The following is a 246027-nucleotide window of genomic DNA, read 5'->3' on the forward strand; positions in this document are numbered from 1 at the left end:
AAAAAGTCGTGTGAGTAGATGGTTTTGGGAACGGAGTTCGTTTAGTGCCCCAAACGGCTATCGGGCCCGGCGGTGGTGCCCCGGTGCCCAATTTTTGTGCATAAACATTCTAGCAGGCGAAAATTTGAAAACGGACCTAGAGGTTCAGAACGATGAGAAAAATTCGTGCTCGCAAACGGTTTTGGGGACGGAGCTCGTTTGGTGCCTAAAACAGCTATCCGACCCGGCGAAGGTGCCCGGGGCCCAATTTTTATGCGCGAACTTTCCGACGGGCAAAAATTTGAAAACAGACCCAGGGGCTTAGAATGATGAGAGAAATCCGTGTGCGCAGACAGTTTTGGGAACGGAGCTCATTTGGTGCTCAAAACCGCTATCAGGCCCAGCGATGGCGCCCCAGGGCCCAATTTTTGTGCGTGAAATTTTCTGTGGGCAAAAATTTGAAAACGAACCCAGGTGTTCAGAATGATGAGAAAAAGCCTTGCACGCAGACGGTTTTGGGGACGGAGCTCGTTTGGTGCTGCAAACGGCTATCGGGCCCAGCGGGGGTTCCCCGGGGCCCAATTTTTGTGCACGAACTTTTTGGAAGGCGAAAATGTGAAAATGACCCAGGGGTTCAGAATAATAAGAAAAAGTCGTGCGCACAAACGATTTTGGAACGGAGCTCGCTTAGTGCCCAAACGGCTATCAGGCTCGGCGTGGGTGCCCTGGGGACCAAGTGTTGTGCTCGAACATTCCGACGAGCGAAAATTTGAAAACGGACCCATGGGTTCAGAACGATGAGAAAAAGTCGTGCGCGCAGACGGTATTGGGAACATGGCTCATTTGGTGCCCCAAACGGCTATCGGGCCCGGCAAGGGTGCCCCGGGGCCAAAGTTTTTTAGCAAACTTTTCGGTGACCAAAAATTTGAAAACAGACCCAGGGGTTTAGAACGATGAGAAAAAGCCATGCGCATAGACGATTTTGGGAACGGAGCTCATTTAGTGCCCAAACGGCTATCGGGCCCCGTGGGGGTGCCCTAGGGCCCAATTTTTGTATGAGAACTTTCTAGCAGGCAAAAATTTGAAAACGGACTCAGGGGTTCAGAAAGTCGAGCACGTAGACGGTTTTGGGAACGGAGCTCATATGGTGCCCTAAACGACTATCGGTCGCGGCGGGGGTGCCCCGGGTTCCAAGTTTTGTGCGCGAACATTCGGACAGGCGAAAATTTGGAAACGAACCCAGGGGTTCGGAACGATAAGAATCTGTCGTTCACGCAGACGATTTTTTGAATGGAGCTCATTTGGTGCCCAAACGGCTATTAGGCATAGCGGGGGTGTCCTGGGGCCCAAGTTTTGTGCGCGAACTTTCCGGCGGGAGAAAATTTGAAAACAGACCTAGGGGTTTGGACTGTTAAGAAAAAGTCGTGCGCGAAGACGGTTTTTGGAATGGAGCTCGTTTGGTGCCTCAAACGGCTATCAGGCCCGGCAGGGGTGCCCGGGGAACAATTTTTGTGCTGAACTTTCCGGCAACAGAAAATTTGAAAACGAACCCAAGGGTTTAGAACGATGAGAAAAAGCCGTGCGAGCATACGATTTTGGGAACGGAGCTCGTTTGGTGCCCCAAATGGCTATCGGGCCTGACGGGGGTGCCGGGGCCCAATTTTTGTGCGCTAACTTTCCGGAGGGCGAAAATTTGAAAATGGACCCAGGGGTTCAAAACGATGAGAAAAAGCCAAGCATGCAGATGGTTTTGGGAACGAAACTAGTTTGATGCACCCAAACGGCTATCGGGCCCGATGGTGGTGCCCCGGGGCCCAATTTTTGTGCGCAAACTTTCTGGCAGGCGAAAATTTGAAAACGAACCCAGGGGTTTAGAAAGCCGTGTGCACAGACAATTTTGGGGACGGAGCTCGTTTGGTGCCCTAAACGGCTATCGGGCTTTGCGGGGGTGCCCCGGGGCCCCAGTTTTGTGCGCGAACTTTTCGACGGGCGAAAATTTGAAAACGAACCCAGGGGTTGAGAACGATAAGAAAAAGTCATGCGCGAAGGCGGTTTTTGGAACGGAGCTCGTTTGGTACCCCAAACGTCTACCGGGCCCAGCGGGAGAGCCTAGGGCCCAATTTTTGTGGGCGAACTTTCCGGCGAGTAAAAATTTGAAAACGGACCCAAAGGTTCAGAACGATGAGAAATGTTTCGAGAAGAACTTTGAAAAGGATTAATAAGTCATAAGCACTTTGGTAATACTAGGAACTTGATGGACTAGGTAAAGTATGTGTAGTGATATGAAGAATTCTTTTAGAATATCTAGCGAAGTTAATGTCATTAAAGGAAGCCAAAAAAAAGTTGGACATGAGTTTAGACTTAAAGGGGATAAAGCAGAGTGTTATTTTTTTGGGTTGAAGGATTATTTTAGAATACCTAGATTAATTAAATCCATAGCCTTATTGTGATGAAGAGATCAAAGTTGGACAAATTTGAACAAACGAAAGTCTTTTGGAGTTTAAAAGTATGAAAATTGGCAAAGGAGAATTCCACGAGATGAAAATTCTTAGTAAGAGAGATAAGACTTATGGAGGAGTTAAGTAAAATATACTTTAGTAAAGAGATTATGTTCCACTTGGAAAGTGGAAAAAAAAAGTATCCAAGAAAGTTTACTCTTTTGGAAAGAGAAGGGAATTTAATTTATTTAAAACTCCTAGTTAAGTATGATTTGGAGGCATGATATGAAGGGTTACAAGGAATTTGTTTTGGTGTAAAAGAAAAATATCTCATTATCATGTGGAACTTTAGGAGAGTATGAGTTGGATGGAAAGATAGCTTACATAGGTGATTGGTATGGAACTTTGTTTTAGCACAAGAATCTGCTACCGAAATAAAAGGTTGAGAAGAGATAAGCTAAAATGGAGTTACTAATAACAGTAGATGTTCAAGAACTATTGACATGGTATGTTGAGGCTTCATTAGTTAAGAGGTAAACCATTGAGAGCATTAGTAAGATTTAAGGGATTTTGACGTAGTGTGCAAGTTCGAAACATGAACTAGTAAGACCATCAATTTGATTGAAAAAGAAAATTAATCCAACTCGAGGTAGACAAAAGTGGTATATGCACAAAAGTAGTAAGTTGGATCTTCCAATATCACCATTGGCATAAGGGATAGACTGGTAATAAAGTTGAGTTGATAACAAGAAGTTGCTATAGGTGGGTTTGAAGCAATATAGTATAGTATGTTTTCCCTTGCATGGGCAATGAGTTAACTAGCTCTAGGGAGTATGAGTAATTCAAGCTCTGACTTATGAATCAGGAAGATTTTATCGTAAAAATTAACTTCGGGGATCAATTACGATTATTATGAGGTTATGAAAATGTGTTATCAATTGACTAATGCTTTAGCATCCAGGGACTTCAAAACCTCATTTTCAGAGGGAATTTTAGACTCATCCGCAACAGGGTATAAGTAATGATATGTTATTGTTTTAAGGCTAAAGGATAATATGAGGTTTGGCTCAAGCAAGTTTTATGGCCTATGACAGTATAGAGCCTCATGATGAGTTTCTCATGAATGTGAGACCTAATTAGACAGATTTATTCTTAGACATGTAGACCCTAACAGAGACACCACAGTCGGCGCTTCTAGAGTAGAAGCAGTTTTCAGTGATTTGTTTTGGTACGTATCTTCAAATGACGCATTATATAGCATGACAAAATGGTAAGCTCAGATATATGTTTTTAGTGAATAAGACTTTCTTAAGCTCACAACAGTTTTCATAGTTCTCAGCTTGAGCGTGCTAAAGTATTGTTAGTTTTCAGCATCTTAAATTTCATAGTTATATATGGAAGAGGTTGTCACACCTTTTTTGATACTAGTTTCAACTATGTCATAAGTGACTCTCGTTTTACATCTAGTTTTTGGAAGATTCTCCAGTTAGCATTGGGTACTCGATTGGATTTTAATACAACTTTTCACTCACAAAATGATGGTCAGAAAGAACGTTTGAACTAGACATTGGAGAATATGTTGCGCACTTGGCGTTATAGTTTTCAGGGAGTTGAGACTCTCACTTGCATTTGATGGAATGAGCATCATAACAGATATCTGGCTAACATTGGCATGTCGCCATTTGAAGCCTTCTATGGGAAGAGCTACAGGTCTCCTGTGTGTTGGGATGAAGTAGGTGAGAGGAAATTGCTAGGACTTGAGCTAGTGTAAGCCATGAATGGGGCAATATAGAAGATCAAGGCTTGTATGCAAACAGCTCAGAGCAGACGAAAAAGTTACGTTGACGTGAGACGTAAGGAACTAAAATTTAAGACTAGGTGATAAAGTGTTCTTAAAGGTGGCGCCTATAAAGGGTGTTTTGAGGTTTGGAAGGAAAGGGAAGCTGAGCCCGAGGTTCATTGGACCTTTCGAGGTCTTGAAGCGAATTGGTCTCGTAGCTTATCGATTGGCATTGCCTCCATCACTTTCTTCAGTTCATAATGTCTTCCATTTCCATGTTTCGATGCTGAAAAAGTATGTAACAGGTCCATCCCATGTAGTTGACTTTGAGCCATTATGGTTGAATGGCAACTTGGGTTATGAAGAGAGGCCTGTGTAGATTCTCACTAGAGAGGTGAAGATGTTACGCAATAGGGAAATAGCAGTTGTAAATTAATGAATTGATGTTGAAATTATTTAATTTGGAAATTAATGAATTGATGTTGAAATTATTTAATTTGAAAATTAATGAATTGACGTTGAAATTATTTAATTTAGAAATTAATGGATTACGTTGAAATTATTCAATTTAAAAATTAATGGCAGGAATTAATTTCATTATGGAAGGAAGGGGTGTTTCAATTTAATGGTTTAATTGGAGGGAAGTTATGGAAATTAGACTTTTGGAAATTAATGGATTACGTTGAAATTATTCAATTTAAAAATTAATGGCAGGAATTAATTTCATTATGGAAGGAAGGGGTATTTCAATTTAATGGTTTAATTGGAGGGAAGTTATGGAAATTAGACTTTTAATGTCACACAAATTTAATTTGAAATTAATGTCAAGAATTAATTTCATTGTGGAAGGGAGTGAGTTAAATTCTTTGTGAATTGAAAGTTGGAAGCAGGTCTGATTGAAGGAAGAATTTGGAGATTGGAATATTGAGAGTGGTTGTTACTCAGGCTTCGTTGGAGAATTGAATTTAAAGATTTATTATTAAAGACTGTCACTTGGATCGATATCTGAATCTAGTATCGAGGTAAGTAATCTTACTACTGGAACTGCCCACGGGCCAGGCATTAGATGTATGCTAGCATGATAAATGCACATTATGGCAAAATGTTAGCATGATAGACTGATAGTATAATATGATCAAAGTATGTTTTGGTATGAGATCTGAATTATTTATTTATGCACATAGACATTTGAATGATAGTATGAGATGGTATGTGCTTTCATATGGTTGTATTTGATCTGATGATGTTGAGGTACACATGTATGTTGTAGAACCATGATGTTGAGGTATATGTGTATGTTGTAGATCCATGATGTTGAGGTTTATATGTATGTCATAGATTCGTATAGTGATGATTATGATGTTGAGACTGTGCAAATATCCTTACTGATTAGTTAGATGCCCATTAGATTTTTTATTTCCTTTGGGATTCACCAGTTTGTGTTTCCTTCGAGATTCATCAGTTTGTGTTTCCTTCGAGATTCACCAGTTTGTGTTTCCTTCAGGATTCACCAGTTTGTCTCCTTCGGGATTCACTAGTTTGTGTTTCCTTCGAGATTCATCAGTTTATGTCTCCTTCGGGATTCACCAGAGGTAGTGGGCATACTTAACTACAGTAGGATAAGACTCAGTCTTCTTCTTGTTTCATGTGCATATGTGTCCCATGAGGACTAGAGCAGTTTATATGTTTCACCAGAGGTGGGTATCTAAAGGACATAGATGCCCAGCCAGACCCTAGTAGTGGGGTTACTTACTGAGTATTTTATACTCATTCTTTCTCATGTTGTTGTTTCAGGTAAGGGTAGAGATGCACTGGCGATGGACAAGCGGAATTCGTGATCAAGCCACTAGACTAGTTTTTACGCTTCTGCATCATGAAATTTAGAGTTCTTTTCATGTTTCTCTTAACTTTTAGTTTTGATGTTTAAAACTTACTTTAAGAATCGTTTTTCAGACTCATTTACTATCCTTTATGATTTATGGGTACCCTACTATTGTTTTAGTATTTCAATTTAATGAAAGTCTTTTGAACTTACCTTATTTAATTAGCATTTATTTCGCCATAACCGAGTGTCGTTTTGAGTTTCATGCATGCATGTATTTAGTAACGGCCTAACTTAAGTCCTAGGGGGTCGGGTCGTTACAACTGGTTTTCGTTACATCGCCTACATGTCAATATTGTTTGAAGCTTGGTCTCAAAAGCTACAATAATCCCAAGGTAAAAAGGTTTCCTGTGAAAATACAAAACTCAACAAACTATTAGCTGCCAAGTCCCCAGCAACGGCGCCAAAAACTTGATGACGTAAATTAGTGAACGCAATATTTGCGATGCATGTCTTAAGTTATGCATTTGTTCTCATGCGTTGGTGGTCATGCGTTAGAATGAAATGAAGGCGTTGATCTCATATGTCATGACCATGTGTTCCTGTCACAAGTTTTCTTGTGCTCTCACCAAGAGAACGCAAGTTTCTCGGGTGATCCGAGGTCGACTCAGGGACTTGTAGCTAAATGGTATGCGATGATGTGTGTGCGGCGAAGAAATAAAATAATGATGAGGGTTATGAGCTAAGCACTACTCCTACTCCTAACTAACAGATTAAGCGGTAGAAGTATGACTGAGAGGTAGAGACATGGCAACGGTTGATGCGTAGTAAAATGCATGGAAAAATAGATAAAAATGTGAGGATGTCTTCACTGCAACACTAATCTTACCCGCAAGGGTAACCCAGCCAACGCAAGCTATGCGATCATACTATACACACTTGATGTAGACACGTGCGATGTATATGCGATAGTGTTAAGAAGCCTATTTCTAAGCCTCTATATGACCACATACCACCATATCCTACTTAAAGGGTGCATACGTTGTGTAGTAGCAAACAGAGCTTATCTCTAAGTTCCCCATTCTTTCTTATGCGATCCAATCCGCTCTCTCGAGTCTTAGATTTGGTTTTTAGACTACTCTCCCAAGTATGCCTAAATGATGAATGATGCACTCATAAGACAAGGTAATCACATAAACCTGTCTGACGTAAGATTATTCTTATCTCTAGTGAACACTTGCTTACATTGCTTAATGAGACCAACCACTTACCCTCCCAGGCAGTTAGTTGCTGCTGATTCTACTCATAGACAAGCATTGCGTCCGCTTATAGACAAGCATTGCTACAGCTCACACTAAGCAAATAAGGTTTTCTCACAACACTCGTGCAACACACACCTCCTGGTGGTTTGCTACATGCTTCATATCCCTAATACGCATGATTAAGTATACGATACTCTAGCAATCTTACTCAGTGATGCAATGAAAGTAAAGGATGCTAAGTAAATGAAGATGGAGATGGAATCAAAGGAAAATACAGAAATACATTGATCACAAAATGTATTAATTCCTTAAGCAAAAATGTAATACAATACAAAGAAAGAAGAGAAATGGAGGGGGCCAGCTGGAAGCAATGTGTTGCTTCTAGCAGATGTGTGTCAAGGCTGCCGGTGGTGCCATGGATGGGCGGTGGAGCAGACTCTCTCGAGCTCTAACTCTGGCGAAGGCTCCGGTCGTCACTTGGAATGATTGAGGGGATGAAGAACTCTCAAGCTATCTTCTCACCCTTTGGTCTGGATCACAAGGATCCACCCGAAGGTAGAAACTTGGATGATTTGAAATTCTACTCATCGGTTTCTATTTATAGAGCTTGATCGCCGACAGCATTTATAGACCTGCTCTGAATCTTACACTCGCGGTGCGATGATCCTTTTCTGAATCTCTATTGCTAACGGCGTGGTAGGTGAAATGTTAACATCATCTTTTGATACTCCCGAGATATGTGTTCATGTTTGCATTCCACCAACCTTGCGGTCATCCATTCTATTATGGTTATCATTTTGTAGCTGCAATCTCTCTGCGATGACCGTATTTGCTTGACGACCACAACTTCTATGCGATGGCCGTATGCGGTTGATGGCTACAACATGAGGAAACTTTCTCACCTATTGTCATGCTCAAGTCTATCAAGATACTTCTGTCCATAACCACATTTAATGATTATGAGATATGGCAAAAGGACGTCAATACTGCCTTTCTTAATGGTAATCTTGAGGAGACCATCTCATGACTCAACTAGAGGGGTTCGTAGTTCTAGATCAAGAGCAAAGAGTTTGCAAGCTTAATAGGTCCATTTATGGGCTGAAACAAACATCTAGATCATGGAACATTAGATTTAACACTGCGGTCAAGTCCTTTGGCTTTGATCAAAACGTTGATCACTAGACGGCGGTCAAGACGATCCTCAAGTATCTTCGGAGAATGAAAGACTACATGCTCGTGTATGGAGATAAGGATCTGATCCTTACAGGATGCACAGACTCTAACTTTCAGACCAATAGAGATTCTCGTAAATCGACATCGGGGTTAGTGTTCACTCTGGACGAAGGGGATGTAGTGTGGCGAAGCATCAAGCAAGGATGCATCCCAGACTCCACTATGGAAGCCGAATACGTAGCCGCTTGTGAAGCAGCTAAGAAGGCTGTTTGGCTGAGAAAATTCCTTACAGATTTGGAAGTTGTTCCAAATATGGATTTTCCAATCACTCTCTATTGTGATAATAGCAGGGCTATGGCAAATTCGAAGGAGCCTTAGAGTCATCATCGAGGCAATCATATAGAGCAAAAATACCACTTGATCAGGGAGATTGTGCATCGCGGTGATGTGATAGTCACTAAGATCGCGTCGGAGCACAACATTGTTGATCCCTTTACAAAGGCTTTCACGGCTAAAGTGTTCGAGGGTCACCTGGAGAGTTTGGGTCTGCAGGACATGCGACATCTTGTCTAGGGCAACTGGAAGATGATACTGGGGTATGCCCTAGTTTATTGTATATTGTACATGTATTTTTCTTTTATTGTACATTAGTCTCCCAAGGCATTAGGACAAGTGGGAGATTGTTAGGATTGGTGTCCTAATTCTCTCGGAGTCTCGTTGTTTGTAATATATACATATTGTTATGAATAAAATAAGAGTTATTTCATTCTAGCATTGGCATTTACTCATATCCAATAAACAAAGCTCCATGGTTATAGTATGTAAACTTAAGCATGTATATGAGATATACAAGTGGATCATGCCTTAAGCGATAACCTAAATAGGTCTATAGTATAAGGATTAAGGTAGGATACCTGATCCTGGTGACACTACGGATATGGCCCGCTTTGTAGAGGTTTGCAAGTGTTGTGAACTACTACATATGGTAGATCCTAACCATTCATGTGGAGAAATACGAGCGGGGGTGTACATACAAAGAGTTTGTATAAGACCGGACCACGAGATGATTTGTCTCTGTATATAACGTTGTTGATACTAGAGACTTACATCTCACCTAAACGACCATAGGTGACATGACCTCAATCCTAAGTGTTTTGGGAACTCCTGCCTTTGAGGGTGGTCCATTGATTAGTATGGGTGAGAGTGGCCAGATTGCCAACTCAACATACCTACCTTTTTGGGGACCTATCTGATATGGGAGCTGAGAACTTAGTTACACAAGATGGAATTCACTCATTCCCCAAAGCAGGGGTAAGTAGATAGATTACTCCCTTAAGGGCTGATTTCGAGGCTTGAACATAGTGGCCACAGCTTCTCTTTGGAAGAGAGGACTCAGTCATAGTAAGACTATGACTTATGTTCATTAGAGGAATTAGTGGTACTTAAGGAGTTAGATGTAACTACAGGGCAATGATAACTGGTAGAAATACAAGTTATTACAACTCAATTTAGTAAAACAATGAGAGAAAGCGATGATAAAATAGGCAATATCATGTCTGAAAGCGCCAAACTAAAAGGAATTGCGACCGCTAATGCTCATCACATAAAAGTAGTTAATTTACATATTTTCTGCAGGTACAATGCGATGGCGCATATGAAATTTCTATCCAAAGGCACAATGTGACTGCGCGCTTGAAGTTGCAATTGTAAGTCATGTGATCATCAGAAGTTTCTTAAAATCATAAAAGACCTCGCATCAAGGTGACAACATAATAAATCATGATGGGACGTAAAGCTGATAACGGTCGATTCCGAATTCAGTTGACAAGCCATTAAAAACCATACTGTAGCAAGTACATTGAACTTTCAGTGACTTTTAAACGGCGCAACAGAGTAGGGAAATTAATGTCGCCCATCATTGCAATCATTTGTAAGAAAAGCTGCTACACCTTGAAATCTATAAATACTGAATGCCACCAGTGAGAGAGGGATCCACACACATACACATACATATACATAAAGAACGGAGAGAGCAAGGAGACGAGGCGGAACTGAGAGGAATCGCTCCCGGACAGATCGAGAGACTGCTGGAAAGCAATACAAAGGAGAGAAGGCCAACCCTTGCGAGAGCAAGAATCCACAACTAGAACAGAGTTGGAGTGATAAAGAGCAGTGTAAAAGGCCACGGGAAGCAAGACATTGCTTACCAGGTCAAGACATTGCTTACCGGGTTTGTTATCTCTCAAATCGATTTGTTATTTTGTATTCAGCACTTCATTTGCAGAAAATGGAAACTTTATTTCGATTTATGTTCAATCTCTCCACACTATGCATGAGTAACTAAATTTCTAAATGGGTTGAGAAGTACTTAGCTAGCATGACTTAATATATGCCTTTTATGCAATCATCTTGTCTTATGTGTGCATCATGCACCCTTTAGATGTACTTGAGAGAGTAGTCTAAAGATAGAATCTAGGCTTGAGAGAGTCAAATTAGATCGCATAAGTAAGAGTAGAAACTTAGAAATAAGTTTTATCGACTGTTTTGCATATACATCGCATGCGTCCTAGAAATAGGAATTGTGGCATTCTGCATTGAGAAATATAGTATTGATATTTGTGTATAGCTTGATCGCATAACTTGTGCACAATCTTAGGAAATGTTAGCTAAATCCCGTCTCAACCCTTTCATCGCATACTTATTGTAACTCTACGCTTTCATCACTCCGCGTTCAACTCCGTCACATAGGAAAATCTAAATCAAAACATCATCCACTTCTTTTTCACCACTGCAATAGAATCAAAGAGTCTGTCGCATATCTATTTAGTAGTCCATGTGTTCGACCCTGGACTTACCAGGAACCTAAGAAGGATTTTACTTGGGCTTTGTTAAGAAAATTTGCATGACCATCGCATAACTCACATCATCGCATACTCACACCATCGCATCATAATTCTATGCATCAAGTTTTTGGCATCGTTGTCAGGGACTACGGTATAGATTGCGCTAACATCAAACCTCTTTGATCTTTGCAGCTTTCGACCTCTGTTGCATTGCCATTCCTTCAGTAAAGGAAGAAGCAAGCATCGCAGGACACCCTCCTGAGCCCAACTACGACCCAGAGATCGAAAGAACATTTCGCATAAGACAGAAAAACACACGTAGACAACAAGGAAGAACTCACAGAATGGCTGAACAACCTGAAGAATGAGCCATAAATGAAAACAACATAATGGCAAATCCTATCCTACTAGCAAATGATCGCAATAGACCCATCCGGGACTATGCATCACCAAACTTGTATGATTTCTCTCCAAGAATCATGAGACCAGCATTGGATGGATCAGGTTCGAGATGAAGCCAGTAATGTTACAAATGATACAAACAGCAGGACAGTTCGGAGGACGGCGTGGTGAAGATCTGCATGCCCATCTACGAAGCTTCATTGAAATTTGTAACACTTTTGTGTTCCCTAATATCTCCGTAGAGGTGAAGATCTACACGCCTATCTACGAAGCTTCATTGAAATTTGTAACACTTTTGTGTTCCCTAATATCTCCGCAGAAGAGGTTCGACTCATGCTATTTCCATTTTCACTATGTGATAAAGCAGGAAAATGAGCATACTCCCTCGAACCAGGAGAGATAACTTCATGGGAGCAAGTTGTGAAGAAGTTTATGAAGAAGTATTTCCCTCTTATAGAGAATGTTAGAAGGAGGAAATTGATCACCAATTTTAAACAAGAAGAAGATGAATCGCTCAATGACACGTGGGCGAGATTCAAGAGACTAGTGTGCGATTGCCCACACAATGGATTGTCGGATTGCCTCCAAATGGAGATTTTCTATCATGGATTAAATTTTGCATCGCAAACAGCTACCAATGCGATAGCAGCAAAAGGTCTACTGGACAAAACATATGATGAGGCAAAGAACATTCTTGATCGCATCTCGAAAAACCACGAAGATTGGTAAGAAAGCGATCAAAGAGAAAAACCCAGAGAAGGTAATGCAAGTAATGGTGCCATCACATCATTGCAAAATCAGATCAATGTGATGATAAATTTATTACAGGGCATCACAATAAAGAATCCCGGAATGCAAAGAGGGCAAGTCAATGCAATAGAACAGACAAGCACCAATTGTGCTACATGTGAAGAATCGCATTCGGTTGAAGTGTCCACGAAATCCGCAGTCAATCTATGTCAAGAACAACCCTTTTTCAAACACGTGTAAACCCGGGTGGCAAAACCACCCAAATTTTGCTTGGAAAAATAACCAACAACAAGGTTGTCAACCCATGGCGCAAAGAGAAGGACCACCAGGATTTTTCCAAAGAATTAACGGTCAATAGCAACAACAAGCCAGCAGCTATCAAACACCACCATCATCCTCTCTGGAGAATTTGTTAAAACAATACATCAAAAAAAATGAAACAGACCTCCAGAGCCAAGCGACATCCATCCGCAATTTAGAAATCCAAATAGGACAAATTGTGGAAGAGCTGAAAAACATACCACAGGGGACACTGCCTAGCTCAACTGAGCTCCCACGTAACTCGAGGAATATAGGGGAAGAACAATGCCTAGCAGTCACCCTGAGAAGTGGAAAGGCGACGGTGGAATTTAGGAAGGAGCCTAGCAGGACCAATTCAAATGCGATGGAATCAAAGAAACCGTTGACACAAACTGAGTCAGAGGAGCCCGAGATTATGGAACCTGAAGATGCGATCACCTTTAAGCCTCCAGACCATGGAACAGTGAAAGTATAGCTACCTCCATTCCCTCAAAGATTGAAAAATAAGCAAAACAATGAAGGTCAGTATCGTCGCTTCCTGGAAATATTGAAATAACTACACATCAATATTCCATTTACAGAGGCGATAGAGCAGATGTCGGTATATGCCAAGCTTTTGAAGGATATGGTTTCGAAGAAGAGAAGCACAGGAAAAATCACCATGGTGGCATTAACGCAAGAATCAAACACTATAATCCTACCGAAGATGCGCGACCCAAGCAACTTTACAATACCCTGCTCAATAGGAGGGATCTACATTGCTCAAGTATTATGCGATCTTGGGGCAAGCATAAACTTAATGCCCCTTTCAATCTTCAAACAATTGAATGTAGGTCAGCTGACACCCACAACGATGACTCTTCAGCTTGCAGATAGGTCCCTGGTACACCTTGAAGGAAAATTGAAGGATGTCTTGGTCACAATCAACAAATTCATTCTACCTGCAGACTTCATCACTCTAGATTATGAAGTGGATACAGATGTGCCAATCATATTGAGACAACCATTCTTTTCTACTGGTCGTCCTCAAATAGATATGCACAAGGGAGAAATCACAATGAGCATCAATGCAAAGAAGCTTAGGTTTAATATTATCAAGGCAATGAAGTCCCTAGAAGATGAAGGCTTATCAGATTCCGACGATGACCACACTTGCGTTGAAGATGGGGAGTCCGAGGAAGAAAATGAAGAAAGAGAGGACGGGACAACATCCTTAGAAACCTGCCATGCAATAACAAAGACGGTGAACAATGAGGAAAAGTTGAAATTGAATGAAGAAAGAAAAACACAGAAACCCTCCTTAGAGCAACCACTTATACTGGAGCTGAAAAACTTCACCAAATCACTTGAAGTACGTTTTCCTTGGCCATAACGAAACCTTGCCAATTATCATATCCTCTACGTTACTAGAAGAAAAAGAAACTGTGCTGCTCAGTATTCTGAAGAAATATATTAGAGCAATCTGATGGACGCTTGCAAATATTAGAGGCTATAACCAGATTATGATCGCACCAGAGGATCAAGAAAAGGAGAGAAAAGCTTCGTGGACCTGAGAAAGCTAGAATGAAGAAGAAACGTGTAGTCCCTGCATTGATAAGCGACACACATTCATCAGGGACGAAGTATATCCTTTTTTTAAGTATCCTTTTGTTATTTTTCTTTCATGAATCTATCTTAATTTTTGCATGATTACTACTCTTTATAATTGCCAACTCTTTCTTTCATACCTTTTATCCTATGGGCATTTATCACACTGATCATAGTAAATGATTGCGATGGAGCAATGCAATAACCTTACATACGCGATCGGTTCGATCAGCCCATCGCAATCAAAGAATCAGCCCACCACAGGAAAGGATGCAACAAAAAATGATGCGGGCGACAAAGCAAATTTGGGGGTTGTGTCTTTCCTTGCCTCATCTTATTTCAATTTTGCACTTCTCGCATCTCAATTTAATATTGTTGAATTCTACTATCGCATCCTCTTTAGTTTGACTCAATCTTGAATTTTTTATTACTTTATTTGGTCGTCGCATTCACCTCGTGCCAATTATGACTTCAATGATGAAATTCATGCCTTTGTTTCTTACCGCATGTACTAGAGTCAGATTAATTTTAGGACAATCGATTCATGAAACATTTCTAAAATTTAGCGGTCTACCAGCTTTCCTTCAAAACTATTTTTACGAAATTTCCTAAGTCCATCGCATGATTTATTCTGTCTCTCAGCAATGAGGACATTGTTGTGTGTTAAATTTGGGGGTCTAGTAATGTTATTTTCAACCTTGTTACTTTTAGAAATTCGATTTAAAAAAAATTATATAACGTTGAGATCAGATCCTACTTGTAGTTGGATATTCGCATGACACCCGTGGGGGCAAGCCAAAATGAAGGTGGGAATCGTAATCAACGCAGAAACCAAGTGATCACAATTCCGCTGCCGAATAAAGAGATGGGCATGAGTTTTGACTAAGAAAGAGCGCCTTGATCATGGTTGGATGTCTGCATGACACTCGTGGGGGCAAGAAAAAATGAAGGCTAGGCACTCGGATCAGCGCAAGATCATAAAACGAATATCTGAATCGTGCAAGGGTCAAAATCACTTGAACATCCCGATTTACGAAAGTTTGAAATAAATCATGCGTTGTCTTGGAAACGAGTAAAGTTTTTTTGAAGGTTAAGCTTGAGGTCCCTAAAGATTAGAAATATTTTAGGAAGAGATCAGGATAGAAATTAAAAAGGCATTGGTTCATGAAATTTGAATAAGGCACCTTGAGAAGTCTAGGAAGGGTAAAGGCGGTTGAATTTTTAAAGAAAATATTTAGTTTATGCTTGAGGAAAAGCATTGTTTTAAATTTGGGGGTGTGATAACTGGTAGAAATACAAGTTATTACAGCTTAATTTAGTAAAATAATGAGAGAAAGCGATGATAAAATAGGCAATATCATGTCTGAAAGCACCAAACTGAAAAGAATTGCGATCGCTAATGCTCATCACATAAAGGCAATTAATTACCTATTTTTTGTAGGTACAATGCGATGGCGCATATGAAATTGTGATCCAAGGGCACAATGCGACTGCGCGCTTGAAGTTGCGATCTCAAGTCATGCGATCGTGAGAAGTTTCTTAAAAAGTGATCGCATAAAAGACCTCGCATCAAGGTGACAGCATAATAAATCATGATAGGATGTAAAGCTGATAACGATCGATTCCAAATTCAGTTGACAAGCCGTTAAAAGCCATACTGTAGCAAGTACATTGAACTTTTGGTGACTTTTAAACGACACAATAGAGTAGGGAAATTAATGCCGCCCATCATTGCAATCATTTATAAGAAAAGCTACTGCACCTTGAAATCTATAAATACCAAATGCCACCAGTGAGAAAGGGATCCACGCACATACATATACATATACATAGAGAATGGAGAGAGCAAGAAGACGAGTGATAACGGGCAGAAATGCACGTTATTACAGCGCAAAGTTATAAAACAATGCAGGATTGCGTTGATAAAAATATACAATATTGCGTCCAAAAGTATTAAGTTCACAACATTGCGATCGCATGCATCCATCACATTAAAATAGCTAACTTATGTATTTTTGTGCAGAAAATGCATTGACACAAGGCAGAGATGCGATCCAAAGAAATTAACGTCTGAGCGCATTAAGAGATTGTGTTAACGCAAGGCTATGCGATTATTTGCGCTCGTGAATATTTTCTCGAGAAGGTTGTCGCATAGAGCCGGCGCATCATGGTGGGCGCATCTAGGTGAAAAGCGTAATAAATCACGATGGGACAGAAAGCTGGTGACGGTCGATTCCGAATTAAGTTGACAAGCCGTTAACGACCTACTGTAGCAATGATAACTTCTAGAAATACAAGCTATTGTGGCTCAAAAGTTGGAACAATTAGGGTCTTTAATGATAAAATCTCAACATTTTTAGAGAAAACACATGGAATTACTCGAACACTATCAAACTCATGCAAAAGAATGTTTATTGCTAAAATACTGCGGCACTAACGCATGATATTGCAGGATCTCAACAAAAGGCTAACACATGATTAAGAAAAGTGTCGCAGGCAAAGTCTAACGTATGGGGCATGCGTTGGAGGGATTCAATGCAAGGAAGATTCATTGATTTAGGCTGTTTGTGTCAAATCACCACTTGCAAGTATGGGCACCTACAGTGAGCGGTGTCTGAAAAGCATCTGAGTGTCAAGTGGCTGACCAGGGTATGGAATTTAATGTTGCCCATCATCAAGTTGGAGAAGACCGATGCCTATAAATAGAAGAAATCCCACCAGATGGAATAAGTTTTTCTTGAGAGTTATTCAGTCAGAGCTTAGTTTAGAATCTTAGATCCTTAGAGCTGTGCTGTGGTGCCGAGAAGAACAAGAGGGAAGAGAACCACCACCATTGCCGATCAAGGAGCGGAGGAAGCTGAGCTCGAGAGAGACATTTCTTCCAATTCTTCCACAAGTGGTTGTACACGACTAGAATTGAGCCAAAAAGGACAAGAGATTGTACTCTATGGCTTGACTCCTTTCATTTCATTTTACTTATCGCTTTCATCTTCTTATTTGATTAAGTATTGGTTTTTTAAAGACAGTCAGTTTCTTTATAAATTCTCATGTTTGATCTATCATACATTGCCATTGTTTATTTCTTGCTTATGTTGGATGCGTCTATAACTTCATGCAAAATTCCATTTCAAACGCTTAAGCCAACTAAATCAATTGGTAAAAGCATCTTTAGCTTAAACTATTCGAGAGAATAAGTAAGCCAACATCAAGTTAGAAACACTTAGTACATCTAAAGATAGACGCACTGGTGTTTTATTGCATCCTGTGTTTGACGCATACATTCTAGAAACAGGTATTATATGATATTTGCATTAAGAAGTGTCGAATAGAGTCTAACGCATAAACGGAGATAAACAAGTCATCTCATTCGCTTTATATTCTTGTTTGTGTACATCCAACTTAGATGGACGCATATCATTTGCTTCAAACTCCATTTTCAAATGACCTATCATTCTCTACTCGACCTTTTTGTATCTTCTTGCCCACACACACAACAGCTTAGTGTAAATAACTCATTTCTACATACACTTAGGATATCTCTACAACAGTTACAACGCAAGGTCTGCGTTGGCTAATCTGAATCCCTGAGTTCGACCCTGGACTTACCAGGAACCTAAGTTGGATTTATACTTGGATCTGATTTAGGAAAACTTGAACGTCAATAGAGGAATGTCATGCGTCCTGTTGTACATCACTAACACATCAACGCGTTACTAACGCATCATAAACGCATCAATGCATCATTCATAATTACACTTATTTTGCCAATTATTTTATACAATGCACTCCTAAGCTTGAATCACGAAATCAACGAACAAGCAAGTACACTCAACTTTTCGGTGACAAATATTCTGCGCATCTAATAGAGAATTAATGCCATCCCATCAGTGCAATCATAAGAGAGAAGAAGCTTTTCACCCCGAAGCTCTATAAATACCGAAGACCAAGAAGCTTTTCACCCCGAAGCTCTATAAATACCGAAGACCACCTTCAGTGAAGGAGTTCATCCAGTTTGATAATTTTCCCCATAGATAAAAGTAGCCCTGTTCATAGTTTTCTTATACTTAGAAAGCGGAGTGAGAGAAGGGAAGAGATGCCGGAAGATCGCCCTGGTCAACTCGAGAGAGAACCCAGGAGGCGTGGCAAAACAGAGAGAGGGTCGATTCTTGCGAGAGCAAGATTATCTTTTGAAGCAGAGTAGAGAAGAACAGTGTAAAAGCCTTGGGAAGCAAGAGATTGCTACCAGGATCTTTATTCTTATTTCGTATTGTCATTCTGTATTTCGATTATATATCTATAAAATGGAACTTGCTTATCTACATATGTTCGCTCTCTTTAAAACATGCATGAGTAGCTAAATCTATCGAATGGGTTAAGAAGAACTTAGCTAACATGACCTAGGATTTTCATTGCATGCGATCATTTTGTCTTATGTTGCGCCCATCACCCTTTTAGAGCTACTCGAGAGAGAGTCTAAAGAAAGAACCTAAGACTTAAGAAAGCTAGGTTAGAATCTAGACTCAAGAGAGCAAGATTAGATCTGCATAAGCAAGAGATAGAGACTTAGAGATAAGCTCTGTTTGTTAACATGCATCGTATGCACCCTAGAGATAGGTTATGGTATTATGCGGTCGCCTTGTATGTGTGTGTGTCAATCATCATCGCATAAACAAGATAGAGGCTTATGTGTAAGTCCTATAGACATCAACGCATATATCGCATGCATTCTAAATCTAGAAGTCGTAGTATTTGCATTGAGAGGTGATTTGCTATTGTATGTGTGTAGCATGATCGCATAACATGAGCGCAATCCTAGGAAGTGTTAGTTGAACCCCTTCTCAACCTGTTCCCTCGCATATTCATCACATCTTCCATGTTATTAACTCTTTTCTTAACTCTATCGCATACTTTTTATACTATAAACAACAAACCAACAAACTCTTTGATTGATTTGTTACTGCAAAGTGATCTCGAAATTATCACCGCATATTGTTGTCTTTAGTCCCTGAGTTCGACCTTGGGCTTACCAGGAGACTCAGTGGGCTTTATACTTGGGTTCTGCTGAGAAAACTTGTTGCACAACACATTTTCCATCACTGCAATTCCTTTAATTAATTCACCGCATAAAATAATGCATCAACAAGGCAGAGCCGAGAGGAATCGCTCCCAGATAGATCAAGAGACTACTGGAAAGCAATACAAAGGAGAGAAGGCCAACCCTTGAGAGAGCAAGAATCCACAACTAGAACAGAGTTAGAATGATAAAGAGTAGTGTAAAGGGCCATAGGAAGCAAGACATTGCTTACCGAGCTTGTTATCTCTCAAATCCATTTGTTATTTTGTATTCAGCACTTTATTTGTAGAAAATGGAAACTTCATTTCGATTTATGTTCAATCTCTCCACACGATGCATAAGTAGCTAAATTTCTAAATGGGTTGAGAAGTACTTAGCTAGCATGACTTAAGATATGCATTTTATGCGATCATCTTGTCTTATGTATGCATCATTCACCCTTTGGATGTACTTGAGAGAGTAGTCTAAAGATAGAATCTAGGCTTGAGAGAGTTCGATTAGAATCTAGGCTTGAAAGAGTCGAATTAGATCGCATAAGCAAGAGTAGAAATTTAGAAATAAGTTCTATCAGCTATTTATACATTGCATGCGTCCTAGAAATTGGAATGGTGGTATGCGGCAATCTTGTCTTATGTGTGCGTCATTCATCATTTGGTCATACTTGAGAGAGTAGTCTAAAGATAGAATATAGGCTTGAGAGAGTCGGATTAGATCGCATAAGCAAGAGTAGAAACTTAGAAATAAGTTCTATTGACTTTTTCGCATATACATCGCATGTGTCCTAGAAATAGAAATTGTGGCATTCTGCATTGAGAAATGTAGTACTGATATTTGTGTATAGCTTGATCGCATAACTTGTGCACAATCTTGGGAAATGTTAGCTAAACCCCTTCTCAACCCCTTCATCGCATACTTATTGTAACTCTACGCTTTCATCATTCCATGTTCAACTCCGTCGCATAGAAAAATCTAAATCAAAACACCATCCACTTCTTTTTCACCACCGCAATAGAATCAAAGAGTCTGTCGCATATCTATTTAGTAGTCCCTGTGTCCGACCCTGGACTTACCAGGAATCTAAGAAGGCTTATACTTGGGCTTTGTTAGGAAAACTTGCATGACCATCGTATAACTCACATCATCGCATACTCACACCATCGCATCATAATTCTACGCATCAGGGCATAACGATTATTGGCCAAGCTATACTTACGAGCGATTTATGAAGTGGTTATCGCACCATCGATTGGTTAAGATGGACACATAATATATCTGTAGTAAGGAAAGTTCAGTTGTCAGTCTTTAATGGAGTGTCTGGTAGTTAACGAATGGTGGATTCCGTGACTAAAGAGTTTAGCCATTTATTCACGTACCTTTGGAGCTTCAAGCTACAAGTCCACAAGGTCCCCTTGTAGCTCAATGGATTCAAGTTGAGGATCATTTCTTGGTGTTGATTTGAAATGTTCAAATTGACAAGAGGTAATTCGATTATATTGATATGATCAGCATGATATATGAGATACATCAAATGGAGGATTAATGTAAATGAGATTTACATTAAGTGTCATGGAATAGAAAAAGAGCTATGGTTTATATGTTTCATGAGATGAAATATTAAAACTATAGGTAATAAGTATATTATGGTAAGTTGGTTATCATGTATATTTATAATAATATTAATTATTGGATAATTATCTCTTTTCTCTAATAATCAATTGAGTGGGAGGTTATTGGTGGTTTCATGGTAATCGTGAGATAAAAGGAAGAATATTTTCCTAAATTTAGTAGTTGTTGAATTGAGAATTCACTTCTCGGAAAGTTCTCACGAAAAGGTTGTCAAGTAAATATGATTTACTAAATGACAGATTGAAGAGAGACTAGATGATCGTTGAGTGTTTCTATACGATAGACACTCAGCTGGCCGATGAGCTAAACGTTTGAGCGACTTTTGCTAAACGATCGTATAGCTTTTGTTAAACGATTGGGCATTGTTTATACGATAGACACTATCATCTCCCACTTGCTCAATCATTTACACAATTGTTTTCCTCTGGTCTCATTCTCTAACCAAGTCCACACAGAGCTCACACTTCTAGATTCTCACACCGAGAATACCAAGGTAGCCATTGTGGTATGCCATACTCAACTCGACACTAGTCAAGATTATTTGGAGGCCGTTCGTGGTGTTGGTATGGAGCCCACTGTGTTCGTGATCTTGGAGATCGCAATGTTCAAGTTCTTTGTTGATCGTGCTGTATTGCGGTTATGGTGGACGAGCATTCATGTGTTGCAGTCTTGCTGATTGTTCGAGCGTTCGTGATCGAGGGATCTTGAAGATGAATCTTCAAATGTATGTTAATTTCTATCCCTTGATCTATAGAAAAGCATGTTGTAATTTCACTTTATGCATGACCATATGTTTCCGTTTCTTGATTGTAATTGTTAATGTTAATATATGAATGAAATTTGGAACTATCCTTCCACTGCTCATGGAAATCCTCATATCCGATTTCCTTCAATTGATATCAAAGCCAAGTTGTTCTGATATTCCAATTTATTACATATTCATTATTCAATCTAATCTTGACCCGAGTTCAAAAGTTGAAGAAGCAGTTTGCTAATTCTATGTTGTTGTTGCCCTTCTAACGAAGGAGCAGAATGATTCTTTCTTTACTTTTACTTCAGGTAATCGGAGACTGGTTTGAAAATTTCTTTAGATCAAGCAAATTACCACTACTCTCCAAACTTTTTCATTTAGTATTTCTTGTTTAAAAGTTTTTAGATCCCCTTCTCTTCAGACTTCCCAAACATTGTCATTTAGGATTTCTTATTTGAATGTTTCAAACCACTTATTATGCTTTATGTTCACTTTGTTCTTGTTCCTTTTATCTATTATGCAATGCTTTTATGATTAGTGATGGTAAACTCTTGACAAATGCACATTTTGTAGAACATGATATATAAGTAATGTAATGAGGCATTTAAGCCTCCTTTTCAATTCTATGATGCATAGTTGGAGCCCATTTCTCTTGTTGAGCTTCCTTTTGTGAGCTTGGTTTTTTATATACCCTTGTATTCTCCCTCCCCCCCAATCAAGAACATGAATCAAAATATTATTATTTCTTTTTTAAAAGGAAAAAGAAGACCAAAATGTAACTGATGTCATTACGTTCTTATCTCCAGTGCTCATATATTAGTATCCTTTTTAACCTAATCTTCCCAAGATCCTATATCTCCTCTGTCGCTAAATAATTATATTGACTACAATTTATTGATGTTAGCACATTCTTATCTACTATTTTGCATGTTTTGTTGATGTTGGTCCCTATGTTCGGTCGCAAGCCAAAGTAAAGAAAAGGGGAGATGAGACCAAGTTCATAGTTAAGGTATTGTTGGTGGAGAAATTGGTTTTCCTCTTCTGAGCTTATCTTAATAGATATTCTATATGTTCAAACTATTTTGACATTTCAAATAGCGTAAGGAAAAGTAGAATCATTATAAAATTTGGCTTTTATGTTTATGGATTGATACAAGGAACTCATTACTCAAAAATCAAGTTAGATGAGGTGCAAGTTGTGTTGGCTAAATTTCTGGGATGCTACATGTGATAGTGGATGCTTGCACAATTTGGTCATTTTGAAGAATATGTGGCAGAGATGGTAGGTGCTCGCAATTTTGAAGATAAATTATGGGTCAAACATTACTTTGTCCTTTTGAAGATATAGCTAGGATTACTTCATACCGATATAAGTTTACTTTGGAATTGCTCATATGGAAGGGGGGTTGGAAAGGTTAACTGTAGTTTTAGAAATGTGTTCATATGGAAATGATGACTGCAAAGGTGGTTTTGATAGTTGTTATGTGGATGATAGCTTTGTTTGTATGGGATGGATTTGTTGAAAGTTAAACATGTTTTATTTAACTAGACAAGTTATAGATGAATTTAAGGATGTGGGTTAATTAAACATATTAATTTATGACAAGTTATAGATGAATTAACGTAAGAGGTAATTTATTAGAGTTTCACATAAATTAAGTGTAGGATTTTAATTGTTCCATGTAAACTTAATTAGGGTGTAAGTTATGTATTTAAATTTACCCATGACAATCCTATAAATAGGATTGACATTGACATGGTTGATGTATCCAAGTGTATAGAGAAGAACACATAAAGAGAGTTTAATCAAAAGTGTGAACCAAGTTTGAAGAGTTTTTCAATTAAAAGCGTTTTTGTTTTCTCTCAAATAATCGTGTGTTAGTTATTTATTTGTGAGTGTCCATCACACACTTCCAACAAAGTGGTATCAAAGCTTGAGTTTGAAAAACAATAATTGTTTTGCAAATGACAAATAAAAATTTGGTTCCTTTCCAAGTGTCTCGACTTATGAAAGAAAATTATAGCAATTGGTGTATTCGTATGAAAGCTCTACTTGGTTGGCAAGATGTATGAAACATTGTCAATAGTGGTTATGAAGAACCAGAAAGTGATGCGACTTTAAATTAAGCTCAACAAGAAGCTTTGCAAAATACAAGAAAGAAAGACCAAAAGGCTCTCACCATCATTCATCAAGACATTGATGATCCAAATTTTGAGAAGATTTCGGGAGCAACTATTGCACATCATGCATGAAAATTTTTTAAGAATACATACAAAGGAGTAGATCGAGTCAAGAAGGTTCGCCTCCAAAAATTGAAAGGTGATTATGAATCACTATATATGAAGGAATCTGAATCAATTTCATATTATACTTCAAGATTGCTAGCAGTAGTAAATGAAATGAAAAGATATGGTGAGACGATAGATGATGAGCAAGTGGAAGAAAAGATACTTCGCTCATTGGATGAAAAATTCAATTTCATCATTGTAGCTATTGAAGAATCAAAGGATTTGAGTACAATGTCCATTGATCAACTTATGGGTTCCTTACAAGCCCATGAAGAGAAGCTTCTCAAGAAGAACAAACAAACAACTGAGCAACTTTTTCAGTCAAAGTTGCAGTTGAGAGATAAAGAAGATAGTCAAGAAAAAGGCAATCGAGGTCGAGGACGTAGTAACAACCGTGGACGTGGTGATTTCAGAGGTCGAGGTCAAGGAAATTATGGTTAAAGAAAATTTGATGAGAGTAATTCAAACTCTAATTCATCTAGAGGTCGTGGAAGACAAGAAAACGGTGAGTCATCTTTGCTTCTAGTATGCAAAGGTGAATAAACGTGAAAATAATGTATGGTATCTTGATAATGGTGTAAGCAATCACATGTGTGGATGTAAGTCAATGTTTGTGGAACTTGATGAATATGTTGGTGGTAATATCATATTTGGTGATGTCACAAAAATTCTTGTCAAAGGAAAATGTAAGATTTTATCAATTTGAAAAATGAGAAGCATGAGTTTATCACTAATGTTTGTTATGTGCCTGATATGAAGAATAATATTTTGAGTTTGGGACAACTCTTAGAGAAAGGCTATAATGTTTTGATGAAGAATTATAGTCTTTCAATAAGGGATAATCGTAATAATATGATTGCTAAATCATAAATGACAAAGAATAGAATGTTTTTATTAAACATTCAAACTGATGTTGCTAAATGTTTGAAGTCATGAATATGGTGAAAGGATTGTCATATCTCAAACATCCAGATCAATTTTGTGAAGGTTGACTTATGGCAAGCAAGCAAGGAAGAGTTTTCCATGAGAATCTTCTTCAAGAGCAAGGAGACCGCTAGAGTTAGTTCACAGATCTTTGTGGACCAATTAAACCAAATTATTTTGGTAAGAATAATTATTTCTTATTATTTATTCATGATTTCAGTTGAAAAACTGGGTTTATTTTGTCTAAGGAGAAATCAGAAGTATTTGGCATGTTCATGAGATTTAAAGCTCTTGTCAAAAAAAAAAAAAAAAAAAAAAGTGGTTATTACCTAAAAGCCTTGAGATCAAACAGGGGAGGAGAATTCACTTCAAATGAATTCAAAGATTTGCGCAAAAAATGGAATTCGTTGGCCTATGAGGAGTCCATGGAACTATCATAGGAACTGTCATAGGCCAAATACATAAGAAATATTTGTTGAGGAGTCCATGGAACTGTCATAGGCTGATGAATTCCATTTTCTGGGCAAATATTTGAATTTATTTGAAGTGAATTCTCTTCCCCTGTCTGATCTCAAGGCTTTTAGGTAATAACCACTTTCTTTTTCGACAAGAGCTTTAAATCTCTTGAACATGCCAAATGCTTCTGATTTCTCATTGACAAAATAAACCCAAGTTTTTCGACTGAAATCATCAATAAATAATAAGAAATAATTATTCTTACCAAAAGAACGTGGTTTAATTGGTCCACAAAGATCAGTGTGAACTAACTCTAGCAGTCTCCTTGCTCTTGAAGAAGATTCTCATGGAAAACTCGTCCTTGCTTGCTTGCCATAAAGACAATCTTCACAAAATTGATCTGGATGTTTGACATATGGCAGTCATTTCACCATATTTATGACTTCAAACATTTAGCAACATCAGTTTGAGTATTTAATAAAAACATTATATTCTTCGTCATTTGCGCTTTAGCAATCATATTATCACGATTACCCCTTATCGAAAGACTATAATTCTTCATCAAAATATTATAGCCTTTCTCTAAGAGTTGTCTCAAACTCAAAATATTGTTCTTCATATCAGCCTAAACATTAGAGATAAACTCATGCTTCTCATTCTTCAAGTTATCAAAATCTTACCTTTTCCTTTGATAGGAATATTTGTGGCAACACCAAATATTATATTATCACCAACAGATTCATCAAGTTCCACAAACATTGACTTATATCCACACATTTCATTGCTTGCAATGCTATCAAGATACCATGCATTATTTTCACATGTTTCTTCACCTTTGCATGCTAGAAGCAAAGATGACTCACCGCTTTCTTCATCTTTCTTAGCATAATTCACATTTTCTTCTACTTTATTCCTACATTACTAGGAATAATGGCCAAATTTATGACAGTTATAAAATTCAATCTGTCTTTGTCATATATTTTTTTCATTATTTGATCTTTCTCCATTTGATCTCGAATAATTTTGTCTTCCACGACCTCTTGATGAATTAGAGTTTGAATTACTCTCATCAAATTTTCTTTAACCATAATTTCCTCGACCTCGACCTCTGAAATCACCACGTCCTCAACCTCAATTGCCTTTTTCTTGACTATCTTCTTTATCTCTCAACTACAACTTTGACTAAAAAAGTTGCTCAGTTGTTTGTTTGTTCTTCTTGAGAAGCTTCTCTTCATGGGCTTGTAAGGAATCCATAAGTTGATCAATGGACATTGTACTCAAATCCTTTGATTCTTCAATAGCTACAACGATAAAATTGAATTTTTCATCCAATGAGCGAAGTATCTTTTCTACCACTTGCTCATCATCTATTGTTTCACCATATCTTTTCATTTCATTTACTACTGCTAGCAATCTTAAGGTATAATCTGGAATCAATTCAGATTCCTTCACCTCTCAATTTTTGGAGGCAAACCTTCTTGACTTAATCTACTCCTTTGTATGTATTCTCCAAAATTTGTCATGTATGATGTGCAATAGTTGCTCCAGAAATCTTTTCAAAATTTGGACCATCGATGGCTTGATGCATGATGGTGAGAGCCTTTTTATCTTTTTTTCTTGTAATTTGCAAAGCTTCTCATTGAGCTTGATTTAAAATCGTCACTTTCTGGTTCTTCATAACCATTATTGACAATGTCTCATACATCTTATGAACCAAGTAGAGCTTTCATACAAATACACCAACTGCTATAATTTTCTTTCAAAAGTCGAGGCACTTGGAAGGGAACCAAATTGTTATTTGCCATTTATAAAACAATTATTGTTTTTCAAATTCAAACTCTGATACCACTTCGTTGGAAGCGTGTGATGGACACTCACAAATAAATAACCAACAAATGATTATTTGAGAGGAAACAAAAACACTTTTAATTAAAAGACTCTTCAAACTTGGTTCACCGTTTTGATTGAACTCTCTTTGTGTGTGCTTCTCTACACACTTGGACATATCAATAATGTCAATGTCAATCCTATTTATAGGATTGTCAAGGGTAAATTTAAATACATAACTCACACCCTAATTAAATGTACATGGAACAATTAAAATCAGACACTTAATTTATGTGAAACTCTACTAATTAACTTTTACATTAATTTAATTAACTCTCATCTTTTAATTTTTTTTCAACTCTCATAAATTAATTCATCTATAACCTCTCATAAATTAATATGCTTAATTAACCCACATCCTTAAATTCATCTGTAACTTATCTAGTTAAATAAAACATGTTTAACTTTCAACAATAGTTTTTATGGTAGTTTATGATATGTAATTTTTTAAATTATTCATATGGGGTTGACTATTGGAATTATGTTCATTATATTCTTTTTGGAAATGTAAATATGGGGTTGTCCAAATTCTTCTAACTTAGAAAATCTTTCATGGAGTTGTAAGTTATATATTGATAACATTGATGAAGTAATCTTTGTTAAAAGTATTGAGGAAATTTTGATTGATAAGATTGAAAATGTGTGGTTGTTCATTTGGTTTGATGAATGTTTGTTGTATATATATGTACATATTTTCTTGTTAGACCAAAATACATGAGCAACTTATAGGTAAATATCTATAATACAAATTTTTTTAAAAAAAAACACACAAACAAATTTGACAAGTTAAATATGTCAAGATATAGATATATTTTACAAATAGACACTATCAAGAAGTTTTGCACTTAATATTTTATTCTTGTCAAGAAGATCCATATTCTTGACATTTTTAGCATATCGAGTAAAGTGTATCTTGACATTTTTAACATATCAAGTAAAGTGTATCTTGACATTATTAACATATCAAGTAAAAAATATCTCGACTTTTTTTCCTTGTCAAGAACGTTTATATTCTTGACATTTCAAACATGTCAAGTGTCACAGTTCTTGATATTTTTACCTTGTCATGAAACCCCATATTCTTGACATTGGATGTCTTGACGTTTTTAAAAACATCAAGAACAGTAACACTTGACATTACAAAATTGTCAAGAAACATTGTCTTTCTTGTGGGGGCCATTTTAAGAGACAAGTTGAGGATCCCACATTGAAAAGATGGGATAATCTCGCTATCTTTAAAAGATACATGGTATTTCATTTATTATCAATTAATTTTGATAAGTATGATTTATTGTATGATCGCAAGAAAAAAAAAAAAAAAAAAAAGGCTAGTGTTGTTGGTAAATGTTATTGGGATGTATTAGGATCGGTACACCTTGATGAAATGCTTAAAAATACAATGATTGTTTGAGAAGTGCTCAACCTTTTAGTTTTTTTTAAATTGAACAAAAATATTATTTCTACCAATACCCATGTATTTCTTTGTTTTGTTTCTACTTTTTAGAATTGTTTTAAAATTCCAATCTAAATTTTGAACATTAGAAAAGGTAGTTTTGTTTTTATTTTTGAAATTTAGCTATGAATACAAATGTTTCTTTGGTGAATATGAAAACTATTGTAAAGAAATTGTGAGAAAACATGCACAAATAATAATAACTCATTTTATGCTAGTAAAGATATTAAAAGTTGAATAGATAAATTGTTTTTTAATAGCAATAAAATTGAGATTTTTTTCCTGAGGAATTAGGAATGAAATTAAAGAATGACAAGTGACTCAAATAAATTTAAAGTATACGTTGGTCCACTAATTAAGATTTTTCTATTATCATTTATACGTCAAATCGATATTTCCAATAAAGTGAAAATAGACTCGGTCTTTTTAGTTCCACTTGTCGTTTGTGGCCAAGCATGGTAGGTTGTTCCACCTTCCAACTTTAGTATTAGATCTTGAAAATTTTCTGTCTAAGGGATTGCTCAACACGATTCTAATGAGTTGGTGTCATCGACCTGTTAGTCGTCAATGCTATATTTTGAGTCTCCGAGCCTACACACTTTTCAATGCAAATATTAACATTTTTCAATATGTAGTTACATTCGTCAATATGGAAAATTTTTTGTATTAAAGAAAAATCGACTCAAAGATCATCTCCATACACACAAATTCATCTCTTAAGCTTGAAAAGTTATTCAATGAAACTACCATACTATGACTATCTTTTAATAATAGCTAGATGTAGATTGAAAAATCTATATGCTCTGCAAGTTAGTCTCATCGAATAATTCCACTTAGCACAATTGTGATGAGTTGTGTCATTGACCTACAAGTCGATGCCATTTTGACTCTTCAAGTTTACACTTTTTCAACAAAAAGATTAACATTTGTCAATTTGTAGATATATTTGTTGATATGATATAAATACTAACAACAAGATTTTAAAACTTAATTTGAGAGTAAAATCTATCAATATATCTACAAAATTGAAATAACTTTTTAATAAATACTAACAATATAAATACAAACAACAAAAAATTTAAATAATTTTTATAACGTTCTTTATTTACAAGAACATCCATCAATATAAGATATATCTATAAAATTGAAATTTTGAAATCGATATTAATATTCTAATCCTTGCTTCAATCGGACACAAAAAAAAAAAAAAAAAAAAAAAAAAAAAAAAAAAACTTCAAATATCTAAAAGAAATATAAAAAAAAAATTGTTAGTATTAAAGAAAAATGATTAAATTATACGAATTGTCTCTAAACTTTGTACTTTGTGTCAAAAATACCATTGAACTTTCAAATGTATTAAAATTACCCTTAAACTTTCAAAAAGAAATTTTAAAATACCATTGTCGTGGATTTTGGATGTGTTAGTGTTTGGTTTCAAAAATGCAACTTTCAAAAAGTTTTAAAAATATCCATATTATCAATATATGAACACAAACCATAATACTTATTTCAAATATTCTTGAACTTTTAAAAGTTACATTAATATTCCTAAGACATATATGGACATATATAAGAGTGGTTTAAAAATAGTTAAAAGCTTTTAAATGCTTCCACTCTTGAATCGACTTTATTGAAGATGGATCCGAACTCTTTATCTGAAGACTTAAGAAGAATACACCCGAAAGATGATGAAAAAGGAACTAAATCCTCGAAAGACCAAATCCTTACCTCCCCCTTTAGAGTTGAATAAAATGGCTGAAGAAAATAATTCCACCTGAAAGAGCATTTGATGATCCCTCTAAAAAGGATAAAGAAACAAAGCAACCAAATGTTTTCCCATCAGAAGATTACCTTAATTTAGCAGGGATTGCTCCTTCTAAAGAACTTAAAACCGGAAAAGAAAGGGATAGTCAAACATCTCATCAGTCTCAAACATTAAATTCTCCACATTTAATCAAAACAAAAGAGACACCTATGTTTTTTGAAAACCAGAAAACTGTGCTTCTAGAAGAAACTACTGACTCAATTACTAATTCACATTGAAAATACTTTGCTGGAATGTTCGAGGTCTAGGGAATCCTCGAACATTTTGGTCATATTCCCTAATAAAACAAGAAGATCCAACTGTCCTTTTTCTTTCTGAAACAAAATGTAATGAAGCTGTAACTACACGTTTAAAAACTAATTGCAATTTTTCAGGATGCTTAACTGTTCGTTGGTCTTTATTTATTGTGGAAAAAAGAAGGGTAATTGTAATTGGTAGAATTTTTAAGAATAATAAAAGTGTATAACATCATTTTAAAAAAATTGTAAATATAGACAAGTCTATCAGCAATAGACTTCTATCGTTGATAGACTCTTACCAGTGATATGGTCTATCACTGATAATTTAGTCATATTTGCAATTTTTTTACATTATGTTATATCTGCTAATACTTTGAATCTAATATCTATATTTACAACTGTCCAAAAAAGAAACTACTGTCAACATGCTCTCTTACTCTCAAAACTATGTTGACTCTACTCTTGATTGGAATGACTATTTTTTCACATTCACTGGCTTTTATGGTTATCCTGAAACACATAAATAAACATCTAACTTGGAATCTTTTAGAAAATCTCTATAATTCTAGCAATACTCCATGGCTCTGAGGGGTGATTTCAATGAAATTCTATGGGACTACAAAAAATTTGGGGGTCTACTAAGAGAAAAATCTTTAATGGGAAACTTTCGTGCTGCTTTAGATAAATGTAAACTTTAAGACCTTGGTTATAGAGGAGGAAATTTCACTTGGCATGGAACATGTTCGACTAAGATCTTCTTGTTCACAATCACAAATTACTCAGAATTAACGGTCAAGTACAATTCAAGAGTCAAGGAATATTGTATGCTGAGGCTTGAAACTCTTTTTTTGTTTATCTGATGGCAGCTCAATCGTGTAGACGAAGCTCCAAGAACTAAATGATAGTTTAATTATGTAAATGATAGGACGAAGTGTTAGACGATCGTGTAGACGACAATTGATTAGAGCTAAACAATCATATAGACAACAACTGAAGAGCTAGACAATCACTGTAATGACCCGACCCCCTAGGACTTAAGTTAGGTCGTTACTAAAATACATGCATGCATAGAACTTAAAACAACACTCTTTTATGATGAAATAAATGCTAAATAGATAAGGGGAATGCAAAAGTCCTTTATTAAATGCAAATATTAAAAACAATAATAGGGTACCCATAAATCATAAAGGTTAATAAATAAGTATGAAAAACAATTCTTAATAATAAGTTTCAAACATCAAAACTGAAAATTTAGCAAAAACATGAAGGAAATCTAAGTCTTGTGAGCAGAAGCATAAAAACTGGTCCCAGAGGCTCGATCACAGATTCCGCTTGTCATTCGTCGGTGCGTCCCTACTCTTACCTGAAACAACAACATGAGAAAGAATGAGTATAAAATACTCAGTAAGTAACCCCACTACTAGGGTTAGGCTAGGCATCTATGTCCTCTAGATACCTACCTCTGGTGAAACCTATAGACTACTCTAGTCCTCATGGGACACATATACACATGAAACAAAAAGGAGACTGAGTTCTATCCTACTGTAGTTAAGTATGCCCACTACCTCTGGTGAATCCCGAAGGAAACACAATCTGGTGAATCTTGAAGGAGACACAAACTGGTGAATCCAAAAAAACACAAACTGGTGAATCCCAGAGGAAACACAAGCTGGTGAATCCCGAAGGAAATACAAACTGGTGAATCCCGAAGGAAACACAAACTGGTGAATCCCGAAGGAAACACAAAATCTAATAGGCATCTAACTAATCAGTAAGGACACTTGCACAGTCTCAACATTATAATTATCACTATATGAATCTACGGCATACATATATACCTCAATATCATGGCTCTACAACATACACATATACCTCAACATTATCAGATCAAATACAACCATATGGAATCACATATCATCTCATGCTAGCATTCAAGTGTCTATGTGCATAAATAAATCTTTCAGACCTCAAGCAAGAACATACATTAGTTATACTAAACTATCAGTTCATCATGCTGTCATTCTACCATAATATTCATCCATCATGCTAGCATACATCCAATACCTGGCCCGTGGCAGTTCCAGTAGTAAGATTACTTACCTCAAATTTGGTCCCAAATCAATTCAAGTAATTAACCTTCTTACAACTCTTGGAAGACTTTGAATCCACCCTATAACATACATTACAAATATTAATTTAGCACCCCTAGTCCAAAAATAATAAATCCAAAGTTTTAAACTCATCTTTGGGGTCTAAATCCAATTAACCAAATTAAATCAAATGTCCCCAAATTTAACTTACCGAAGTCGCGGCTTGGTTCGAGGTCAGTTCCAAAGTTTTATTTATTTGTCCAAACTGAATCTAAATCAAAACCAAAGTATAATAACTAAATTTTCAACGATTGCCCTTAATCAAAAAGGGAATCAAACCAACTACTCACCCAAAATACCATAATTGACGGAACTCATAATCTTGTCGGTAGCACCCAAAAGAATTTAAAATCCCTTCAAACTTTGTATCTAAAATCCAAAATCACAATTAATCTAGTAATTAGGCCCATAATCGGTTGGTTATTCAAAACTTGAACAACAAATCCTCAAATTTCCAAGAAAACTCACCCAAACTAGTAGATCCAACGAGTGGCAACGACATCCTGCTTGACGATGGTGTCGGAGTGGAGTCACACAACCTAGGCAGTAGCGACTCGCAACCAGAGGCAGCAAGCTACAGATTCGTGAGTCAGAGAGAGAGAGGCGGGCGTTTGAAGCTCGTCGTCGAGCAGCGCGCCACTGGTGGGAGTCGGATCCAGCCAACTGAGGGAGAGGTGGTGTTGGGTCGCAAACGGTGAGGCGGCGCTTCAGATCTGGATTTTTCGGTGGAGTCGACACGGAGGACAAGGGCAAGCGACTGGATCTGTGACTGAGACAGCTAGAATGTGTGTCTCAGATCTGTGACTCGACGTCGACTTCAGCGGCTGGGAGGAAGCGCCAGCGCGACGAGTAGTGCGAAGGAGGGCGAGCGGCGTGAGAGGCAGGCGGCGCAGAGGCTGGGTCGGCGGTGGACAACGCGGAGAAGAAAAGTTGGTGGGTCATCTTTGCGTGAGAAGAATAAGGGGAAGGGAAAAAGAAAAAAATAATAATAAATAAAGAAATAAAATAAAATATTTTATTTTATTTTATTTTATTTCATTATATCTTATTTTACCTTATTTTATTCTCTTCCTTCCACTTTTAATCCCTTGTTCCTTTAAAATTTTCAACTAAAAAAAAAATATTTTAACCAACCCCCTCTCAAAATAAAATTAATTCCTGACATCAGTTTCAAATTAAATTTGTGTGACATAAAAAGTTCAATTTCAACAATTTCCCTCTGATTAAACAATTAAGACGAATCACCTCTTTCTTTGCGATCAAATCACAATAATTACACCTAAATTTCCAAAATTCCAAAAATTCCCTTTAATACTAGAAAATACTAAAATGACATTAATAACAAAATTCGAGGTGTTACAGTATAGACGATTGGACATGGAGCTAAACGATCAAGTACACAATGCTATAGGAACTACATGATTGTATAAACGATACTTTAGTAAATGCTAAACGATCATGGAGTTAGAAAGAAAGAACACAAGAGTTTAAGTGGTTCGGCCAAAGGCCTACGTCCACTATGCAAATGGGGAGGGTCTCTTTTATTAATTCTTCTTCAAAATTATTACAGAACGAATGCCTTACTCTCTCTAGTTTTCCTTACTACTTTATCTCACATTCATTTTTATTTATATACATAGGCGCAATGGTCAACGATGAAACTCTAGTGGTTACAACACATAACAAAAAGAAGACAACAGTCCAACTGCCTGCAATCTTGTTTTCTTGTCTTCAGTTATTTTAGTAACAATCTCCACCTTTGTAAGCATCTAGAGTACCCTTCCCTCTTTACTTGTTGAGCTGACTTGAGCTAACCCTTTTCAGGTAACTTGGACCTGAGAAGGTCCAAGCATCAGCCAAGCTTGCTTAATGAAACTATTTTGGTTAGCATATTAGCTGCATTGTCTGAGGTATGAATCTTGACTACCTCAACTTCCCCTTTTTTAATCTCCTGTCTGATGAAATGATATTTAATGTCAATGTGCTTGGTTCTGCTGTGAAACTGCTGGTTTTTAGATAGGTAGATTGTGCTCTAGTTATCACAATATATTCTAACCTTTGTTTGTGTAATGCCGAAATCATTTAGTAAACATTTCAACCACAAACCTTCCGTCACAGCCTTAGACAGTGCAATAAACTCAACCTCTGTTGTGGAAAGGGCCACAACAAGCTACAAACTTTCCTTCTAGCTTATCAAATTGTTTCCCCATAAGAAAACATGGCCTGATAGAGAATTTCTTCTGTCCAAATCTCCTGCATAATCAGCATCTGCATAACCATACACTTCATCATTGGATGGCTCATTCTGTCTATATAAGACCCTTGCATCCTTTGATGAATAGAGATACCTCAATATCCATTTGACTGCTTCTCAATGTCGTTTACCAAGGTTTGCCATGTACCTACTGTTGGAGTTGATGCCCTGAAGTCTCGTGTCCTATAGTTTGTAAACAGTTTATACGAACACTTATGTTGTATAGTATATGATATTTGACTTCACATCCTGTATTTTGCCCAGTTGCATGTTTTATTTGCTTTACCACAAACCAATAAACTTAAAATCCCTGGTTATCTATATGTAACTCAAGCATGTATGTGGTGACATACAAGTGGATCATGTCTAGAGTGATAACCAAAATGGTCTGTAGTATATGGATATATGAGGGAAACCTTATCCTGGTAACGCTACGGATGTGGCCCACTTTGTGAAATGGTCAGAAGTGTTGTGACTTGTCACATATGGTCTGATCCTGATTATTTGTGTAGGGACATGCGGGGGGGGGCGTCCTATACAAAGAGTTTGTATAAAACCTGACCACGAAGTGTTAACGTCTCGTTATATAACACCGTTCATGACAGAGACTTCACTTCACTAGGATGACCATAGGTAACATGACCTCAATCATTAGTGAGTTGGAAACTCCTATCATTGAGGGCGGTCCTTTGATTTTTATGGGTGCGAGTGGCCAGGTCGCCGATTCAAACCTACCATTTTGGGGATTCGTCTGATTTGGGAGCTAGGAACTCAGCTACACAAGATGGAATTCACTCCTCCCCCGAGGCAGGGGTAAGTAGATAGATAGCTTCCTTAAGGGCTGATTCCAGGGCTTGAACGATGTGGCACCACATACCTTCTCTTGGCCCGAGAGATGTTCACACATAGTTGGACTATGTTGTATTGTTCATTAGAGGAATCAGTGGTATTTAAGGAGTGAGATGTAACTACAGGGGCAAAGCGGTAATTTGGCTCAGCTGTACTTACAAGCATCTATGAAGGGTCATCGTACTCATGATTGGTTATATCTGATGGACACAGAAATATATATGTGGTAAGAAGAGTTCAGCTGTTGATCTTTAGTGGAATTCCTGACAGTTAACGAATGGTGGATCTTGTGGCTAAAGAGTTTAGTCAGCTATTCACGGACCGTTGGAGTTTCGAGCCACAGGTCCATTAGGTCCCCTGGGTAGCTTGGATAAAGTCAAGAATCAATGTCTGGGTTAATTTGAAATGTTCAAATTGACAAGAGAAAGTTCGATTATATATAATATAATTGGCTAAATGTATGAGATACATTATTTTGGAGGAAATCAGATATAAATATTATTTATATCAAGTAGAGGAGAAATTACTATAATAGACATGTGATATCAAACTATGGGGTAAAAATATAATATGATTATATTTAATAATTTAATTGGTTAATTATATGATAATTAACCTAAAAACTCTCTCGGATGTGCATTAGTGGGAAAACCGCGTCGGATATTGTAACCGAAGAATAAAAATGAAATTTTGTTTCATTTTGAAGTGTTTGAAAAGTTTGGATGGTTTTGCGTTCGCGTGGAAACGTAAACGATCTCATAAGTCGAGAGCCTATACGATAGTCCCTCAGTGCCTAAACGATCGCATACCTCGCGCCTAAACGATCGCACGCTAATTCCTAAACGATCAGATAACTTTCCTAAACAATCGTATAGTGTGTCATATTTGCTAAACGATTGTCTACTTTTTCCTAAACGATCGTTCGGTAAAACCTACACAATCGTGTAGTGTCTTCTAAATGATAAGCACTAAGCTCTACGATAGCTTCCTCTTCTCTCCACTTGCTTATCGTCTACACGATCAGTTCTTCCTCCTACCTCTACCAAACTCACCAAAGACCACACTTTGGGTTCTCACTCCGAGAATACCAAGGGCTTCTTTTTGGTGATGTCGTCCCTACTGCGTTCATTGTTTACGGTTGTTCGTGCTGCTGTAGCCGACGCATTTATTGGGCGTTTGTTGATTGGGTAGAGGTCTTCTGTTGCGTTGAGTTCCAAAGCTTGAAGAGCGTCTTCAACTAGTATGAGAACTCTTTCCCTTACATTTTAGTCTAAGCATGTCGTTAATTACTGTTTGTTTACATAACTGTGTGTTCGAATGTATATGGTGTATTTCGGTCATGGTAAAATTGGAAAGAGCCAAACGCGCTCATGGAACTCTTCGTTGAGAGATCCTTCACCTACTAACCATACTTGTACCGTAGGACATATCTAGTCTGGTAGAAGTCATTAGGTATATCAGAGATCCCACTGCTTGGGAATAGGGAACATCCTTCATATGGTTTATATGCTCTTCATCTATACTTTTTGGACTATTTGCAGCTGAAAGCTTGTAGTGAGGTGCAAGAGGAGTGCCAACTGATTTAGCACCCTCCATTTTGAACCTCTGCAATATTTTTGCACAATATTCTAACTGACTCACTTGCAATTTGTCCTGTTTTCTGTCTCTTTTAATCTCAATACCTAAGATCCTTCTTGATTCCCTTAGGTCTTTCATATCAAACTCTTTCTTAAGAAGCATTTTAACTTGCCTCAACTCTTCTTTGGAACTCCCGACCAGCAGCATGTCATCTACATAAAGAAGTAGATAAAGCGCTTCCTTGAACCTACTAGAGTTTGTATAAACACACCAATCATATGAGCTTCTCTTGAACCCCATTTTGGAGATCACTTCATCAAACCTCTCATACCAACACCTTGGTGACTGCTTAAGGCCATAGATAGACTTATTTAGCAAACACACCAAGTCTTCTTCTCCCTTTTTCACATACCCTTGAGGTTGCTTCATGTAAATGGTCTCATTCAACAACCTATGTAGAAAGGCTGTCTTCACATCCAATTGGTCTAACTCCAAGTTCTTTTGCACAACTAAGGAAAGGAGTAGCCTAATTGATGTATGCTTCACCACTAGAGAAAATATCTCAGTGTAATCAATACCTTCTTTTTGTGTGAACTCTTTTGCAACTAACCTTGCCCTGAACCTAGACTTTTGCACCCTTGGAATTTCTTCTTTGAATCTGTAAATCCATTTACATGAAATAGGTTTGTACCCTTTAGGCAAAGGTACTAGTCTCCAGGTGTCATTTTGGTTGAGGGACTTCATTTCATCATTCATTGCCTCAATCCACTGTCTAGCATCAGGGTTGTTTGTTGCTTCTTCAAAGTTGGTGGGTTCATTGTTGCTCACTGAAATTGCAGCACTTAAAGCTATACTAGCAAAGTCATATTCTTGGTATCTAGCCGGTGGCACAATAGTTCTTCTAGGTCTGTCTCTTGCTAATGAATAATTCTATAAGTCTCCATGTGTCTCTACTTGTTCTCTTGACACATATTCACTGGTTTCAACAGTCTCATCACCTTTAACATCTAGATTTTGAGAGGAAGTAGAAGCTCCATGATTATTTTGAGGCTCCACCTCAAACCTTGTGCTACTTGTCTTTGTCATAGATGTAGTTGGTTGTTCATACATCATAAACATCTCATTCTCTCTGAATACCACATCTCTACTATTCACACATCACTTCTCAATAGGATGTCACAACCTATAACCCTTCACTCCCGGTGTAAAGCCTAAAAACATGCATTTTACAGCCCTAAGTTTCAACTTACCTTGACTTTGATGCACATAGCCTACACATCCAAACACCTCCAAGTGTTCCAGCTTAGGTGGCTGCCCTGTCCACCTCTCTTCAAGAGTTTTCAGCTTTATGGACTAATATTAGCACCTATTAAGAGTGTATATTATGTAGGAAACAGCTTCAACCTAATACTTTTCAGGCTAGAGCATTTGACAGCTGACATCTAATTCTTTCCAGCACTGTTCTATTCAATCTTTCAGCTACTCCATTTTGTTGAGGTATGTACCTCACTATTTTGTGCCTTACTATGCCATGCTCCCTACAAAACAAGTTGAACTCCTCTCCACAAAACTCTAAACTATTATCAGTTCTCAAATGTTTAATATGTTTAGAGGTGTGCTTTTCAATCAAGGTCTTCCATTCTTTGAATCTACTAAACACTTCATCTTTAGATTTTAGAAAGTAAACCCAACTCTTCCTTGAGTAATCATCTACAAAGGTAAGAAAGTATCTTGCTCCATTTAGAGATGGATAGTGAGTTAGCCCCCACAAGATTGAATGCACATATTCAATGATCTTTTTAGAAGTGTGATGTTCTTTGGGGAAACCTTGCCTTGTTGCTTTGCCTATTATGCAATGTTCACAAAATTTTAAGTTGTCTATAACTCCCCTTGGAAGAATCCCCTATTTTGAGAGTACTTGCAGCCCCCTCACACTAATATGAGAAAGCCTTTTGTGCCATAACTCATCTTCTGTGGGTTCTTCATCAGTTGCCATCAAGGCCGAATGTGCCATTTGCACATCTTTGATGACATACAAGCCGTTCACTTTGGTTTCCACCAATACTACTTTAGAGTCTTTAATTATTTCAAAGGTGCCTTCCATACCTCTATACTCATAGCCAATTGCATCAAACATCCCCAAAGATAGGAAATTTCTCTTCAATGTAGGAACATGCCTCACGTTCCTAATCAACTTCACTGAACCATCTAAAATTTTCAAGGATACAGACCCTATTTCAGCAACTCTGCAAGTGTTGTTGTTTCCCATGTAGATCGGTCCTCCATCCCACTTCTTGTAGGTGCAAAACCATCCTTTAGATGGTGTCATATGGACTAAATAGCCAGAATCTATCACCCAGTTCTGAGTCTCTATAGTATTTTGCTCTCCACCTTCTTCAATTGTAGCCAATGCATCTGAATACACAAGGGAATTCTCCCCTACAGCAGCCTCGGTCTGTTTTCCACCCTTGTTTTGTTGGTTCAGCTTCCTCTTCAAGGTATAGCAGTCCTTTTTCATGTGTCCCATTTTGTGGCAAAAATGGCACTTAATCTTGCACTTATCACCACCATTTTATTTCCCCTTCACATTATTCTTGTTTTTCCCCTTTGAATATAAGCTTTCACCACCTTGCTGATCTTTCTTGCTCATTTGTAACTCTAATTCTTTGACACTTACTGCTGATATGATTGCTTCTATTGTTATTCTTTCTCTATAGTACATCATGACTGTCTTGACATCTTTGAATGATTCTGGTAAAGAGTTTAGTAATATGAAAGCCTCGTTCTCTTCCCCAATATTGTCTCCTATTGATCTTAACTCTGAAGACAGTCGCTTGAACTCATTCAAATTATTCATGAGGGACTTTGCAGCATCCATCTTGTAGGTGAAAAATCTTTCCCTCAAGAAAGATTTGTTAGGCAGGTCTTTGTTGAGATATATCTCATTTAGTTTGTTCCAGGGGGCATACGCAGTAGGCTGGTCTACAATCTACCTCAAAACACTATCTGTGACATTCAAGACAATGGTTCCATAAGCGTTTTGAAAGAGTATATCAGCATGCAGCGGAAGTAACAAGGATCAATAAGCACACTAATTCATTAATTTTGACAGTAACTAAAGCATGCTCATCAATTATAAGAGGGTTGGAAGTCATACCTTTGTAGTACTCCTTAAGATCTTGATTCTCAGCTGTAATCTTCTCCGAAATTTGTTGTGAACCACCTAAAGATCTTCCTCACTATACTCTTGGAGCTTTAGAATGAGTTATGGGACTCAAGAACAGCTTGAACGAAAGGAAACTTGGAGAGAAGCTCACTGCTACAAACCACTTGAAGAACAATTTATTTAGCCCGAATTTTTTTGCAAAAACTCTTTGAATGCATGCCTCAATTCCACTCCAATCTTCCTTATTTATTATAGGTCTCTCATGCAAAGAAGATGGCTGCATGAGATGTAGCTCATGCTTGGAGTTATTGAAGCAAATGAAAATGAGTTTTGAGTGACCTAGTTGAAGATTTAATGGGAAAATCCAAATTTCCATTTTGTGTTGATTTTCTTAATTTTTTTCAATTTTTCATCAAATGATTTCAAAAACCAATTCGATTTTAAAATTGAAAATATTATTAATTTTGTAAAATTAATAAATAATTATTTAATTATTTTTAATTAATTTAATATCAAATATTAAATTAATTTTACACAAATCCACCTTCATATAATTAAATCATATTTAAATATAAATTCTCCTATTTCGTTTATTTCTAATTTGAACGTTTCAAATTAACTTATCATACTACTTTAAAGCTAATCCATTTACGAGCTAGTAGGGGGACCTCGCGGATCTACAGATCATTGGCTCAACGATCTGAGATTAATTGGCTAAATTCATTACATCGAATTAATCCCCATTCGTTAACTAATGGGTCACTCCACTAAAGCCCATAGTTGAACTCCCCTCATTGTAGATATATTATGTCCACTTGATATAACCATGATCAGTAAAACGATCCTTCACAGGTCGTTCATAATCACTGTTGGGTCAAGATCACCGTTTTACCCCTGTGAATACATCTCGTTCTTTAAGTTCCTACTGACCCTCTAGTGAATGATTTTGATTCATAATACTTATGAATCAAGTCCTTTCTCTATCATGAGAAGGTAGGACCCCGATTGTTCAAGACCTGGAATCAGTACTTAAGAGAACAACCTATCTGCTAACCCTAAATCGAGTAAGAGCGAATTTCATCTTGCAGAGCTACACCCCCAGCTATTCATCCGGTCTTATTCCCAAAATGGAAGGCTTATTGAGCAGTGCTGTTGGACTACTCTTACCCATGCAGATCAAAGGATAATCCCGAACAAACAAAAGTTCATAGTTAGTTCAGGATTAAGATCGAGTTAACCTAGGTCACTTTAGAATGAAATAGTCAGTTTTAACAGTAAACGGTCGTTATAAAGAAAAGTGACTATTTTGTGGTCCAGTCTATATGTAAACTCGTTTCATAGGATGTCCCCACTCATATGTCTCTAAATGAATGATCTGTGGATCACATCATTTCTATTACGTACAAAATGGGTCGCATCCATAGTGTTACCAGGATGAGATACCCAATTTCATCCATATACTTATTAGACCATTTAGGCTATATACTATTAACTTGATCCTGTTTATGTCACCAAATAAAGTTAAAATATTCACACTATAGCCATGGATATGTTAATTGAATTTTCATAATAGAATGCAAAATCAACAACTTTATTGAATAAGTTATTCAAGAATGTTTAACACGAACTGCAAGTTCTAGGACATTCCCAACACGTTTACCTCGATTGTCTCTTTCTCTGCCTTGGTGAGTGTTTAAGGGTACTTTGCAAGGTCCGTGATGGCCAGTAGTGATTTCTACTGTCCAAGACTGCCTTAATCTTCGCTTTCCATAGTTCAAAGTCTATCTTACCATCGAACTTCTCAATTTCATATCTGGTAGTGGCCATTCTTGATCTTCAAGATTGACTTTTCTGATTCGAAGTATGCAAGAATTCAAATTTTGGACCTGTCTTGAACTGTTCACTGAGCTCTGATACCACTTGTTGTCCCAAATGTCTAAAATCTTCTCATTCCCAATCACAAATTACTCAGAATTAACGGTCAAGTACAATTCAAGAGTCAGGAAATATTGTATGCTGAAGCTTGAAACTCTTCTGTCATTTACCTGATGGCAGCTCAATCGTGTAGATGAAGCTCCAAGAACTAAACAATAGTTCAATTATGTAAATGATAGGATGAAGCGCTAGACAATCGTGTAAACGACAGTTGATTAGAGCTAAATGATCATATAGACGACAACTGAAGAGCTAGACGATCATATAGACAATTGGACGCGGAGCTAAACAATCGAGTACACGATGTGATAGGAACTTCACGATCATGTAAACGATACTTTAGTAAATGCTAAATGATCATAGAGTTAGAAAGAAAGAACACAGGAATTTAAGTGGTTCGGCTAAAGGCCTATGTCCACTGTGCAAATCGGGAGGGTCTCTTTTATTACTTCTTCTTCAAAGTTATTACAGAACAAATGCCTTGTTCCCTCTAGTTTTTCTTACTACGTTATCTCACATTCGCTTTTCTTTATATACACAGGCGCAATGGTCATCGATGAAGCTCTGGTGGTTACAACACATAACAGAAAGAAGTCGACAACGGTTCAACTGCCTGCAATCTTGTTTTCTTGTCTTCGGTTCTTTCTGTAACAATCAAGACGTGGAATAAAAATCTCGAAAAGATTAGATAGATTTCTTTGCAACACCTCTTCCGAGGATACCTTTATTCAAAAAAATATAAATCACTTGAATTGGCTCTTTTCAGATCACCGTCCTATCATTATCTCAGTTACTAACAAAAGTTTCAAGAAAAGACAAGCTACAAATAGACCTCTTAGATTTGAAGAATCATGGACACTCCATGAAGACCGTAGGAAATTAATCTCCTCTACTGCTAACTGGTCTATTTCAAAAATAAAACATCTTTCTCTAAAAAACAATCTTAATCTTTGCCAAAAGTCCCTTAAACCCTGGGGAAGGAAACTATATAATGATAGGAAAGGGAAAATATTAGCCTACAAAACTTCTCTTAAGGAAGCTTGTGATTGTTTTCTTAGTGTGGACTTTAATAAAATCCATCTTTTTGAATTTGATCTTGATAAACTATTAGAAGGAGATGAAATATATTGGAAACAACGTTCAAGAGAAGAATGGCTAAAATGGGGAGATGCAAATACCAAGTGGTTCTATAAAAAGGCATCCATTAGAAAAGGGAAAAAAATGAAACAGTTGGAATCCAACATAATGATGGTTCTTGGACCGAGGACCTTATTAAAATTGAAAACACTTTTATCTCCTACTTTCAAAATATTTTTACCTCCACTAATCCTAGTAGAGTGGACTTGGAAAAAGTTCTATGTAATTTACATTCTTTAATCTCCCATGACATTAACCTAAAACTCCTCGAGCCTTTTACTTTTTCAGAAGTTGAGATAGCCATCTCACAAATGTTTCCAACCAAAGCTCCTAGCCTGGATGTCTTCCAAGCTATTTTCTTCCAAAAATATTGGGATAGGTCTTTCAACTACAAAAACCTGTTTAGACATCCTAAATAGAAAACAAAACATTAAAACTTGGAACTCTACCAACATTGTTCTCATTCCAAAGATTCCAAATCCTCTTTTAGTCGGTGATTATAGGCCAATTAGTCCTTGAAATGTCCTTTACAAAACTATCACAAAAACTTTAGCAAATCGTCTAAAACCCTTTTTAAACTGTCTTATTTCTTCTACTTAATCTGTTTTTATTCCAGACAGAGCTATTTTTGTAACATCATAAATGGCCACGAATCTTTGTCAAACAAAAGAGGAACAATAGGAGAAATATGTTGCCCTAAAACTATATCTTAGTAAAGCTTACGATAGAGTTGAGTGATATTGTTTAATAGGTTTCTAAAAAAACTTGGTTTGAATGATGAATGGTGCTCACTTATACATAATTATTTATCTTCTGTAACTTTCTCTATTCTGATAAATGGTGAATCTAAAGGTTCTTTTTATCCTAGCAGAGGCCTTCGTCAAAGAGATCCATTATCACCGTAACTTTTCTTGTTTGTTATGGAAGGCCTTTCTGCTTTACTTAAAAATGCCACTACTGCAGGATTCCTATCAACCTTATCTCCTTGTCAAGGTAGCTCTATAATAATTAATCATTGCTGATGATCATCTTATTTTTTGTAGGGCTAATGAATAAGAGCTAAATTCACTCAAAATAATCCTTAACACTTTTGAAAAAGCTTCTGAGGAAAACATCAACTACAACAAATCAGCAATTGTTTTCCCCTGACAAATTCATCAAGAACAAAGTGATCTTCTCAGTAGCATTCTCGGAGTTAAAAGAAAGGAAAGCCTGGGTCATTATCTTGGCTTCCCTTCTTTTTTTTCAAGAAACAAATCACAGGACTTTAGACATGTTGAAGACAAGATTTGGAAAGCAATTCAAGGTTGGAAAAGAGCTTTCTTCTCAGTTGTAGGCAAAGAAATTTTAATTAAAAGCGTTGGACAATCTATTCCCACTTACATAATGAACCTATTCAAACTACCTAAGAATTTTTGCCATGAAATCACAAAATCCTTTTCAAGAGTTTGGTGGGGTTCATCCACAAATCATAAAAAAAAATCATTGGATTTCTTGGAATACAACAAATATACTATTCAATAACTTTTTAATAGCATTTTAATATAGCATATGTAACAAAATGTTATATATATATATATATATAAAGAGGGAATCTAAAAATTTTAGGCGCATGCGTGAAAATTTTCCTTTCCCAAATAAACATATTACACTTTTTTTTCACTTTAGTTCTCTGCTTCTCTTTCGTTAAGACGCCACACGATTTTCATTTCATCTCTCGATTTTCTCCTTCCGCTTGGCATTCAACTGCATTTTCATTCTTCTTTTATGAGCTTGGAATGCGCACCTTCTCTTTCACTCATCTCTATCATTCTCCTCTTTCGTTCTCTCTGTTGAAACGTTTGTCATTATTAAACTTTATTTGTGGCATTTAGTGTGACTTTTGGATTTTGTAACTTTTAGTTTTTTGTAACCAATAGTGATTTTTAAGTTATAGGAGTTATGTGAGTTATGAGCATTTGATGACATTTTTAAGTTATAGGAGTTATGTGAGTTATGAGATTTTTATAACCATTGGCATTCCTATGGTTATATTTGTAAGCCTATATAAAAGCATGCTTAGTTGAATGGAATATATATCTCTCATTTTTCATATTTTTCCTCCACGTTTTTTTTTCCTAACATAGTGGTATCAGAGCTAGTAGAAAATATTGAGAAAAATGGCCAATGGTGGGACAGGTTCACTTTAACTACCAATGCTTACCAAGCTCAACTATGACAATTGGAGCATCAAGATAAAAGCATTACTAGGAGCACAAGACGTGTGGGAGATCATGGAGAACGGTTTCCAAGAGGCAGAAGCTGGAGCCAATCAAGCGCAAAGAGATGCGTTAAAAGAGACAAGAAAGAAGGACAAGAAGGCCTTTTATATCTTGTATCAATCGGTGAACGAAGATACGTTTGAGACCATCGCCAATGCAGAGACGTCAAAGATGGCATGGGACAAGCTCCAATCGACTCATAGAGGAGCCGATCGTGTGAAAAAGGTATGGTTGCAAACCTTACATGGTGAGTTTGAATCTTTACAAATGAAGGAAATGGAGGTGATAGCAGAATATCACACAAAAGTAATGGTTGTCATCAACCAATTGAGACAGAATGGTGAAGAAATCACAATGTTCGTGTCATGGAGAAGGTTCGAAGCCTAAATACAAAGTTCGAGATTATCGCCATGATGATCGAGGAGACACAAGATCTCGAGAACATGACAATTGAACAATTTATAGGCTCGTTACAAGCCTATGAGGAGAAAAAGAAAAGGAGGATGGAGCAAACAGAGACCGTTGAACAACTTCTCCAACTCAAAATCAAGGAGGAGAATAGTCGTGGACGTGGAAGAGGTCGTGGTGGTCGAGGCCATGGTGGAAAAGGTGAAGCCAACACCGATGTTTCTCAAAACTCGTCTGAATCCTCAAGAGGAAGAAGAGGTTGAGGTCATGGAAGACATGGTGGAAGGTCCGGGAGAGATAAATCTCAGGTAAAATGTTATAATTGTAACAAATATGGACATTATGCGAATGAGTGTTACTCATCTCAAAAAGAGTCGATTGATCGAAAGCATCAGGACCGATCAACTGCTAGCACATCAAAAGCCCATCAAGGGCAATCCAATTATGCAGAGGAGAATGGAACCTTATTTATGGTTTCAAAGGGAGAAGAAGAAAGTCAAGATAGTATGTGGTATCTTGACACAGGAGCCTCGAATCACATGTGTGGAAAACGCGAGATGTTTGTGGAGTTGAACGAGATGAAGAAAGGTAATATTGCCTTTGGAGACAATTCTTTGGCCGCCATCAAAGGAATAGGTAAAATTCTCATTTGGTTAAAAAATGGAGAAAATCAATATATGACAAATGTTTATTACATTCCCAATGTAAAAAATAATATATTGAGTGTAGGACAATTGTTAGAGAAAGGTTTTGAAGTTCAAATGAAAAAAAATTGTTTGTATTTGAGGGATAATTATGAGAGACTTATTGCTAAAGTCTCCATGACCAAAAACCAAATGTTTCCTTTGAATATATGTAATGATGTTCCAAAATGCTTGAAGACGTGTTAAGAAGATCTCTCTTGGCTATGGCATCTACGGTTGGGGCACCTCAATTTTGGAAGTCTAGAAGATTTGTCGAAGAAGAAGATGGTGCGAGGTTTACCACACATTCATAAGCCAAACCAAGTGTGTGAAGGGTGTTTGCTTGGCAAACATCATCGAAATAGTTTTCCGAAGGAGTCTATGACATGAGCAAAGAAGCCTCTAGAACTCATCCATGCCGATGTGTGTGGAATGATCAAACCAGAGTCTCATGGTAAAAGTAAATATTTCCTTCTCTTTATTGATGATTTTTCTAGAAAAATATGGGTGTAATTTTTTAAGGAAAAATCAGAAGTATTTTAAATCTTCAAGAGATTTAAGGCACGTGTTGAAGAATGAAAGCAACCTTACAATCAAGGCCATGAGAACCGAACGAGGTGGTGAATTCACATCAAATGAGTTCAAACGATTTTTTGATGAAAAAGGCATCTGACGTCCGTTAACAGTCCCAAGGACACCACAACAAAATGGTGTGGTGGAGAGAAAGAATCAAACATTCTTGAACATGGCAAGAAGCATGCTAAAGACAAAGAAGATGCCGAGGGAATTTTGGGCGGAGGCCGTAGCTTATGCGATTTATTTGACAAATCGAGCACCAACCAAAAGTGTGCTTGACAAGACGCCTCAAGAAGCATGGAACGGAAGAAAGCCCGGGATTGGTCACTTCAAGGTGTTTGGGAATATTGCAATGCTCATGTGTCGGAAGAAAAAATGACCAAGCTCGATGATCGAAATGAGAAACTCATCTTCATCGGCTATGATCAAGTTCAAAGGGTTATTGTCTTTACAATCCTTTGAATGGGAAGGTAATTATTAATCGTGATGTTGTTTTTGATGAGGAAGCCTTTTGGGATTGGAATTGTTGAAATGTCTTGAATCTGTTTGCTGGCGCTTCGAACAACCTAGTACGGGGGTCTCGCTGGTGGGGGTTCGGGGGCGCCCCTAAAACCTATTCAGATTTTGTATTCAACATATTTATTTATTTTTAGTTATTTACGTTTTTTACCCTAGGGTTTAGAGCAGTGCGATATATAAACTCTCTAACCTAGAGGCACTGTTCTTGATGTGATTCTGAAAACATTCTCTCGAAATAATATTGTTCTCTCTCTACCTGTGGACGTAGCTAACACACTGTTAGTGAACCACGTATATCTATGTGTCGATTTTTTCCCACTCTACGTTCCTTTTTATATTATTTAATTGTCGATTTCGCAACAAACTGGTATCAGAGCCTTGTTAGGGTTTTTTCGAAATTCCACAATTGTTCGACAATTGAAGATGTCTAGCATGAACGCAAAGATCGATAAATTTACCGGGAGGAACAGTTTTGGTTTATGGCAGATCAAGATACGATCCCTGCTAAAGCAGCAGGGGTTGTGGACACCACTGACGCGTAAGTCAAAGAAGGTTGCCGTAGATGACGAAGAGTGGCAGACTCTTGAGGAGAAGGCTCATTCGACGATCATGCTATGTTTAGCTGATGATGTCATCATCGAGGTTGCAGATGAAGAAACTGTCGCTGGTCTTTGGTTGAAGTTGGAGAGTCTTTACATGACGAAATCTTTAACCAAGAAGTTGTTTCTGAAGAAACGTTTATATCATCTACGTATGCAGGAAGGTACGTCTCTACGAGACCATCTTGATCAATTAAATAAAATTTTATTAGATCTGCGTAATGTAGAGGTTAAGGTTGATGATGAGGATGTTGCCCTAATTCTATTAACATCTTTGTCGTCGTCTTATGAGACTTTCGTTGACTCGTATATTGGAGGGAAAGAAACTTTGACCTTAGAAGATACAAAGTCCACATTGCTTATAAGAGAGGACCGTCAGAATGCAGGAAGTTCAGTTTCAGAAAGTCAGGCATCTGGGTTAGCTACTACAGGAAGCAAGGGACATAGGAATTTTGGTAAGCAGAAGTCGAATCAGAATAAAAGGTCTTCGAAGTCAAAAGGTTCTAGATCAGATGATATTTGTAACTACTGTAAAGAAAAGTGGCATTGGAAAAACGAATGTCCTAAGATAAAAAGGAATCAAGAAAAAAAGGAAAAGGGTGACAAAAGGGAAGCATCCTCTTCTGTTGTACAAGTTGAGATTGATTCTGAAGAAGTCGAGATCGATTCTGAAGGAGATCTAGCTTAAGTTGTGAATGAACAGTCACATTCTGATGATGTGTAGGTTCTTGATTCTGGGGCATCTTATCATATGTGTCCAAATAGAGAGTGGTTCTCAACCTATCAGCAAATAGATGGAGAGAATGTTAACATGGCTAACGGTGCTGTGTGCAAGATAGTTGGAATAGGCTCAGTCAAGATACGAACATATAATGGTTCCTTTTACACTTTAAAAGAGGTTAAGCATGTTCCACTAATGAAGAAGAGTTTGATATCCTTTAGTGTAATCGATAGCAAAGGCTACAGTTGAAGGTAAAGTTAGAGCAATGTATGTCTATAAGGGTTCTGAGGTAGTTCTGAAAGGCATAAAGCGTGGAACACTGTATTTTCTATTAGGTTCCACAATAACAGGTTATGCTGTTGTTGCATCATTAGTCGTTCACAAGGATGATATGACTAAGTTATGGCATATGAGACTTGGTCATATGAATGAAAAAGGTATGCAAATTATGTCAAAAAGAGATCTTATTTGTGGGCATAAGGTGCAGGATTTTGAATTTTGTGGGAAGCTTCATCGCAGCAAGTTTCCAAGAGGTGTTCATCGTACAAAAGGGACACTTGATTATATTCATTCAGATTGTTGGGGACCTTCCAAAGTTGAATCTATTGGAGGTAGTAGGTATTTTTTGTCTATAATTGATGATTACTCAAGAATGACTTGGGTTTTTATGATGAAACATAAAAGTAAAGCCTTCAAGAATTTCAAGCAGTGGAAGATATTGATTGAAAATCAAACTGGGAAGAAGATCAAAAGGCTGGGAACTGATAATGGTCTGGAATTCTGTGGATCTAAATTTAATGATTCTGTAAAGATGAGGGGATTGTTCGCCATCATACTGTTAGGAATACTCCACAGCAAAATGGGGTTGCGGAACGTATGAATCAGACGTTGTTGGAGAGAGCAAGATGCATGCTCTCTAATGCAGGGTGGCTAGAAAGTTTTGGGCAGAAGCAGTGAATACATCATGTTATCTAATCAATAGTGGACCTCACACAGCTATTGATTGTAAAACACCTTACGAGGTGTGGTCTGATAAGCCTGTAGATTATTCTTTATTAAAAGTTTTTGGTTGTATTGTCTACTATCATGTTAATGAGGGTAAATTAGAACCAAGAGCTAAAAAGGGTATATTTGTGGGTTTTGGGGATGGAGTTAAGGGATATAGAATCTGGTCACCTTCTGAGAATAGAGTCATACTTAGTAAGACTATGATATTTGATTAAAATTCCATGCTTAACTCAACTGTAAAGCCTTTTGTGACGTCTACTGATGTGGGAGAAAGTAGTAGTGTTGATAAATAAGTGGAGATGCAATTCACTTCAGCTGTGAATGAATTACAACATCAAGGTGGAGAAGATCAACACGTTACTACATAAACTGATGTGCAACCAGAAATTAATGTGCCTAGAACGTCAGAAGTTGATTTGCCTAAGAATTCTAGATCACGAGTAGATCAACCGAGTATAGCTCGTGATAGAACTAGAAGAGTTGTTATTGGACCTCCTGTGAGGTATGATTTTGAAGATATGGTTACTTTTGCATTAAAGGTTGCTGAAGAGGTGGATCCTCATGAGCCATCCACCTATAGAGAAGTTGTGTCATGTGGTGAGTCTACTAAATGGCTTGTTGCTATGGGGGATGAGATGGAATCTCTTGACAAAAATCAGACTTGGGAATTAGTTAAACAACCAAAGGAGAGAAAAATTGTCACTTGTAAATGGGTCTTCAAGAAAAAGGAGGGAATATCACCTTCAGAGGGCATTAAATATAAAGCTCGAGTTGTTGCTAGAGGGTTCACACAAAGGGAAGGAGTTGATTATAATGAGATCTTCTCACCAGTCGTTAGACATACTTCTATCAGGGTGTTACTAGCTATAGTAGCACATCAGAATTTGGAACTTGAACAACTAGATGTGAAAATAGCTTTCTTACATGGAGAGTTGGAGGAAAAGATTTATATGACCCAACCAGATGGGTTCCAGTGTCCAGGTAAAGAAGATTATGTTTGCAAGTTGAAGAAATCTTTGTATGGGTTAAAGCAGTCTTCAAGGTAGTGGTACAAACGTTTTGACAGCTATATGATTAGACTTGGCTATAACAGGAGTCCGTATGATTGTTGTGTATATCACAACAAAGATGATGATGGTTCGATGATTTATCTACTTTTATATGTAGATGATATGCTCATAGCTGCAAAGTCCAAGTCTGATATTCTGAAATTGAAGAATCTTCTCAGTGTTGAGTTTGATATGAAGGATTTGGGTGCTGCTCAGAAAATTCTGGGTATGGAGATTTATAGGGACAAAGGTAAGAGTAAACTCTTCTTGTCACAGAAAGGATATATTCCGAAAATATTGTCCAGGTTTGGTATGTCATCAGCTAAGCCTATAGATACTCCTAGTGCTGTAAATGCTCGTTTGTCATCTGAGTTTTCACCTTAGTCTGAAGTTGAGAAGGAGTACATGTCTCGAGTTCCTTATGCTAGTGCAGTGGGAAGTTTGATGTATGCTATGGTTTGTACTAGGCCTGATCTTGCCCATGCTATTAGTGTTGTCAGCAGGTACATGGGTCAACCTGGGAAGGAGCATAAGAGGATTTTTCGTTACCTTAGAGGTATATCTGATGTTGGTCTTGTTTATGGGAATTGCACAGAGTGTTTGGTGACTGGTTATTCTGATTCTGACTATGCTGGAGATGTTGACAGTAGGAAGTCTATGACTGGCTATGTGTTCACTCTGGGTGGTTCTGTTGTTAGTTGGGAGGCAACCTTACAGCCTACAGCTACTTTGTCTACTACTGAAGCAGAGTACATGGCCTTGACAGAAGCTGCTAAAGAGGGAATATGGCTGAGGGGGTTAGTTGGTGATCTTGGTTTGCATCATGACCAAGCTATTGTATATTGTGACAGTTTGAGTGCAATATGCCTAGCCAAGGATCAAGTTCATCATAAGAGAACTAAGCACATAGATGTAAGATATCACTTCTTAAGAGGTGAGCAAAGAGTTAAAGTGATGAAAATTGGTATTGCTGATAACCCTGCTGATATGTTCACCAAACCAATTCCACAAGGAAAGTTCCAACATTGTTTGGACTTGCTGAATGTTTTGAATTATTAGTGGTCCCCTTTGTGGGACACTTTGAGGCATGAGGGAGAAGTCTTAGTACATCTGGCGATATTGATTTATGTTGCATTTAGTACATCTGTTATCTGGGAGAGAATTCAAGTCAAGGTGGAGATTTGTTGAAATGCCTTAAATCTATTTGCTGGCGCTTCGAACAACCTAGTACGGAGGTCTCGCTGGTGGGGGTTCGGGGGCAACGCCCATGAAACCTATTCAGATTTTGTATTCAGCATATTTATTTATTTGCAGTTATTTACGTTTTTTACCCTAGGGTTTAGAGCAGTGCGATATATAAACTCTCTAACCTAGAGACGTCGTTCTTGATGTGATTCTAAAAACATTCTCTCGAAATAATATTGTTCTCCCTCTGCCCGTGGACGTAGCTAACACACTGTTAGTGAACCACGTATATCTATGTGTCAATTTTTCCTTACTGTACGTTCCTTTTTATGTTCTTTAATTGTCGATTTCGCAACAGGAATATACAAGAGGAGGAGTATGATTTCCTTCCATATTTTGAAGAAGACGATGAAAATGAGCCGACCAGGGATGAAATGGGTGAAGGTTTTCCCATTCCAGTGCCACCTCATTCGACTGATCGATCATCATCTGAAGGTTCATCCAGCGATTTGGAGAACGAAATTGGCCCAAGAGGAACTCGAAGTCTACGGGAACTTAATGAGGTAAATGAAAATCAAAATGACATAATTCTAAGAAGGATGCAAGCAATGGATGGGAGTTGACCAAGCTTCCAAAAGGGCACAAACCGATCGGAGTGAAGTGGGTATACAAGACAAAGAGAAAAGTAAATGACGATGTTGAGAGGCACAAGGCGAGACTAGTGGTGAAAGGGTATAGCCAACAACATGGCATCAACTATGATGAGGTATTTGCTCCTATTGTTCACCTTGAAACTATTCGTTTGATTATTGCTTTGGCAGCCCATAATCATTGGAAGATACATCAAATAGATGTCAAATTGGCATTCTTGAACGGAATTCTTGAGGAAGAGGTCTATGTAGAACAACCATTGGGTTATGAAGTCAAGGGTGAAGAAGATAAAGTGCTTCAATTGAAGAAGGCACTTTATGATTTAAAGCAAGCACCAAGAGCATGGAATTCGAAGATTGACAAGTACTTTCAAGAGAAGAAGTATATGAAGTGTCTTTATGAGCATGCCCTCTACATCAAAATGCAAGGTGAAAGCATACTAATCATTTGTTTATATGTTGATGATTTAGTATTTACCAGAAACAATCCTAGCATGTTTGATGAGTTTAAAAGAGAGATGGCAAAGGAGTTTGAAATGCGGACATTGGTCTCATGAGTTACTATCTTGGGATCGAGGTCAAACAAGGTGAAGACAGGATTTTTATATCCCAAGAGGGCTATGATAAAGAAGTGCTCAAGAAGTGCAATATGAATGATGCTAATCCAGTTGGAACACCGATGGAATGTGGAGTCAAAATCACCAAGCAAGATGGAGGAGAGAAGGTAAATTCTACATATTTCAAAAACTTGGTTGGAAGTTTGAGATACTTGACATGTAAAAGACCGGATATTCTTTATTTGGTTGGAATTATTAGTCGATTTATGGAGGAATCGACAGCAACACATTGCAAAATGGCAAAAAGGATACTTCGCTACATCAAAGGGACGATTGGGTATGGTCGTTCCTATGTCTCTTCTAGCAATTTTGATATTATTGATTATTATGAGAGTGATTGGAGTAGTGATTTGAATGATCAAAAGAGCACTACGAGGTTTGTGTTTTTTATTGGTGAAACGGCATTCACATGGATGTCAAAAAAGTAACCCATAGTCACATTATCAACATGCGAGGCAGAGTACGTCGCAGCAACTTCATGTGTATGTCATGCAATTTGGCTAATAAACTTAGTGAAGTAGTTGAAGTTTCAAATGGAAGGTCCAATGGAGATTTTTGTGGACAACAAATCGGCCATTGCCTTAGCCAAAAATCCGGTATTTCATGGGAGGAGCAAGCACATTGATACCCAATTTCACTACATTCCGGATTACATTACGAAGAAAGAAGTGGAACTCAAATATATCAAGTCACAAAACCAAGCGGCGGACATTTTCACAAAGCCCCTCAAGTTGGAGACTTTTATCAAAATGAGGAGTTTACTTAGTGTAACAAATCAAGTTTAGGGGGATGTTGAAACGTTTGTCATTATTAAACTTTATTTGTGGCATTTAGTGTGACTTTTGGGTTTTGTAACTTTTAGTTTTTTGTAACCAATAGTGATTTTTAAGTTATAGGAGTTATGTGAGTTATGAGATTTTGTAACCATTGGCATTCCTATGATTATGTTTGTAAGCCTATATAAACGCATGCTTAGTTGAATAGAATATATATCTCTCATTTTTCATATTTGTCCTCCACGTTTTTTTTTTCTAACACTCTCTTTTCCTTCTTCTTCGAGTTCAACTAGGTTTTGTGCATACTCTTCTCCTTCGGCTATGATTGGGTTTTGTCCAGGCACTCTTCTCCTTCTTTCGAGCTTGCTTGTGAACTGATCCATCGACTGGTTTCAGCTTCAAAATTTCAACTTTTTTTTATTCCACTGTGATGTGCATCGATTTGACATTTGTGAGCATTGTCACCGGTTCAAACAATTCATGAGGTAAATACTGGTTTTTCTTTTTTATCACTTTTGCAAATTTACAACTGGATTTTTTAGATTTTTGGTTCAATTTCAAATTTCTTCTAAGTAACGCTATTTATGATAAAAACCCCCCAAATTTTCATGTATCTGAGATTGTTTCGATAAATTTGTACTGAAGTTTGGAAATTTTATGTTGTTTGTTGTGATGTGCTAAGCATAAATCTGAAATTCTAAATAATAGTTTGGTGTGTTCGGCTAGGCATAAATCGAAAGTTCTAAATAATCGAATTTATTGATATTTGGAAATTGAATATTGTTCTGCAAGTTTCAACTTTAAATAACAATAACGATATGAGAGCTTCTATTTTACTTAATATAAACCTGTTTTTTTTTTAGGGGTAATGGCTTGGCTTTTTCAAGAGGGTTCTTGTATCCTAGTATAAATGTATTTTAGCTGCTATATGTTGAAATGATGTGGTTTTCATGTACTTTTATCGTTACTTGTGTTGTCCTACTTTTTGTAGTACGCACTTGTATGTTGGTTTTTTCCAGAGGGTTCTTGAATTGTTACTAATGTAGTTTTATTGTACTGTTGTATTGTTTTTTATGTGGTTCTTCTTGTTTTTTGTCATTAGTTTTTACTCCTATGTGGTTTTGTTTTTTTAGTTTGGGCCTTATTTTTGCCAATGTCGTCTATGATCTCTTACTTCTTTTTCTCCTTGTTCCATATCAAATTAATGGTGGGGTATAGTTGAATGAATGCCTAAATACCCAATGTCATAATTGAACTAATTACTCGTGAATATGAAGTTTAACTAGTGTCTCAAAACATATTATGTGTATTTGTTATATTTACAAAGTGGTAAAATCCATTTTAACTAGATTGTTGAGTATTGGTTGAATTATGTTGAGCTCTGTTTCATTTTCTTTCCATATTTATATTTGGAAAGTACTTTGAGAATGGTATGAACTTATGTATAATACTCAACATTACTTCTCAATCAAGTAATTTCAAGTAAAATTGTTGGTTTTAACGGTGAGTGCAGTTTTTTGTCGTTGCCATAACAATTAATTGAATGAAAAATTGTGGTTGAATTTGTTTATGTATTTGCTGATTAACTTTTTTCCTCTTTTGGTTGTTCTGGTCCTTGGCTAATGATAACTTGTAGAAATACAAGTTATTTATGCCGTTTTATTTAGATTATGCGACAAAAAGGAAAAGTTGCGTTGACGGTATAGAAATTGGCTTAGAAATACGAAAATTGTTAAGTGTCGTGAACACACCCGTTAACCCCATTGCGATGGCGAAATGGAATGTCCAAGTCTTTGTTTTGCAGGAAATGGGTCACCGTATGCGATAACCGCTTGAGGACAAAAATGAACAACGCATCCACACAGCATGCGGCAATCATTCAAGAACAAAGAAAGAACAACGCAATTGCACCGCATGAAACGATCGATCGCAGACTCAAACGATCAATGCAATTACACCGCATGCGGCGATCGATCGAAGATGAGAAGAGCAACGCATTCGCAGGGACTTCTGACAAGTCTACAGCTTTTCTGTTGTACGATTCTGACAAATTGATCGTGGAGCAGAGCGGACATTTCCACTATGCCATAGCAGGAATTATCAGATTTTCAAAGTGGGACCACCAATACAGAAGGAGCCAAGATCTATAAATAGCTTCATCAAATTCAATGAAAAGTAAGTTGGTCTGAAGAGACAATCCAGAGAAAATCCGGGAGAACGACGAGACAAGACTGAAAGGTAAGTCTCTGAGCAAGAAATTATTTCCATCCTCGAAGAAGAAGCTCTGTGCAAGAGGTCACTTCTACCTGGAAAGCAAGCCTGAGAGGGAAGCTTTCCACTCCATTTCTTCCACACGCCGGCAAGCACAACGTCTCCGATCGGGACCTGTGTCAAGACATTGACACTCTTTTCGTATTTCTTCTTATTTTCCAATTCATCTACTGTGTTCATCTATCTTTAATCTTTCATTCACCATCTGTAACAAACGATAATCTTTAGATTTAAATATCATTATTGTAATCATTGTCATTTCTCTGTTCTTTTCCATATATTCATCATCCATTTTCTCCATCATATGTAACTAATCCTCTGGGTAGAAGGGGAAGATTAAGCGAGTGAGTTAATCCTTGTTAAGAAAATCAGCTAAGTTTAGCTAAGGCATGCTCGATGGCATCTTCACCTGTGAGAGCAAAAGTGAAGATGTTATTCCGCCTATCGAAAGAAGGTTGGAAGAATGCGTTAACTAAAGCGAGAAGTATTTCCAGAGATGGAAACAACCTTACGTTCATTACGTTCATCCCTGTTTCACCATAAACATATGGGAACGCGGCCAATCACTGAAAGGTGTAAGCCAAGGGAAAGCAGAACCTTAGTTGCGTCCTCAACAAGATTGACGAACTTGCGATGTCCTTTCCCTCAACCCATTCTCTTTCTGATTCATTTCACAAGACTTGCCACCACATTCATTAGATTCTTTTGCACAACTTCACGGTCAGTCCTCACCCTGTATTATTAATAATTTATTCATTTATTTTATCATCGAAATTTATTTTGCAGCACTTTATTTTATCACTGCAATTTACTTTATCGCATTTTACTTACCATCGTATTTTATTCTTTACCGCAATTTACTTTTCATCGCAATTTACTTTTACCGCATTTTACTTTTCGCAAAACCAATTCATTATTCTTTATGTTAAACCAATCGCATATATCACATTAGTATTGCATTAATCACAACTATTCCCATGTTCGACTTCAGATCACTCTGAAAAACTTGCGTTAGAATTATACTTGATTCCAGTGCAAAAAAATTTGTGACATGCACTAAACAAACGCATACTACGAAGTATATCAGCATCATCGCTATACATTAGAATGTAATATCACATATTATCATAAGTCATGGCGCATAAGCAATCATTCAATTTTTAAATCTTTACAGATAATAATCTTTTGGATGTGTGTACAAAAGATTTGATAATGACTTGAGGTGCTTTCTTTTTCTTATAGTATAGTGATGCATTTTTGTGTTAGTTGATATATATTTATTTAATAACTCATTATTGAAGAAAGCAAGCTGGTTCTAGTAAAATTAAATAAACAAATAAAGATTTGGTAGAGTTTCTTTAAAAAATTTCCTCATTTTGTGCCATCCATTTTTATTATTGCAATTTGCTAATTGTTAATGAAAGTAATTCTTAGCCCGTCCTTTTCTTTATTTGTCAGTTCTTGGTTTTCTAATGCAATCACAAGACATGATTCCCTCGGATTATTTTTATGCAATTAGTTACATACTGGATTGTTCAAGTTACAAATATTTTGTGATCTTGCTTGTTTTCTTGCAAATAAATTATATTTTTCCACAACATATTAAGAAGTAAAAGTGTACCAAAAATTTCAGTGCATAGAACATATAATTTAGGGGTGTTCAAAATACACGATGATCCGAAAAAACCGATCAATTCAATCCAACCCATGCGATTTTGGTTGGGTTATCAACTCATTTGAATTGGGTTGGGTTCAAATAAATGAAAACTTTATAGGTTAGGTTGGTTCATGGTTCACCTAATATAACCCAAACCAACCCGAATTTATTATTAACTTTAAAATATATTTTTTATTACTTATAACATAATTATTTATACATATATTTATTTTAATTTTATTTAATTCCAATATTTTTTTAATAATTTATTCTTCAACAACTCTTAAAAGTAGTTTCTTTGTACTCTAGAAAAAAAAATCACTATATAAATTATTGAGTTGTTAATCTTAATTCAATATATGAAAATAATTAAATTAGATTTTTACATATTTACATTTTGCTACTTTTTAGAACAAAATTTTAAATAAATGGCCCAATTAACCCGAACCAACTCAACCTAAATATTTCATGGTTGGGTTCATTTTTTAATAAGAATTATTTGGGTTGAAAAAATTTACAACTCGAACAATTGAATTGGATCTAAAAAATCTTTCGACCCAACCCATGAATACCCCTAATATAATTAATAAGTAAAAGCTTAATGTCCTACAATTTGCCTCATTTGTGATTTTGTTAGACAACCTTACTAATCTCAATAATGTGAATGTTTGAACTGTTGGTCGATTTCTTGTATGAAAACTTCCTTCATAAGCTCCCCAACTTATCATTTCCTTGCTATATTGTATTTTATATTTATTCTGCTCACTGATACTTCTCCATAAGGATTATATGAACTGAATCATGTCTTGCATTTTCTTCTTATTCAAGTTTTAAATGTTATTTTGATGATAGATTTATGTTTTCATAAAAAAAAAAATAGTATTGTCTACGTGTTTCCTTTCTTTGTTTTCTCTAGTTTTGAATGTGCTTCTATTACTTGACTTTGTCACTTAAAATGCCTTTGAACTTTAGTGTTATGTCTAATAAGTGAATTCATTTCAAGCCAGGTAACTTTATTTTTTTATATTTTTTTATTTTTTTTATTTTTTTTATTTTATTTATTTTATTTTATTTTATTTTATTTTATTTTATTTTATTTTATTTTATTTTATTTTATTTTTACTTTTTTGCAATATGTATGTCTATAGTCCTCTAAATCTTGAAGAACAACCTAGGTATGTTGACATGCATGGATCAAAAAATTATTAGTTGTTTAGGTTGTATTTGTACTATACTTCCGTTGATTTTTCTTACATGTAGTTTTCTTATTAAATTGTTTCATGTATTTTGCTTATTAAATTGTTTTGCGATTGTTGGGCCTACTTCTAGGAATTAATAAGAATTTTAGCCCAAATGATGAAATAAATGTAAAGCCTTTTGCTGATCCAAATCGAGAGCCCAATTCTTTTGTCCCAAAAATTTTTGGTTGGTAGAAAACTTGGTTATTATGTGCCCACGATTTTTCAGCTGATACCTTACACGTGGTCTTTCCCACTGCCCTTTGTTTGATGAAAAATGAAAGAATGACTTTCTTTCTGATGGGTGATTAATGCAAAATTAACTTTTCTTTCTCTCTCTTGCTCTCTGATTCCCTCGTTCTTCGTCTTCTGTGTTCTTTTACTTTCTTCTAACCCTAATGCTTCCTTGTTTGATCTGTGCGACTACTATGAGTATACGATGGAGGAGTCTTGCAATCGTGTAGACGATGGCAAAAGAAAAAGGTAAATGAACATGTAATCGTGTAGACAATGGAAGAAGGAGAAGGTAAACAATCAGTCGTTCTTCTAGACGATATGAAGAAAAATTATAAACGATTGTGCAATCTTGTAGACAATGAGAAGAAAGGGAAGGAATGCTCAGTGATATATGTGGTTCGGCTATTAAAGCCTACGTCTACGGGAAGGAGAGAGTTTTATTGAAGCTAAGTCATAGATTCTTTTTATTTTACAGATCTTTCAAGTTCTTCTTGAAGCTATGTATGTTGTTGTATCTAAAATTTGTAAATGATGAGTATTTATACTAATTTCTGATACAAGTAGCGACAAAACTAACTGTAAAGATTAAAGAAATGTGAAATAGCTTCTTGAATATTGAATGTATGAGCTTATAATCTTCAAATCTCCACCTTAAGCTCAACATGCAACCTCTTCTCCTTCTGGATTTAACATGTCTTCACCCTTTTTCAGGAAGCAGAAACCCTATTTGACCAAGACAGTTAGCAAGCTTGAGTTTACTCACAGGTTTGGTAAGCATGTCGGCTGCGTTCTCAGTGGTATGAACTTTTAGCACCTTGACTTCTCTTTTCTCTATTCTGTCTCTGACAAAGTGATACTTGATATCTATATGTTTGGTCCTTGAATGATATTGGGGGTTTTTGGAAAGGTAAATGGCATTTTGGTTATCACAATAGATTTTAACTACTGTTTGATTAATACCAAAGTCCTTCATCAATCTTTTTAACCACAGTGATTTCTTTATTGCTTCTGATAAATCCATGTACTCTGCTTCTGTGGTTGACAATGTTGTGATTGACTGTAAATTTGCTTTCCAACACAACAAGTTAGGACCAAATAAGAATAGATAACCTGTTAGAGATCTCCTTTTGTCTTGGTCACCTGCAAAATTTGAATCAACATATCCATATAGCTCTAAATTTGATTCATTAGTACCTTGATATGTTAATTTCGACTGTTTAGACCAAATTAGATATCTTAAAATCTATTTTGTTGCTTCCCAATGTCTTTTTACAGGGTTAGACATGTATCTACTGACTAAACTAGTGTTGTATGATAAGTCTGGTCTAGTAGATATCATTAAGTACATTAGACTCCGTACTGCTTGATTATATGGAATTGACTGCATTTGAGTCAAATATTCTATGTTTGTTTCTTTTGGTGAGTTTTCAGAGGAAAGTTTAAAGTGTATAGCAATAGGTATGGTGACTGGTTTTGCATTTGTCATATTGAATCTGTTGATTACTTTTTCACAGTAGCTTAGTTGACTTATGGTTAGGGTTGAGGAAGTTTTGTCCCTTTGTATTTCTATCCCAAGGATCTTTCTAGACTGACCCAAGTCCTTCGTGTCAAATTCTCTCTTTAGGAGATTTTTGACCTGAATTAAATCCTCCTTAGATTTTCCTGCTAGTAACATATCATCTACATAGAGTAATAAGTAGACTTTATCCTTATAGGTAGTAGAATTAATATAAGAACAAATATCATATGAACTTCTTTGAAATCCAATACTCTCTATGTAGTCAATAAACTTTTTGTTCCAGCATCTAGGAGATTGTTTTAGACCATATATTGATTTATTTAGGAGACAATACAGGTCTTCCTTATCTTTTTCCTCAAACCCTTTAGATTGAACCATATAGATAACCTCATCTAAGTTTCCATGTAGAAAGGCAGTTTTAACATCTAGTTGATCTAGTTCTAGATTATACTGAGCAACTAGAGATAAAAGTAGCCTAATAGAGGTTTGATTCATTACTGGTGAAAAAATTTCAGTATAGTCTATTCCTTCTCTCTGAGTAAACCTTTTAGCCACTAACCTTGCCTTGTACCTAGGCTTTTCTTCTTTGGTAGAACCTTCCTTTAGTTTATATATCCATTTAAAGGCTATAGGTTTACAACCTTTAGGAAGAGAAGCTAGGGTCCAGGTATTATTGACAGTGAGTGACTCCATCTCTTCACACATGGCTTGAATCCAAGACCTAGCATTGGGGCAGTTCATTGCCTCTTCAAAAGTGGCTAGTTCTTGATCATTAGGAGCTATTGTGGCATTTAGAACTAGGTTCATATAGTTAGTTTCAGTATACCTACCTAGAGGAACTATCATTCTTATTTGTCTATCCCTAGCCAAGGAGTACTGACTTAAATCAGGTACAACTTCAGTAATCCCAGTGTTCTCATTTGAGGCATCCTCTTCTTCTTCTTCTAATTCTATAGGAAAGTTTTGGTTAGTGAAAGAAACTTTAGGTGACTCCACCTCAATCCTAGTAGTATTAGGGCAGTTAGGAACTTCATAGGATGTCTTTTCTTTTTGCATAAACATTTCTTTTTCTTTGAAAGTGACATCTCTACTTATAATAAACCTCTTTTCAATAGGATTCCACATTTTAAATCATTTTACTCCCTCAGAAAACCCTACAAACATACACTTTACTACCCTAGATTTTAATTTTCCCTGATTTTGATGAATATAACCAACAAATCCAAATACCCTTAGGTTTTCTAGGTTAGGTGGATGTATGGCCATTTTTCTTCAGGAGTCAAAAAATTTAGGGAGGAATGTGGACACTTATTTAAGGTGTACACAGTGTAGCTTGCAGCCTCAGCCCAGTATTTTTCACTTAGTATTGCATCTGATAGGAGACATCTAACTCTTTCCATGACTGCTCTATTTAGTCTTTCAGCTACTCCATTTTGTTAAGGAGTGAATCTAACTGTCCTATGCCTAGTAATTTCTGTTTCTTTACATAATTTATTAAACTCTTCACTACAAAATTCCAGTCCATTATTAGTTCTTAGGTATTTAATTTTTTTAGAAGTTTGTTTCTCTATCATGAGTTTCCATTCCTTAAACTTATCAAACACTTGGTCTTTAGTTTTAAGGAAGTAAACCCAACTTTTCCTAAAGACGTCATTAATAAAAGAAAGTAAATACTTTGAGCCACTTAGGCTAGGTGTAGGAGCTGGACCCTATAGGTCAGAGTGTACATAGTCTAGGATAGACTTTGTGGTATGTTGTGCTTTAGTGAAACTTTGCCTTATGGCTTTCCCTACAACACAATGTTCACAAAAGGTTAGATCATTTAAGAGACCTTTAGGGAGAATTCCTTGATTAGATAGGACTTCTAGGCCTTTAGCACTTATGTGAGATAACCTTTTATACCATACATTAGCCTCTGTGATCTCATTTGTGGTGGCAACATAAGCCCCTGTCATCATTTCAACTCCTTTGACCACAAATAAGTCATTTATCTTTTCCCCAATTAATATTACTTTAGAGTCCTTTAGCACCTCTAGTGTTCCTCCTTTACCCCTGTATTCACACCCTATAGCATCTAACATACCTAAGGAGATTATATTTCTCTTAAGTAGTGGAACATATCTCACATTCTTAAGAAGTTTGATGGTTCCATCCTTAAGTTTCATGGAAACAGAGCCACTGCCTTCTATTTTACAACCTTGGTTGTTTCCCATATAAACCATTTCTCCTTTTATTTCCTTAAAGGTGTTAAATCAAGGTTTTATTGAGGTTATATGGTAGGTGCATCCGGAATCTAGAACCCAATCATGTTTTCCTAGAGGGTTTACATGATTAGATTTGTCTAAAGTTGAGGCTAAAGCATCTGAGTAGATGAAGGAACCTTCTACAACAAATGCTTCGGGTTGTTTGCCTTTTGAATCCCTCTCTTTCTTTTGATTCTTTCTCTTTAAGATAAAATAGTCTTTTATTAGATGTCCCTTTTTCTTACAGTATTTGCATTTTATTTTCTGTTTTGATTTATTTTCTTCTGGGTTATGAGGTTTTCTGTCTTTAGAATGGTTTTGCTTGACATTTCCTTTTACAAATAGACCTTCACCACTAGGTTTATCCTTTTTATCAATCTGTAGCTCAAGCTCTCTAGTTCTTAGGGCTGAGATTATATTATCTGTGCTTATACTATCCCTTCTATATTTTAGAGCATTCTTAGTTTCTTAATACGGTTCAGGCAAAGAGTTTAAAAGCACATAGGCTTCATTTTCATCACCAAGTTTTTCTCTTAGAGTTTTAAATTCAGTAACTATCTTCTTGAACTCATCTAAGTTATCATTTAGAGTTTTAGATGAATCCATTTTAAATGTGAAGAATTTCTCCCTAAGATACATTTTGTTATGAAGGTCTTTAGTAGCATACAACTCTTCTAGCTTAGTCCATATTCTATATGAAGTTTCTTGATCTAAAACTTGTTTAAGAACACTGTCACTAAGATTAAGAACCAACGTACCGTAGGTTGCCAGCTCCCAGTCTTCCTTTTCTTGGCCTGTCAGAGTGGCAGGGAGTGTTGATGGATCAAGAAGGGCTCTGTGGGCTTTCTGCTGGCCAAGTATCATCTTGATCTTGGCCTTCCACAGTCCAAAGTCTCCTTTGCCATCGAATTTCTCTGCCTCGAACCTTGTTACTGACATTTTGGATGAAAAACTTGTGTCTTGATTCTCCAAGAATTGAGATCTTGAATGTCTATTGCTCTGATACCACTTTGTTGGGCCTACTTCTATGAATTATTGAGAATTTTAGCCCAAATGATGAAATAAATGTGAGGCCTGATCCAAACCAAGAGCCCAGTTCTTTTGCCCTAAAAATTTTTGGTTGGTAGAAAACTTGGCTATTATGTGCCCACGATTTTCCAGCTGATGCCTTACACGTGGTCTTTCCCACTGCTCTTTGTTTGATGAAAAATGAAAGAATGACTTTCTTTCTGATGGGTGATTAATGCAAAATTAATTTTTCTTTCTCTCTCTTGCTCTCTGATTCTCTCGTTCTCCGCCTTCTGTGTTTTTTTTACTTTCTTCTAACCCTAGTGCTTCCTTGTTTGATCTGTGTGACTGCTATGAGTATACGATGGAGGAGTCTCGTAATCGTGTAAACGATGGCAGAAGGAAAAGGTAAACGAACATGCAATCGTGTAGACAATGGAAGAAGGAGAAGGTAAACGATCAGTCGTTCTTCTAGATGATATGAAGAAAAATGGTAAACGGTCATGCAATCTTGTAGACGATGAGAAGAAAGGGAAGGAATGCTCAACGATATATGTGGTTCGGCTATTAAAGCCTACATCCACAGGAAGGAGAGAGTTTTATTGAAGCTAAGTCACAGATTCTTTTTCTTTTACCGATCTTTCAAGTTCTTCTTGAAGCTATGTATGTTGTTGTATCTAAAATTTGTAAATGATGAGTATTTATACTAATTTCTAATACAAAAAGTTACAATAAATAACTGTGAAGATTAAAGAAATATGAAATAGCTTCTTGAATGGTGAATGTATGAGCTTATAATCTTCAGTGATACTTGATGAAACATTGAATGTGGTTTGTATTGATAGTATTGGATAAACAATTGTCTATTGTCTTAGTTGTTTCTTTAGGTTGAATATTGTTGATTGATGATTTTGCATGAGGTACATTTATTAGATGATTTTTCAGTCAATCTGAATTATGAACTCTAGATATTATAAATATTGGTCTGGCAAATGAGAGTATGTTGTGCAGATGCATATAGGAGTATTCATCAATATCTTGATTTGTTGGAAGTTCCTGGCATCTAGGGAGGTAAGAATATGAAGTTTTATCCCATTGATTCATGGTAATTAGTTTCTCTTTTTCCAGTTATTCAGACTTCTCCTTTCTTTTTCTTGTCTGAATGAGATGATATCCTTCCGATTGATGCAATATTTTTTGGGATTTTGTTAGTTGTTATCTTTGGCCTTATTTACGGCTCTAGGACTTGGGCATTTCTTTTTGTGTTTTATTTTTGTTATGTGTAGTTGCTTTGTTTTTTTAAATTACCGTGATTGTGCTTTTAGCTTAGTATATAAGCTGACTATTGGCACCATTTCCTTTTCCTTTCTTTGTTGGTCTCTAAAAATCACAAAAATTAATATATATATATATATATATATATATATAGATGTCCTACAGTTTTCAAATTGAAGAATAGACGTTATTAATTGTGTTACAGGGATGGTTGTCCCAATTTTCTTGTTCTTGTTCATAGATTTTCCTAGCTTCATTGTTGGGTGGAGGCTATCAGTTATTGCCATTGAACTGTCATGACTATTGCTTTATTTGTGACTATTGCTATCTAAATCCTCTCAAGCGAGCTCAAGCCAGGTTACATTCTTGTTGGATTTTATTGATTGTATATTATATATATTCAATATGTTAATTACATGAGTTTTCTTCTTATATCTTTTCTGTGGTCTCTTTTGTTTCCACATTTCTTACAGGTTTTTAGAGACTAGAAAGTGCTCGACGGCCTATTTTGTTTATCTTTTTTTTTTCAATTGAACAACCATTAAAAGAGCATGTTTGAGAATTTATGCATCCATAACCTGGCCACATCAACAGGCTAGCCACCTTTAGTGATGCTTTTGATTCATCTGTTGCGATGGCATTTCAATTCATTAATGTTGACGAATTCATTTTGCAAAATTCAAGTTCAACTCATTTTATTTGAGGTTTGTTTCTATTCTTGTGGAGTAATGGAAGTTGGCATTCTACATGGAATATTGAGTTAAAAAGTGATTTTCAAACCCTCGAAATAAGAGGGAAAATGCAGCTACTTTCAGTTACTTAATCCAAGTGCACAATAGATTTATGCATTTCTTGCTCTCTCTCATTTCTTGGATTTGAAATTTATTTGTCTGTGTTATTAAAACCTTAACAATCACTATTTTGGGCTCTTTTCTATCTACTCTCTTCAGGTGGGTGTCCATTATGCAGTGCAACATGATCATGTAAAATGAAATCTTTATTTTATAGCAGGTTCAGTTATGCTATAAAATATTATTCTAGAAAACATCATTGTAGGCATATTATCTTAATTCCACATTGTACTTTTCTCTGTTTATCCATCGGATGTTTTCATTTCTTTTCAGCATAATTAGGGCGTGGAGTTGCTTTTCAAATTGTTGAAATTTGTTACATCTGTTTTAGGCTCCTGAAGATTGTGCATCTGTTTTCCCATAATCTTTACACCATCTAATCCTAGGAAAAAGTGGGAGTGGGAGAAATTTTAAAAGAATTGTTGACTCAAGGAAATGGAGAAGCCATTTTGATCTCATGAACTCTGACCATGATATTTTGTTTTTTATAGTGTCTGAGCTAAATTATGTAAGAAAAAGTACTTAATACATGTGAGTTAAGTATTTATTTAGTTGATTCGCTAATCTATTTTTAGAGTTAAATTATAATAATTTATAAAGTTATTTTGTTTTTATTTTTTATTAGGTGATTAAAATGACAACAAATATTGGAACGGCATATATTTATGGGAGAATGTTAGTACCACTATCATTTAAACATCTCTTTTGATTGTAACAATTATTTTTGGAATTATATATGACCCGTATTTATTTAGATTGTGAATTTGTAACTTGTTTATAATTATAATCATAATTATCTTTCTTCGTCTAGACAATAATATGGACAAGTAACTTCAATCAATCAATCAATAAATAAATAAATATATATGTGTGTATAATTTTTTAGAATATAATTTGATTTTTTTTTTTTTTTTGCGAAATATATTTAAATACATTAGAAGTTTGTAGACAAATAATCTTATATTCTAAAAAAATTTGAAGCAAATTGTACAAATGTTTCAATAGCAATAAAATATTAATAAAAATACAATATCATTAAAAGGTACTATTAAATATTAATTATCACTTTTTTTTACTATCACAGAAAATGCTATAGAAAGTTTTTATAACATTGAAATTATATACAATAGAACATTGGATTATTCTTTATAACTTTTTTCTGTTACGGTAAAAGAAAATGTTATTCAAATATTAAGGACTTTCAATAACATATTCAAAAATGCTATAAAAAGTCTTTTGTAGTGTTTTAAATCGCTTTAAAATCTTTTGATAGCATTTTTTTACACTATGGAATGTTTTATAACATAACACTAAAGCTATCGATTATCAACTTTTTATAGCATTATTTATAGTCGTACAAAAAAGGTGTGAAAGGTTGAGGACTTTCAATAACATCAGCTACGACATCATCTTTAAAATGTTATGGAAACCCTTTTATAACATTTTTACAATGCTACTAAAAACGCTATTAAATGTCTTTTATAGCATTTTTTTGCTGCTATAAAAGACTTTCTATAGCATTTTTTCTCACGCTATGAAAAATTTTCATAACATTAAATTTGGGCTATTGAAAATGGACATTTTATAGCAGCGAAAAAACACTATGGAAAGTCAGAGACTTTCAATAACATGGACTATGATTTCGAAAACGCTATGAAAAGTCTACGATGGCATTTTTTTTTAAAGCTATCGTAGGTGATATTTGTTGTAGTGAAGAAAATGTGTTTGCCTAAAGCACTAGGAGGCATACATTTCAAAGGCTTTAACCAAGCTCTAGTTGCAAAAAAAATATGGAGATTAATTGAAAACCCAAACTCATTAGTTGTTATTTCCTCAAAGGTATATACTTTGCTAATACACACATTATGAATGCGGAAATTGGAAAAAAAAAAAAAAAAAAAACCCTCATGCCTATGGAGAAACGTACTATGGGTAGAGAACTACTCAAATATGGTTTGCGATTCAGAATAGGAAATGCTACTCTACCCAAATGTTCTTAGACCTTTGGATGCCAAGGCCTTACTCCTTTAAATCTATAAAGACTTGTCAAAATTTTCTATCTTCTAAGGTTGTAGATTTCATCAATCAAGAGGATTCCTAGAACCTTGATCTTCTCCATCAAACTTTATGAAAAGAAGATGTGGATTTAATCAAACCAATTTCTCTAAACAAGAAAATCCAAGACAAATTAATTTGGCACTACACAAAGAATTATATCTATACGGTTAAAAGTGGATATGAAGTTTTCCTACAATAGAATTTACTCAAGACCTCATCAAGTGAAAATGGATACGAGAAATGTTGGGAAAAAATCTGGAAACTTAAAATTCCTTCAAAAATCAAACATTTTGTTTGAAAATGTACCAAGGAAATCGTTTCAACTAGAATAAACGTTCAGAAGAAAGATTCGAACATCACTACCTTATGTCCTATTTGTGGAAAGAAAGAATAATCGACTAACCATATCTTCTTTAAATGCAAACGAGCAGAAATAATATGGCAACATCTTAGTCCAAACCAAAATTTCCAAACAGATTTCAATAATAATTTCAGTGATCAATGGACATTCTTATGTTCAAGTTTAACAAAGGAAGAATTAGAATTAGCTGCAATTATTGTTTGGTCCTTATGAAATGATAGAAATAGCATAGTACTAATTCCCCCGATTGCATCAAGATGTAACTGGATTCTAAGATATATGGATGAATTTCAAGCTTTAATAGATAGAATCCATACTCACCAATTAAAAGAATTTTGTCCCAGAGTTTAGCTCAAGCTTGGATCCCTCCACATCCGAATTTCTTCAAGCTAAATGTTGATGCAGCTTGGAAATCTTCCTCAAATTCTTTTGGCTTTGATGCTATAATCAGAGATCACCATGGTTATTTGAAAGCTATTGGAAGCTCATGATCTGACTGTAATTTCCCTCCCCCCTCTTGTCGAAGTTTATGCGATTCTTCAAGGCATGTGTCTAGCTTTCAAATTAAACTTCAAAAATCTAATTGTTGAAAGCGATTGCAAAGAGGCAATCTCCCTAGTGAAAAAAAAAAACATGTGATATCTGAAGGAAATGTGAGAGTGTGGCTGGAAGGCATATGGGATCTATCTCTACTTTTTGAAGATGTCTTTTTTACACAAATTTCGAGAAAAATAAATAAGCTTGCCGATCACGTTGCAAAAAATGCTAGAATAATGAAATATAATGTTGTATGGGTGAATGATTATCCTCTGTGGATTAAGAACCTAGCAGGTGTAGATTTTGTATCAAAGTGTGCCCTTTGAGGCTTAATAAACTTATCGTTACTAAAATAAATCATTCAAAATCAATATTGATGATATGAAAATTGCAATTAAAAGTACAAAATTAAATATTTATATTTTTGAGTGACTAAAAAAAGTGTGTTATGGAGTGATTTTGGACTTTACAAAAAATGATTTCAACAATTTTAAAATCATTCCCAAACATATACTTAGACTTGCAAAACAAATAAAAAATAAAAATGCTCCTATCGTTAGTATAGTGATCAATTTATTTAGAGTTTTCTTGGGTTTGAAAAGAACAAAGTTTAAAACAAATTATATAAATATCATCTTTTTTCATATAGATACTCTTATTTTGCTCTCATTTGTCTAATACCTACACCATTTTGTCCCAACAAAATATGAACCATAAATTCAAGTTAAAAGCATAAAATCTCACAAAACTCCAAAAATAAATATCTTCTTCTAAAACTTACTAAAACTATTAATAGCCAAATACAAAAAGAACATATTTGGCTGTTTACACACACTTAACTACTAACGTATAACCTAAAAGTAAGAGTGGATCAACGGTAAATGCATTTTTAACTTTTATTTATTTATTTATTTATTTATTTATCTATTTTTTATTTTTTAAGTAATGGTATTGATGCAACTTTTGAAAGATTATAGGTATTTATGCTACGAGGTATTGGTTTCTATTCATATAGAAATAATAAGAGTATTTTTTAACTTTTCTTTTATTTTAAGGGTATTTTTTTAAATTTTTAAATTTCAAGGTTATTTTTGGAAAAAAAAAACACTAACGTTTTCCATCCATAACTAACGGCAATGGTATTTTCGAATTCTTTTTGGAAGTTTAAGGGTATTTTTGAAACTTTTGAAAGTATAAGGGTACTTTTGACACAAAATACAAAGTTTAAGAGCATTTTGTATAATTTAGACAAGAAAAATTGACTCAAAGATCATCTTCCTACACACACGTTCAACTACTCTTAAGCTCGAAAAAATTTTCAATGAGACTACTAAATTATGACTATCTTTCAATAATGGTTAGATATAGATTCAAAAAACTATATTATCTAATAGAGTAGTCTCCTCGAATAATTTCTCTTAATGGTCTTATCGATATTTTTGTTTCATAATATATAGGGAGGGAGATTTGAACATCTGACTTAGAGATTGATAGTAGCCAATTCAACTATACTCATTTGGGCGGTTATATTGAGATTATTCAATTATGATATATTATTTATGGACGTGTCAAATTTTACATGAGAATTTTGTTAAAAATTAGTGAAAACTTATTTTGTGAGTTATTAATTAAATTAGTTTTTTCTTTAATTGAAGTTAATGGCTTTTATTTAGGTAATGCCTCCTAAATTGGACGATAGTAGCAAAAGATGCTATTTTTTTCTTACCGTAAAAAAAGTTGTCGACGTTTGCACCAGGGATAAGCCAATCGTCCTGTTAGAAGATCCAGCTCAACAACAGATAGAAGAAGCTGTTGACTGGGAGGAGAAAGATTTTCTATGTAAGAACTTTATTTTAAATAGTTTTACTACAAATCTGTATGACTATTACAGCACAATGAAGATAACAAAGGAGGTCTGGGATGCCCTGCAAAAGAAGTACGACACCGATGAGGCCGGGTCGAAGAAATATGTTATCAATCGTTATCTCAAGTTCCAAATGACAGATGAAAAATTTGTGGAGTCCCAGTCTCATGAAATGCAGAAGATAGCCCATGAAATAATAACTGAAGGTATGCCTCTAGACGAACAATTCCAAGTTGTTGTTATTATTGATAAATTACCCCCTTTGTGGAAAGATTTTAAGAATACGTTGGGGTATAAGACCAAGGATTTTTATTTGGAGAGTCTCATCACCCGGCTAAGGATTGAGGAGGAAGCCTGGAAGCAGGACCAAAGGGAGGAGGTGAATGCCGTACCTGAGAGATCTGCCTCTGTCGTGGTAAAACCTGACCAAAAATCAAAGAGGACAAAGAGAAAATGTTAGAATCGTAGTTCCAGCAACCAGAACCAACAAAAAAAAATAGAAACCCTTTCAGGATAAATGGTACAATTCCTTTGCTTTAATTGTAATAAACTTGGACACATGACTAGGAACTATAGGAATAGGCATCATCTTGCTGGTCAGGCGAACCTGACAGAAGAACTGTTAGTTTCCATGATCGCAGAAGTAAATGTGATCGATAGTTCTGAAGGATGGTGGATAGACACTGGCACTACGCCATGTCTGTCACGACTTTAGTCTCTTTAAAACTTATATTGAAACTAAGGATAAGAATATTCTGTCGAGGGATCACCACTCTACGAAAGTTGCTGGAACCAGCGAGGTGGAGCTGAAGTTTACCTCCGGGAACACCTTCAAGTTGAAAAACGTCTTGCACACTCCGGAGATAAGAAAGAACTTGGTCTCAGGCTATCTCCTCAACAAAGCCATATTTACTCAAACTATAGGGGCAGATTTATATACCCTTACAAAAAATAATGTGTTCGTAGGGAAAGGGTATGCAACTGAGGGAATGTTCATATTAAATTTAGACCTTAATAAAATGAAATCTTCTATGTATATGATGTGTTCTATGAATGTTTGACATGCTAGACTCTGTCATGTTAATAAGAAATTAATTAGTAACTGTTGGGGTTGATGCCCTAAAGTCTCGTGTCCTGTAGTTTGTAAATAGTTTGTATGAACGCTTGTGATGTATAATATATGATATTTACTTCACTTCTTGATTTTGCTTATCTGGATGTTTTATTTTCTTTACCACAAACCAATAAACTAAAATCTCTGGTTATCTTTATGTAACTTAAGTATGTATGTGGCGACATACAAGTGGATCATGTCTTAAGTAATAATCAAAATGGTCTATAATATATGGATATAGGAGGGAAACCTTATCCTGGTAACGCTACGGATGCAGCCCGCTTTGTGGAATAGTTACAAGTGTTGTGACTTGTCACAGATGGTCTAATCCTGATCATTCGTGTAGGGGACATGCGAGCGGGGACATCCTATATAAAGAGTTTGTATAAGACCTAACCACGAAGTGTTAACGTCTCGTTATATAACACCGTTCATGACAAAGATTTCACTTCACTAGGATGACTATAGGTAACATGACCTCAATCCTGGGTGAGTTGAGAACTTCTGCCATTGAGGGTGGTCCTTTGATTTGCATGGGTATGAGTGGTCAGGCCGCCGACTCAAACCTACTACTTTGGGAATTCATCTGATTTGGGAGCTGGGAACTTAACTATATAAGATGAAATTCACTCCTTCCCCAAAGCAGGGGTAAGTAGATAGATAACTCCCTTAAGGGCTGATTCTAGGGGTTGAACGATGTGGCACCACACACCTTCTCATGGCCCGAGAGGTGTTCACACATAGCTAAACTATGTCGTATTGTTTATTAGAGGGATTAGTGATACTTAAGAAGTGAGATGTAACTACAAGGGCAAAACGGTAAATTGGCCCAACTGTATTTACAAACATCTGTAAAGGGTTATCGTACTCATGATTGGTTATATCTGATGGACACAGAAATATATCTGTAGTAAGAAGAGTTCAATTGTCGGTCTTTAGTGGAATGCATGGCAGTTAACGAATGGTGGATCTCGTGGCTAAAGAGTTTAGTCAGCTATTCACGTACCGTTAGAGCTTTGAGTCATAGGTTCATAAGGTCCCCTTGGTAGCTTGGATAAAAGTTGAGAATCAGTTTTTGGGTTCGTTTGAAATGTTCAAATTGACAAGAGGGAGTTTGATTATATATGATATAATTGAACTGGTTAGTTATATATGATATGATTGACTAAATGTATGAAATACATTATTTTGGAGGAAATTAGATATAAATAAGATTTATATCAAGTAGAGGAGAAAACACTATAGTTGATATATGATATCAAACTATAGGTTAATAATATAATATGATTATATTTATTGTTTTATTAATTGGGCAGTTATGAGATAATTGGCCAGCGTTTTCTCCGAATTAGTGCATTAGTGGGAAGTTGAATTCAGTTCTAGTAACTAAAGAATAAAATGAAAATAGTTTTCATTTTTGCACGAGAGACGCATAATCGCTCACGATGTGTTAGCCTTCTATCGCTTAGTGTTTGATAGCCTATACGATGTGCCTGCTTACTAAACAATCGCACACCCTCATTTTCCTAAATGATCGCTCGCGATTTCTAAATGATCGCTTACCTTTTTGTAGACGATCGCTTAGCGCCTGAGCGTAACTAAACGATTGTTTACCTTTTCATAGACGATCACTTAGCTTTTACTACACGATCGTATACCCCGCACTAAACGATCAAGCACCCGACTATACGATAGTCTTCCCATTTTTCCACTTGCTTGATTGTAGTACATGATAGCCTTTCCTAATCTCCTCTACCAATTCCATCAAAGTCCACCCTTTGGATTCTCGCTCCGAGAATACTGAGGCCTCCGAGTGATGGTGTCGTCCCCGTTGTCTGTTGTTCGTGAGGTGCGTTCGTGTAGACGATCGTGGTATTGCTAGGCGATTACTTGCTGGACGAGAAAGAGCGAGAGGAGTTCGTTCACGGAGAGACCGAGTTTTGTGAAGAAAGTTTTCAACTGGTACGTTCTCTCGGTCTTTTGTTTTTAATCCTTTAAGCATGCCAGTAATTTAGTGTAATCAATGCATATTTGTATGTTTGAATGTATATGTGTAAATTCTATCACAATGAATTGGAAAAATCCGCTTCCGCTCATAGGTACTCTTGTATAAGAGTTCTTCCAATAACATGATTAGAATAGAAATGATACCTAAGTTATCCATGAATGAATTTGATAAATACGAGTATTGTAGTCAAGCTAAAATTACTAAAACTCTGCATAAATCTGTACTTAGGATTTCTGAGCCTCTAGATTTAATTCATTCTGATTTATGTGAATTTGATGGCATCTTGACTAGAAACAGTAAAAGATATTTTATTACTTTTATTAATGACTGTTCTGATTTTACTTTTGTATAGTTGCTGAAAAACAAAAGTGATGCGTTTGAAGCCTTTAAATTATTTGTATCTGAAGTAGAGAATCAAATTAATAGAAAGGTTAAAAGACTTCGAAGTGATAGGCGAACTGAGTATGACTCAAACAATTTTAATGAGTTCTTTGACTCACATGGAATAATACACGAAAAGACTACACCCTACTCTCCTGAAATGAACAGAAAAGCCGAAAGAAAAAATAGAACTTTAGCTGAGCTAGTAGTTGCTATTTTACTTAGTTCAGAAGCTGTGTCTTATTGGTGGGGTGAAATCATACTTACCATGTGTTATGTCCTAAATAGAATCCCAAAGTCTAAAAACACAACTTCACCCTACGAAATTCTCAAGAATAAAAAACCAAAGCTGTTATATTTTAGAAAATGGGGTTGTCTAGCCTATGTAAGGATTCCATACCCTAAAAGAAGAAAGCTAGCCAATAGAGCCTATGAGTGCGTCTTTATAGGTTATGTCATAAATAGTAAAGCCTATAGATTTTATGATATAGTAAACTAAGTTATCATTGAGTCAAGTGATCCAACTTCTTTGAGGAAAGATTTCCTTTTAAATTGAGAAATAGTAGGGGCTCAGGATCTAGTAGTCTAACCCTAGTTAGAAATCCTACCTCTACTGAGGAAACCGACCCAAACCTAAAAGAAGCTGATTTCATGTAGAAATGTATGTCATCTTAGGCCTTTTACTTAGAATTATGAAGGTTGTTAGGTGGAATATGCGTCGATCATGATAGGAATTCACAAGAATATGAGCTTGCTTCGATCAGCATGTCGAATCTCAGCTAACCCATTATTTTGCGATAATTATGCGTTCAATATTCTATTTTTGTAGCCAATGCAAGAAATGAATGCAAACGGGGAAACCGGACCATCGCATAGACGACCGCATGCGGAGAAACACTCCATCGTAAGGCAAATGCATCGATCAACGCATAGATGTTGCGGTAATTAGCCGTATGCGTCCATCGCATGGGAATTGCGCTCGTCAAGCGATTTCGGTTATCATGTAGTTGCGATATTAAGCGAATGCGGTCATTGAATGATTGTGGCTGTGCGACAACACAACTAATGGGATCAACGCAAGGTAGGTGGAATGAACGCATCAACGTATCTACCTCGAGAAAATCCAAAGATGATGTTGACATTTCACCCACCACGCCATTAGTGGTAGAGGTTCAGAAAGGACGAACACGTCGAACGTCAGACTCAGAGCAGGCCAATCAATGCTGTCAGTGACCCAAGCTCTATAAATAGAAGCCGATGAGCTGAAATTCATTTTATCCAAGGTTTTCGCCTGAGGTTTGCCTGGGGCGGATCCTTGTGATCTAGACAAAATGCGTGAGAAGACGCTGAGAGTTCTTCACCTCCTTCATCCATTCTAAGTGATGACCGGAGCTAGATCTCAAGAGAGTCAGCTCCTTCGCCCATCCATGGCACCACTGGCAGCCTTGACGCACATCCGCTAGAAGCAAAGCTTTGCTTCCAGCCGGTCATTTCTTTTTCCTTTCTTTTTCCTACATTGTATTGTATGAAATTTTGGAATTAAGAAATTAATAAAATTTGTTTTCAATGGACTTCTCTGTCTCCTTCAACTCCATCTCCATCTTTTTTGCTTAGCATCTTTACTTTCACTGCAACACTTAGTGGGATTACTTGGGTATTGCATACTTAGTCATGTGGATTAGGAATATAAAGCATGTAGCAACCCACTGAGAGGTGTGTGTTGCGCGAGTGTGTGAGTAACCTTACTTGCTTAGTGTGAAGCTGCTGCAACGCATGTCTATAGGCTAACACATTGCTTGTCTATGAGTGAAGTCAACAATAATCAACTGCCCAGAAGAGTAAATGGTTGGACGCATTAAGCAAGGTATATGTTGTTCACTAAGGATAGTAACAATCTTGTGTCAACCAAGTTCATGCATTTATCTTGTCTTATGTTGTGCCCAACACCCCTTTAGAGCTACTCGAGAGAGAGTCTAAAGAAAGAACATAATGACTCGAGAGAGTTAGGTTAGAATCTAGACTCGAGAGAGCGAGATTAGATCGATATAAGCAAGAGATAGGGACTTAGAGATAAGCTTTGTTTGTCAACACTGCATACATGCACCCTAGGAATAGAAATAATGATATGTGGTCGCCTTGTTTGTGTATCATCGCATAGACAAGAATTAGAGGCTTATGTGTAGGCCCTATAGACACCTCTGCACATACATCGCATGCGTTCTAGCATTAGAATTCATAGCATTCGCACCGAGAGGTGGTTTACTATTGTATGAGTGTTGCATGATCGCATTAGTTTGCGTTGACTAGGGTTGCCTTTGCGGTCACTCTTAAGGGTTGCAATAAAAACATCTTTGCATTTTATCTATTTCCCATACATTTATTTCATGTCAAGGTTTGTCGCATCTCTACCTTTCATGCATATTCTCATTGCGTTATCTGATAGATAGGAGTAGGAGTAGGATTAACATAGCAATATCCCCTCCATTATTTTATTCAAACTACCGCATGCACATCACTGTAAACATATAGCTACAAGTCCCTGTGTTTGACCTCAGATTACCCGAGAAACTTGCGTCCATGTTATACTTGGCGTGAATGCAAGAAAACTTGTGGCAGGACACATGGTCATCGCATACATTCGTTAGCGCATTTTTCATTCCAACGCATGACTATCAACGCATACCTTAGGAACATGCATCGCATACCGCATCCAAGAGAAGTTGGTTGTCGAGTAAAATTAACTTCCCATTTCCCATCATCAGAAGCAAAAGAGCTAGAACCGCCAAGGATTTCGGGGTTGACTTCTAGACCTATAATGTAGAAAAAGATCCCAAAGATCTAAAAGCTACCTTATTCTCTATAGATGCCAACTTATGGCAAGAAGCCATAAATGATGAAATGGACTCTTTTGAGTCAAATAGGACTTGACACTTAATAGATCTACCCCCAGGTTGCAAGGCAATAGGGTGTAAATGGATCTTAACGAAGAAACTTAGACCTGGTGGAACAGTTGACAAGTTTAAAGCCAAGTTAATGACAAAGGGCTTTAGACAAAGAGAAAACATAGACTTCATTGACACCTTCTTCCCTGACACTAAAATTACCTCAATCTATGTCTTATTCTCTCTCGTTTCCCTTTATAACCTCGTAGTACATCAGATGGATGTAAAGACCACCTTCCTAAACGGTAAACTTGAAGAAATGATTTAGATGGAACAACTTGAGGGTTTTATAGTCCATGGTCAAGAAAATAAGGTTTGTAAACTAGACAAATCTCTCTATGGTCTGAAAAAAGCTCCTAAGCAATGACATGAAAAGTTTGATAACCTAATCCTATCTAAAGGTTTCAAGGTTGATGAAAGTAACAAATGCATCTACCATAAGGTTGAAAATAATCTTTGCACTATCCTGTGACTATATGTAGATGATTTGTTAATCTTTGGGTCAAATTTGCATGTCATAAATGATGTGAAATCTATATTGAGTGCAAACTTCGACATGAAAGACTTAGGAGAGGCTAATGTAATCTTAGACATAAAAGTGACTAGGTCTGAAAAGGGAATTTCTTTGGATCAATCTCACTATGTAGAAAAGGTTCTAAAGAAATATAATTACTTTAAATGTAAACCAACTTGTACTCCTTATGACACTGGTGTTAAGTTGTTCAAGAACACTGGTGACAGTGTTAATCAATTTGAGTATGCGAGCATCATATGCAGTCTTAGATACGCTGCTGACTGCACTAGGCCTGACATAGCATATGTTGTCGGATTACTTTGTAGGTTTACAAGTAGACCTAGTAAAGAACATTGGAATGCTATAGAAAGGGTTATGAGGTACTTAAAGAAAATCCAAAACCTAGGATTACATTATCAGAAGTGTCCCGCTGTCTTGGAAGGGTTTAGCGATTCTGATTGGAACTCCCTCTCGGATGATTCAAAGGCTACAAGTGGATCTTTATAGTAGGCAGAGTTGTCTCGAGTCCAAGAAATAGACTATTTTAGCCCAATCTACGATGGAGTCAGAAATGATAGCACTAACGACAACTAGTGAAGAAGCAGGCTAGCTTAGAAGTCTGCAATAAGAGATTATCCTATGGGAAAAGCCGGTACCATCCATATTGATCCATCGCGATAATATTGCAGCAAGCACAAAAGTTCAGAACCATTATTACAATAGAAAGAGACGAAAAATACGTCGTACGCACAATATCATTAGAGAGTTTCTCACTACTGGTGCAGTTAGAACATATCATATACGGACTGATAAAAATTTGGCAGATCTTTTGATGAAAGGACTGGCCAGAGAGAAGGTTTTCAGAACCTCAAAAAGGATGGGACTCATGCCTATAGAAAGATGAATCATTGTGAGAAAAACCCAACCTATAGACTAAAGATCCCAAGAAACAGGTTCAACGGGTAATAACTTATCACAAGTGATATATAGTGAATCATGCTATAACAATCACGAAGTTCCATTCTTATGACTTAGAGTTTGAGCATGATATCCTGAAGCGTAAGAGAGGATGAGCTCAGTTCTTAATGAGATTTATACTTGATGTCAAGTGGGGTACCTAACTACAGGAGTACTCTAGATAGACTCATCTATGTGAATTGGAAGTGGGGGCCGCTTCCTATGGAGCTTTTTAGGCAAACTCTCTAGAGCATTCACTAAACCAGGATACACGTGCTAGGCCTTAAAGCTAATGACACTGTGTGTGAGATGTTGTTAGAGATAGAGTTAAAAACCAAGGGTTACTCTAGTATGTTATGAATCATCTAACTAAGTAAAGGTTCAAGTCATTAGACACCTTTGCCTACGCACAGTATTGTATAGATTGAAACTGCTCAATGGAAAATATTTTTTCGTATGGTTTTAAATTTTTAAGTGGGGGATTGTTGGTGAAAATTATGTTTTAAAAAGAAGTTGGATATTTAGAATCCCACAACTTTTATGAGGATTTTATTGAATCATACGGACTAAATTCTAATTATAAATTACAATGACTAAATTTTAACTTCCATCAAGCCATAGAAACGAAATTTGCAATTTAATTTTAAGATATCTGTCGAGTCCTATAAATTGAAATGACTTTTTACGAGGATTTTTAATAAATCCAATGAACTAAATTTTAATTATAAATCATCGAGATTAAATTTTAACTTATTCTCCTAATTATAGTAACCAAATTTATAATTTGACCCTATCTTTCAGCTTCTGACAATTAACTATTGGGTTTATGGACAAATCGATATATCAAATTGCAAATTTGGTTCAATTTTTTTTATCATTTTCTCCAATCCTTTTCCACCTTTGTCTCACCTTTGCCATGGCAAAACCAGTCTTACATTTTCCGTTGAAAGGGAATAAAAAATTCCACCATCGTCTCGCTCACCCCTTCATGCATTGCGCTAAAAACAAGAGCTAGAAGTTAAAAGAAACCACGAGGCCACACCAACTAGCCCATGTTCTTTTCGTCTTTTGCCCAAATAAACTAACATTTCCTCTGATTTTTTGGGCATTTTGTTTTTTTTAGCTCTGAATGATATTTACCAGTGAAGAAAATCGGCCAGACTGTGACCTGAGCCAGACTAATTTCGACCCACAATGACCGGAGGAGGAAACCGGAAGGTAGCGGCGGCATATGCTAGCGGAGGAGCTCACCCGAGAAAGAAATCAAAGCAAAGCAGCTCTTTACGGCTTCCCCTAGGTGGGTTTTCCTTCATATTCTCTACTTCTTAAGTTTTTGTCACTGTATCGTCTTTATTGCACCACTTTTTCGTTGTTTATAGAATGTAAACTACGGCTTTTGAACTTCTTTTTTTTTTTTTTTAATCTTATAGACTGCTTTTTGATGGAAATCTAATGCTGTGGGGTGACACGAGTTGGAACCTCCCTTGATAAATGTTAAAGCATTGGAATAATTAAATTTACCTTAAGCTTTTGATTTAAGATGGTATAAAAGGAGGAGGCACAACGATTGAACTCGTGTAATATTGATTTCTAATCGTCGGCTTCTATAAATTTTCAAACTCATAAGTGAGGTGAAGTGTTAAAGCTTTGGAGGATTTCACGTTGAAAAAGTGAAAGACCTTATACTTTTGATAAGATACATGAGTTACTCCTCTCCATACTAATTGGTTTTTAGATGGAACATCATGTTTATCAAATATAGTATTAGAGCCCATAAAACCCAAACTAGTATTCAGTAAAAAAGAAAAAAGGATTTGATCTAAGAATGGTGAACCCAAAGGACAAAGAGGCACCATCTTAAGAGGTAGGCTGAGGATTCCACATTGAAAAGATAGGGTGACCTCACAATCTTTAAAAGATACATGGGATACTTCTCCTATTGTCAATTAGTTTTGACCTATGTAAGAGCTCAACTAATAGCAAGGTGCAGTTGTTGGTAATGTTACTGGGATATGTTAGGATTCAAAACTTAGTAAAAAGAAGTCACTTTAGCCATTAAATATCAATGTTAAATAAATTTTGAACAACTAAAAGTGTGATTTAGAGTAATTGCTCCCAAACATGTACTAAGAGAATGTTAGAACTTTTATCATGTCTAAATGTATTTTTTAACTCAAGAACTTCATGTTTTGAAAGCCATTTAAAAGTGTTGAAAGTTGAAACTACGGTGATTTCTAGGAAGTGCTTAATAACAGTTTGAATGAAGTGCTAAAAATTACAATGATTGTTTGGAAGTGTTTAACCTTTTAGTTTTTGAAAATTGAACTTGAAAACATTATTTCTACACACAAGTTTATTTGTTTTGTTTTCTACTTTTTAGAATTGTTCTAAAATTCCAATCAAAATTTTGAACATTAGAAAAACAGTTTTATTTTTATTTTTGAAATTTGGATATGAATATAAATGTTTCCTTGATAAAGATGAAAACTATTGTAAAGAAATTGTGAGAAAACAAACACAATTTTAGAAAACCAAAAAACTAAGAACCAAATGGACCAATAGTGAGGTTTAAGTGGTCAAGTACTTTGTTCTGAAAATTACTTATTTTAGAAGTTACCCCAAATACACCTTGACCTTGACTGTTCATTGAGGAAGTTACAATACAACTTTGAAGATAAGGCCTCTAAAAACCTTAAGCTGATAAGTTATGGTGTATTTAATCCATAAAACTTCCTTCCTGGGTATTATGTGAAAACAGTAGTTTGTTTCAGGGGCGTTCAGAAAACTGCTGGGGCTTCTCTTTTTGGGATTTTCAGCATGGTTCTATCATGTGATTCAACCTCCTCCTCCCAAGATATGTGGCTTACCTGGTGGCCCTCCCATTACAGCACCAAGAATAAAGCTCAGCGATGGAAGGCATTTGGCTTACAAGGAGCATGGTGTGCCAAAAGACAAAGCCAAGTACAAAATTGTCTCAGTCCATGGCTTTGATTCTTGCAGGCATGACACTACTGCTGCCCGAGCCCTTTCTCCGGTGCATTTTGATGGGGTTTTTTTCTCCATTTGCATACATTTTAACTTCTATTTTGAGAACTGTTCTGGAGTTTGACTGTGTAGAGCTCTCTCAGGAACTTATTGAAGGCTTGGGAATCTACATTCTGTCTTTTGATAGACCTGGTTATGGAGAGAGTGATCCTGACCCGAAGAGGACGGTGAAGAGCGCGGCTATGGACATAGAAGAGCTTGCAGATCAATTGGCATTGGGATCAAAATTCTATGTTATGGGAGGTTCCATGGGTGGGATAATAGTTTGGAGCTGTCTGAAGTACATTCCAAATAGGTAAAATATATGGCATATGCATTATTTATCTTAGCTACCTCTGTTCAAGACCAACGAAAAGAGTATTTGAATTCAATACTCTCATGTGTGTATACCCTCAACATTGATCGATTATTCTGTTTTTCGTTAAATCACTAATTAACCCAAAAGCTTATGTCAATGGGTTACGATATATTTAATTATATTAATACTTTAGCACTCTCTATCACTTATGGGCTTGAAAATTTATTAAGAGCCCAATATATGTAAATTAATATTAATTGGAGACAAAATGACATGTGCCCAAATATAGGACCTCTTGCTCGGATATGATGCTAAATCACAAATCCATCTAAAAGCTTATGCTGAAAGGTTACGTTATGTTAGACCTCCAATTATTCACACATATTGAAGGAGGGGTGAAAAGGGAAAAGCATTGAAAATTACTGATGTGGAAGAAGAAGATTCGGGTAGTGGGAAATAAATGGAAAGGATGATTTTGGGACCACAATTCGGTTATTTTGGGGAGGAAGGAGGGACCACTGGGTTGTTATATAAGAAAGACAGGGGAGAGGCTTTTAGGCAGGGAATGTTTTAGCTGAGGTTGAGGAAGCTGAGGGAGAGGAAACCAGCCCTCTCGAATTGGTTGGAGAGTCAGGGCAGTGTCTTTTAATATTGTGTCTTTTCTATTTCTGTTATATGTTGTTTCCAAGTTGTTTTTCTATAGTATTTCCCAAGAAAGTTCATAAATAATATAATCACAGAGTATACTCTGTTTTCTGGGAAGGTTGCCATTGTTGGGTATTAGTTTTCATGGTTGGATACCTAACAAATTGGTATCAGAGCTATCAACATCCTAGGGCAAACAAGGCAGATGACGCAGAAGCAGGTCAAGGAACGATTGGAAGCCAATGAGAAAGAGATTTAGGAGATGAAGAACTTGATCATCAGTCTCTGCAAAAGTATGGAAAAATTATCTGAAGACGTTCGAGAAAATAGTTTGGTGAAGAGGACGGAGGACTCGGGATTGAGCGAAGGATCAAGGAACAAATTGAAGGGTAAGTTGGAAGAGGATTCATCAACAAGTATGACTGTTGGAGGGATTAATAAGAGCAAATACAAAAGGCTGGAAATGCCCATTTTCAGCGGAGAAAACCCGGAGTCTTGGGTCTACCGAGCAGAGCATTATTTCAAGATTCACAAGTTCAACGATGCGGAGAAGGTGAAGGTGGCCGTGGTGAGTTTTGCCCCCGATGAAGTCGACTGGTTTAGATGGAGTTATAATCGGAAGTCGATCGAAACCTGGGAAAAGTTGAAGAAGAGATTGTTTGAAAGATACCATCCCATAGCGGAGAGAAGCCTCGAAGCCAGGCTCTTACGAATTAAGCAAGAAGGGAGCTATGAGGAATATGTGAAGAGGTTCGTGAACTATTCCGCGCCATTGCTAGAGATGGCGGAGAGCATCCTCATGGATGCATTTCTTAACGGGTTGGAACCTGCAATCCAAGCTGAAGTAATCAGCAGACATCCAGTGGGCTTAGAGGAAAGTATGAGAGAAGCCCAACTCGTCAACGACCGCAATCTGGCCCTTAAACTTACTTTAAATGAACTTGGCCTTATTGGGCCCAAGAAGAGTGAAGCTCAGACGAGAAATAAAAATAGCCCAACACCCGTCAAAGTCAACCCTAAAACGCCGGACGCTAATACAACACGCCAGATTACTAGTTTGGTGAAGGGAGGATCGATGATGAGGAAGGAGCCCCCGGTAAAACATCTTTCTGACAGCAAATACCGGGAAAGGTTGGAGAAGGGCCTTTGTTTCCGTTGCAAGGTAAGGGAAAATCGTGAGTTAATTCTTATTCAATTCTAATGATGATGCAGGGGAAGAGGACAAGGAAGAAAAGGAAAGTGAAGAGGCGGCAGAAATAGCTTCGCTAGAAGTGATCGAAGAAGCTGAGATTTCCCTATGCTCAATGATGGGTTTTCCAAAGCGTGGCACGATGAAGCTGAAGGGGACCGTTCAAGGAGTGGAAGTTGTTGTACTGATAGATTGTGGAGCAACCCACAACTTTATACATCAGCGTTTGATTAGAAGGTTGAGCATATCGGTGACCACAACCACGAAATATGGAGTAGTAATCGGTAATGGGGAGGCTATCATGGGAAATGGCGTCTGCAATTGCAAGTCTGTTTTATTGAAACTTCAAGACTTAGAAGTCAATGTTGACTTCCTTCTTATGGATTTAGGCAGGATGGATGTGATTTTGGGGATGCAGTGGCTATTCACGACCGGATTCATGGGGTCCACTGGCCTTCCTTAACCATGTGCTTCACAGAGAAAGATCAAAATAATCATGTTAAGGGGAGATACTTCCTTAACTCGGGCAAAAATCTCGTTGAAAGCTTTATCCAAGGAATGGGAAGAGGATGACCAAGGATTCCTAATTGAGTTCCAAAACGTGGAGATTTCCGATAGCCATGACCTTGTGGTTGATGAAGTAGCCCTGGAGGGAGAGAAACTTCCAGTAATGATCCAAGCTCTACTTAGTGAAAGTGAAGATATCTTTAATACTCCAACCCAATTGCCTCTAAAGAGAGAGATCGATCATCAAATCCTCACTCGTAAAAGGGAACCACCGGTCAATGTGAGACCTTACAAGTACGGGCATCATAAAAAAGAAGAGATTGAGAAACTGGTTGGGGAAATGTTAGTAGCAGGAATAATAAGGCCCAACAGAAGCCCTTACTCAAGCCCAGTGATTCTGATCAGAAAAAGAGATGGGGGTTGGAGATTTTGTATTGATCATAGGAGGTTGAATCAGATAACAGTGGCTGATAAGTTTCCTATACCGGTGATAGAAGAATTGTTGGATGAACTCCATGGCTCAACAGTTTTCTCTAAATTGGACCTTTGTTCAAGTTACCATCAAATCCGGATGAAAGAAGAAAACATTGAGAAGACTACGTTTAGGACGTATGAGGGGCACTATGAATTCGTAGTAATGCCATTCGGATTAACCAATGTACCAGCCACATTCTAGTCGTTGATGAATCAAATATTCAAACCATTCTTTAGAAGGTTCATACTGGTATTTTTTTACAACATCTTGGTCTACAGTCCGGACATCTCCACCCATGAAACGCACCTAGCCGTGATATTCAACATTTTAATGGATCACGAGTTATTCGCCAACAAGAAAAAATGTTCCTTCTGTCAGTCAAGAATCCAATATTTAGGGCATTAGGTCTCGCAAGAAGAGGTTGAAGCCGATGGGGAAAAAATCAAGGCAATGGTAATCTGGCCTACACCAAAAAACGTTTCAGAATTGGGGGGTTTCCTAGGCCTCACAGGCTATTATAGGAGGTTTGTAAAAAGACATGGTCAGATCATAGCCCCACTCACACAACTGTTACAAAAGAATGCCTTCACCTGGGGCCAACAAGCTCAAGAGGCATTTGATGAATTGAAGAAAACTATGATGACTGTACCAGTCCCTTGCACTTCCAGACTTTTCACTTCCTTCTGTTATTGAAACGGACACATCTGGTTTTGGCTTAGGGGCAATACTCACACAAAACTCAAGACCCATTAAATATTTCAGTTAGAAATTATCTCCTCAGGCCCAAGAGAAGTCTATATGTGAGAAGGAGCTAATGGTTGTGGTACTAGCCGTCCAAAAATGGTGTAATTACTTGATAGGGGCAAAGTTCAAAGTCATTTCCAACCAAAAGGCTTTAAGATTCTTGATTGAGCAAAGAGAAGTGCAACCCCAATTTCAGAAATGGCTAACCAAGCTCATGGGGTACAATTTTGAGATCTTATATCAACTTGGCCTTCAGAATAAGGCAGCTGATGCCGTGTCAAGACTGCCACCAACAACCGAAATGTATTCTTTATCAACCCATCGATGATAGATGTGGAGTTGGTGCTTAAAGAAGTCAACGAAGATGAGGAATTACAGAAAATTATAGCAATTCTTAAAGAAAATCTAGAAGGAAAGCCAAAATATCAATGGGAACGAGGGAGGTTATTGTACAAAGGGAGATTAGTGATTTCCAAAACTTCAACTTTAATTCCAGCTTTACTCCATACTTTTCATAACTCAATTTTGGGAGGTCACTCCGGATTCCTGAGGACTTATAAGAGGATGTCAAGGGAGATTTTCTGGTAGGGCATGAAGGCTGATGTGAAAAGATATGTCGAACAATGTGAAGTGTGCCAACGCAATAAAACAGAGTCCTTAAAGCCACCAGGGTTGCTACAACCCCTTCCTATCCCAGAACAAATTTGGGACGACCTAGCAATGAACTTTGTGGAAGGACTTCCAAAATCAAAAGGCTTCAACTCTATCATGGTTGTTGTGGACAGAAAATATGCTCATTTCGTAAAGTTGAAACACCCATATTCGGCAAAACAAGTTGCAGAACTTTTAATTCAAAGGGTAATCAGGCACCATGGAGTCCCAAAATCTATTGTGACAAATAGAGACAAGATCTTCCTGAGTCATTTTTGGAAAGAGTTATTTTCTATGATGGGAACAGTTCTGAAGCGGAGTACTTCCTTCCATCCACAAACGGATGAACAAACTGAGAGGATCAACAGATGCTTGGAAACCTACCTGAGGTGTTTTTGTAACGAATAACCTAATAAGTGGAGTAAGTGGATTCCATGGGCGGAAATTTGGTACAACACCACCTTTCATACTTCCATTAAGACTACTCCTTATCAAGCCGTCTTTGGAAGGCAGCCACCGGCACTGATTTCTTATGGAGAAAAGAAGACCTCAAATGACTTAGTTGAGCAATAATTGATGGCAAGGGATGCGGTATTGAACACATTAAAGGAACACTTAGCAGTAGCTCAAAATAGAATGAAGAAACAGGCAGACCAACAAAGGAGGAAATTGAATTTCGAAGTAGGAGATGAAGTCTACCTCAAACTCCGACCATATAGACAGAGGTCGTTAGCACGAAAACGAAGTGAGAAACTAGCTCCAAAATACTATGGCCCCTATCGAATCCAAGAGAGAATAGGAGAAGTGGCTTACAAGTTGGAATTGCCTCCAGGAGCAAATATCCACAACACCTTCCATATATCACAGTTAAAAAAGAAATTGGGGCAGGCACATCAGATTCAACATCATCCACCAGTGCTGACGGAAGAATTTGAGCTGCAATTGGTACCAGATAGCATCCTAGGCATCCGTTGGAACAGGGAACTTGCAGCCAATGAATGGTTAGTGAAGTGGAAGGGGCTGCCTGACAGCGAAGCGACTTGGGAGTTAGTTTATTTGATGAATGAACAGTTTCCTGATTGAGGACAAGGTGAGTTTTGAGGCGAGCAATATTGTTAGACCTCCAATTATTCACACACATAAAAAGAGGGGTAAAAAGGGAAAAGCATTGAAAATTACTGATGTGGAAGGAGAAGATTCGGGTAGTGGGAAATAAATGGAAAGGATGATTTTGGGACCACCATTCGGTTATTTTGGGGAGGAAGGAGGGACCACCGGGTTGTTATATAAGAAAGGCAGGGGAGAGGCTTTTAGGCAGGGAATGTTTTAGCTGAGGTTGAGGAAGCTGAGGGAGAGGAAACCAGCCCTCTCGAATTGGGTGGAGAGTCAGGGAAGTGTCTCTTAATATTGTATCTTTTTCTATTTCTGTTATATGTTGTTTCCAAGTTGTTTTTCTGTAATATTTCCCAAGAAAGTTCATAAATAATGTAATCACAGAGTATACTCTGTTTTTTGTGAAGATTGCCATTGTTGGGTATTAGTTTTCAGGGTTGGATACCTAACACATTACAGTTAATGTAATTATATCAATACTTTAATGCTTTCAATTGTTTCTTTTCTTGAAAGGCAACATAGTGATTGAGAAAGAATTTGATGTATCATGAATCCTAATAGGCTGGCGGGGGCAGTACTAATAGCTCCAGTTATCAACTATTGGTGGCCAGGTCTTCCTGCAAATTTATCTAATGAAGCTTTCAAATGGAAACCATTGCAAGACCAATGGGCTCTAAGTGTTGCTCACTATACTCCTTGGCTTACATACTGGTGGAACACACAGAAATGGTTTCCTGCTTCGAGTATTATCACTCACAATCCCAACATTCTTTCTCCTAGCGACAAAAATCTCATTCTTAAGCTCTCATTCAGACGCCAGTATATGGTAAGTATTTTGTTTTCTCGTTTGATAATTTCATTTTGTTTCTACAAGCAACCTGAGCTTTCTTTATCATGGGGAGAACCAGAGAGAAAGTTGATATAGAACAGTTGATTAGAAATCAAACCTTAAGTTTATTCTTTGAACAACTTATAGCATATTGATCACTCACTTGGAGTATATTCATCCCAGACCTTCAAGCTGATTTTCTCTTTTTGTTGCATTCTTTATCGACTGAGAAATGAGCTTTCTAACCATCAACATTTGGGTGTGGGGGTTCTCTTGACCTTAACTCTTGTATGCAAGATGATTTCGTTTGTTTTATAATCTAAAACTAGCTTGTCCCGTTTTTCTGCTTTAATTTATGTTGAAAATGCAACTAAAGTTTCACATTGACTAGGTAAATGGAAGATCATTGGTATATAAGTTAATACAACTACTCTGTTGGTACGAGCCCTTTCGTGTGAAACAAAAAACAAAGACATGATGTCTTATGTCCAAAGTAGACAATATTGTATCATTGTGAAGATCTGGGGATGGTTTGTTGTCCCTAATAGATTACATTAACAATTTTTTTTAATAAAGCGTTCATCATTAAACAAGCTACATATTCAAATAGCTATTGGAGCATTAGGTTAAATACCTCGCTATGAGCCTCAAGACTTTTTCTCACTATCGACTAGGTCTTATTCTTCTTGTTCTTCATACCCATTCTTTTTTTCGGTTTCTTCTAGAAAAAAACATAATTTGATCAGCTATCCTTCTTTTTGTTGCATCATTACATATCATGATAAAACAATCTACAATCTCTTGGAAAATGTTCGAGTAACTGCTGTATGCGGTTTCACAGGCTCAGATTAGACAACAAGGTGAATATGAATCCCTCCATCAGGATTTGAATGTTGGATTTAGCAGCTGGGAGTTCAGTCCTCTGGACCTAAAAAATCCATTTCCTCACAATGACGGATCAATCCACATATGGCAGGGAGACGACGATAGGGTCGTGTCTCCTAAACTGCAACGCTGCATTGCTGAAAAGCTCCCATGGATTCGCTACCACGAGGTACCGGGTGCTGGACACTTGTTCTCTTATGCTGATAATGTTTATGATTCTATAATCACTGCTCTTTTGCTTGAAGAGAAATGAGCATATTTGAGCATGTTTTCTGGTCTTTGTGGGATTTTCTTAGAACTCAAGTACACTGTTGTATGACTAATAGAACAGATCTCGTTCAAAGTAAGGTTGGTTCTGGTCGTGTGGGATTTATGAGTTATTAGGAGAATGCTATTTCTGCTTTGTATCTCCTTCACTCAAAGTGTCAACTTGGACTTAATGGTTCACCCTTGAACTTGCTATATATTGAGTTTCAGTGAAGAATATCGTGCAGCTCAAGAGCAAAAATGGATGGTTTTGGCCGCCATTTTTTGTTGACATTCCAGCCCTTTTGGGTTGTTAATTGGTTCTTGTTGATAATTGACTAGGAAAATGAATGACAAATGTTTTAATACTAACTTTGTGAATTCACTAAGTTTCTAATAGATCACAAGTATTTCTTTTCATTGGGCTAAAAGTATTAAGGGATATAAATGTAACAACCTTAATATTTTTTTTAATAGTCATCAAATAATAGCTGGGCTGTCACCTAGAGTATACGGGGTTACATCATATCTTCTTCTAAAACATCGGAAATACAAATCTCAATCTCGATATCTTATTGAACTAAAAAATAACAATAACAATGGTTGCGTATCTTACCTTTTTAAATTGATTTTTTTTCCCTTTCGTTTGGTTTTTATAGTTTTTTAAAGTTTGGTTGGCTTTCTTATAACTTCTTTAGTATGGTTTTCATCTTTCTTAAACAAATAGTTGAATTTTTAGTCAAATTTCAAAAACAAAAATAAATTTTTAAAAACTATTTGGAAAAAATACTTGTTTGGTCCCTAGATTCTGGGTTTAGCTTCTATTTGATCCTTATGTTTTAAAATCTAATACTTTAGTCTTTGAGATTTCAATAATATTCAAGAATTGTTAGTGACTTAATGGAATGTTGATTAGTAGGATGACTTGACTAATTTTAAACTAAAAATATATTTTTGATGACGTGACTATTTTAAGTGTGATAGGTCAAAAAGTTTTTTTTTTTTAATAAAAATAAAAGAAACTCAAAAGATACTTTGTGGAATCCAACTTTTCATTCCAAAATGTTTCTTCGTCTTCACATTTTGGAACCAAATTCTCAGCCACGTCTATCTGAGTCATTTTTGTTTTCTCTACGGGTTGAAATTGAGGACAGAAAAGCAGAGGAATGGGCCATTCCAATGCAGCATTGGTTTCTTTATCTTATCAATTGTTTCGCTTGCAAAGAGGAACATCTAAATTTAATCTGTAAAGCTGAATTCTAAGAAGTGTCTCTTGAGTTTCTTTTATTTTTATTTTTTAAAAAACGAACTTTTTGTCCTATCACAATTAAAATAGCCACGTCATCTAAATATATTTTGGTTTAAAATTAGTTAATCATTATCCTAATTCTCATTTTGTTAAGTCATTAACAGTCCTGTTATTTCAAAGACTAAAATTAAGAGACAAAAGTGTTAAATTTTGGAACATTCCCAAATAGAAACTAAACCCAAAACATATGGACCAAAAGGGTAATTTTTCAAACTATTTTTTTCGGTTTTCAAACTTACCTTGGTTTTTAAAATCACTTCTAAAAAATAGATGATAGAACAAAAAAAATTAATTAGTATAAATAATGTTAATAAGTTTAATTTTTAAAAACCAAAAATTAAAAGGTTATTAAGCATCACATATTTTGTTTGTTATCTTGTTAAACAGGATTGATAGATTGATTAATTTTAGGGAATCATTTTTCTTTTTTAAATAGTATTCAAAATGGAAGAAGTGTAGACAAAACAACTTTTCTTTCTTTTTCATTTTTCATTTTTTTTTTCTTTTGTTTACATGAAATTAAATACTTTTAAACATGTAACTAAATATTTGAATGTAGCGAGTACTTTTTGTGGCAATTTCATATATGGAAATCTGATTCACGATCAAATGTAACCTAAGCTAATTGTGTAAATAGGAAAGGTTGAATTATATATAGGATTATTTTCGGAAATAAATTAAAATATGTATAAATATTGTAAAATTTTACTATCTATCTACAATAGTGGGTGATATTTTACTATTATTTGTAAATACCTTCAATATTTTTATTATTTAAAATAATTCCTCTTATATAATCTCGAATTTTTAAAAGTTTTATTTTATCTTCAAATTTTGAAGTTTATTTCATTGTTATTTGAACATATTTAAGACACGTGGAAAAAAAAATAAAGACACATTAGACATATGTAAATCAAACCCAGCCCCAGCTCATTACAAAATTAAATATGTTTCCCCAGATCAGATTGCCGTAAGAAATAAGAATTGACAAATTATATTATTTTGATTTTGCAGATACAGCACAAAAAGGAAAAACGGGGAAAAAAATCTTCGTTCTTGAATCTCTCTGTTTTTCCCCCGCTCTCACTTTACTTCCAGATCTTTCCCTTCCCTTGATCTCTACGAAATTCAGGGCGAGGTCTGATCTGTGGGTTGCCAAGGGCTTTAATGGCAGGAGGTGTGAACCGGAAGATATCGGCAGCATCGGCCAGAGCTCATACACGGAAAGCTAAGCGGAGCAATTCTTCCCCGATTTCTTCAGGTAGCCTATCTCCATTTCCTTTTCCATTTTCTCCACTGCTTGTTTGAATTTCCTCGTATTTATTGTGTTCTCCCATGCTGAATTTCGCATGTTAATCATCTTCGTTGTGAAGCTGGAAGTAAGGAAGAATCGTAGTCCTCCGTCTGCTTTAATGGCTTTGATTAAGCTATAGCAATGATCAAAATCGACCTAAGCTGTAGTTTATGGTGCTAGTTTCAATTTCTGACCGCAGCTTTAGAATCTTCTGGCATGATTTTTTCATTCTCTATTTTTGTCATCAAGCAAGTGATACGTTCTTGTTATTCGTTGTTATTGATCTATTGTCTCGTCGATGATGGTATGGTCGTGATTTCTTCAAATTGTTTCCCGCCACTTGTCGTTAATGCATAAGCGGAGTAGTATGAGTAGATCTAAAGCGTTGAACAAGTTGGCATGTTACTTCTGACTTTTGGCCGTTCGTTTATTAGGAAGATGTGGCTTTTTGTCTGAAAGAGCATTTGCTTTCGATCTATTTTGCTGAGTTCTGCTTGCCATTAGAGTTTGACCTAGTTTATAATTCAAATATTTGGGAGGAGTACAGAGGCATCTTCTTTCTCCTCTTGTTTCGAATGATTTTTGACTTATTTCATGTCAGATTTTTGTTTGTTTGAATATCGATATATAAATGCATAATTTCCTCTACTATATGTTGAATTTTTTAACAGTTACTTCAGAATTTCATTGCCTTAAAGAATCTCAAACTTTTGCATACATATGGTTGGCGTGGCCTTGTTGAAATCCTGTACTCGTCTCTGGACTTAGTATATTAACTAAAGAAGTTTCATTAAAAGAAATAACTTCCTTTCTGATACATGCGTGTGTTTTCAATTTTTTCTAACTCATATGTATATGAACCATTGGTCTATGTTTTAAAGCCTCTGTCAGGGGTTGCTTATGCATTTGGTTGGATATAGAGGTATTGTATGCTTGACTCAATTGTTGATGGCAAACTTGGCCAACTCAAATGACCTTCTTAGGTGATAGACCAAATAATTTGGGTTTTGCAGGTCATTTTATTTTATATTAATATTATAAACAATGGAACAAAAGTTACATATTTTATTCTATGAACGATAGTACTTCAAAGACTTGAAACCAATTATTTTCTAGAAATTTGTTTATTGAGTAACAAAAAAAACGAAAAGAAAAGAAAAGAAAGAAAGAGAACTGAAAGAGTCATCAGGCACACTAAAAGTGAGACTAGTCTTAGTTGGAGTGAGTTTGTGTAAGCTTCTTCTTCTGGGCTTCTTATGTCTTCTTTCTAAACCGTCAATGAAAAGTTCTTAGTTTGCGCTAAAATAAATGACATGTAAAACTAACTTCTAACATAAATAAAAGAGATTTTTTTGAAATTATCAAAATTGAGTTGATTCTATTTAATTTGTGTTAATATTAGGACAACCACGAACCAATCCGATCAAGTGATCTCAAGTTGTTTAATCCTAAACTGCCCATTTAAGTCCATAACTTATTTGGTTTTGGTTGATCAGGTGTTATTGAATTTCTTTAACATCCCTAGCCTCCTTTTCCTGGATCTTTTACTATTTAAAACTTAATGCCCATAATGTGATCTATCAGTACAATCATATTTTTTTTACAAGAACAATTTTCATTGAGAAGAAATGAAAGAATACATGGGTGTACAAAAACAAGCCCACAAAAAAGGGGACTCACTCTACAAGGAGGGATTTCAACTATACAAAATCAAATATAAAGGTATATTACAGAAAGCCTTTGAAATCAAAGCCCAATGAGAAACATGAAAACGAACCAGAGACCAAATTTCTCTAGCATCCCTTTCAACCCCCATGAACACCCTACTATTCCTCTCACCCCATAGCACCCAAGAGATAGCACAAACACTAGCAATCCAGAGGAAACAGCCTCTCTGCCCAAACGGCAGATTGAGGAGGAACTCCTTGATCATATCTCTAACATCTCTGTGACGAGCACACATCATACCAAACGTTTGGAAAAACAAATCCCAGACAAAGCCCACAAACTCACAATGCCAAAGAATATGGTCCAAATCTTCCTCCGCCCTTCGAAAAAGAATACAACAGAAAGGTCCAACTATTGAAGGCATCTTTCTCACCAGCCTGTCCAACATACTAATACGATGCCAAGTGAAGAATCTCACCTTTCTAGAAACCTTAATCCTTCAAAGCAACGAAAAGATAGACTCTCCTAGAGGAGAAGGGTTAATCAAACTCTGAAAAAAGACTTACATGTGAATTCATCCAAAGGATTGGGGCTCCAAACTCTCACATCTCTCCTCTCAAGATGAAATGGGTGACTCTGAAGAAGAGAGAGGAGAGCCACCACTCCATCGTTTCCCTATCGGAAAGAGCACAACGGAACTCAAAGGAAAATGTACAAGAGCTCCCTGTCTAGACAAGAAAATCTGTCAAAAATGATTTTTAAGAGAAGAAAAATGGTACAATCTGGGGAATAACCCAGAGAGAGGACTCTCCCCCATCCAGTGATCTTTCGAAAAACACGTCTCTCTACCTTCTCCCACCACACAGCGGACCCAAAGAACAAAGGCAGGGAGCTCTCTCGATATCTATTTCCAAGGATTCTGATGGGTGCCTTTAATCCCTTTATCCAACCACTCGAAAGGATAGGAGCTACGCCATAGAGAATTGAGCTTAGTAAAAAAGCACCACCTTTGTTACAAATCCTAAGGTTCCCAATTTCTAAAACCCCCTTAAGAAACCGGTTTTCAATCACCTCCCACCTAATTAGGTGCAAGCCTTTACCTTTCTCTTCATCAACCCTTCCCAAAGGAAGTCATGCATCAACCTCTCCAAACGCTTACACACCTCACCTTGAGCTCTGAAAAAAGAGAAGAAATAAACTGGAATACCACTCGACTTAATTAGAGTGAGACAACCCGCTTTAGAAAGAAACCCCTTTTTCGAAGAAGCCAGCCTATTGCAAACTTTGTTCATCACAGGATCCCACAAGGAAAAACACATTTCGGATTATATGTGATACTGTTGTATTTTATCATTTTAAAGTTAAAAGTGATACTGTTGTTGCCCTTAATGTATGTATGTACTAGCTCTTCTGAATAGAGCTCAAAATAGCAGGATTGCTGAGGAATATAGCTGTGCTGCTCTTTTTTGGATTTTTGGCCTGGGGTTATCAGGCAATCCAACCTCCTGCACCAAAAATATGTGGTTCTCCTGAGGGACCTCCTATCACAGCACCAAGAATAAAGCTTAGAGATGGTAGATATTTGGCATACAAGGAGCACGGGGTTCCAAAAGATTCAGCTAAATACAAAATTATCTATGTCCATAGCTTTCGTTCTTGCAGACACAATGCCATTGTTGCAAATACCATCTCTCAGGTATCATTTTATATTTCACCTTTTAATGTTTATCAAAATGATCTGGAAAGGCATCTTAACACTCAAATGTGATCAGTCTTAAGTTCACTCTCTATTGACATTTTGCAGGACCTAATTGAAAACTTAGGAATCTACATTCTATCATTTGACAGATCTGGTTATGGAGAGAGTGATCCGAATCCAAATCGAACTCCAAAAACCATCGCTTCTGATATAGAGGAGCTAGCTGATCAATTGGAGCTAGGATCCAAATTCTATGTTATTGGATTTTCCATGGGTGGCCAGGCAGTTTGGAGCTGTCTAAAATATATTCCTAACAGGTATGAAACCACACCTGAAAACGAACATCAAGAATCATTTTATACAACAAAATGAGAATGAACATCAGGAAGAAATCATAAATTGAATATTCCATTGCCTCCTTTTATGTGAAAGGATATGCAGGACACGGAAAGCGATTTATCTATTTGTGTTTCTTCTTGTATGACAAGGATTTTTATTTATTTATTTTCTTTTTTTAAAAAAAAAAAAATACTAACAGGCTAGCAGGGGCAACACTATTAGCGCCAGTTGTTAACTACTGGTGGCCTGGGCTTCCTGCAAACTTAACGAATGAAGCCTTCTACCAACAGTTTCGGCAGGATCAGTGGACACTTCGTGTCGCTCACTACACCCCGTGGCTTACCTACTGGTGGAATACACAAAGATGGTTTCCTTCTTCTAGTATTATTGCTGCAAGTCCCAATATTCTATCTCGTCAAGATAAAGAACTCCTGTCCAAGCAAGTGGGAAGGAAAGAATGTGAGGTATGCGACCTTTCCGTATACAATTTTGCTTTCTACTTTTCTGATCTTATCTTATTCACTTCTGACTGTACGTTAGTCGATAGAGATGGTGCTAAATGTGTCAAATTAAAGGTTGCATTCCAGTTAGTAATTTATCAGCCAAATTTGAGAGGTGAGTTGAGGGTCAGTAAACATAGAAAAGTCAATGGCACATCCTCAAGTGTTGGTTTGATTTAAGTCAGAAATCTGCCATAAACAATATTGAGTTACAAAAGGAGATAAAATTGTACTTACTGGAGTGCAGGGAGTGTGGATAAGGGTAGATAGGGGTAGGAACTCTCTTGTAATAAATCGTTAAAGGGTTATGGACCAAATGGAATATATTGTAGGGGTGGGTATTGTGTTTTTAATCAGATACTAGCAAGTAATTAGGAGGTTTGGTAGCTTGTGGAGAGTGTGAAGCATCTGCCAAGCATTTGGGATTGTATTTTTTTAGTTCTATTTCCCTAAAGGCCCAAGATGGAGCAGTGGTGTAAAGGAAATGAAAATACGTTGAGAAATCTGGGTAACTTGTTTAAAACTAGTCAAGTGAAAGAAATAGCAAAGGGAGAAACCAAACTTGTAGTCATGATGGGGGAGGAAAAACTTCCGTTGAAGATGTCTTGCTTCCCCGTGCAATGCTTTTACTGGGAGGGGAGGGAGTGAAGGTTTGTCTGAATAAGTTTGGAGGGATTAGCGAAGTATGTGTGTTGTATGTGAAGAGAAGTTTGGATTATATCCTACACCAATACCAAAGGGACAAAGTAGACCAATACCAAAGGGACGAAGTTGAAGAAAGAACACTGGTAGAGAGTCGTCTTCCTATGGTACAAGAGAGCTTAAAATATTCACAATAGCAAATTATGATAACGCTTCAGGCAGCCACATGAAAATACTAAGTTGGAACATAGAAGGGTTGGTGGGGGGCTGTAGCAAGAGGGCTACAATCAAGGATTTTATCAAAGAAACTGGTTTGGAAGTAGCTTTGCTATAGGAACCAAGGCAGTTGAAGGGAATGCTAATAATGTGGGATGAGATGGGAAAATAACCAAGGCAGTTGAAGTTCCAAAAAAACTTATTTGGTCTCCGTGAGATATGATTAATATTTATGGTCCAACATATTGCAGAGAAAGAAAGAAGTTATTGCCTAATGGGTGAATCCAAAAGCTTTTTTGGTCATTTTTGGGGGATTTGGTTTTTGGAAGGCAATATCAATGCTACTTCCTGTTGATCCTGCGAAAAAGTCCTATAGGGGAAGAACAAGAAGTATGAAGAAATCTAGTGAATATTATACGAGGTCTGTAATAACTTTTTTTAAAATACTTTTGGTAGTCCAACTAAACCTAATGGAAATTGAGTGAAAAGTACTCGAGTACTTTCTTTTGCACCCCTAGACTCTAAACTTGCTTCATTTTACTTTAAAGATCCTCTCAAACTATTTAAATTTGGTCATCTTGAGGCTCTTCTGGGAGTGAAATGATTTCATCTTCCATCTGAAATTTAGACAACCCTATATGAACAAAATCTGGTTTGAAAAGCTAAGGCCCTGCTTGAAACCATTTTGGTTTTTGGTTTTTGCTTCTTGAAAATTGTGTTACTTTCTCTCGATTTCTTCACAGTGGTTTCCATCTGTCCCATGGAAACACTCAGATTCTTAGTCAAGTTCTCAACCTATTAAAAACTGTTTCAAAAATATCCACAAAAAGTAACCTAATAAACATAAATAGCGTTTATAAGCTTAATTTTGAAAACCCAAAAATTAAAAACTAAATTGTTATCAAACTTTGCCACTAGAAGTGAATATAATAATACAAAATGCTAGCACATGATAATCAGCTGTCTCCCTGTAAAATACACTGAAAAATATTTTTTCTTTTTCTGTTGCTGGGATGGAATTGTCACTGTCAGCTTATATTTAAACAACAAGGAGAATACGAGTCCATTCACAGGGATGTAAACGTTGGATTTGGGAAGTGGGAATTCAGTCCTCTGGATCTGGAAAACCCATTCCCAGAAAATGAAGGTTCTGTCCATTTATGGCATGGAGATGAAGACAAGATCGTGCCTGTCACTCTCCAACGTTACATTGCCAAACAGCTTCCATGGATTCATTATCACGAGATTGCAGGTGCTGGTCATAACGCCTATGCTGATGGCATGTCTGAATCCATCATTAAAGCCCTTCTTCTTAACCAGAAATAAGTGCTTTTTATTACATCTTTTTCTGGGTTGGTGATCCTTCGTTACTCCATTTTTGTCTCTCTTCCTTGCTATTGTATTTATAACTTTGTCTTTATTTGGCTGTTCGGAGTTTTAACCTTTTTTTAGTGCACGATCAATGGATACTTCTTCCTTGGTCTCCTCTCTTATCGATCTTTGAAATTGAGTGTTGAAAGTGTTATTTTATCTTTTTTATATCCACCCATGTTCTGTTGAGTTTGTTAAATCACCTATTGTTCTAAAAGTTTAGGTTGATGGGTGAAGTAAATTTAGACTTAGTTTGGCATTGCGAACTGAATTTGATTTTAGAAGAATTTAAAAGTCACCTAGGAAATTGATTTTAAAATAGGTTTGAAAATGAATGTGTTAAAATCATTGACTGACTTAAAATTAGTGGGAGATGAAAATTTTAATAAAATCAGGTTTGAAAATGAATGTGTTAAAATCATTGACTGACTTAAAATTAGTGGGAGATGAAAATTTTAATATTACATAATTTAGTAGAGCTTATGTGGTCAATTTAGTTGTATCAATTTAAATCTTGAATTTTTATAGATGTATCAATTTAAACTTTGAACTTTCACAAATGTATCAATTTAAATACTAGTGTATCCAAATAAAACATAACGTTTAAATTGATATACTTAAGAAAGTTTGTTTAAGCTAATACAATTATTATTTTAGGATTTAAATTGATTTAATCTCAGGAGTTTAAATTATATAATTATTAATTTTTTAGGTTAATCCATGGTGGTTTGAGAACCTAACATACTATATAGGTATGTCTCTCTCTAACCTATTTTCTAAGAAAAAAATTTAAGAGTTAAAATATATTTGATTTAAGATATTATTAAATTATAGCTAACTTGAGAATAGTTAATTAGTCTCAAGCATATAATTAAGACATTGAATTCAGTTTTTCTTTTTCCAAAAAATGTTAAATATTCTCCCTTAGCTTTAGGAGAGAATTTATTGATCCTTAGAAAATTGGGGGTCTAAAGGTGTAATATTGTTTTTTAAAATCATATTGAATAGAGATTTAAGGATTCATATCACCATGATCAAATCAAAAGATTAAACTCATCTAAACTATTATTATTTATTGGGTAATATTTAAACTAACTTAACATGTACGGATTGTTAATTTGTATTCAAAATCTTAGTAGAAAATATAAATCTAGATAAGTTTGTACTCAATCATTTCTCAGCTTTGAGATAGAATTTAGTATAAACAAATATTAATAAATCATTCATATGTATAATATTCCATTTTTTCTTGCAAATGACAATAGTTCATACCCTTGGAGAAATAATATTGACCATGTAATTATACATGTGTTGTTAAGTTGAGTACAGCTGATTAAATAATCCATCTGTTACCATATCAGAAATTGATAGTTGGATCCTTAAAAAGGACAAGGCTCAAGTTGGTATTTATTCTAATATCTGCCATCAATTAATTAACTTTTATTCATTTTCTAATCATTTAAACACAGCTCGATTCATAAAGAAAAGGAAATACTTCAATTTTTTAGAAAGATATATATATAATTTGTAGTTTTCTAATTAAAGACTCAAGTTGGTATTTATTCTAATATCTACCATCAATTAATTAACTTTTATTCATTTTCTAATCATTTAAACACAATTCATAAAGGAAATGAAAACATTCCATTTGTTTTTTGAAAAAAATATAACTTGTGATGGTTTCCTAATTTTTATACTTTAATGCACCTTTTATCTTCTGTATTTGACTTCTTATCGTTGGTTATCAAGTTTAACAAATATCGACGGACAACAAATTAACAATAATACTTAAAAAGTTACATAGCAGTTTGAAGAAGTTGGTGAAATAAATCTAAATCAATTGACGTGACAAGGTTTAATCATTTTACTCTACATATTGCCAAAAAAAAAGTACTTAAGAAATTAAATGAGCGTGTGGAGTGAAAAATGGGGTCATTAAATTTTTTATTTTCATGACTTATTAACTCGGTATATTATGTGTTTCATGATCAAAAGTACTTCACTCCTTATCTTAAATACTCTTAAAGACTGTTCGGGATGTTGAGTTGAGATACTGAAATTCATATGTATATGAAGTTTATATGTTTGTGGAGTTCACATATCTATATTTGGAATATATAATTATTTGTCTGAGTTCATATATCTATGTCCGAGGTGTATAATTGAGTTTATATGTTTGGAGTATCTTGCATAGTTTTTTAACTTTAAATAATCTGCTTTTATGATTACTATTTTTGGCTTGAAACTTTTATATTCAATAATGATACCCAACCTGTTTGAATAAAATATAGATTGCAATTTTTTTCTTTTAATGTTTAAAGTAAGTTCGTTCGTTCGTTCTTTTTTTTTTTTTTTTTGTAATGAATAATAATTAACCCATTATATGGAATATAGTTAATGAAATGGAAAATCAAAGAGTAATCATAACTCCTAATTTTCCACAATGAATTTCATTTTCTTCTTCTTTTTCTTCTTACTGTTGTTACTATCTATTTTTACTTTGTCATTGATTTTTTTTAATTGAATCCCCCTGTCATCTTAGTAGCCAATGAAATGCCACTACATTTATTCAATAATTTCACTTTCAATTTCTCCAAATTTGGAGAATCATTATAGAAAAAATCTCCAACTTTCACTATTTCTTGCCAAAAAATGTTCTATAAAAAAATCTCTATTTTATATTTTTCTTGTTATGTTTTATATACTTTTCCGAATATTATTGACACTTATTTGATATGTAAATTCAATTAAATAAAGATATATTTTACAAATTTCTACGTATAAATATTGCACTTAATATAGACAAAATACTATTATTTATATAATCAACAATTTTATAACATACTTTAACAGTCATCAATCTTATAATAGTCAAAAGAGGTTGTCGAAGTTGATTATAGAAGATGATTTTCATTAGATTTTATAGTTAGAAGTAGTTGTAGGAGTTTGAAATTGGTCGCATGAAGGTGGTATTGGAGTTGGTGGTTGAGTTTGTTGTCAAAGGTGGTTTTCAGAGTCCGAAGTTGGTCGTCAGATTTGGTCGCGCAAAGGTGGTCATCAAAGTTGATCATCAGAGATGATTTTCGCAAAGTTTTATAGTCATAAATGGTTGTTGAAACTCGAAGTTAGTCATATGATGGGTATTGGAGGTGGTTGGTAGAGTTTGTTGTCAAAGGTGGTTACCGAAGTTTGGAGTTGCTCATCAGAGTTGCTCGCTCGAAGGTGGTCATTTAAGTTGATCATTAAAAGGTGATTTTCATTGGAATTTGTAGTCTGAGTGGGTTATTGGAGTTAGTCACGCGAAGGTGGTCGTCGAAGTTAGGTCACCAAAGGCGGTTGTTGAAGTCTGAATTGGTTGTCGGAGTTGGTCATCGGAATTTTCATCGGAGATGGTTGTCGGATCTCATAGTTGATTTTCAAAACATGGTAGCGATATTCGACTACAGTAACCAATAGGTGGAGCCACAGAAAATATTGGAAAAAAAGAAAAGTTTAGATGAATTAGGATGAGTTGATAAAATATATTAGCTCAATTCTATCGACATTTAAAATTTGTAGGTCAAATATTGAGTTGATAAATTATAACAACAATGAATAAATTCATGTTCTTGAGCCAAAACAACCTTAAAGTTTATTTTCATATATTTTTTTAAAATATATATAATTTTGAATTTCATGGGAAAAAAAACAATTATACCCCCAAGAAAAACTAAATACCCAACCAAAAGGTAGCACGTGCTTAGGGTTCAGCTATGTATCTACTTGCATGTGACGATATCGCCATCCAAAGTACCCTCTACACCTCCATTCCCTTACGTCATCACTTACTGCTAAAATTCCCCATTTTCACCGATCAAATAAAAGAGTACCCTATCGTGGACGGCCCTGATTGGATCTACACCCTGGTTGTGTGAGCCAGCTACACCGAATCTTAACCCGAACTAAAGCCAAGATCATACGTGTTCGTCTCGGAGAGTCCAGACAGGATCGAAAAGCGCTAAATTATGCCACGTCTCCTCCACGTGTCAGTCGTTGTCGTAGATTAGTTCAAAGAAAAAAGAAAGGGGATGCTCTTCTTCAAATAACTTAAATAAGAAATTTAAAATAAAAATTGTTTTTTTTTTCCTTAAATCTTTTTAACAAATGTAATTTTAGTTAAATAAAATATTTATAATTTCTGACTTCGAGGAATTTGAGTAGTGTGGGCTCCACCTCTCTCTCTCAGAGACAATGTCAGCAAAAGGCTACCATTTACCATGACCCCTTTAAATTAGGACACTGAGCAAAGCTGATATATATATATATAAATAAATAAACAGTACATATAATTATATATATAATATGCTGAAATTATTTTGCCCCTACAAAATTATTTGAGTTTAACCTGAAAAGGGGGAAAAAAAAAAAGAAAGAAAGAGAAATTGGGAAAATTAATATAAGATTGATTTTCTTAAAAAAAAATGGTATCTCGAATTTGTATCAAAATAAGTATTGAAATTATAACTTTCAAAGATTTGAGGGTATCTTGATCTTTTTCAATTACTTTACTTTAGTTGTTATGTCTTGGGGAAAAAAAAAAGCTAAAATTGAAAATTGTCTTGGCAAAATATATAGAAATGTCTTTGTTTTAATGTCTTTCTTAAAGTATACTCTATGTAACGTAATTTCAATTTTATCCCATTTAAAAAAAATTTAAAAAATGTTCAATTTTGTCCTTGATATTTTAATTTTTTTAAAATGTAACGAAAAAATTTACTTGGTAAGAAAGTTATTACAAAACAAATTAATAATAATAAAAAAGGGACTAAAATTGGAATTTTAAAAGAAAAATTTATAATTTGTATATGCAAAATATAAATGGAGGGACACCCATTTCACTGGAAAGACCGCAGTTTAAGACCTTTTCATGTTCTGTTTTCTTCTCATCTTCAAGCTTCGTATTTCTTCTTTCAAAGTAACAGAGATTCAAAGCTTGGGAAAGCTTCGTTAATGGCGGCTTCTGTTAGACTGAAAGCCATGGTTTTGATGTTTTAAACTCTCAAAGCTGAAGTAGCTTCAGGCTCCATTTCTCTTCATCTTCTTCAGCTTCTCTTATTCTTTCTGGTACCTTTAATCATGGTTGTTCTGTTTCTGCCATTAGAGTTTAATTCTTGTTTTTAGAAGAAAATTAGTGTTTTTAAGCACTTAGAAATACTATGTATATATCATTTTCATGCTCATTTGAGGATTAACAAAAGAAGCGGAAGAATTACTTGTTGATTCGAATGTGGGGTTTTTTATTTTTACTTATGGAAGAGATTAAAAAATAATATTAATGAAATTGAGGGTTGTGTACTGTAAGGGGCTTTTGGTATTAATAATCTATTAAAGTTAATATCTTCCAACTTGTTTTTTTATTCGCTTTTGCTTTGATTGTAATTTACCTTTTATGGTACTTATTTATTCCTGTATTATTTTATTTTTTGAAATATGAGTGGGATCTGATCTGGAATAAAACTTCTTTAAAGGAAAACACACAACTTTTGGTCTTGTCAAGTACATGATTGACAATTTCATATACTATTGACATTTCATATACTTTTCACTAATTGAAATCTTCCTTTGTTGCCACTGAAATTGGTGAGGATTATTGTGATGTATGTAACGTTGATGTCTTGGTTTTATTTTTGTACGTGATTTTATTATTATTATTATTATTTTTTTTGTACTGATCTAATCAAATATAATTATTCGACATATATATCTAGTAGATTATGATATATATAAGACATCAATACATCGAGAGCATAGTTCATAAACTTATATTATCAACTTCTAATGAAGTTATATTATCAATTTCAATTATTATTTTAGAGGTAGATGATTATGGTTATCACTCTAGGGGTTAATAGGTTTCATTCTAGAGAAAGTTAATAAAGATTTATAATTTTAAATAGAATAATGAAACTTTTCCTTGTTGGGTTTTATCTTCTCCCGCCACATTAATGAAGTCTCATTTTTTTTTCTTTTTACCTCCATTGATGTTGCAGCTTCAAGCTCGTCACTGATCTTAATAGACTTCAGAAGAGGAAACAATGGTGGTAACAGAATCAGAAATGATTTCACATGATGAAGTTGAACCGCCATTACAGTCTGAACAACAGCTCAAGCACCATGGATTCACTTCCCTTGGAAGGCAGTCCTCCATTTACTCGCTTACACTGGATGAGTTCCAGCATACTCTCTGTGAGAGTGGCAAGAATTTTGGCTCCATGAACATGGATGAGTTCCTCACCAGCATTTGGACGGCGGAGGAAAACCAAGCAATTATCGCTAGCCAATCGGGCACGACCATCGTTGCTGCCGTGGCAGCGTTGAACAATGCTCAGGCTCACTTGCCTGTGAGTGGAGCGTCGGTGGAGAAACGCAACATAGAGAAGCAAGCAAGCCTACCTCGCCAAGGTTCACTTACACTTCCTGCACCCTTATGTAGGAAAACTGTGGATGAGGTTTGGTCTGAGATACACAAGAGCCAGCAAGGGGGGAATCAAAATAGCAACAGTGATAATGCCAATTCTCAGAATCCAGAATCTGCCACACGCCAACCGACGTTTGGGGAGATGACATTGGAGGATTTTCTGATCAAAGCTGGGGTTGTTCGAGAACCTTGTGTTGGGGTAGGAGTGTCGCAACCATTGCCACCGCCTCAGCAATATGGTATGTACCAGAATAGCAACCACGCCATTGGTGCTGGTTATGTTTCCAGGCCTATTATGGGACTCAATACATCTGCAGCTGGTACTGGTGGTGGTAGTAATGCCGGTGCCGGTGGCATTACGACATACCAACCAGTCCCCCAAGGTGGTTCTACTATTGGAGATACATCAGGATATGCTAGCAATGGTAAGAGAAACAGTGTGTTCTCATCACAACCTCCACCTGCTGTTTGTTATGGTGGAAGAGTGGTGAACGGTGGTGGAGGTGGCGGCGGGGGAGGAGGATATCCACCGGCTCAACCGATGGGGTTGGCAGCACCTGTAAGTCCAGTGTCCCCAGAAGGAATGTGCACGAATCAGGTGGATAGCTCAAATCAATTTGGGTTGGACTTAGGTGGGTTGAGAGGTAGGAAGAGAATAATTGATGGGCCAGTTGAAAAAGTTGTGGAAAGAAGACAGAGAAGGATGATAAAGAATAGAGAGTCTGCAGCAAGGTCTAGAGCTAGAAAACAGGTTTTTTTTTTTTTTCTCTTTTTCTAGTGTCAGCTTTGAAAGTTGTTCGATAAAATGACAAGAAGATATAACTAATATGCATTTTCATCCCTACTTTGGAACAGGCCTACACAGTAGAGTTGGAAGCAGAGTTGAACCAGTTAAGGGAGGAAAATGCTCATCTTAAGCAGGCCTTGGTAAGTATCATAAGAACACATTTGTAATCTCAGACAGCAATTGCCTACTATTGTAATTCTAATCAGATTTTTCCCTTTTCGTTATGTAAAATTAACAGGCGGAGCTTGAGAGGAAGAGAAAGCATCAGGTACCTTCCATCTAGCTATGTTCTGCTCCATCCCTAATCTGATACAATTTGAAACAGTAATGGGATAGAATTGCATGTCATTTTCGTCTGATATGAAAAGAAATGCAGGATTGATATTTCAAATAACTACTGCTATATCTTTGCATGTGTAAAATGTGTGTATATCTACAACTTGTTTCATAGCATCTTAAAACATACGTGTTTTGCAACTGAAAAACTATCTATAAAGTCACCTGTTGATCTCTCTTTCTCAGGTCTTATCACTTCAGTTTTAAAAATAAATACAAAAGTTCAAAACCTTTTCGATTCGTAGTAAAAGGTTTTAGACCTGTAGTTAGATCCTAATCTTGCAATCTTTTAAAGTCATTCCTTCAACATCTTTCTAAATCCAGGAGTTTGACCTGATTGCCTCAATGATTATGACACGTCTTCTAAAATCATGGAGTTGAGCTGCATCTATCCTTCAAAAGGTACCTTCTTTATCTAACTTTGCTGTTACCCTTCATTTTTGCAGTACTTGGAGGAATCAAAGAATGTTCACACGAAAGCACAAAGAGCCAAGGAAAAGCTTCGTGTTATGAGGAGAGCTTTGAGTTGTCCATTGTGAGAGAAAATGTTCCAGATGTTCCGGCCATGCTAATGGGAACATGAAATGCACTCAAGTAGTTAGCAGGAAATTTCCAAAGGGCACAGAAAAACCTCTTGCCTACAGAAAATCGAGAACTCAGCATCTGAGGCAGCAAGAATATCTGTCAAGAATTTGAGCTACTCGTCATCTTTTCGTCTCAAATCTTGCACGAATGAATGGCATAGCAATACAAGATTAGACTCTGTTTTTTTATGAATTTGCCAAGGTTTTGTAATGAAGTAGTTAGGCATAATCTGCACAAAATCTGATAAACGTTCAGGTCTTTGTAAGCTATTAAAGATTTCAATAGAGAATGAATCATCTTTACAGTATCATAATTTACCTGGTTCGTTTCAAATTCAGATTTGTTCAATTGTGTGCTTTTAAGAGTTGAAAATCTGAACTTGACAATCCTATAACTATTTTATCTACTTGGGTTCTACGCTTTTTCTATTCCTCAATTACTGGATACAATCTTCAAGGACCTACAGAGTTCAAGTAAGGTCGTGATAGGATACAATCTTCAAAACCTCAAAATAAAAAATCAATCAAACGAAATAAAATTTCATTACTACTTAATATTTTTTTTTTCTTCTTTCATTTCAATATACGTGCAAGGTAGCCACTCAAGAAAGGCCTCCAATCCTGTAAAAATAACACCTATTACATGTTAGCAACAAATTAAGGAAAAGAGAACTATTTGGCTTTGGTATATCTATGACACAGAAACAGGTACATACACAACATATAAGTAATCAAACAGTAGAAAATGGGGGGTTATCTGTACGCTGGAAAAAACTATGGCAAATTTGACTTCTCAAAGAGTATAGAATAAATGTCATCCATGAACCAAAATTTCATGCACAGGCAATAGTAAAAAGATATTTCTCATTAATAAGGGAGCCACTATGTCATACAGTAATACATGTATCTTTTCTGAAGTCACAGGCATATGCGTCAAAGGTAGGCAGAACATCCATAAAGTTCCAAATACAAACATTGTTATGGTAATAAAAGACCGAAAGAAGAAAAGCCAATACAAAATAATGGTGAGATGGCAAGAAAAATAAAGAAATCTCACTTCTTTCCAAGGACATGGATTTACAATTGCTTGGAGTTAAAAATGGAGAAGAAAACATACTTCTCATAATTCTGATGATGATGACAGTTCTGGTGATAATCTACCTAAGTAGCTACATTTGCACTTTCCCAGCTGCCTATGTGCTATTCAAAATGAAATCGGACCTCAATATGCAGATATTTTCTCATAAGTTCAACGATAGATGTGGTAAACTGTGCTAAGGTTTGGCATTTCTCGTGGGTATAACACTCTGATACAACCCCACAAATTATCAATTTCTTCAACTTAGGACATCTTTCAAGAAATTTTGCCACCCAAATAGAGAAGAGATCACTAATGTCGCTCCATCCAAGTTCTAGCATGGTCACATTCTCCATAGTAAACGATCTCTGCAGGTTATGATGAAAGGCCTCATGTCTTAGACAATAACGCAAAGATAAATAGCTTAACTTGGGGAAAAGGGTGGAAAATGAGTCCAAATCCACAACATTTTCATCACTGTCATCAAATGCTGCACCCCACAGCCGAAGCTTCTTCCACATTGATGCCTTTGCCATTTAGCTCAAAGATATCTAGATAACATCTTTTTAAATATAAAATTTCAAAGGTATCAGCCTCTAGGGTGAACTTCTCTAAACTGAGATTTTCAACAAAGATATCCTTCAACGGAGAGCTGCTAAGTTCCAGAGATTTTGACATCACGATGTCTGGGTTAATTAGAGCTAACTTTTCGAGCTTCAGACAAGCTGCGAGAAGAAGGTTCACCCCTAATACAGTTATGAAGACATTATTTAGTGGTAGAGATTTCAAGCAAGGGAACTTATGATACGTCGGTTCAATGGCACCTATTGGATTATTAGCCAATGTTAACGTTTCTAGTTCTTGTCGACCACACTTGACCAATTATATTGATATTTGGAGTAGTGCTCACATTATAGTATAGTCAACAGATTGTCTCTTGTATACATGAGCCAAGAAATCACTGAGGAAGCTAAGAATGCAGCTACATGATCCAGTCCCAGTGGTCTAAAGTATTGTCTGTTATAATAACTTCCAAGGACTTCGTTGATGGGTCATGAGGCACAGGCCAATCATTCGAGTTGAAGGTCAAAGAATCATTCGAGTTAAAGGTCAAAGAATGGAGGTGATTCCGCCAAGCCTCTCTAAATTTCTTACGAGCAACAATAACACAGACTCCTTAAGCTTGATATTTCTTACATCACCAATTGATCCAAAAGTTTAAGCTAGTGAGTAAAGACAAATTTAATTATGTATCACCTGCTCTGATACCATCTTAAATCATCAATTTACCCAAAAGCTTAAGATGGTGGATGAAGGCAGATTTAATTATATCTTCTAACACTCCCCTCACTTGTGGGACTGAAATATGTAGAATGGAATTTAATTATATAATCTAACACTCTCCTTACTTGTAGACTTGAAATATGGAGGAAACAGCGTTACAGGAGTTTGCTTAAGATGGTAGATGAAGGAAAATTTAATTATATCATCTAACACTCCCCTCACTTGTGGACCTGAAATATGTAGAAAAGCCAAACAAGTGGAAATTAATATAAATTGAGGAGGAAATAACATTACAGGACTTGGACACAAGATATCAAGAACCTACTTTAATACTATCTTAAATCACCAATTGATCAAAAAGTTTAAGCTAGTGGGTAAAAGTAAATTTAATTATATCATCTAACAATATTACCTTTAGGGATGGAAAATCATGATTCTAAGAGCTTTTCTCATAGAAACTGACCCATGATTTATAAGAAAGTTAGAAAAAAATCAAAATCTGAATTCGTCATAGGAAAATCCCCATTAAAGCAAGTGGAATTATCGACACAACCGATTGAAAGAAGGGACACTAAGTACTGCAAAGAAGATTTAAACTGTATTAGTTGAAGAATTAAAGTACTGCGTCAAAGAAAACCAGAAAAAGAGGCAAGATATACCAACTGAAAGGAGAAACTCGTTTGAAACTCTTCAATGACTAACTCTAAACCCCTTTTTCGACACAATAATTTACAAGATAAGGTCAATGAAGAGCAAAAAAATCTGCCTAAATTACCTCAATGCTAGAATAAGTACGATTTTGAAGAGAATCTGAAGCCATTGTTGGACGAATCAAACTGATAACCCGAAGTAGGAGAGCAATCTCCGAGAAAGATTATAAAAGCCACAGCCACAGGTAAGTGCGAAGTGTAACGGTCATGCTTGTCCAGAGCCTGTTGCCCATGGCCGCATGCCCAATCCAACCCCCTTCTAGCATACTTTCATTTTCCTATATTGTATTAGCTTAGTTAGCTTGCTTTCTTTACATCTTCATTGTAAGTGACCACTCGCCCTTTTGCATATGCAAGGGCGCCAGTTGGCTTTTTGTTCAGAATGCACTATATGGGGATAAGACTAACCATCACTTCCTCATACCCGGAGTAGTACTCTATAAAGCTGTTGTTGTTGCTTATTGCTTTCTAGTCTACTACAATCTTTCTTTCTTTATTCACACTCACAAATCTTCTTACGAAAACCTTTTCTCTAAACCCGTTTTCTAAAACCGTTTTCCCTAAAACGGGGGTGGAGGTTGCAAGAGGCACTTGGTGTGCCACCGGCAGTCCGTATTCGAGTTGGCTGGCTTGTTCGTGAGCGGGAATAAGTGCCGCACAATCGCTAAGAGAAGCTTCCGAAAGAGCGATTGTGACAGTTGGTATCAGAGCCAGGTTGACTTATAGAGGGAAGATCAGTGATCATGTCGGCGACGAAGAACCTGAACAAGTCCCATGTGGACAGATTGGTAGAGATGGAAGAACAAATACTCTACCTAAGAGAGGTCCCAGATAATGTCCGTTTCCTTGAGACTCGGCTACAAGAAGTTGCCGAGAAAGCCGATGGAATTGATGCTGTGGTAGGCCGCCTAGACGGATTACCCGTCAGAGAATTGATGATGAGGGTAGAGACCCTCGAGACCAAAACAGTACGGTCCGACAGCTTTGAACGAGGCGATAGCTCCTCGGGCTCTGTTGCCCACATAGAGGAGCGTGTCGAAGAGCTGGACAGCTCCCAAAAAGCAATACTTCAGATGGTAACCGATTTATCTGAAGACTTTCGATCGGCCCTGGATGTCGTCAGAGCCGAGATAGCGAATGTGAGTGCTAGGGTGAATCTCACCATCCGAGCGGTAGGGAACCAAGCCCCACCTGGGGGAGCAATGGCAGTGAGCAGAATAAAAATCCCAGAACCGAAACCCTTCTGTGGGGTGCGAGAAGCGAAAGCCCTGGAAAATTTTATCTTCGACCTTGAGCAATACTTCAAGGCGACGAACACAGTGACTGAAGAGTCGAAAGTCACAATAGCAACGATGAATCTAGTTGAAGATGCGAAACTGTGGTGGAGATCACGATTTACAGACATACAGGAAGGACGCTGCACTATTGATACTTGGGATAGATTGAAACAAGAACTTCGTTCGCAGTTCTTCCCTGAAAATGTCGAGATCTTGGCTCGACGAAAACTCCGAGAGCTAAAGCAAACAGGTAACATCAGGGACTACGTAAAACAGTTTGCAGGACTCATGTTGGACATACGAGATATGTCTGAAAAAGACAAGGTTTTTTGCTTTGTGGAAGGGCTGAAACCGTGGGCGAAATCAAAACTATATGAACAGAGAGTACAGGATCTCCCCTCTGCCTATGCGGCAGCTGAACGACTATACGACCTTAGCATTGACTCACAAGATGTGAGGAAGCAATAAACTTCCTCAAATGGGGGAAACAGAAACAGCCGTTCCAGTCCTCCCAGACCTGGGGGAGGAGACAAGAACACAGGGGGGGACCGTAAATCATCCCAACCGAGATCAGAAAACAACTGGCGGGGGCCGCCACAACAGCATAACAATTACAATCGCCTCCTGTCTTGTTTCATATGTAGAGGGCCACACAGGGCGGGCGAATGTCCAAATCGAACTGCGTTCAATGCTTTTCAAGCCACATTAGCCTCTACCTCCGAAAACAAGGCTGAACTAGAGGAGACGGTAACCGAGCCAGCGGCAGAAATTGAGAATCCCAGGATGGGGGCATTGAAATTCCTATCTGCACTCCAGAAGAATATGGGAAAGGCGACGGAGCCACTAGAGAAAGGTCTCATGTATGTGGACGCTTGGGTCAACCAAAGATCGGCCAAAACCACTATGGTTGACTCTGGGGCTACCCATAACTTCATGGCTGAAACGAAAGCTCGCCGCCTGAACTTGAATTGGGAAAGAGATGCAGGGAAGATGAAAGCTGTGAATTCCGCAGCCTTACCGATTACGGGGATAACGAAGAGAACTCCAGTAAAATTAGGAGACTGGAAGGGCTTCGTTGACTTCGTGATTGTCAAGATGGATGATTTCGATGTGGTACTGGGGATGGAATTCCTACTTGAACATAAAGTCATACCAGTGCCCCTCGCCAAATGCTTAGTCATTACCGGATCTACACCGACCGTAGTCCAAGCCAGTATCAAGCGGCCAAATGGGGTGAGAATAATCTCAGCCCTCCAATTGAAGAGGGGCCTGGCCTATAACGAACCCACGTTCATGGCCATCCCGATAAAATCAGTTGAGTCCACTGAAGAGGAGATCCCCCAAGATGTTCTATTTGTCTTGGAAGAGTATCGGGACGTCATGCCGAAAAGCTTGCCTAAGTCCTTACCCCCACGAAGGGGGATTGACCATGAGAGTGAGTTGTTGCCAGGGGCAAAGCCGCCTGCCAAGAATGCATATCGGATGGCCCCGCCAGAATTGGCTGAGCTTCAGAAACAGTTAGACGAGTTGTTAGATGTGGCTCAGTTCAGCTTCAATAGCCAGCAGAGTTCCGCGACCGGAAAAACGCCCTTCGAAGTGGTGTGCGGCAGACATCCACTCATGCCACACTTGGTGGACCACCCTTATGCAGGCAAAAGTCCTCAGGCACATAACTTCACTAAAGAGTGGAGCAAAACCTCTGAGATAGCTCGCGCCTACTTAGAAAGAGCATCGAGGAGGATGAAGAAGTGGGCTGGTAAGAAGCGAAGGGCCCTTGAGTTTCAAGCTGGGGACAAGGTCCTGATCAAGCTACGACCGGAACAGTTTCGTTTCCGAGGCCAGAGAGACCAACGGCTAGTAAGAAAATATGAAGGTCCAGTGGAGGTAATTGAGAAGGTCGGGAGAACCTCATATATGGTTCAGTTACCCTCATGGATGAAGATTCATCCTGTCATCCATGTGAGCATCCTGAAGCCCTATCACCCCGATCCCGAAGGGGAACAGCGAAACATGCTAAGGCGCCCACCGGTCACGATGAAGAGTTTTGCTGAGAAAAAAAGTTGCACAAATTCTGGACAAACGTACGCGCCGTATTGGAAGACCCAGACGAGAACTGACAGAGTTCTTAGTGAAATGGAAGGATCTCCCCGATGAAGAGATCAGTTGGGAGCGGGCCGAAGATTTGAAGAAGGCAGCTCCAGCCATCGCAGGTTTTGAACAAGGTCGGTTGACGGGGACGTCAACCAATTAAGTGGGGGAGAATGTAACGGTCATGCTTGTCCAGGGCCTGTTGCCCATGGCCGCATGCCCAATCCAACCCCCTTCTAGCATACTTTCATTTTCCTGTATTGTATTAGCTTAGTTAGCTTGCTTTCTTTACATCTTCATTGTAAGTGACCACTCGCCCTTTTGCATATGCAAGGGCGCCAGTTGGCTTTTTGTTCAGAATGCACTATATGGGGATAAGACTAACCATCACTTCCTCATACCCGGAGTAGTACTCTATAAAGCCGTTGTTGTTGCTTATTGCTTTATAGTCTACTACAATCTTTCTTTCTTTATTCACACTCACAAATCTTCTTACGAAAACCTTTTCTCTAAACCCGTTTTCTAAAACTGTTTTCCCTAAAACGGGGGTGGAGGTTGCAAGTGGCATTCGGTGTGCCACCGGCAGTCCGTATTCGAGTTGGCTGGCTTGTTCGTGAGCGGGAACAAGTGCCGCACAATCGCTAAGAGAAGCTTCCGAAAGAGCATTTGTGACACGAAGCGTAGAAGTCGTTTGAATGGGGGTAGCGAAACTTGGACCGAAGGAGACGAAAAGATTGGTGTACATGGGTTAGGTTGGATTAGATTGGATTGAGAGTATTTTTTGGACCAACTCAAAAATTCGAATTAGTTTGATTGGCTACCCAAATTATCCAAATAAAGTTTTAAACTCAATCCTTAAAATTTGGGTTAAGTTGAGTTGAGTTGTCGGGTTATAATTTATTTTTTTATTTTTAATGAAAAATATGTAAATTTATATACAACACATGACTAATAACTAAAATCTCATAAAATTATGATGTTAAATACCAAATATCTATGATATTTATTATAACTTTAAACAAAGACAAATATCATAACAATTTTAAAAGAAAAATATTAAAAATTAATCAATACAAATAAATCAAACTTTAAACTAAAGAGGAATATATATATAATTCGGTTGGGTTGGGTCAACCCAATTTTTTTAGCCAACCCACAACCCAACTCAATCCAATAAAAATAGAAAAATTCAACTCAACCCAACCCTCACATTTTGGGTTGGGTAATCCAGGTTGTCGGGTTATTTGAACACCGAGATAATATTAGAGTTTTATATTTTTATTCTTTTTCTTTTTTTAGGGAATGTTTGGCTCAGCGATATGGGTATTCAAAAAATTAGATAACCCAAAAAAACCGATTAATCCAATCTATTAGGTTATCAACTCATTTGGATTGGGTTGGGTTCAAATAATTTTTTTTAAAAAAATTGAGTTGGGTTAGTTCAAGGTTCACCTAAATTAACCCAAACCAACCGGAACTTATTATTTACTTTGAAGGTGTATTTTTTTTACTTATGATACAATTATATATACATATATTTATTTTTATTTATTTAATTTCTTTATTTTTAAAATTTTTATTTTCTAACCATTCATAAAAATAGTTTTTCAACACTTTGGAAAGAAATTTTGCATTATATAAATTGAAATTGAGATGTTTGAAATGATTAAATTAAATTTCTACGTATTTGTTAAAGTTAAACAACATGCAACGGAAGTATCAAGGATCCATAAGCATTTTAATTCACTAATTTTGGCAAAAACTAAAGCATGTTGTTCATAAAAATGGGTTTTCAGAACATACCTTTGAAGAACTCTCCAAAAAAACCGTCTGTTCAGCTGCTGTCTTCACTGGATATCAAACGTGAACCACCTCAAAGCCTTCCCTACTATGCTCTTGGAGCTTTAGGCAGAGTTGTGGGACTCAAGAACAGCTTGTAGATGTGGAGAAACAAGGGAAGCTCACAGCAACAAGTTGAAGAAGACAACTTCTTCTTCACCGCGATTTTTCTCTCAAAATTCTGTATCCATCTCCTTCTCTAACAACTCCAACCTTCTTTATATATCAAGATGAACATGCAAAGAGATGGAGTGCATGACTTGCAGCTCATGCTTAGAGAATCAAGGTAGAGAAGATCATGATTTGTGTGTGAGCATAAAGATATCATAATGGAGAAAAACATTTTTCCACTTTGTGCCATGCAAAACGATTTTTTCATTTTCCTTTTTAAAACAAAAAATGGCTTTTAAATCATTTTAGTTTAAAAAAATGATTTTCTTAAATTAATTTAATATCAAATATTAAATTATTTTTTGCACAATAATCATCTTTATATATTTAAATCATATTTAAATATTTATTCTCTTGTTCCGTTTAATTTGAACGTTTTAATTTAATTTCTCAAGCTACCCTAAAGCGTACCCATTTACGAACTAGTAGGGGACCTCACGAACCTACAGATCATGGGCTCCAACGATCCGAGATTAATCGGCTAAACTTATTAGACCAATCTAACCCCATTCATTAACTAATGGGTGATTCCACTAAAGCCCATAGTTGAATTCCCTATATATATTATGTTCACTCGATATAACAATGATTAGTAAGTTAACCCTTCACAGGTTACTCATAATAATGGTTGAGTCGAATCTCTGTTTTACCCCCGAAATTACCTATTGTTCTTTAAGTTCCACTGATATTGATTTGTGATCCAAACAACAAATCGAATCCCTCTCAAGCTAATGAGAGGGTGAGGCCTCTTGTTCAAGACTTAGAATCAGCATTTGAAGGGAACAACCTCTCTACTAACCCTAATCGGTTAGGAGTGAATTCCCTCTTGCACCCTCTGTTCCCAACTATTCATCCGATCTTATCCCAAAATGATAAGCTTATTGAGTAGAGGCAATTGGTCTACTCTCACCGTTTGCAGATCAAAGGATAATCCCGAATGAATAGGAGTTCATAGTTAGCTCAGGATTAAGGTTAAGTTACCTAGGTCATCGCTTTGAAATCGTCTGTCTTAAACAGTAAACAGCGTTATAAAGTAAGAGTGACAAGTTTCGTGGTCCGATATTTCACAAAACTCATTTGCACAGGACATCCCCACTCCTCATGTCTCAACATGCACAAATTAGGATCACTTCCGTATGTAGCACTTTACAACACTTTGTAATAACTACATAGTAGGCTGCATTCAATAGTGTTACCAAAATAAGGTACCCAACCTTATTCATATACTATAGATCATTTTGACTATTTACTCAAACCTGGTCCACTTGTATGTCTCCACATAAAGTTCAAGTACTCATATAGTCAAAGGACTTAGGTTTATTGGATTTCTAAAAAACAATATATTCAACAACAACTTTATTGAATTCTCAGAATAAGTTATAATGTTTACAACCCACGAGTTTTAGGACATAAAACCCAACTTATTTTTAGAATAAAAATTTAAATAAAATGACCAGAGTAACCCGAACCAATCCAACCCAAATATTTCATGATTAGGTCGATATAGATTCATTTTTTAATAAGGGTTATTTGAGTTGAAAAAATTTACAACCCAAATAATTGGGTTAGGTCTAAAAAGTACTTCAACCCAATCCACAAACACTCTTAGTCACCAACATGAGTTGAGTTGGTATAATATACCAACTCAATGTTTGGCTCACTAATTTTAAATACTGGTGAAGTTGAGTTAGTATACTTTATAACTCACCCTAACTCATCATTCTTCCGATATCTTCAATGGCTCCACTTATCGGCCATTATCGACGAGTATTGCTGTTATGCTATGAGAACCAACTCTGGGCTTCTACAACCACTCCGATAACCAACTCCGACGACCACTTTCGCGCGATCAATTCTAGCTTCTGCCACCACCTCCGATGACAACTTCAGTGATCCATCTCTAACGACCACCTTCATGTGACCAACTCCGAAAATCAATTTCAAACTCCGATAACCACCTCTGAGAACAAACTTCGATGATCAACTCTGACAAACCATCTTCATAGGCTCTGACAATCACTTTCGACTACAAAACTCTAACAGAAATCACCTTTGATGATCAACTTTGATGACCACCTTCAAGGAGCAACTGCAACGACCAATTTCAGGGTTCGACACCCACCTCCGACGATAAACTTCGACAACCAACTCCAATACCAGCTTCATGAGGCCAACTTCAGGCTCCAACAACCACCTTCAACTACAATCTCCGGCGAAAATCATCTTCGATAATCAACTTCAATAACCACCGTCATGCGACCAACTTCGAACTCCGAAAACCACTTCCAACGATAAAAATTTGACAACCAACTCCAATACCATCTTCATGTGACCAACTTCAAGCTTCGACAACCATCTACGATTACAAACTCCAACAAAATCATCTTCTATAATCAACTTCAACAACTACTTCTGACTATTACAAGACTTATGATTGTTAAAGTATGTTGTAGGGTTGTCGATTATATGTAGAAAGTTGTAAAATATATTTTTATTCAATTGCATTCACATACTCAAATGAGTATTAAAAATATTTGGAAAAATATGTATTTAGTTGAAAAGTATGCAACATATAACAAAAAAAAAAAAAAAAAAAAAACCATAAAATTGAAATTTTGTATGGAACATTTTTCTAGCAAGAATTAGTGAAAATTAGATATTTGTTTTCTCTCCAAATTTGAGGGAATTGAAAGTGAATTATTGAAGAAATATTGTGACATTCTTGGCTGCTAAGATGATGGGGAGATTTAATTTAAAAAAAAAATCATAACAGAGTAAAAATACTGAGCAACAACAGGAAGAAGAAGAAGATGATGGTGATGAAATTCATGGAGTAAAAATTAGGAATCAAAAGTTTTAATTTCTCTTTGGTTTCTCATTTTATTCAATCATATTTCTATAATGAATGTATTAGGTTAATTATTGTTCATTACCCAAAAAAAAATAATAATAAAGAACAAATTTAAAAATTAAAAGAAAAAATTTGCAACCCATATTTTATTCAAATAAAAGATGAGTAGAATCATTAAATAAAAAAGTTTTAAAATAAAAACAGTAGTAATCATAAAAAGCAGATTATTTAGAGTTATAAAAACTATATCAGATACTCCAGACATATGAACTCAATTCTGCACTCCAAACACAAACATAAGAACTCATACTAAATAACTCTACACCCTAAACATAGACATATGAACTTCACAGAAATACGAATTTCAGACATCATATTTTAACTCAGCGTCCTAAACAACTCCTTAATTTTTTAATATATCGGAGTTTTAGATTTGAGAGATTACTCAATTAAAAATTTTTGATTTTTTTTATTTTTTATCTATAATATTTGATTAAACAAACATAAAACTCGTATTATCAATTTCGATAGAGGTTGGATAATAATTTCACTTTAAAATTTTAATTTCTTCAAATAAACCCTAAACTAAACTTAAATAAGTATTGCAACTTTTACTCCATATTTACTTTTTGTTAATTAATCTAATAATTTAACAAAAAAACAATGCGAGAGTATTTTCTATAAATTTAGAAATTTCAATAATATCAAATTTGATAAAAATTGAACTCTGATTACAATTAATCATTGATAACATTGTCAAAACTCAAATTTAAAATTTTAACAAAAGAAAACAACTTTTATAAATTGAAAAAAAACCATTTATATGCTTAATAATTCATTGGAAGCATGTTAAAATATTTTTAATAACAAATTTTCAAACATGAAAATTTATCAAAGGGTAAAAGATTATTTATTTATTTATTTATTTTTAATCAGGAAAATCTTTACACCAAAGCCCATAATTTCTAAATCTCCTAGCCCTATTAGCTATTCATTAGCCAAAGCATTGTTTTTTCAATTTACAAAAGAGAAAAAAATATCCTGAAAATTTTTGGCAAGCTTCCAGGCTCCTTCCGGAGGTTCATAGACGAAGTTCAAATAATCTTAATATATTGCTTTAATATCTCTAGTGAAGTCACGACAAATTATTCCAATTCCTCTGATCGAAGAATTTTTCTTTCATACAGCATCAATATTCACTTTAATTTTACCTTCATTTAGTTTAATCCATTCCATGTTAGAGAGAGAAATTATAGTCTTCGAAATTTCTAAATTTGATATGTACGAATTGTTTCTTAATGTTGGATCAGATTCTGATTTCAGTATTTACGATGGGCTTGCCATAGATGACCGTGTTTCTATCATACCTTCTATTAGACCATATTGCCTAGCATGTAATGGCAATCAGAGCTAATTTATCATGGAAAAATCTTGTAGAGATATGAATCCATCTATCAATAAGATTGAGATTAAAGTCTTCAAAGACACACGGACAATCCAAAATCAAGTTCCAAATGGTGATAATTATCAAAGTCTGGGGTGCAATTTAATGAAAGTAAACATTTAAGATAAAATTGAAATTGATACCACTTACCAAATTTAGAGATTTCTCTTTTTCAAAATAATTTTAAATCTTAGATCATTAAACTATCGATTAACCTACATGTTTATCTGGGTTTTAGGTTCATTTGTATAAACTTTTATAAACTTTAATAGGTCATAATAATTTTTCAATTTTGTGTTTAATTACTTCTATAACTTTAGAAAGTGTCCAATAGATAGAAGTACCAAAAATGTCAACGATAGGAACAAAAAATGAGATCATTTCAAATCTTTGGAGCTAAGATATAAGTTTGAAAATCGGGGACAAAATGCAACTTAACTCATACCAAAAGTGTGACATTTTTTTTTGTGACATTTGATTAATTTTTTTTGAAAGGAGAAAAATATAAACATATACCATTAAACTCTAGTGGTTGTATAAATTAAAACTCTAGATAAAAATTGTATCCATTTAATCCTTGAACTTTTTCAAGTATATTAATTTACACCCTCCATTGTGTTTTTAGAAAAAAAAAACATCATGCAAGACTTATGATGACATCAATTAAAACTGTAAACTATCATAAGTATATCAATTTAGTTATCACATAAGATTTTCTCTAAAACTCATCAATACATCAACTATAATCATCCATTTTTTGAAATTGATATTTGAAAAAGTATGCATATGCGTCATTCATAACAAAGAGTCTAAATTGATTCACTTATGAAAATTTAGATTTTTATTGATACAAATTATAAATATATCTTAGAAAATAGAATAAATGATGAATGAGTTAGGAGTATGACGTCAATTTTTCTTAGAGGTCGAAAGTTGAGTCGCGAATGGAATCATCCAGGTGGAAGGAGCTCCAAAATCCGGGCCTTCAAAATTTTTGAGCCCAAATGTGAGTTGCAATCTCTTGGTTATTACGACATTTTCTTCAATCCATTTCTGCTTTTTAGCATTGTGTGTACCCACACATCGCCTTCCTCCTAAAAGCCAGTGGTCAATTTTTCTACCTTCTTCTTCACATGATTTTTGTTGCCTTTCTGAAGATTTTCTTATAATGGCGAAAAGAATCTAAGCTAACCAACACGCCCTCACTCCCCCACCATTTCCATTTCAGACTCCAACTACAACTCAAATGCTTCATATTCTGCACTTTTCCCCGGTACATTTATCTTGAATTCAGTTGCATTTCTCAAATTTTTGCATTCCTTTGTTGTCGATAAGACTCTTATTATTGTGATGAATGGGTAGCTCACGTTGGTTTGATTCCATTTTTATTTCGTTTCGTACTCGCGTAGAGCTTTCTGTTACTAAATTGCAGTGACTTGTAGTTTTTCTCTCTCGAGTATTTTTTTTTTTTTTTTTTTTTTTGGGGTGTTAATAATTTATGTTTTGTGCGCTACAGACACAATTTGATTGTATATTTGCTATATTGTACAATTCCCAGGACTGTTTTAATTTCTTTTTGATGCCTTTCAAGTCAAAATAGATAATTCCAGTGGTTCAATTGCTTTCAATTGATTATTTGGTCTTTGCGAACAGGCATTGGAAGAGAGGTTTGTGTTGGAGTTGGAATTTTAAACCGTTAAGGATTTTTTCTCATCAGTGAACTTTAGAATTTAGATTGACCATTCTGTGATGGCAAGTTATACGTCCATACATTTTGCTCTTTCTGATGGTCGAAATCCAGTTGGCGTATTAAATGTTCTTGGAGGAAGAGTGTCAATTACAAATGCCAATTTCTTAGGAAGATTTGGCTGTATTAAAATGCACGAAGAAGGGAGTGGGTTTTTGGGTGTTGGCCAAAAGTTAACTCTGCGTAAATTCAAATGTGCCTCCGCCTCCCATTCTCACAGTGTCAGCTCATATCCAAATAGAGACCCTTTTCTTGAACTACACCCTGAAGTTTCAATGCTTAGAGGGGATGGGAATAATATGTTGAGTAGCCCAAGACAGGATAGTTCAATTGAAAGTAACACAGAGAGTTTGGGAGACACGATCAGTCCAAGTAATTATGGTGAAGCAAAGATTAAAGTTATTGGTGTAGGAGGTGGTGGGTCAAATGCAGTCAATCGTATGATAGAGAGTTCAATGAAAGGCGTGGAGTTCTGGGTTGTCAATACGGATGTTCAAGCTTTGAGAATGTCCCCTGTGCAATCCGAGAACTGTCTTCAAATTGGTCGAGAGCTTACGAGGGGTCTTGGAGCTGGTGGGAATCCAGAGATTGGAATGAATGCTGCCAATGAGAGCAAGGAAGCTATTGAAGCGGCGCTTTACGGAGCAGACATGGTTTTTGTCACTGTAAGTTCACGTTCACTTGGCTATTTAGCTCCCTGTAGAATACCAATACGTTTAAGGTTTGATCACCAATCATGGTTGTTTGTGTTAATGCGAACAGCTTTCTTTTTCAATGAACTTATCTGAACTGAAATGATATATTTGACTGATGATTGAAGCATCTCAATGTGGAAATAATTTTATATGAGCTCCAGAAAGCCGATGTGGTTTTTCAAGTCTTTTTCTTCATAATGCACTACGTTTCAATGGATTTTGATGAGAATGGCACACAATGTCAAAGTTTGGGCCTTATTGATTATGAATCAAGGGAAAAGTTTATCCAAAAACAACAACCATTCATTATTATGTTTTTGGAGTATTTATGTCTGGCTAATACTTATTCTCATATTGTCATTAAAGACTTCCAAAATACCATTAATTTTTTAAATCTAGCTACTTGATAATAGTTAGTCTTATCATTCGCAATTATTTCTTAATCATTCATAACTTGTGGGTTTGAGCTTGATTTTGATTACCGATATTCGTCGTGCAAACTATTTCTACGAATCTCAGAATTTAATTTAACCATTTTGAGTACTTAAGGGTAACCGTCGGCCCCTTTGATAAAAATCATCATTGGCTGAATTTCATTTATCTTGACAGGTGGATTACTTTTTCTTTAGGAACTGGACCTATAGAAATCTTTTTCCATTGTTTCTCTTCTCCTAACATATCTGTTTAGTTTATGCTGTTTTGCCTTTATTACTGAACGCATGGTGCGTATTGCACCACATACTTATTCTTTGATAATTTGCAGTATAGATAATATTGACGGCCTAGTAAACACAGATTCTTGGGAAAGAGTTAGTTTATTGAATACTACAATAATTTGCAATATGCAGCGTATGCTTGTAAAACATGGCTGATGATCACATGAAGAGGACTAGGAGCAAGAAAGAAAATTTTCATAGGTGCACTTAATGATGAAATCCACCATGCTTGGAATTTGTCCTTCACATGCACTACATAAGCCATTTTACCTTCAAAATTTGTTCTTTTTTTAATGTTTTTCATAGTTTCTCATTGTAGGAAAACCATAGATGCATGGCATACTATAATCTTAAAACTTGTATTCTCAGATGTCACCAGATTTTGAGAATGATATGCAAGCCTTGCATGCTCTTAATTTATTGAGAAAATACCTTTTTGATCCCTAGGTTTTGAGTCTAGTTTCTATTTCATCCCTAGGATTTCAAATGTTACATATTTAATCCTTAAGTTTTAAGTTTTGTTTCAATTTAGTCCCTGAGTTTCAAAATGTTATAATTTTACCCTTGAGATTTGAGTTTTGTTTCAATCTGGTCCCTAAGTTTCAAGATTTATATTTTTAACCCCAAATTTTCATTATATAGTCACTTTCAATCATTATTGTCAATTTCTATTAATTAATTAAAAATAATTATGAGTGAAATTTTAAATTTAATTTTAAAAGTGAAAAAAAATAGTAAAACTTAATTAATTATAATTCTTTTAATTCTTTTTAATTTGTTAACATAAATTAACACTAAAGACGGAAAATAAGTATTTAGTGAATAATTGAAATTAAAAGTGTAAATCTTAAAACATAGGGACCAAATTGAAGCAAAACTCAAATGTCAAGAGTAAAATTGTAATACTTTCAAATGTAGGGACTAAATTGAAATCAAACTCAAAACTTAAGGACTAAATGTGTAACATTTTGAAACCTAGGGACTAAATAGAAACTAGACCCAAAACCTAGGGGACCAAAAATGTATTTTTCCCTGATTAATTTTCGTCAAGGAAGCTTTCAATATCTTGCTTCATGAAGACTAAGAAATAAAAAAATCATTCTTATTGATTAATGAAACATTCCGTTGAATTGATAATAAATTTAATTGTGGAAGTGCTAAAGCATGAGATGTATTTGATATATTTTTCTGACTGGAGGGGAATTGTCTGTCTTTATTTGTAGGCTGGAATGGGTGGAGGGACTGGAACTGGTGGTGTTCCTGTTATTGCAAGTATTGCCAAGTCAATGGGTATATTGACAGTTGGTATTGTTACGACTCCATTCTCTTTTGAAGGTCGAAGAAGGACAGTTCAAGCCCAGGAAGGAATTGCTGCTTTGAGAGGCAATGTTGATACGCTTATAGTCATTCCGAATGACAAGCTGTTAACTGCTGTTACCCAATCCACAGCCGTGACAGAAGCATTTAACCTAGCTGATGATATTCTTCGGCAAGGTGTCCGTGGCATCTCTGACATAATTATGGTATGTAATTATTAAGAAAGTTTAACAAGATGTTCTCGTTTTAATCATTCTTTTACATCAAGCCAGGATCCATGTCAAAGGCTTTCTCCTTCGAAAATTTGAGAACATGAAATATTTTCAAATGTGAAAATGCTGGTTAGATTTGAAGTGAACCTGAAATAACACGCACCATTTGATTGCCTAAGTTAGACTCTACATTTATTTATTTAGATAAGAAACAATTTCATTCATGCATGAAATTACATAAAGGATATAATATCCATGATGATTACAAAAATCATTCCCAATTGATCATAAAGGAAGCGTTAGTATATGAAGCAAAAAGATTTGAACTCGATTTGAACTCTTACACCAAGAAGTAGCGTAAGAAAATTTGTTTGTGAAATATTGACAGAAAGTGGTCGGTGGCAAGAAATTCTGTTTGAAAAATATTGCTTTGTTCATGTTTGTGAAGCTATAAAAATTTAAAGAATTATTACTGGAATGTTTAAAACTCTTTTGGATGATGCCTACATAAACGTCAGTGCCATTTCTAAAATTACTGAAATAGTTAAATTCTGATCTTTTAGTAAGAAAAGATGACAAATTATTTGTGTGTGGAAAGTTATTTCAGACAATGTCACAATGCTTATCCATTTTCAAAACATCGCGCAAAGTACATATATATTGTAATTCTTACAATGCTCCTGGAATGCCCTAGTCTTGTATTCCAAGTTCTGAGGGTATAACATGCTAATTTTTCTTTTAAATTTACTTTTATTTATTTATTTTTTAAATATTAAGTTGCTCTGGTTCATAACGGTAGCCTGTACCATTCAGATACCAGGACTCGTCAATGTAGATTTTGCTGATGTCCGAGCTATCATGGCAAATGCCGGTTCTTCGTTGATGGGGATAGGAACTGCAACTGGTAAGACCAGCAATTTGTTTCAAGTTTCTGGAATCTTTAGTATTTGTCTTATTAGGGAAAAAAAAATCTTCTGTATTTGAAGGCTTAGACAGCCAGATTTCTTTGCTTTTGACTGCAGACTGAATTTTATTGCTGCAATGAGTTATGATGCAATTTTTATTTGAAAATGTCATTTTTCAAATCACCCTGAATTGATCTTGTGGTCATTAAAGGCAATGAAAAAAACCAAAGGGTTTAGAGGTAATAGCTTCAAGCGATGGTGGCCATATCCCTTGAGATTTAATATCTGATTCGTTTTCTTGACAATCAAGGTTACATGATTGTTCCGTAAAATTGGTCGAGATATGCCCAAGTGACATGCACAACAGTAAGAGAAAACTATTTTGGGGTAAAATTAGGTAATACTTCTCTACTGTATACCTTTTGTAATTAGATACAGGGCCATATACCTGTAAATGAGATATTGGCTATTTAAAGTTTGTAGCTTCTAGTAATTATTATTAAGGAGAGTGTTGTTACTGAGAACTCAGCTAATCATTAAGGGGGTGCTTGAGAGGTAAGTGCTTGGGATGTTTGGATTGGAGATGTTCTTCAGGGTTACATGTTCAATCTCCACGTCGAAAATTTAATAATTTTAAACTCTTGTTGTCTCTTGAACCTGGCACTGGGATGGGCTAAGTCCTTCTAGAGAGAGATTAGTGACCATGAATATTATACGAAGAGTCATACCTTTGATACTTGGGCTATCCAAAAAAGATAAACCACAAAGCTGGGAAAAGGGCGTAGGGATTGTCGGTCAGGTGGTGCCTGCATGTTTAATTTATTTCCCTGGACATAAATGCATATTCTGGCTACTTCCTCAAATGTTGGTTTAACCAGGTTGGTGCTTATATTGGTGTAGGGAAGACTAGGGCAAGAGATGCTGCTTTAAATGCCATCCAATCACCATTACTTGATATTGGTATAGAGAGGGCCACTGGTATTGTATGGAACATTACCGGAGGGACCGATCTGACCTTATTTGAGGTACAAATTCATCCTTGTTTCTCTCTCTCTCTCTCCCTCTTTCGTTTTCTTTCTTCTTTTCCTGTATTATTGTTTAGTATCAGACAATGAATAGATTGGATTAACTTCGTCCACTGCCTAAAACTAATAAAGAAGACTCTTCATGTCCTCTCATTGTTAAATTTATGGTTCCTATCGGTGCAAATCCACTCACCTCGATTTTCACTTTTGGATGACAAAGAATTATCAGGTGGCAATCAATGCTTGACCGTTAAGCAATTGTAATCCTTGCACCTCAAAGTTGTTCCTCACTTAAAGACAGGAAATGGGAGTGTAGAATTAGAAACTACTGGTGGATAATTTTTTTCTTCGCATCTCTTGTTTGTTTACAACTGTTCTCAACTGTCATGGTCTTGTTTATCTAAAACCCTTGATATCATTATCAACCATACTATTCTTTCTAAATTAATTTATTGCTCTTTAGCTTGAAGGTTGATGTGTTATCTTGTAAAATTTATGGGGCACTGCAAATGTTCTTAATCTCAATTTGCAGAACTTTATGAAGATACTGCATCTCCAATGGAGGTGTAAGTACGTTAGTTTGGATTGCTTTCGGCTGAAACCAACTCCGAGCCAACATATTAGTTTGAGGCTTAAAACTCAGTGCTTATATATATATATATATATATATAAACGAATGAATGATTGTGCAACAAAAACTAACCACCAAAATAACTAAAACCGAACTGAATCAACAAAATGTATCAAAACCGTGACAAAGATAGTAGAACCCGATGCACTTCAGTAAGCTTTATCGGGTTTCAGCTTGCATTCCAAATCCCCAGTTCTGATTGTGTAGATGAATAGCCAATATTCAACAGCTCCGATTCTCCAAAAACAACATGATGCTTCTTTAATATGCTTCAGCTGTTACTTCTATTTACAAATGTGCTAATCACACAGGTAAATGCTGCTGCAGAGGTCATATATGATCTTGTAGACCCATCTGCCAATCTAATATTTGGAGCCGTTATAGATCCATCAATCAGTGGACAAGTAAGTTGTTTTAAACTCTGGCTAGTTACGACATCTGCAGTTCTACCATAAATAAGGCCACACAGTTGACTGCATTTTTTGGAATATATTGGATAGGGTATAACATAACATCTTTGAATAATTGAATTGAAGTAAGTCGATTCACCTGGTTGAAGTGATGAGATCAACTTTATGGCTAATATCTTTTTATCTTGAAGAATAATGGATATGAAGCAGTTCCATCATGGTTTCAACTTTTCTCGATGTTGTCAAAATTTCTTCTGACATTTTTTTTTCTGCTCTGCAAGTCTCGATGATATTGGTTTTGCCTGCCTAAATTCTATATTAATAAATGTCAGTTTGTAGATATTGATTTATCCCGAAAAGAAAAAAACTAGGCAATTTCAGAATTATATTGGTGGGATTAGATTATACGTCATAGAATGTCAACAACAATGGAGACGGAATAAACTTCCTTGGTTTGTTCTACAGGTTAGTATAACTCTGATAGCTACTGGATTTAAACGCCAAGAAGACAGTGATGGGAGGCCCTTCCAGGTACACGTGCCTCTGTCTCTCACTTTGATCAGTCCCGAAAACGTTTTGAAAAGTATATTAAAGACCAACCAAGCCAACCCATGCTTCAACCTTTCACAAAACTTGAGAGTTGAACTTACTTGAAATCTGCTACCATTTCGTTGCTTGTAGTTTGTCTTATGGCCCAGCGTATACGTGCAGGTGAGTCAGCAGGCACGGGGAGAAACCGCGGGAATAAATCGAGGTCCTTCTTTCGCTGATGGTGGTCTTGTTGAAATCCCCGAGTTTCTGAAAAAGAAAGGTCGATCACGCTATCCTCGAGCTTAAAACTCTCCATTTTTTCAGCTACTCTACACTGCTTTCCCTTCCAAGTACTACTACACTTTTGCCTGAGGTAGGTTGTAGATTTCTACTTCCCATTGTTTGAAAGTAGTGTGGTAGTGTAAATACATATTTGGAATTGTAGCTGCCCAAAATGTAAGATCAAAGGTTTCTCCTTTGTAGTTTGAGAGCCTTGTTTTAACTGCAATGGAAAATACGCTTAATGGAGTTGTACAGTTTGCAATGAGGTACCTCTAGTTGAAACTGACCTTTCTATTGTTGAATTTGTTGATTCTCATTGTGTTAACTTCTTGAGAGGGAGCATTATTTTTAAAGCTTAATGGCTGTTATGTTGAGGTCATGAAGTGGTTGTTGATCTTTCTTTTGAAAATGAATGGTATCAGTTGAAAATAAGTAGCTTCCTGATACCCAGGTTTAGAAACTAGCAATAGTGTTTGTAAGCTTAATTTTCATTAAATGTAGTGCAGAGAAAATTTTACATCTGCATAGATTATTATTGTAAATTTTAAACTAGACTTAATTTCCAAGATTAAGGGTCTTTTAATAACAGTTTTATTTTTTAAACTTATGCTTGTTTTCTCCCAATTTTAGTATATAAATTTCAGATTCTTTAAAGAAACGCGTAAATTCTTAGTCAAACTTACATAAATAAGTTTTTGAAAACTATTTTAAAACATAACTTGATTTTCTAAAACATAGATAGAAAATGAATGATAAAACAAAGAAACTTATAAATGGGAATGATGTTTATAAGCTTAATTTTTAAAAATAAAGAGAATGGTTATCAAACGGAGCTTAAAATATGCATTTTTAAAAGTTCCAATTGAAATAAATATATTAGGAACCAAAATGAAACTAACCCAGGCTAAATATTATGGTTGTGGGATTTTGTTTTTTTTGTTTTTTTTTTTTTACAAGCAAGAGTTTAAGGTATAGATGAACCTTTAATCTTCAGGGATGAAATGCATCTCAACTAATTCTCACTTTGACCATCGTCATGTGAAAAAACTTTTAGAAAATGATGGAATACTTTAATAATAGTTAGATATTAGTATTTTGAAAAGGAAAATTAATCTCGTCCTAAATATAATTCAACTAGTAAAATATATATTCAAAATTTGAATCTCCACACCATACTCTCCCTCATTATTAGGTCGGTTCAGCCCAACCAACTCAAAAAAGTGAAGGTCCAAATTCATGCCTAAGAACCTGTTTGGATTTAGATCAAGCTAACCAAACCTTCAATGTTCAAGTCGGCTTAACCTTTGAACTGTTGATTGGATCAAAGTTTGAGTTGAACATCAATCGGCTCATTGATTTAGGTCGAGCTAGGACTGGAATTGAGCCGACTTTTGAACTTGGAACCCATTGATGAAGCTGACGTACATTGTTTCACTAATTTAAGTGTTTGAATATTCAAAATCCAAATGGGAAGTGGGTGGAGAGTAAAACTATGGGCTTGTTTTGAAGGGGAAATGGGGAAATTGTGAAATGGCAACAAATCGGAATTCAGAAGTGGGTGAAGCGTCTCTTCGATCGTGTCGTTAGTGGCTGTCTTTCCCTTGCGTGCGTATGAGACACATGTCGGTGTCCTCAACCCCCATCCATCCCATCATACTCCCTCCATTGTCCTTCTTTCTTTCTCTCTGTTTTTTTTTTTTTTTTTTTTTTTTTTAACTTCCCACTTGTACTTTGATTATACATCTTTGTTGCACAACGATATTCAGAAAATATAATATGATGATAATAAATAAAATAAAATAACAAAATATAAGAAATTAGGTAAATATATGAAAATATAAATTTTCTCCCAAACATTTAGATTTCTCATCAATCTCGTCACCTCTTTACAAAAACCACAAAAGCTAACTATTTATAAAACTTGTGGCAATGTGAAGGACACATGATCCTTTTTTTTGAGATGGGCATCTATTTATTATAATATTTATAATATTTCCCTCTAGATATTCATTATATATATATATATATATATATATATATATATATATATATATATATATATATAATATGTCTCATTAAAACCTTACTAGGAAAACCCAATAAGAAAAAACTTTAGTGAAAGAAAAATAGTACATATTTCATATAATTTATACTCCTAAAAGAATATATTTGCTCCCCTCATGAAAACATCACTTAAGATCTTTGGGCCGCCGCATTCCAATGTTGTGGACCAATTTTTCAAAAGTTACTGTAGGTAATGTCTTTGTAAATAAGTTTGTCAGGTTATCTTTTGAACAAATTTGTTGTATAGTGATGTCGTCATTTTCTTCAAGATCACGAGTGTAGAAAAGTTTTGGTGAAATATGTTTTGTTATATCTCCTTTAATATATCCCCATTTGATTTGGGATATACATGTTGTGTTGTCTTCATATAATATCATTGGAAGATTTTTACTAGAAGACAAATCACATATTTCACGAATGTGCTGAGTCATTGATATTAGTCATACACATTCTCGATTAGCCTTGTGAATTGCAAGAATTTCAGCATGATTTGAAGAATGGTTGTTATGGTTTGTTTCACCGATCCCCATAATATAACAGTTCCTCTACATGTGAACAGATAACCTGTTTAAGATCTAGCTTTGTGTAGATCAGATGAATATCCAGAATTTGCATAACCAACTAGATCAAAATTTGATTTATTTGAATAAAACAAGCACATACCGATCGTTCCTTGGAGAAAACGAAATATATGCTTAATTTTGTTCCAATGTCTTTTTGTTGGAGAAAAACTATATCTTGCTAATAAATTTATTGAAAATGCAATATCTGATATTGTATTATTAATAAGATATATAACTGCACCAATTGCACTAAGATATGGTACTTCATGACCAAAAAGTTCTTCATATCATCTCGGGGTTGAAATATATCTTTCTTTATATCCAATGAATGGACTTCCATTGGAATATTTAATGGATGTGCTTTGTCTATCACTACAAGAATTCTGGGTTTTAATGCCGATTTAAAATTGACATTAAAAGGCTTTAATGTCGGTTGACAACTGATATTGAAGATCGTGTTATAAAAGATCTTTAATGTTGGTTGTCTTTAATGTCGATTTTAAACCGACATCATACACCATCTTCAATGTCAGTTTAAAATCGACATTAAAGACCTTTTATAACATGATCTTCAATGTCAAGTTGTCAACCGACATTAAAGCCTTTTAATGTCAGTTTTAAACCAATATTAACGCCCAGAATTATTGTCCGTTTTTTTCAATTATTGTCAGTTTTTTTTAAATGCCATTGCCCAATCCATTTTTAATGTCGGTCAAAAAGCTAAAAACAACATGTCCCTAAAACCAAGGTAATCGACCAGTACGTGTACAAAATAAATTCTTAATTGCTTTCACAAACCCATAATAATAAGTCACAAAAGATAAATTGGATGATAATTTAACTCTAAAACCAAGGTAATCAACAAATCACCAAAACTTATAAGGGTTACATAGCAAAATTAAAATTTTGTTAGATTCAAACAACTTTTATTGGTATATCAACAAAGAGCGAGAACTTACTTTTAAACTATAAAATACAAACTAAAAGTCCTCCCCCCTCGAAATCGAACGCATGACTTCGAGTCTTGAAGTTATGTTCTCTCCACCATCCACCACAGATTTGATCCAAATCGAAAGCATGACTTCCTGCAAGCAGAGAAAAATGAGCAAACAACATATAATAAGAATTCAACTACCCACAAAAGAATTTATGAAATTCAAGCTAGGGAGTTATGGAAAGACAACATTTAAACAACCACACAGAAGATCGAGATATCATTTAAACAACCAACATTTAAATAATTACATATCTGCACACATAAGTATATACATAAATTCTCAAATCTTTGATTTCGAGTCTTCATGGGAATTTGCAAAGAAGATTGAGATATCATGTTCTTATTATAGACAACCAGACAGAAGCTCTAATCACATAATAAAAATTCAAAATATGCCAAACACAAAAATTAACTAATTTAAGACAAAGAAAGTGACAAATTGTTTAACTAACTTTGATGTATATGTAAAGTTCTAAAGTCCAAAGATTTAGAGAGTTGGTTGTGTAATTTGGAGGGTCATATAGGTACATCCTGCAAAAACAAGAACAAAAGAGAAAGAATCAAGAAACTTGCCCACTCTTAAAAGATCTTTAAAAGTATATTTTCTGTTTTTAAGCTTAACAGACAAGCAGTAAAATAAAGGAAGTAGACTAAAAGGTTCATGTAAAGAAACTAAAGATCAAGTAAAGGATGTAGGTTGGTTGGTGACCCAATCGAATAAAGAGCTCATATCACAGTAAACTGTATAGTGAAGTTAGACGTCATGGATTCACATGTCATATAAAATAAAGTGAAGATAGATTTACTGGTGTAAATATTTTATCATAAAGGCAGTTTGAAAAAAAAAAAAAAAAACACATAACATATCCAACTAGAAAATTGTCATCCAAGTCCTACAAAAAATGAGGGACATAATTTCCAAGTTTTCCAACAAAGGGACAATTCATAAGTTTTCCAACAATCTACAATTAAAGCACAAACTTTGCAGATTGAGCACGCGCTTTCAAATGTCTTTTTTTTTTTTTACCTCACCTCTTGTATCTTGCTCTCTGAAAGCTACAAAGAAAAATTCTTACGATAAAATAATATGATATTGGCTAATTACCCTTGTTTAGAAAGCTTAAAGTCAGAATCATACTAACATCCAAACGTGTATTACATGTCAACTTGTCTCTACCTTTTTCTAAGTCTAATCATATTTGTAACCTATAAAGATAAATTAAGAAAGTAATACAAAGAGAAGAATACTAAATTTTTTCAATATATATCGACTATACCAATTACAAAAATGTTCTTTAAAATTCTTTCATAGCTTCGAAACAAAAATTGATCTCCTCTTTAGTTAACATTAACAACTTATATGTTCACATGACCTACAAAAGTAATACAAGAAAATATCGACTATATCCTTTTTGAAGATTGTGCTTGTTTTTATCAAATAATTACATCTTTCATACATGAAACAAGTGGATAACAAGAAGTCCAAAATGGTTATCAAAGGGAGCGTAGAAAATGTTTTGGGGAATACCTGATCACCGTCAATAACCATATAAGAAGCAATAATCATATTAGAGAACTACTAACTTTTGTAGCCATAGATAGCCTTTCAAATTCATCAAAAATCATTTGCTATACTTTTCAGGATCCAATCCAGTCATGAAAAATATAAACATGGGGCGTCAGAAAAAAAAAAAAAAAAAAGATGGAAATTAAAGATTTTTTTTTTAAACCTTGTCTACCCCAAGGTGGGAATGATCAATAGCCAAGCACTTTCATTTCTTAATATTGTATTTGCATTATCATCCATATCCCATTTACGTCCCAAAATAAAAAAAGAAGGTTGCCAAATCTAAACTTCATAGATGAAAAAAGAAACCATATAACAAAACTAAAACACACAGAGAGAGAAAACACTCAGTATAGATAATTCAAGATTAGAAAAGGAAAATTACCTGAAAGACAACAAGTAACAATGATCTAGTGGGCCATTATATTTAGCAAAGGAATTAAGGCTTCAAGTTCTTCATTGCAACTCCACCCAAGATCTTGAGGTCTCAAATAAAGCTAAAAAAACTGCAACAAAGACAATAAATTATCCTACTTCAGCGACTTCGACCCAATAATCCTGCTTCAGCACAAAATAGAAGTTAGTAAATGGTACCTTCAAGCTGCCACTGCAAGCACAAGAAATATCCAAACTCTTAATACTATCTTCTTCCTGACATATTCAACATTCAAATATCTTGAAGGTGATTGATAATTCAAGTATCTTCAGGGTGATTGATAAAAACCAAGAAATAACACTTCAAAGCAACCAACAAAATAATCAATCCAACAAACAAGGGTAGACACTACTTCCATTTCAACCTGCTTATAACTAAAAACTTCCATTCTTTGTATGGTTTTTGCTTCATACACAAACTTAAGTTCCTCAACCTGTAGTTGAAAATTGAAATCCATCAACAAAACAGAAAAAACCATCTAGTGGGCCATTATCTTTAGCAAAGGAATTAAGATTTCAAATTCTTCATTGCAACTCCACCCAATATCTTGAAGTCTCAATTGATTTTGCATTTTAAAGGTGTTCTTTGGATGTATTTGATGAAACCTTATAGAGTGAGGAAACAGATTATGAGAACACTAAACATTGTTGGTATGAATTGTTGGAAATAATTATAATTTCACCATGGAGATCAATTTGGCTAAATTTATAGGGTTGATGCTATTTCATTTGTTTCTTTCTTATGTTTAGTTCTTGTTGCCAACTTTCCACTTTTCACCCACTAATGTCTCTCTTTCTTGCTGTTTCTTTACTTCTATTTAATTGTAGAAAATGGTGAAAAAAAACTTACCTAATGGGTTAATTTTGAAAATTTTTAACTCATTGTTTTTTTGTTATGATGTCACTGTCACTGCTACATGCTTTTAGATGGTAAGATTCTCAAAATTTGGCCATGATTCTATTCTATTTTCAACTTCTTTCCAGTCCAATTTCTAAGAAAATTATTGATAAAAAGAGCTTGGTTTTTTAATAAACAAAACGATTATGAATGGCAACCTTTAATAAGTGGGGTCATTCTCAAATAAATGCAACAATGATATAAGATATTTTTGGATTTAAGTGGTAAATAAGTACATTATATGTGGGCAATGCTAGAATGAATTTTTAATACATAAAGAAAGAAGCGAAGAAAAAGGGACTAAATGAGTGAAGTTTAATCAATTATGAGCCAAACATCCCCTCTCTTCCTTTTTGATATATAGTGGATGCTCCAGCGGTGTGGCCTTTTCTAACTCGTCCCGGAATGGGCGTTATGGCAAAGAACAAGAAGAAAACAAAAGGAGAAATTTGTCCAATAGTAACAAATGGTGCCTCCACAGGTTGACATCCGATCCAACCTAGTCGTAAGCAATCAAAGAGTCTATTTCTGAGTGAAAATGAATAAATGATATAACATAGTATATAGAATACTGAGGTTCCTAACAGAAAAAAAGGGAGTTCCAAAGATAAAAAAAAGATTACCTTCCTTCCATAGCGGACCTTGCGAACAAAGTTGAGACTGAAAAATCTGACAAATAGATGAGTAGATCAGGTCGGATTGGATGACCCACGAGTAGATCAGGCAAATAGACGATCGGATCGAAAAAGCCCATGACTAAATCCATAAAACCAACAACGGCGACCCACCTCCACTATCGGAACGAGCTGGACGACCTTGAAGCCCACAACAGAGCTGGCCTACCAGATCTGATGATTGGACGATCTGACAACCGGACGACGACCTGGACGGTGAGTTGAACTCCACAGTGAGCTAAACAAGGTATGACGAGGTATGACGGAGAACGCCCAACAACGACAATGACTGGACGACACGCGAACAAGGTATGACAGAGAACGTCAACGATGACAACGACTGAAACAACGTCGGCGACGATAACGACGGGAACGGTGAAGGGGAAGAGAGGGTTTGTAAGAGAGAAGTGAGAAAGTAGAGAGAAGAAAGGTAGTGTGAAATGAAAGAGAGATATTTTTAACTAAAGTCAAAAAAATAAATGGGGACATTTAATGTCGGTTTTAAACCGACTTTGTAGCCTATCTTTAATGTCGGTTTAAAATCGACATTAAAGATCTTTTTTTTTTTAAATCGACATTATACATCCGATTTCATTTTTCCCAATCGACATTAAAGCCCAAAATTCTTGTAGTATATATAGAACATTTTCAAAACTTTTCCTATATAAGTTGACTGATGAACAAATATCCCATCTACTAAATGCTTAATTTGTAAGCCGATGAAAATTTTTGTTTTTTCAAGATCTTTCATCTCAAATTCTTTCTTAAGATATTCTATTTCATTTGAAAACTCTTCAGGAGTTCCAGTTATATTTAAGTCATCAACATATACAATTATAATAGCAAATCTTGGCTGTGATTTCTTTATAAAAACATACGAACATATTGGATTATTTTGATATCCTTATTTTAAAAAATATCCACACAGGCAATTATACTACATTCGTCCGGATTGTTTCATCATGATCTCTATAACTTTATTGAATACAATTTCTGGGAATTTGATCTATATGTTTCAGGTATATTAAATCCTTCTAGGATTCTCATATAAATATCATTATCAAAAGACCCATATAAATATGTTGTGACTACATCCATAAGATGCAATTTCAATTTTCTATACATAATTAGACCAATTAAATATCTTAGTGTTATTGCATCTACCACCGGAGAATACGTCTCCTCATAATCAATACCAGGTCTTTGCGAAAAACCTTGTGCAACTAGTCTTGCTTTATATCTTGTGACCTCATTATTTTCATTTATTTTTCACACAAATATCCATCTGTATCCCACAAGTTTTAAATCTTCTAGTGTTTGAACTACTAGTAAAAAAAACTCGACGTTTTGAAAGTGAGTTTAATTCTGCCTCGATTTCTTTACACTGAAATCAATCTTTTCTATGTCGACATTCTTCAACAGATTTTAGTTCAGGGACCTCATTTTCAAATATAATATCAAAAGCAACATTCTATGCAAAAATGTTGTCAATAACTACATAGTTCGGTTCCATCTTTTTCCTGTCATGGCATAGTTTGTTGAAATCCCATTATTATCTTTAGAAATTTCACATTCCTTACCAGTCATGTCAAGGATTTCTTCATGGATATTTACATCCTCAATCAAGTCTTTTTTACTATTAATTATTTTTCGTTTTTGACGATTTTTATCTTAGGAACCCACCAGTCTACCACGCTTTTGGTGTGTTCCAGACTCATTAGTAACAACTTGTTGTGTTGGGATATCAATCTTTGATTGAACATTTGCAGCTGGTATATGTGACTTAGTTATTTTCTTTGCATTTATAAATATATCTGGTAATTGATTTGCTATATTTTGCAAATGAATTATCTTCTGAACTTCAAGTTCACATTGATCTATACGGGAATTTAATGACAATAACGATGTATTCTATGTAATTTTTTTCCAAAATTTAATTTCTCCCCCTAATGTTGGAGAATTTATCTCATTAAAATAACAATCAACAAATCATGCAGTAAATACATCACCCGCAAGGGGTTTAAGATATTTAATAATTGATGGAGAATCATATCCAATGTATATTCCTAACCTCCTTTGAGGACCCATCTTAGCACGTTGTGTTGGAGCAATTGAAACATATATTGCACATCAAAAAATTCTCAGATGTGAAATACTTAACTCATGGCCATAAGCTAATTATAATGGTGAATACTTATGATAAGATACTGGCCTAATGCGTACAAGTGACCTTACAAGCAAAATAACATGTCCCCATATAGATATAGGAAGCTTAGCTCTCATAAGAAATTGTCTAGCAATTAACTGCAAACGTTTTCTGAATGATTCTACTAAACCATTTTCTGTATGAACATGAGTTACGGGATGTTCAACACTTATCCCAATTGACATAGAATAATCATAAAAAGCTTGGGATGTAAAATCATTTGCATTATCAAGACGAATGGTCATAATTGTATAATTAGAAAATTGTGTTCTTAACTTAATTATTTGAGCAAGTAAGTGGTGGTTTAATTGTTATTTTTTCATGGCAGCATTATCACAAAATATTTTATTTATATTAAAAAATTTAATAGATATTAAATATGAAAAATAACATTAAATTAATTAATTATAACGAAGAGGGAAAAGAAAAGCGACATATCTTTATGACCTGCCTTTAGCGGGAAAAACAATAGGAGCTCATGCTGATAACGGGTTATAAAATTGAGGAGCACAATGGAGCACAACGGAAACATAGATATATAGAAAATATAATAAATAAATAAAATAATGATAAATAAAAATAAATAAAATAAAAAATATAAAAAATTATGTAAATATATGAAAATAGAAAATTTTCCCAAACTTTTGGATTTCTCACCAATCTTTTCACCTTTTTACAAAGACCACAAAAGCTCACTATTTATAGAACTTGTGACAACTAGGATGTAGCTATTAAAACGCTAATCATGTATAAATTTATGACACATGGGTACTATGTTTAAGGACACATGGTCCTTTTTTTGAGGATGAGCATCAATTTACCATAATATTTTCATTTTTTTTAACCGAATAATCTTTTTTTTTTTTTCAAATATAATTTAACCGTAATTAATATATACTACTTTTGGTAAAATTAAAGATTCAAATGTCTACCTTGTTCTATTAAAAAAACAATCCTTCTCCTTTTCTTGCTCGAAGAGCTTGGTACAATGTGATTTACATTGATAAATATAAAATAACATAAATTAAAAATTACAACTTCATTGAAAATCCAATGATTTAGAAAGTGACAAACATATTAAATAATCGACCTAATCGACATACTAATAGGTCAGAACATTTTGGTTAAACCATGTTTTGGAGTGAGAGTTTGACTTAAAATGCATATACTTTATTGTTTAATAAGTTTATGTCCACCTAATGTTTGTTAGACAATGTCCTAAATTTACTCTCTTTCTACTTTCTTAGCCTAGTTCAAGTTTTCTAAACCTTTAATTTAAGAATTAAGTCTAATTGATTTTAAATTATTAAAAATATGTTTTAGAGATTTTAACTATTTGAAACTTCTTCTAAAACAAGAACTAAGATGTTAAGCTCACTTCTCAAATCCATTTTTATATTTCACTAATATTTATCCAAATGCTCAAATTATCACCGTGTTCAATCACTTTGTGGTCATTTGAGGTATTGAGTTGGTGGCTATAACAGTTTGTATTTAGAGTGGAGAATATTTGAGTCTGGAAGATAGTAAACACGAAAACAAATAAGAAAAAAGAAGATGAGTAGGAAATAGTAAATATGTTAAAATAATAATAATAATAATATTATAGTTAATTGTAGGTTATAATAGTTGGAAACACCAATTATTCCAATTGAAGTCTCAACCATAGAGTGAGCTATAATAACCCACTTCACCCACTTGAAGTTGGTGTCCTTAATAACTTCCAGAAATAATTACAAGCTCGATATTTTAGTGTCTAAGAAAATCGGTTATTAACTCGCTACCCTATGTTAGTTGCATCGATATGTTTCGAACCTACCCTTATTTACATCGAGGGGAAAAAAAAACAAAAAAATAATAGTTTGAGAAATGACAATGATAAGCAACATTTCTCCACCTCAAAAACCTTTGGAAAATATCTCTCTCAATCAAGTTTCCCCAACAAACAAATTCCTATAATGAATGTATGATTTGAACACATGGCCTCCTTCTCACTTTCTCATACCTATATCAACAATTTCATTGGCCAACACTCACCAAATCAACATCAGCCTCACAATCCTCCAAATTCCAATCTCATCCCTCCTTTAACCTCTCCTTTTTTTCTTTTTTTTTTTCTTATTTTAATTTGAGAAAATTTTCCCAATATTTCATTTTCCCACAAATTCCCATTTCCCAATCAAAACCAAAACCACAAATCTTTCCAACTACAGATCCAACCTCTCCAATTTCTCCACTTGGACCCTTTCTTCTTCATTCTTTCTCTTTCTTTCTTGCTTCATCAGTTACTGTTCAATCCTAGTCCGTCTTCTTCCTCTTCCATGGCGGACGGAGCCGAAGCATTCTAGGGTTTTCTTTACATGAGGAGAGAAGTTCAACCGAGTTCGCGGAAGATGGATTTTCATGGCGCTGGTTCTTGTCTTCATCAATATCCACTTCCTCCACCGCCATTTGAGGCTGTGAAAGCTCCGCCCGCTCAGAAAAACGGAATCGAACAGGAACTTCACTCACTGGTTTCGTGTTCTAGCGGAGGTCGCGACGGGGAGAAACGCTTGGAATCGGATGTGCAGGAGGAAGACGGAGCGGCAATGGAGGTTGCGGCGACGGCGGTGACGGCGCCGAAGAAGGAGGAGGAGGAAGGTGGACGGGAGAGGCTGAAGAGGCATCGGCGGGAGATGGCTGGCCGGGTCTGGATACCGGAGATATGGGGACAAGAGGAGCTTCTGAAGGATTGGATCGATTGCTCCGCCTTTGACGCTTGTTTATTTCCGACGGGAATCGGATCGGCCAGGGCGGCGCTGGTTGAAGAAGGACGGAGGGCCAACAATGGCGGACTCACACTGGAGAACAGGTGCTGATTTTTTTTTTTTTTTTTTTTTAAACGGTGGGGTAAATTAATTTCAATAAAAAGAAAAAGAAAAGGATAAAAAAAAATCATTTCCCAAGCTCTAAATATTAATCTTTCCAACATATGGGGGAGAGGATTCTAATGGAAATAATCAAACAAAATGATGCTTTTGTTTTGTCTACGGCTTTTCATTGGCCATTTGATTTTCCATTTTTGTTAATTAATACAATCATGAATTCTCCATGCTACTTTAATTTCAATACTATTATTGTTAATTATTATTTGCAAGAATAGATTTTTTTTAATGCATTAAATTATGGACACCTTTAAACCCGTGAAAAGGTAATCTACCAATGGTATTGTGATTACATTTGTGGTTATATACATGCTTTTGAAGCCCATCTTGAAATTTGTAATCAAAACATGTAATCTAATTGAAAAATGAAAGTGTTCTATTTGATCGTAATTGAAAATTACGTGGGACCTACCACATACTGATTTTTAGTTATAAATGTAAACACAAAATGCGACCGATTCATAATTTTAAGTAAGCGCGATAAAAAAACAATCCATTTGTGATTCAGGTCTATTACGATTCATTCATCACAGAAATCTCATTCGGATTATACCAATGTTTATTACGATTTGATAAACATGGCCTAAATACGTGAACTTGATAGTACAAGCATTATAAAAGTTAAATTATATTACGTAATGGAAAAGTTGTTATTAAAATTATAAACCTACTTATACTTTTTTTAAAAAAAATTAAAAATGTTTATTGTTCTAGTTTATTGTCACCAGTATATCATATGTATATGAGTGAGTAAATTAGTCATACAAATTGATAGTAAGATTTTGTACATTTATGGACTTAATTTGAATCTTTATAATTTGTTCCAAATAATTATTTTTTAACTGATAATACGTATTAGTGATATATTTCTAAATGCATTTTGAATTAGTATTAATATATAATTGAAATGACAATGGTATACTTTAAATACATAATTTTAAATGATATATTTAATAGTTGGTGTATCAAAAACATCATCTTTTGCTATCTAAATTTGATATTCTGAGTTATACAACTAAATCAATTTAGATATATCATCAAAATCATATAAATAGTTAAAAACATAAAACAACTATTGTTGGATTTAAATTAGAGCATGAATACAAGTAAATGCAATTAAAATAACTAGTTAGAATTACGTGTATTACACGTATTTCATAATGTTGAAAATAAAATATATATATATAAGTCGAAATAAATTTCTCATACTTGATAATCATTTATATATTTTTTTTTTGTTTTAAAAAATCTTAATCAAAACAAATTTGAATTATAACGTTTTTTCAAATTTTTTTTTTAAAGTTTTCAAATGAAATTTTTGATCTTCTAATTTAAATCTTTGATACTAAAGAACCAACAAACTAAATAATATTTGCATTAAAAAAAACTAAGCTAATCGCTTTGGTTAGAAATAAAAAACATATTTCTAATATATTTATAGCTACTATTTAAGTTCCTTAAAAAAAAAAAGACTATTATTTTATAAAAAAACAAAAATATTCGATCGAAATCTACATTCCATACAAAATTTAGAAAAAACACAATTCACATAAGAAATAAAAGAAAATTTTGAAAAAGATAACATACCTTGAAATAAAAAATGTAGGTATGACATCTAACTATTTCTGGTTTTGAAATAATTTTTTTCAAAAAAGTATAAAATGTCTAGAAAAATTATAAATGACACTAAGAGTTGTTTGGAGAGAAAATTAAAAGGATATTGTCATTTTAGAAACTATTTAGAAAAATATTGTTGTTTTCAAACTATTTCTAAAAATATTGTTGTTGTTTTTTTTAAAAATAAGTTGAGGGTTAAAAATTTATTTTGAACCTCGACCTTCCTTTCATTTATACGTCGAACTTTGAACCCTCGACCTTGCCTTTCCTAATATTATTTTTAAGTCTGTTTAATTATCGAGACCTTCCTCTATCAAAATATCGTATTTTTAAATTTTCATAAGGTCCCCCTAGAATTCATTCCAAAGCTTGTTGAATAATTTTTATGGATTACTAAATAACGAGCTAATAAATCTCCTTCTTTTTGCCACTGAACTTCCCAATCAAATTCGAGAGCGAGAGCGAAATAGCGAGATTTTGATAGAGAGCGAGAATACCGTACAATTTTTTTTTTCTTTTTTAATTATTACACATTACACCTTCTTCTTTCTTTCTTCCTTTCTTCCCTTTTCTTTTTCTTTTTCTTTTTTTTTTAATTTTTTATTTTATAAAAATAATTTCTAAAAATATTTTATTATTTTATTTAAACTCTAAAAAGAATAAATTTAAAAAAATAATCTCTCATAAAAATAAAAAAATGTAAATTAAATATCTCATTTATATAAAAATAATTACAAAAATCAATGTGTCCCACAAGGTAGACGTCGTCGATTTCGAGCTGGTTGTCGTCGTCGACTTCGAACTTGAGGTTGCTCGGGTTCTTCTTAATGTTGCTCTGGTACCTCTGCAGGCGCTTCATAATATAATTATTCATTATGCTCTCAATGACCCCAACCATGTCCATGCACGTATGAAGACGAAGGACCAGCCTCTGAGTCATAATGTCCTGAACCAAATGCTGGCATCATCATCATCGGACTAACATAATCAGTTTGACTCTGTGTCTGCATCATAGGGGGAAACTCTTCTACATTATGTGTAACCTCATCAAACTCATCCTCTTCCCGAACAGGTCCTCTACGTCTAGGAGCTGCTGGAGGAACAATAGGTATATCATACATATAATGAATTTCCTCCATATATCTTTGGTTGTCACTACATATAACAAGAACCTGGTTCGGATCATTCGCAACCTCACAGAGTTTACTGTTGTTCGCTCTCTGTGAATTATAAAATAATTAGACAATATTTAAAATAAATTTAAATTAAAAATAATTAGATAATATTCATTCATTTATCAGATGACCCATAGCTGCTCCCGGACGAGTGACATAGCGCCGTGTGATATTATTATATCAATGAATATATTCTAGAGAGATATCTGTGTCAAATTGTTCAAGAGAAACCACCCACTGCAATAAACCTTGCACGATAGTGCCATCGCACTACCAAATGTGCAACTTTTTCGGACCAATCTCCAGTTCTTAGGTCAATATCATGCAGTACGGGTTCAGTATTACAAGACGATGGAATATCCTGCTGAAAACCGAATTGTCTCATCACCCTGTTAGGAAGATGCTACTCACCAATGTGAAAACATATGAGAGGACTCATCGTCCGCCATATGTTTTGACCATTCATATAAAAATTATACAAAGTATGCATAATAATTTTGTACGGCTCTCAAATAACCTGAAACATAAAATATTATATTAGAGAATATTAAAGACAAAATACAATAAAAATGTGAATAAAATAATCAATTAGGTTTAGTGTAATGTACCTGTTCAGGTTGAAGTAGATCAAACATGTATCTATACTGGTTGACTAGATGTGTGGCTGTCCTAGTCACACAAAATTTGTCTCTCTACCTAAATTTTTAAATTGATAATTTAGAATTTAAATTAACTAGATCAGTGATATAAAAATTAAATTAAATTAAAACAAACCATGCGATTTTTTCTTTATTGCACGAAGTCTCCACTTGCAACCTTCCTCCCACTTCTTACACCGAATTGTCCAAATCATCGGTGTAGATTTAACAACCTCGTAGAGCATTGCGACGCTATAAGGCAGAAAGCCTGCTCTATTTTGCCCGTTCATCTAATTTGCTCCCTTCTTGCTCCAAAATTTCACTGATTGAAGCCGAAACTCCATCACAAATGACATGGACAATTACAGACTCGATTATATGAAATTAAACGCCCAAAACACTGGGCAATTACAATTTTAAACACCTTTAAAGCTGTAAATTCTAGGCCAATTTTGAAACCATCCAATATGCAAAGCCCATACATTCAAAATGCAATATGCACCCACCAAAACTTTGAATTAAAGTTTAAAATAAAATATTGAGACCCAAACAACCATGCTCTGATTTTAATTGAAGATATTGAAATTTCATGTAGTGGAAGAAATCGTGTCCCGATTTTAATTTTACAATAATTAGAGGACGGAAACACAAGATAAACAAAACTATGTTTTCTACTGTACAAGAAGAAGAAGAAGGGTTAGGAGATCACATACCCGTTGAAGATCTATTCTTCACGTTCCTCTCCGTAACGTATCGTCTTCTCTCGAACTCACGAACTCGGCGTCCATGAACAAAGGAACGGACACCACCAAAGGGTCTTCCCCATTATTCTCAGGTATGAGAACCGTGCAGAGGTGTGGGCTTGCACTTAAATTTGGAATGAGGGAAGAGTATGAGATATTTTTCTGAGAAAAATTTCTGCAGAAAAAACAGAAAGAAGGAGATGGAGGAAGGAGATGATGATGAGAGAATCTCTCTTCTCTCTCTATTCTTTACATAAAAACTTAGAGATGTGAGGGTTAAAGGAGTAACTCTCTCCTTTTCTTTTAATTCAAAATTCAAATTCAGAATTTGAATTTTAATAATATATATATAATATGTAGTTTTTATATATATAATCTAAAATTAATATATATATATATATATATATATATATATATATATATATATATATATATATTAACTAACTTAATATATATAAATATTAAACTATATGTTATATCATATATAACATATAATCTATAGTTTATATTATATCACATAGAATATAATCTATAGATTTTATATAAATCACATTCATGTAATTTAATATTTGAATCACATTCAAATAACAACCCTTCTCATCAAACTATATAAATTTAATATAAATTATATTCACACTAAATTTTAACATATAGTTTTTATATGAATCATATTCATATAATTAATATTTGAATCATATTCAAATGTTTATTTCTCTCATAAAAATGTATTAACATACATTATATTATATAATGTATCAATATACATTATTTAACTGTATCTTATACAATTAATTTCTTTTAATTAATTTGAACAATTCAAATCACACTAAAATTAATTTGATTCCTATTAGTCCTCATTAAGCAAAAAAGGGGACCTTATGAACCTATAGATTGAAGCTTCAATGATACGAAATTAATTGGTTAAACTCTTTTAATCAAATTAATTAACATTCATTAACTGTCGGTCATTCCACTAAAGACTGATAACAGAACTCTTCACACTATAGATTTATTTACGTGTTCATTGGATATAACTAATCAACAGTGCATTGACCCTTCACAAATTGATTGTAAGTACAACTAGGTCAAATTATCGTTTTACCCCTGCAGTTACATCTAATTTCTTAAGTACCACTGATCCCTCTAATAAACAATTAGTCATAGTCCAACTATGATCGAAACTCTCTCGGGCCAGGAAAGGGTGAGATGTCTCATTATTCAAACCCCAGAATTAGCCCTCAAGGGAACAATTTATCTTATTACCCTAACTATAGGGAAAGAGTGAATTCTTTTTTTATAGCTTTGTTCCCAGCTCCCCAATCAGACGAATCCCCAAAATGGTAGGCTTATTGAGTCGGCAAATCTGGCCACTCTCATTTATATAAATCAAAAAATCTTCTTCATAGGCAGGAGTTCACAACTCACTCAAGATTAATGTTAAGTCACCTATGGTCATCCTGGTGAAATGTAAGTCTCTTCTAGCAACGACGTTATAAATAGATACTTAACATTTCTTGGTTCAATCTTTATACAAACTCTTTTGTATAAGATACCCCCGTTCACATGTCTCCACAAAAATGATCAGGATCAGATCATTTGTAGTACCTTTACAACAATTGTAACAACTACAAAGCGAGCTGTATCAATAGTGTTACGATGATAAAGCACCTAACCTTATCTATATACTACAAGCCATTTAGGTTATCATTTAAACATGATCCACTTGTATATTTCCACATACATGTTTAAGTTACATCAGGTAACCTTGGATCTTAGGTTAATGGATTATTGCACAAGTAACATAAAATTAATCAACCATTGATTCAACTAACATCAAATTATGAGGCTTTAGAGCATACACCCCAATACCTCTACCATCGCCATCGACTCTAACACCACCACTATGACCATCAATCTTGACACCACCACCACTACCATACCACCATTGAGCTCGACACTAACACCACTACCACTACCATTGTCATCGACCCTGACACCACCATTATCACCATCGACCCGGTCACCACCACCGCCATCAACCTCGATACCACCATTGACCTAGACATTACCATCACCATTGCCACCATCACCATCGACCTGGATACCACCACCACTTCTATAGAGCCAACTCCTATCGTCATCATTGACCTAAGGCAGAGGCACGTCCGATCGCTTCTACGAAGACGATGATATAAAATGAACTAATAATGAAGGACACAGGTGCACGGAGAGAAAGAGAAAAGAAGCCAAGCCATATACCCCTCCCGCGGATGTCAAGAAATCCAAATTACCGAGAAAAACAACCAAACCACATAAACTAATAAACTGTGTGTTGTACGATCCGACACAGCTGATACCAGAGGATGTGTTCAAGTTGTTTATAGACTGGTTGGCTACTGACGATTGTGATCCGCATGTACTAGGGAGATGGCCCCTGTTCCGGACAAGTTGCACTGCTCAACAAGTGTTTCACGAACTAATCACAGATGATTAGTGGGTCGATTGTGATGTAAGTAATATTTATTTCGTATATCCGTTACCTAATTTTTCAAAATTATTGTACTAAAAAAATGTCGGTCGGGATTGCAGGTAATCAATACCATACTATAGTTTATGTACAAGAAGTTCACATCGCGACCAGAGATATGTTTACATGATTCACCATCTTATCATCTGCATACACCGCACGTATAATCTAACTATTGCACAACGTGTTCGTACATGAATACTATTTTTATAACATATTCTCATGTAGACAACGTCATCTAAGCGACTGAGGTATAGGCACGTGAGGAGTCGTTGATGAACATGATGTCAGGTAAAATTGAGGGATCACCTACATGGGTGGATGTCGACTTTGTATACACGATGTATAATTTTCGTGAACACTGACTACTAGTGGTGATAGACGTGAACATTGGGCGGATAATATTGTATGACTCACAGTTCGATCTTCAGCTTGTCTTTACGCCAATGACCCACACATTGACATCCCTATGTCAATATTGCAGGCTTTTTTAAAAGAAACCTAGTTTTACCCTGGTCCATGAGTGATGTATCGAGCAGACACATCCAAGGCAAAACTACGTTAGACTGTGGCATCTTCTGTCTAAATTTCTTCGAGTATATAGTCATGGGGACCTTGTTATGTATCCAAATTAGCAGGCTGGCTTGGAGTTCGATGTGGTTCACTTGCCGCATTGTCCCCACACTGATTAACAACATTTTTTATCCCAATGTCATTCCCAAATTCTCCACCAATGTCATGACGATCATTTTCCATAATTACGTCAAATGCATCATTATGAACCCATGTTATGCCAGCATACTGATATGTCGTTCGAGAATTCCATGTGTTGATGTTGTCGTCTTCCATAGATACAACATATGGAAATATTTCAGGTTCAAACAAAGGTTCATGTTCTGTCTCAATATCATATGTGTTTCTGTCTTTGTATATCTTTTCAACGCTGACAAATATTTGAGGTCTATTACAATCTACCTCAAGAAGCAAATACTTAACATTGTCGTCGTCCATTAGACATACTGTAGGACCATCTGAGTCCAACTTATACCGAACCCTCATTATAATGTCGAACTCTGAAGAATTGACTATTGCAATTTCATAAACTCAATCCCTCAATTCAACATATCTCAATGCCTTCGACACCACGATGCCCTTCAAAGGACCTTCCTTATAGCATTATTTATCGTCATTCCATTTTCCACTATGTCGAATAAATAACTGCTTCTCATCCATCCTTCAAAATAATACAAAAAATAGACCATTAAAATCAAATCAATTTTGTCATTTTCTCGATCATTTATCTCGCTTTCTTTCCTCGCTCCCATTACTCAATCTCATTCCCCATTCTCGTTTTCCATTCCCGTCACTCGATCCCGATCCCCGTTCCAATACCTCCTTTGTTCCTCACTCGTTTCCATATTTCATCTTGTTAGTGGTTATCTATCTCGTTACATTTCCTTGACACTCACTTGTTTTCATTAATAGCTAGTCACGTTTATCATTTACGTCTTATAAAATGTGATGTCTTATATGTCTTATATCTAAAAAAAATAACTACAAAATAAAGCATATGAAGTTCTGCGTTTACTTATTTGTGTGCAGCAGCTTATATTTGGTGATTTAATATAATGTTGATTCTTTGTTCATTGAGGATGCTAAGCGTCATTCGGTCGGACGTATGGGTTCTTCACAAAATTTGGATGTAATGCTTCTTTGTTAGAATTTGATATCAAACGAAATATTTTGTGTTCTCCAAATTTCATATGACCCTTCTTAAGCAAGTTTCATTAAAGTGATTTGATATGATTGTGTGTTTTGTCAATTTCATATACCACATTATTCCCATTGAAAATGGGAGAAAGTATCGAAAACGAAAAACGAAAATGGAAACGGGAACAGGATCAGGAATCGAAGTTGGGATGTCGGGGGCCAATCAAACTTATCTTTAGGAGTAATTGGGTAATGTCACATGCGACGGATGTAAAAAATAAAAAAAAGCCAATTTTCAATAATTTCTTCAATGCATGCCATTTTTCAATTGGGTCCCCCAAAATGGATCATCCATACAAAATTTTGATCCTAATGGCTGCCTCATGAAAAGAAAATGGGGTTTGAGTTCTCTTTCTCTCTTTTTTTTAACTATATATATATATAAAATTCAAAACCTAAATTTGAATTTCTTTTTTTTTCCTCTTTTATTCCAAATATCCCAACTCTTTTATTTTCTTTCAAATTTAAAAATTCAATCATTTATCTCCAAAATCTCCAAACAATTATATGAAATTAATTTAAATCAATTAACTTCTCAAATCATCTTAATAATTTTGCTTCAAAACTAAAAAATAAAGAAATTAAAATCCAACAATTTAAGATAATCGATCCCAATTTATTTGGAACTCAAAATGTTACAAAAAAAAATAAATAAAATCTAAAATTTTTTGCTAGGTTTACAAATTTAGAAAACGATGACTGGATTTGCAAATAATTCTTATTAAATCTCTTGATATTCATCTGCATTTTTTCAACTATTTCTTTTTTTTCCCCCTAAATAAAAATAAATTTGGAGAATTGAAACTATTGGAATCTTGTATCTCTTTAAACAATTTATTATTTTTCTCTTTCAAATTTGTTTATTGTTATTTTAAAAAGTTTGTTTCGCCTACCCTTTCCCTCTATAATTCTCTCGAGACTGGAGAGATAGATTTACATTTAACCAATTATAGTAAGAACTCAATGAAATACTCTCAAAATTCACCAAAATAATTTCAAAAGACCAACATTTTGAGGAAGTTTTATGGGAGATGTCATTCCATTTCTAAATACTTAGATGCAATTTAAGAAAGGTAAATACAATATAATATTTTAGTTGTATAAAAAAATTGATTGTTTCGTTTTTTTTAATTCAATTTTATGTTAAAAAAAACGATTTCACAGTTTGTGTGTATGAAAAAAAAAAAAAAAAAAAAAAAAAAAAAAAAACAGGATTTTCTCAACAAAAAAATAATAATAATAATAATAAAAAGGACAAATGGCAAAGATCACCTCTAAACTAAGGTGGTAGTTGGAATACACTCTCAAACTTTTTAATTGTAAAAATTATACCCTCAAATTTATAATAATTGTAGAAATTAAACCTTTAAACGATATAAATCGAACATCAAAATTATACAAGTGTTACAATTTCTACACTTATATAAGTTTGAGGTCCAATATTAATAACAATATAAGTTTGAAGGTTTAATTTTTATTGAAAATATAATTGCAACTACTATTGTGATTGTTGCCGTTTGCTGCTAAAAAAAATAAACGGGTTGTTTTAAAAAAATGTAATATATTTAATCAATGTAAGTATAGATGGGCTGATTAAAGTATATACTGTTAACAATAAATTATAAATTATCATTTTGTATCTGCACTCCATGTGTTTTTAATCCAATTCTTCTTTGAATCCATTATAACTATTTTGAAATTTTTATGATTAAAAAAAATGGAAATGAAACTGAATTCGTTAAAACTATGGTTTTTTTTTTTTTCAATTTCAAACTCCTAAGATATTAGATTCCCAAAATAACTTCCATAACTAACAGCCTAAATTCTGTTATCCAAACAAGTTTTAATGTATTTAGATTTTAAATTTTGAATGGTAAAATGTAGAACTATATTAAAAAGAGAAAAATATTAGGAAAATTATTTTAAATGACAGAGCTGTTAAAAACATTTTCAAATATAGTAAACAATGACGTTTTTGCTCATTTTGTAAATATTTTTGTTCATTTTTCTATATTTGAAAACAACCCAAAACATTATCAAATACAAATATGTATTATATAATATATTAAAAATTAGGACAAATATCAATTTCACTCCTGAACTTTAGAGATGGTATCAAACTAATATTGTAGCAATCTAAATCATGAACTTTCATAAATGTGTCAATTTAAACTCCAAACTAATAAATGTATCAATTTAAACCTGAACTCTCGTAAGTGTATTAATTTAAACTCTGAAATTATATAAGTGCATCAATTTAAACCCTCCATTATGTTTGATTTGGATACAAAGTTTAAGGTTTAAATTGATATACTTAAAAAAATTAGACTTTAAATTAATACAATTATTAGCTTATGGTTTAAATTGCTACAACCCACAAAGTTTAAGAGTATAAATTGATATTTGTCCTAAAAATTATATTATATTATAAATTAATAATTACACAGTTAAGATAAATTTAAGTCATAAATAACAATTTATATTCAATCAAATATCTAGCAACCATAGTTTAGTGGTCTATAAATATAAATATATTGTTTTATTACATGGTTTAAATTGAAATTTGTTTTATATATCTGCTATCAAATACATATTAAAAAACATGAAATATAATAATATTTTTATTCGATTCTATGTTTTCAAGTATATGTAATTTTGAAGTAAAAAGGTGTCTTAACTTAGCGAGAATGTACTTTTAAAGAATTCTATGATATCATTTGTATGAAAAGAACTATGGGTCATTTGGGACACCAACTAAAACTTGGTGTATAACTCAATCTATATTTGAGACACCAAATATAATAGTAGAGTGTGCAACTATTTATATCCTACAATTAAATATAGTAAATACTATTTCAAAATTTCCTTTGTTACCGTATTTATTATTTTCACTCATCCTCTTTTTTTTCTTTACTGAAATGTTTACTATTTACTACCGAAATCAAAATAATTTATACCTCAAACACAAATTATTATAATACAAACTAAAATAACCTATCATTTAGACAGAATCTGATTATTACAACCCATTAACTATAATAACCACCTACTAAAACCATCTAAACCTCAAATACTAATTAGTCTTTCTTCTACAATTGCATATAAAAGTATCTTCACTTGAAAGCTATTCCATCTCTCTCCTATGACTAAAAGTGAGTTTAACAGTAACGTTTTTTTTATATATATCGACCCTCATTCAAAAAATCTTATCAAGTGTAGTTAAAAGTAATTAAAAGTAATTTTAAAATTCTGAAAAACAAGTCTAAAGTTTTTCTAATCCAATAATTCAATACTTTTAAAGGTTATTTTAAAACCACTATTTTTACTTTTATTTTTTGAAAGGATTCATACAATTAAAATTGATTCTAAATTATTAAATTCATGTTTGAAGTATATCAAACATGACTAAAATAATTTTGACGATGTGAAAATCATTCCAAAAGATATAATTACTTTCATTTGGAAAATACTCTTGATTCTCCCATGAAAATCTGAAGCACAGAAGTTGCTATGCAAACAAACCTCTAGTTAGTAAGGCACAAGAAGTCAACTGAAGAATTTTTGGAGTAATTATAGATCAAACTGCATCCAAACAGCTGCAAATGCTCTCCCAATTCTATTGAGCTTTGGATTTGACAAGCTCTGCTTGGTCTCTTGGTTCATCATTCAACAAGTTAGACATTATGCTCAATCAATCACTGTAAACTATTCCCCTACTTAGGGCTCAACAATAAGGTTAAAGATCTCATAATCAAGAGATAAAAGATGAGTGGATGCCCCAAAACATAGGTAATTTTAAATTATGGGTACTTTTCTACTTGCTTGAACATTATAATTCACATAATTTATGATACCTATTTGGTTATTAAGATATAAATAGTATGGCACAAACATGATTTGAAAAGTTAATTTAGGAATTAGGAAATAGGAACCAGATCCCATATTCTTATTGTACCATCGTCGCTCGCTGAAGCAAGAAGCCTCTTCTCCTGACAGAATATGGATTGAAATGTTAGATAGAATGATACACATCGGTATTTTAAAGCAAAACGACAATCTAGGATAAATATGTGTAGCATCTCGTGTAGCAGAGATAATAACGTACAATCAGCCATTTGAGTTATGATAGACCAGCTAAAAGACAGTAGTTAACACTCCAAAGCAATGGGGCTGTAATTCACTGAGGTCTTCGAAGTTTCACTTGGGCAGATGATACAATTAAGTTGACATATTTTTCGTTGTTTTTATTTCTGAAGATTTAAGCTAGCTTAGGTGCATTTCAATTAACTTACAGTACAATAGGAAATTTTTAGGATTTTAATATCTTAGATAGGTAGTGTCAGAGGGCAGCGGCCACTATAGAATTTGATTCTAGAAAATAGTATATCAAAATCAAATGTGATTACTGATTAGTCAAAGTCCATACATGGCTAAAGTTAAATTCCAGTCATGAGCTAATCACTTAAATGCAGGTTAGTACTTAGTAGTAAACATTTTGCATTTTGAAATAAGAGCCTTACCCCTGGGCTCCATTGCACTGAATTTACATCCATGTTATGGGCCTTCTCCTTCTTAAATAGCAACTGGAATGAAGACCTATCAATCTGCGATGAGAGGGAGAGTGGTCAATACTTTTCATTTTACTAGAAAGTTCCATTACATTTTTATATCTTAAAACTAACAACATATATAACCAACACTAACAAGAGCATAGCTAGATGGTAAAGACATCCTCACTCCTTTAAAGAAGTTGTAGGTTCGAATCCCCAACCCAATATTTGTTGTAATATTCTTTAAAAAAAAAAACTAATAATAAAACATATTTAACCAACAGATCATAATCGTACTAATTTATACTAAACATGACAAAAGGTTTCCAAAAGATAAGAAATAATGCTCTCCATAAAGCTACATCAGAGAAAACACAATGTCCAGTCATATTATCGTACGGATATGAGCAAATGCTAATAATAAGGTGAGGCAGGTATTCAGTACCACTTTCTCTTGATTCTCCACAAACAAACGGATAGCATCATCAGCTGCTCCACTAGCAATTATACCGTTTCTGTTACATTCACGTGCAATAATCATCAGCCTCAGAGATGTATGGTTAGAAATTAGAATATAAGATAAAAAGGAAAGGCCGCAAAGAACAGGTAATAAAAAAGTTACACAGGTAAAACCATAATACATTTCCAATCAACATTTAGGGTATTTATTATTCTTAAGTGAATTTCCTGCAGCAAATAAAGTACATGCGATAAACTTTTCAACGAGCATAAATATTTGATCGTCAATGTTCAATGAGTTAACGAGCAGAGTTCACTAATTGATCTACAAATATTGGCTAGTCAAGAAACTTTTAGCATTTTAGGATAATTAATACCATAAAAGTTGGAGTGAGATATTTTTAACTCATGGGCATCTGGTCGAATCCAGTAGTAATTACAATTTATAACTAAGCCAATTCCTTCAGATAAAGTACATGAGGTGCAGTTTTTATTTTTTATATTTTTGGGTAGGAAAAACACCACCGTTAAGACTTCCAATTGAGGATGATCTTTACAACCCTTTGGTTTTCTTAATACACGTGATGGCACTGCTATGATAGGAAGTGCCCCTCTCTTCTTCTCTTGATAATTTGTATTGAGGGAATAAAGGTAGCGTTCCAAGTAAGAAAGCCACTCAACTGTGTTATGGATACATTATAAATGAATGAAATATTGTCTTATCCAGGCTGTTCAGAAGCTCAAAAAATGGAGAAGAAATTAAACCAAGCACTCTATTACTATGACCAAATTTCCACACACCTTAATTGCTTTGCTAATTACTGGAATAATTGTCTTTAAACACGGTAGCACAAGAGAAATAAAAATCTTTTATAGACGTAAAATAACCTTACAGCAACAAAATAGTTGATTTACCTTGACCAATGAACAGAGAAAATTGTTCGATCATGATAACCAGAAAGAGTACAAGTATGCCTCCTAACAAACCAGATGAAAGAACTACCCATCAGCATGGTTACAGAAAAACAGACAAAACAATATTTTGAGAGAAATGGAGATACAAATAATGTCTCATAAAAGAAGAAACTCATTGAGTTTGCATCTCAGACTAAGCTAATCTGAAACATATAAAGATCGGTGCAACAGAACCATGTGACACAGTACAAGCTGGACAACAGCTTAACCAGAAGAGAACTACAGAAGAAACATTCTCACTTTGTCCGTGTATTTAGATGCACACAAAGACCTTTTCTCCTACATTAGCATCATGCACACCAGGACATTCGTATGCATAAACATATATATAAATACAGCAAATCATAGTAGTATAGATAAATTCAGACAAAATAAACAAATTGAAAAAATCACGTTGAAATATTTGTTGCTCTTGATACTAAATATTTTAAATTCAAAATAGGCATCAGCAAAGAGTCCTATTAAATAAACAACATAGACACATAAACATTGGCAAGGTAAAAAATCAATAATTTTGTCGTAGAAGCAAAATCTTCAGGAAACAAGAATTCCTTTTTAACTCCTGTGACTACAAGGTTTTAATCAACAGGACCGTTCTGTTTAAATAAGTGAGATAGATTATGAATTTTCCTTTCCAAGCCAATGCTCAAATTTAAGCACAAAAACCTACCAGCCAATGTACTAACAATAAAAGGAAACATAACGCATGCACCAAAACTAATCCGATAAACAAATTTCATTAATCCAAAGCCAAATAATAATGATTACAATATTGATGAAGTTTTTGTGTCCCTCACCATGGTGAATAGCCAGCCCCAGAATGCAACCTTGTCTCATCTATTTCCCATATTTTAAGGGTGAGATCATCACTGCAAAAGTGCACCACAGTCAAATTAGATCCACCTAATGGAATAGTTTTAAAATTGGTTTGACATAATTCCTTATTAACTTCCTATGAATAAAGAAATGAGGAGAAATTAATGATTTCCAAGAAAAATTGAAGTTCTATTGCTCAACACAGCCTACCTACAGGTGACCATTTTGTCTCCAGTTGCATTAAAAGAAAGGGCCCAAACTGTAGAAGAGTGACCACTGAGAAGAAAATTGGCATCATAATGAAGTTAAATCAAGTTAAGCTGAAGTTAACTGCCTGTGGCAATGAGGATGGATTTATAGAAATAACCATGAGAGAAAAGTGAAATATTTATATACTTGTTAGATTCATCTAAAGTCTGAACACAGTGCCAATCATCATTGTCATCGTCACCTGCCCAAACCTGAAGTGGTTTCATCCTCATAAATTAATACCACCCATGCAAATCTGAAGTAATTTCCACACGCGGATCGAAAAAAATAACTGAAATAACATTTGAGCCATCTTAGCAGTACCTTGACAGTGTTGTCATAGCTACATGAGAATAAAAGATCCATGGTTGGGTGCCACTGAACCATTTTTACATCCTGTGTGTGTCCTTGCAACACAGAAACACATTCATACTCATTACCTGGCAATACTTCCCAAATCCAAACGGTTCTATCTCGACTGCACGTCGCAAGCAGAGAACCAGATGCATTCCAAGATACGCATTTGATCTCATTTTCATGACCCTAAAAGTCAACCAACGAGACAGATTTTTTCAGTGCACTGAGGCTTGAATAAGACAAGGGAAAAAAAATAGCAGATAGCCCTATCCTTATGGATCATCAGGATAAAATCTTGCAATGAATAATGGTGTTTATATACAGTATTTGATAGGAAATACTACCTCTAGAGTGGAAACGCATTCATAATCACCCCCTATATTCTCCCAAATAGCTGTGGTGGCATCAAAGCTTGCAGTGGCCAATAATTTACCGTTTGGTGACCAAGCGCATGACCTAACAGTTCTAGTATGCGTTTCTTCCAAAACTGCCTGCAAATAACACTACATTAGCATTTGAGCTCCCAATGTCAAACACCTAAGATTTCGATGAAGTATCTCATAATCAAAAGGAAAATAAAAAATTGCATCAAACAAAAGGAACTCTTGTAAGATGAGAAACTTTCTCGGATGTTAGTCGTCTTCCGTTTAGGTTAGTCGTCTAAACCCAAATATCACAGTAAAAATACCAACTCGACGAACAATTTCTAATGAACTAAAATGATTACATCCATGTTAAAATCCAATACCACACGAGCACTAATAACTATCGATTCAACAAAAATCGACTGATGAAATAGAACCTTGCAATTCCACGAACCAGAGGACGGACTTTGCTCCCAGATACGGACGGTTTTATCGCCGCTGCAGGAAGCAAAAACAAGTGGAATTCCTCCAACTCCGGTGGCGGGATTCCATGCCAGATTCCATACCCTATCAGTGTGACCTTCAAGCTTCGCAGTCTCCTTGAGCTCGAATCGGTCATCCCAAAGCTCCATCACAAGAATGGCCAAATCTCCAGTAAAACGGGAAAATTATCAAGCCCTTGGTCCGCAAGTATTGGAGACTCTGCAGCTCAGCTGTAATGGCCAGCGGAGGGATCAGCACGCGCCGCCGCGGATTCTCTCCCCAACGAGTCGTCCGCTTACGGAGAATTACGCATTAATGAACTAAGGCAATTATTCCACGGCTCTATTGAATCAGAAATTGGAATTGTGCTTTTAAAAGGTGTAATTTTGATATATTTAGAAGTTAAAGTGATAATTAAGGAATTTCCTGGGTTAAATTATCAATAATTTTTTTTAACGTTTTGACTATTTAATCCGTGAACTTTAAAAACGAAAAAGAAAATAATTTTATATATCTAATATAAGATAATACGACAATCAATGGTGTGTTTAATTTAAAAAATATATCATTTTACAAAGAATAGAAGAATTTGGCGACCATTTAAAATAGGTTTTAAAGTGTATTTTAAACCGTTCGGATCAAAATTATTTAAATAAAAATATTTTTTTTAAAAAATACATTTTTTAAGTCAATCCAAACAAATCTAAAATCAATATGTCGAAGTATTATTTATAAGCTACAATTTTAAAAAAATCAAATTATTTCTAAATTGGATGTATATTAATTTTGAGTGATTAATACATGTACTTGACAAAACTGATTTTTAAAAATTTTCAAATTCACTTTCAATCATATTCTTAATTATTTAAAATTAATTTTTTAATAAATATTTAAATTCAAATTTGATGGTATTGAAATCATTTGTAAACATGTAAAAGAAAATATCAAACTGATTTTAAATGCTCAAATGCATGTTTAAAAATTATTTTGAATATGATAAATACGATTTTAGCTATTTTGAAATCTCTACACATATCATATTATAGATCTGTAAACATATATATTATTATTATTATGCTATGCTTGGGACTTGTGCAATTACAATATTTTCTTTGATTTTTAGGTAATTTTAGATATTACAATTACAAATCTTTTAGTACTTATATGTTGATAGTTTGATTATATACTCTTACGGTGATTGAAATACAAAAAGAAAAAAAGTCTTAAATTTTCATTTAAAGCGCGTTTGGTGCACAGATTTTGAATCTTAAGCATGTGAATATTAAACCCAAAAGTTAAGTTGGGAGGTTTAGGTAACCTGAGTTTAGAGTTGTGTTTCGTCAAAGTTTAAGAAACTTGTGTGTTTGGAGTAACTTAGGAAACCTGGAAATGGAGAGCAAATGTATAAATCTTGAGTTTGTGAAATATTTTATTGTAATTAATAAATAGTTATATTTTAGATTAGTTCATACTTGTCATCTTGATTATTTTAATATAGTTAATTTTAAAATGAACTAAAAAAATTAGAATATATATATATATATATATATATATATATATATTAGTTTGAAATAGAGATGCGACTAAATTTATAATTTTATTTAATTTATTATTTCAGTAATTTGGTATTTTGATTACTAGATTTGGATATAAAATTTCATGAACTTTTGTCACTTTAACTAATTTGAAAATGATTGGATTTTTTATCATAACATGCTAACTTCAAATTGAAATAAACTAGTATTTTAGTTTTATATTCAATTATTGAAAAATTATAATTACATTTGAGGAAACAAAAAAAATCATAAAGTTTGAGTTTTAATTTTTATTTGGTGCTAAGCTCGTTTTAATTCTTTATGTTTAAAAAAAATAATCCTAATCTTCGAGTAGTTAATTGACCAATGGAAAAAAATGAAAATATTAAACTAAATTATGACTTGCTATACGTATAGCTTAAATAAATATACCTAATTAAACAATTAGAGTCTAATAAGGTATTATTTTACACAAAAATATGATCCACTTTTCTTTTTCAGCTTTTGGCATGTAAGGGAAGACTTTTTTATTATAAATTTTTCAAAACAATTTTCTTTCTAGAACCTATACAAGCAAGGAAAATATCTTCAAAACTTTGAAAAATTGTTGCCCTCATAAATGAAACCAAGAATCAACGAGAAGCTTTAAAGAAGAAAACGAGATATATTTTTTAAAGAAAGAGAACATGAGGTATATTTGATATATATATATATATATATATATAGCACTATATATTGAATTTTCTATAAATAAATTGTTGGGTTTTATGTCCTAAAACTCATGGTTTGTAAACAATAAACTTATTTTGTAAATCGACAAAGTTGTTATTGAATATATGAATTGTTTATTTCGTTTTAGATTTAACTCCAATTAACTAAAAGATCCATGACTATTTCATGAGTACTTGAACTTTATGTGGAGACATAAGAGTGGATTAGATTTGAGTAAATAGTCAAAATGGTCCATGGTATACGAATAAGGTTGGGTGTCTTATTCTAGTAACACTATTGGATGCGGCCCACTCTATAGTTGTTATAATTGTTGTAAAGTGCTACAAACGAAGCGGGGGCATCCTATGCAATGAGTTTGCATAAGATCGGACCAAGAATTAAGTCACTCATACTTTATAACACTATTTAATGTTTAGGACTGATTATTTCAAAGCGATGACCTAGGTAATTTGAACTTAATCCTAAGTTAACTAAGAAATCTTGTTTATTCAGGATTATCTTTAGATTTGCATGGGTGAGGGTTGGCTCAACAACACCGGCTCAATAAGCATCCCATTTTATGTTGGGATTGGTGTCCTAATTCTCCCAGAGTCTCGTTGTTTTGTAAAGATACACATTGTTCAATGAATAAAATAAGTGTTATTTAATTCTGGCATTTACTCATATCCAATAAACAAAGCTCCTTGGCTATCTTATGTGAACTTAAGCATGTATATGTGATATACAAGTGGATCATGCCTTAAGTGATAACCTAAATAGGTCTGTAGTATAAGGATTAAGGTAGGATACTTGATCTTGGTGACACTACGGATACCACCCGCTTTGTAGAAGTTTGCAAGTGTTGTAAACTAATACAGATGGTAGATCCTGACCATTCATGTGGAGACGTGCGAGCGGGGGTGTCCTATACAAAGAGTTTGTATAAGACCTACATCACGAGATGACTAGACTCTATATATAACGTCGTTGATATTAGAGACTTGCATCTCACCTAAACGAAGGTGACATGACTTCAATCCTGAGTGTTTTGGAAACTCCTGCCTTTGAGGGCGGTCTTTTGATTAGTATGGGTGAGAGTGGCCAGATTGCCAACTCAACATGCCTACCTTTTTGGGGACTTGTCTGATCTGGGAGCTGGGAACTCAATCCACAAGATGTAATTCACTCCTTTCCCGAAGTAGGGATAAGTAGAAAGATTGCTTCCTTAAAGGCTGATTTCGGGGCTTGAACATAGTGGCCACAACTTCTCTTTGGAAGAGAAGACTCAGTCATAGTAGGACTATGACTTATGTTCATTAGAGAGATCAGTGGTACTTAAGGAGACAGATGTAACTACAGGGGTATAATGGTTATTGGCCTAGCTGTACTTATAAGCAATCTGTGAAAGGTTGTCGCACTGCTGATTGGTTAAGATGGACACATAATATATCTGTGGTAAGGAGAGTTCAACTTTGGTCTTTTGTGGAGTGCCTGGCAGTTAATGGATGGTGGATCCCGTGACTAAAGAGTTTTATCAGTTATTCACGTACAATTGGAGCTTCGAGCTACAGGTCCATGAGGTCCCCTCGGTAGCTCAATGGATTCAGTTGATGATCAGTTCTTGGTGTTGATTTGAAATGTTCAAATTGACAAAAGGTATTTTGATTATATATGATATAATCGGTATGATGTATAAGATATATCTAGTGGAGGATTGATGTAAATGAGATTTACATTAAGTACCATGGAATAGAAAAAGAAATATGGTTTATATGTTTCATGAGATGAAATATTAAAACTATAGGTTATAAATATAGTATGATAAGTTAGTTATCATTTATATTTATAATAATATTAATTATTGGATAATTAATTCTTTTTCTTTAATAACGAAGTTAGTGGATGGTTATTGGATTCATGGTAACCGTGAGTTTAAAAGGAAAGTGGTTTTCCTATTTTGAAAAGAAGTTTTACAAAAGGCTGATAAATTTTTTTTTTGAGTTTTCTCTCTCGCGCAAAAAAAAACTCACGGAGTTTTCAAGTAAATACGGATTTACTAAACGACGGCTGAGCGAGCTAAACGATCGTGCAATGGTGAACTAAACGATCGTGTAGTTTTTACTAAACGATCGCATAGTTTTTCTAGACGATTGCTTGCCCGAAGTAAACGATCGTGTAGTGTCTGTAGGCGACAGAGGGAGCTAAACGATTGTATAGCTTTTGCTAGATGATCGCTTAGCTTTATCTAAACAATTGAGCATCGACCTATATGATAAGTCTTTGCCATCTCCCACTTGCCCAATTGTGTACACGATTGGTGTTTCCTCCTTCATCTTCCTCATTCCAAGTCCGAATAGAGCCCACCCTCTAGATTCTCACATCAAGAATACCAAGGTAGCCTTATTGGTGGTGTCAGACTCAACTCGACACTATCGAGGTTTTCTGGAGGTCGTTCGTGTTGTTACTGAGGAGTTCGTGATCGAGGCGATCGTTGAGGACGAGCGCGAAGTGTCCATGCTGTGTTCATTATTGTGTTGCGGTCGTGTAGATCGAATGTTTGAGGTTGCTATTGTTCAAGCGTTCGTGAGCAAGGATCGTGGAGCCGAGGCGACAAATGTTCGTAAAGTTCTTCCTTGTTCATTTGTTGTTCATGCTGTAATTTCTACATTTTATTTGTATACCCGCTTGTTTGAAGTTGACTGTAAATGTTTTGTTCATTCATGATTGTGATTTGGAATAGTCTTGTTTCGCTGCTCATGGAAATCTCATATCTGATTTCCTTCAATTGGTATCAGAGTCAAGTTACGATCTTGGGACCTGTGGTTTAAGATGTCGCATGTCCCGCAGACCCAGACTCTCCAGATGACCCTCAAACACTTTAGCCGTGAGGGCCTTTTAAAAGGATCAACAACGTTGTGCTCCGATGCGATCTTCGTGACTATTACATCACCGCAATGCACAAATCTCCCTGATCAGGTGATATTTTCGTTCTATGTGCTTACCCCGACGATGACTCCGAGGTTCCTTTGAATTTGCCATAGCCTCATTGTTATCACAATAAAGAGTGATAGGCAAATCCATATTTGGAACAACTTCCAAATCTGAAAGAAACTTCCTTAGCCAAAAAACCTTCTTAGCTGCTTCACAAGCCGTTGCGTATTTGCCTTCCATAGTGGAGTCCGTGATGCATCCTTGCTTGATGTTTTGCCAGACTACAGTCCCTCTATTCAGAGTAAACACTGACCCCGATGTCGATTTATGAAAATCTCGATCGGTCTGAAAGTCAGAGTCCGTGTATCCTGTAAGGATCAGATCCTTATCTCTATACATAAGCATATAGTCCATCTTCTCCGAAGATACTTGAGGATCGTCTCGACCGTCGTCCAGTGATCAAATCCTGGATTGGACTGATACCGACTGACAATCCCTACTGCATGGCAAATGTTGGGTCGAGTACACAACATTGCATACATCAAGCTTTCTACAGCAGAAACATAGGGAATTCATCTTATCTCCTCAACTTCTTGAGGTATCTTAGGACATTGATCCTTAAACAAAACGATTCCATGCCTGAAGGGTAACAAACCCCTCTTGAAATCCTACATCCTGTACCAGATCAACATTTGATCAATGTACGATGCCTGAGACAGGGCTAACGTTTGTGCTTGCGATCCCAAATAATCTGGATCCTGAGAACATATTATGCCTCACCCAAATCTTTCATTTGGAACTGGGCAGCTAGCCAACTCTTAATGACAGTCATATACCCTACATCATTCCCAATGAGTAGGATATCATCCACATACAGTACCAGGAAAGCTACTGAGTTGTTGATGATCTTCTTGTAAACACAAGACTCATCAACATTTTGGTCAAAGCCAAACGACTTGATAGTAGTGTCAAATCCGATGTTCTGAGATTTAGATGCTTGTTTCAGCCCATAAATGGACCTATTAAGCTTTCAAACTTTTTGCTCTTGATCTGGAACTACGAACCCCTCTAGTTGAGTCATATAGATGGTCTTCTCAAGATTACCATTAAGAAAGGCAGTCTTGACATCCATTTGTCATATTTCATAATCATAAAATACGGCTATGAACAGGAGAATCCTAATAGACTTCAGCATGACAACAGGTGATGAGACCAATTATTCATTAGAGGATCAGTGGGATTTAAGGAGCAAGATATAATCTTGGTGGTAAAACAGCTTTTGACCCAACCGTTATTACGAAAAACCTGTGAAGGATTAACTTACTAATCATGGTTATACCGAGTAGACATAATATATCTACAGTGAGGGGAGTGTAACTACTAGGCTTTAGTGGAGTGACCCGATAGTTAACGAATGGTGGTTAATTAGGTTAAAGAGTTTAGCCAGTTAATTGCAGATCGTTGGAGCCTATGATCTATAGGTCCATGAGGTCCCCCTACTAGCTTATATAATACTAAACCTTATAACAGTGTGACGAATGAATTTGAAGTATTCAAATTCGATTTTTGGAGAAAAGCATTAAATATATACGATATATTTAACCTAATATTTAATTATGAATAAAGAGAGAGAAAATAGGAGATATTTAAATAAGATTTAAATATCAAGATTATGAATAGGGATCCATATAAATTGGGATTAGTGTTGGATTTAATATTAAATTAAATTAATTAAATTGCTTAATTATTTATTTAATATTAATTTAATTTTAAAATTGATTATTGGAATTAATTTTGAAATTAAATGGAATTAGTCAAAATTGCATTAAAAGTCAAATTGTTGACTAGATAAAAAATGCAATGGAAGTCAAATTATTGACTTTTGAAAGTCAAAAAGTCAAATTTGTTGAATTTGGACTTTTAGAGTCAAACTTTGACCAAGTTAGTGGAAAGATCCAACACTTGTGAGTGGGAAATTTCAACTATTGTATTGCTAAGTGCTCTCTTCATTTGAAGACACTTACCTCACTTAATCCCACTTTGAGTTGGTGGATTTTTTAGTGTCAAATTCTCATCAAACTCAAAGTTGCATGTTTTGTATGTAATGGTGTTTAAAAGGGAGTGTTTATTGAATTTAAAAAACTCTTGGGCGTAGTGGAAATTGATGAGATTATGTGATAATCTCATCCCTTTTCTCTCTCAAAGTTTTAGTTTTTTCCTTTCCATATTAATCACCCACCGGATCCCACCATCCCGTTCTTAGGCTGGAGAATAGTCGAGAAGATCTCGTGGTGGTCTACAAACTGTTCACGAGGAGATTGGAGCTAATTTTGAGAAGATTCAAAGTCTACGAAGGTTATATTCTTTTTCCCCTTTTATTTGTTTCAATTGCATGCTTATCTTTGTAATTAACCTAATTAGAATACTTTAGATACATTTTTCTTCTACTGCACATGTGTTCATTCCATCATAAATCAATTTATATTTGATAAGTGCATGAACAATACAATTTGTATAATATATTCTTATATACCGACCAATATATTTTATGTATATTTACATTTTTAGTATATTTGTAAACACGCAAAAAAACAAACTATGGTATATGTGATGTATATTTACATTTTCGACTATATTGCCAATATATTCAACATATACTTGAGATCTCAATAAATAGGTGATCAATTTTTAACTAGTAAAAATAGAAAATAAATGAATTCTCCTAAAATACAGAAATAATTAATTTTAAACAAAGAAGGAAAGAGAGAGAAATAAAAACGATAATCTATTAATAATTATTATTAAAAAAAAAAACTCCAAAAGAAAAAAAAATTAAAAGAAAGAGTAAGTGTATTTTAAAAATTATGATTGTAATTAAACTAAGAACCTCTTTGGAATGACTTAGCCGGAGGGGCAGCCGGAAGTGGCCTGAGGCGGTCGCCAGAGTTGGTAGCTGACGACGATTTTCAGAGGTAGTGGTTAGAGTTGGCCAATGGCAATCACCGGAGGTGGTGTTTGGAATTTGGTCGACAAATTTCTTGGAATAAATTAGAGAAAGAACAAGAAAAAAAAAATAAGATAACCCATGGGTTTAAATAGTAACACTGTTCAAACTCATGCGAAAATGATGTAGAAAGCCATGACTTCCTAAATCATTACTCTAAACAAGGGTTGAACTTATGATACCTAACTCATCCAATCCTAACCCTTGAAACTGAAAAAACAGCCACCCGACGAATGGTAATAGGATCAGAAGCTCCGATGAACCATGACAAGAACAGAGATTTTGGTGAATTGTGATAGGAACAATGTCTCTAAAATCGTAGCAATGAACGAGAAACCTACAAAATAGATGATGGGGTTGATGCTCTAAATCTCGTAGGGTCCTATAGTTTGTAAATATATTGAACAGACTCATTGTTTATTTAATAAAATATATGATATTTTATTCATATTTTAGTTGCATTAACCATAAAAAATAAACTAACATCCAAGGTTATCTTGTAACTTAAACATGTATGTAGAGACATACGGGTGAATCTGTTGGATTTTATGTCCTAAAACTCGTAGTTTGTAAATTAATAAATATATTATGTTTTGTTTTTTCGATAAAGTTGTTATTGAAATTGTGATCTTGAATCCAATAAACTAAGGTTCTGAGGCTATTTAATGTAATTTGAACTTTATGTAGTGACACAAATGTGGATCAAGTTTAAATATATAGCCAAAATGGTCTATAGTATATGAATAAGGTTGGGTGCCTTATTTTGGGGTCACTATGGATGCGGCCCACTTTGTAGATAGTACAAACGATGTGATCCTGAATCGTTCATATAGAGATATATGAGTGGGGGTATCCTATGTAAAGAGTTTACATAAGACTGGACCATGAAATAATCACTTTTTACGTTCTAAATGCCGTTTTATGTATAAAACTGACTATTTTGTTAATTGATGACCTAGGTAACTTAATCTTAATCTTGAGCTAACTATGAACTCCTGTTCACTCGAAATTATTCTTAGATCTGCATAGGTGAGGGCAGCTCAATATCGCTGGCCCAATAAGCCTCCCATTTCAGGGGTAAGATCGGGTGGATAGCTGGGAACATAGGGTGCAAGACGGAATTCACTCCTACCCATTATAGGGATAGTAGATAGGTTATTCCCTTTAGTACTAAATCCAGGTCTTGAACAAGGGGCCCCACCCTCTCCTTGGCCCGAGAGGGATTCGGTTTATAGGTTGGACCTTAAACTAATTGTTCATTAGAGGATCAGTGGAACTTAAGGAACAAGATGTAGTCTTGGGGGTAAAACGATTTTTATGACCCAGCCGAGATTACGAACAACCTGTGAAGGATTAACTTACTCATCATGGTTATATCAAATGGACACAAATATATCTATAGTGAAGGGAGTGCAACTACGGGACTTTAGTTGAATGACCCGTTAGTTAACGAACGTTGATTAGCTCCCTCTAAAGAGTTTAGCTAGCTAATCTCGGATCGTTCGAACCATGACCTATAGGTCCATTAGGTTCCCCTACTAGCTCATATGGAATAAACTTAGAACAGTATGATAGAATAATTTGAATTGTTCGAATTAGGTAGAGAGAGAGAAACCGACAAGTATATGTGATATAGTGGTCGGATCTTTTTTAGCTTAGAGATACAGCTTTAATATTTAAATGTGATTTAAATATCAAGAATATGAATACGTTCATATTCGGAAGCTCGAAAATGATGGAAATGGTCAAAGTTGTAAAAAGTCAAAGAGTTGACTTTTGACTTTGAAAAGTCAAAACTTTGACCGACCTTATATTCAAATGTGATTTGAATTTCGAGAAAATGAATGCGGATTCATGCTCGGGAGGTCAAAATTAGTCAACACGAAAAAAATCATAAAAAGTCAAAATGTTGACTTTTTGGTCAAAGTTTGACTTTGACCAAATGACTATTTTGCCCTTTTGACTATAGTTAGTGGAAAAATCCACACTTTTGTTGGATAATTCCATTAACAAAATAGTGGGCTAGGTGTTGGCTTATAGTGGAGACATTAAGCCCACTAAGATAGTGGAATATAGGTGTTGGGTTTTTATGCATTTGGTTCATGCAATTGTTGCATGGATTTTTCTAGAAATTGGGCTTTCATTTTGAATGAAAAGAGTTTTTGCAATTTTGAAAATTGGTTTTCATATTTGGGCTGGAAAAATCACAACTTTGAAGAAAAGAGTAAAACCCAAACCTACCCAAATTCCATCTTATTTTCCATCTCTTTTCTCTCTTTCGGTTTTCTTCATCCACCGGGTCCCACAACTCGGTTATGAGTCCAGAGGATAGTAGGTCAACTCTAGTGGTGGTCCGAAAGAGTTCGAGTCGAGATTCAGCGAGAAAATGCGATTTTCAGGAGCTTCAAAGGTAGTATCCTACACTTTTAATTCACTGATTTTTCTTTCAATTGCATGCTATTTTCCTTTAATTTAAAAGCAATTAGAGTGTAATTAGGTCCCAATTCCGCTACGTATGTCTCGTATTCCATCATGTGGTATCAGAGCATGCTAGAATTACTCTCAATTGCTTTTGGTGAGTGTTTTTTTCTATCTATTCAAGTGTTGAATGAAATGGGGACTAAAGTAGATTTATTATGATTTTGGCATTTTTTCTCTTTAAATTTCTTGTGGAAATTTGTAATTGCTCACTTGTTTATGAGCATTAATGTGTGAAAAAGGGTCTGTAAATTTGTTGGAGTCACTTGAGTTGAAATTAGGCTGTAAATTCTTGATTCCGGGAGAGAGAATAGCAGCAAATTGGAGAAAAATTGCATCACAGACCCGAATTCAGCCTCCAGACCCGAGAGAAGCTTCCAGACCCGACTCTCCAGTCCAGATCCGACCCAGTTCGGGAAGCTCGCACGCGCATCTGGCTTTGCACGCCTGCCCCACCCGGATCCGATCCGTTCGCTTGCTCTGCTTCGTGCAGCCTCGCGCGCCCGTTCGCCCGCCTGCCCGAGACTCGCTTTGCGACCCGCATGCCCACACCTCCGTTGAACGTACCAGCAGAAGTTGACCAGCCGGTCCAGACCAGTCTATTTGACCTGGTTGAGCCGGTTTGACCGGTTCAACTTGGTTTTTGGTGTTTTCGGGCCGGTTCGAGTGATTTCTGAGCGGTTCTTGATGGTTCAAAGTGTTTGAAGCCGGTTCAAAGAAGCTAGTTGCTGTTTTTTTTTGTAATAAACTAGTTATTTGTTTGTATTTAATGCCAAAATGGGTCCACTTTAGTGTTGTTTACCTATTATGCATGTGATGTATAATGTTCTTTGATTATGTGTGCATATAGTATGCTATATAGTTTTAAAATCCTACCATAGGAAAAGCATGTGACATGCATTTGTTATATCTTATAAGTGCTATAAAATATATACTATGCATGCTTAGTTTTAATATAAATGTTATATTAAAGCATGTTTGATTGAAGGAAGCATATTATAGATGAATGCTCTAGGGTTATAATTGTTATGTTATAATTGTTATAAAATAACCTAGACTTCTAAAATCTATAACAAAGATAAGATGCATACTCATTTAGGGTTAACCATTGAGCAATCCCAATTTTCATAGAAAATAGGTCGATATCTTGTAAAATCGAAGTTACAAGAAAACTCATCTGGCAAGATCTTGGTAAAAAGTCAGATAAGATGACTAAGGTTGAAGGTTTTTAAGTTGACGGTTCATGGAACACCTACTACTTGGAGATCGAGTCGGCGTCTGAGTTAGGTTAAACCGGTTTTATGAGCATACGTGAGCGGTGTGAGGTAATAAAATTTGTTTATCACCTAGACATTATAGGTTAAAAATCCAGTATAAAAGTTATACTCGGATGAATCACCTAGACTTAGGATATGTTTAGTAGCCGAAATGTATCGCTAAGTATTTTATACCCTAACCGTCTAGAACACTTCAGCTGGAGAGAAGTAATGTACTTTTAGCTCTAGCGTCCCTAAGAGTTCACACCGTGAGATTTATGCTTGGCTTTGGGCTGCCTTGGGAGCGGACTCTATTCAGAGAATGTTTGCATGAGTCAATACCAAGGTGAATAGGGGAAGATATTCATAGTAAGTGGGAGAAGGAAGTGTGTAAACACATCCTATGGTCTCTTCCATTAGGTCGCACCGTGAGATTCCTATAATGCGCTTGCATATCTGCCCTGGAGTGACCTTACCAATCAGAGGGCTATATTATAGGATTCGGAACTCCGCGAACTCTAGAAATAGATAGGGTCTCTCAGTTTTGTTTTCATTCTTGTCTTTCCAACTTCGGGAGCATAATGATTCCGATCTTTGAGGTCTGAAAATGGAAGGTCACACTTACGAGAATTACTAAGTGTTAGTAAATTCTTGACCAAAGTAGAGATAACTGAGTTACTATAGGAATAAGAGTTATTCTGGTGATAGTATCTAGTCAAGATAGTCGTGGTTCAACGGAGGAATAGTCGATCATCCTTCGGTGGAGGTTATTCTAAACCATTGAAATATTGTTGCAAAATATAATAATGAAAGATACATTATTAGTTTTTTTTTTGCTAAACTTGATTGGATTTAACAAATTAATGTTTTTACTAAAAAAGATATTTTTTTCTTTTCAGCATGACTAGCTCTTTAGATCAATTCTTAGCTTCTGAGAAACTAAACGACGATAATTACTCAACATGGAAAAACAATATGAATTCAACACTAGTAATAGATGACTTGAGATTTGTCTTAACTGAGGAATGTCCTCAGGCCCCTGCCTCGAAAGAAGTACAAGGTAAATATGATTTACTAGTTGCGGAAACATGTTTAGTGGAGGATGATACCTCAACCTGGATATTAGATTCAGGAGCCACTACACATATTTGCTTTTCTTTTTAGGAAACTAGTTCCTGGAAAAAGATTGAAGAAGGCGAGATCACCCTTAAGGTTGGAACAGGGGAGGTTGTCTTGGCCGAAGCAGTGGGAGACTTGAAGTTGTTTTTCGACGATAGATATATCATACTTAAAGATGTTTTGTATGCACCTCTTATGAAGAGGAATTTAATATCTATCGCTTGTATTATGGAACAAATGTATAAAATATCTTTTGAAGTTAATGAAGCGTTCATTTTCAGAAAAGGTATTCAAATTTGTTTTGCTATACTTGAAAACAACTTATATAAGTTAAGACCAACTAAAGCAAAATTTGTCTTAAATACTGAGATGTTTAGAACAGTCAAAACTCAAAATAAAAGACAAAAATTTTCTTCTAATGTCTATCTATGGCACTTAAGACTTGGTCACATAAATCTCAATAGGATTGAGAGATTGGTTAAGAATGGACTACTAAATCAGTTAGAAGACAATTCTTTACCTCCATGTGAGTCTTGTCTTGAGAGAAAATTGACTAAGAGATCTTTTACTGGAAAAGGTCTCAGAGCCACAATACCTTTAGAGCTCGTACATTCGGACCTCTGCGGACCGATGAATGTCAAAGCTTGAGGTAGGTATGAATATTTCATCAGTTTTATTGATGATTATTCAAGGTATGGTCATATTTACCTAATGCATCACAAGTCTGATTCTTTTAAATTTTTTAAAGAATATAAGGCTAAGGTTGAGAACCAGTTAGGTAAAACAATTAAGACACTACGATCAGATCGAGGTGGGGAGTACATGGACTTAAGATTCCAGGACTATATGATAGAACACGGAATCAAGTCACAACTCTCTGCACCTAATATGCCTCAGCAGAACGGTGTATCTGAAAGAAGAAATAGAACCTTGTTGGACATGGTTCGCTCAATGATGAGCTTTGCTGAGTTACCTGATTCCTTTTGAGACATGCATTAGAGACTGCTGTCTATATTTTGAATAACGTTCCCTCTAAAAGTGTTTCAGAAACACCTTATGAGCTATGGAAAGGGCGTAAAGGCAGTTTACGTCACTTTAGGATTTGGGGATGCCTGGCACACGTGTTGGTGCAAAATCCTAAAAAATTGGAACGTCGTTCAAAACTATGCCTATTTATAGGTTATCCAAAAGAAACAAAAGGTGGTCTATTTTATGATCCTCAAGAGAATAAGGTATTTGTATCGACAAATGCCATATTCTTAGAGGAAGACCATATAAGAAGTCATCAACCTCGCAGTAGACTAGTATTGAATGAAATTTCCAAAGACACTACAGATAAAGCTAGTTCATCTACTAAAGTAATAGATAAAACTATTACATCTGATCAGTCACATCCTTCTCAAGAGTTGAGAATGCCTCGACGTAGTGGGAGGGTTGTTCATCAGCCTGATCGTTACTTGGGTTTTACAAAAACACAAGTCGTCATACCTGATGACAGCATAGAGGATCCATCGACCTATAAACAAGCGATAAAAGATGTGGACTGTGATCAGTGGGTCAAAGCCATGGACCTCGAAATGGAGTCTATGTATTTCAATTCTTTCTGGAAACTTGTAGATCAACCAAATGATGTAAAACCAATTGGTTGCAAGTGGATCTACAAGAGAAAACGAGACCAAGCCGATAAAATACAGACTTTTAAGGCTCGACTTGTGGCAAAGGGTTATACCCAGAGAGAGGAAGTAGACTATGAAGAAACTTTCTCTCCCGTTGCCATGCTTAAGTCGATTAGAATACTCTTATCCATTGCCACCTTTTATGACTATGAAATTTAGCAGATGGATGTCAAGACAGCCTTTCTAAACGACAATCTTGAGGAGAGTATCTATATGGCTCAACCAGAGGGGTTTATTGCACAAGGTCAAGAACAAAAGGTTTGTAAGCTTTAAAAATCCATTTATGGGTTGAAACAAGCTTCTAGATCTTGGAATATAAGATTTGATACTGCGATCAAATCTTATGGCTTTGAGCAGAATGTTGACGAGCCTTGTGTTTACAAGAAGATCGTCAATTCTACTATAACGTTCTTAGTTTTATATTTTGGCGATATTCTACTCATTGGGAATGAAGTAGGTTACCTAATTGACATCAAAAAATGGCTAGCAACGCAGTTCCAAATGAAAGATTTAGGAAATGCGCAGTATGTTCTCGGGATTCAGATTATTCGAAACTGCAAGAATAGAACACTAGTCATGTCTCAAGCAACTTATATAGACAAAATGTTGTCTAGGTATAAGATGCATAATTCCAAAAGAGGTCTGTTACCTTATAGATATGGAATTCATTTGTCAAAGGATTAATGTCCTAAGACACCTCAAGAGGTTGAGGATATGAGATGCATTCCCTATGCTTCCGTAGTAGGGAGCCTGATGTATGCAATGTTATGTACTAAACCTGACATATGCTATGCAGTAGGGATAGTCAGTAGGTATCAGTCCAATCCTGGATATGATCATTGGACTGCCGTTAAAAATATCCTTAAGTATCTTAGGAGAACGAGGAACTACATGCTCGTGTATGGTACTAAGGATTTGATCCTTACTGGATACACTGACTCTGATTTTCAAACTGATAAAGATGCTAGAAAGTCTAAATCCTTACTGTATTGCGGACTCCACAATAGAAGCTGAATACGTAGCTGCTTGTGAAGCAACAAAGGAAGTAGTATAGTTGAGGAAATTCTTGATAAATTTGGAAGTAGTTCCAAATATGCATCTGCCTATCACCCTATATTGTGATAATAGTGGTGCAGTTGCAAACTCAAGAGAACCAAGAAGCCACAAGCGCGACAAGCATATTGAGTGCAAATACCATCTGATCCGGGAGATTGTACATTGTGGAGACGTTGTAGTGACCCAGATATCTTATGAGCAAAACATTGCTGATCCTTTTACAAAGGCCCTCACGGCTAAAGTGTTTGAAGGTCACCTACAGAGTCTAGGTCTACGAAGTTTGTAAACTAGGACAAGTGGGAGAATTTTTGGGTATATGGCCTAGTTTATTGTATTCATATGTTTATTGTACTCATATGTTTCTCACTTAAATTCAACATTGTGATACTCCACTAGGAGTTTTAGTCCAAGTGGGAGTTTGTTAGATTTTATGTCCTAAAACTTGTAGTTTGTAAATTAATAAATATATTATGTTTTGTTTTTTCGATAAAGTTGTTATTGAAATTGTGATCTTGAATCCAATAAACTAAGGTTCCGAGGCTATTTAATGTAATTTGAACTTTATGTAGTGACACAAATGTGGATCAAATTCAAATATATAGCCAAAATGGTCTATAGTATATGAATAAGGTTGGGCGCCTTATTCTGGGGTCACTATGGATGCGGCCCACTTTGTAGATAGTACAAACGATGTGATCCTGAATCGTTCATATAGAGATATGTGAGTGGGGGTATCCTATGTAAAGAGTTTACATAAGACTGAACCATGAAATAGTCACTTTTTACGTTCTAAATGTCGTTTTATGTATAAAACTGACTATTTCGTTAATTGATGACCTAGGTAACTTAATCTTAATCTTGAGCTAACTATGAACTCCTGTTCACTCGAAATTATTCTTAGATCTGCATAGGTGAGGGCAGCTCAATATCGCTGGCCCAATAAGCCTCCCATTTCAGGGGTAAGATCGGGTGGATAGCTGGGAACATTGGGTGCAAGACGGAATTCACTCCTACCCATTATAGGGATAGTAAATAGGTTATTCCCTTTAGTACTAAATCCAGGTCTTGAACAAGGGGCCCCACCCTCTCCTTGGCCCGAGAGGGATTCGGTTTATAGGTTGGACCTTAAACTAATTGTTCATTAGAGGATCAGTGGAACTTAAGGAACAAGATGTAGTCTTGGAGATAAAACGATTTTTATGACCCAGCCGAGATTACGAACAACCTGTGAAGGATTAACTTACTCATCATGGTTATATCAAATGGACACAAATATATCTATAGTGAAGGGAGTGCAACTACGGGACTTTAGTTGAATGACCCGTTAGTTAACGAACGTTGATTAGCTCCCTCTAAAGAGTTTAGCTAGCTAATCTCGGATCGTTCGAACCATGACCTATAGGTCCATTAGGTTCCCCTACTAGCTCATATGGAATAAACTTAGAACAGTATGATAGAATAATTTGAATTGTTCGAATTAGGTAGAGAGAGAGAAACCGACAAGTATATATGATATAGTGGTCGGATCTTTTTTAGCTTAGAGATACAGCTTTAATATTTAAATGTGATTTAAATATCAAGAATATGAATACGTTCAAATTTGGAAGCTCGAAAATGATGGAAATGGTCAAAGTTGTAAAAAGTCGAAAAGTTGACTTTTGACTTTGAAAAGTCAAAACTTTGACCGACCTTATATTCAAATGTGATTTCAATTTCGAGAAAATGAATGCGGATTCATGCTAGGGAGGTCAAAATTAGTCAACACGAAAAAAATCATAAAAAGTCAAAATGTTGACTTTTTGGTCAAAGTTTGACTTTGACCAAATGACTATTTTGCCCTTTTGACTATAGTTAGTGGAAAAATCCACACTTTTGTTGGATAATTCCACTAACAAAATAGTGGGCTAGGTGTTGGCTTATAGTGGAGACATTAAGCCCACTAAGATAGTGGAATATAGGTGTTGGGTTTTTATGCATTTGGTTCATGCAATTGTTGCATGGATTTTCCTAGAAATTGGGCTTTCATTTTGAATGAAAAGAGTTTTTGCAATTTTGAAAATTGGTTTTCATATTTGGGCTGGAAAAATCACAACTTTGAAAAAAAGAGTAAAACCCAAACCTACCCAAATTCCATCTTATTTTCCATCTCTTTTCTCTCTCTCGGTTTTCTTCATCCACTGGGTCCTACAACTCAGTTATGAGTCCAGAGGATAGTAGGTCAACTCTAGTGGTGGTCCGAAAGAGTTCGAGTCGAGATTCAACGAGAAAATGCGGTTTTCGGGAGCTTCAAAGGTAGTATCCTACACTTTTAATTCACTGATTTTTCTTTCAATTGCATGCTATTTTCCTTTAATTTAAAAGCAATTAGAGTGTAATTAGGTTCCAATTCCGCTACGTATGTCTCTATTTCATTAGAATCATGTTTAAGTGATAACCTAAATGGTCTGTAGTAGATGGATAAGGTTGGGTACCTTATCTTGGTAACACTACGAGTATGACTCGTTTTGTAGGTGTTACAATTGTTGTAAAGTGCTACAAATGATCTGATCCTAATCATTCTTGTATAGACATGTGAGCAGGGATATTCTATACAAAGGAGTTTGTAAAAGATCGAACCACAAAATGTTTAGTCTCATTATACAACACCGTTCATAATAGAGACTTACATTTCACCAGGATGACCATAGGTAACATGACCTGAATCCTGAATGAGTTGTGAACTCCTGCCCATGAGAGGGGTCCTTTAATTTGTATGGGTGAGAGTGGCCAGATCGCCGACTTAGCAAGCCTACCATTTTCAGGATTCGTCTGATTGGGGAGCTGGGAACACAGCTACACAAGAAGGAATTCACTCCTTCCCCAAGGTCGGGGTAAGTAGATAAATTACTCCCTTAAGGGCTGATTCTGGCGCTTGAACAATGTGGCGCCACACCCTCTCCTGGCCCAAGAGGAGTTTAGTCATAGTTAGACTATGATTTATTTTTCATTAGAGGGATCAGTGGTATTTAAGGAGTTAGATGTAACTATAGGGGCAAAACGGTATTTTTCTGCCCAACTACACTTACGAGCAATTTATGAAGGGTCATCGTGTTGGGGTTGATGCCCTAAAGTCTCATGTCCTGTAGTTTGTAAACAGTTTGTACGAACGCTTGTGTTGTATAATACATGATATTTACTTCACATCTTGTATTTTGCTTAGTTGCATGTTTTATTTGCTTTACCACAAACCAATAAACTTAAAATCCCTGGTTTCTGTATGTGACTCAAGCATGTATGTGGTGACATGCAAGTGGATCATGTCTTGAGTGATAACCAAAATGGTCTGTAGTATATGGATATAGGAGGGAAACCTTATCCTGGTAACCTACGGATGTGGCCTGCTTTGTGGAATGGTCTCAAGTGTTGTGACTTGTCACAGATGGTCTAATCTTGATCATTCGTGTTGGGGACATGCGAGCGGGGGCATCCTATACAAAGAGTTTGTATAAGACCTAACCACAAAGTGTTAACGTCTCGTTATATAATACCGTTCATGACAGAGACTTCACTTCAATAGGATGACTATAGGTAACATGACCTCAATCCTGAGTGAGTTGGAAACTCCTGCCATTGAGGGTGGTCGTTTGATTTGTATGGGTGCGAGTGGCCAGGTCGTTGATTCAAACCTACCATTTTGGGGATTCATTTGATTTGGAAGCTGGGAACTCAGCTACACAAGATGGAATTCAATCCTTCCCCAAGGCAGAGGTAAGTAGATAGCTCCCTTAAGGGTTGATTCCAGGGCTTGAACGATATAGCGCCACACACCTTCTCTTGGCCGGAGAGGTGTTCACACATAGTTGGACTATGTTGTATTGTTCATTAGAGGAATCAGTGGTACTTAAGGAGTGAGATGTAACTAGGGGTGTTCAAAAAACACAGTAACCCGACCAACCCGGACTACCCAACCCAAACCGCAAAGGTTGGGTCGAGTTAGATTTTATTTTGGGTTGGGTTGGGTTAAAAATGTTAAAAAATATTAAATTCGGATTGGGTTTGGGGTTACCCCATTTCAGGGTCGGGTCAACCCGACCCGACCCGAATATATATATATATATATATAAAAGTTAAAAAAAAGTCAAATTAAAAAAAAAAACAGAATCGGTGACCCAACCCGGCCCAACCTGGAAATTTTGGGTTGGGTTTGGTTGGGTTGGGTTGACCCTCCAAAAAAGAACTAATAGGGTTCATTATTAGCTAACCTGAATTTTTGGGTTGGTCCACAAAAATCTTCCAACCCGGCCCAACCTGGACTATATACACCCCTAAATATAACTACAGGGGCAAAACGATAATTTGGCTCAGCTGTACTTACGAGCATCTGTGAAGGGTCATCGTATTCATGATTGGTTATATCCGATGGACACATAAATATATCTGTGGTAAGAAGAGTTCAACTGTTGGTCTTTAGTGAAATGCCTGACAGTTAACGGATGGTGGATCTCGTGACTAAAGAGTTAAGTCAGCTATTCACGAACCGTTGGAGCTTCGAGCCATAGGTCCATTAGGTCCCCTGGGTAGCTTGGATAAAGTCGAGAACCAATGTTTGGGTTAATTTGAAATGTTCAAATTGATAAGAGGAAGTTCGATTATATATGATATAATTGGCTAAATGTATGATATACATTATGTTGGAGGAAATTAGATATAAATATAATTTATATCAATTAGAGGAGAAAATACCATAATAGATATGTGATATCAAATTATAGGTTAAAAATATAATATGATTACATTTATTAATATTTTCATTAGTTAATTATATGATAATTAACCCAAAAATCACGTTCGAACGTGCGTTAGTAGGAATGCGTCGGTTATTGTAACTGATGAATAAAATGAAATTTGTTTCATTTTTGAATCATTCGAAGTCGTCCGAAAAAGTGAGAGGAGCGCACTAGTGTATCGTAAACGATCACTTAAGTATTTCGAGAGCCTATACAATAGTCACTCTGTGCCTAGACGATCCTCCACCTCGCGCCTAAATGATCGCACACTAAGTCCTAAACGATCGGATAGCTTCCCTAAACAATAGTATAGTGTGTCGTGTTAGCTAAATGATCGTATACCTTTTCCTAAATGATTGTTCAGTAAAATCTACACGATCGTGTAGCTTCTCCTAAACGATAAACATTTTGCTATACAATAGCACCTTTTTCCCTCCTACTTGCTTCTCGCCTACACAATCCGTGCTTCCTCCTTCCTCTACCAAATTCACCAAAGACCATGCTTCGTGTTCTCACTCCAAGAATATCAGGGCTCTTTTCTGGTGGTGTCGTCCCCGTTGCGTTCGTGATCTTGCGGTTGTGCATGCTGCTGCAGTCGACGCGTCTGCTGGGTGTTGGTAGATCGCGTGGAGGTTTCCGCTATGTTGAGTTCGAAGTTTAAAGAACGTCTTCAACTGTTATGACAAATCTCTCCCTCATTTATTTTTGTTCAAAGCATGCCTTTAATTGACTGTTCGTTTGCATAACTATGCGTTTGAATATATATTATGTATTTCAGTCACTGTGAAATTGGAGCGATCCGAACGTGCTCATGGAACTCTTCGGTAAGAGATCCTTCAATTGGTATCAGAGTCAGGTTCTAATACTCCGATTTCATATGTTGCAACAAAATGACATTTACGTTCATGGTGGGTGCATTTCTACATTGTTTAATGGTTAAATTTGTTGTGGATGTGCAGGATTAATTGATGTTTTCGTGGACGGTAGCCTTGGTTTGATTTACATCTTTTTACATTTGCGATTGTTTGTAAAGACCCCTGCGTTTTTAGGCATTAATAATCATTATCGAGTCTGTATTCAAAGTTTGCTTGAAGTTTTGAGTCGTTCGAAGAAGCATATCTGTACAAGCGTTGCGGTTCTTCGAGGAAGGAGACAATCTAGGGTTGATCGCATCGTGCAGAAGATGTGGTATGCGATCGTTGTTGATCACATCGTAAAGAGAATGGAGTACGCGATCGTTGTTGAACGCATCAGTTAAACGATGGGATATGCGATCAAAAGTTGATCGTATCGTATTGACAATCGGGTACGCGATCGTAGAGTATCGGGTCGTGTAGACGATGAGATGCTCGTGTATCGTTTAATGCGTGTGCACTGGACGATCATTTAGGTCAACAAGCTTCATTGCTTAGTAACTGACTAAACGATCGCTAAGTAACGCAAGGTAAATCATTTACCTATCGTCGCGCTAAGCAATCGCATAGACGATCAGGCTTCGCAACCTCGTCGTCGTAGAGAAGCATGATTTAATTATGTAAGAGCATGCTCATGCATCATATAATATAAGAGTTATATTCATGCATGCATAAAAAGCATTGACATGCATCATCTTTATATTATAATTGTTATAGTATAAGGGTGAATGATAGCATGTTTACTTGGTTATTACGCGTTATATAAAAGTTATATATAGTATTGACCGGAAATTGCATTAAGCATAACACATAGGTTACTTTATAAATGTTATAAATGCCTCGTTGTGTGCAATGGTTTTAGTTGTTTCTTTTTAAAAGTTAACAAGAAATTAGAACTAAAAAAAATAAGAAAGACATGCATGCTCACTTAGGTTTAATCCATAGTTTTAAAGTGTTTAAAACTTGGATCACATAGACCTAAGATCACAGTTCTAATACGATTAGCAACCCTAAGGCTTTAATCTTTTAATCAGATTAATAGGATTAAATTGGTAAATAAAAGATTAAAGTGTAGCAAATCTATCTATAAGGGACATTTTGTCTAAGGCGGGTTCTGTCTAGGCTGGGGTATTTAAGTTGACGAAAATGTAACACCTCTACCTGGAAACTTACCTGGAAAGGTGAATTAGGTAGGTTTGATGCATGCATGCAAGTTAAGGACAATCCATTAAAGTGTTTAAATGTGACTACTTGAACTTGTTCATATTTCATAGATAAACGATTTGATCCTGATCATTCATGTATAGACATGTGAGCGGGGATATTCTATACAAAGGAGTTTGTATAAGATCGAACCACAAAATGTTTAGTCTCATTATACAACACCGTTCATAATATAGACTTACATTTCACTAGGATGACCATAGGTAACATGACCTGAATCCTGAGTGAGTTGTGAACTCCTGCCTATGAGAGGGGTCCTTTGATTTGTATGGGTGAGAGTGGCCAGATCGCCAACTCAACAAACCTACCATTTTCAGGATTTTTCTGATTGAGGAGCTGGAAACATAGCTATACAAAAAGGAATTCACTCCTTCCCCAAGGTCGGGGTAAGTAGATAAATTGCTCCTTTAAGGGCTGATTCTGGTGCTTGAACAATGTGGCGCCACACCCTCTCCTAGCCCGAGAGGAGTTTAGTCATAGTTAGACTATGATTTATTTTTCATTAGAGGGATCAGTGGTATTTAAGGAGTTAGATGTAACTATAGGGGCAAAACGGTATTTTTTAGCCCAACTATACTTACGAGCAATTTGTGAAGGGTCATCGTGTTGGGGTTGATGCCCTAAAGTCTCATGTCCTGTAGTTTGTAAACAGTTTGTACGAACGCTTGTGTTGTATAATACATGATATTTACTTCACATCTTGTATTTTGCTCAGTTGCATGTTTTATTTGCTTTACCACAAACCAATAAACTTAAAATCCCTGGTTTCTGTATGTGACTCAAGCATGTATGTGGTGACATGCAAGTGAATCATGTCTTGAGAGATAACAAAAATGGTCTGTAGTATATGGATATAGGAGGGAAATCTTATCCTGGTAACGCTACGGATGTGGCCCGCTTTGTGGAATGGTCACAAGTGTTGTGTCTTGTCATAGATGGTCTGATCCTGATCATTCATGTTGGGGACATGTGAGCGGGGGCGTCCTATACAAAGAGTTTGTATAAGACCTGACCACGAAGTGTTAATGTCTCGTTATATAACACCGTTCATGACAGAGACTTCACTTCACTGGGATGACCATAGGTAACATGACCTCAATCCTGAGTGAGTTGGGAATTCCTGCCATTAAGGGCGGTCCTTTGATTTGTATGGGTTAGAGTGGCTTGGTCGTCGATTGATGCGTTATTTTATTGAATGGAAATATGGATGAAATGCGTTGATGGGTTGTGTTGTGCACTCAAGTTTCCCCAGCGGAATTCAAGTGTAATTTCCCCTGAGTTTTCTAGTAAGTCCAGGGTCGATCACAGGGACTTGTGAAAATAGTTTGCGTTGATAATTTTCTTATGAAAACTTTACGGTAACCAGGTAAATAAATAAGGTGGTTGGTTTGTTGTCGTGTTGATAAAAAGAAATAAAATAGCGGCAGATTTGAGAAACAAAGTTGCGTTGATAGATGCGATGAGTATGCGATGAACGGGGTGAGAAGATCTTTAGCTAGCGTTACTTGGGGATGCGTCAGACTATGCGACCATGTTACTACCATGCACAACAAGTCGTTTTCCAATGTAAATGCGATGCTCCTAAATCTAGGACGCAAGTGTTGCCTGCAAAATGTCCAAAGAGCTTATTCCTAAGTCTTTACTTTTGTCCTATACATTGATGCAAAATGCATGAAAGCAAGGTGACCGCATACAATCATATCTTATTGCTAAGATACATGCGATGCGTTGATAACAAATAATGTTCATCCCTAAGCGCCTATTTCTCGTTTATGCGTTCTAATCTGGTTCTTCCAAACCTAGATTCTGACTTGACCTTCCCAAGTCTGGATTCTGCCCTTAGACTACCCTCCCGAGTATCTCTAATAGACGAATGAAGCATACATAAATAAGATAATCACAAAGAATGAAGATTCCTTCGTTGTGCTAGCTAAATGCTTCTCAACCCATTCAACTAATTTAGCTACTCATGCATGAATCACAGAGAGTGAACAGGTATAGAGAAAGAAATTCCATTCTTATATATAAGTTAAGTAAGAAATGCTAATGGAAGTTAAGGTAGAGAGCTTGGTAGCAATTCCTTGCAAACCGAGGCTTTTTACACTAGAATCTCTATTCTGAACTAAAGATGTTCCCGCTTCCACAGAATTTGGCCCTCTCTTTGTCTTAGTAGCTTTCGGTACTCTCCCAAACTTGTCGGAACGATCCACTGGCACAACTTCTTCCTTGCGTCTTCCTTAAAAAGGTGAAAGAAAACTATGGACAGAGGCGACAACTAAAAATGATGAACTAATCAACTGCTTAACCCCTTCTCTAAAGAATGCACTTGGTATTTATAGGGCATCAAAAAGTGAAAGGCGGCTTCTCTTTCCTGGTTGTACAGATGGGACAACTTTAATTCCTGACTGATGAACTGGATAATTGTCACTGATAAAGCTGAATGTACTTTGTGACCGTTATCGGGTGTCAACTTAATTTGTATTCGATTGCTATCAGCTTTCTGTCCCATCGATCTTGGGTGAATATTGTCCTTTCGTCTGTATGCTCCCACCATGTTGCGGTGATTCTTCTTGGGTGAATATTTGCGAGCGCGATCAACGCAAAGTCTTGCAGTGAAGTTACGCTCAACCGATGAATTCCTATGATCGCAATCTCTGCTATGCGTTAACGCATATTCTGCACAAATATATACAAAAATCAATAGTTCTAATGCGCTGACGCACGCGACCACAATATTATAAATTTTATGCTTAATGGACGCAATTGATCATTTTTCATCAATGCAATCCAACATTGTTTAATAACTTAGCACTATGATAACGTGCATTTCTTCCCGTTATCACCGATTCAAACCTACCATTTTGGGATTTGTCTGATTTGGGAGCTGAGAATTCAGCTACACAAGATGGAATTCCCTCCTTCCCTGAGGCAGGGGTAAGTAGATAGCTCCCTTAAGGGCTAATTCCAGGGCTTGAACGATGTGGCGCCACACACCTTCTCTTGGCCGAGAGGTGTTCACACATAGTTGGACTATGTTGTATTGTTCATTAGAGGAATCAGTGATAATTAAGGAGTGAGATGTAACTACAAAAGCAAAATGGTAATTTGGTCCAACTGTACTTACGAGCATCTGTGAAGGGTCATCGTACTCTTGATTGGTTATATCCGACGGACATAGAAATATATTTGTGGTAAGAAGAGTTTAGCTGTTGGTCTTTAGTGGAATGCCTGACAATTAACAGATGGTGGATCTCGTGGCTAAAGAGTTTAGTCAGCTATTCACGGACCATTGAAGCTTCGAGCCATAGGTCCATTAGGTCCCCTGGGTAGCTTGGATAAAGTTGAGAATCAGTGTTTGGGTTAATTAGAAATATTCAAATTGACAAGAGGAAGTTCGATTATATATGATATAATTGGACTAGTTAATTATATATGATATAATTGGCTAAATGAATGAGATACATTATTTTAGAGGAAATTAGATATAAATATGATTTATATCAAGTAGAGGAGAAAATACTATAGTAGATATGTGATATCAAACTATAGGATAAAAATATAGTATGATTATATTTATTCTTAATTAATTGGTTAATTATATGATAATTAAGCCAATTTTTCATGTTCGAATGTGGATTAGTGGAATTCGTCAGTTATTGTAACCGATGAATTAAAATGAAAATTGTTTTCATTTTGAATGATTCGTCAGTCGTCTGAAAAGAAATAAGAGAAACATGCACGGGTGAAATCGTAAACAATCGCTTAAGTAAATCGAGAGCCTATAAGATAGTCGGTCTACGCCTAACGATCGCACACTAGTTCCTACACGATCGGATAGCTTTCCTAAACAATCGTATAATGTGCCGCGTTTGCTAAACAATCATATACCTTTTCCTAAACGATCGTTCAGTAAAACCTATACGATTGTGTAATTTCTCCTAAACGATAAGTATCGTGTTATACGATAGCGCCTTTTTCCCTCCCACTTGCTTATCGCCAACTCGATCCGTTCGTCCTCCTTCCTCTTCCAAATTCACTAAAGACCACGCTTTGGGTTCTCACTCCGAGAATACCTGGGGCTCTTTTCTGGTGGTGTCGTCCTCGCGACGTTCGTGTTCACCCAGTTGTTCGGCCGTTGGTTGATCGGGTAGGGGTTTCCGCTACATTGAGTTCCAAAGTTTGAATATCGTCTTCAACTGGTATGGTAACTCTCTCCCTCGTTTATTTTTGTTCAAAGCATGCCATTAATTATGATTTGTGTTGCATAATTGTGTGCTTGAATGTATATTGTTGTATTTTGGTCACTATGAAATTGGAGCGATCCGAACTCGCTCATGGAACTGTTCGGTAAGAGATCCTTCAATTAGTATCAGAGCCATGTTTTGATACTCCGATTTCATATGTTGCAACGAAATGACATTTACATTCTTTGTTGGTGCATTTCTTCATTATTTAATGGTTAAATTTGTTGTGGATGTGCAGAATTAATGGATGTTTTCGTGGATGATTAGCCTCAGTTTGATTTAAATCTTTTACATCTGCAGTTTTTTGTAAAGACCCCTGCGTTTTTGGGCATTAATAATTGTTATCAAGTCTGTATTCAAAGTTTGTTTGAAGTTTTGAGTCATTCAAAGAAGCAGATCTGTGCAACGTTGCGGTTCTTCGAGGAAGGAGACGATCTAGGGTTGATCGCATCGTGCAGAAGATGTGGTACACGATCATTGTTGATCGTATCGTAAAGACAATGAAGTACGCGATCGTTGTTGAACGCATCGGTTAAACAATGGGGTATGCGATCAAAAGTTAATCGTATCGTATTGACGATCGGGTACGCGATCGTAGATTATCGGGTCGTGTAGACGATGAGATGCTCATGTATCGTTTAACGCGCACGCACACTGAATGATCATTTAGGTCAGCAAGCTTCATCGCTTAGTAACTGACTAAACGATCGCTTAGTAATGCAAGGTAAATCGTTTACCTATCATTGCGTTAAGCGATCGCATAGGCGATCAGGCTTTGTAGCCTCGTCGTCATCTACGCGATCGTTTAATTATGCTTCTATCATCTAGTGCGTGCTAGACGATCGTCTACCTACAGCGTTTACTACACGATGGAGTCCTCCTGGCGGTTCAAAACCCGATTCTTCTGTGAACTGGTTTGCTTGATGAAAATTGTAATAGATAGGGTTATTTCATTTTGGTTTTTGTAAAGGCTCATCCTAGTTTATTAATCCTTTATTTATTACATGCGATGTATGTTTTTTATATGTCATATGGTATGCACATATAGTAAATCCCACCTTAGGTTATGAAATGGTCGTGCATCATCTCTTTATTGTAATTGTTATAATTTAGAAAAACATGATTTAATTATGTAAGAGCATGCTCATGCATCATATAATATAAGAGTTATATTTATGCATGCATAAAAAGCATTGACATGTATCATCTTTATATTATAATTGTTATAGTATAAGGGTGAATGATAACATGTTTGCTTGGTTGTTACAGGTTATATAAAAGTTATATATAGTAATGACAGGTAATTGCATGAAGCATGACACATAGGTTACTTTATAAATGTTATAAACGTCTCGTTGTGCGCAATGGTTTTAGTTGTTTCTTTTTGAAAAGTTAAAGAGAAATTTGAACTAAAAAAATAAGAAAGACATGCATGCTCACTTAGGTTTAATTCATGATTTTAAAGTGTTTAAAACTTGGATCACATAGACCTAAGATCATGGTTCTAATATGATTAGAACCCTAAGGCTTTAATCTTTTAATCAGTTTCATAGGATTAAATTGGCTAATAAAAGGTTAAAGTGTAGAAAATCTATCTATAAGGGACCTTTTGTCTAAGGCGGTTTCTGTCTAGGCTGGGGTATTTAAGTTGACGGAAACGTAACACCCCTACCTGGGAACTTACCTAGAAAGGTGAATTAGATAGATTTGATACATGCATGCAAGCTAAGGACAGTCCATTAAAGTGTTTAAATGTGACTACTTGAACTTGTTCATATTTTATAGACAAACGGAGGCTTGTACTCCTATTCCAACTCCTAATGCCGCTCAAAATGTTCAGGAGGCATACGAGGGATGGACAAGAGCGAATGAGAAGGCTCGGGGCTTACATTTTGGCAAGTCTTTCTGAAGTCTTGGCCAAGAAACATGAGCTTATGGCCTCGGCACATGAGATCATGAAGTCCCTACGGGGGATGTTTAGACAACCGTCTAAATAGTTTATGCATGAGGCTCTTAATTACATATTCAACTCCAAAATGGAAGAAGGCACCTCTGTTCATGAACATATGTTAAACATTATGGTCCACTTTAATATGGCAGAGTTGAATGGGTCTACAATCGATGAGGGCAGCCAAGTTACCATAATCCTACATTCTTTGCCGGAGAGCTTTCTGCACTTTGTTAGTAATGTGATTCTTAACAAAGTGAAATATAACCTTACAACTCTTCTCAATGAGTTGCAGACCTACCAATATTTATTGAAAAGTAAGGAGAGGAACAAGGGTGAGGCAAATATTGCTTCATCCTCCAGGACGTTCCATAGAGGTTTAACTTCAGGAACGAAGTCTACACCTTCTACTTCTAACTTTGCAAAGGGGAAGAAGAAGAAAGGTGATAAGGGAAAAGGGAAGGCACCTACTAACCCACCGCCTGTCGCCCCAAGGAGGCATCCACAAGTTGCTAAGAGAAAGTGTTTCCACTGCAACCAAGATGGACACTGGAAGAGGAACTGTCCTTGGTATCTAAAAGAGAAGAAAGCAGCCAAGGCTAAGGCCAAGGCCGATAAAGGTAAATATGATTTACTTGTACTTGAAACTTGTTTAGTGGAGAATGATGATTCTACCTGGATAATTGATTCGGGCTCCACTAACCATGTTTGTTCTTCTTTTCAGGGGATTAGATCTTGACGACAGCTGGAGGCTGGTGAGATGACGATGCGAGTAGGCATCGAGTTGTGGCAGTGGGGGGACTCTATTTAGCTATACAGAATAGGTTTCTTATTTTAAATGATGTATATATTGTTCCCGAACTAAAAAAGAACCTCATTTCTGTAAAGTGTTTATTGCAATGTAAATATATTGTCTCATTTAATGTGGATAAAACGTTTATTCATAAAGATAGTGTTTTTATTTTCACAACAAATCCGGAATCGAATTTATATGTGTTAAGGCCGTTAGCCATTAATTCCCTCCATAATATTGAATTGTTTAGATCTGTCGTAACTCAATCAAAACTCGACGAATTTATCTAAAAGAAAATGCCCAACTTTGGCATCTTCGTTTAGGGCACATCAATCTCAATAGGATTGAGAGATTGGTGAAAAATGGACTTCTAAGTGAGCTAGAAGAAAATTCTTTACCAGTGTGCAAATATTGCCTTGAGGATAAGATGACTAAACGACCTTTTACTGGAAAAGGTTATAGAGCCAAGGAGCTTCTTGAGTTAGTACATTCTGACCTTTGTGGTTCTATGAATGTGCGAGCCCAAGGTAGCTATGAGTATGTGCGAGCCTGACTGACAATCCCTACTGCATAGCAAATGTCGGGTCGAGTACACAATATTGCATACATCAAGCTTCCTATAGCAGAAGCATAGGGAATCATTCTCATCCTCTCAACCTCTTGAGGTGTCTTAGGACATTGATCCTTAGACAAAACGATTCCATGCCTGAAGGGTAATAAACCCCTCTTGGAATCTTGCATCCTGTACCTGATTAACATTTGATCAATGTACGATGCCTGAGATAGGGCTAACCATTTGTTCTTACGATCCCAAAAGATCTGGATCCCTAGAACATACTATGTCTCACCCAAATCTTTCATTTGGAACTGGGCAGCTAGCCAATTCTTAATGTCAATTAGATAATCATTCCCAACGAATAGGATATCATCTGCATACAGTACCAGGAAAGCAACTGAGTTGTTGATGATCTTCTTGTAAACATAAGGTTCATCAACGTTCTGGTCAAAACCAAACGACTTGACAGCAGTGTCAAATTTGATGTTCCAAGATCTAGATGCTTGTTTCAGCCCATAAATGGACCTATTAAGCTTGCAAACCCTTTACTCTTGATCTGGAACTACAAACCCCTCTGATTGAGTCATATATATGGTCTTCTCAAGATTACCATTAAGAAAGACAGTCTTGACGTCCATTTGTCAATTTCATAATCATAAAATGTGGATATGGACAGGAGAATCTGGATAGATTTGAGTATGACAATAGGTGAGAAAGTTTCCTCGTAGTCAACTCCCTCAACCTAGGTATAACCTTTTACCATGAGTCTATCCTTAAAAGTTTGCACCTTTCCATCTACACCTCTCTTTCGCTTATAAATCCACTTACACCCAATAGGTCTTACCCCATCAGGTGGATCAACAAGCTCCCAGACGTTATTGAAGTACATAGACTCCATTTCCTGGTTCATGGCCTTAACCCATTCATCTTGGTCAACATCCTCTATTGCTTTCTTAAAAGACAATGGATCCTTGACCCCATCATTCGTAATGACGTTTTGGGCTTTAGTCAAACCCATGTAGCGATCTGGTGGGTTCATAACCCTCTCACTACATTGAGGCAGTCTCAACTCTCGAGATGGTTGACTACATGTTCCGACCTCAACAACGTTTGATAAGATCTGTCGGCCTATTCAACAACTCTTGTTGAACCTCAGCAGTCTCAGTCTCACTTGAGATCTCACGTAAAACGAGCTTACTTCGTGGCTTATGATCCCTCATGTGATCTTCTTCCAATAAGATAGCATTAGTGGAAACAAACACTTTGTTCTCACTCGGATCATAGAAGTATCCTTCTCTCATTTCCTTGGGGTAGCCCACAAAGAGGCAAACCTTCAAACGCGATTCCAACTTCTTTGGGTTAGTTGCTAACACATGTGCTGGACAGCCCCAAATCCTGAAGTGGCATAAACTACCTTTACAACCTCTCCATAACTCAAAAGGTGTTTCAGAAACACTTTTTGAGGGAACGTTGTTAAGGATATAACATGCAATCTCCACTGCAACACCTCAAAACGAGTCTGGAAGATGAGCATAACTCATCATAGACCGAACCATGTCCAACAAGGTTATGTTTCTCCTTTCAGATACACCATTTTGCTGAGGTGTACCAGGGACTGAGAGTTGGGACGCAATCTCATGTTCTATCTATAGTTCTGGAATTGGCGGTCCATATATTCTCCACCACGAACAGATCGTAGTGTTTTTATCTTCTTAACTAACAAGTTTTTAACTTCAACCTTATACTCCTTGAACTTGTCAAGAGCTTCAGACTTATGTTGCATTAGGTAGAGATACCCAAACCTTGAACAATCATCTATGAAAGAGATGAAATATGCATACCCAAATTGAGCTTTAACATTCATCGGACAACAGAGGTCTGAATGTATAAGCTCCAAGGCTTCCTTGGCTTTGTAACCTTTTCCAGTAAAAGGTCGTTTGGTCATCTTGCCCTCGAGGCATGATTCACATACCGACAAGGAGTTTTCTTCTAAACTCTTTAGAAGTCTACTTTTCACCAACTTCTCGATCCTATTGAGGTTGATGTGACCTAACCTTAGATGCTAAACATGAGCGTTTTCCTTAGGAGAAACCTTTGGTCTTTTAGCTGTTGTTGCCGTCCTGAACATTTCAATGTTAAACAAGGCTTTTATGACTAATGACTTTAGTACATATAAGTTATTTTCCATTGAACCATAACCAATCTCCATTCCATTCTTGAAAATAAACACTTTATTCTCGGAAAATGAGACGGTATAATCTTATTCAGTGAGACAAGAAACTGAGATTAAGTTCCTCTAAATATGATGAACTACAAAAACATTATCCAGTCACAAATAATGTTTCTTGTCAACAAATAACTTCAGTCTGTCTATAGCAACAGCTGAAACAACCTCACCAGTACCGACTCAAAGGGTCATCTCTCCCTGTGGCAACTTTTTCCAGGAACTGAATCCTTGGTAAGAGGAACTGACATGATTGGTAGCACCTGAATCAATGATCCAACCAGAATCATCATTCTCTACCAAACATGTCTCCAAGACCAATAAATCATATTTACTGTTCTGTCTCCTCTTTTGAAGAGTAATGGGATCGAGGTCGTTTGCCATAAAATTCGTTTAACACGATTCTTTCCACTGTAAGTAATCGATCATATTAAAAGCTTTAAACGAAAATACTAACGAGTTGCTAAAAAGAAAAACACATTGACCTACGTTAGGTTTTAAGCAAATACCCATTGTAAAACAAAACAACATCCAATAAGGTTTTAGCAAAACTAATATGAACCCCGTGTGACATCTAGTTTCACAATGACGCTTCAAAGGTTTAGGACAAAAGCCGCCGAAGGGAGGTCAATTATCTCTCCTCTGAATTGAGAAGTTCTCAATAAGTCATTAATACCTGAACAACTCTTGCTGCTATAACGTCAGCCATCATTGATTTGGCCAAGAGATCATTAACTTGTTGAACAATCTCCTATAAGTGTGACCCGCCATTTTAGGCCCTAGAGGTCTGCCCCAAAAAGCCAATCCGAAGGGAAAAATCCGATTGGGGCGAAACCTAAAGCGACCCTATCCATTTCTAGAGTTCACCTTGATCTTGACCAACTGCACAAAACCCATCCGAAGGGGAACGCTCTCAGGGCGCCACGAGGGAGTACAAAATGATCTCACGGTGTGAACCAATGACAGAGACCATAGGACGTGTTAACACACACCCTTCGCCCACTTACTATACACACTCTCTCTGCCACATTGATATTGACTTATGCAAACAACATCTGAAGAGGAATGCTCCTAGGGCACCACGGGGCCAAGCATGAATCTCACTGTGTGAACATACAGGGAGAAATGTGAGTGGAATCATAGATATATCAGATACATCTCCTCCTCCCACTGAGTATTTTATAACCTAGGGTTTAGCTTACTTAGAAAAAAATACGGCTAAGGATTTTAACTAAGTGACTTTTAGGTTTGCCCAAGAGTAACTTTTACCTTGGATAGTGAAACAACTTTTAATCATCATCCATTAAACTCTTTAACGGAGTCTTTGACCAAATCGTCGCATGCTTGTTGAAAATCTATCTAATTCACCTTTCTAGGTAGGTTCCCAGGAAGGGGTGTTATGTTTTCGTCAACTTAAGAACCCCAGCCTAGCCAGAACTCGCCTTAGACAAACGGTCCTTTATAGATAGATGTACAACAAATTTAATCTTTTATGCCAACCAATTTAATCCTATTAAACCGATTTTAAAAGATTAATCTGGTTACTAAACTCTTTAGAAACACTTGAACTTAAGTTTATCTCAATCCAATTTTAAAACCCTTTTAAAAAACTTGAGTTCACCCTACGTCTGCATGCAACTCTTTCTTATTGATTTTAGGTCTAATTTCCTTTATAACACTTATAAACGGAAACCAACCACAATGCAAAGTTAACACATGCAAGGCATTCATAACGCTTATAAACAGCCTAAGTATCATACTCAATGCATTATCCATTCATTGCTACTTCTTTTATATAACGTTTATACGAAATATCAATGATACAAGCAAAACATGCTTCCATTCACCCTTAAACTATAACACTTATAATAAAAGTATGATGCATGACAATACTCACTACATGCAAAATATAACTCTTATATTTCATGATGCATAGCATGCTCGATGCGTTATTTTATGCGATAAGATAATGGTAGGGATTGCGTTGATGGAAAATGTGTTATGTATGCGGCGAAGTTAAGAAAAGAGTTAATATTACAAAAGATGTTATTAATAAATCCTACTGAGTTTCCTGGTAAGCCCAGGGTCGAACTCAGGGACTAAGGAAAACAATAGCGGTAGTAATTTTTAGATCATTTTGCGGTAACAATAAATCAAAGAGTTAGTTGGTTTGTTGTTTATAGTATAAAATGTATGTGGCGGAGTTAAGAAAAGAGTTAATATTACGAAAGATGCGATGAATATGCAGGGGAACGGGTTGAGAAGGGGTTTAGCTAACACTTCCTAGGATTGCGTTCAGGTTATGCGATCATGCTACACACATACAACAATAAATCATCTCTCAACGCAAATGCTACAGCTTCTAGTTTTAGAACGCATGCAATATATGCGATGATGTCTATAGGACTTACACATAAGCCTCTATTCTTGTCTATGCGATGACGATTGACACACACACATACAAGGCGACCGCATAATACCATAACCTATCTCTAGGGTGTATGCGATGCATGTTAACAAACAGAGCTTATCTCTAAGTCTCTATCTCTTGCTTATGCAGATTCTAATCTTGCTCTCTCGAGTCTAGATTCTAACCTAGCTCTCTCAAGTCCTAGGTTCTTTCTTTAGACTCTCTCTCGATTAGCTCTAAAAGTGTGATGGACGCAACATAAGACAAGATGATCGCATGCGATGAAAATCCTAGGTCATGTTAGCTAAATACTTTTCAACCCATTCGATAGATTTAGCTACTCATGCGTGTTTTAAAGAGAGTGAATAGATGTAGATAAGCAAGTTCCATTTTATAGATATATAATTGAAACACAGAATGACAATGCGGAATAAGAATAAAGAGCCTAGTAGCAATTTCTTGCTTCCCAAGGCTTTTACACTGTTCTTCTCTACTCTACTCAAAATATATTCTTGCTCTCACAAGAGTCGGCCCTCTCTCTATTTTTCCACGCTCCCTGGCACTCTCTAGAGCTAACTAGGGCAATCTTCCGGTGTCTCTTCCGTTCTCTTGCTCCGCTTTCTAAGTATAAGAAACTAAGAACAAGGCTAAGTATCGTCTAAATGGTGAACTCTCAAAACTAGCTAACTCCTTCACTGAAGGCGACCTTCAGTATTTATAGAGCTTCGGGGTGAAAGGCTTATTCTCTCTTATGATTGCACTGATGGGATGACATTAATTCTCTGTCTGATGCGCTGTATAGTTGTCACCGAAAAGTTGAGTGTACTTGCTACAGTAGGTCGTTAATGGCTTGTCAACTTAATTTGGAATTGATCGTTATCAACTTTCTGTCCCATCATAATTTATTATGCTTTTCACTCAGATGCGCCCACCGTGATGAGCTAGCTCTATGCAGTAACCTTCTTGAGCAGATATTCGCGAGCGCAAATGATCGCATAGCCTTGCGTCAACGCAATCTCTTAATGTGCTCATACGTTAATTTCTTTGGATCGCATTTCCGCCTTGCGTCAATGCATTTTCTGCACAAAAATACATAAGTTGTTTTAATGCGATGGACGTATGCGATCGCAATGTTGTGAACTTAATGCTTTTGGACGTAATATTGTATATTTTTATCATCGCAATCCTGCATTGTTTTATAACTTTGCGCTGTAATAACGTGCATTTCTGCCCGTTATCACACCCTCAAATTTATACAATGCTTGTCCTCAAGCATAAGCTAAAGATTTTCTTTAGAAAGTCGACTGCCTTCTCTTTCCTAGATTTCTCGAGGATGCCTTATTGAAATCCTATGCACCAAAATTTCCTTTATTTTTATCCAGGTCTCTTCTTAAAATATTTCTAAAATTTAGGGACCGCAAGTTTAACCTTCAAAAAGACTTTACTAGATTCCAGGGCATCCCATGATTTATTTCATAAAAAAACTTTTTCACTGGGGTATTTTCAAATGAGTTTTTTTATCCTTGTGTATTTTAGACATTTATATATATATATTAGACATATATATATAAATAGTAAGACCTTTTTCTCGACTTGGAGATTCTTTCCGCATAATTGTTTGTCGTGCCAGCGCTTTGCACGCTCTTTGTAGATCTTTGCGTTCTCGTATGCATGAGTTCTCCATTCCTCCAGCTCGACCAATTGGAGTTTTCTTGCTTCCGCTGCTGCCTTTAAGTCAAAGTTTAGCTTTTTCACCGCCCACAACGCTTTGTACTCCAGCTCCAATGGTAGATGACATGCTTTACCAAACACCAACGCATATGGAGACATGTCTATAGGTGTCTTATAGGCGGTTTTGTATACCCACAGCACATCGTCCAGCTTTGTTGCCCAATCTTTTCGCGAAGGCCTTACCACCTTCTCCATTATCAACTTGATTTTCCGATTGGACAATTCAGCCTGACCATTCGTCTGTGGATGGTATGCAGTGGCCACTTTATGAAGGAATGAGTGACCATCCTTCATCACTTATTATGGCACGTGAAGTGCCGAAATGAGTGAAAATATTTTTCTTAAAAAATTTGGAGACTACCGCCGCATCACTTGTGGCACATGCTACTGCTTCTACCCAGTTGGAAACGTAGTCGACGGCTAACAAAATATATTTGTGACCATTCGATGGTGGAAATGGTCCCATGAAATCAATGCCCCAGACGTCGAACAATTCCAGTTCTAAAATGATGTTCATGGGCATCGCATGTTTCCATGAAATATTACCCGTGCGTTGGCACCGGTCACACTTCATCGCGTAGTCTCTTGCATCCTTGAATAGTGTTGGCAAATAATACCCACTTTGTAATACTTTCGTTGCTATGCGTTGACCTCTAAAGTGCCCTTCATAAGGCGAGTCATGACACTGTGATAATATGCGTTGATGAGCAGCATCTAGTACATACAGACGAAGAATCTGGTCTGACCCCCTTTTATAAAGATTTGGTTCATCTCAATAATATGATCTGCATTCATGTTTGAGCTTCCTCTTTTGGTGGTCGATATAATCTTCGGGAAATTGCTCGCAAACCAGATAATTTACCACATCTGCGTACCACGATAATTCTTCAATCTGAAATAGCTACTCGTCTGGGAACGTTGCGCTCACCTCTGACTGATTACGGTCAACTTCTAGATTTTCTAATCTAGATAAATGATCTGCAACTTGGTTCCCCGTCCCCTTGCGATCAATGATTTTCATATCAAATTCCTGGAGGAGGAGAACCCATCTAATCAACCTCGGCTTCGCATCCTTCTTTGTCATCAAATATTTTATCGCCGAATGGTTAGTGTGGATGAGTACTTTTGTTCCCAGTAAATATGCTCTAAATTTATCCAATGCAAATATCACGACAAGCAATTCTTTTTCTGTGGTGGTGTAGTTTGTTTGAGCAGAATTCAGGATTTTACTCGCATATGCGATGAGATGTAGTATTGTTTTTCTCTTATGTCCCAGCATTGATCCCATCGCATAACCGCTTGCGTCGCACATTAATTCAAAGGGTTGAGTCCAGTCTGGTGCGATCAACACAGGTGCGGCCGTTCATGCGTTCTTCAAAATCATGAGTGCGTTGAGGCATTGGTCATCGAAGTCAATCTTTCTATCTGCCTCCAACAATGCACTCAACGATCGTGCAATCTTTGAGAAGTCTTTGACAAAACGTCTGTAAAATCCAGCATACCCCAAGAAGCTCCTGACAGCCTTTACACTCGCTGGAGGTGGGAGCTTTTCAATCGCCTTAATTTTTGCCTTGTCCACCTCCAACCCGTCCTTGGAGACTTTGTGCCCAAGCACAATGCCCTCCTTTACCATGAAGTGACATTTCTCCCAATTAAGCACGAGGTTTGTCTCCTTACATCTTTTCAATATCTTTTCCAAGTTGTTAAGACAGACTTCGTATGTTTGCCCATACACAGAGAAGTCATCCATGAATATTTCTACAGAGTCTTCGAGATATTCCAAAAAGATGGCCATCATAGACCTTTGGAAAGTACTCGGCGCGTTGCAGAGGCTAAACCGCATGCGTCGAAATGCAAATGTTCCATACGGGCAGGTGAACATGGTTATAACCGGCATACTCGTCCAAGAAGCAGTAGAAGTCATTTCCAGCTAGACGATCCAGCATTTGATCTATAAAAGGTAAAGGGAAATGGTTCTTCTTTGTTGCCGCATTTAGTTTGTGGTAGTTCATGCAAATCCGCCATCCGGTGATGGTCCTTTGCGGTATCAACTCGTTATTTGCGTTAGGGACTACCGTCATCCCTTCTTTCTTTGGCATGCATTGCACGGGGCTAACCCACGTGCTGTCTGCTATTGGATAGATGATGCCCGCGTCTAACCACTTGATTATCTCCTTCTTTACAACCTCCTTCATTGTAGGGTTGAGTCTGTGCTGATGTTCGATTGATCCTTTGTGATTCTCTTCGAGACGAATCCTATGCATACAGTATGCGTGGTTGATTCCTCTAATGTCTGCGAGCGTCCAACCAATTGCTTTTACATACTTTCTCAGAATGCTTAACAGTGTTTCTTAGTCTTCATTCAGTGCAGAGGAAATGATTACCGGTAGCTTTTCATTCTGCCCCAAAAATGCATACTTCAGGTGGTTAGGAAGGGTCTTCAACTCTATTGTTGGTGGTTTTTCTAAGTACGGTTGCGTTGTTTTTCTTTCTTCATTCACTGTCGACTTATCTTCTTTGGCTACGATCATCTCATCTTCCTTGTTTGTTTTTTTTTTTTTTTTTGTGATCGCATTGCATGCTACAATGGATGCGATCGCATCTTCATCTTCGTTTTCATCTTCAGGCTTCTCTTCGTCATTCAAACTTTTTTCATCGTCAGATTCATTAAGGTCTTCTTCATCAAGATATTTCATGGCTCGAATAATGTCAAACCTGAGCTTCTATCCATTCACGCTCAAGGTGATCTCTCTTTTGTGTATATCAATCTGGGCACGACCGGTTGATAAAAATGGTCACCCTAGGATGATGGGCACATCTATCACACCCCACCCCAGACCACCTTCTCAGCCTAGGAAAGAGCGTGATTGACAGCAGTTATCAACCCTTTTGTTGACACTTACTGTTTAATAACTCTTGCGGAAATAACTCTAATACCAATGTACAAATTGAACAATCAACTGATTAAGTAGGCCCATTTTATTTTACAACAATGTAACATTTATACAACTCAAAGACTTAACAACAAAGTTTACAACAACAACCGTAAAACCCTCCGGAAATGTAACTGTGGCATGTGGCAGACCTTGACCTTAGCAACACCCTGGAACTTCTCACCTTTCGCTACCTGGGAAGAAAAGAAAAACATTTAGAAAGCATTAGCTATAAAACCCAGTGAGTGACTAGAAAACTGATTTTTATCAAAAGAACTACCCCACACTTGGGTACTTTTGCTCAGATACCTTCTCAATTGTGTCCTTCAGTATCGAGCTACTCAGATACCTTCTCAAATGTCCTTCGGTATCGAGTTTCAAGTAAAACTAGTCATAAAATGACTTTCTTTAATAAAACTTAGAAAACATGTCTTTATCTGAAAGTTCTTTCTTTAGCACATGGTGTCTTAAAACATTTTAAATATTTTACTCACTCACCTTGATCGTTTAGGAACCTTACTCTTTAGAAGTTCCTTTGTCACCTCGGGCTCCCTTTTGAACCCTAAAATCTAGATTCAATATAAGCTCAGATTAATCATAGTTCCAAAGCTTATTTTAAGATACTTCCTTCTGTAAACATGTTCTAAAATGTCTCAGAAAGCTTACTATAAAATCTTAGCTCATAAATTCTCGTGGTTTGGCCGAAAGCGTCAAAACATTAAGACTGGCTCATTTTACCTGACAGCTCGACCCTTCTGTATTTTCCTCGTTCTCCAGCCCGATTCCTTGGAGTTTTTCCTTCGGCAACCCTTCCCTAAAAACTAGACTTTCAGAGATTTCAAGTGGCTTTAGAATCACTCCAAACACACGAGTAAATTGGGAGAAATCCTCATCCCAAGTTGATGCGTCCTCTTCAGACTTCACTGTCCAATGTGTCCTCTTTGAAATACTATGACCAACACATGGATTTTGGCTCCAACGCAAGGTTTGCTCAACTTTCCCACTTTTTTTACGGTATTTTTGAATTGTGAACTAAAAATGAAGTCTCTTGGCTCTATTTATAGGTGTCCAAACCTTTTCCATAGTTGACACCATCTACTTGGCTGCATGTCCAAGTGTTTCTCCCACACACTACCAACACATCATTTTGATCAGCGCAACCTAAGTGTCTTCCTCCTGTGTAGCCAACGCATGAGCTTCCAATCTAATGCCACCACCTCAAATTCTTAAGGCTTAAGGCTTTCCTCCCAAGAAGACACATGGTTTTGATGATGTTCACCTGATGATCTCATCCTTTGTATGCGTCCAACTCTTGGATGTTCAACACATAATCCATACTTAATGCATAGCCTATCATCAATGCATAACAAGCCAATTCACTATCATTACAATTCAACTTTGCCATCGCAAGGACTAGCCATCACCAACGCATAGGGTGACCCTCCATCCTCAACGCATGGCTCATTAGGTAGCATTGCACGGCTTGCTTGGCATGGGCGCATGGTTCTGGCCACCAACGCATATGCGTGCTGCACAGGCTAGCCGCTCGACGCATGGAGGTGTGGTGTATGCTGGCCATCGCTCACTCGCTCGGTCGCATGGGTGTGTTAGGCCGCATGGGTTGCATGCTTGGCTGTATGGCAGGGCACCTCAATGCACGGGCATGATTGCTCGGCAGGGCACTCAACGCATGGGCGTGGCCGCTCGGTAGGGTGCTCAACGCATGTGTGTGGCCACTTGACTCATTGGGCAAGGGCGCTGACCGAGGCTGCTCAATGCATGGGCAGGGCGTCTGATTGAGGCTGCTCGAAACATGGCTGGGGCGCTTGGTTGGCCGCTCGATGCATTGGGTAAGGGCGCTGGCCGAGGCTACTCGACACATGGCTGCCTTCCAACGCATGCCTTGCCTACCTTTGTGCCTTCCAACGCGTCATCTCCGTTTTCCTTCTTCAGCCGCATGCCCTCACCAATAACCCTTCCAAAGCATCAACACCACCCTTCCAATGCATCAACACACAAAATTCTATACTTAGCCAAATTTTCCAAATTTTCCCCAAAAGTCAAACTTCCAAATTTCCTCTTTTCTTCTAATTTTCCACTCTTTTCTCTACCATTCACACTAATTTCCACTATTCATCACACTAATCTCAATAGGGAATATACTCAAGTAGAGAAATTAGGATTCGGGGTTCACAACATCCTTGTCGGCTTCGTAGTCCAGGATGATGAAGTCTGCTGGTAATATAAATTTGTCAATTGTAACCAGCACATCCTTCACCTTCCCCTCTAGATGCACAAGAGATCTATCCGCTAATTGGAGAGTCACCGTCGTGGGCGCAATTTGCCCCACATTCAACTGCTTGAAAATTGACAGGGGCATCAAGTTAATATTGGCCCCGAGATCACATAGCGCTTGCCCGATGTATAATCCTCCAATGGAGCAAGGTATAGTGAAACTCCTAGGGTCGTGCATTTTTGGTGGGATTATAGATTTTGAACTCTGCGTCAAAGCCACCGTGGCGAACTTACCAATGCCTCTCTTCTTTGTCATCATATCCTTTAGAAACTTCGCATATGCATGCATCTCTTCAATTGCTTCAGTGAACGGAATATTAATATGCAATTGTTTTAAAATATTCATGAAGCGTTGATACTGTACCTTATCATTTTTCTTCTTTCTGAGTCTCTGTGGGAATGGTGGCAGCTATATTCTCACAGTCCCTTGTTATTTTGCCTCTGAGGTGGACCCAATCTCAGTTTCCATCGCCTCTTTTTCTTCTGTTTCTTCTCGAGTCATCGCAATCTCTGGTTCTAGCGCAATTGGAGCAATCCGGCTAGGCTCTTTCTTCTCCTCTGCCACAGTCTTTCCACTACGACTTGACATTGCTCTTTACCCGTACCCCCTGGGTTGCATGGGAGTTCCGTTGAACTTGGCAAAGCCCCTTGCGGTTTGTTCTTAAGTTCAGCCGCAATCTGGCCTATTTGAATTTCCAGGTTGCGGATATACGTTGCTTGGATTTGAAGCACAGTTTCGTTCTTTTCAATATATTGCTTCAATAAACTCTCCAAAGTGGAAGATTGCGGCGCCTGCGAACTGCTGGCTTGATTACTCGTTTGACCGTTGGTTCGCGGGAAAAATTCGGGTGGCCCTTCTTTTTGCGCCACTAATTGAAAATTTTGCTATTGATTTTTCCACACAAAGTTGGGGTGGTTTCTCCACCCAGAGTTGTAGTGTTAGAGAATGGATTATTCTTTACAAAATAAATTGATTGTGGGTTTTGCGAGCATTCCTCCATTGCGTTTCCTTCACAGCAAGTAGCACATCTTACGGTCGTCTGGTTGATTGTGTTCACTTGCCCACTATGCGTTGTTAGGCTATTGATTGCAATTCCCTGTATCAAGTTCATCATCGCAGTCATTTGACTCTGAAGGGATGCTATGGCACCATTGTTCGCGTCATTGTCCTTGATTCTCAATATTTGATCGCTTTCTCTTCAGTCTTCATGATTTTTAGAAATGCGATCAAGGATGTTCTTGGCCTCATCATAAGTTTTATCCAGCAGATCTCCAGCTGCTATCACATTGGCAGCTGTCTGCGAAGCAGGGTTTAATCCGTGATAAAAAATCTCCATCTGTAAGCAGTCTGGTAAGCCGTTATGCGGGTAATCTCTTACCAGCCTCTTAAACCTCGTCCAAGCATCGCTGAGCGATCCATCAATATTCTGTTCAAAATTGGTGATCAACTTCCTTCTTCTGGAATTCTCCATTGGAAGGAATTCTTTATAAACTTTTCTATGACTTGCTCCCATGAGGTAATCTCCATCTGTAGGTTCTTTCTTTAGACTCTCTCTCGAGTAGCTCTAAAGGGGTGATGGACGCAACATAAGACAAGATGATCGCATGCGATGAAAATCTTAGGTCAGGTTAGCTAAATACTTCTCAACCCATTCGATAGATTTAGCTACTCATGCGTGTTTTCAAGAGAGTGAACAGATGTAGATAAGCAAGTTCCATTTTATAGATAAATAATTGAAATACAGAATGACAATGCGAAATAAGAATAAAGAGCCTAGTAACAATTTCTTGCTTCCCAAGACTTTTACACTATTCTTCTTTACTCTGCTCAAAAGATATTCTTGCTCTTGCAAGAGTCGGCCCTCTCTCTGTTTTTCCATGCTCCCTGACACTCTCTCGAGCTAACCAGGGCAATCTTCCGGTGTCTCTTCCCTTCTCTTGCTCTACCTTCTAAGTATAAGAAACTAAGAACAAGGCTAAGTATCATCTAAATGGTGAACTCTCAAAACTGGCTAACTTCTTCACTGAAGACGACCCTCAGTATTTATAGAGCTTCGGGGTGAAAGGCTTCTTCTCTCTTTTGATTGCACTGATGGATGGCATTAATTCTCTGTCTGATGCGCTGAATAGTTGTCACCGAAAAGTTGAGTGTACTTGCTACAGTAGGTCGTTAACAGCTTGTCAACTTAATTCGGAATCGACCGTCATCAGCTTTTTGTTCCATCGTGATTTATTATGCTTTTCACCCAGATGCGCCCACCATAATGCGTTGGCTCTATGCGGAAACCTTCTTAAGCAGATATTCGCGAGCATAAATGATCGTATAGCCTTGCGTCAATGCAATCTCTTAATGCGCTCGGAAGTTAAATTTCTTGGATCGCATTTCCAACTTGCGTCAACGCATTTTCTGCACAAAAATACATAAGTTAGTTGTTTTAATGCGATGGACGCATGCGATTGCAATGTTGTGAACTTAATGCTTTTGGATGCAATATTGTATATTTTTATCATCACAATCCTGTATTGTTTTATAACTTTGCGTCGTAATAATGTGCATTTCTGCCCGTTATCAATGCTTGATGAAGAAAATTATGGAACGCATATTATGTAATGCATGTCTTAGGTTATGTGTTTGTTCTCATGCATTGGAATGGATAGTATGCGTTAATCTCTTATGCAATGACCATGCGTTCCTATCACAAGTTTTCTTGCACTCTTGCCAAGTATAACGAGATCGCAAGTTTCTCGGATGATCCGAGGTCGAACTCAGGGACTTGTAGCTAAATGTTATATGGTAATGTGTTTGCGGCGAAGAATAAAAGAATGTTGAGGGTTATGAGCTATGCACTACTCCTACTTCTAACTATCAAATTAAGTCGTGGAAGTATGACCGAGTGGTAGAGACACGACAACTGTTAACGTGTAGTAAAATGCATGGGAAAATAGATAAAATGGTGAGGGTGTCTTCACCGCAACACTAAACTTGACCGCAAGGGTAACCCCAACCAACGCATGTTATGCGATCATGCTATACAGACTTGACGAAGACGCATGCGATGTATATGCAATAGTGTCGAGAGGCCTTATTTTTAAGTCTCTATTCCCGCTCACGTGCTCTCACACATAAACAAGATGTCCACATACCACCATATCCTACTTAAAGGGGGCATATGCTGTGCAGTGGTAAACGGAGCTTATTCCTAAGTCCCCATTCTTGCTTATGTGATCCAATCCGCTCTCCCGAGTCTAGATTTGGTTTTTAGACTATTCTCCCAAATATGCCTAAATGATGAATAATGCATTCATAAGACAAGGTAATCGCATAAACATGGTTGACGTAAGATTATTTCTATCTCTAGTGAACACTTGCTTACATTACTTAATGTGACTTACCCTCCCGGGCAGTTGGTTGCTGCTGATTTTACTCATAGACAAGCATTGCATCCGCTTATAGACAAGCGTTGCTACAGCTTCACACTAAGCAACTAAGGTTTTCTCACAACACTCGCGCAACACACACCTCCCGGTGGTTTGCTACATGCTTCACATCCCTATGCCACATGATTAAGTATGTGATACTCTAACAGTCTTACTTAGTGATGCAATGAAAGTAAAGGATACTAAGTAAATGAAGATGGAGATAGAATTGAAGGAAAATATAGAAATGCATTGATCACAAAATGTACTAATCTCTTAAAGCATAATGTAATACAATACAGAGATAGAAATAAATGGAGGGCTAGATAGAAGCAATGTCTTGCTTCCATCAGATATGTGTCAAGGCTGCCAGTGGTGCCATGGATGGACGGTGGAATAGACTCTCTCGAGCTCTAACTCCGGCGAAGGCTCCGGTCGTCACTCGGAATGGTTGAGGGGATGAAGAACTCTTAAGACTATTTTCTCACGCTTTGGTCTAGATCACAAGGATCCACTTGAGGGTAGAAACTTGGATGATTTGAAGTTCTACTTAACGGCTTTTATTTATAGAGCTTGGTCGCCGACATCGTTAATGGTCATTCTCTAAAATTCTGCAGCTAACGGCGTGATGGACGTGATGGACCTGCTCTAAATCTCTGCTGCTAACGGCGTGGTAGGTGAAATGTCAACATCACCTTTTGATACTCCCGAGGTATGCGTTCATGCTTGGTTTTTGGAGTATCAATGCATTCCACCACCCTTGCAGTCATCCCTCTATTATGGTTATTATTCTGTAGTCGCAATCTCTCTGCGATGACCGCATTCACTTGACAGTCACAACTTCTATGCGATGGACGCATGCGATTAATGGCCGCAACATCCATGCATCGAATGTATGCATTCGCCTTTGCGATGGAGAGATTCCCCACATGCGGGCATCTTTGCGATAGCCTGGCTTCCGCGTATGCGATCGTTTACTACAAAAATAAACAATTGAACGCATAATAATGCATAATAGTGGGTTAGTCGAGAGTCTTAATGTCAATCGACGCAAACTTGTTTTCTCATGAATTCTTAACATAATCGCTGCATCTTCTACTTAACAACCCTCATAATTCTAAATAAAAGGCCTATAATGACGTGCATTTCTGCCCGTCATCAATGCTTTCAAGTAATTTCTTCATGCTCAATTATAACATTTATAATACAAAATACATGAATAGTTGCACAACCTAAGGTGGGTTTTAAACTATATGACAAACACTTTGGCATATAAGTACCATACATCACATGTATAATAAACCAATGTTGATGAATCGAGTGAAATTTCCTTAAAACCACAAAAGGAAAGCTAACTCTTACAAATACAAGGAGTCTCCGGTTCAAATAGGCGAACTGAGTCTTGAACCGCTCGGGCAAAGCATCGCATCTCCAACCATTGTGTACAAAATTCCCCGCGATTGTCTACACGTTAAAGCTAATGCTTTGTTTTATCGCTTACCAACGTTCCCAGAGCTAAACGATTGTTCAGCAAATACTACACAATCGTTTAGAAAAATCTAAACGATCGTTTAGCTATTACTACACGATCGTGTACCTTTTACTAAACGATGAAGTCTGAGGTACACGATCGCTTAGCGTGCTCCGCACAACACCCGCCTTCCACGATCGTCTAAACAACTGCGATACGGCGAAGCACCATCGCCTAAGCGATCGCTTAACTAGCACCTCCATATCGTACACGCGATCGTGTAGGTAGTAACTAAGCGACGAAGCTTGCTAACTACACGATCGTCTAGCGCACGCCTTTTACTAAACAACGAGCATCACATGCTCCCACTACGATCGTCTACCTCCAGCGCCTACGCGATCGGGCAACTAACGCTATGCGATAGAGTAAACGATTTACCCCATCGCTTAGCATTAGCTAAACGATCATTTAGTAAATACTATATGATCGTTTAGAAAAATCTAAATGATCACTTAGTTAAATCCCAACGATCGTTTACCTGAGGCTACACGATACAACCAACGCTTGGTCTTCTTCTTCATTGAGAACTGCATCTCCATGCTTCGAAACTTCATCACGAACGACTCGACTAACTTAAACTCTTTGAATTACAGACTCGATTGCAAAGGTAATTACGCCCAGAAACACAGGGGCCCTTACAAATTAATACTTTGTAATACAAAAAGCTTTAACTAAAGGAAATTAAACCCGAAACATTCATCAACTCAATCACAAATGCACTTAATGATTAAATACAGATGCAGAAACCCACCGCGACTGTCAAATGAAGTTCAAAACAGAGTTGTAATTTGGACTATCAGAACAACCTAGCTCTGATACCAATTGAAGAAAATCGAATCCGAGGATTTCCGTGAGCAGCGGAATAGATCATTCTGAATTACAATCATGTATGAACATTACAATTATAGTCGAATACAGAAATAAATAGTAATACAATCAATACAAAAATTACAGCATGAACAACAAGAAATCAAGGAGAAAAGCTACGAATGTTTGTCGACTCGTCTCCACGCTCCTTGCTCATGAACGCTCAAACACAGCAACCTCGAACGCTCGAACAACACGACCGCTCCGTAGCATGAACACCGCGTACTCGTCCTCTACGAACGCCTTGGTCACGAACACCCAACCACGAACAACCTCCACAGAACCTCGACGGTGTCGAGTTGAGTATGACACCACCAAAAAGGTTACCTTGGTATTCTCAGTGTGAGAATCTAGAGGGTGGGCTCTGTGTGGACTTGGTATGAGGCAGATGAAGGAGGAAACACCAATTGTGTACACGATTGGGCAAGTAGAAGATGGCTGAAACCTATCGTATAGGTCGATGCCCAATCGTTTAGCAAAAGCTAAGGGATCGTCTAGCAAAAACTAACCAATCGTTTAGCTCAGTGTCTGTCGTTTACAAAACACTACACGATCGTTTACTAAATCAAGTTGTCGTTTAGTAAATTGGTATTTACTTAACAACTTCCGTGAGTTTTCTTTTTGCGAGAGAAATCTCAAAACAAATTTCTGACAAAAACTTTTCAATACTTTCTAAAATTAGGAAAACAATTTTCCTTTTATCTCACGGTTACCATGAACCACCAATAACCTCCCACTCAATTGGTTATTAGAGAAAAAGATTTAATCATTATAAATATAAATGATAACCAACTTATCATACTATATTTATAACCTATAGTTTTAATATTTCATCTCAGGAAACATATAAACCATAGTCATTTTTCTATTCTATGGTACTTAATGTAAATCCCATTTACATTAATCCTCCATTAGATGTATCTTATACATCATACCGATCATATCATATAAAATCAAATTACTTCTTGTCAATTTGAACATTTCAAATCAACACCAAGAACTAATCCTCAACTGAATCCATTGAGCTACCAAGGGGACCTTATGGATCTGTAGCTTGAAGCTCCGTGAATAACTGACTAAACTTTTTAGTCACGAGATCCACCATCCCTTAACTGCCAGACACTCCACTAAAGACCAACAGCTGAACTCTCCTTACCACAGATATATTATGTGTCCATCCTAACCAATGAGAAGTGTGACAACCCTTCAGAGATCGCTCGTAAGTACAGCTGGGCCAAAAACCGTTATGCCCCTCTAGTTACATCTAACTCCTTAAGTACCACTGATCCCTCTAATGAACATAAGTCATAGTCCTACTATGACCGAGTCTTCTCTTCCAAAGAGAAGTTGTGGCCACTATGTTCAAACCCTAGAATCAGCCCTTAAAGGAGCAATCTCTCTATTTATCCCTGCTTCGGGAAAGGAGTGAATTTCTTCTTGTGGATTGAGTGCCCAGCTCCTAAATCAAACAAGTCCCCAAAAAGGTAGGCATGTTGAGTTGGCAATCTGGCCACTCTCACCCATACTAATCAAAGGACCGCCCTCAAAGACAGGAGTTCCCAAAACACTCATGATTGAAATCGTGTCACCTATGGTCGTTTAGGTGAGATGTAAGTCTCTAGTATCAACGGTGTTATATACAGAGTCTAGTCATCTCGTGGTCTAGGTCTTATACGAACTCTTTGTATAGGACACTCCCGTTCACACGTCTCCACATGAATAGTCAGGATCTACCATATGTAGTAGTTTACAACACTTGCAAACCTCTACAAAGCGGGTCGTATTCGTAGTGTCACCAGGATTAGGTATCCCACCTTAATTCTTATACTACAGACCTATTTAGGTTATCACTTAAGGCATGATCCACTTGTATATCACATATACATGCTTAAGTTCACATAAGATAACCAAAGAGCTTTGTTTATTGAATATGAATAAATGCCAGAATTAAATAACAATTATTTTATTCATCAAACAATGTGTATCTTTACAAAACAACAAAACTCCAGGAGAATTAGGACACCAATCCCAACAACACAAGAATGCAATAGATGCAAACAGAATCAATAAGCACTCTAATTACATTTAATTTGAGTTCTAAAGCATGCATTTGCAAGAAAATCACAAGTGGATTTCATGTTACATACCTCTTGATGAATTCTTCAATTTCAAGCTACTCTTTACTCCAAATCGAACGTGAACCACCAATAGATCTTTTCTATTATTCTTAGCCATAAATTTGAGTGGTGGAACTCGAATTTGAGTAAATTAGGTGAAGGATTTTTTGGGTTTTGTGTGGGAGAGGAAGAACTTGTAGAAAAACCTGAAGAACTCCCATAATCTCAGCAAATTGAAAAGCTTTTATGCATCATCTACATGCAAGCATTACAGAATTTTTCAAATGCCAGCTCCAACTTCCTCAACTAGTGGGATTTGTGTATGCTTGTAGGAAGAACACCTCCTACTTGAGAGTGTTTGTGGGAAAACCCACTTAATCCAATTTTTTCAATCTTTCATTTCAAAATTCAATTAATTCAAAAATTAATTAAAATTTGATTTAATTAATTCATAATTAATCAAATCTAAAATATCAATATCCAATTTCTTAAATTGAATTTAAAATTGGAATTTAATTTGATTTTTAATTAATTAATTAATTAATTATCAAATATCAAATTAATCACACACCTAATTTTAAATATGAATTCTATTCATATAATTAATATTTAAATCAATATTTAAACATTATAAACTCTCCAATTTTGTTTAATTTCAACAAATTAAATGTTAATTATATCAAATATAATTAAACAAAACCTAATTTGATTTTGAACTTATTCAAATTCAAACCATAATTCAATTTGAACAATTCAAATTGATATTATTCCAAATTCACTCAATTTAATAATTAAAGGTGTTCATGTTTTACGAGCTAGTAGAGGGACTTTATGGACCTATAGATCATAAGCTCGAACAATTTAAAATTAATTGGCTAGAACTCTTTAGACCAAATTAATCAGTATTCGTTAACTATCAAGTCACACCACTATAGCTCGATAGTTGCACTTTCCTCACTATAGATATATTTGTATCTACATGATTTAACCATAACTAGTAAGTCAACCCTTCACAAGTTGTTCGTAATAACGATTGGGTCAATATGTTGTTTTACCCCCCATATTACGTCTTGTTCCTTAAGTTCCAATTGATCCTCTAATGAACAATTGGTTTATGATCCAATCACTAAACCAGATCCATCTCGGGTCAGTGAGAGAGTGGGATCTCTTGTTCAAGACCTGGATTCAGTTACTTAAGAGAATAATCTTTCTCCTATCTCTAAATCGGGTAGGCATGAATTCTGTCTTGCACCCTATGTCCCCAGCTATCTACCCGGTCTTACCCCTGAAATGGGAGGCTTATTGAGCCAGTGTTGTTGAGCCAACCCTCACCTATGCAAATCTAAAGATAATCACGAATAAACAGGAATTCATAGTTAGCTCAGGATTAAGATTGAGTTACCTAGGTCATCTAGTTAGTCTTTGAACAATAAACAACGTTATAAAGTAAAAGTGACTTATTTTTTGGTCCGATCTTATGCAAACTCATTGCGTAGGACACCCAACTCCTCTTGTCAATACATGAACGAATCTGGATCACTTCGTTTGTAGTATCTTTGCAATAACTTGTAACAGCTACAGAGTAGGTCGCATCCAATAATGTTACCCGAATAAGGTACCCAACCTTAATCATATACTATAGACCGTTTTGGCTATTTACTTGAACTTGATCCATCTTTATGTCTCTACATAAAGTTCAAGTATTCATATAATAATCATGGATCTTAGTTTATTGGATTTAGACTTTATGAATGCAATTTAAAGATTCAATAACAACTTTATCGAAGAAATGTTGAATGTCTTTATTGATAATAGAATGTGTTTAACTTTACAAACTGTGAGTTTTAGGACACACAACCCAACAAGACAAGTTTTGCGATAGCCTCGCACTAAGAAAATAGGATTAACTCACTATATTCGCGCAACACACACCTCTCGGTAGTTTGCTACATGCATCATATCTCTATGGCGCATGATTGAGCGATAACTCTTGCAATCTACACTTAACTCTTTGCGATGAAAGAAAAAGATGATAAAGTAGAAGAAGATGATGAAAATGATTTTGAAGGAATTAAAGAGATGCATTGATTACAAAATGTATTAATTTCTTAAGCCAAAATGTAATACAATACAAAAGTAAGAAGAGAGGTGGAGGGCTAGATGTAGGCAATCTCTTGCTTCCATCCGATGTGTGTCAAGGCTGCCGGTGGTGCAATGGATGGATGGTGGAGTAGTCTCTCTTGAGCTCTATCTCCGGCGAAGCTCCGGTCGTCAATCGGAGGAGGTTGTGGAAGTGAATAACTCTCAAAGACTTTATGCTCATGCTCTCGTCTGTGATCACAAGAATCTGCCCAAGGCAGAGTCCTGGATGCTTTGATCTTGGGCTCCAAGGCTCTATTTATAGAGCTCAAACGCTGACAGCTTTGATAATCCCACTCTGAATCACTTCCACTACTGACGCGGTAGGTGAGAATGTCATCATGATCTTATCTCTTTGATACTCCTGAGGTATGCATTCATGATTGTTTCTTCTGAAGTATCAACGCATTCCACCCAATTTGCGATCATTCTTCTACCATGGCTATCACTCTATAATCACGACATTTCATGCGACCAACTTGTCTTCATTAAGATCAATTCATGCGATCAACTTTGCGATGGTTTGGGATCAACGCATGCGATTGATTCCTGCAGCAACTATAAAAATAGACATTTTGACGCAAGATAACGCATGATATAGGGTTAGTGGGGATTTTCAGTGCTGATCAACACAAGCTCATTATTCCACATGAATTCTTAACAAAATTAACGCATGTTTTGCTCATCAACCTTCACAATTTTAAATAAAAGGTTGCAATATCTTGTATTTCTACAAGTTATCACCTATGTAGGTATAGGACGATGCATGTTCCTACAATTCTTAGTTATATGCCCAGGTTTGTTACAATTGAAGCAAAGAAATTGTACCGTTTCTTCTGAGGGAGATTTTTTATTCTTTTGATTCTTCTAGTTGCTGGATCCACGATTATGAACTTTCATCTTATTTCCCTTTGGCTTTAGTCCAGGTTTTTGAACAGTAGGGGCTCCTCAAACTCATCACAGACAACTTTGCTTTTAGCTTTTTAGAATGAGATCGTTCAAAACGATTCAAAGCTTAGCGAGTCATTATTAGATTAAGGCATTGAACCTAGCTACGTTCTTCATTTTGGCTTGCCCCCACGGGTGTCATGCGGGCATCCAACTTCGGTTGCGTGCCATTTTCAATTCAACTCTTATCTTAGCTAAATTTAATTTGTGTCAGATAGAGGAGTTTTCATTATGCGTTGATTTTGGTCACCTACTTTCGTTTTGGCTTACCTACACGGGTTCATGCAAAGTATCCAACTACAGGTAGGTACCTTTCACAACTTAACAAATCAGCTTGGGTTTCCCTTTTGCGTTGACAGCAAAGTTTTTATTAGGATCATTTTTTTTAAGCAATCACAATGTTGATATGGAACGCATTTGCTTGGACCGATCCCACCTCCAAATTTAGAGTGATAGGCTCCCTTCCAAAAAAGCTAAAGACAAAATTGTTCAGAGATGCGGTAAAAGAGGTCTGAGCAGAGGTTTGCACACAATAGCACTTAAAATTGTCAAACTTTGAAGAAGCTACTAAAGCGAGGCGAGCCATGCGACTTTTAGTGAGTGGATTTAGTGAATTTACATAAGTATCATCATGGATGCTAATTTATCAACGCAAAAGAAGGCAAGCAGACAAACAGGCAAAAGATAATTTCAAAAAGATAACGCATGAAAGATAACAAGAAAAGAAAGATACGAGCAGAGTGTCGATTGCGTCAATACTTAGAATTCATGTAGAAGAAATAATCATGCATTGAATAAGAGAGAGAATTCTTCTTTCAGAACAACACACTAAGAGGAAATTATTATCGCACCAAGAAGGAGCGATTGCAACACCACATCTAAGAAAAGCAGCCGCAAATCCAAAACGGCAAAAATCAAATAAATAAACTAAAGCTAACTAGGAAAACAAAGTAAAGATAGAGTAGAAGATGTCCCTGGAGAAATTGGAGTGAAGTCACCGCAAGGACTCTTCCATAGAGGGGATCGAACTCGCCTGCTTAGGTCAAGGGATTCATTGTCCCGACCACCAGAGATTCCAGCATTCATTAGTCGCATGGCGTTTACCATGCTCCTAAGATTGCTTCCAGCTCATGCGACAAATAGCATTTCAATCTCAGGGTCAATATTGAATTTGGGCGCAGCACCTTCACTCAAATATCGTTTTTGACTTGGTCGCACAAGCCATAATATGCCTAAGACCAAAAGGGGACATGCGGAAACACAAACCTTAACCAAATGATTAAAAGCCAAGTCCCCGGCAATGGCGCCAAAAACTTGTTGAGGATAAATTTTTGTTTGTTTTCGTTAATGGATATGAGTTGATGGTCATACATTGATCATGTGTTAATCTAAAGAATATGCATTATGCGTTAATCATGTATACGATGACCATGCATTTCTATCACAAGTTTTCTTGCTCTCTTGCCAAGTATAACGAGATCACAAGTTTCTCGGGATGATCCGAGGTCGAACATGGGGACTTGCAACTAAAAGATAATTGTAAAGTAATGTATTTGAGGTGGAGAATAAAAATAAAAAGAAAGAAGCTGATTACTATGCACTACTCCTACTCCTAGCTAAACAAATTGAACAATTGAAGTTTGACTATGAGAATCGGTAGAGATGCGACAACTGTTAACACGTAATAAGATGCATGGAGAAGTAGAGTTGTGGAGGAGATACCACCAAGTCCTTAAGTTTGGTTGCAAGGGTAATCCCAGCTCGCCACACTAATGCATCGCATACCTCTCGATGGTCAACCATATGCTTATATCTCTATAACGCATGGTTCTGTTGAGCATAAGATTATTCCTATCTCTAGAAACATTGCTTATTTTGCTTAGTGATTTCCACCACTTACCCTCTCGGGCAGTTGGTTATAGCTACTCTACTCATAGACAAGCTTTGCGATAGCCTCACACTAAACAAATAGGATTGACTCACTATATTCACGCAAGGCACACCTCTCGGTGGTTTGCTACATGCGTCATATCTCTATGCAGCATGATTGAGCATGCAATAACTCTTGCAATCTGCACTTAACTCTTTGTGATGAAAGTAAAAGATGATGAAATAGAAGAAGGTGATGAAAATGATGTTGAAGGAATTAAAGAGATGCATTGATTACAAAATGTATTAATGTCTTAAGCCAAAATGTAATACAATACAAAAGTAAGAAGAGAGGTGGAGAACTAGATGTAGACAATCTCTTGCTTCTATCAAATATGTATCAAAGCTGCCGATGGTACAATGGATGGCGGTGGAGTAGTCTCTCTCGAGCTCTATCTCCGGCGAAGCTCCGGTCTTCAATTGAAGGAGGTTATGGAAGTGAATAACTCTTAAAGACTTTCTGTCGATGCTCTCGTCTGTGATCACAAGAATCTTCCCAAGGCTGAGTCTCGAATACTTTGATCTTGGGCTCTAAGGCTCTATTTATAGAGCTCAAACACCGACAACTTTGATAATCCCGCTCTGAATCACTGCCATTATTGATGCGATAGGTGAGAATGTCATCATGATCTTATCTCTTTGATACTCTCAAGTATGCATTCATGATTGTTTCTTTTGAAATATCAATGCATTCCACCCACTTTGCAATCATCCTTCTATCATGGCTATCACTCTGTAATTGCAGCATTTCATGCTACCAATTTGTCTTCATTAAGATCAACGCATGCAATTAACTTTACGATGGTTTGGGATCAACGCATGTGATCAACTCCTACGACAACTACAAAAATAGACATTTTGACGCAAGATAACGCATGATATAGGGTTAGCGGGGATTTTTAGTATTGATCAATGCAAGCTCATTATTCCACATGCATTCTTAGCAAAATTAACGCATGTTCTACCCATCAACCCTCATAATTCTAAGTAAAAGGCTGCAATAGCTTGTATTTCTACAAGTTATCACCTATGTAGGTGCAGGACGATGCATATTCCTACAGTTCTTGGCCATATGCCCAAGTTTGTTATAGTTGAAGCAAAAAAATTGTACCGTTTCTCCTGAGGGAGATTTCTGATTCTTTTGATTCTTCTAGTTGCTAGATCCACGATTATGAACTTTCATCTTGTTTCCCTTTGGCTTTAGTCCAGGTTTTTTAACAGTAGGGGCGTACTTTCTTGATACAATGTTTACCTCCTCTCTCTAGTCCTGCTTTCAGGTTGCCTCCTCAATCCTCATGCGTGTTATCAGGTTTTCCAAGGAAAATTCTTTGGCTTTATGCCTCAATGTGTTTTTAAAGTCCTTCCACATAGGGGGTAACTTGTCAATAATAAAAGCAACTTGAAATTGCTCATTTAGGGGCATACCTTCGCTAATGATTTTATGAACACTCTTCTACAATTCATGGGATTGAGCCTCTACAGGTTTTTCATCCATCATTTAAAACTTCAAATAATAGCTGACAATATACTTTTTCGATTCGTCCTCTTTGATATCGTATTTTTTCTGTAAAGCATCTCAGAGTTCTTTCGATATGGTCATCGTGCTGTAATAGTCATATAAATCATTAATCAAACCATTTAAGATAAAATTTTTCCATAGAAAATCATTTTCCTTCTAAACAATAACATCTTTGATCTGTTGTTCAGTTGGATCTATTTGTGAGATAATTGGCTTCTCTGTGGTGCAGACGACAACAACTTTCTTCACAATGAGAAAGAACAATTTTCTTCAACGTTTGAAGTATGCCCCTTAGAAACGGAAAGGGCAGTTGAGATCGATGGATAGAATATTATTCTATGTTGGAATGGCCATCATGAACATCGGTAGGTCGACCCGCCTTAAAATTGAAAAAACAGCTACCCAGAGAACAGTGATAGGACTAGAAGCCCTGGTGAACCCTAACAAGAATGGAGGTTTCGGTGAACTGTGATAGGAACGACACTTTGGAATCAGCAACAACGAACGAGAAGCTTGCAAAATTGAAACTTGCAAAGTTGAGCCGCAGATCATGTTCTATTTGAGAATGCGCAAAGAAGGGGTAACATGCGTATGTACACACAAAGCGGACCGTTCAGACGGAATGGAAAATCCAGAAGACCACGACAAATTTGGATGAATGAAAAAAAGAATGGATGATTTAAGGAAAAATAAAATTATTATTCCACATACTCGCCTCGCCCAGATGGATGGCAGCGCACGTGTGGAATGACCATTAAACCCATATTTGTCTACTTGCTCACGCCTTCTAAAACTTAGGTACCCCTTAGGGTCCAAACCCACGAGGAAGGGTAGGGGTAGGGGTGAATAAGGAGATCAATGTGAGATTCTCCACCTTTCTTTTTCTTTATTAAAAAAATTAAATTTTCATCGAAACAAACACTCCTTTAGTGATCATGACATTTTAAAAAATAAATAAATCAATTTTTCTATATACTTTCGTGCAACTTGAACATCCATTTTTCTGATCTAGACTTTTTATTGTGTAACATTCTCACCTACTTTTCAATAATGAAGATTATTCATGCAAACAAGTACAAGTTATTGCAACATGTGGTTTGTCTCTATTTGCACCCTTTTAGTTCTTAATAGAAATTTAAATCTCTTAACTGCCGCACTTAAAATTATTAGACAAACTTAGTTAGGACTCCTAAATGAGCCTCAACTATGTTAGGGTGGGTAGATACTTAATGAATGTTACAGAGTCTTTTCTAATATTTTGTCTCCCAACAAAAAAAAAATGAAAAAAAAATAAAAATAGTGAGGTGACAACTTTATTCATGTTTTTGGAGTGGTTTGTTTGATCATCGAAATTATTTATTTTTAATCAGCCAACCAATAATTTGTAACCATTCAAGAATTAAGAAATTTCGATTTAAATTTTTGTTCTTTAAAATGAAACTTGATTCCTTTTAATTCCACTTAATGCAACTTCTTTTATAAGTTCATTATTGACATTTTATCCACATTCCTATAGACATGATTGAAATATTCCTATAGACATGATTGAAATTTCTTTGTTTGTATCATCTTAAGTTTAAGTTTTTTGCAACATCTTAAAGTTTATAAACCACTTACACAGAACTATCGATATTGAGAATGATAATTAATGTCTTTATCCACTAAGATTGACTTGTATTCTAGAAGTTAGAGTCGAGAAGGATATAGTATGAATTTTTAGTAGTCGGTATGTACATATAGAGATGTCCACGAGACGGGGTAGAGACGGAAACTGCCATATTCCCACGAGAAAAATTTTCCAGTAGCTTTTTTCTTAATTTATTTATTGTTTAATAAGTTTTTTTAATTTATTCTCAATGATATATATATATATATATATTAATTTTCTATATTAAATCATTCATTTCCGATACATCTATTTAAATAACACATTATAAAATTTTCTTATAAAAACAACATATATTTTTTTCTTTTTGCAAAGATATAATTAAAATAGTTTATCTCATAGTTTCTTAAAATTAAAATTTAAATATTAATCGTTAGCCTTCAACTTAAATATTACAATATATACGTCTTAAAAGTAAGAAAGTGTTGACATCTCTATACTAAAAGTACATTAAAATATGAAAAAAATATGATGAAAATTAGGAAAAGACTCGTTGGTAAAAATTATAGTTTTTTTTAACAATGTATACATAATTCTCAGTATATATAAATATATTTTGTGAGTTATAAACTCACAACATCATGAGGGAAAATTATTTCAAATGGTAAAACTGTTAAAAATATTTACAAGATATAACAAAATTTTAGAACTATCAATGATAGACGCTGATAGATTTCTATCCGTGTCTATCATTGATAGTTCTAAAATTTTGTTATATTTTATAAGTATTTTGATTTATTTTTCTATATTTAAAAACAACCTATATTTTAAGTTATAAATCATAATCATAATTCGCAATATTTTTTATATATACTGCGAATTATATATATATATAGTCGAGATCGGGGATAGGAACGTAGAAGGTAATTTTTATCTCCATTCTCATTTGGTCAATGGAGAGAAAATTCTCCATACTCCCTTCTCTATTTTCTGTCTAATCGAAAACTTTCGACCTCAAATGCTCGCTGATCCGATTCCTAGGAAAATTGACATCTCTATGTGCATGTCTACTAAACTAAAGCGGTTCATTTGGACGTTAAACGGTTATTTAACCCGAGTCGGGCCGACCGGTTCAAAGCGGTCAAGTTCCTTGCAGTTCGCTTTCGACAAATCAAGCAATTCCATCCCATCCCATTCTCGTCTTCTTCTCTCAACTAAAGGCGCGAGAAGTTTTTGCAAACCCTAACGCTTAGATCAGAAGAAGAACTCGCGAGAAACACATCGACAATGAATTCAACAGGTCGAAGAAGCGGAGGAGGCCTTCTCGAAGGTTTGTACAGAGTGATTATGCGCCGTAATTCTGTTTACGTCACCTTCATCATCGCCGGTGCATTTGCTGGAGAACGGGTAATGTTGTGGACCTCATGTTTTATACTAATTTATCTATGTTAGGTTTTTCTCTTTTCTTTTTGGTGGATTGTTGAATTGTTAATTTCGTTTTCCATGTTTGATCTGAAGATCTAGTTCTTGCAAATCACTTGATATTGATATTAAAATTCGTGGTCGTGTTTTCGCTGATTCACGAAAAAAAAACGCACAAAAAAGAGAGTAAACGGATTAAACTTGTTCGTCTGTGCCCTCTTGAGAGTTGAAGTAGGCGGAACTGTATTGAAATTTATGGTTTATCTGGCAGAGGAGAGAGTAGAGGATTCACATCTTTGTTCCATCATATCTTTTTGGGATTCATGTAATGGTTTCTAAAGTCTGCTGAACACGATTGATCGTATTGAATTTTGTTATGAGTGTATGCAGATTCTGAATCATGTAAAGTAACATAGTAGATCATATTTATGTATGGAAATGCGGAATTTGTACATTATTTGGTCTGCTTATCAGAGTAGTTCCATTTTTGCTCCAAATTTTACAGGATCAAGATAGTGGAAGTGGTAAGCAGAAAAAAGGAACATAAGAATGTTTCTTTCGTTGTTCTATGGACTGTTATGTGGTGGGCTTTGGTATATCAAATTGTAGTATGGGGCTTCTGAATTGCATGGCATTTGTGTGTGTGTGTGTTTAACCTCAATGCTTGGATTTCCATTGGTGCAGGCTGTGGATTATGGAGTTCACAAGCTCTGGGAGTACAACAATGTCGGGGTATGGAACTTAGCCCCATATATTACTTTTCTTTGTTTTCCTATGTACACATTTAAAATTTATTGATGGGCACGAACTCCACATAGACGATTGTTTTGGCTTTTCTTTTGTTCTCTATTGATCTAGAACATATGCTTGATGTTTTATTCTGGATGTTTTGGCTCCCATTTTTTGTTGTCAGCGTCAAATTATTTATCAGTTTCAGCTTCTATTTATGGTTACCGTGTTGAATATTATGGCATTGTAATTAGAACTGTTGCATTTTCTCGATCTCCATTGGTTATAGATTTCTATTTTGATTATCTAGGCTCTTGTTCTTTTTTTTTTTTTTTTTTTTGGGGGGGGGGGGGGGGGGGTGGGGACTTAACTTTTGTTTTTTTGAGAAAATAAGGAAAGAAAAACAAGTCCACAGAAGGAGGCCTCTCCTACGTGGTGGAACAGACTCCCATCCAAAAGATATTGATCATTCGATACCAATTGAAGATGGAAATAACAATAAAGTAGTATGTAGTATTTGTATCACTTTTTTTTTCTTTTGAAGGAGAAGCATTTGTATCTCATTTCTTTTGTTTTTTTAATCATTTTTTGTGCTCTTGGGTTTAGGAAAGTCTTATTTCTACTAAGTTAAGGCTGATTTGGAACTTTTGTAGGATAAATATAAACTCCGTCGTTTGTCTATTAAATGGTGTCATGGTTCATAAACAATTTGGTTTTAACCACTCAGACTTAAGTGGGCTGTCAATATTAAATAACGACAGTCACTAAAATCATTTTCCAAGTTGGTCTAAATCCAAAAAGTCTTCAATGAAGTGGACCTAAGCATCTCAATTAATTAAGATATTATATCATTGATCAAAAAGTCATAGATTTGAAGTCTCACTCTCACGTGCTGTTGAACTTAAACGGTTGCCTAAGTAGACAACATTTATGATTTTAATTCTTAGTTAAAAATGTTCTACATAGCCAATGGGTAAAATGGGAGAAAAGAACAAATCAAGGGTTCTTAAAAAACTGTTTTTTGAAACTAGGGATGCAATTTACATGCTAGACAACTTATGTGAATGTAAATTACAAGTAGTGCTGTTTTAATTTATTATTTTTTTCCTCGAATTAAATGATGCTCAATATTATTCGTCTTTATTCTATTACAATCCTGCTTTGGAAAAGATGTTTTACCTGCACAGAAATGCTACTAAACAATTCTTGTACTGAAGTAGCGTTCTTACTCATTTCCAACTCTATTCTGATGTATGATGATCTAATAATTATGCAGAAACGTTACGAGGACATTTCAGTTTTGGGGCAAAGACCGTCGGAAGAATGAATCTTTTAGCCACATAAAAAGCTACACAACCATGGATTCAAGAGGTAAAGAAACTGGTGGCTTAGGATGGTAAATGAGAATGTATTTCTTCTCACCATTGGTTTGGAAAGTTTGTGCTTCTTCATGAGATTCTAATCATAGTTTATTTGATTTAAGTTTGGAGTTACAAGTTCTTGTCTATTAGTATATTTTATTTGATTGATCTGATAATCGAGAATACAAGAAAAGCAAAATGTTGTTAGAGTGCTAATTATAAAGTTATTAGGGTATAGCAGTGAGCATAATGGTAATTACTGTTGGTTATAATTTATAGATAGTGGAAATTAGAGCTTAGATGGTTGAAAGATTTTTGGGAAATTAGTGGATTGTGGGAGGGAGATAATTCTGGTATTGTTGGATCTGCCTGAGCCATAGTTGAATTGGCCTAAAATATGTATTATCAATCTCAGAGGTTAGAGGATTGATCTCACACGAGAAAAAAAAAAAAACAAAAATACATTATTATTGTAATTTTTGATAACTTCAGTTTTGGAACGGAAGAGGAGGCTCTCAGAATTTTGCGTGAAGTAGTGGGGTTGTTTTGTCAGAGAGAAGAAAGAAGAGATCTGTTAGTTATAATTAGAATTACAACTTATACATTTAGTTCGGTTTTTTAGCATAAAACTAAAAGTCAGTTTGGATTGAAGTGTTTTTGAAAAATTCATTTTTATTTAAAGATTTTTTATAAAAATTAATTCAAATATACTTGAGAAGCTATTTGAAACAGTTGTCAAATACTCTAATTTATTTTAAAATAACTTATTTTTTAAATTAAACATTTGAAAATTTATTCCAAATACATCATAGGATCTATCAACACTTTAGGAGTATTTTGAAAAAAGATTTTTCTTTTTTCTTTTTACTTGTTAGACATAAATTTAAAAGTTCTAATAAGGATGATAGATGTATCCATCTCCATGCTTCCCCCCTCATTACTCACACTAAAAAATGAATTAAAATATTTCAAAAGAGAAATGAAAAGAATTTGTCACGTGACAAATTATGATTAGACAACTTAGTGAGATGTATATGTCAGGGTTGTAACTAAATATTTTTCTTTTAATAATCATCAACACTTTTTAGTTTGTGATTTTACTTTTTTATATATAAAAAAAAAAGTAAAATTATTCAAAACATGCCTAAACTTTATAATCAATTTTGTGTGACAAAATATTAAAAGTTTTTATTTTTACCAATAAATTTTGAAATTTTTTATACCTAAAGGGTTTTTTCATTAGAATGAAATGACAATTGACATATTGTCCGATGAGTAACAATGGAAAAGCATATTCTTAAAAAAAAAATTTGATAAATTAATTAATTAATTAAAGTGACATTATTTACAACATCATTTATGTCAATAATTATAATGGTACTTTTAAATGAAATAATAAAACAAAACCAAATTACGAAGATATAGTATTCTAACTACAAAGATATTGTTTCCTTAAAAAAAAAAAAAATAATAACGTACAAAGATATGGTAAAAGGAAAAGAAGAAGAATGGAGAGAGAAAAAAATACTCACGGATTATGCTTTTGATTATACTGTTTACTTTAGAGTTATGAGATTGTACAAGATTGAACTCGTGCAGATCTACTTATAAAACAACTTCTTCAACAGTTGATGGATCAAGAAGCTTCTCCCCTATTAGTGATAATAAGGTATCATAGAACAGCTTTTAAGTATTAAAGATAGAAAGAAGTGATGTTGTGCTCCCAAGTGACTTCAAAGATCTTCTTCTTATTCCATACTCTAGAACCAACCTTGCTGAGAGCCCTTTCAACTTTAGCTCTAGATCCAGGGCAAAAGGCCTTAAGTTGTCTAAAACCGACAACTCGACTCACGCCACAACACTCAATTAGTCGCGTTGGCACGTCACTCGACTCCTCGGTGAACTTCGGCGAGGGGAAGAAAAAGAAAAGCTGTAGATGGACATCAGATGATCAATGATATGAAGAAAATAAATAAACCATAACAAGCGACCTAATGAAATTGGGCCACGTGTTGTTTTGTAGAGACAATTTTCCTAAAAAACGAATATGTAGTGGGATGTGCTAGGGGTGTACATAGGTTGGATTGAGGGTGTTTTTTTTTTTTTTTAAATAAACTCGAAAATTCTAATTGGTTGGATTGACAACCCAAAAAACTCAAATAAAGTCTACAATCCAACCCAACTCAACCCTTAAAATTCGGGTCACGTTGGGTCGGATTGAGTTGTCAAGTTATAAATTTTTTCCTTCTTAATTAATAATATGTATCTACAATACAGGACAAATAACTAAAATCTCATAAAATTAAAATGTGAAATTCTAAATATCTATGATATTTATTACAAATTTTAAACAAAGACAAATATTATAACAATTTTAAAAGAAAAATATTAAACATTCATAAATTAATCGATGCAAAGTAATCAAATTTTAAACAAAAAGATAGATAGATAAGCACAGACACGGATACGGCTACACGATAAGGATACGATCGGATACGGCGATTCATCAATTTCTAAAAAACTAAGATACGGATACGTCTAAGGATGCGACATTTTTTTATATATTTTTTTAATATATATATTTCTAAAAAAAAGAGGATACTGATACATTGAAGATACATTCTTTCTTTAAAGAAATCTAGGACATAGATAAATTTAGCATACAAGTTAATAACAATAACACAAAATAGAATACAAACACTGAAATACAATACAAAAAAGTAACATCTAAGATGTTGAAGTACAATAGTTAATAAAATACAATAGGAAAGTGACTCATATTGCAAAGAAGAAGAAGAAGATTAGATGGAGAAATATGAAGATAAACGAAAACTTATTGTTAAAGATATCTAAATAGTATATATTTTGGTAGACTTTATGGGGACTCAAATGTGAAGATGAAGAATGGATGATTCTAGTCTAGGGTTTCGTACGTTATTTATTATTATTATTTTTTTTTAGTTTTGAACTCAAGTAGTGAGCCTTTTAAATATGTTGTCTATTGGGAAAGATTAGATGAGTTACTTATCTTTTTTTCTTAAAAAAAAGTACACATAGAAATAGATACATCAAATCGTGTGTCAGATGCATATCTGGAAGTATAGATACGTCAAATCACGTGTCAGATACGTATCTGGGAAGTATCTAAAAGTATTGGTATCCGATACGTGTCTGATACTGATTCTTGGGTATCCGATACTGATTCTTTGTCTCACATGAAGTATCTGTACTAATCGTTGATTTATGGCCAAAATATGATATGTAGATCCTATCTACCCATTTGATTTTCCAACACTGCCCCCCACAAATTAATGGCTCCTATCCCACGATTTTAGTAACATACAAATAGTCTTCAAACCTCTAATTACTGGGAATTAAGAATGCATGAGAATTATATGTCTGAGAATAAAATTACTGAGAATCAAGAATGACTATGTTTGGTTATGCATGGAAAAACAATGTCTGGGAATAGTATGTATGGGAATTAAAGATAACTATATTTGGTTGGGTAGGAAATGTTATCAACTTTTCTTGGGAATAAGTAATATACATATGTTTTGTGTTGCATGAGAATATTATTAGATCACCCAAGTAAATGTTATTTTTGTTTAAATTGTGTGATCACTTTCAAAATTTTGTGCAATTATAAAGCATATAACTAATAAAAAAAAACTTGTCTTAATTGATTTTAAATAATAAATTTGTGCAATTTTATTTTTATTATGCAATTATTAAAAACAACATTAAGCAACTGCACTATATTTTATTCTAAAAAACAAATATAACCAATATCAAAGTATAAATACTAAACATAGACAAAATAAGCATTTATATGATGGTAGGAAGGGGAAGAAGAAGTGAAAATGGTGGTAGGAAGTGGCAGAAGAAATGAAAACTCACACTTCTCAATGAGTATGTAATTTCTTCACTTGTGTGGCTAAAAGATGACTAGGAAATGCATTTTCCAAGATAAATAAATAAAGTCTACAAACCAAACATGGGCTTTGTAAGCCCATTCCCATTCCCACCCTTCTTTCCCTCCAACCAATCAGTCCATAAGATTTAAGTGAGATTTTATTGCAATTTATTGATTAAAAGTCAGATATTATTTTAAATTTAATTAAAATTATTAAAATTACCGTGTTGATTAGAAGAAGAAAAAAAAAAAAAAAACTTCCCTTCTCATTGAGGGTTCATTACCAAGTGTGCATTTTGGAGATTTAGGTGAGATTTTATTTGAATGGATTCTCTAATTATTAAATATTATTTCAGATGTAATTAAAATTGCCATGAAAAATATTCTTCCCTGAGGTTACATTCTCAGCTGTGCATTTTGAATTGTAATCAACACAGTAGCAAAAGGACTCTTCCGGATGTGCATTTTGAATTGCGACGTTTCTTCCCTTTTGCCGGTTTTTTTTCTTTTTAGGTATTCAATTTCTCAATCTTTTGTAGTTTGTTCATTCATCTTCCATGTCCGACGAAAACACTCCCACCATCCATCTTTCATCTCCAACCTTCCGATACCTCATTCAATCCTCTGAAAAACTACAATTATTTAGGTTACGGTTTATTCATCCAAGTAAGCTATATCTACATATCTTAATAATTTTTTAAAATAATAAATTAATTTTTTTTGTTATCATTATAGATTTTAGGAAGATTTTCGATGGTATATTTTGAATTCAAAGTAATTTCATAGCATGGTATGACTCCCATTAGTTATTATTTTAGTTGTTAAAAAGTATTTTTTTAAGTTGTTACAAGCTATAAGATTCAAGTTATCTTAGGTATTTTGTTTTGCTATAAGACTAATGGAAATTTTAGCTAAAGTACAAGGTATTTGTATGACAAAACTATGAAGCAAAATCGAACATTTTTAAGTAGAAGATATACGCAGAATGCTATGAATGTGAAGTAAAAGAATGGAGAACACAAGACAAAATACAAATATCCTCCTTATAAATATGAAAAATATGAGTGGTTACACGGTATTTTAGCATCCCAAATTAGAAAAAAATTTTAATTTAGGAATTTATGGTTTCTAAAGATGAAATGGTGGTTTATTTCAGTGTTGCGTAGGAAGATGAAATCGTGTATGGAAGGTTGAAGGAAGATGAAGTTTCTACTTGGGGTATATAAAGATTGTGAAAAGTAGTATTTTTGTGTTTATTTGATTTGATTTTTGTTTTGGGATAAAAACACACAAAAATATATATATAGAGAGAGAGAGATTTTATAAGAGGGTATGGTTGTCACTTTTTTAAATACAAAATTGTACCGAATATTCAGGCTATTTTTATAGGCACAAAGTTTACTTAAAAAAGACAATCACTTTTTGACTATATAATCCAATTTTTTTATCCTAAGATCTAATTCAACCCAACAAAAATACAAAAAAATTAATCAAGAATCTCCCCATTCCGTTCCCGCTTCCCATTTCATTTCCCATTCTTGGAACTCAAATTTAAATCAAATTATTCACATATATAATCAAATTTTAAATATATTCATTATTTTTTCTAATAAATAATTAAATTTGAAATTTAAATGTAATAGTTATATAATAATAATAATGTAATATTAGATAAGTATACTAAATAAATATGTAAAAACTAATCAGGTGGAGATGAGAATACTCTACTCTATGAAAAAAAATTTCCATATTCCCTCCACAGGACATCTCTACCTAGAATGTGCTACCACAAAAAGCACCTATTTTCCCTATTTCATTCAAACCTAAAGTAGCTCATAAGTAGCTCCTCCCTTATCTCGTGTACGCTCTGAAGCAGGTCTTCTTTCTTACATATACATTCACACTCTCCAGCTCTCTCCTTTGCAGAATCCTCCAAGACGCCAACATTCTTCACGTCAACAAGAAAACCTCCTTCATCTTCAGAGATCCGTAACCCAATAATCGCTTTCATTCGCAGATCTTCAGAACATCAATCTCTGTTGACGATTTTTCAAGGTTTGGTTTCGATTTCCACACCGCCATTCTTGAAATGTTTTGAATTCCCTTGCTTACAATCTCTATTCTATCCTTAATCTATCAGTAAAACCCTTCCCAATCGATTTCTCCTCTCAATCTCTCAGCCACAATGCAGATCCCTACCTCATCAAGTGAAGAACGCAAATTAGAAGTTCGAAAATTAGAGATCTCTGACAAGAACAAGGGTTTCATTGAGCTATTACAGCAACTAACCATTTGCGATTCTGTTTCCGACAAAGACTTCGAAGATAGGTTTCAGGAATTGAGCGTCCTTGGAGATGATCATGTTATTTGTGTCATTGAGGACGATCGATCGGGGAAGATCATCGCCACTGGAAGCGTTTTTATCGAGAAGAAATTCATAAGAAATTGTGGGAAAATAGGGCACATTGAAGACGTTGTGGTGGATTCGAGTGCTCGAGGGATGCAATTAGGGAAGAAGATCGTGGAGTTTCTTACGAATCATGCTCGTGCAATGGGATGCTATAAGGTAATTCTTGATTGCAATGTTGAGAATCGAGGATTCTACGAGAAATGCGGGTTCGAACATAAGTCGATTCAGATGGCGAAATACTTCAGTTGAAGAAGAAGAAGAAGAAGAAGAAGAAGAAGAAGAAGAAGAAGAAGAAGAAGCCAAAATTTCGATTGTAAGTGGATTTTTCTTTGAGAATTTTCGTACGCAATTACCTTTCATGTTTCTCTTTGCTTTGATGAATTTCTTCGAACATAAATTATTTGGGTCATGGTTGGCTCTCATTTTCACTTTCTTAAAAAAATGGATGCATTTCCAGTATTCAATATTCTGTAGGTTGAAAATTTTGGTCAACATTCTGTTGATATGATACAACATTTCAAATTTCGACAGAAATCGGGCTTTTTCAATTTTATGAAAAATGTCATATTTTAATACGAAAATGCTTGATGAAAATATAGATGAAATGTCTATGTTAATAAATTTGTAGAAAATTATAAAATTAAGAATAAATGATAATTTAACTTAATAAATAAATATTTTATACCTTTTAAACCTGTTAAGAGATTTATTATTTATATTATAATTACATTAGTTACACTTTATTTGTTTATTTTTTATATTTCATAATTTTTTTTCCCCAAATGTCAATTCATCTTTAAAGTCGAACCTATGGGAGTGTCATGAAGAAAAATAAATTAGGTTAAATTATAAGTTTTTGTGTCTAAACCTTCCTTTTTTATTTCTTGTGTTGGATTGATATTTGGTAAGTTTAAAACTTTAAAAATTAATTAATCTATTAGGTGTAAATTTAAATTTTATGTTTAATGGAACGGTTTCTAATAGTACGACTCACCTATTTAAGCTTTTTATTGATCTATTTTTATTAAAAAAAATTACCCTACTCTTAGTTAAACACATTTGTTTTAATTTGGATATTTTTATCATTAAAAAATTCTTAAACCTCCTTTCCCAAAATTTCACTACTATATATTTAGACACGAATTAATTTTGACTTTTTAAATACTTAAAAAAAAATGGAAAAGACCACTTGCAAAGTTGGTCAAAGTTAATCCAAACAGGTAAAAAAAAAAAAAAAACTTTTCAGAGGAATAAATAATACATTTACAAATCTTAAAAGGAAAAAAATGGAATATTTGTAGAGATCAACCCTTTATAAAAAGCACACAGGGGATAGTACTGATATCGGTTTTCTTCTTAATTTTCCCGTCCCAATGAGAAATCAAAAATAAGATTTCATAGGAAAAGGGCTTCTTTAGTCATTAGGGGCAACTTGCAATTTAAAATGACGAAATAGAAATCTAAAAAGCTAAAATAAACTCTAATTAGAATTCAAATTGAAACTGAAATTTTAAGTAAAGTTGACTTATTGATGCTTATTACTCAAAACTCAAGAGTGAACCATCATGAGTTGATCTAATAATAAATAAAGACCATGACCAAAGGGTTAAGAGATCACATGTTAATTTAGGGTGGTCACTTACTTAGAATTAATATCCAACGAGTTTTCTTCGCATCTAAATATTGTAGGATCAAATAGGTTGTTTCATGAAAATAGTCAAGTTGCACTCAAGTTGACCAGATACCCATAAATATATTTTTTTTAAGAAAACAAAAATATCTTAGTGGTGGCCCAATCGGAATGCAAATTGTTCTGTACTATATTTTCAACTTGGTTCTTTTAATTTTACAGTGTAAAATGATGAGAGAAGATCGTAGTCAACCAAACCCAGTTCCCCCAACCTGCCCCCCGTTCAATTTTTACATAGTAAATAACAATTATGCAGTCTAATCCTAATTTTTTTAAAAAAAAAAAGAAAAAAAAGAGCTCTGTTATGAAGCAGAATCACAATCTTCGGCACTTTATCAAACAGAGAATCCATATCACCAACTAAAATTGAAAGCCAGCCTCATATCCTGCGGGCTAATCAACAGCTTGGTGAAATCTCGACAATTGTGTATCCGAGGGAGACACTGTCAAGACCTTGAAATCACGGAACTGCGTAAAAGAAATAAAATCAAATAATTAATGTGTATACTATCAACTAAGAGGTAAGAGGTTCAAAATTTTCTATTCTAACCAATATTTACTAGAAAACAGGACACAGGAGTGTTCATTGAGGCTGTATTAAGAAAATATGAGGGAAGTAATATGTTAGGCATCTAAGCCCCTTTACCTGCTGAAGATAGCCAAACAAACACAAAACAGATACCCAAATATTTCAGCAACACTACTATATTGAGCGTTTTTCGATGTACAGTGAGTTATGAATCCAAAATTGAAACAAGGGAACTTCAAATTTGATGAGAAATTGAAACGAGGGAATTTCAATTGCACAGAACAATCATACTCAAGGGAAAATCCTTTGGTTTAATGAACTCTTTGCCCTTCTCTGGAGGCTATGGTTTGAAAGAAACTCAAGAATCTTTCTTGGCCAAGAGGACGTTTCTTGGGATTTTGCTATTTTTGCTTCTACTTGGTCTTCTAACTCTAAATTCTTTTATAATTATAGCCTAACTCATTTGACACCGGTTGAGAGAATTTCAAAACACTGGTTTCCCCAGCTATCAGAGAGAGCTGGTCCTCTTCCTCTCTAGACTCAAAGTCTACACAAAATACCTGCCGAAACCAAACCCCCCAAAACCCTTACAAAACCTCTCTACTCTATTGACCGTATACAACCACACACGATCTCACTGAGCCTCACACTAACCGTCTTTTCAGACACTTCCCAATTTTCCCCTCCTTGAGTATTTACAATCGGAGGTCTCACATATTACTAGTTCCTACTATTCTAGAGCTCGGAGGCTTCAGACTCAACCTAATTCAGTACTTTCTTGACTAACATCATCTATTTTTAAAATATTAAACAGTCTCTTCCTAGAGTACGTTTACTTGTACTTCATAGGAGGTTTGCCAATCCTAATTCCTATCTTGACACTTAATTCCAGTATTGGACATTACAGACATTCATGAAACTCAATAATATTATTCTAGGAATTCAGCCCCGTTATATCCTTCTTTTCTTTCACTTTTCCATCCGATTGTATGGTTGGTTCTCTGCCTATTCTACAAAATCGACAAAGACCCAACTAAGCAAATTTTTGAGTTGTGAAGTCAAGGAAGCTTCTCCCCTTTCTTTTTCCTCCTCTTCTTTATAATTCTCTGGATGAAATTTCTTTCAAATAAGTCACCAAACCTACCAGCCAACCATTAAGTGGCAAAATTATCGATGGGAAAAATTTTAGGGGCTTTTTGGGGCACCAACTAAAAGTTGGTGGTGTTAACCTACTCCATGTTTGGGGCACCAAATATAATAGTAGTGTGTACAATTATTTATTACCTACAATTAAGTATAGTAAATACTATTTCAAAACCCTTTTTACTACAGTATTTACTATTTGTCACTCATCCTTTGTTTTCTTCTTGGCTACAGCGTTTACTATTTTCTACCCAAACAAAAATAGTTTACACCCAAACACAAACTATTATAACTCAAACAAAAATAGTTTACACCCTAAACACTAACTATTATAACCCACCAACTATAATAACCACAGACTATAATAACCAACTCAATGCCACAAACACCCCCTTACTGTTTAATACCACTGCATTGTAAAAAATACTCTTACAGGAATATAAATTTCACCCTTGCCTGGTCATTGTAGTAAGTGCAAAAATACAGCAAATATAGCTTCCTAAGCTCTCTGAAAAAAGGTGAATGACAATCAGTGATTAAAGAGTGAGAAGCAATACCTTTCCAATTGACACCGCCAATTCTCTAATCTGACTTCTCTATCTCTCGGAACTTCCTTTCCCATTCTTGGAGCTCATAATTTTGCTCAATTAAATCTCGATCCGTACTATATACAATTCGATCCTGACCAATTACAGTTCTTTGTGCCATGTCTCGAGCACTAAGGAGCTAATCATGTTGTAATCAAGGAATTAGATTCTGTGGTGAAACAAAATCTAGAGAGATTTGCTTTTCTAAAAGAAAACTGAAGAATGCTGAAACGACTAAGATGCAGGACTTGCAGAGACTCCAACAAAAGTAAATAGAATTAGCATGTGAAGAAAGGATAATAATTAAGTATGTGAGTGATTTTAAATTTGTTAAAATCACTTTTGTCATATTCAAAATCATTCTAAAATATGTCTATAATCACAAAAAATTAATTTAATATTCAATTTTACACTTTTAAATGCAATTTTTCTTATCAATAAAATTGGTTTTGAATGACTAAAAACATGTTTAAGAGTCTGAAAATAAGAAGAGGAATTTTAACCATTTTAGAATCACTCCCAAACTTGACCTAAATAACTTTGCAGCCCAAATTTAGTGAATCAACCGGCAATTCTCCTACCTGAAATGCAGTTCCACCCAAAAATGTGAAAATAGACATCATTAGTCTACTAAAATGATGCTAAAACATAACACTGGTGATGAAAAAGAAACAAAATAGGTCTTTGTCACCCCCCCCACACAAAAACTGGCGCCAATCTACTCCTATACAAATGGATCTACAGAGGAGCAAACTTCTTTTCGTGATCTAAAAGCTATGGCTCCTTGATAACTATTTTGTTTTTTGTTTTTGTTTTTGAAGATTAAGCTTATGGACATTACTTCCACTTCCAAATTTCTTCATTTATTATCTACTTTTCACCAATGGTTTAAAAAACCAAGCCAAATTTTGAGAATCAAAAAAAGGATTTTTCAAAAAGTTGTTTTTGCTTTTGGAATTTTTCCCTTCTCAAAAAATTGTTTTTGTTTTTGGAATTTGGCTAAGAATTCAACCATTATACTTAAAAAGATGTAAATCATTATAAGAAATGGGAATGAAATAGGCTTAATTTTAAAAAACAAAAATTAAAAACCAAATGGTTACCAAATGGGGTCTATATACTAATTACCTTGCGTCTGAGTGTCACATCTGGCAGTTCAAGGGCTTGAGCACGCTTTTGCCTTGCTTCATTTCGTTTTCCTATTTCAGCATTTCTCTTCTGGATAATGAACCACCGGACCAAAGGAATTGTGAAGAAAGAACCAGCGTATATCTGCACATTTTTTTTTTCATAAATATAAAAATACACTGCTACAGATTGAATCAAATCATGGGACAATCATATGATAGAAGTAATTAAATGACGTCAAACCTGCAGTAGAGGAAATATATCTGATACAAATTTAATAAGTCCACTTGGTTTAACAGCAACATCCCTTCAGAAATGGAATTCGCGGGGAAATTATTAGATTTGGTCAGAAACCACAACAAAACAGTCCAGTGTAAATATCATACTTCAACATGGCTCCGAGGACTATTACACCAAACAGATTAAGCCCTCCCAATCCAATGGCCATTGCTCTCTCTGAATTACTTGTTTTACTGCGGACAAAAAATTTCCAGACCATTAATTAAATTTAAATTATACTCCCAAATAACACAAAGAACCTTAACCATGGTACCTAAAGACCCATTTCTTCTCTTTGAAAAATTTTTCAACCCCTCCAACCCAGTCAGCCCATTTTCTACCCACATACTCCTTCCTTCCACTCCGCTGAGAAGAAGCTGTGCGCTGAAGGGAGGGAAATCGATATAGAATATTTCCCTATAAATAAAGAACTTTGGGTGAATAATTTTTGTTTAGAAGAAGTTAAGCCCGCATACCAATAATAAACAAAGTGCCGAAGAGGATAACTGGATTTAGGAAAAAAAGATGCAACTTATGGAAGTTTTCCCGTCTTGAATATTAGAAGTCATAATAAATACCAAAATTTACAGATTTAACATATTTATACTGACAATAAGGATAAATTTTACCCTTAACATCTACAAAATTCTTTTGTTTTCACATAAAATTTCGCTTATCTTATCTAGCCAAAAGCCCTGAAGCTGATATGGCATATTGCATGCTTCTAATAAATCCTTTTCTTTTACTAGCAACTAATCCCTGAAAATATCCTCGAATTATAAAATTCCATCTAACTTTAATAGCTTAAGCTTTTAGGGCTAATTTTAATTAAATATATAATTAGAACAGAAGATCTAAACTTACGTCATGTAATACTATTTCATTCTCCATTTCAATAAAACAGAAACATGGGCAGAAATACTGTATACAAATGGAGATTGTACTCCAAAACCATATCATTACTCATCACATAGCTTTTAACTAGCATAACACTTCAAGCCTCAACCTAGCAACAAACTTGTGTTCAATATTATTGGCATCAAATATGGGTAGATTGAGCTAATTGTATCCATTCAAGCATTTCATACCTCATTAAACATACCTCTTCATCAATTTCAGGTTGGCCATCAAAACGTAAAAGAACTGGTAAAATGTATGACTCATCATCCTGCAATCATCAAGAAGATGAAACAAAATCATACAGGAAACTAAGATTTGAATTACACTTAAATATGAGTTGATTCCATTCCACCTATTGTCAAATAGCCGTCGAGCAATAATGATTGGCAACCTCAACCAAATTGTTTATATCTTTGAAAAGACATCAATTATTTTCCATCGGTACCCCAAGCCCTATCAGTTTCAGTTTGAAACTTACCGTGTTCCCATCTGACACATCCAGATATGGTGCAAGTTCTTCAGCAGTTACGACACCACCATTGGAGGTGATGTATTGCCCAATCTGCAAATTGGCTCAAAATGTTAGCTGATGTCAGTAGTTAGATATATATAACGTCTACAAACTGCTCATAGAAAACAAATAAAACCAATTTCCTATAACAAAAATGTAGACACAGGAAAAAAAAATAACTGAGATTGATTTAATGCCAAAACAGCATCTCCTCAACTGGATATAAGCATGAGTTCATGACAGCGTGAGGAAAACATGAAAATATCAATTAAAAAATGTGTTGATCTAGAAAACTTTTGAAATTAACATCCGAGGGAATTTTGCAACCGGCTTACTACCTTTTCTTTTCTTTTTCTTAGTTCCTTTATCGTTGATATAAAGTGTCCCTACAAACTCATTCTCACAGACAGAAAGACCTTGAACATAGCTTCATAACAGAATGGGGGAGTTTCTCAAGGAAGCAAGACTCGTGATAAAATAAAAATGAGAGAGTTTATCTGAGAGTGGAAAAAGTTAAAAACAAGGAAAGCAAAACTAAAAACCCCTTTGAGTTGTATGCATAACTTCAAAACACAGAAGTTTGTTAAGGACTTAGAAACTAGAATCATGTTAAATTTTATAAGGGAAAATATTCACAAAATGAAAAAGGAAAATAAAATATTGAAAGTAACGGACCACTGAACACAGTCCTCAAATATTACCAACTTCCATCTCTCTTCTTCGATTCCTTGATTTGGATCACCGTCACCAAAAACAAATGAGAAAATCTAAAAGAAGGCCATTGCAAAGTTAGGTTTTAAATCTGAGTTAAAGTAGTACAGGGTCATAATAAAAACTAGATATCATTCAGTCACATACAGATTCAATGAAGTTCATCTTATTATCTTCTGTTTGTAGTTGACGTCTCCTATAGTAGTATGGATCCCAGTACCTTACACAATGCAAACAGGAGGGAGTGATAGCCAGAAGTCCTCTACAAATAAAGTTGCCAATTGCGTGATATATATATATATACATATATATGTATGTATGTATATGTATATATATACATATATATGTATGTATGTATATATATGTATGTATGTATATATATGTATGTATGTATATATATGTATGTATATATGTATATATATGTATGTATGTATATATATATATGTATGTATGTATATATGTATGTATGTATATGTATGTACATACATATCTATATTACCAGAAAAGATCAGTTGGACTGAAATAGAACGTGAATCCTGAATCATATGATCTGCCGCGCCTTCCTCGATTATCCTCTTCACTATATCGTTAAGCTTGAATCAATATATAATTTGAAGTTACTTGAACCAGTACTCTATATTGTAGGATCAAATTACAAAAACAATTCACTAGTAAAAAGAGAATAAGAACCTTCTGCTTGAAAGTAGAGCAATAATTGTAGTATATACAAGAACGATTGAAGCAATTAGTGCCGTTCCAAATGAAACCCTGACAAGATATTCAGCAGCGGCCTGAAATTTGAGTTCAAACCGCCATTACAACACACAAAAATTGTTCCGTAAAACTAAAACTTAAGAGAGAAACTCAACGCTCCCTAGCTAATACCTTTGACTTCTCTATAAGAGGTTCAAACTTGATCCAAAACGATTTGGCTGCAAGCTTAGAACGATAATCTTTGGGGAAAACGTAGAGAACGTCGCCCTCGTCAGAAACCTGTTAAGACCATCTTTTTGCAGTCACAAAATTAAGAACTTCAAAACCTACAATTTACATTTACAGTCTACAAATAGAAAAAAAAAAATCAGTATATCCTGTTGTTATCCCCGAAGAAGAACTACTCTTGCGTATCCAATTCAATATTTTATTTAGATAACTACCAAATCGATATGCATATCTATGTGTTAATAATAAGTACCTCCAAAAAACCATTGGTATCTGCAGCTAGAGCCTGCAAAGCCTTCTGAGCTTCATTTAGCTTAAGCCCGGCCCTGCTTGCAACGTCTCCAATGGTTACTCTTCCTCCACACGCGTCCACAGCCTCCATCGCTCTCTTCCTCACATCCGACGGCAATTTATCGCTCTCCACTGCACTTCCAGGTCTGATATCGGAAGGAATGTTAATGCCCGCTCTTACAACCGGAACCAAACCCCTTGCCCTAGATTCCGGGAGCGCAATCCGCGTCTGAAGGGCCGGAAAAGTAATGAGAGACGGCTTTACGAAAATTGAGGGTTTAAGGGTGATGAGAGGGTGGAAATAGAAGCGAGAACTCTGGGAAATAGCGAAACAAGTAGAGATTGTCGCCATGATTGGCATAAAGTTGACGAATTTGAATGAAGCTTCAAGTTTTGGCCATGGAGATCGACCTATATTCAGTACGTGACTGTATCTCTTCGGTGAGTGGCTCTGATTCGGAGTTGATCAGATTAGTATTTTTCATTTTTTCTTTTTTCACCATTTTGTTTTGCGACGCGAATCTCGGTCATTACCCGGGAAAAGGATTAATAATAAAACAAACCTAGCAAAATATTTTTTCCATTAAAAAATTAAAAAAAAAAAAAAAAAAATCTTTAGACTCTTTGACTTTTGGGTATTTTATGGGTAGTCAACCTCCCTTTTCTTCGAATGAGCGTTGAGTTTATGGGTATTTTATGGGTATTCTCGGGGCATTCCTCCATCGAATGAGCGTCTCCACAATTGACACAACTTGCGGTCGTTTGAGCGATTGCGTTGACTTGCCCTTTCTTCGCTCCCGTGTTATTAATTGCAATGCCTTGAATTAAACTCATCATTGCAGTCATTTGGCTTTGCAGGGATGTGATGGCCCTGTTGTTTGCGTCATTATCTTTTATGCTCAATCTCCGATCGCTCTCTCTCCAGTCCTCGTGATTTTTAGAGATGCGATTGAGAATAATTTTGGCCTCCTCATATGTTTTGTCTAGCAGACCACTAGTGGCTTCCGCATTGGCAGCGGTCTGCGAAGAGGGATTCAGTCCTTGGTAAAAAATCTCCATTTGTAGGCAGTCTGGTAAGCCATTATGTGGACAGTCTCTTACCAGCTGCTTGAACCTCACCCAGGCATCGCTGAGCGATTCGTCATCTTCTTGTTCAAAATTTGTTATTAATTTCCTTCTTCTAGCATTCTCGGTTGGTGGGAAATACTTCCTCATAAACTTTTCGATGACTTGTTCTCATGAGATTATCTCCCTCGGTTCGAGAGAATACGCCCATTTTCTTGCTTGATCTCATAAGGAAAATGGGAACAGAGTGAGTCGAACTCCCTCGGTGGGGATATTCGAGAACACAAAAGTGTTACAAATTTCTATGAAGCTCCGGAGGTGCGCATGCGGGTCTTCGCCACGCCTCCCTCCAAACTTCCCAACAGCCTAGATCATCTGCAACATTACCAGCTTCATTTCAAACCTCGATCCATCTAACGTTGGCCTCATGATTCCTGGAGAGAAATCATAGAGGTTGGGCGACGCATAGTCCCGAATGGGTCTATTGCGGTCATTCGCCAAAAGGATGAGGTTGGCCATTATTGCTCGCGTTTCCGGATCTTACTTCCGGTTGTTCCACCATTCTCGGTGTTCTCTCTTGTTGTTGGCGGTTGTCTCTTAGTCTGCGTCGAAATGTTCTCTCAATCTCCGGGTTGTAATTCGCTAGAGATTGAGAGTTTGCAAAGCAATCGGAAAAATTATCGTTAGCACACTATTTTGCCGAAGTCCCCGGCAACGATGCAAAAAACTTGATGCATTATTTTATGACGTGGAATTATGGATGAAACGCGATGATGAAAATGCGTTGAGCACTCAAGTTTTCTCAGTAGAATCCAAGTGTAAACCCTAATGAGTTTCCTGGTAAATCCAGGGTCGAACTCAGGGACTTGGGAAAACAATATACGGTGGTAATTTTCAGGAAAACTTTGCGGTAACCGGTAACTCAAATAGTTGTTGGTTTTATTTGTTGTGGTAATGAAAATAAAAAAATGCGGCAAAGTTCAAAAAGAGTTGATAAAACGGAAGATGCGATGAGTATGCTATGAACGGGTTGAGAAGGGTTTCGGCTAACATTTCCGAGGATGCGTTCATGCTTTGCGGACATACAACATGCATACAACAGTAAACCACCTCTCGGTACGAATGCCACGACTTCTAAGGCTAGAACGCATGCGATAAATGCGATAAGTCTATAGGACCTACACATAAGCCTCTATTCTTATTTATGCGATGACAAAATGACACACATACAAATAATGCGATCACATAATATCATTCCTATCTCTAGGATGCTGATGACATGCAGAAATGCATGACATCTTAGGCCTTTTACTTAGAATTATGAAGGTTGTTATGCAGAATATGCGGCAATTGTGCTAGGAATTTATGAGAAAATGAGTTTGCGTCGATCAACATGATGAATCTCGGCTAACCTGTTATTATGCGTTCAATGTTCTATTTTTGTAGCTAATACAAGAAGTGGATGCAAACGCGGAAATCGGACCATCACATGCAGAGAAACACTCCATCACAGACGGGAACGCATCGATCAACGCATGGATATTGCGGTAATCAGCCGTATGCGTCCATTGCATGGGAGTTGCGCTCGTCAAGAGATTGCGGTCATCGTGTAGAGTTGCGGTATTAAGCGAATGTGGTCATTGAATGATTGCGGCTACGCGATAACGCATACTAATGGGATCAGCGTAAGGTTGGTGGAATGAATGCATCAATGCATCTACCTTGAGAAAATCAAAAGTTGATGCTGACATTTCACCTACCACACCGTTAGCGGCAGAGGTTCAGAAAAGGACTAACGCGCCAAATGTCAAACTCAGAGCAGTCCATTAATGCTGTCGGCGATCCAAGCTCTATAAATAGAAGCCGATGAACAAAAATTTAAGTAATCCAGGGTTTTCGCCCAAGGTTGAATCCAAGGTTTTCGCCTGAGGTTCGCCTAGGGCGGATCCTTGAGATCCAGACAAAATGCGTGAGAAGACGCTTAAGAGTTCTTCATCTCCTTCATCCATTCCGAGTGGCAACCGGAGCTAGATCTCGAGAGAGTCGGCTCCACCGCCCATCTATGGCACCACCAGCAGTCTTGACGCACATCCGCTGGAAGCAAGTCTTTGCTTCCGGCCAATCATTCCATTTTCCTTTCTTTTCTTATACTGTATTGTATACATTTTGTGATTAAGGAATTAATGCATTTTGTGTTCAATACATTTCTTTGTTTCCTTTGATTCCATCTCCATCTTCTTTACTTAGCATCTTTACTTTCATTGCAACACTTAGTGAAATTGCTTGGGTATCGCATACTTAGTCATGTGGATTAGGGATATGAAGAATGTAGCAACCTATCAAAAGGTGTGCGTTGCGTGAGTATGTGAGTAACCTTATTTGCTTAGTGTGAAGCTGCGGCCACGCCTGTCTATAGGCTAATGCATTGCTTGTCTATGAGTAAAGTCAGCAACAACCAACTGCCCGGGAGGGTAAGTGATTGGTCGCATTAAGTAATTATGCATTGTTCACTAGAGATAGGAATAATCTTAGGTCAATAAAGTTCATACAGTTACCTTGTCCTATGAGCACTTCATTCATCATTTAGGCATACTTGGGAGAGTAGTCTAAAACCCAAATCTAAGACTCGAAAGAATGGATTAGAACGCATAGGCAAGAATGGGGAACTTAGGGATAAGCTCTGTTTGCTATCACACAGCGTATCGCCCTATAGATAGGATATTGCATGCGTCCAGGAAGTAGGATAAGGTCTTATGCAGCAACCAGGTTCATGCGGCGAAAGTTGGTGAGCGGGTTATGGAGGTCTAGGTAGGCATAGGCTTCTCGGCAATATCGTAAATACACCGCATACGTTCTAGAGTTAGGTTCACGTGTGTGTAGCATGATTGCATGCCTTGCGTTGACTAAGGTTGCCCTTGCGGTCACTTTTAAGGGTTGCAATGAAAACATCTCCGCATTTTATCTATTTTTCCTATCCATTTGTTTCATGTCAAGAGTTGTCGTGTCTCTACCTCTCATGTATATTCTCATTGTGTTGTCTGTTAGATAGGAGTAGGAGTAGGATTAACTTAGCAACCCCTCCAACATTCTTTTATTTAAACTGCCGCATGCACATCACCGCATTCATTTTGCTACAAGTCCTTGTGTTCGACCTCGGATCACCCGAGAAACTTGCGTTCGCGTTATACTTGGCGTGAATGCAAGAAAACTTGTGACGGGATGCATGATTATCGCATACATTCGTTAACACATTATCACTCCAACGCATGACCATCGATGCATGACTATCAACGCATATCTTAAGAACATTCATCGCATATTGCGTCAACGGGATTTTAGTTGTTGAATAATTTGACTTCTAATCTCCCGTCACCAAGTTTTTGGCACCGTTGCCGAGGACTTGGCAGCTAATTTTTTGTTAAGTTTTGTGTCTCTGCGAGCAAACTTTTTATCTTGGGAGTATTGCAGCTTGTGCAACCAGGTTGCAAACAACATTGAAGTGTAGGCAATGTGTTGAAAGCCAATGTTGACCCTAAGGTAGAAGGGCAATCAGTCGCAAAAGAGCTAAAGGTAATTCTAAACACATGACGGCCGCATGTGCCTAACAATTGCTGGAAGTTCCAATGGTCAAGGCAACTTGGCCCGAGCAGTTGAGAGCAATCTCCTACATGGAAGACTCCTTGCGGTGAAAACACTCATATTTTTCCAGGTACGTCTTCTACTCTATCTTTACTTTGCTTTCTTAGTATAGGTTATTTTTATTTTCATTGTTATTTTGGATATATGGTTGCTTCCTTGGTTGTGGTATGTTTGCTCTTGTAGGTGCAACAATAAGTCTCCTCGGTTCGTAGTTCAATGGAAGAATTCCTTTCATCCCTCAACGCATGGCTTCAATCGCGTGGATTCCAACGCATGATCGCATGCGTTGTTCCGCATAAGGTATTTTCCTGTTATCTTGCATGCCTTATCCTTTTGAAATTCTTTCTTTCCCGATTGCATTGTTTTGCGATGTTTCTATGATGGTACGTATAGTTCATCGCATCTTCTAACTAATCAACGCAAGGCATTCTTTACTTTTATTAACTTCTTCAAATTTTGAAAGTTTTGAGTTTTATTTTGTGCAAACCTTTGTTCAAACATTTATTATCGTATTATTATAATTTTTTTTTAGCTTTGCAGTGAGAACGTTGCCAACCTCTAAGTTTGGGGGTGGCAGCAGTCTCAGAGAATTGCGTTTATTGCATTGCGATCATTTGAAAAAAAAAGGCAAGTTTTTTGAATAATAACTCCACTATCAACGCAATGGGGAAAGCCATGTTGATAAGAGTTAAGCTGTGAAAGACACTTGCTTGAAGTTGGATGTCCGCATGACATACGTGGGGGCAAGCCAAAACGAAGGCAAGTCGCCAGGATCAGTGCATAAGCGCAACTCCTCTGTCCGGCGCAAGCCAAATCAAAGGAGACAATATTTGAGTTGAATATGGAATGCAATCGAAGTTGGATGCCCACATGACACGCGATGGGGCAAGCCAAAACGAAGGGTGTAACCAGGTTCAACGCTACATTTGAATAAGTCATCGCAAATTTTTGAATTATTTTGACGAACGCATTCTCAAAAGCTAAACGCAAAATTGCGGTGAATGAATAAAAAGTTTTTGAGCAAAGACTTGTTGGATTTAAACTTAGAAAAGATCCTTTTGAAGAAGCAGCCAAAGTGGAGGAGAGCATTGCGGTGATGGTCAGAGGTGTGTGTAAATTATATTCTGAGAAGCTGGTCATTACAAAGGAAAGCATGAAGGTGAGTTAGAATTTCTTGAGTATAATGCATGCTTGAGGACAAGCATGATTTTAGGTTTGGAGGTGTGATGACATGCAGAAATGCATGACATCTTAGGCCATTTACTTAAAATTATGAAGATTGTTAAGCAGAATATGTAGCAATTGTGCTAGGAATTAATGAGAAAATGAGTTTGCGTCGATCAACATGGTGAATCTCGGCTAACCCATTATTATGCGTTATTATGCGTTCAATGTTCTATTTTTGTAGCTAATACAGGAAGTGGACGCAAATGCGGAAACCGGACCACCACATAAACGACCGCATGTGGAGAAACACTCCATCGCAAATGCGAACACGTCGATCAACACATGGATGTTGTGGTAATCAGCCGTATGTGTCCATCGCATGGGAGTTGCACTCGTCAAGCAATTGCGGTCATCGTGAAAGTTGCGGTATTAAGTGAATGTGGTCATTGAATGATTGCGGCTACGCGATAATGCACATTAATGGGATCAACGCAAGGTTGGTGGAATGAACGCATCAACACATCTACCTTGAGAAAATCAAAAGCTGATGCTGACATTTCACCTACCACACCGTTAGCGGTAGAGGTTCAGAAAAGGACTAAGGCGTTGAATGTCAAACTCAGAGCAATCCATTAATGCTATCGACAATCCAAGGTCTATAAATAGAAGCCGATGAGTAGAAATTCGAGTAATCCAGGGGTTTTGCCCAAGGTTGTATCCAAGGTTTTTGCCTGAGGTTCGCCTAGGGCGGATCCTTGAGATCCAAACAACATGTGTGAGAAGACGCATGAGAGTTCTTCACCTCCTTCATCCATTCCGAGTGACGACCGGAGCTAGATCTCGAGAGAGTCAGCTCCACCATCCATCCATGGCACCACGGGCAGCCTTGACGCACATCCGTTGGAAGTAAATCTTTGCTTCCAGCCGGTTATTCCATTTTCCTTTCTTTTCTTATACTGTATTGTATACATTTTGTGATTAAGGAATTAATGCATTTTGTGTTCAATAAATTTCTCTGTTTCCTTCGATTCCATCTCCATCTTCTTTACTTAGCATCTTTACTTTCATTGCAACACTTAGTGAGATTGCTTGGGTATCGCATACTTAGTCATGTGGATTAGGAATATGAAGCTTGTAGCAACCTACTGAGAGGTGTGCGTTGTGTGAGTGTGTGAGTAACCTTATTTGCTTAGTGTGAAGCTGCGGCAACACCTGTCTATAGGCTAACACATTGCTTGTCTATGAGTAAAGTCAGCAACAATCAACTGCCCAGGAAGGTAAGTGGTTGGTCGCATTAAGTAATGTATGCATTGTTCACTAGAGATAGGAATAATCTTAGGTCAATAAAGTTCATACAGTTACCTTGTCCTATGAGCACTTCATTCATCATTTAGGCATACTTGGGAGAGTAGTCTAAAACCCAAATCTAAGACTCGGAAAAACGGATTAGAATGCATAGGCAAGAATGGGGAACTTAGGGATAAGCTATGTTTGCTATCACACAGCGTATCGCCCTATAAATAGGATATTGCATGCGTCCAGGAAGTAGGATAAGGTGTTATGTGGCAACCAGGTTCATGCGACGAGAGCTAGTGAGCGGGTAATGGAGGTCTAGGTAGGCATAGGCTTCTCGATAACATCGCAGATACACCGCATACGTCCAAGAGTTAGGTTCACATGTGTGTAGCATGATTGCATGGCTTGCATTGACTAAGGTTGCTCTTACGGTCACTCTTAAGGGTTGCAATGAAAACATCTCCGCATTTTATTTATCTTTCCCATTCATTTGTTTCATGTCAAGAGTTGTCGTGTCTCTACCTCTCATGCAAATTCTCATTGCGTTGTCTGTTAAATAGGAGTAGGAGTAGGATTAACTTAGTAACCCATCCAACATTCTTTTATTTAAACCGCCACATGCACATCACCGCATTCATTTTGCTACAAGTCCCTGTGTTCGACCTCGAATCACTCGAGAAACTTGCGTTCGCGTTATACTTGGCGTGAACGCAAGAAAACTTATAACATGACGCATAGTCATCGCAGACATTCGTTAATGCATTATCACTCCAACGCATGACCATCGACGCATGACTATCAACGCATATCTTAAGAACATTCATCGCATATTGCGTCCATGGGAGTTGTTGAATAATTTGACTTCTAATCTCTCGTCACCAGATGCATGCAATGCAGGTTGGCAAACAAAGTTTATCTCTAAGTCCCTATCTTTTGTTTATGCAGTTTAAATCTTGCTCTCTCGAGTCTAGATTCTAACCTAGCTCTCTCAAGTCTTAGGTTATTTCTTTAGACTCTCTCTCGAGTAGCTCTAAAGGGATGTCTGGCACAGCATAACACAAGATAATCGCAAGCAATGAACTTCCTAGGTCATGTTAGCTTAATTCTCCTCAACCCATTCGACAAGTTTAGCGACTCATGCATGCGAAGAGAGTGAACATATGTAGAATAAGAACTTCCATTGTATAAATATAAAGTTGAAGTACAAAATAATAATGCAAGAAGAGAATAAAGAGCCTGGTAGCAATCTCTTGCTGCCCAGGCTTTTACACTGTCTTTCTACTCGTGTTCAAAAGATAATCTCGCTCTCGCGAGAGTCGGCCCGCTCTTTGCTTTTACGCCTTCGGGTTCTCTCTCGAGTTGCCCTGAACGATCTTCCGGCGCCTCTACTCTTCCCTTGCTCTGCCTTAAAAATAAAAGAAAACTATGAACACGGCTAAAGCTCCTAAATCGGTGAACAGGTGAATTCATTAACCCCTTTTCTGAAGGATGCCTTCGGTATTTATAGAGCTTCCGGGGTGAAAGGAGGTTTCCCTCTTATGATTGCACAGATGGGATGACTTTAATTCCTTGACTTATGTGCCGAATATTTTTCACCGAAAAGCTGCATGTACTTGTTATCGTTAGTGGCTGTCAAGTTAATTCGGATTCGACCGTCATCAGCTTTCTGTCCCATCGATTATTTATGCCTTTCACCCAGATGTGCCCACCAATTTGCGCAGGCTTTATGCGGTAATCCTTCTTAAGTAGATGTTTGCGAACATAAATCACCGCAAAGCCTTGCAGTAATGCTATGCTCATCCGTTGATCTCTTGTGATCGCTCTTTTCACCTTGCGTCAACGTATATTCTGCATAAAAACACAAAAATTAACTGTTCCTATGTGATGAACACATACGACTGCAATTATATAAACTTAATGCTTTTTTGGACGCAATCTAACATATTTTATCAACGCAAGCCAACATTGTTTAATTACTTAGCAATGTAATAACGTGCATTTCTGCCCGTTATCAGAAGTTAAAAAGGAAATCGATAGCTTCATTCTGAGAGCTAGCTAGGGCATTAATTACTTAGTTCTTAGGAGGTCGAGATCAAAGAAAACCTCCCACTCATCTCCTCACCATTTAACAAGGAAGAAATGAATCACTGAGGGAGTATGTCGCAAGATTCAATAGTGAAGCTTTGTCGATTGAAGGTTATACCGACGGTGCAACTCTAACAGCCATTGTAGCAGGACTCAGAGATGAGAGGTTCCTTTGGTCTTTAGGCAAATAAGTTGCTACCACCTATGTTGAGTTACTTTCTAGGGCCCAGAAGTACATGAGTGCTGGGGAGCTTCTCCGCTCGAGAGGTGGTCAAGAAGAAAAAACCACTCGCCCGGATCACCACAGATCGAGAGGTCGAGAAGAGGAAGACCGTCATGCGAACAATAAGAGAAGAGTGGAAGAATGACCAGTAGCACAGGAAAAGACAACCCGAAAAGGCTTGCCACCTAGCAAGTTTGAGCGTTACACTCCCACGGTGGTTCCCGTAGAGCAGATATTAATGAAAATCCAAGATAAAGAAATGCTGAAGTGGCCTATAAAGCTGGAAGCTGGGTCGCACAAACTGAGACGAATACTGTCTCTTCCACCAGGACCATGGTCATACCACCGCTGAATGCTTTGACCTCAAGGAAGCTATAGAGACTTTAATTCAATGGGGACAACTGAAGGAATATGTGGGAGAAAGCGGAGACCAGAATGGCAATCAAAGCAAAACAACTCAAAGCAAAAGAGACCATATGCTGACTCCCTCTAGAGAAATTAAGACAATTATGGGTGGACCGACTGGGGGCAATTCCGGAAGAAAGCGAACGAGTATAGCTCAGGAAGTTCGACTACCTTCAAAAGCCCACGAATTATGTTCTACTGCTATGGTGGATCAAGTTATTAGCTTTTATGGGGAGGACGTGGAAAATCTACATCAGCCTTATAATGACGCCCTAGTAGTATCGCTAACCATAGCGAACGTCAAGGTACATCGAATCTTAGTGGATGAAGGTAGCTTGGCAGACATTTTATCTCTCCGCACCTTTGATGCCACGAGGTTGGGACGAGAGCGCTTGAAGAGAAACACGACCCTGCTATTGGGGTTTAGTGGCCAGACAGTATACCTCGAGGGCAGCATAGAACTTTCGATCACCTTCGATGGAGGCATGGCCAGTGTAACAGCTATGGTGGAATTTTTAGTGGTAAATTATAGATCGATTTATAATGTCATCCTAGGGAGACCATTCCTGCATCAAGTGAAAGTTGTTCCATCCACCTATCATCAGTTATTGAAATTTCCAACTCTAGTGGGAGTGGAAGTTATGAGAGGGGAACAATTGATGTCGCGAGAATGCTATAGAATTGCCATGAGAAATCCACAGGGCAAGGTAGAAGTTGTCACGTCGTTAGCAATGTTGTCGAAAAAGAAAATGAGGAGGTACATCACACTGTAGAAGAGTTCAAAGTCAAAACTCGAACCTCAACTCCCTTGGTGAGTGACTCTTTCGTTAATGAGGTAGAGGCGAATGGCGTTATCAGTCCCGAATTGACAACTGAACCCAGGTCCCGTGGCGAGCCAGCTGAGTCGTTAGAATCTATCCCGTTGTTGTCTGACACTCAAAGAGTTAGTATTGGGACAAAGCTAAGAGTTGATGAGAAAGAAGCTATTGTAGCTTTTCTGAGAAACAATGCAGATGTATTTATCTGGTCTACAGACGACATGCCGGGTGTGGACCCACAAGTAATGGTGCACCACCTTAGTATTGATCCAAGCTTCAAACTAGTGCGCCAAAAGAGGCGGGCTTTTAATCAAGCTCGTAATGAAATAATAGCTGAGCAGGTTGACAACTTATTATGAACGAAGTTCATCTGAGAGGTCCACTACCCATAGTGGTTGTCCAACATGGTGCTCGTCAGGAAAGCAAATGGAAAATGGAGAATGTGCATTGATTTTATTGGCCTCAATAAAGCTTGCCCGAAGGATAGTTTCGTACTCCCGAGAATAGATAAACTTGTCGATGCTACTGACGATCACGAGCTATTGAGCTTCATGGATGGTCTCAGGGTATAACCAAATTAGAATGCACCCCCCAGATCAAGAGAAAACCTCTTTCGTTACTAGTCGGGGACTTTATTGTTATACTGTGATGCCATTTGGCCTCAAGAATGCAGGAGCTACTTATCAACGTCTGGTGAATAAAATTTTTGCTCCTCTTATTGGCAGGAATATGGAGGTATACATGGATGACATGTTGGTTAAAAGCAAAAAAGCAAACAACCATGTAGATGATC

General features: G+C 36.1%; 10 protein-coding genes, 2 long non-coding RNA genes, 2 other non-coding genes and 1 pseudogene across 22 annotated transcripts; 10 read left to right on the forward strand and 5 right to left on the reverse strand.

Moving 5' to 3' along the window:
- Window positions 1–12164: 12164 nt before the first annotated feature.
- On the reverse strand, window positions 12165–12271 carry LOC120092237 (small nucleolar RNA R71). The gene has a single exon (XR_005485949.1). It is a non-coding gene; the product is annotated as a small nucleolar RNA R71 (small nucleolar RNA).
- A 33853-nt stretch (window positions 12272–46124) lies between these two features.
- On the forward strand, window positions 46125–48236 carry LOC150032856 (uncharacterized). The gene is made up of 4 exons (XM_090307054.1): window positions 46125–46415; window positions 46656–46884; window positions 46971–47234; window positions 47968–48236. Exons 1-4 carry the CDS (start codon window positions 46125–46127, stop codon window positions 48234–48236), a joined length of 1053 nt encoding a protein of 350 aa, XP_090163180.1.
- Window positions 48237–55192: 6956 nt separating this feature from the next.
- Window positions 55193–57510, forward strand: LOC150032857 (uncharacterized). The gene is made up of 2 exons (XR_016524395.1): window positions 55193–55466; window positions 55845–57510. It is a non-coding gene; the product is annotated as an uncharacterized LOC150032857 (long non-coding RNA).
- Window positions 57511–80825: 23315 nt separating this feature from the next.
- LOC120091129 (uncharacterized) lies at window positions 80826–90878 on the forward strand. 2 transcript variants are annotated; one of them, XM_039048988.2, is made up of 5 exons: window positions 80826–81313; window positions 82788–83050; window positions 83145–83356; window positions 89245–89509; window positions 90354–90878. In XM_039048988.2, exons 1-5 carry the CDS (start codon window positions 81211–81213, stop codon window positions 90648–90650), a joined length of 1140 nt encoding a protein of 379 aa, XP_038904916.1. In that variant the 5' UTR covers window positions 80826–81210; the 3' UTR covers window positions 90651–90878. The 2 variants fall into 2 exon arrangements, with proteins under 2 accessions (XP_038904916.1, XP_038904915.1); XM_039048987.2 differs by having other exon boundaries at window positions 80890–81313; window positions 82788–83065.
- Window positions 90879–92849: 1971 nt separating this feature from the next.
- LOC120091130 (putative lysophospholipase BODYGUARD 4) lies at window positions 92850–99801 on the forward strand. 3 transcript variants are annotated; one of them, XM_039048992.2, is made up of 5 exons: window positions 92850–93213; window positions 96348–96610; window positions 96719–96930; window positions 97152–97416; window positions 99343–99801. In XM_039048992.2, exons 1-5 carry the CDS (start codon window positions 93120–93122, stop codon window positions 99634–99636), a joined length of 1128 nt encoding a protein of 375 aa, XP_038904920.2. In that variant the 5' UTR covers window positions 92850–93119; the 3' UTR covers window positions 99637–99801. The 3 variants fall into 3 exon arrangements, with proteins under 3 accessions (XP_038904920.2, XP_038904919.2, XP_038904917.2); XM_039048991.2 differs by having other exon boundaries at window positions 92885–93213; window positions 96345–96610; XM_039048989.2 differs by having other exon boundaries at window positions 92925–93213; window positions 96333–96610.
- Window positions 99802–104539: 4738 nt separating this feature from the next.
- ABI5 (Basic-leucine zipper (bZIP) transcription factor family protein) lies at window positions 104540–108159 on the forward strand. Of its 4 annotated transcripts, none has more exons than XM_039048103.2 (5): window positions 104540–104784; window positions 105711–106889; window positions 106994–107065; window positions 107164–107193; window positions 107586–108159. In XM_039048103.2, exons 2-5 carry the CDS (start codon window positions 105756–105758, stop codon window positions 107640–107642), a joined length of 1293 nt encoding a protein of 430 aa, XP_038904031.1. In that variant the 5' UTR covers window positions 104540–104784; window positions 105711–105755; the 3' UTR covers window positions 107643–108159. The 4 variants fall into 4 exon arrangements, with proteins under 4 accessions (XP_038904031.1, XP_038904029.1, XP_090162663.1 ...); XM_039048101.2 differs by having other exon boundaries at window positions 104544–104784; window positions 107708–108159; XM_090306537.1 differs by having other exon boundaries at window positions 104570–104799.
- Window positions 108160–108931: 772 nt separating this feature from the next.
- On the reverse strand, window positions 108932–111027 carry LOC120090801 (F-box/LRR-repeat protein At1g67190 pseudogene; annotated as a pseudogene).
- A 10512-nt stretch (window positions 111028–121539) lies between these two features.
- Window positions 121540–129360, forward strand: LOC120090437 (cell division protein FtsZ homolog 2-1, chloroplastic-like). The gene is made up of 8 exons (XM_039048099.2): window positions 121540–121860; window positions 122241–122999; window positions 124969–125268; window positions 126088–126178; window positions 127080–127204; window positions 128147–128239; window positions 128711–128776; window positions 128957–129360. The coding sequence occupies exons 2-8, from the start codon at window positions 122337–122339 to the stop codon at window positions 129080–129082; spliced, it is 1464 nt and encodes a 487-aa protein (XP_038904027.1). The 5' UTR covers window positions 121540–121860; window positions 122241–122336; the 3' UTR covers window positions 129083–129360.
- Window positions 129361–132572: 3212 nt separating this feature from the next.
- LOC120089743 (uncharacterized) lies at window positions 132573–135340 on the reverse strand. Its single transcript, XR_005485316.2, has 4 exons — window positions 134844–135340; window positions 134635–134755; window positions 133135–133213; window positions 132573–132770 (listed from the first exon to the last, which is right to left on the reverse strand). It is a non-coding gene; the product is annotated as an uncharacterized LOC120089743 (long non-coding RNA).
- A 5245-nt stretch (window positions 135341–140585) lies between these two features.
- Window positions 140586–141591, forward strand: LOC120090076 (uncharacterized). Its single transcript, XM_039047568.2, has one exon. It carries the CDS (start codon window positions 140823–140825, stop codon window positions 141318–141320), a length of 498 nt encoding a protein of 165 aa, XP_038903496.1. The 5' UTR covers window positions 140586–140822; the 3' UTR covers window positions 141321–141591.
- A 12039-nt stretch (window positions 141592–153630) lies between these two features.
- On the reverse strand, window positions 153631–158519 carry EMB1345 (Transducin/WD40 repeat-like superfamily protein). The gene is made up of 10 exons (XM_039047144.2): window positions 158065–158519; window positions 157607–157753; window positions 157230–157448; window positions 157053–157117; window positions 156867–156932; window positions 156638–156709; window positions 155781–155843; window positions 154852–154921; window positions 154377–154460; window positions 153631–153845 (listed from the first exon to the last, which is right to left on the reverse strand). The coding sequence occupies exons 1-10, from the start codon at window positions 158257–158259 to the stop codon at window positions 153774–153776; spliced, it is 1053 nt and encodes a 350-aa protein (XP_038903072.1). The 5' UTR covers window positions 158260–158519; the 3' UTR covers window positions 153631–153773.
- Window positions 158520–216903: 58384 nt separating this feature from the next.
- Window positions 216904–219715, forward strand: LOC120090119 (cytochrome b-c1 complex subunit 9-like). Its single transcript, XM_039047632.2, has 3 exons — window positions 216904–217394; window positions 218094–218141; window positions 219415–219715. The coding sequence occupies exons 1-3, from the start codon at window positions 217275–217277 to the stop codon at window positions 219463–219465; spliced, it is 219 nt and encodes a 72-aa protein (XP_038903560.1). The 5' UTR covers window positions 216904–217274; the 3' UTR covers window positions 219466–219715.
- A 5575-nt stretch (window positions 219716–225290) lies between these two features.
- GNA1 (glucose-6-phosphate acetyltransferase 1) lies at window positions 225291–226289 on the forward strand. Of its 2 annotated transcripts, none has more exons than XM_039049337.2 (2): window positions 225291–225470; window positions 225596–226289. In XM_039049337.2, exon 2 carries the CDS (start codon window positions 225601–225603, stop codon window positions 226072–226074), a length of 474 nt encoding a protein of 157 aa, XP_038905265.1. In that variant the 5' UTR covers window positions 225291–225470; window positions 225596–225600; the 3' UTR covers window positions 226075–226289. The 2 variants fall into 2 exon arrangements, with proteins under 2 accessions (XP_038905265.1, XP_038905264.1); XM_039049336.2 differs by having other exon boundaries at window positions 225330–225470; window positions 225556–226289.
- Window positions 226290–227624: 1335 nt separating this feature from the next.
- On the reverse strand, window positions 227625–235061 carry LOC120091080 (Iron-sulfur cluster biosynthesis family protein). 2 transcript variants are annotated; one of them, XR_016524424.1, is made up of 14 exons: window positions 234499–235061; window positions 234189–234296; window positions 233994–234094; window positions 233803–233883; window positions 233451–233523; window positions 233294–233359; window positions 232560–232643; window positions 232284–232349; window positions 231456–231598; window positions 231289–231375; window positions 231146–231209; window positions 230903–231046; window positions 229745–230355; window positions 227625–227983 (listed from the first exon to the last, which is right to left on the reverse strand). XR_016524424.1 is itself a non-coding variant. In XM_039048907.2 (14 exons), exons 1-13 carry the CDS (start codon window positions 234895–234897, stop codon window positions 229770–229772), a joined length of 1560 nt encoding a protein of 519 aa, XP_038904835.1. In that variant the 5' UTR covers window positions 234898–235061; the 3' UTR covers window positions 227625–227983; window positions 229745–229769. The 2 variants fall into 2 exon arrangements, 1 of the variants encoding a protein (XP_038904835.1); XM_039048907.2 differs by having other exon boundaries at window positions 229745–229913.
- A 550-nt stretch (window positions 235062–235611) lies between these two features.
- LOC120092256 (small nucleolar RNA R71) lies at window positions 235612–235718 on the forward strand. The gene has a single exon (XR_005485966.1). It is a non-coding gene; the product is annotated as a small nucleolar RNA R71 (small nucleolar RNA).
- The last annotated feature ends 10309 nt before the right edge of the window (window positions 235719–246027 follow it).

The sequence above is a fragment of the Benincasa hispida genome, chromosome 11 (assembly GCF_027475165.1).
Source record: "Benincasa hispida cultivar pf3 chromosome 11, pf3_genome.v1.1, whole genome shotgun sequence".
NCBI lineage: Eukaryota > Viridiplantae > Streptophyta > Magnoliopsida > Cucurbitales > Cucurbitaceae > Benincasa > Benincasa hispida.

Excerpts from the sequence above, each read along its gene's own strand:
- LOC150032856 (XM_090307054.1), top strand. The coding sequence starts at position 46,125 with ATGCTTACCAAGCTCAACTATGACAATTGGAGCATCAAGATAAAAGCA. Across the intron at positions 46,416-46,655 it reads GAGCCGATCGTGTGAAAAAG|GCTCGTTACAAGCCTATGAG; the intron begins GTATGGTTGCAA and ends AACAATTTATAG. Across the intron at positions 46,885-46,970 it reads CATGGAAGACATGGTGGAAG|AGTCGATTGATCGAAAGCAT; the intron begins GTCCGGGAGAGA and ends CATCTCAAAAAG.
- LOC120091129 (XM_039048987.2), top strand. The coding sequence starts at position 81,211 with ATGACCGGAGGAGGAAACCGGAAGGTAGCGGCGGCATATGCTAGCGGA. Across the intron at positions 81,314-82,787 it reads CTCTTTACGGCTTCCCCTAG|GGGCGTTCAGAAAACTGCTG; the intron begins GTGGGTTTTCCT and ends AGTTTGTTTCAG. Across the intron at positions 83,066-83,144 it reads CTCCGGTGCATTTTGATGGG|GAACTTATTGAAGGCTTGGG; the intron begins GTTTTTTTCTCC and ends GAGCTCTCTCAG.
- LOC120091130 (XM_039048989.2), top strand. The coding sequence starts at position 93,120 with ATGGCAGGAGGTGTGAACCGGAAGATATCGGCAGCATCGGCCAGAGCT. Across the intron at positions 93,214-96,332 it reads TTCTTCCCCGATTTCTTCAG|AGCTCAAAATAGCAGGATTG; the intron begins GTAGCCTATCTC and ends TCTTCTGAATAG. Across the intron at positions 96,611-96,718 it reads TTGCAAATACCATCTCTCAG|GACCTAATTGAAAACTTAGG; the intron begins GTATCATTTTAT and ends GACATTTTGCAG.
- ABI5 (XM_039048101.2), top strand. The coding sequence starts at position 105,756 with ATGGTGGTAACAGAATCAGAAATGATTTCACATGATGAAGTTGAACCG. Across the intron at positions 107,066-107,163 it reads CTCATCTTAAGCAGGCCTTG|GCGGAGCTTGAGAGGAAGAG; the intron begins GTAAGTATCATA and ends TAAAATTAACAG. Across the intron at positions 107,194-107,707 it reads AGAGGAAGAGAAAGCATCAG|TACTTGGAGGAATCAAAGAA; the intron begins GTACCTTCCATC and ends TCATTTTTGCAG.
- LOC120090437 (XM_039048099.2), top strand. The coding sequence starts at position 122,337 with ATGGCAAGTTATACGTCCATACATTTTGCTCTTTCTGATGGTCGAAAT. Across the intron at positions 123,000-124,968 it reads CAGACATGGTTTTTGTCACT|GCTGGAATGGGTGGAGGGAC; the intron begins GTAAGTTCACGT and ends CTTTATTTGTAG. Across the intron at positions 128,240-128,710 it reads ATCCATCAATCAGTGGACAA|GTTAGTATAACTCTGATAGC; the intron begins GTAAGTTGTTTT and ends TTTGTTCTACAG.
- LOC120090076 (XM_039047568.2), top strand. The coding sequence starts at position 140,823 with ATGAGGAGAGAAGTTCAACCGAGTTCGCGGAAGATGGATTTTCATGGC.
- EMB1345 (XM_039047144.2), bottom strand. The coding sequence starts at position 158,259 with ATGGAGCTTTGGGATGACCGATTCGAGCTCAAGGAGACTGCGAAGCTT. Across the intron at positions 157,754-158,064 it reads CTGGTTCGTGGAATTGCAAG|GCAGTTTTGGAAGAAACGCA; the intron begins GTTCTATTTCAT and ends TGTTATTTGCAG. Across the intron at positions 156,710-156,866 it reads GACAAAATGGTCACCTGTAG|TGATGATCTCACCCTTAAAA; the intron begins GTAGGCTGTGTT and ends GCACTTTTGCAG.
- LOC120090119 (XM_039047632.2), top strand. The coding sequence starts at position 217,275 with ATGAATTCAACAGGTCGAAGAAGCGGAGGAGGCCTTCTCGAAGGTTTG. Across the intron at positions 217,395-218,093 it reads GTGCATTTGCTGGAGAACGG|GCTGTGGATTATGGAGTTCA; the intron begins GTAATGTTGTGG and ends CCATTGGTGCAG. Across the intron at positions 218,142-219,414 it reads GGGAGTACAACAATGTCGGG|AAACGTTACGAGGACATTTC; the intron begins GTATGGAACTTA and ends ATAATTATGCAG.
- GNA1 (XM_039049337.2), top strand. The coding sequence starts at position 225,601 with ATGCAGATCCCTACCTCATCAAGTGAAGAACGCAAATTAGAAGTTCGA.
- LOC120091080 (XM_039048907.2), bottom strand. The coding sequence starts at position 234,897 with ATGCCAATCATGGCGACAATCTCTACTTGTTTCGCTATTTCCCAGAGT. Across the intron at positions 233,524-233,802 it reads AGTCCAACTGATCTTTTCTG|GTACTGGGATCCATACTACT; the intron begins GTAATATAGATA and ends GCATTGTGTAAG. Across the intron at positions 229,914-230,902 it reads ATGTGACACTCAGACGCAAG|CTCCTTAGTGCTCGAGACAT; the intron begins GTAATTAGTATA and ends CAACATGATTAG.